The sequence below is a fragment of the Lutzomyia longipalpis genome, chromosome 1, assembly GCF_024334085.1.
Source record: "Lutzomyia longipalpis isolate SR_M1_2022 chromosome 1, ASM2433408v1".
Lineage (NCBI taxonomy): Eukaryota > Metazoa > Arthropoda > Insecta > Diptera > Psychodidae > Lutzomyia > Lutzomyia longipalpis.
This window is the reverse complement of record NC_074707.1, coordinates 37,587,525-37,864,422: the sequence shown is the minus strand read 5'-3', so window position 1 is coordinate 37,864,422 and position 276,898 is coordinate 37,587,525. Positions and strand designations below refer to the sequence as shown.

At 37.4% G+C, this 276,898-nt stretch overlaps 2 protein-coding genes and 1 long non-coding RNA gene across 5 annotated transcripts; all 3 read left to right on the top strand.

The window, feature by feature from the left end:
- Positions 1-30,051: 30,051 nt before the first annotated feature.
- Positions 30,052-110,744, top strand: LOC129787177 (homeobox protein homothorax). Of its 3 annotated transcripts, none has more exons than XM_055822537.1 (7): positions 30,052-32,140; positions 41,507-41,769; positions 47,911-48,052; positions 63,108-63,158; positions 65,339-65,389; positions 77,205-77,393; positions 108,703-110,744. In XM_055822537.1, the coding sequence occupies exons 1-7, from the start codon at positions 32,126-32,128 to the stop codon at positions 108,880-108,882; spliced, it is 891 nt and encodes a 296-aa protein (XP_055678512.1). In that variant the 5' UTR covers positions 30,052-32,125; the 3' UTR covers positions 108,883-110,744. The 3 variants fall into 3 exon arrangements, with proteins under 3 accessions (XP_055678512.1, XP_055678514.1, XP_055678513.1); XM_055822539.1 differs by lacking the exon at positions 108,703-110,744 and adding an exon at positions 80,680-80,958; XM_055822538.1 differs by lacking the exon at positions 108,703-110,744 and having other exon boundaries at positions 77,205-80,958.
- Positions 87,383-92,591, top strand: LOC129787180 (uncharacterized). Its single transcript, XR_008750195.1, has 2 exons — positions 87,383-88,653; positions 88,891-92,591. It is a non-coding gene; the product is annotated as an uncharacterized LOC129787180 (long non-coding RNA).
- Positions 110,745-135,837: 25,093 nt separating the features above from the next.
- LOC129790677 (homeobox protein homothorax-like) lies at positions 135,838-270,913 on the top strand. The gene is made up of 8 exons (XM_055828377.1): positions 135,838-135,871; positions 137,751-137,807; positions 164,231-164,335; positions 169,879-169,914; positions 190,212-190,360; positions 216,786-216,862; positions 258,208-258,266; positions 266,776-270,913. The coding sequence occupies exons 1-8, from the start codon at positions 135,838-135,840 to the stop codon at positions 266,934-266,936; spliced, it is 678 nt and encodes a 225-aa protein (XP_055684352.1). The 3' UTR covers positions 266,937-270,913.
- Positions 270,914-276,898: the final 5,985 nt, after the last annotated feature.

The following is a 276,898-nucleotide window of genomic DNA, read 5'->3' as shown; positions in this document are numbered from 1 at the left end:
TTTTTAACCCTTTTCAACCTAAAAATTGTCTAGAAAAGTCTTGTCAATCAAAATTATTGAGATTTTGCATATAAAAGAAAATTTTTAAACTAAATCTATTCAATTATTTTTGAAAATGAATTTATGTATTTTTTTATACACCTTAAAGCTCAAATAAGAAATTTTTTCGAATGCATTAAATTAAAAAAAAGCAAAAGTTTTTTTTTCCAAACGTCTTTACGCAGAAAGTGATTTTTCTTCTTAAAAAATTGAATTTCAAGAAAATAAATCACAAATTGCAACAATAATTGTCTTTTGTAACTATAGTTTACAAAATCCAATGATAAAAAAATTAAATCAATTTTTTATCCTTAATATCCCTAATTAATAATTTATTTGTAGCATCAATTTTTCATGACAAATAGACTAAGAAAACTACAAAATTCGACCTTGATGGGATCGTGGTTGTTAGTTGAAATATTTTAATATTAGATCATCGAAAATTTATAACCAAAGAATGCAGAAAAAATAGAGGAATTAAATGGTTTGGTGAAGTTTTGTTGCAAAAGTGGTTGAATTTTATTACAACTTTCCATGCGATTTTATGCAAATCTGTTCAACGAGACGATTCTCCGGCGTACCGGCCTAGCCGTTCATTATGTAAAATTTTATTGAAGGGAAAAAAGTTTTTCCTCCGGATTCGGCATTAGAGGTTGCATTCCGCGTCCCATGGTAATAAATTTGTGGTGCAGACACGCCGCGCTGTTCCATTTACTCAGGACAAGTCCCATTCGCTATATAGTGTGTGTTTGTATGAATATAAATTACCGGAAATCTGCAAGTATTTTTTCATCCATCTCGCCCATCAGATTCCACGAGTTGAGGTTTTCTGCATAGATTGCAAATAGACATTTTAGGTAACATTACAATGCAATCTTGCATCACAATGGAGGTATTTTCGCAAAATGCTCCGTGTCTGTTTTTTCTTCTTCTTCTTCCTCCCTCCTCGTTTCTTCATGTGCAATTTTTGTGGGGTCTCCAAAAGAGCCCCGCTGGGGCATCACGTTTTTCTCTGCCAACCTCTCCCATTGACTGACATGACGAACACGTGACGGCTTTTCTTCTCTCATGGCAACTCCGCCCCCTTTCGCGGAGCTGTGCGGCCGCCACCAGACGTGGCAATTTCACATGCAATTTCAGCCGCACAATCAAAAGGCAAAAAGACTTTTTATTCCCTTTCCCTGTGCCGCCATTGGTCCTCAATGTTCTTTTCCCACGAGGGTCCACCTAAACCCTTCACTCTTTACCTACATATAGCTACAAGGTGGATGCATTTTCGCAATGGAAGGACAAGCCTCCCCCATTCGGGTGCTCTCACCTGCAAAATTACCTGCACAAGTCGTCGCTCAGGTGGAAATTATCGCCATCGATGGTTGTTTTCGCCTCTACCAGCCCTCCAGCAAGTAAACAGCAATGCTCGAGTTCTCAGCGAGCTGCACCCTCGAGGGGCTACTAATTTATACTCAAGAAGTATTAAAATGTAATAAGAAAATGAAAGAGCAAATATTCCAATAAGTTTTAATTTGAAATTGAAAGAAAAATCTTTTTGTTTTGGTTTATTTTCAATTTTTTTATTGCTTAATTATTTTACAAATATAATTGGCAATCAAAATTAAAAAAAAAATTATTTTGAAAATAAATAAAAAAACGGTCTCTAAAGAACAAAAATTAAAAAAAAATACATGTTGAAGGATCTTATTCCTGTTTCTTATGTTTTACGGAACTTTTCAAGGATTTTTCCTATTTTATCGAATATTTATAAATTTTTTAAAAATATTTTTGAGTGTTCTGTTGTCCTATGATTTTTTTTACGTTTTAAGTTCTTCAGAAATTTTTCTTGTTTCTCGTGGTATAAAGAATTTATTTTTTATCTTCTTTGTTTATGATTTCTGTGATTTCTCTTGTTCCGTTGAACAAGTTCTGGATTTTAGGGCTTAAAGAATTTTTTTCCCAATTTTTCGTGTTTTGTAGAAGTACATGTACTTAATTCAAATTAACCTTGCATCGATGATTCACCTGTAAACTTGTGGAGTAACCAATGAAGACGTTTCGTTCAAAGTAGCCAATCAGAAGCTTTCTTTTAAATAGAGATTCTTCTTCTTTTCACTTTCAAATTAATTTCTAGATTTGAAGTAAATTTTATACAAGGGTCCGGCTTCAGTGCAAGGTATATTTGAATAGAGAGTTTGATTTTTCAATTTCTTCCGATACTTTTTCATTTGACCGTTAAATTGATTTTAAATTCTAACTTTTATACTCGATAGTGTTTGAAATTAAGAACAAATCCCTTTAAAATTATTAAACATTTTCTTTCGACCTGAAGTATTCCCTTCACCCTATTGAGCCACCTCTGGGATCGCCACCAAAACGTTGCATGAGCTTGGTCGTGTTTGTTTTCGCGAATGCCCGGCCAACACCACGATGCGGGAAACAAGTGAATTGCATGTCTCTGCTTTATGTGCGCGCACTCTGGGCCGGGTGCAGTTAACATGCAAAATTACATCGAGGTGTATTGCTAAAGTCGCCGGGGTTGAGGTGGGCAGGGCGGGTGCAATTATGGTAAAATATGCAAAATTCACACAAGGAACCCGCGGTTCGTGTCGTCGATCGCGGGGCTGTCGTCGTATTGGGATTTTCTCTCTTTCTCACAGGTTCGGATAGGCTCCTATATGTACATATGTACAAACCTACATAAACTTATCAGCATGCGTTTTCGCTAATTGCCCGTTGCACACTCACACACATACTCCATCACGGTGCAATTTGCGCCGCGAAGGTGCAAAATTTGTGTCTTTACCTCCACGTGGTGACACGTGGTTTTGCAATTTGCAATAATTGGCGGGAAAGCGTGTGCATGCGTACTGCTCAATTTTCATCACATGCGTCCTTCGGGACATCATCGCGGAGCGCACCCACGCACGAAGTTGATGAGTCAGGATAATTTTCCTTTGCAGGTTTCAAGGAGTTGCATTAAGGGCGATGCATTCGGGGAAGAAAGTAAATATTTTTTGCATGAAATGACGGTGATGTAGGAAAAGAAACGTGAAAATTTTCCGACCACGCCTATGTCAAGGTATGACAGCCAATCAAACATCACGCCATGTTGGTAAAAAGGCGGTTCCAGACAATCCATCACATGCGAGATGCCGTGCTTCAGCTAGTTGCCGGCAAAGGCGCTTTGATCGTTTTGGAGGGAGCGATGCCCAACGGTTGGCGCGTTCTCAATCTCATGCACCACGCTGCGAGGGCCTCAAAGAGAGCTGAAATAATCAGCATGCTAATCAGTGTCCATTGTCCCCCATGCGCTTCTTGTGAGACATTCCTTTTTGCCGGTTCGGTACCATTTATGGTGTACACAAGATGCGGGAAAAGTACAATGATGAGATATCTCTGTGCAATTTGCTCTCTTTTTTCCCGAAACCCTCCTCCTCTATTTTTGCCTTTATGCTGCCCATCACTGGCCCTATTCACCCATCAATCCAAATTGCACGAGAGTCAAGTGTGTGTCACTAATCTCTCTTCAAACGCTCTAAACGTGTTTCCTTTTTTTTTTCTAACGACAATTGGCTGAAAATTAATTTCTAACTATTGTTGTATTTCCGGATTTTTTTTTTTGGAAAAACATCTTTCCCATCTTTTTTTGTATTTTCGGATATCCGAATAATTTAGTAAAGAGTGCTTTGAAATTGATTAAGAAGTTTAGAAGTATTTAGTACACTATATTTCCTAAATATTGTTGTACTAAAAATGAGGGATCTTTGAATACATGGACGGTTTTAATATGAACTAATTTTCTAAGAAATAGACTCAAAACTAATTATGCCATTGATCGTAATCTTTATTGCAAGTTGAATGGTATTTTTTTAACAAATAATAACTATTTGTTCTAAAATAATATAAAGTTTAGTACTAAATATTTCGTACCTACCAAATCAGCAATGTTTAATTAATTCATTAAAATTGTATAGGTTACATAATAATAATTTCTATTTATTTAGAAAACAGTTAACAGTCATAAATTTTATCTTGTACTAAAAAGTAAGTATTTCATAAATTGAATTTAAAGAAACTTTTGCGGTTTTGTTAAGGTCAACAATAAATAACTCCTTATTTATTTTATTTTTCAACTTTTTTTCTTCAATTATTTATAACTTTTTTATTGAGTACTAAAATTTAACCTTTTCACTTTGCAATCTTCCAGAAATAATTAAGTAAAAACTACTTAAAAAACTATTTCCTAATGAAATTAAGTGCCTAAAGAAATAAACTCCGAACTTTTTAAAAGATAATTTAGTACAAAATTGCGTTCTAAAATTAAATTAGTAGTTTAAAAATTTATTATTTCTTCTAAGGGATGGTATCAAGTTAATCTTTAAGAAAAAAATGAACCATATCGATCATTATAAAAACAGATCTTTGACTAAAAAAACAAATGTTACTGTACTAAAATTTTCTGACCAAATAAAAAGAAATCATTCAAACAGAATCTGTCGTTCTTGTTAAATTTTATCTTTTTGCGACAAAGTTATGATTAAAAAAAAAGTTAAAGCAAAATATTTACATTTTAAACCGATAAACTGATCTCATTTTATTCGCAAAACTCTTCAATAATCCTTTTCAACCATTAAAAAATAAACAAATAACTCTCTTGAAAATATCCTCAATTTGTGCCCCACTTTTTGGAGTGATGACGATGGGAGAAAAACCCCAAAGGTTGATCCCCTCGACCAAAGAAAAACAATATACCTATATTAAAGAAAATACCTGGGATGAGATTTTTCACCTGAGAAACAGTAGCTAAAGTGTTGTAAATTAAAACATCACGGTGTATTTCTTTGTTAAATATGTTTACATGTGGTGCCGAGAAAGAACAAAAATTCACTTTGCTCTTTGATAACATGACAGGGAAATACGATGTTGAGTATATAATACTGGAGAATTGAAATATGGGACATGAGAGAAAATTGCCCTCTCATCGTGCCCACCGTGGAATTTTATTTTTTTCTCTTCACCAAAAGCTACATATATGCGGTTGAGGATCACGGCGTTAGAAAAAAAAATCCCCCGAGAGGATGGCTCTTGTATTGAGTATCTATGGTACACATAAAATGCACCTCAAGTGCGTCATATATAATTTCTCCTTCACATAGCCTAGACGAAAATAAACAAAGGCTAGAGGTGAGGTAAGAAATAAAAATTTGTCTCTGGCACACACCGTGCTAAGTGATCATTTGCATACAATGCGTCAAAATGGGCCATAAAGTGATCACATAATTTAATTTTTATTGTCACATTGCACGCCAATTTGGGTGATCTTGCGAGCATGACTATTGGGAGCGCGCGATCAGATCAAGCAATTCGATTCACATCGCACGCCATTATGTTGATCAAATGGAATGTCTTTGAGTGGTTGATGCGAGCGCGAGAAAAAAGCCAACAACCGTGATTGGCGATCGGATGGTTCATCAAAATTCACTTGACGGGAGTAAAGTGCAATAAATTCCGCAGCTTTATTGGATGCTCCATGTGGTGTTTATCACTCTGCCTGATGGACCCTATGAGCTGTGAAAGAAAATCAATTTTTCGACGACTCCGCGGGTGGAAGTGGTGAACGGGCTTGATCACCGCGATTTGGAATATAAATTGGTGACTATTTGTGCCACCATTAATGACTTGTCAGGTGAATATCGCCAAGAGTATTCAATATTATTGAATTTATAATGAGTTCAGAGTGCTGGCTGGGCGATCTTTTGTTTCCTCCTAGGCCATCCTCCCGTTACCTGCACTATGGTGGCACATGGAGAGGGAATGATCGCACCTTGATTGCTTTGCTCATTTGCCGCACAATGTGAGATCATCTCCTCAAAGTGAATTGATTTTCATACCATCATGTTGTGCTATATGTATGCATTTTCAAGTGATTAGGAGGATGGTTGTTTCTCAGAAAATTCTACGTGGAAGGAGATCGCCCAAAGTGATCTTCACCAACCACACTATATATGTAGGTAGCTACGTACGCTATGTAGGTAATATAGGAGATCATCAACTCAGGGTGAGTCATGAATCCTTGCCCTTTGAGAGTGGATTTGCGCACGATTGCAGTCGTTGATCCCCATGTTGAAGATCACTCGATCGCACGGCCATTGCGGCTGATCTATTGTGGCATGTCTCGGGTGTCATCGAAGGACACAAGGGGATGACATGCAAGATTTCTTTTGTCAATACCAAAAGAATCTCTCACAGAGCACAATAGATCTGACTTGTCTTTCACGCCGCTTGCATCCAAATCAGATCATAGATCTTCATCGGTTTGCATCCCTCGGCCAAAGGGAAATGCCGAGGGAAAGCGCGAACTAAAAATTATATGTACATATAAAAATGCAAAGATAAATATTAAATATAGCATGGATGGAACAGTATAAAGCGAAAGAACGGTAAGTAAAACTTACGGGCTGTGATTCTTTCTTTGTCAGTGAAATGTGAAGATGGCTGAAAATTGAAGATGGGCAAATTTTGAGGAGAGACTTACTCGCGAGCCGAATCACAGCCAACGCGCAGAAATTTGAAGAAAGCCTTAATCGTGGCGGGCGTTGGCTGTGATTCGGCTCACGAGTAAGTCTCTCCTCAAAATTTGCCCATCTTCAATTTTCAGCCATCTTCACATTTCACTGACAAAGAAAGAATCACAGCCCGTAAGTTTTACTTACCGTTCTTTCGCTTTATACTGTTCCATCCATGCTATATTTAATATTTATCTTTGCATTTTTATATGTACATATAATGTATATATCTATGCATTTATATATATTTTACTTTACTTTTATATATGTATATAAACGCCCCGCTTCGCGGGGCGTTGGTCTTATGCAACTCAAGATATGACATGTTAACTTTAAAACGCGATATCTCCGGAACGGCTACATAGATTTTCTTCATTTTTGGCATGATGAAAGATATTATAGCCAGCAATAACATATCAAAATTTGAAGCAATTCTATAAAGCGGTGCTCGAGATATTCATCGAAAACTCATCGAAAATTTTGTTTTCGATTTTAGCGCCACTTGCGGTCATTTTTTGAACTTGCAATGTTCCGAGCAGTTATAGGGCTCATTAATATCTTTCATTTGAGCCCGAGTTGATCAAAATCGGTCAAGCCGTTCTCGAGTTATGGCCGATTTTCGATGATAATTTGTGACGGCCATATTGGCTAAACGGTTTGGCCGATTTTCGAAAATGAGGTATCGTTGGAAAGGTCTTGATGGCCCCTACAACATATCAAAATTTCAGATTTTTACCTATTACAGGGGCTGAGATATAACGAAAACAAAATTTGGTGGTTATTCAAAATGGCGGACGGGGGGGTGGGGGGTGGGATTTGACTTCATAATCGGATGTCTTCCAGTCGATATATGAACTTTGCCGTTGACCGCAAGTCTCTATCTATCACCGTTCTCTTGTAATTTAGCAAAAGGTTCCGGCCGGACGGCCGGACGGACGGACGGACGGACGGACGGACGGACGGACACATTTTTGGCGCATACGTTTTTTGGAATGTGGGGACCCTAATTCGTGCTCATCCCAAGTTTGAGCCCGATCTGACGACTTTGCATTTTAGAGTGTACACAGAAGCTGTGCTTCTTTTAAGAAAGAATCACAGCTAAAAAACGGAATATATGGTGGTGCGAGGGAGGTTGAGTGCAGCATAAAATATATGTTATGTATATTCCAATAAGCCAACTTACTTTGGGGCCACTCTGTGAGCCTGTCACTCACTTGACTGACAGCCCGACTCTAGATCTGCCTGGCAGATAGTCGGCATTTTTGTTAAACATAATCCTTACACGACTTCCATGCCTTTTGTACAAGAAAACTAGGTGTATGGCTTTTTATTTATTCACCTTTTTTTCGGCCCAAGCTCTCTTATAATGTTTCAATATACAACCTCTCTGGGAATCACCATACCTGGGATATTCAAATGGACGTATTGGAAACACTTAAGTCACCTCCGCAGAGATTTTCAACTTGGCGCTTTTTGCAAAATGTTTTTGCCAGCATATTTCACATCAATTAATTCTCTCTAATAGATTCCACTTCAATCACGAGCCATCAAATGCAGCCGACAAGATATTTACTACATATGTACAACATGGGATTATGTAATCCGGAAATGAAATCCAATAACTAATCTTCCAAAGCTAGTTGTGGGAATACCTATATATCTAGATAACTAAATTTTTTAGATTCAGATGGAGAAAAAACGTTTAAAGTTGGTCGTTTAGAATTAACGGGGTGAATAGAACTATCTCTGAAGCACGGGGTTTGATTTAATAAAATTATTCTAGTTGTTGTAATTTTAAAATTATATTTTTTTTTATAAAAATCGACCTTGCCAAAAATTCAATCAATGATTCTAACCCTTTCAGCACTTTAACATTTTTTTTCTAATTTTTTTTAAATTACCAAAGTTCTTAATGAAAGGAGTTTATTCATTTTTACGTCTTCATATCTTTGAAACATCAAAAAAGAAACAATTTAAACAAACAAAAAAACGATTAATCAATCAAAGATTCTAAAAAAAACATAAAAAACACAGAGTAATGAATTAAATAAAATCGTGCAGGATTTACTAAATATCAGAAAATCTTTCAGAAATGAAAAATCATAGTTTTGTTCGAGAATTTTCATTTTAATTAATTTTTTTCAATACATATTGGAAGCAGAGGCTCACTCCTCTTTGATTTAATTCTTAAAATCTTTTAATTTTGTATTAATTTAAATCTTTTTATTTTTATGAAAACTATAAAATACCGAAAATGTATCTCTTTTTTGTTTTAAACTTATTTTCTCACTGTAAAAAGATTTTTAGATGGGCTATACCATGGGAGTGTACTACAGCAAAATTAACAATAATTTTTAATTAATTTTCAAAATCATTTCTAAAATAAGAGATTTTTTTTATTTTGCAAAAGAAAACAAATTTTAAGATATGTCAAGAATTCTTTTTAAAAAAATAAGAACATGCTGATCTCTCTGAGTATTGCTCTTTTGGCATGACTTTGTGGCAGAAGAAGAATCCCGAGGTATGGGAAACGCGTGACGGAATGTCCTCGTCGGGGTGCAAAAGCCGATTAACTCCTTTTTGCCTCCTTTCGGCGTACACACAGTGGGATTAAGTTGCGCACATGTGAGCCCGCTTAGCGCTAAATCCAATTACACACAGTTGAGGGTTTTATGTTGCGGATTTGGGTGTACTGTACATAGGTGGTGTGGGCTCAACTTTGGTGACTTCATCGCAGGAGCTGAAAAAAATTTCCGCGGTGCTTCGGGCGGGGTAGGGAGGGCCCCATGTTGCGGCCCTCGACGGTTGGCCGGTGCAGCGATGCGATCATTGTTCTGTGTCCAATCTCCAGGCCGCTGTGTAAATGTGTTGCTGTGGCACGAAGATGAGGTGTACGGAGCGCGGAATTATGAGATGGATGGCCGCGACCGGCGTGACGACTTGACTTTATCTGGCATGGATCGCATCACGGGGGTTCGACTTATGCATCGCTGATCGCTTGGCATCGGCAGGGGTCCATGTATCCCGCAACGTCTACGCACCGGCGAGAGACCCTGACGAGGATTAAAACACCAAAACACCGGAGGAAAAAAACAACCAAACCCAAGGTATGGATGGATGGGAGAATCCAAGAAAACGAAAATGAGATGAAATTAACAAAATGAAGGAACTCCAGTGCAGACACACAGTTTTCATGTGTATATATATGGAGATTACACCGACGAGATGGAAGAACCAAAAGAGACTGATGCACCCCCCTTTGCCTCCTCCTCCCCCATTGTGCCTTGTGGAATTGATATACAAAAGAGAGGCCAAGAGAGCGAAGCTTGAAAAAAAAATATAAATAATTCTTTTTTTCACCATCAACTCAATATTGAATCTTTATGGCGGTTTGATGTTCATCAAGTGGCTTTTTTGTGTTTTATTGCATGGTTGATATTCAAATTATGATTATTTTCTCCGGGGCTCCTCACAGACCACGCACTCCCCCCCGCGTCTTGTTGTGGATCATGGAGGGAATGCGACGAAGTGGTGTGTACGCTCGAATGGTCCGAAGGTGTGAGGGAACGGGTTATATCGGTCGTAATTTGATTTATGTGGGAGTATGAGGCGAGTAATGGCTTCGAATTTGTTAGAGATTTTGTAAAAAGAAACCTTCCTTTTTGCTCTTACATCGCGCCCTCACACACAGCCAGATCTCATACTCTCCCTTGGATACATAAGAAGGTTCCTATACCTTCGATTTTGAGGCTTCTTTCTTGGTCATACTCTCAGTAATTGGTGAGTATCGCATATCTTGTAATTTTTGTTTTCAACTGCACGCATTTGCTGGTGCTGCAGTGACCATCCATGGGAGCAATTATGCAGATTTGACTGCGTGTGATTATCTTATCTCTTCGTGATCGTGTTTGTCCAGAAGACTCATCCTCATAATCAACGTTTCTAATAGTTTCCCATTCATACGTTGTCAGGTAACTTCCTGTCTCGTCCCAACCAAAAAAGCCTCCATGTTTCCCCTTAAAGCTTGCGGATGCATTGGATGGAATCATCACGCAAAAATGCAATTAGATTATTCAATTGTTTGATATTTTAATTCAATTAACATCGTATCCCATGCACAAAACTCAAAGTCTGCGGTTATGGGGGCCCGATTCCGCACCCGATCTCTGCAGGCATGAGGGGCATCATCACCTGCCGGCATGTCTTGAGGTTTAGTCGAGCAATTTTCACCATTTGTTATCTTGTTCCTTTCGATTTGTCGGATAATTATTGGCCGTTTGGTGGTTTCCCTTTTGCCCATTTTGCTGTCTGCTTCTCTTGCAATGCAAATGGTTTGTTTTGTCGTATTCTCCAATCTTTGATATAAAATACAAAATTGTGGTATTCAGACAAAAAAAAAATACAACGTTTTATTAAAAAAAAAAAAAGTTTTTTGAATTCTTTGTTTTTTAATTAGCTTCTTAAGTTTTTTTTCAGGGTTCGAGGTGAATTTTAAATGTTGCCTAAATTATTTGATTTCCATTTTGAGTGAATTAAAATTGGATAGAAATTATAGTCTAGGCTCTTTTTTGAAAAGTTTACTTAAAATAGTCTTCATTATGATCATTTGCACAAAGGAGTCTATTCATTGCTATATGGAAAAACTGCTCATTCAAAGAAATAATCAGGACATGCAGATTCTTAAATCGGTCAAAAAAGAATAAAAAATCACTAAAAAGATGTTCAATTTACCACTAGGATCGACTGGAAAGACCATCGCAAAGATTTTCCCAAAAATGTAAATAATGACGTCAGCATTGCGTTTTTTAACTCTTTCATTACATGAAGCATTTGTGCACATATTTCCTGATAATTTTTGAAAAAGTATATGTATAAGCTTCATGCATTGAAAGAATGAAAAAAACACACTTATGACGTCATTTATTATATTTTTCGACAACTTTTTATCGGGTTTTAGCAGTAAATTCAAGTAGAAATTGAGAAATCTTTTTGGGAATTTTTTATTCCATTTTGATCCTCCTTATTGCGTTCTGATTGTTTCCTTAAATTAGTGTTTTCTTATACTGTAACGAATAAACTCCTTTATCAAGCCTTGAATTTAAAAAGAAAAACAATAATTTGCAGTAATAAAATAATAAAGAATCTTGGTAACATGAAGATCATCCTGGAAAATTGTGAAGGATTCTTTTATGACCTCAATAGGTACAGAATTTTTCTTTAAAATAAATCCCCCAAAACTCTCCGCATTTCCCAAAACATCTCACCGATCTACTGAAGAAAATAAAAGAATTGTTTGTTTAGAATTCGTCTCACGCGTGCTTTTTGTCTCAGTTAGAGATTTAGATCTCAATTTTGTACTGCGCAAACATATCAGAGAGATCGGAGCTGCGTAAAATTGCGTCTATCCTGAGAAATTGGTCACTGATGATCACATTGAGGTTCTCTCTCTTGTTTGCCCTGGAAATTCCATATCATTCGCATGGAGTTGAAGAAAAAACAAAGTGCACGAGATAGGGATCACCGTCAGGGAGAAATGGGTTTGGTTTTTGTGGTGTGCTCTTCACACGGCAATCGGAAAAGGCACATCAAGAGTCAAAATTAGCCTCTCTTGACTATATTGTTTCCAAATGAATTCGGGAAGATGGGTGGGAAAAAAACCTACATACAGCGAGAGGGTGAACCTTCAATGATGGCCATTGTTGCTTGGGTGTCGCCACATCAAAGATTTCATGGTGCAGATGTGAGACCCCGGCAAAATCCCATTCGAGGCATTTTTAATCGAATTCATGCCTCCGAGGAATCCCTTTTCCCAAAAACCCTCTGTGTGTGATAGGGCAAAAAAAGCCCCAGCGCGTATTCCCAAAAATTCATTCATTGACTTGATTGACAAGAGTCACACTTTAACAATTTCTTCTTCTCCTCTCCTGCATTGCATCCCTCGTGTTTGTGTGTGTCTTTTGGGATTTATCCCCGGAGCAAAAAGTCCCTTTGGGTGGAAAAAGAAAGAAAGAATCGCTGCAGATGGGAGAATTTTTGTGCTATTTCTTCTGCACATTTTGGAAAGGAAAGGAGAAAAAAAAAACGTTGAATCCCAAAAAATGGTTTCATCGCAATCCATCACACGATTTGTCTGGGGAATGATGATCACTTCGTGCGATCCCTGGGCATTATAAATGAACACATCACGAGCCACCTGATCGTGTGTCCAAACAAATTCACACATCTTTTTGTCTAGGCTTGCCCTCCGTGTGAAAAATTCATTTTCCCGTTTGGTAATTTTTCAAATCTCACGCCAAATTGCCATCATGCTGAGCAGCACCAGTTCATTTTTCATGTGGACGCGATATGCGTACACATAAGATCATCAAGGGAAGGTGGATCTTTGAGCATTAAGGAGAAAAAATCGTGTCAATTTCAGCAGTTTTTTCTCAACTGCCCCCAAACATTGCACCTCAGGTGGATCAACGTGCACGTTGTTCAGATGATCGATCAGACTAATGATCCCGCGTGCAGGAGGATCACGCTTGGAAACACTTTCCCTGCGTTCCTCATACGATCACCGCGCATATTATTACAAAACAATGATCACCGTGTGATCCTGATGAGGTGAAACCCGAGCCCACCAAGTACATATTATGTGGTGGATGAAAAATGGATGGCCCCTCGGTGTCACCTGGGATGTGCAAGTCATTGGACCATCCGGGGCGCTAACTCGGAATTTGACAGGCAAAAAGTGATCACTGCCCGTGGCAGCACGTGGTGCGATCACCTATAATTGTGAAGTGTCATTTTTCATGGGCCAATTATCGGGCAAAGGAGGTGAGGTGAATTGATGAATCACCGCGGAAGATCACTGGGCTTCGCCTGAGAAATGCACATGACAAGAACAATTTGGGTAATAGCCCCTCTTTAGAGCCTCTTCCAAATCACTCATCCACACCGTGTTTGGGATGTTCAACACGAAAATTTCCTATCTAATATGACAGATTAATATGCGCACTATGCTTATATACAAAATGTGAAATATGTCATTTCCTGCCCCACACGCTAAGCATACGGGGGATGGGGGGGGGGGGCAAAAGTAACCATCGATCGTAATCCGATCTGTCGTCATTGGAGCCCTCAGCAGACGGAGTGCAATTAATTTAATTGGATGTTCTCTTGCAAGCGCTTAATGAAAATCCATCTTCCAGCACACAGATAAAAATCGAAATTAGCAATTTAATTACTCTCTCAGCTTGCAATCCTCCAGGCGTCTCGGGGGCACCTGAGGGATTTTTCTTTCTCCGCGCGCACAAACAAAATGAAGAAGCAGAATGCACTCCATCTGATTGGGGAGCCCAAGGGGGCGGTCATGTTAGCAATTACTCAAATGCTGTGAGCCCGCGTTCATCAGATCCGCGCATCTTCTTCTTTTGCAGCTCAACTTCCAAGATGGGGAGGGAGCCACGAAAAATCAACGACAGTCTCGTCAAGAGTTCTTTTGGGCAGCGCAGAAAGATTCTTATATTGCGTACTTGGTGAAGAATTATGGGATACGATGTGACCTGAAGATTTTAAATGGAGACCCCACTTATATCTCCACTATCTCATTCAGAGGGGAACTTCTTTAATGTTTTAATGAATGTTGTAGAAGAAATTTGACAAAAAGTTTTCTTTTATTTCTTGCTTAGTTGAACTTTTGTGTCTAAAAGTTCAAACATTTGTGTGAACTTTTAGGTTTCTTTTTCTTGTTATAAATTCTTGAAGACCTGCAAGCACCTACAATTGAAGAAAATGATTATGATCATCAGTTACGGTTTTGAAGAATTTAGAATTATTTTTTTTTAGAATTAGAATTAGTTTATTCATCTCATAATGGTTCCCCACCCCCCGTACAACAAAAATACAATGTGTAGCGAGAAATAGGTTGCCAGTAAGAGAGAGGAAAGGATACCCAAGCCCTAAATGGCTGTACGGGTCCTTGGATGCTCAAAATTAATTAACAAAGATTTTTTCAACAGCATGCTCAAATTTTCTAAACAAAAACAATCTTGTCTCTCAAGCGTTTCAGCTCTCTTTGAAAATTTTTAAAAGATTTAAAAGAAAGTGAAAGAATTTTTTATAGAAATAAAGAAAAATAATTTTTATAATTCTTTATTTTATTTAAATTTCTTTGTTTATTTTTTTGCAAAATTATATTAAATGAAAACAGATTAAGTTGAAAGAAATTTGTAATAATTTAGAGACTCAATTGTGGTCGATTCTTTTAAAAATCTTTCTTATTTCTTCTTACAATTCGTCAGTTATAAATTTTTTGGTATTTTGTGAAAAATGTCTTGAGATTTTGGCAATTTGTTTCTTTCTTAAAGAAAAGATTTTTTTAAAAAGAAAATTACTTTTCCAGGGCTCTTTTAAAATCTTTCTGACTTATGGAACAAAAAATCCATTTGAAAAACTTCAGGATTGTAAGGAAAGAAAAGATTTTTAAACAGAATCGACCCCAATATTGAGTTTTTCTTAAAAAATATAAATTGTGCAGTATAAATAAATTATTAAATTATTGCTGTATTTAATAGAACTGTGCACTGACCTTTAACCTTGTTTTTAAAAAAATCTGGATAGAGTTTTGTTCGTTATTCAATTAAATTGCAGGTAATATTAGTTTTTTAATAAAAATAAATAAGAAGAATTAAGAATTATTTCTAAATGATTAAACCCTAATAAAGTTTTTATTTCTTTAATTTTTGTTTATTATTTTTGCAAAGTCTTATGTTCCAATTTGAGAGATTTTCTTCATAATAATTTTGTATAAAGTCCTTTCTCTTTAAATAGAGCAAAATAAGGTGATTGAAACCTAATTAAAAATTAAAAATTAAACAAACTTTCTTTTTATTTATTTCAGAGCATCTTCAAGGGTCACCCTAAACCACCTGCCGTACATTGGACCTTCCGGACTTTCTGGGAAAAAGTATTACACGTGGTTCACGCTGATAATGCATTAGCGGTACAAAGGGAATTTTTCGATAAAGTAACGTCGCTCAGGTGAGTTAATTAAAACCAATCACACCTTTTTAACCCATCCCCACGTAATCAATTGACGCCGTCGAAAGTGGTGCTCGTGAATTAACAATCCATTAGTGGGACAATTTCGGCGATAATCGCACGACATAGTGCTGTGACATGACCCTTTTGAAGCGTGAGACCGATCCGTAATTGATTGCGAGCAAATATTTGAACAGATGGTGGATCTTTTAGCCACTGAGTGGTCACAAATTTAAGGTCCTACTTGGAAGAGGAGAAAGAGCGAAGGGATTTATCGGGAATTCTGGCTTCAGGTGTGTGTATATTACTTCAAGGGAGGAGGAGGAGGACTGTGTGGGTACCATAATCCTCCTGTGAGGATCTCCCTCGTTGGGATTGTCAATTGTGCATTTGGAGATTCTCTTCCAGTGAAAAAAAAATCTTTTAAATGAGCTATTGAGAGATTTGAATGCTCAACTGGTGGACCTTTGACTAATCTCCCCGGACAGGTAATATTTTGGATAGATTGCTGAATATTATTTATAATTCCATTATGAGGAGATATGTTGGTTCGAAAAGGTATTTCTTTTTTTTTTGAACTGGTCTGTGCGAGGAGCGAAGGTGGGCAGCTGAGGTAGAAGAAAAAAAAAGATTTGAAGAGAAAAATCTCAAAAGAAGAGATGCGTTACTCAATTCGAGGGAAATGAGGTAGAAGAATGAAATTTCAAGTCTTGAATGAGGAAGAAAAAAAAAGAAGAAGAATTAAGATACGGTGATTCTTACCTGCAGTATAGTGAATTAAAATAAAGTATTTAATAGTGAAGGTGACAAAAGTAGTGAAGCATGTTCTCCACTTATTAAGAAGTGAATTTATGTGCAAGGAGATTCCTCCCGCTTGATTCTTGAATCTCCTTGCATGCCCCGGAGTACACCACACCGCCAGCAAGCAAATGCTATATGGACTCGAATCTCCAACTCTATATATACAAAACATTTATGGAAGCATGTTGGAAAGTTATCGCACATTCTTGAGTGACATCCAACACCATTAGCCGTGGAGTTAGCCAGCAGCCAGCCGGGATGTCTTGAGAAAATTGTTTAATAGAAGATGGTCATCAATCAAGCCGTGTGCGGTTGAGGGAACCATCGTCTGTCCATCCTCCACCCAGAGAGCATTGTTTTTCTCATAATACGGGGAGAGAGATAAGCAAAAAAGGCCAAAATAAGAGAAGAAGAAATCTTCAAACAAGAAATGCTCAGTGTAAATTTCTTAGTTTCTTTTTTTTACACTACATCCAATGGGGGAAAAAAACAACCATCTCTATCCACATCTCTTGATCTTCGACTCAATTCTTGCATATTTGATGAAAATTCCATGAACAATCTCTATTCAATTTATATGGTGAAAAATGATATCTGGGTTGGATATTATAATTTATTTGAAGCTTTTTTTGTTGTTTCGTTTTTACAGCAAAACGCTTGGGAAAAATATTTTTTGAAATATTTGGTTTAGTTTTTCATTAAATGAATAATTCATTTTTTAATTGATTCATTTTATGAAATTGAAATGTTTATGAAAATATAAATAAAACATTAATTTAATTTTACAACATTAAAAATAAATTTTATAGAAAGAGTCAAAGAACTAGCACGAATATCAGTTGAAGCAATAAAAGGATTTTTCGTACAAAATATAGAACAAGGCTCTAAAATTGACGAATATATATTTTTTTTTTAATTATAGAATTCTCAAGAGCCAATTGGAGATTTAGGAAAGTTTTGGGATTCATAAAAAATTCCGAGAAAATTGAAAACATACTTAAATAAGAATAAAAAGTGAGGAAAAACAGATATTTTCATTTCTTCCTGGAAATTTTTTTTCCAAAATTTTAATGAAAAAGTTTTTTTTTAAATGCCAGATAACAAAAACTATAATTTTCATGAATTTTCTATTATACATCTATTGTTCAAAATTGTCAAATTTCCAAAAAAAATTGATAAATTTTTACGAAAAAAAATTGTCATTTTTAAATTGAAATTCAGCTAGGAAACGTTAAGGAAAGAAAGGAGAATATTCATTTTGAGCCTTTCCGTAATGTTTTATATTTATTCATTCTTTTTAATCAAACCATTTTTAATTAAAAAGAAAAATACATTCTTGTCCATCAAATTTATTTCAAGGCGACATTCAACATGACCTTTATTCCTTTGGCCACATATACATACATACATTAATTTGCAAAATGAGAATGACTTCTTAAAAAAAAATTTTCGTCCTTTTTTCTCTCATTTCCATATGCGAAAGGCATTTTCCGTGTAGGTCAAAGGGGCATAGACGCTAAAACCCTCATTTGAATGACTCTCCTGAAAATTCAACAGCTTAAGTCGCGAAGATATTTGAGGTGAATTTTTTGGCACAAAAGCCACCACGAAAGTTCCTCAAAATGAAAGCTCTTTAATCCACCTCATTATCCGGATATCCGTCCTATGGTCTGGATGGATGGCGGGCGGTGCAAGGGGTAGTAGCGAGGGGCTGTGCGCGAGGGTGCGAGGACGGTAGGACGTGGAAGTGGGAAGTCAGAAAGAAAGGAATTAAAAGCATTTGATTAGTGTTACCCCGAAAAATGCCGGGAGGAAAAGTCTGGCTTCCAAATTCACGCGCGTCTCTCAGATTGATTAATGCCGCCGTGTCACTGATATGTCACACGCATGTCAACCCATGACAGAGTGACATGCAACTCTGGCGCGGAGGAGAGCCAAGTACGAGCCATGTAGTACACGGATGGTGGAACAAACTGGATCGCATTGTATTCCGCAATGGGTTTTGGTGCGCGTTTTGGGTTTTTGGCGGGCGCACTTTGCCACTTACCATTATTATGAATTACATTATACCACCCCCTCCCCATCCTCCTCATGTACACCATCCACTTCTTAATCAGCATAAAAGTTTCCTGGGGAGGTTGCACGAGAACCCCGCGCGTCAGTAAATTATTTCATATTATGGCTTTATATTCTTCTTTTTTTTACATTTTAAAATTAATAAAATCATTGAAATTATTAATCATGCTACAACTTCATTTGCGGGACCTCTCATTGCCTCTTTCCCGCGCCCCAGAAGACGTAGCAGCAAAAAAAAACGAACTTGAGAGAATATATATTTAATCTATTGTTGAGTTTCCATCGCAGTGTATCTTCATTTTGTAACAATTTTTCAGAAATTCACTCATCTGTTTTGAATTCACATGTGATTTTTTGTTGGAGGCCCTCCTTTGGGGCAGTTGATTCAACTCGTTAATGTGTTTTATCGAGAGTAAATCTTTCTTTCACGATGCCCCTTCCACAAAAAAAGAGAACATTCAACAAAACATCATCAAGAAGTAGGTACATCTAATGGTTTCTGCACAGAGTTGCAAAGAGAGAATTTTTAGAATTAAAATTAATTAACTAACTATGTTTAATTTACCTGATGAATAGGAAATAAAATACACGAAACGTCTTATGAAAGAGAAGCCCTTTTTCTTAATTTTAAAAGAATAAAAAAATACTTTTATTTATATTTAAAATTTTTAATAACTTTAATAGAAAATTATTGAAAATATTTATTTTAGTTTGATTAAAAATTATATGCATTAGGGGCGTGACTTACGCATTTTTAGGAATTTCTTCTTTTTTAATTTTATTTTTGGAAAATTAAATTTTTTTGAAGCTCCTTTTGAAAGTATTTTTCATTGAAATATTCTATTGTCTTTGAATAATATCATAACACGAATAAAAATGAATAAACTCCTTTAAGTTTTTAATGAAAGAGGGTTAGTCATTCTAGTATGAATCAGTCCCCAAAGAGGTAACCAAATTTAATTTTTTAATTATCATAGGGCATTGTCAAAGACTCAAGAAAAGCGTGGTCATTTCCCGGAAAAGCGCTGGGAAATATACGAATTTTCACATTTTATGTCAAATCGGGTACAAACTTCTTTGATTTTTTTCTTAATTTCTAGTTATTCTAGAAAATTCTTTTCTGTGTCATATGAAAGCTATTTAAAGGCCTAACAATATATATTTAAACCATTTTCCTACGGTGGAAAACTCGCGAGATTTTCCGGCATTGAACTTTTCTTTCGCTTCCCATTTCACCAATATTGAACGTGACCAATTTTAAAATATCTCATTTTGTAGCATTTTTAATTATCTTTCATTTGGTATAGCACTTGCAGGGAAAATCCGCTGGGAAAACTCGTTACAGAATGATTTTCCAAAGTTAAGCACGTTTTCGCGTTGGAGAAAAAGAGATAGGCAATTTTTTCTCTTTGATGTTTCCAGAATGTTCTAAGAATTCCCCTAGAAAAAAATTGGCCATCTCTTTTCCTCCAACGCGAAAACATGCTTAATTTTGGAAAATCATTCTGTAGCGAGTTTTCCCAGCGGATTTTCCCTGCAAGTGCTATACCAAATGAAAGATAATTAAAAATGCTACAAAATGAGATATTTTAAAATTGGTCACGTTCAATATTGGAGAAATGGGAAGCGAAAGAAAAGTTCAATGCCGGAAAATCTCGCGAGTTTTCCACCGTAGGAAAATGGTTTAAATATATATTGTTAGGCCTTTAAATAGCTTTCATATGGCACAGAAAAGAATTTTCTAGAATAACTAGAAATTAAGAAAAAAATCAAAGAAGTTTGTACCCGATTTGACATAAAATGTGAAAATTCGTATATTTCCCAGCGCTTTTCCGGGAAATGACCACGCTTTTCTTGAGTCTTTAGTAATGCCCTACGATAATTTAAAAACAAAATTTGGTTACCTCTTTGGGGACTGATTCATACTAGAATGACTAACCCTCTTTCAGAATAATTTCTTCAAAAATAAAAGAAAAATTTTATTTTTAAAGTAAAATTCTAACTATTTGTAAGATTTTAAGAGATGGGTATTTTTAATCGTTCTATTGTCGTTCTGGAAAAGAAAAACAAAGAATTGGTTGTTCAAGAAAATAGTCAGAAAGATCTCTGAAGAAGCCTTGCATTAAAGATAAAAATAAAATGTCAAAAACCTATAAAATTTTTCCCAGAATAACAAAAATCTTATAATTGACGAATTGACATAAAAGAAAAGAAAAGATTAATATCAGAATCAACTCCCATGTTTTAATCTAATTTGAAACACCTTTCTTCTTTAATCTACATGCCCAACAACTCTGTTGCCGAATGCATGAATTTTTCCGTGGAAACTCTCACTGAATTTAGTTGTAAGAAGGCATGTAAAGGTAAATTGTAATAAGTTGGAAGGTAATTTTGCCTCCATCCACATTTTGTTGGCTCTTTTCGCCGCGAGATGATTTAGTTTGGTGGGTAATGAATGTTCCGTCGTGGCAAAGGGAGAAGCTGGGGCACACACACGGGAGAGAAAGAAAGAATTCCGTGTGGCACCCAGCGCCCGGGGAATTGTAATAATTACACATAAAATAATCTTCTTCATCCAGCTTGGGTGCACAGAGGTCCTGGACCACGGTGTGTGTACAATTTAAATTTTAATTGCTTCAGTGCGAGAATTTTCAAATGGCCTTTGATTCTGAGAAGTCTCTTGTGTGCGGCTTCATTCCATCATTATCTCCCATGTTGTCCATATTTGTACCGCGCGCATCAGTCTCGTGGTGCGGGATGAGATTCTGCGGGATGGATCTCGGTGAGATCTCCTCCTCCATTGGTTTGGAGAGATTGCTTTTTAGGACTTGCTGGAATTTCTTTTGGGGTTTTCATGTTTTTTTTTCTCTTCTTCTTGGGATGAAATTCGACGCCTCGTGACAACATTCGCTCGATGGGCTTTAGACGGTTTTTTTTTCTTCCTCCGGCAGGCTCTTTTTTTTGTCCCTCACCGTGACTTCAATCGCGCTCCTCGCGATGCTGTTATTATTACTATTATGATTTCTCATCTCATCTATGCGGACGAGATGGGAGATGGAATCTCGGGAATGCCGGAGGAACATCTTGGAGGTATGCGCGAGTTCACCGCCATTCGATTAGGTGGACGCCTCGTCTTTGCTGCTGCGCCTCCCCAAGGGGCCCAGCAAATTAGAGAGAGGTGAACCCAGGTGAGTGAGGGAGAGAAGAAGCAAAAAGGCCCAACTGCGCGAGATCCCAGGGGAGAAAAAAGCCTGATGGAGGTATACACAAAAAAAAACGAGCCAAGAAAACAAGAACTTAGCAGCAATATAAAAGAAGTATCCGCGTGTGTGCGCCTTCTAAATGAAGCCTATAATTTCATCTTTTTTCCCCTCATCCTCAAATATCGCCTCGTTTTTTTTTCTTCTTCTTCCCATTGTTCCATTGCCACGCAATGTATCCCGTGCAAGACAAACTATACGCTGACCGAGTCGAATTGTAAATGTTTGACCATTTATAGATATTATTAAAAATTAAAAACGATGAGAGATGGATTCAGGAGGGCAACAATATGGTGTATGTGTGTATGGCTTTACATAGGCCGAGTCGAGTCTACGATGATGGCTCAGAGACAGCCACGGCGATGGTTTAATTATGGTGTAGTTAATATTTTTGACCATAGAAGCCGTCTAATGGCTCACATACAGCATATGGGATCGATTGTAACATCATAATCGACGGTTTCAGCGTAACTATAAATTCAAACCACTAAACACTCCGCACACGGCGAGTATATGCCCATTTGCGCGCACTCTTCGCTTATCCAAGGGAGCAGCCCGATAAGCAATCCATCTGTGATGAGGATTTTCGAGTGAGAGTGATTTGACGGTGATTATCTCGAAAAATTATATACGATGGGTGTGAAGTGCTCAAGATTTATGATAAGACTTAAACGCTCTCTCTCTCCTCCAAACTGATGAGCTCCACATATGTAGAAGGAGAAGGTTAAGCCACTCCGCTAAAATGTAGACTGAGCGGGGTTCTCTCTTTGGAAATGGCAAATCGAAGGATGATTAACAATTAAGCTCATTGCGCCAATTATGGCCATTTTACAACATTTACTACAAAGTATGTCTAACGAGATGTTCTCACGCCCATCGACAAATCAAGTTTCCAATCACCGAGATCAATGCAATTAGCATGATTTTAGCAAACTCAGAGAGATATTTATTGGGAGGTGGAGGATTTTGTAGGCGCGGAAAAAAGATGTTATGCACAATATATTGAGATTAATCTATTTAAGAAGTTGATTAAGAAATCGAGAAAAATGTATAAGAAAACTTTTGAAAGGGAAAATTAAATATTTTAATTTAAAAAAAGCTTGAGACATTTTTTTAAAATTTTTTTGTGAAAATGAAAAGTTTTTAGTTCTAAAATTATCCAGATATTTACCTTCGGGTTAAAGGAAAATTTTAAATCATAATACAATTTATTAAAATAGCATGCAGACTTTTAATAAACCAGTAAAGAAAAAGCAAAAAAGGGCCAAAATATTTACCTTTCGCCGATTTATGATGGTTTATGCTTTTCAAACACCCATCGACCCAACTATTGAAAGACCTCCAATTGCCCCCATTTGAGCACCAAACCGCAAATATGCGATTTATCTTCTAAATTTTCCCAGCAATAACAAATAGGAGGAGGTGCTGCAGGGACCCCCCCCTCCTCCCACGGCACAGGTGAATTTTTCACAAGTCGATGTGAAAGCGTCACTTGGGCATAAACACAAATCAATATTGGGCACACATATTGTAAAACATTATTAATATTTTACCACACACGGAATAGATAAATTGCCCGCCATAAAAAACAAACACTTCATTATTCTTCGGGATATATACTTTTTTTTCCTCCACACTCTGCGCTGTATATATATTTTATTGGGTGTCACAAGGTGTTGCTTAACGCCTGAAAAACCGCATCATGTCAATTTTCCCATCAAATTCGTCATCACACCACACCATTGTGCAAAGTGTTTGATTGCTCCCAACAAACCCATGCAAGGGGGAAGTGGGTGCTTGCGCCACTGGGCAGTTTTACAGGGTTGTGCCGAACATTGGGGTGCAGTAAAAATGCCGTATTGAAAATTATTATTTTAGTCTGGAAAATTATGGATATTTTTCTTGAATTTTATAAGAATTGCTTTTTTTAAAGCTTTATTTTTTTCATAACATTTTTTTTACAATATTTGAATTAAATTATTACGGATTGGCCTTAACCCAAATATGTAAAAAGGATTAGAGCAGGTCTAGAAAGGTCAAATGTCAATAAAAGTTTTTGAAATTTTGCGAAAGAAATTCTAAAAATCTTCATTTAATTGAATTTATTTTATTTATATCAGAATAATGATTTTTTATTTATTTTTTATGCACTCAAAGTCAACATAGAACCTCTAGCGAGGTACTAAACAGTGGACAATTCTGGGTTAAAAAGTAATCAAATAAATTGTTAAATGAATATAAGAGCACCTGAAGTTTATAAATTTTTAAAATTAATAAACTTTCCCCATGAAAAGCTAAAATAATTTTCTAGAGAAAGTCTGAAAATTTCATTCAGCCAAACATTTAAATTCAAGTAATTTTTATTGTTTTACATTTATTTTAAATAATGCATAAAATTCTTTAAAAATCCATCCTTTAAAATTATTAATTTTTTTTTATTCTTCCAAAAATATAATATTAGTTGCAACATTTTTGTCATATTCCTGTTAAATTATATAGAATAATGTGTTACTTTAGTCACCACATATAACCTGTATTAAATATTACCCTGAGAGGGTTTTCCTGCGACAATTACAGGGTGACGAATGATGAGAAAATTGCAAGGTTTGCCCACAAGGATTTTGCTCCACATTCCTGGCGCCAATGCATTCTCCGGATCAATGGCATTCGAGGAAGCACCTTACCGCTCCAGGAAGGACAGGCAGTGCGTTTTTTATCTATGTACAATATCCCTTATACTATAGTAGAGAGTTGGAGGACCATTAAGCAGCAGTGAATGGGGGTGATTTATGGTCATGTTGTGTCCATTTAATTACTTACAAGGTGTAGATGGTTTATGACTTATAGAGATATTTCGGGCTAAACTGCATTAAATGTTAAAATATCCAGCTGTTTGTGCTTTGACACGTTCTCTCCTTGCGAAGGATATCAAACGGAGTGTGAGGTCGGGAATTTTTACGTGTTTACATTGTTGCTCGTTGTCTATTTTACACATCCTTATTTTTTCACTACACATTTAATATTTTCAAACGTAAAACACTTTATGACCAACCATTTATTATCACTCTCACCCGAGATATATTACTGGGTGACTCTCATTAGGATAAGTGCACTCATTTTTTTTTCTCTTCACCCAAAAACGTTCCCAAAGTCTGGGTGTTTTTCTTTGAGGAGCTGTACGACCCCTTGGGCACTCTGTGTTGAAGAAAAGGAATCGACCATGAGTGGACTTTGGTGTTTTACGATCATGACTTTGGATGTTTTGGGGAGATAAAGTGTAGGATAGGGATGTTTTTCTTTCCACACTCGAGATTAGCATTTTTATCGTTTTTTTTTGGGAAATTCCAAGGTGACTTTAAGAGAGAAAAAAGTGTTAATGATTGTCTAGGGATGGGGTGGCTATTACCTGGGTAAATGAGAAATGTGTTGGGAGATGGAATTTCCAGAAGTTTTCACCTCATCGCCGACAAAAGGAAAACCCTTTGTCCCATGACTAAAACTTGCTAAATCCTTCTACTATCAACCCCAACACGAAGAGGAGGCAAGAGGGGTGTTTTCGGTTGTGTTTTGAAGACCCAATAAAAGACATCTTCAGTGTCTCGATAGAAGCCATCAGAGAGTCTCGCCCTGTATACTCGTCTTCTTTCTCTCCCTGCCTCCGTTGGTAATCTCTGATCAGGCCATACCATAAATTTGTGGAAAGGTTGCGGGGATGGGCAATAAAATTAAGGCGACAACAAACACTTGTTGGAGTTCCGATGAAAGTCCAAACTTGGGTGTATTTTACATTTAACACCAATATGGCCCATGCGCCCGGAGAAATGCGCTTCACAGATCCCCCCTTCGCCCCTCATTCCACCTTCTGAATTATAGCCCAAATTAGGCAGCATCGTGTATCAGTTCCGAAAGAAAGAAATTGTTAGGGATAGAGAAAATCCCCAAAAGGTCCAACGATTAAAATCTTCTCACAAAAGACGATGCTCACAGAACAACGTCCTCATTCGAGAAATGGTCGCATAGCTTTTCCCTCTGTCAATTCTGTGAGTTGTTCTTCTCCGTGGATTGTTGTTTATAGGTTCGGGAAATTGATTTATGTCATGTAAAGTAGAAGAAATTTCACCTAAATAAATAAGTTGAGGAAACTCCCATTTGGGCTGAAGTTACATTTTGAGGGATGAAGAAGAAGAGAAAAAAAAGTAAGATATAAATTATAAATCTCCCGGCCCCTTCTTTCTCTGACTTTCTCCGTTTTTGTGGCTCCCTTGTATTTAGGTGGAGGGATATAAGAGAAAGATCTCGAGGACAATGGGAGAAGATGAAAAAAGTCAAAATACCTCGATTAATAGCTAAAGGAACGATTTGTTGTACCTGAGACTATCTTTGCCCTTATTTCTGCAAGGGGCTTCTAATTACTCAAAATTTTACATTAAAAATAAAAGAGCAATAAAACTGCCAAAACGTCGTATTTAAATAATTGTTGAAAAAACATTTTAAATATTTTCTTGATTTTATTGAAGTTTAAATTGTTAAATATTTTATTAAAAACGTTAAGAACCAAAATTTTACACGAAAACTAATTTTTACGCAAGGTGTAAAATAATCAATGTGGTGGAAAAAATTCACCCGGCTGGTTCATGATCGTTTTTTACGGTTAAAAATCCCAAAATATGAAAAAAAAAAACATTTTTTACTTGTTTTCTTGTTAATTAATAAAATTGAAGACATAAGTTCCTGTATAAATGTTTTTTAATCAAATTTCATCGCGTATAAAAAGACAATCAAAAGTAAATAAATTAAAAGGATTTAAATTATGTGGATTGTTTATTAAAATACTTTTGGGCGTCCAATAAAATGGTTGATTATTAATTAATTGAATCAAATAACCTCCATTAGCATTAATTATATGCCAAAGAGTTTAATTTAGAACAAAAAGGAAAACTATTCTAAATAAATTGTAAAAAAAATAACAAGATAAAGTAATTTATTCACCGATATATGAAAAATTTCTTCATTCGTTCAAATGCTTTTTTTGTGGATAAATGAAGAAGTTTTCTTTTCCCAATGAATAAACATCTTTAACATATTCTCAAGAGATTTAATTTTATTGCATTTAAAACCCCTTAAAAATAGTTGAAAATATGCTTAAATTTTTTTAGACTAAAATTTTCAGTTTAAAAATTTACAAGTCCACCAAAAAAGCACAAGTTGTTAGCCCCTTGGTTTTTTTGCTCTCTCTCAATCTATCAATATGATACCTCTTATCTCCCCGACAATTCTATCTGCAAGTTCATCGATATATTGGCCATTTCCTTGTTGGGTATATAATTACAAAAACATATACTCATCGATTGCAGATGCGTGTGATTTACAACGCAACGAGGCAAATTTAAATATCAACGTAAATCAGAATGATTCCCATGGTGAATTGGGAGCATCTCAATATATGGGAAAAAGATACTCATTGGTTTGTTCAACATGAAAGTGAAACCGTCGCTGAATTCGCACCATTTTATGGGCTTATTTTTTGTGTGTATGTCTATGGGATATAAATCATGTCCTTTCGAGGGTTATACAATTTAGAAATTTTTCCTGGTTCTCAATTTCGATTGCATGATGAGAAAGGAGAGCTTGTGTTGTTTGAGAAAAAGGATGGTCTGCGGGGACTGAAAGTCAAAATGCTTCGGAACAATGCGTTGCATGGAAAGGATACCTGTGTACGGTCACACCCCTCGAGGTTGCCCGGCAGGGGAGAGAGCGAATATACTCGGGGAATTGTGTATAGAATTTCATTTTGACGACAGAGCCAAGGATATCTTTTTTTTGCTGGTAGACTATGTATCTATGTAGCGATGAGGCCTTTGTGGAATTTTCACGGATATTTTAAACGCTGCCCTGATTTCACTGACATTTTTTTCCTGGAATTTCGTCTCAAGGATCCATTTCACCTTTGCATGCTTGAAAGGTTTTGCAAAAGCGACGTGTTTATTGGGAAAGGACCAAAAGGATCATGCAAAAGTTTCCCTTTTGCGAAGTTTCCAATAAAACAATTCGCACAACTCTCAAAAAAAAAAACATCAAAATATTTTGAAAGGAAACTATTGTATGGTGGCAAAATTAAGTGACTTGTAAATCGTGACTAATATCCTTTCCGTCCTGAATCTATTAAAATAAATTGTGAGAATAAGGCGATAATCGTCGAACGAAATCCATACCTATGCATCATTTTGATTTATTATCCCAGACGACTATCGTATCGCTATTATTTAACCATAATTCCATCCCTTTCGGCACGTAAGTAAAACATACATACATATCTTGATGCCTGCTAAATCATTCAAAAATCATCGAGAATATCCTTTTTCTCCACCCCATTGCCGTCTCTTTTCCTCTACTGCTAACTATCGGGGAAATCTTTGCAATATCCCCGTCTCTTTTGCACCATTCAAAGTTGGGAATCGTTGATTTTTCCCAGCAGACCTCGGGGTAGGCATCCTATCAGGAGGGGAAGGAAGGTTGCACAGTGTAACACGGAAAATCTCTTATGTAACTGCCAGAGGGTATAAGGCGATGGAAAAAGAGGAAGCTCTATGAACATCTTGATTCCAGACAATCGGGTCTGGTTTCTCAGCCATTTATCACGTAAGAAAAAAAAATAAAGAAAAACGAAGAAAGGAATAAGAGAAGCATGCAAGGATATTAAAACCCTGCTGAGGTATCCCCCCTCTTCATATTCACCACACCAACCCCCAATTCCCGCATCCATCTCTTTCTAATTCGTCTCAGGAGTGACAACGACATCCCTTTTTATTTCCTTCGCACATACTCCTTCAATGCTGCAAAAGTGGGACGTGTCACGGCATAGGGGGGTGGGGGGCTCTGAATGGTGTATTTGTGACACAAATTAAAAAACAATAAAATATTCGAGCACATACCACCCCATATTGTAGATGCTATCCCGGCCGCACCAATGAGGGGATGCTGTCCCGAAAGAATTTACTGCTGACATTAATAGCATTTTAATTTCCAAAGTCGGCGCGTCCTCTGGTATTTTTATTGCACAATTCAAACTCAATCCATCCTTGTCGCACCGCCAAAGGGCCGGCCATGATTCTTACTTTTTGCTCACCTTTTTTGCCCCCTAAACACCATATACCCGTCTCCCTTGCACATCGATGCACTTTCAACCACACTGACATTATGCTGCCTTTTTTATGCTATATGCGCAGAGAACATAATTTATAACCCAACTCTTGACGAGTTACTGTCTCACTCACACCTTTCGATAGCTGCATCTTGTGGTTGTGAATGCTGCGCGGCATCTTCGGCTGTGGATTATCTCTTAGTGAGAAATTTCATGGTATGATATTTCAGCGTTACAAATTTGTCGAAATTACTTAAAATTTATGCATTAATTATTCATGTAAATGTCTATGAATAAATAATTATGCCGACTTTCCGGACCATACGAGGCTATAAAAGCTCTTTCTCGATGGAGGCAGTTGGAGAAGTCGGGTGAGGAGTTTTTACGATTCTCGAAAACTAATTTTATTTATTCTACACGCTTTTGTCTTGTTATTTTATAACCCGAAAGGAAATGGCATTAATGTGTCTCCTAAGTAGAACCACGTAAAATAAGATTAAAAAGTTTAGAATGAGTATCCGGTCGTACTTTTATCAGTTTTCTGGTTTTTATTTCAACTCTTTTTTTTCTTGGCGTTTCTGGAAGCGACTTTGTTGTCTAAATTCACTGCCAAATGGCTCAAATGCTATTATAAGATTCTCTTCGTTTTTTCTTATTGTTTTTTTTTTACAATTCAAAAGGTGCGCCAATTCTGACCCCGGCCCCACCTGATCGGGACAGGGTAGAAGAAATTGGATATAAGAGATGCGATGTTGATAAAAACGGTGAGTGAAGAAGATATTTTAATTAATGATTTTATTTGTGAGACAATTGAATTTTGGAAGGGGAGTAATACCGTCGGGGGTTGTGTTGAAAGAAATAAAGGACGAATGATGGGGGTAAAGCTGAGATCCTAGGGGTGGGATTTCCATTGACTTAGGGGTAGTAGCATGTCCAAATTGGCCACCCATCCTCCGTATCCACTTGAAATATTACCCCAACATCTGAAGTTGTTATTAATACCATAAATGTAATCAGGCGAACGTGTTTATATCCTTCTAATTGAACAGAGTGGCACGTCGGGAAGTGCTACATTCGGCATCTAGTTATGTATACGTCTGAGGCTCACGGTCCTTGCTGGAGATCCTGGTGTAGTAGCACCTCCAGACGGATATAGTGTCGACCTTGTCTCCATCACTGCCAACTCTTGTCAAACCGTCTAGCCCATTTTCGAGAGCAGTTTTACCCATAATGCAGCATCTGTCCTGTTCGCACCCATTGACATGGTCGATCCTTGCTGTTCAACATGATTTTGATGGTGTTTTGATAGTGTTTGTTATTCGTTTTTGATGCCCAGTATATTTCATTGGTATTGATGTATTAACACATCCGCGAGATCTTGTATTTCATTCGTCGATGGGCACCGGTATGGGCCTCTCCTGTTCTCGCACACAACACTCAACCACTTATGCTGCACATGCTTCAGCAGCAATGTATGTGTTGACGAATTTCTTCGCCTGCGTACCAAAAGTTGAGCTTTTTTCAACATCAGCACACACACATATAGGTGCCACAGAGTGTGTACCCCTACCCAACACACACCGCTACGACCGGAGATGCAACAAGAGTTGAGCTTCTGCGCAACAGCACGACGACTGTGTTCTTTCCCCTAACGAGTTTCCATACGAGTCAGTGGTAGCAGTGTAGCAGCGAGTTGGAGCACAATACAGTCACACCACATACAGCCGGGTAGTGCTATTGCACTCCCACCTATAACCAACTGTATGCAGCCGTCGCATGTGTGAGGCGTAAACTTGCGCGCGCTGATGAGTCGTTGTCGCAACCTTCAAGGCGGGAATGGAATCAGTCATTCCTATTTCTTTCCCCCGCCAGTCAGTTGAAACTGATTGACAAGCCAGTGTGTATTTGTCTTCGAAACGCGTTCGACGTGTTACGGACGTCGCTCCGTGATCTATATTAAAACTCGCCGCTGCATTTTTTTCGGGGTAAACAACATCCATTGAAATTTATATATTTATTACCGACATAAAGATAGAGAGAACCCGAGAGTTTAAGTGTGACCATCAGTCAATTTGTCTTGCAAAAAACAAATTATTAAAAAATACAAAACTACAATAGAGAGACGAATTACGCTAAATTAAACAAAAAAAAGCGAAAACTGTTAATCAACGTATACGAGTGTGGAGCAAAAATTTTACATCCCTTCCCGTTTTCGGAGAGGAACATTCGTTTTTTTTCATCTTCATATCAGTTCTCTATTATTCTGCTTCTTGCAAATTGTGGGCCAAGAAAAAAATATTTGGACTTGAAGGACAGTGAAGATCATGGAACATGCATCCATGTGGACCACGTAGCATTTTGGCCACACATTGGGTCCTCGCGGCTGAGGTCCTTTTGTGACACTGTGGCTATGTTTGGTGGTGGTACCTTTCTGCTGTTTATGTGCAAGTGAATGTGCTAGTGCTCGGACAAGGCGCTAGCCGACAATACCCTAATTAGAAAATTAAAAAAAAAATCTTGGTTCTTAACGTGTCTAAAATAAAATTTAAAAAAAAAATAAAGAAAAAAATAAATCTCCGGTTTGCGTCGCGCGGTCTAATGCTAAATCATCATCTCGAACGTCATCGGTCAAATAGAACAGTTGACGGTGTGGGCTCCATTCTGTAAGAGCTGCATAGTGATAGGAACCACCGAGACTCACGGGGTACTCCCTGCTAACGCGAAAAAAAAGCTACAAAGTACCCCAAGCTATATACAAAAAAGAAAAAAAATTCTTCGAACTGTACGCAAGTTTAATGTGATGTTGCGCCAGGATCTCTCATTGATGTGAATTTCGGTTTTATTGAGAAAAAGAAGAAAAGCATAAAAATTGTTTATTTGTGATTTTTCTTTGTTGGCTGCTTACCGTACTAAGCTAAGGAAGCCATTTAACTGGATAACCACTTTAGATTGTATTTAGTGCTATATAAATGAGATTTTGATATTTGAGAGGGTGGTGTCAGAAAAAAAGTGTAATCAGTGGTGTTAGGCAAAAATTATATACATAGCACACCTACCCCCAAATATATATATATGAAGTGCTTAGGTGACATAAACCAATAGATAGCGAGAGAGAGTGAAATTTGCTTGAGAAAAGTGACTTTTCGTGCTTTTAATACGCAGGGTGTAAAGTGTTATAAAGTAAAGTGGCCCAAGTAGAGTTTGCAGCCGCTCCCAGAGCATTGATGGCTCAGCCGAGGGTAGGTCCTCTTCCTAAATAATGTATCTTCTCCCACACATCTCTACCCAGTTAATTAATCATATTTCACTTTCTTGCCTAATGAACGATTAACCCCCATGTGTGTGCGTGTGGTAGCAGCCCCCGGAACTTGAGGAGCACATTTATATGAAAATCTCCTAAAACACGTCACTATAATTTAATTAATTAGTATTTCGAGGGTTATTTGTTCCACCCATAATCGGACAAATACTTTTGCTCCTTTTTTTGCTTTTTTTTCGGGCCTGATCATCAATTCATACAGTAGCGACGGTGTTAGGAGTGTTGTGTGCCAGCTGGGTTTTGAACTTGTGATTCTTTTTATGAATAATTTTTCGCGCCAATAGTGCGATCGAGAAAATCCCAAAAATTCCCATTGACCCAATCGATGTGATCCAAGTTAATCGGGCTGATATTGAAGCCCAGATCAACATTTCAAACTCCATAATCCAAAATAAAGCCTCCCGAGTGACAGCAAATCTGATTAATGAGACACTTGTTTGGATCACCACTTCTGTTTATTTGCACTATCTTCCATTTATTTTTTTGGTAGTGGTGTTGTCGCGTATTCTGGTCCAGCCGGGTTAAAGCGGAAGGTCCTTTTTAGGCGCGCGGATTTTTGTGGTAAAAATTCCAAAAGACATCCGATGAAATGGTGCGTGATGAAATAAAAAAAAAATTGTAGTAATATTGCTGGAAAATTCAAAATGCAAGCGCATGCGTATGTTTTGAGACTGTCAAAAAAGTCATCAATCAATTCCAGCCATTTTGGATTTGAACCCGTCGTTAGTGCCATACATAAACCATTCGATATTTCGGCTCAATGCTACAGCACTCTATGTACACACACAGGGGGTACATAGAGAGAGATAGCCCAAATATGAGGCTCAATAGAGACGGATGGCATTGCTACCGGGGGATATATAGGGCCATTGCAAAGTACTAGCTTTGCTATTGAATCATCTGCTGAAGCATCTCAAAGTATGCAGAATATGTTGGATATATGCTTCATATACCCCCATCTAAAAGGCATTCTAATGGCTATGTTAGATAACTTTTCGTTTTACTATAAAAGGGGGTTGGTATAGTACAACCCCGTCGCTATATCGTCATACACAATATTCTCTCTTCCATATAGAAGACTTTGATGCGATAGACTCCTATCAACTCATGCGCTGAAGTATTCTTAAGGGGGTTAGATGTACTCAAGAGGAGTTTTTGAAATAAGAAAAAATAACCAAAGAGAGAGAGAAAAAGGCCATCATATATCTTCCACGGACTAGTGAATATTCCAATGAACATTTTCTTCAAAACATTTCTCAAAATATTTTTCAACACACAGTCTGTTGCTCTCACAAGGCTCTTGTCGGGGGTTTCTTCTTTTTTTTTGGCAAAAAGGGACACCACATTGAAAAAATTTTCCCGCACAATGGGCCCTTCGAGTGTATCGACAGAATTGAATGTTGTGCGCGGAGAGAGAGACAAAGGACGATCGAGGACGCTGGAGAAAAAGTAGTTTTGTGGATGGAAATAATAGAAGAAAAAAAAAAAGAGCTGGGGGATGAAAGGTGTTCTCTCCTCTCACCCTCCTTGTACAATGCTGGGGGTTGGGTTTGTGAGAAATCGGAGACGACGCAGGAAGAGAGATCCTTTTTATGCCTTTTTAATGCATCCAATTCAATTTTTGCGCCATTGTTCACTTTTAGCTCTCTACACAACCAATGTACCTATATATAAAGCTTTTCTTTGTGCAAAGAATCTACCTCCATGCGCTGGGTCATGGAGGTGCAATGGAAAAAGAACATCGCAGCCAAATAGTTCAGAGGAGGAAACTCCTTCGTGCAATGGGGACATGGTGTCCAAAGATGATTTTTCGGGTGTATAGAGTCTGGGTCGTAAAGCAAGTTCTAAATTGCAATTTAATTACGCCGATTGTTTTGAGGCGTTGAAAGCATTTGTCAGACAAATCGACATATTATTAGAGCCATTAAAGTCATCATCAGTTGGGACGATTTTGTGGCTTTTTACCTTCACAGAAATCCACTCATTGACTTCTCTTGCTCTCGCCAGGTTGTTTGTATGCCCCCCTAAATGACACAGGGATGGCAATTTGTTTGTTGGATGACACAGAAAAAGTTAAAAACCCCAAATAACCATTATAAATCCTTAAATACCTGTACGTGCATACCATTATGTTGTATACCTCTTATTTTTATGACCACAAAAGATTTTCACCTAAAACTAAAGTCTTCACTTGAAAATTTTCTTGCTCATATTCCTCAAAAATAAGTCAGCAGGTAATTTTGCAAAATCCATGAATGGGTTAAGTTTTTAAGGGAAAAACCAAACGTTCATTGATAAATTTTTGCAAAAATGAAGCATAACTTTTGAAAGAAAAAAACTTCACTGCGTCGACAATCACATAGTTTGCATGTAAATGTCCCTTCTTCTATATAATTCGTCTCAATTACATACTGAAAACAACATAAATCTCATCGCAATGCAATAATTCATTCAACACACAAAACACAGTGCCTTGTCTATCTGATGGAAAAATCTCTTATATGGAGTCACCAGACATTGGTGTGTATTTATTTAAATACAAAATAGTTGAGAAAAAAAATGTTTCGATGAAAAAACCGGGGATTTACATAAACATCAAATTTTTTTTTCGAGAAATTTATCTGATCTCTTTGGGCTGTACTGCGGGGGATTGCAGATCGTTCCCGCGGGATTTTGTGAGATTTATTCACCGGCATTTTCGTGTCACTACCACGAGGAATCTTGGCAGTCACAACCTACCGACGGGAAGTGATGCGATTGGGTTCAAGGATGGATGTTGATATTTTACTATGTACAAACATATTTATCCTGTTTACGAGACTTTCAAATAGATTTTTCTGCAAAACAATGATGATTATGCTTTCAAAAAAAATTTTTCAAAATAATATTTATTTTTGCAAATTTGGGATTTAAAATTAAAACGAAAAATAATCCTTTGATTGAATTATTAGGATTTAATTTCATCTTCTCACATAAACTTCTTTAATGTTACCTTAAGTAGTTATAAAAATATATATTCTATTTTTTCGGTTCATTTTATGAAATGTAAAAAAGGCCATTAGGGGATGATACAGCATTTTATGCATGATTACTTTTACAGCCTGATTTTATTACTCTGCTCTGGATTTGCTTTACGACTCCTCCGTAATCCAAAGGATACACAAAAATATGAGAAACTGTAACAAAAAATTTTTTTAAAAATTATTTTTAGACATTTTTAGAATTTTTTTAAAGTTAATTCTTGATTGAAAAATTTAAATTAAATATGAGACGTTTGTTTAAAATTATTAATAGACATGTGCTGAAAAGAAAATTAATTTTTCATTAATTTACGTTCAAGCTTGATCTACTTTTTATGAAAATGAATTCTACATAATTTTAATTTCTTTCTATTTGAATGGTTTTTAAATTCATACATGCTCCTTGGTAAGAAAATTGAGCGATATTTAATGAAACGAACCTGAGTAAGAATATCGTTTTTCTTCAATGAAAATTCTAATTTACATTTATTTCTAATTTGTGTTTTTCCTATTTTTCAATTTATTTTGAATGAAATAAATCTAATTGAATAAAATCGATTTATAAAATCAAATAAAAATATTGTAGCAAATAGTTCTGTGAAAGATTTAAATTTATATTCTTGATTTGAATTATGGGTTTTTTATTTAAATGGTTTAGTTTGAAATCATGTAAAATTTTACATGAACTTTGTAGTAAAAAAAAGGAAAGATCTCTTGATATTAAAATTTTTACTTTCTAACTAGATTCTAACAGACTTTTAATAGGTTTAAAAAAAAATAATTTTAAATAAAAAATCACTCTTCTTTGAGATTAAAACTTCTTCATATATAATATTCCTTATTTCTCTAACAAAACCTTCTCTGTCGGGAGGCGCACCCAACAGGGGTTATCCTGTGCGCAAAAAAAATCCAAGGAAAAGTCGTCGACTCAGCGAGAAAAATCCATATAAAAGTGAGTGAAGACGAAAGGAAAAAAATCCATTTCCTTTTTAAATTTATCCATTATGTGGTACTCTCGGCGGGTCCCCCAATGGCCAAAAAAAAAAGAATGAGAAAAAAAGGAAAACATTACGTGTTAGTTTTTCCACCATTTTTCCTCCTACAAACTGTCGCCTTGGTGTAATTTTTTTTTCGGTGTGTTTCTCGCTCCCGCTATTTTCCTCCGCCATCATCATCTTGTATTTGGGAAGTGATGGTGGATGGAAAGAAAATATCCATTTTCCCGAAATAGCAAAAATAGTTTCGAGTCTCTAATGCACTATTTCTGTTTCCGCATCATCGAATTTCCAAAAGGAGAGACGCGCGTCTCCTTTTCCGAGACCTTCCAGCAGTGCGGCAGAAGCTCTCTTCCACTGTACATAAAACCCCCTTCAGGAAGGCATCATTAAGTGATTTATTTCTGGCACTTTTTTTCCCGGCCACCCCCGCCAACTCTTTCCACCAATCCCATGAAAATCGATGGGTGAAGGCATAGGGAAGAGGCAAAAAAAAAATTCCATTTATTTCTTTTTCTTTCCTTAATTCACCTCTTAAGTCCCTCCGCGCGATCTTGGCGCGTCTTACCCATCTCGCGGAGTTTTTCGTAACGAAATTAAACGGCGGTGTGACGTCAAACGAGAGACATTCTGTTGCGTCGCCATTTTAAAAGACGTAAATATCACTGAAAAAAGAACTTTTATAATATTTCTCGGACTTTATTTTTTTTTGCCTTCTTACTTTGCCATCAACTCCCTCGGACGGGCAAAAATAGATGGAGACAAACTAATTGGGTTTATTAGAAAAAATTTTCCGTGTATATCGTGCATTAATTTTAAAATTAACTGTCATCTCCTTCGCCCAGGTTTATTGTGCACCAGAGAATAGTTATGTTGATATTGTGAAATTTCAGTAATTATCTTGTCACCGCCATTTTGATAATTTCCACACACTCTCCGTTGGTTTTTCAGGAAAATTCATGCTTCAGAGCACTCTCACATAGATTTGACAAGATAGTACGAGATTATCTTGGCCTCTCCTATTTCAACTTCTCTCTGCGTTTTTTTTTTTCACTTCATGCTGCCCCCTCTGCCTCTTTTAGCCCCCTTTTTATTTAAAGGTAGTTGCGGAGTACGTTGCTGGAGTCATTTGAATAATTTAGAGAACATTATACTTCTCTCGCAGTTCCTTCTTTTAATTATTTCGATGGGTTTTGACTCTTCTCTGATAAGTCTTACTCCTGAACTTTTAGTTTGTTCAGTGAGAAGTGTTTAACAGGGGGCTTGCAAGTTCCAAAAGCAAGAGGAGCTTTTTCTTATTTGAATAATTTTAATATCTATTTCTAAATAATATTATTGAGCCAATTTTTTTTAAAAATAAATATTCAAAATTTTAATGAATAAAACCTGTTAAAAAATATCAAATTTTGATTAAAAAAAATGAATTTAGACTTTTGCATCATGATCATAAAAAATGTTTTTAAAAAAAATCCTAATTTTCTTAGCTACTGATTAAGGTAGTCGAAAGCCTTGGAAATTCTATGTGTTTTAAAAGTAAACTGCCTATAAAAATTCAGCTAAAAGTTACTTCCAGGCTAATTCAATTCCTTGCAGTATTTTTTTTCTTGAAAATTGAATATCCTAAAAGAATTCTTGCACGCACCTTAAGTTTACCCACTTGTCCACCCTCTGATTATTATTATTTTTTTTGTAATTTTCTTTGCCATTTGGCTGGTTTTTCAGGGGAATTCTTATGTTGTTGTTCCACCTCTTGGAACTGGACTATTGGGTGAACTGGAAACGCACATCCCAAGCTCGATCACCACTAAATCACCCATATTTATCCCCTGCGGTGAGGTACAAGACCTCAAAATGACCGTCTGTCCCGATCGAGGGCCACAGTGGTAATGGGTGCCCTGACCATCATCCACATTTTGATTCCAGAACACTGTGCCCCACCGTCCGGGCTTTTGTGTATACATAGATATATAATGTAGGATATATAGTGTTTCCAAGACAAGCTCGTTGGTTGGGCGAGAGAGATAAATGAAGTCAAAACAATTCATAGCGCAAATTAAGATATTGCATTGCATTGCAGTCATGTTAATGCAAATGACCTCTGGTTATTTTGCAATTCAAAACGAGAATGCATGAGACTTTTCCTTTTCGGTGTGTCTGTGTTCAAGTTTTAATTCGTTCTTTTTGCCTATATGGCTCTTTGCTCCCTCGCACTGCATCAATTGCTTCGGATGTCGCTCCTCACTTTGGCCAAACTCCCCTGGCCTTCGTCTCCTCGAAAACTATGTAATGCCTTGCCATGGTCAACTGGAGAGTCAATTGGAGCTTGTTTGTTTGCCATGATACTTTTGGGATTTTCTTGACACATACATAGCACACATTATATATATTAGCCGGTTGGTAGATGAAAAATCATCCCGCAAGTAATTGATTGGGGGGAAGGCAAAAAGAAGAGGCTCACACCATCAGCAAATTCCACTTGAACACCTCACTTTTGATTCTACCCAGGAGTGCCACAAAACCTGTGATGTTCGATCCAAAATTTACGCGCTGCATTCAACACGTTTGGTCACCATGCTGAATGCCAAATAAAATGTATGCAATTTATGTAGCAATGGGTACAATGTTGGCATCAAGAAGGTGGCTTAATTATTCCTCCGGTGGGGGCACGGGTGTGATGGTGATATTGGGACTCAGGCGCAGAGGAGGAATTCCATCGAATTCCGCACCATTGACGCCACTTTTTCCCGCAAAACCCATCGCGAAGGCCACAAAATATGGTAATTTGTCGCCTTTTATGCAGTCAATAGGATGTCTCTTAATTGATTCTCATTTCGTCGATCTGCGAATCCCTCTGCGCGCACCAAGTTCCCAAACAAGATTAACTCGCACTATGCACCTGCATCCCATACTACTTATTTCCTCTTCATCTCGCAACTGAAAAGGTATGGGGGGTGCATTCGGAAAAGCTCAATTTGAGACCCGGCCAAAGGAGAGATTTATATTCTGTCTAATGCTATTTAATTGATATAATTACAAAGGAGCAACAACAACCAATATGATTCCAATTCAATCCCCACATATTTCATCCGCAACCGGTGATTGTTGCATTTTCTCCTCACAGCATCCCATGCCGCACACGGGATCATCACTCGGGATCTCTCTGGATGTTCTCTGTGGAACATTATAATACCTATGTTTAATTTTAAGGCTTTGAAAATTACGCGAATGCTGAGAAATATTGAAGGAAAATTTATTTATTGAATGAAATTTTAAAAGAGTTTTTATTTGATTTTTTTTTGTTAAAGTTTACTAATAGATAGGTAGGTACCTATTGATTATTTGATCTTGAGCTTAGAATAATTCTAAATTTTCAATATATTTGTTAAAAGTTTGTCGATTGATCATAAGAAAACAGAAAATTCGCAAAAAAATAAAAATAAAAGCGAAATAATAAAAAAAATATTTTTTTTTTAATGTGAGGATCAAAAATTTCCAAAGCTTTGTTGATTAATACCTACATATATACATGTAATTTTTTTATATCTTTTTTCACATTTTTTATATTTTGTTTTTTTTTAATGCTATGATTTAAATTTTCATTATAAAAATAACTTAAAAAAAATAGAATTCATTGCATTCAAAAGATCAATTCATTAGAAAAATCTTTTGCAATTCATAAAATCTTAATTTAGTAAATAATTTAGAGTATTTAGTACCTACCTACCTATCTATATTTCTTTAATGAAAGCATAAACTCTTTTCTAATTAAGTTTGACAAAAATTCGCGTTGTTCATCCAATTAAAATTGCAGTCTTTAGGAAATCTTTAGGACGACTGCTCCAGTTGATCGGCAACTTCCCATGTTTTCCATCGCAAATCAATCAATTAATGGTGCGCAGATCGCTTTCAATGGGCAATATTTCAATTGCCTTCGTAAGCCGCGCGGAGAGTTTCTTTTCGGCTACCCATTGCGTGGTTGGTTATATAGGAAACGAGTTTCCAATGGTGGGTTCCGCGATCGCCAGCAATGTTCAAAATCATCGCCGCCGATCACGTTGATCGACATTTTGCCGCACGATCGTTATTAATACAGACATCTTCTATTTGCGGAATGTCCCAACGAGATCACATTTTCCCATTCGAGTTTCGCACGAGCACATGGTTGTATTATGTGGATCAGAATCGTGCCGTGATCATATGGGGGTGATTTTCATCATTTGCCAAGACATATGGACGCATATTGGGCAACTCACGGAGTGATCGCGCTATATGCGGTGTTGCACTCTTTTTTTTACCTTTGGGGCATTAATATGTGGCCAAGGGGGAGCTGTGAGGGGGTGGGGAGGTGCAACATGGAATAGTTATTGCATTTCATGTCAAATTGTGCAATTGTAATGCCATGTGAGCAATCTTTATACACCACAAGCCGACCAATTGAGGATCGCGCACAGTGCATTTGGGGCGTCTGTGTTAAATTTATTCAGAGAGACTCAACCAAAATCGAGACTTCCAATCAATACACCGTCTTGTGTGTTTATTCTTACCTTGACTCCAAGGTCTCTCGAGCCTGTAGTGTCTCTATTTGTATGCTTCGTCAGCTGGTGGCTATGGGACGGGAATTCTCAGAGAACCATTATAACACACAACATTTCTTTCTCTCCATATAGCTTTACTTACTTTAGTCTCCATCTTCTTATGCTTCTCTCCTACACAGCACACACTGCACATGCAATAGTAATATCCTTTTTAGTACGAACCCCCTACAAGGTTCTAAGAGAGACCACTCTCTATTTAGGATGATCCTACCCCCTGGTTCTCTGGGTCTCTGGGCCTGTATTTTTGCAAAAGAAAAATAAAAAAAAAATTAAGAAAAGAAAAAATCGCAATGTCCACCAGCCCGTGACGCGGGTAGAATCCCATGTTCTCATGCAAAGCATTAAAAATTTAACACAGAACGATATTAATGAAGGTACACAAATAGTGTGTGTAAAGAGAAAATTTATGGTGATTGTGGAAGAGAGTTGAATGGTCGACGCCCACACTTCTTTGTTGTGTCTCCTCTTCTTTGGGGTCTTCTTTGGCGTTCCTTTTATAATATGAAGTGCGAAACAAGTGTCTCATGCGAGTAGTAACAAATCACAATTTAGCATTAGATTGCCCTCATACAAATAATTCACTTTCCCCCCGCAAAACTCCCCGGGATGCTGGAAAATCTTGAGCTTTGTGGAAGGAGAATGTCCCCTAAATGCAAAATCTCTTCTTATCTTGCAGTATGATGAAAGCCTGCATGGCTACATGGATTCAGGCGCCGCTGCTGCGATGTACGACCCTCATGCTGGGCACAGGCCACCCGGACTTCAAGGGTTGCCGCCCCATCACTCCCCCCACATGAGTCATGCCGCAGCTGCCGCCTCTGTCGGCATGCACGGATACCACTCTGGCCATGGGACTCCTAGTCATGTCTCCCCAGTCGCCAACCATGTGATGGGATCCATGCCCGAGGTGCACAAACGTGATAAGGATGCTATTTATGGGTGAGTACGCTAAATTCAATTTTCCTACACATGGGTGACTCTTAAATCAAGGGATGTACATTTCGGTGGCATCCTGTACACTGCACTATGTTTATATATTCAATGATTTTAGAAAATAAGGGAAATTATTTTGGGAAACTTGGGATTTTAGGAATAAAATAAATATTAAGTCTAACTTGGAATGAATAAGAAAATCACATATGTATATATTCGAAATATTTGAAGAATATTTGAAATATTTATAACATTTTGAGAAACTTTTTTGCATTTTAACCGATAAATACTAATAGTTTAGATTAAAATAAGCTGTAAAATACGAATAAAAAGATCGATATAAAATCACAAAAACGAGACCTAAAACCGATATAAAAACTGCCTTGTTTAAGACGTTTAAGACATATAATTTTCTTGTCCAATAGCTACAATATTAATTTGGCTTTTTACGGCTCATTATCGATTTTATGGAGCTGTTATTGATAGTATATAACATAGTATTTATTTGTTGAATATTTTAGTCAAAAATAAAAGATTTTTTCTCCTAATAGTTCATTTTGTTTACAAATCCTTTTGCAATTTAAATTCATGACTTACATATAGTTAGCGCTAATAGACAAAGTCAATTACATTGATTTCTTAAGTGATTAAAAAGTCCATGAATTGAGTATAGGTTTCACTGCTAATCTGCAATTCATATCAAATTAGACTTTTGCTTTTTGCGCGTGCCCCGGATTTACATTTTTGGATTCGCAATGCAATCAGTTTCCGTTGCATGTACACCGCATAGCCCTAAAAACTCTCCCTTGGGTGGCCAATTAGGCCATCGCGACACTTCCCGCGTGTGTATATAGCATTTTCTACTGCACAAAGTCGCCAAATAGCAACATTCCTGGGTGAAAAATCTCAATAGACGATAAATGTTGGACTTGTACACATACCTATATACATATATTTTTTCCATCTTCAACAATATGTTCGAAAACTATTACAATTACAAATGACACGAAAAGCAAAGGCAATATATAGCGAGCGCAGAGCATCTGTATTGAGCTGGAAAACATTGCTTGCAAACAATACAAAATGGCAAAAAGGAGGCAATCGTCTCGCGCGCGCATTATCATAAAGAAAACAAACAAACGGATTAAATTAAATGTCAAATTTGTATTTTTTATGGAGTGAGACACGTTATTTGAAATAAATTTTTTCTTAACCTACCATCTTGCTGTATATATATATTTTTAAACTTGGCAAAAAGGAATTTGTAATTCAAATATTGTGTATGGGTTACAACTGATACACTCTGTTGATTCGATGTGCGTCTCCATGCGAAAATCGTATGCAGTGACCATCGTCTTAAGTGGGTGTTGTTGGGGTCTTTTAGATTGTGAATATAGACTCACGCGGGAATCTCATTGCGAAAATTGAGAGAGGAAGCCACAGGGGGGTAAAAGCCACCCATTCAGGTTGTTCAAGGTGATTGATAGGGAAAGCAAGAAACATTCTAAACTGTTAAACTGACAGAGCAAATATTCAAAGACTTTAAAAAAAATAGAATTTATTTTCAAAAAAAAAATTAAATCTAAATCTTAGATTCTTTTAAATAATTTAAAAATAATAAAAAAAAAACGTAATAAATTTTCTTAATTTTGGTTTAAGAAAAGGTAAAAGGTATTGGTTTAAGGTATAGATCATTTATAAAATTAATTGAATATTAATAAAGAAAAGAATTAAAATTTAAAATTAAAAAAATAACGATCTTTTTAAAGATTTCCTTTATTTGAGTTAATTTTAATCACAGCCTTCAGCACTTTCGGTAAACTGGCCATATGTTTTAACGGCTTTAAGTAAAAGATCACTCAAATACGAATCCAATTGAAATCCTTTTCTTTCGCCCAATTAGGCCTTTCTTCGCAAAGAATATAAAACATTAAGTTAAACAGAGAGTGTATGAATACAACAAAGATGCTATTTTCTTCAGGCCGAGCTCTCTTTTTTTTTCTTTATTATTAACTTTTATAAATACCTTGAGCGACAGATGTTGCCACTCTCACTGTGTTCTCTCCGAAAGGCATCATCAGGAGCAAAGACCCTTTGCGTTGTGTGGAAAAGACAAAAGTAAGCTCAATTCCGTCCAAAGACGTTTCCATTGCGCATCTGCTGGCCAAATGATAGTTGGGGATCTTTCTTTAAATCCCGAAGGCCAAGGTCCAAAAACTACCCTCTCTCTGCCATGGGATTTTATATATATTTTAATACAAAGGGTAGTTCCTATAAATGTTGAGCAAAAAAAAGATGAACGTCCCTCCTAAACGCTCAATTCAAACACCATCTTTGCGATCTTCCGTTTTTGGGACAGAGAGAAGCAATAAATGGCGGTGTTTAGTCGGGGTGTGTTTTTGTCGGCAGTTCCTTCCTCCGCATTTTAATTCATGTAATCAACTAATAGGTCCCAAGCTTCGATGTATATTATTATAAATTTGAAAAACAATTTACTACTTTTCGCCCGGGACTTTTTTGCTTGAAACTCTCTCCGCGTTGCACTTTGGCTGCTCATTTTTTTCCTACCACACATTTTGTTTGAGGGAAGGCCCACACGTTTGCCGAAAAAGTCGGACAAGGCATCAATTTGTGTGGAGAGCCCCCGAAATGAGGGAAAAAAGGTAGCAATTTTGAAATTTTCACTCAATTTGGTCTCTCTGGGGGCGCGATTTAATTATGTTAATGACGATACTATCACACTATTATTTTGCTAAATAATACATTGGGCTAGGGTGCTGCGTTCTGTTGCTGGCTCTATGTGGTTTCCTGTGCCTATATATGGGCCATTTGATGATGGCTTTAGTGGGCGAACTGCGGGTATTTTCCCGGTCTTTTTTCGCACAAATTTTTTGATTTATTGCCCTCTGCCAATGTTTTGTGGTCGATGGCGCAACATATGGCCCATACGTACTATTTACTAAAAAAAAGAATTCCTCTATTTCATCCCTCCGCCACTAACGAGAGTGTCACCGCAGTTTAGAATTAAGTATACCTATACGTTTTTTTCCCTTCAATCACGCACAATGTAAAATTCTTCGGATGATCACACTCAATCCACGCGAGATGATCCAAAATGGGCCTTTGCCAGTGAAACGATATAAAAAAGATCCGTGAAAGAATTGTTCCCGAGAATGATTTTCTTCTGACTAAATTTTCACATATATATGTAGATAATTCAGAATAAAAACCCGAACTAAGCATGCAAAGCCCACCACGAGAGGGAAAAAATGCGTATTTGAGGAGATCGCGCGATGTTAGGAAAAAAGTGATCTTCAAGTATGTAATTTACAAGATCGTGGAGGTAAAAAGCCGTGGCGGAGAAAATAAAACGATCGCGGTGCGATGGATGAAAAAAAAAACACAACATTAAAATTGAATCGACAAAAGAGAAATATGTGCCAGTCATTACCGAAAAGTAGATTTTCTTGTACAATCCAAGGAGGAGACTCTCTGGGTGCACTGACGATGCAGTCAACCATATCTCTGGTATTTGGCTTGTTTTTTTTTGGTTGTTACTTTCAACCTTCTTCGTGCCATCCACTTCTTGCGCGATGGTGACGTCAATCGAATCTGACAGTGATCACCCACAAATCAAAAATCTGCGCAACTTAATCCGCAGCATCGTGAGGCTTTTTTTTCGCGTCTTCTTCTTATTTTCAAACAGCAGCATAATACCGCAGCGTAGCACTAAATGGGGAGACCCCCTAGCCTGGTTTGTTGCAAATTGCAAACACAAAACACTTGTCGAACATTTTATTATGTTTGGTGCTTATTTATGCCACACTGCCCGTATATATTTATGATATTCCAAACAATTTTTCGTCTTTTCTCGCACTTTTTCACTGCCACGCGAGAAATCACCGCGCGCAACCCATCCAGGTTGTTGTATACGTTCACGCCAAGACATTCCACAAGAGAACATCACTTTATTTGACTATATCGATAGGATTATTTGCATAAAATGCTAAACAGTTATATGTCATTTTCATTATTCAGCCGATTATATTGAGAGAAAAAAAAACATACACAACAACATATTTGCATTTGCATGCGGGGATTTATGCAACGGTTTAGATTCTTGAGGGAAAGCTCAGGCATTTTTCCATCAACGGTCCATCATGGCTGTCGACAGGGGTTTTCAATGCTAAATGACGAGAAATTAAGCATTATGCCAATCCACCTGGTCAACGCCTGGGAATCCGCGCGCCTGTTTTACAGCCCACCTTATCGGAAATAGCTATTCACACACCGCTGTAGGAAATATGAATACGATAGGTGGGAGACTTTATTGCCATTAGTTTTTTTTGAAACATGGAATTGCGATAGAAAAAAATGTCACCTAATTGTTTCGGGGGAGGTGTGTACATAAAGTTCTTTTTTGCTGAGTGAGCTTAGAAGCGTGAAGATTAGGAGATTTCTTTTTATGGAAAAACCGGAAATACATATTTCCTCCGAAAGTTGATTTTTTCAAAAAAAAAGTTGTCAAGAAAAAAAAATTTTGAGGGACAAATTAGACTAGATTAGATTTATTTAATTTTAAAAGAAAACTCCTTTTTTTTAAATTATTTTATCAACAGGATTAACACAAAGTATACAAACTATACGAAGCTGTACGTAAAAACAACTTTTTTTAAAATAAATTTTTATTATTTTTTTGTTAGGAGTACATTTAAAATTCTTTCTTTTTTTAATCTTAATTAAATTAAGAAATTAAACCAAAAACATATTTTATTTAACTTATGAAAATAATTCTAAAAATAGTTTCTAGCTTCATTCTTAAATCCTGGTTTAATTTTTTTAAAAGGGGTTCGCAGAGATATTTAATATTGGTTAAAAACTATTCTTAAAGATTTATCAAATAAATTAGACGTGATTGTTAAAGAGTTAACCCATATTTGAAGTTATAAAATAAATTATTAGAAATATGCTTCAGTTTTAAATTTATTCTGCTTAAAATTTTGAGAAATTCCGTTCAAGACGTGAAGATTTAAATATTAATTCAAGTAGATTATACAGAGATCAAGTCAATTGTATACTATGAAGCAATAAATTCTCCCTTCTGTTAATCTTAAGAACCTCTTTTCGAGTGCGCACACAGCGCTCCCCCCACAAATAAAAGAGAAAGAAAAGCTCAAATACAGCCCATGGCGGGAAGTGCGTTTTCTCTGGGGCAACTTTACCGTCGGTAGCTGCGAAGGTGCGTCTGGGTGTTTTATAGCCCAAATAAACTCTGGCGGCTGTTGGGAAGTTGTTGTCTCAGTTTGAGGGCCTCTTCACGCGCCGAAATGACATATTTTTCCCACTTCCAGAAGCCCCCACATCAATGCAGGAAGATTTCCCTGTGCCCGGTGGATGGGTCGCTCTCTGTAAATAAATTGTACGTGTGCGTTGTCCAAATAGGTTCTTCGTGTAAACATCCCTCTCCAAGCCCATTGCTGGTGACAAGTTTTTGGGGCTATATACAAAAATTCCGTGCTCACAAAGTGAGAAACAATAAACTCGGGCTGTGTGTGTGTGCAAAGGAAAATGACGTGGCGCATTTTATTCCTTATCATGGGGGTTGGAAAAATCAACCCCTAGGGCAATGTACACACACACATTTTCGGGGGGTTCTTTTTTCTGTATAGGTGGGGCATTTAATTTCCCATTAATTGTGAATGAAAATTTTTTGACAAAGAACCTAAAGCAAATTGTTAATCGATTTTTTTTTCAAGAGAGTATAAAATAATATTTTACACAGTGAGGTGCAAAAATGAACAATTTGAGCATGTTGGAAATTTATGTATAAGATGGGAGGGAGAGAATTGTACATAAAAAGGAATTGGGGAGAATTTTGGAGAGCCGTCGGTGAGTTGGGTCATGGGCACAATGTGTGGAAGGTACACTGTGAGAAATGGTACGCTGAGAGTGGGTTGAATGAGTCGTGCGGTGCTCCACTTTTGCAGTACTGCGCTCGCGCCAGAGCAAAATATTTTAATTGTAACAAAGTGCTCTTTAATTGCCACCCAATTTAAATTAGTTGCTATATACTTAATAGATACTACATGATGTGTGTGGTATGGTATTGCAAAGCACTAAATGATCATGTTCGATCTATCGTTGCAGACACCCCCTGTTCCCGCTGCTGGCACTTATATTTGAAAAGTGTGAATTAGCAACATGTACACCTCGAGATCCCGGCGTCCAAAGTGGTGATGTCTGCTCGTCAGAATCATTCAATGAGGATATCACAATTTTCAGTAAACAGGTAAGATCAATATTGGCTTATGATTGACATGGGGCACACAGGAGGGGGGCAACTCCTTCAGGAAATGTCAGACACCCCCTCAAAAAAAAAAAAAAAATCTGAGAGCAAGAGAGAAAAATTTTCAGATAAATTGTTTTCCATTCGTGCTCCTGCCCGGTGCAATGCACGATGTTTGCATATTGTTGTAATTCCAAAATTTCTATCAACATTTTTGCCGTGACCCCGTGTATAGTAGGGGAGAAGCCCAGAAGTTTGTACGTTGACATGCCATGGCATTCCCCCCATCAAAAATAAACTAAAAAAGAGAAAAGACCCACAAAAAATGACACGAACTAGTTGAGGAGTTTGTTATCAGACGGCTATAAATGTACATAAAAAGATAAATATACAAAAAAAAATTTCAAGAAGCCATATTCAACTATATTTGGGTCTGATAAGATTTGAGGAAGGTACACATATAAAGTAGCTCCATCCCGTGTGTAATTTAGACGCACTCAGTAAATATAGGGCCCTTAATCATAAATGACTCTGTGTGAAGAATATGACAGATGAACCCTTCGTTGTTTTTCTTTTTTTTTCGCCTCCTCGCTTTTTTATTCTCTCTCCTAGAGCTCTGGAATGCCAAAGACATTTCTAGAGGAGAAACAAGAGGAGCGAGAGAAAAAAAAAACCTCACATAATTCACTTGGGGAGAGAGAAAAAAATCCATTCTCGAGAACATGACTTTTATTTCAATTTAATTAACAATCCCTTTCGTCTCGTGATTATTTATAACTTCTCAACCCGTTGAAATTTGAAATCAATTCTCGGAGACGCATACACACAGCTGGGACAAACCCTCCCTCTAACGCAATACAATTTTTCACCCTCATCTGCACCCTCTCACAGGGAGTGAATAAAACACGATCAGTGCGCTATTGTGTGGCTGTGATTGATGCTCTGTTATTATCACACTTTCAATTGACAAATGCCATTTTTTGGGTGCTATGTAAGCAAAAGTCTGGAGTCTGGAATAAAATTAGCTGTATTTTATTTAAAAATAAAAATCAAAAGTGGTCTTGAATGACAAATGTCACATTTGACATTGACATTGACAGGATAGTTAGTCTTCTGTCACATTACTTCAGCCATTGCAAATAAAAGAATTCTTGTGCAAGGCTTCAAAGAATAACATGTAGAATGGTTTGCAAGTGAGAATTTAGTTAGTTTGTAATTATTTCTGACAGTGTTCTGTATACATTTTACGCAAACTGTCATTTGATCTGTCAAACTGACAGTTATAATTAACTTTTCAAATTAAATTTAAACAGATTTTCATTATTTAAATAATTCTTAACTTTTTTGTTTAACAAAACAGAGTAGTCTTTTACAATGTTGTTTTAATTGACAGATAGTTTTTGACATTAGTTAAACGTCAGTGTCACAATTCTAAATTTAAAGCTGAATTTGGATAAGATGTTGGCCCCTCAAATTAAATTTTTTAAACTGATTTTTTGATGACTGTATCCACAAATTTAGGTTCAAAGGCATTCGATGAGTGTTTCAATGGAATTTTTCACAATTTTCTTGTTCACTAACACTCGAAAGAATTTAATTTTCGCCACCTTATCGCGTCATCTTATCACTCAAGAAAAAAAGTTGTTACCGTGTATTAAAGTCTATTACAACGACTCACTGTTTTTTCGACTGAATGAGCCACCTTCTTTTTTGTACCTACTCTGAATTTCTTTGTACAGAGAAGTAAAGAAGATCTTTTGGGGCCTATGAAGGAACTATGGTTGTAGCCTGGAAGCAACATAAATACATATATTCAGTGTGGATGCAAGAAGATGGTGCGAGGAAACATGAAAAAGAGTATGTTGGGAGAAAAACCAAAAATTGGTCCCATATGACGAACACATTCTCCGTTGGCGTGGAGATGAAAATTTTCATTTTATAAATTTAATATTATATTTTTAGCCGTGGTGCCTACCAAAATAAACCCAAATGAAGTGGCATTCTCGGGATATACACATCCACTGACAACGAGAGCAACAACACAAAACATGACAAATATAAATGCGTTTTTGTACCACACTTCGGAATAATTTGAGTGGATTTCTCAGTCCCAAAAGTGTTGATGACATTTTTGGCTGTGTTTCTCGTCTTTTTGAGTATCCCTCCCCGTGGTCTCTCTCCTTTTAGTGCATCCACCACACAACAACATATATGTAGTGAGATCTTCCACAGTGCTTCTCGTGGAAATGTCTCTCACAGAAATACTCGCATCCACACATTCCAACATCTATGAACATTTTTCTCCACTCCAAAAGATCTTGTTTCTCAGATTTCGTTGATGAGGCTGGACCAAAAAGACATTTTCCTGGCGCATTGCTCTTCTTATTAGAGTCTGGATATACATGTATTTTTTGGAGGGAAGTTGTTAATTTATTACGTGTACTTAAATTGTAATTAAAATATTTTACACGGTTCAATGAACTTTCTTTGTAAACAAAAATAGTTATGAATGAATAAATCCGTTTGTTTTTAGAATTTTCAGTTGTGGATTATAATTTGCAAATTATGAATTGACAGCTCATATTTGACACAAGTTCTATATTGACAGATGTCAAAAAATTAAATGTCAAGAATGATATTAGGTTTACCTTTGTATCATTTTATTTCCTTAATAATAATTTTATTTTTTTTTTCAAAAGAAAATAAAATAATAAAAGTAAAAAATTGACAGAAAAATGACAGATATTAGATGTTTTTTTACACGTCTCATGGATGTAAAATGAAATGAAATGAAATGAAATGTAAAATATTTAGCTTAAAACTACAATAAAGAAAATTCTTCCAAAGCCCATGCCTTAAGTGCGCCTAATGCTAACGAAATTCGATAAATTGGAGAAGATGGTGATGTTTGTGAGGTAAATAAGTGTGATGGTGGCGGTCTCAATTTGCATTTTGGCGGGATTAGGTATGAGGAACATTTTAGAGATGCCAATGGTGCATCTTGTTACTTCTCAGATGGAGCGCGGGACAAAAACCATGGGATAAGATTAAATGTCGAATTGATGATGATTGCACTTCCACTTCGCCTCTTGGCAAATTCTCACAGTTGCACACCACCAGTGCAAATGATCGAGTAATGACAATAATTCCACTTTCGTGAAAATAATTACCCGCTGACAGCCCACTCGCGCGATTTCCATCAGATTAAATCACTCGCACATACCAACAATTTTCAATTTCATTCGGCTTTATGACGCTGATTATTATTATTCGTCTTGGCTAATATGACAACCGGAGCCCTCCCACTTTGGCTAATGCGTGGACACGCGGGAATTGCTTGTCACTCTCTGCGGCGCTTTTGGACAACCCGGGTCGGCTATGCATAATTACAACTGACCACAGCATCTCTTCGGGGCGCGCAGCTTTGCCGCCATTTAGCGCACCTAATCGGTGTCACATAGAGATTTCTATGCACGTTCCCCAAGAACATTGTCAAAAATTCCTCACCTCAGAGCAAGAAGATGATCCCAGCCATGACGACTCTGAGTGGTTCAGGCAGGAATTAAATTTAGAAAAAATCCTAATTATTCCCACATATTTTATTTGTTTCGCCATGATTCCTCTCCTGCGGATCCAGCGAAAAAATTCTTTCTATAACCCCAACATCACTTCAACTTATTTTTCTTTTCACGGTTCTTCCTCTTCTCCTTCGAAACCACTCTTCCCCGGGGAGTGTGAGAAAAGAACATAAAATTCGAGGTGAGCACATAAAGTCTTATCTCAAATAACTCAAATTTCATTGAGTTCTCGCACTGGAGTCCATTTGTTGGTGAGAGCGAGATGAAAAATCCACCGTGTCAGATAGGTTTTTTTTCTTCTTCTCCGTATACCTCAGTTTATTCTTTACATTTTGGGGAAAGCAATAGAACTCGCACGAAGAGAAAGAATTGACTATATAGTGAGAAATATTTACGATTTCCCAAATGTCTTGTATCTCCCAATTTTTATTTCCATATGATTGAAAACATTCAATTTTTCGGTGATTTCCTCCAATTTCTCCCACCCTGCCGTGCCTAAATGGGTGCCATGAGCTACCTCCTTAGACATTTTATGGTCGAATTTTATCAATGTTATCAATATGTGAGTTTGTTTATTTGTTGATTTCCACCTTTTACGCTTTTACAACCTTTTTATACGCCTATTTGCTTTTATTACGGGATTTTCTACGTCAAGGGGATTCAACGTAAGATTTGACACAGATAATTTGACAATGATGTTGGTAATGTTATGGAAATTTAAATTAATAATTGCCGTTGAGCGTTTTATTTTGATGTAATTTTGTAGGTAATTTTAATTTGCTAAATGAAATATTTATGTTATAACGTCTATTGTGACAAGAAGTAAAATTAACTGTCAAACTTAACATTATAAACTGTCAATTTTATAAAAGTCAATTTTGTCATGTAATTTTATGTCAAATTTTATTTTGAATTCTTTATTCTCTTCCTCAAAAAAAAAAGTATTGGAGTATTATTATGGTAATTAATATCTGTCAAAATCGTAATAACTGTCAAACTGTTGATCTGTCATTTCTTATACGTCATTTATATGAGTCGTTATGGGTCCTTAGACTTCATATCCATATTTTTTCTAAGATTTTAATAATTTTCTTTGAATTAAGTAAGAGAATTTGAATTTTAGCTTAAATCCATCTCGCGAGATTTTTTTTCTGTAAACAAGAAATTTTCTTTCCGGTAAATGGAGTACCGTGACACTTCCCCATGTGGCGTATAGTGAGACTTAATGAAGAATTGTAGGATGTGTGTTGGCAATATTGGGGCCTCTCGGAGAATCATGGGTGCTGACAGAAATACGAACAAGTCTCGATGACAGACACTTTCCGTGTGTGTTTCACATTCACAACACCCAACATCAACACAATTGTCCCAAAAGAACAACACACCGGAATCGTTTGCCACCCTCGAAATTTTTGCGCCTCACCATCCCACTTACACTACCCGTCAAAAGTTTCCGGGCAAGCAAAAATGGGGTATTTTTGAAGGCAAATTTTAAGTGGCTATATCTTCGGCTGTGATTAACCGATTTTCAAAAATTTACCAGTTTTGGAAAGGTACATTTCTCACCTTTCCAAACCTGGTAAATTTTTGAAAATCGGTCAACCTGTTATTTCTTGGCAGCCATTTTGGTAAACCTAGGCAAAAGTATTTTTCTCACAATTTTACAAATTTTCACTTTGACCTTTTGCATCTCGGCCGCTAGTGCACCGATTTTAATAAATAGATAGTCGTTGGAAAGGTAATTTAATTCCCTTTCCAAATCTGGTAAATTTTTGAAAATCGGTCAAGCGGTACGGTCGTGGCAGCCATTTTAGTGAACCATAGTGAAAAAATACACTTTTGTCTATATCTCAGCTTGTGGTTGACCGATTTGAACAAACTCGGATTCAAATGGTAGCTAATCATGTCCCCTAACTTTTAAAAAAAAATTCATCTCGATCCGTCACGTGGTTCTTTTTTAATGTTTTTTTTATGTGATACCCTTATGTTACAAATAGGGTACCATAACTTCATTCGTTGACCATTTAATTTTTATAAGTTACACTTGGCCCAAATTTCATCAAAATTAAAAGTAGACATTATTATCTAACTTTTAAAAAAAATTTCACTCAAATCCATCAAGGGGTTCTCCTGTAATGTCATTTTTTGTGAAGCTATGCGCGATTTTTGGGTTAAAATTTGGCAATTCGGCTCAACCAATCTATGGGCCCTGGAGTGTAATTTGACTCAAACCCTTGTTAAATCGGTTTAAAAATGTTAGTAATGATGTTCTGGACCTTGTTTTGACTCATTTTTTTCTATTTAATTAAAAAAAAATTGATGATTTTTCACCCAAAATCTTCATTTTGACCACCTCAAGAGCCACAATATGAGTATTAGCAGATTTCAAGTTATAAATTTAATAATTTTATTTAATTTCAAATCCCAATGGCATAACAATATAAAATAAGGTCAAGGATGTTTGTACAAAGATTTTGATTACAATTTGGGTCATCATTTGGTGGGGGGAGGGGGGGCAGAATAGTAGAAAGTCAAAAATCGCGCATAGCTTCACAAAAAATGATATTACAGGAGAACCCCTTGATGGATTTGAGTGAAATTTTTTTTAAAAGTTAGATAATAATGTCTACTTTTAATTTTGATGAAATTTGGGCTAAGTGTAACTTATAAAAATTAAATGGTCAACGAATGAAGTTATGGTACCTTATTTGAAACATAAGGGTATCACATAAAAAAACATTAAAAAAGAACCACGTGACGGATCGAGATGAATTTTTTTTAAAAGTTAGGGGACATGATTAGCTACCATTTGAATCCGAGTTTGTTCAAATCGGTCAACCACAAGCTGAGATATAGACAAAAGTGTATTTTTTCACTATGGTTCACTAAAATGGCTGCCACGACCGTACCGCTTGACCGATTTTCAAAAATTTACCAGATTTGGAAAGGGAATTAAATTACCTTTCCAACGACTATCTATTTATTAAAATCGGTGCACTAGCGGCCGAGATGCAAAAGGTCAAAGTGAAAATTTGTAAAATTGTGAGAAAAATACTTTTGCCTAGGTTTACCAAAATGGCTGCCAAGAAATAACGGGTTGACCGATTTTCAAAAATTTACCAGGTTTGGAAAGGTGAGAAATGTACCTTTCCAAAACTGGTAAATTTTTGAAAATCGGTTAATCACAGCCGAAGATATAGCCACTTAAAATTTGCCTTAAAAAATACCCCATTTTTGCTTGCCCGGAAACTTTTGACGGGTAGTGTATATGTATGGCACTTTTGATTCATGACCATGTGAACTTCTTTTTTTCCTCCCGCGGTCGCATTCGACCACATCGTGCCCAAGATCAACAAATCATCTTTAGGAATTTCCAAACATGCTCTCAAAATGGTTTTCTTATGCGCAACACACGATATAGGGTCCATTGCAAGCAAGGAAGTCGCGTGGGTTTAGAGAGAATCCTTTTTGTTTGCCATATTTAGTTTTGTTTATAGACTTCTGGGCTTCTCCCCCCAACTCCTTGTGGAAATGGAGGTAAATAATCAAATTTCTTCATTTTTTTCTACCATAAAAAAGATTTTCAATCGGAAGCGTCACCACGTGGCCATAATCGAATATGGTAATACCACGCAATGTTAGGCCGGCTCTCCCCCCATCTCCAACTATCCAACTATACACAGGAACCCCATCTATTTTGGCAATCAAATATCTCCTCTTCCTCGTGGGCGCCACACCGAAAATAGAAACATTTTTGTATGCCTTCATTAATTAAAAAGCATTATGGTTGAGCGGATTGGGTAAACAAATGGAGATTTTGTAGACGAAATCAATTAGACGCATTGAATTACTATATTTATTTTTATAGGAAATTTATTGGGTGTGTTACACACTCAAGCCCGTCCGATCTTCCCGAGAAATGCGCGCCTTAGTGGCCAATTCGATTGGGGTTCTAAGCAATTGCCACAATTTTCTAAATAATAAATATATAGGACAAGCCATGTTCGGGTTAGATAAACACTCATTTGTCTTACCCTAAACCAATAAATGTTTGGAAAGCACTGAGAAGTCAATTTGGAGGCTTTTTTTTCATTCTGCCTCCTTTCCTAAACATGGCTCAGGAAACAGATGCAAAATGAGACAGAAATATCTGATGATGATCTTGTTGGGAATGTCTATGGGTTTGAATATGTTTTAAAAATTTAAAATTTAAAAATCTTTCACCCCAATATGGGTATGTCTGTGTTATTTTATACTCAAGAGGGTTGTCAGTCCAACAAACAATTGACTTGTTTTATTATTTAAAAGTAGGAAGTCTTTATTATTTTAAAAATCGCGATCCCTTGAATTCAGCGATGTTTTGCTTTATAAAAAAGTTAAAAAAAATCTTTTGAAATAATTTATATTCTTGGACATAAAAAAAGAATTTAAAAAAGTAGACTTAGAATCTTATCTAGGTCAATCAAGAATACTCTCTTGAGAATCCTTTATAAAGAATTTTTAAGGAAAAAATTGTGTGATCTTTAATTTCTTTAAATACGTTACCCCTTTTTGGAATATTGTGGACCTAAATGATCCTTCTCGTATTGGATTCATATAGCAACCCAGCAGGCAAACTCTAAATGCATATATAAAATCATATGCATTGAATTTGGTAAAAGGGGAGGAAATTCACGGGGAAGAAACAACAAAATGCCAATATAGGATTAAGTATCAGACAGTTTATGGGTGAAGCTTGGAATTCTCTCTTTTCCCATTTTTGAGGAGCAGGTAGTCACTCCAGGGGTTCCTTCCAAAGGCACAAAAAAAATGTTTAGGACTCTTCCATGGAATTTTTTTTCACTTCATCCGAGTGAAATGCATTTTAGGAGCTCTTTTCCTGCTACAATTTCTACATCGGCACCCAAATGGTTAGCCACTCCTTGTCCTATTGAATTTCTCTTAACATACATGAAGAGAGACGGGGTGCGTGTTTTTGTCCCGGGGTGGGAATACAGGGTCGCGCGTGGTGCAAAAAAATTAAGAGAATTTGCAGCGAAATGCACAACGCACAGCATGGCATCCCCGTAATCGATGGCCTTTTCTTGGGTACCATTTGTGATTTTTGTGATTGAACCCCGCAATGTTTTCATTGCTTTTTGGACAGCAGAGAAGACTTCACAGCAAGACATGCTGATCAATCAGGGACAACAGGCGACAAGTCTCTTTTATGTGTCATATAGGTGTTTGCGAGGTATATAATTTCTGCGAGTCACTAAATAAAATTTCCAGAAGAAATATTTCTCATTCAAAGATCGCATGACGATCCCTTTTGCAATCTCTCATGATCGCCACAGACATATATTTTGGGTATTGGGTTTCGTGATTGTTTCTTTGGCGCATGGAAAATGATCGCGAGATGTGTTGAAATTGAGTGATACTGGTGAGAAAAGTTGTGAAGATAAAAAGAAGTAATTTGTGGTCTCTAAATTTCAATTAAACCAAAATATTCTGACACATTTGTCACATCTGGGACGAATGATGTGTGTAATTTGATCAGTTTCATCTTGCTCTGGAGTGGAGATGAAGAAAAAAAATCCTCTCAAACATGTCTGACATCCAGAGATGCATTCACATTTGAAAAATTCCAGGGTTTAAATCGGCATGAGAGGGAGAAGGTCCCTCCAATTTCTCTTTCGTCAATTTTAAGACCTAAGGGGTTTATTTTTAGACAATATGGTTCCTCCACTGAAGCAAAAAAGGAAGCCAAGAGATGATTTACATCCATCCCGGCGAGTTGTCTCAGGGTGATCACGAGAATTATTGTTGAGAATTTAGCAAAGGAAAATATGTCCGTTTCTGCATATTTCACGCCTCGTTTTTTACGCACAAAACACTCACTGCGTTTCCCCTTTTGCACGCTAAAATTCCCAAGGTTAGTGCAATGCATGCATTTCGTACACACTGCAAAATGAAATTTCACAAAAAAGATCTTTTCGTTTTGTTTTTCAAAAATATTTTACTACATTTTCTATACCATCGCTCAAGAAGTTTTCTTAAGGGTTTTCCATTAAATAAAGAACATTGTCTTTGGAATTTTCTCTCTGATTCTTCTATTTTCGTAAATTTGACAAAATTTTTGAGGACAGTGTATGCATCCTCCTTTTTAATTGCACCCAAAAAGATGCACAAAAAGTTCTGCTAAATGTCTCTTGGTGGATTTTTTTCTCGAGTCATTCCTTGAGTGAGATGAAACTCCCTCCCTGGTGCTCAACTCCGAAAAAGACTTCTTGATTTATGAACTTGACTGTATGCATTCATCTCTCTGGGTTAACGATATGAATCTCCTTCTGTGTGAATGATATTGCAGGCATATATTGAAATGTGTGAAACAGAATTTCTATCATTCTTTCAGATGAAAAGAATATTGTAAAGAGATGTTTTTTTGTATAACTCTTTAGAAGAATGATTCATCTTTGGGATTTTCCTCATTTTTCCACAGTTTTTCCGATATGCATGAGAAAATATATGGGTAGAGAGGGAGAGGTTCAAAGGCTATGTGAATGATCAATGTCCGGAAAGGTCGGAAAGTTCTAAAGATTTTAAGATTAGAGAATTCTGTTAGAAACAATAGTTATTTTTTTTATTAAAATCTCAATAAAGTATGATCTAATCCTTTAAGATTTTTAGACAAAATTAAACAGATCAATTAAATTTAAACAGATAATTTCAAGGCATTTTACAAAAAAAAATAGAATTTTCCTAATAGACGGCAGCATGATCTCTCAATAAAACTCAGTAGATGACTCTACCTTAGATATTAAATTTAATTATTACAAAACTACAAGATTTTCTAGTCACAGCTGTTGAGAGAAAAATAGCAATCGTTGACCCAACCAAAATATAATTTTCTTGCGCGTGATGCAAGGTAAAGAGAGTCAATTTAGTCCTCAATTGCATACCAATTGGTGGCTGATGACATGAGACTTTTGCTTAACCACCCCACCTGGATGTCCATAAGATATTGGTGCGACCCATTGGGACTTTTATGGCATCAATTTGCATATTTGGAAGAGATGTGCGCGCACGAGGACGCGATATTTGTGCGCCTGGCGCGGTGGCACCAATAAAAAGCACTCGCCAGCGACCGGAGATTGTTTTCAAGGAGAGAAGACGCCATACTATCTAAGGGATGGTCACGTTATTTTGGAAACTCGGGGACTTTCAAGAGCAATTTTCAGGCCAATTTTGAAACCAAAAATTCGAAATTTGCTTGCACTCTTGTTAAATGGCCAAATACTGATAAGAATTAAGTACTTTCGATTTAGAAAAGAAATTTTTGTGCTCAAAAAAATTATTTGAAATTCTCACATTTTGGCCATTTTGTTCCTGTAGAGTTTCCAAAATAACGTGACCATCCCTTAGTAATTCAAAATTTATTATGGATTCCTATCGAATTGTTTTATACACACAAACATTATTGTTTGCAAAGTGTGCCGGCATCGTGTTCCGGCATAAATATCGCGCTGTTGGTATGGCGTAGCTCTTAAGTGAGGTCCTCATGGTGATTATTTTATAAAAGTATCCAACTATAATTGAATGTAAATGCGCACACCGTTGCATCGCGGTACATTTGGCACGGGGGCATTCCGATTGGATGGCAGATACTATGTTACATAGAGGAGAGGAATAATTAAATTCATCGGTGGATCGTATAGCTTCTTGGGTGCCTGATGATCTCGTCACATTCTCTTGGCGACAGCCAGGAGCGAGATCATCTTGCACTCAACACCCGATGGGGAGGGTTGATGAGTGAAGCTGTGACAGAGAAGCCACTTCGGCTCATCAGTTTGTCATTTAGCGCAATTGATGCTGCACGTCGAATTCACCCTGATCTTGCCGATCGTACCAAGTGGGCAATAAATTCATACGATGTGCCATGGAAGGCGGGTGTTGTGTCATAAAAAATAATTTTCACTTCAATAAATTACATGCGTAATTTGGGTTCCGTACAAATCGATCTACATTATAGCAGATCATCCATGCATATGTATGTATATATCCATCGTAACGCACTGAAGAATGCTTTTATCACTGTGATCGCACCCAATAAATATTTACACAGTATGATCATCGGGGCGCACGATCAATATTGGGTTATACTATATTTTTTCCATCTTATTTTTAAAACGCCACCAAAAATCCTTTCTGGAATGAAATACAAGAAAAAGCAGAGAAAAGGGGCGCGCACGATCGTATACTCGATCATCAAACACACTATTCCATACGGACAATTGTATAAACATTCACAGACAAATATTGATTGACATGATTGGTGCGAGGATTCTTCTTCATAATATTACATAGAATGCTCTGTGGAGATGTAGATCTGTGAGTGATGGCAGAGTGATCTCGAGTGATCTTTGACCATGCAGCTGATCGATGCGGTGTTAATGAGTTTGTCCAATGTGAACGATTGTTGCGAAGTGAAATTGCAATCTGGAGACAATTTCACAAAGTGATTGACTCTCGAGCAAGTCCAATTTATTGATCAGCAGTTGATATGGTTGCGGTGATCTGGCTGTTGCCAATGATCGTACGGAGGCGCTGGTGATCGCACTAATTGCACCGTGTGCTGAGTAATTAAAATACTTTGGCGGGAAGCACGAAGGCGCACAGGGTTGCCATTCATCATTTTTACACCATCCGCAAGTAGAGAAAAGAGGGACACTTTTTGCTGCAATTTCTTCGTTTTTTTCTCTCTCTCCCATTTTCTTTTTATTAAAAACTTCTTCACGATCTTGTGCATACCACAATCCGAGAGAGGAAAGGAAGTTGATCGAGTCTCCGAAAAGCTGTGTTGACTTTTGCTTTCATTAATTGTGCTGTCGAGTGACTAATTAATGAATTTTTTGAGTGTTTTGGCGTATGGACACTCTTATGTTGCCTTTAATTTATTGAGATGCGATAGCGTGTGAGTTCTGGGTATCTCGCATAGCACCCCGCTTGGCCCCACTTGAATGGATTTTTGTGTTTGTGATGCTCTCGCGAGCCCCATAAATGGGCTTCATTCATGATTTTTTTCTTGTTGTGCTGAAGGGGAAACTTTTCTCTCTTTGTTTATTCCTCCTAGTTTTTTGAGAGCGAATTCTTGTACACACATATAGCCCGGATTTGACTGTCCTTGGAGCTAAGAAAAATCAAGTTCTTCTGACCTTAAAATGAGCTACTTCTCCGTTTGTAATCTTAATGACTTTTTGGAAGTTGGCTAATTGACGAAATATCAAGCAGTATTGAAGAATTTTTTTTCTTTCAGAAACTTGTGGGAAATTTTTGCAGAGGAATTTTAGTTGATTTGATAAGCCACGAGTTTAGGAAAATGTTGTTTATTTTTTTTAAAATTAGCTCTTAAAATTCTATGAGCTACTATGTAGGAATTTAACAAACGCACCCCTTGATCTTGAAAATTGATTTTATATCGACAGTTTAAATTTAAAATCCCTCCAGTAGTTGAATTCCAATTGGATTTCTTTGCAATATAATTTCTCAAAATTTATTGAACCAGTTTCTAGCACACTTCCTTTTCTCCTTTAGAGCAGTATTTTAATGGTTGATTCTCTGAAAAGTTAACTTCCGAGGGACTATTTTGTAAAAGTTAAGTGACTTTTGGGTTTCGAAGAAAAGGATTTCCACTATGTGGATATTTATGATTTTATTGAGTGCCATATATCAGCGGGTGTGCTCGGGTGCTCCATACCCTCGAGGGATGTGTAAGATTGGTATAAACTTCAGCCTTGGGCATATTTCTCGAGGGTGGTGGATGAAAAACATTATCATCATCGTAAAAGTGAACTGTTTTATTGCCAAAAACAACTGGAATTGGTGCTAGGGCGAAGGAATTTAATCGTCCGGGAGACTCCTTTTTCCACCCTCCTTCGCCTCACAGCTCCGCATACCTGTGCCCTTCCTCAGGAAGCAAAATGTTTTGGCCTCCAGCACCGGTGTGTATGGCGACAATTTGTACCATAGGGCTGTAAAGTTGATGTCTTTTACGATTTTCGTGTGACTTTTTGGTTTATCTGCCATAAACAACACTCAATTGTCCACCCCTTCTTTCCGTTCTATGGCAATTTGTACGAAAAACTTTCAATCCTTCGGACTCTTTCCCAGAGACACCCCCCATGGTCCCAGAGAAGGAGATATAAAAAAAATTCGGGTATATTTAAATAACATTAACTTTCCACAGAGAATCATTCGGTGGCTCCCCACGATTCACATTTAATTTTTTACCCCATTTACATTTTATATGTACACCAATGGATTGGGGGTGGTTGATGGTAAAGGACGGGGTGACAAATGTCAAATGCAGAAGTTTGAGAATTTTTTTTTCTGCACTGAACAATCTCTGGTTATTGATTCATCCTGAGGGCAATAATGTCAAAAAATCACGTAAAATTGTCACTTGATTTTATACAAGAGACTTTTTATTTTACACAAAAAAATTCTTTGATGAAAATGTTGAGAGATTTTTAGATAAAAAATTAAATAGTTCTATTGATAGCTTTAGTATTTCATTTTTAATATGATGCCTTGACAGTTATTGCAAATTTAATATTTCATAATTTGACGTTAATAATGACATAAAAATTACTGTCAAAGCCATTTAAGGAAATTATGTCTTTTTGCTTTTTTAATGTGAATTTGAATTAATTTTTTTTCATAATTATTCAATCTTTCAATTCTGACTGTTTTACAACGTTTTTATTTATTGGGCGTTAATGTTGTTAGCTATTATGTCAAATATGACAGGTGTCAAAAGAAAAAACGTTAAGAAATCGGAATTTTTGCAAAATTAAATATTTATGAATTTAATAGAGAAATATGTCATGTTTTTAAAAGTATTTCTTAAATTTTTGTTATAATTTAGGCATTACTGTCAAAATTTAGGCATTGATGTCTAAATTTAGGTGTTAATGTCAAATTTTAGGTGGAAATGTCAAAATTTAGGTATTAATATCTAAATTCAACTGTTTTACTTAAAAAAAAATACGAGAAATAACTAAACAGGCATAACTCACTTAAATTAAATGGTTAATGTAGACTCCGTAATGAATCATCAATATTCTTCTCTCGTCTTTTTTCGAACCTTCTTTTTTTCTGCAATGTAAGAGATTATAATAACCACCTCCATTTAATCACGAATCTCATTGAATACATCTAATTGGTCGGGTAATTTCAATGGAAAGTTCAATTGATCATTTCCACCTCGAAAATTGTCGTCATGTGTAATTGTCTCGCGTGAACTAAAATGGGTATTAATAGTGATTCTTGGAAAAATTCCAAGATGAATTGCTCTATTATTTTGAGGTGTGCCAAGTCTTTTACCTTGATTTTTTTCCCTCATTCTCCCATGCTCCCCTCTTATTTCCCAATGCTTATGGTGATTGCGAGATTCTAATGCTATTTCTCTCATGTTTTTTTCTTTCTTTATCTCTTTGCAGATACGATCAGAAAAGCCCTACTACATAGCAGATCCCGAAGTAGACTCACTTGTAAGTATTATGTATTTGCTCAGTTTTTTTTAGTTTGTTTTTATTTTAATGGGTTGTGTGACGGAATTTCCCGGATCAGAGGAAGAACTCGAGAGGTGTTCCTTTTCTAATTTCAATAAATCACGCTAAATCATGCAAAGAAAAAAATTCACAGAGAGAAAGAGATGTAAATTAACAATATAAAACAATAAACATTTTAAGGAGGGAGAATTTTTTTTGTGTATGATGTTGTATGGCACACCGAGGAAAAAAAATCCGTGACTTTATGATGTAGAAAAGCATAGTATTGGAAACATTTTAAGAGACTCTGTGGCTGTATAAACACATTTGGAGGGTGCAATAAAAAATTCATTGACTGGCCATAACATGTATAAAAGTCGAGTAATTTGAGATTTGATACTCTGTCTCAGCGATCTTCCATAAATCAAAATTATTGTGCGAATTTACAAGACACTTTTATTGTAATAGCGTGGTATGGTGCGCCTTTTTTTGCTGCCTCTACGAGAGACTTCATTTTCAAAAAAAAAAAAAAAAGTTTACTTTTATCTGCTATAAATTAACGCGGACGTTTTTATTTGTGCATTAAAAAGGGTTAACTCCCAGCACATACAGTGAAGAAAATGCCATTCGGTTTAAATTTCAATGCTCAATTGTGCACTTTTCCTATCGAGACAAAATACAACCACGAGGAGATGCGAGCAAGTTGCCAATCAAATTCGCTTTGGTTGTCATTCATTTTTTTTTAATACGAATTAATCCTTTCTTTTTTTGCTATTTATAAACTTTTAAATTTATTCACGTGTCGTTGGTGTTTTTAATTGAAGCATCGCAACGCAGAGATGATCTTTGCGAGAGGATGGAAAGAAAAATTCCATCCGATTTGCATACTAACTGATCTCTATTTCCAAAGACATGATCGCGATCGTGTCGCTTAATTACACAAAAGAGTTTTTTTTTTACTCTGAGCTAAGAGAAGCTTTTTCTGTCACTCCCAGATTGAGCAAAAATTTCGAGACCACGATTTGATGAAGTCTGCCGTACATATGAGTGAAGAAAAAAAAAACCGAAGATGAATTCCAAGAAGTGAGATCATTAATAAAAGTTGAAGATCACTCTGTGGCGATCGTCTAACCGATTGAGTGTTTATCCCCTATTTTCCGCATAAACTTTCGGAATTTTAAATTTATTTTTTTACCCAAAAAAAAATTATGTTGCTGCAAAAAAAAAAGCTGACAAATTGCAGATGAATACGGATTTTTCAATGCAAATTCACTCACGATCGCACTCTATCGCGCATTGGATTGGCGTTGAAATAAAATAGCCATTTCGAGAATTTAAATTAACTCTTTCTGTGAGAGAGAGATGTTTTCTGCAGGTACATTTTGAGCCATTGTGTGATTCTTGAAATTCGCTGGAAGACATAAATAAATACAAAAAAGAAAAGATTTAAAAGAAATTGATCGACGATCATCTTCTGACTTCTCCAGCACTATGGATTTTTCACCTGGCTGAAGAATGGTGGATGAGAGATCACTTTTTCACTGTCAAAAATTAATATTTTTATTTGGGTTTTTTTCCCACTCTCTGACTCCAAAAGCTATCGCAGGTGATCGCTATATGGGATCGTTGCGGGATCGCGATGGCAAATAGAAATAACAACAACACAAAAAACTCTTCTGCCTTTCATTTAAACAATTTTTCAAATTTTCTCTCGCATAGCTCTTTTTTTTAATGGAAAATTATTAAGCAATGTGCTCCCAAACACTTCCCAATGGCTCTCTTTTGGGTTCTCGTTGGGTTATGAGGAAAGAGCCTCGCTTTAATTCACCTTGTGTGATTTGTATAAACAAAATTTGCGTGAGGCCACGGTGTGGGCGGTGGGAGAGGAGCCAGCATTAAGATGATAAATAGTCAAAAATAAATCTCGCGCAGCTTTTGTACATTTTGCACTCATCCAGTGGGTTTTAGCTGTATGGCCACGGGAAGGTGAAGATCGCACGGTCCGTTTAATTAAATGACACAAGGTAGTTGCGGTATAATTTCTATATACAACGCCGTACCACTGAAAATCACAAAATTTACCTCTTTTCCTGATTGTGCGAGCAAATTGCCCGGAAAGTTTGCTCTCTCGTCAAAATGAAAAGCTCCTCATTTTAATTGTGTATACCTTCTCTTTTCAGATGGTGCAAGCAATTCAAGTACTTCGGTTTCACCTCCTAGAGTTAGAAAAGGTGAGTCTTTTTCCCGCCAATTTGCCGTATATATTCTTGTGTGTGAGAAAAAAAAATAAAGTGTGCGTGCTCACGAGAATTAATTATGAGAGATTTTCTAAATGCAATTTTCGCAGTATGTTTTTGGTGTGTGCCTGATGAGCGAAAGAACCTCCATGTGGGTGCGCTGAGACAAAAGCCCACCTCTCAGTGATTAATTTCCATGAATCGCGGGCCAAAAAAAATTTTTCACCAAACATAGAGGAATTTTAGCGGGCGGATAGATGAGTGAAATTTTTTTTTACCTCAGCAAGACATACAATGTGTGATCACGACAAAAATTGCCCTCATCGTATTTGCATAATTATAACAAATTGGTGTATTTAATATCACAGCCGGTGTGTCTCTCACGAGCACCTCTCATTGCTACACTCAGAGAAATTTGTGATCTATACCTGGCGAAATGCGGCAGAGGTGGAATTGCTTGAGAATGTTTGTTATTTTTTTTTTTTTTAATTCAGAAAGAAACTGTATTTTATCATTTTATTTAGTTAAGAAAAAAGAATTTCTAAAAATATACAAAAATATTTTTGCTATAGTGGTTACAAATCTCGAGATATTAATTGTTTGGAAAACTCAAGGATATTTTGGAATTTTGTGTTAAAAATTTTATTCTAAAATATGTAGTTCTATACTTTCAAGAGTTTATAGAATTGAATGATTTCTGTTTAGAATTCATATAAAATATAAAAATTACGTACAAAACGTGTAAAAATTAAAAATCACTTTAACATTGATTTTTTTACACGACGTATAAAAATATTTACCCATGTTGATTACCCGGCCGGTTTATTTATGTCCTGATTTAAAGAAAAACTTTTTTTTATTTTAAAAAGCTATTTTTAACGAATATATTTTAAGCAATTTTTCTTGGAATTGCTTGAAAATAAAAATTTCAAAAATATATATTTTTTAGCTTTATCAAAATACTTTTAATAATTTCCTACACCTTCTTATTGGAATTTAATTTGCAATTTAAAAATACATAATTTATAAAATTAAATTTTCACATCAATTTCACATTTATCACGTAAAAATATAAATTCCAAAAACTTGTTGTAAATCTCCCACATGATAAATCAGCAGGTGATTTTTTTCTCATGCAAATTTCATGTTTTCAAAGAAATTCCTCTGAGTGTAAAAGTCGACCAACCAGACACATTAATATAGAAAAAAAAACTTTAGTCATTCCTCAAGAAAAATGATTCGTAAATTGCGAATATTAATTACTTATGTTGGGGGGGCACTACACGAAAAAAAAATGGGAACTCTCGAAAGTCACTCGAAGACTCTCTGGGCTTTTGGGTGAGTCTCATTAATTTTATTTCACTTCCCGCAACTATCGCACCATGTTAACCAATTTGCCCATTGCGCGATCATTGTGCTCTTGACGAAGCGTCTGCATTGCTTATTAACATTGTGTAATTGTTTTCTATTTTCTCGGATAAAGTGTTTTTGCCCTCCAATGGGAAAATTGCGGGCGAAGGTGGTATGTGAGATTCGAAACAATTCGGTTATCTCGTCTCATATGTTCTTTTATTTTTGGTTGTACTTCTCGGTGCCCAAAAGTCATTTGTATGTGAAAGATTGGTGGATGCGATAAGCTAGCTTGGCCATCCACCGCGACAGACGAAAAGTCTTATGAGCCAATTAACATACAAACTCCCATTGTTGCGCGCCATGGCAAATGCGCCATCGAATGCGCGGAATGATCAGTCGGATCGCCTAGTGGTTGGCTATGATCGAGTCTACGGATCGTCTTATTCCTTTATTTCGTTTTTTTTTCTTTACCTTGTTGTTTGGTTCTTTTGGGAGGGAAACATAATCCGTATATTATGGAAGAAGAGGTCAGAAAAATTTGAATATAACTCGGTGATCTTACCCGCGATCGTTTCTCAAAAAAACATTTCGGCTGCGTTCTCCGCGCGAGGCCTAGAGAACTTGCTGTGCCTGAATTAACATAAGTGCGGCCATTTTAATTTATTTTTTCTCTTCATTCCGTCTCTCCCTCATAGAAGAATTTTTTTTATGTAAATTGGAATTACTTGGATTGCCTGTTCCACCGCATATGAATAACATTTCTCCTTAGCGACAGCGATCACACAGATGATCCTCTACCATAATCCATGAGATATTAAATTACATCTCGAACCTCATTTTCAATGTGGGGATATCTCATAGAAAATATCAATTTGTAAAATCGATCTTTTTCTCTCTATCCAGATGAATTTAGTGTGTGTGTATGCCTCCCAAAAGAGCTCTTCTGATTTAAAACTATGTGATCACTCTGATCGGGTTCAGACATTCTCCACTACCACTGAAAGAAAAAATATCTATTCAACCTCTTGAGGCATTTTATTCTCACATATGCTCTGGTGGATATGCCCAAAAAAAAAGTCAGAAAAGGAGGATAAAAAAAACATGCCCGCTTAACGAAAAACAGATTATCCTTTAGGCCCTGGGATGGTTTTTCAATCGTCGGCGATCGAGAAAAAGGGTGATCCTCGCATGATCCTCTGTCCCGCCGTTAGTACGATCACTGTGGCAGAAAATTCAAAACACATGTCGACCGGATTTCAAGCCATAGAAGTCAGCATGGCTGAACTTTTGAGGTTGATCAATATGGTGGGGCGAAAGGCATGCAGATGAGATCCATGCGCAACTATGTAGGGCTCATAGCTATTGGTGAATAAAGGGCAAATTATGCAAATTGTGCTTCGCAAAAATTATGCAGCCCCCTCCTGCCTTGATATTTGTGTCTCGATCGCGCACAAAAGATCGCATTTTGTGGTGTATGGAAGAATCATTCGACAGACTAAAACGCATCATCTTTGTGTTCTTTATTTTGTCGTGTTTTTTTTGTTAATTCTTTTGCACCATATAGCCCTCTTCATAATCATTCTCATGTGGCTGAATGGGATGTGTGTGTCTTAGAATGGCGGTGCGGGTAAAAAGCGGGAGGTGCGATGGGTAAAAAATGTCGGTTTCGATCATGTTTTGAAAAGGAGGGCTTTTTGGTTGCTCTGCATTTTCGATGAAGAATGATCGCGCATTGCAGCGTGTCTTATAAATAAAACATGATGATCACTGGAACTTGTACAATACACCCAACATTTATTGTTTAACTTGTTCCATTGCCTTTTCCACAATGAATTTGTTGCAAAAATTATACAATTTCGCGTGTAAATTATTGATGTGTGGTTATTTAGCTGATCATCCCCTGACTTGATCGTGTTCTCGCAATCACTCATGATCTTCTTTTTCTTAATCGTCTTTTTTGACCGCACACTCAGTGTCTTTTGTTTGGCCATTGTTGCACAAAGCGGAAACTCCTTGTGCAAGTTTGTTTGAAATTTTTGTACAAAGTCACTGTAAGATTGCAATTTGCGATCCCTCTGTCGAATAGTGTGGATCTTCTTCAGGGGTTCTCCCATGTTAAACACCCTTCTCTGTCTATATAGCGAAAACTCTACACGGATGGGGGATAGAATGTGCTTGTTTATTTTGTGTGAGAGACGATGAATGAGAAAAGGAATTTACCTGTGAACTGGGGAGACCTGACAATAAAATATCTCCATGGGCTCTTTTGTATGCAGAAATATTCAAAATACTTCTTGACGCGAACGCGACCATATGAAAATGGGACTGAATTTTAAAATCGACCACACCAAAAGATCCAAACATAGGCAGTGGGATTGCATTATGCGACGCACAAGAAGGCTTTTGGTTTAGATCCCAAAAACAAGATCACTTTGTATTTTGTTAGATATGAGATCTACTATAGAGCATTCTGTGTGGTTTCATGAATATTGCAAAAAGGAAAATTTCTTACAAGATTTTAAAATTGAAATTCTATTAAAATTATAAAATAAAACATTTTATGGTGCGATTTTTATGCGATCTTTATGTGATCTTTAGGCGATCTCTATGAATTTTTATTAATAATTTGATTTTGTTTAAATTCATGGATTTTCCTGTTCTTGTTAACATAAAATACATGCTACAAAATCAACTTTAGAACGCGATCGGTGATCTGTAGCATAGGAAAAGAAAATAAATTCACATCGATCTTTTTGTTTGGGACATTTATTGTAAAGTGATCGCTGACACACGAGACAATCTTTCTAATGTTTTATTGAAATTTCAAAAGAAACCACCAAACAAGCCCCATTTCACTCCACACGAGTCTCGAATTTTTATGTGAATTATATTGGATTCAACATTGGCCCAATAAAAATTATATGACACATAAAATTCACACGATTTCAATTTTGTTTATCCTCACCTGAATCACTTTCCATGGAGTTCAGCGGCATAAAATGTTATCTCATTTTGATAATTTAACATTATAATGATCGTTTGGGGGTTTTTGATGATCATCCATCCACATGGGTGATGTTGCGGGAAACACAAATGAAATTCATTGTTGCTCACCATCTCACACACCAACAACAGGAATAAAAGATTTTTACACAAGAGTCCCACATAAGGAGGAGAAGACGAAAAAAAAGCATCATCTTTTCGTATAAAACGATCTTTCCATTCTTGGGACTTTTTTCCCCCAATCCGTGTGTGTTTTTTCTTATTCTTTGTGCCTTTTTGGTGTGCACTGTTGTGTGCGGGAAAAAGAGTGATCTTTTCTATAAAGGCGATTTGGTAAAAGGAATAAAAATAAATACTTTGTGAAGATACTGTGAGTACGATGAGGGAGAGTGAGAAAGGTTTTGAGAGGGAGAAGAGGAAAAAAGGGAAGTTTTTCAGTGTCTCAAATAGTATATAAATACTTTGGGGCGAAATAATACACAACAATACGGCAATGTGGAGACTTTTTCCCGCGATCGCGAACCGGTTTGTCACGATCACGGGCACGGAGGATGAAAGGAGTCCAAGACAAAAATAATGCTGATGACGATCACCATCAAAAAGTTGATGCTTGATGGCTATATATATTTCGTGCTATATATAATGTAGGTGCACAATATATATTGGGAAAATGATGATGACAACGGGTGTTGCGGATGCATAAAATTCTCAGCTGCAGTGATCACCACGATCTCCACGATCCGTGATCACCATTCGAAGATCATGTGCAGCGTGATGAGGCTGCAAAAATATCTATATATTGCAAATGGACAGTCACACAAATATATCCCTGCACAAAATCATTCGTTTTTCTTCTTTTCTACAAATCATGATCTGAGTGATCGCATGACACGAGGTTTTTGTACCCTGAGAGATCACCTACACGATCGAGGGAATTAAAGAAATGTCTTTTTTTATTCGTTGGTGTTTGCTTCTAAAGTAAAATTGAAATAAAAAAAAAAAACATGCGCAATGCGACAAGCCTAAAAAGTCCACTGACCAAATTGAACGAGACAAGAGGAAAGAATATAGTGTTGATCCCACACATTTCCCCAACAGAGTTGACAAAGAGGTAGATGGAAGTTTCGATAGTAAGGATTAAAGATCTATTTTATGCATTTTGCGAGATTCTATCGATCTAGGAGAAATCTAAAATTTTATGGAACATTTTAATGAAAAAAAAGGATTAAAAAAAGTTCTAGATAGTAAATTAAAAATTAATCATGAAAATGTCCAAAGAAATTCTTTCCAGGATAAATTAAGAATTTTTTTAAGCACAAATAAATTCTTTTTTATCGAAATAATTTGTATTTTCTCAAAATAAAAGACAGTCTTTAAGCATTTTTTTTAAAAGTTTTTAATTTATAAAGATTTCGATTGAAATAAAAATAGATTATTTAGTGCTTAATTTTTAATTTTTACAACTCCATTAAAAAAAATCCTTTGAAACTACAAATCTCCCAACTCTGCTTATGGTCGATCTGTCTGACAGATTGAAGTTGGGGAATGGACCACATGAACACCTCCAGAGGCAGGGCACATCCTTAACGGGATGTGCACCTAATGAGCGATAATGAATGCGTTCGCACTCACCAAATGAATTATGGCAGTCAACATGTGGATGGTACTAATTTAAATCAACTTAGATTCGTCATCAGAACTGTGGCTTTGCTCTTGTTTCTTCCGACGCCCATAAATTTTATCCCAGTCAGTCGGTGAGCCAGCCAGTGTATATGCTGGGGCTACCGCAAGAAGTCTTGAAATGCAAAAGGGGGAAGAAACTCTCGCGGGGAGCACACAGATGGCACAGAAGGTTTACAGTTGGGGAGTTTACACAAAAATCTGTCCCTGGGATATTGATCCTTGGCAAGAGGGCAGCAGCTCGTGATGCTGGGATGAAGACGCGCGGGGACTTCTGGGTGTGTGTTTTAATGAAATAATTGCGGAGTGGTTTCCACTAATGAAATAATTGACGGGCACGGAATTTCGTACCATCAGCTGCATGTCCACACTCACATATGGGTTGCATAGAGAGCACGATCCCAGTGTACAGATACGCGATTCTGATTGTTCTGTTCTCTGGGCGTTCGTCATTCGTCATTCGCCCATCTCGTGTGCCCATTTTCGCGCCCAAGCGATTGATTGTGCAGCAGGGATCGATGTTTTCATTAAAAGCGATTAGGAAATCACATCAAGTGGGGGTGTCCCCCCATACCCACACCACGAGTGGCCCATCAAAAGCATTTCTGCTCAACATTTCGGCATGCTCTCTGTCACTCATAATCTTCCCTTCAACCGCTGCTGCTGCTGTTGCAAATTAATTAAATTATCGAAGGAATTTCTCTATGCAGGGCCCTCCCCAGAAAGAGGTGGAGTTGTTTCGGATAAGCACACCGCATATATATTGCTATGTATAATGTTGCGAAAAAGCGCCACAATACAAAATTGCCGATGGAGCAATTATCGTGAATTGCCAAGTGCCTCCATCTCTTTTGGCGAATCATTTTTTCTTCATTATCATCAAAATTGCACCCATTCGTCCAAGAGCAATTTGCATATCAAATGCGATATTGTATGGCGTCCCGCACCAAGAATATTCTCTCTATCTCTCTCTCACTCTGGCCACATTGTAGACTCCGTATGCAAATTACTATTTTTGCCAAAGCGGCTTTTGCGGAGAAATTCCTGCCCAGGAGTCATGCCGTGTGTGTCATTAAATTCACTCACAGAAAACTTTTCCCGCCGAAAGAGGAATAAATATGCAAAAGAAAAAAATATAGGTATATAACATTGCGTCCACTGAAAAGGGGAGTGAGCGACAAAGTGCTGAGTGCAATTGATGAATTCGCGCATTGGTTGTGACAGTGGCACAATTTATTGAGGAATAGCATGAGATGGTCTCATTTTGATCGTTGTCAATTAATCAAAATTAAAGATGAAAATTAATTTAAAATAAATCAAATACAGAGGTCGGGTTTAAACCATCTTGTTAACCGTTTAACGGATTTGGATTATCTGTTTAAAAAAAATGAAATTTTTAAATCTATGGAGTTATTTCATTAAATTATCTAGAATCTTAAGAAAGAATTCTAGAATCTATAAAGTTATGGGACGAAAACATCAAGAATATTTTACGATTTATATTAATTTAAATCAGGTTTCGTCAACAGAACTGTTTAACGAAACATTCAAATAAATTCAAAAATCTAAGACAACCTAGAAATTCTTTCTAGAATCTAGACTAAAAATGTTAAGCAATATTTCTTATTATTTAGTTTCCTAAAAGGCTTGAATTAAGTAACTGTTATGCGAATTACAAAAGGTTCTCGAATCCTTTAAATGAAATAAATAAAAATAAATAGAATAAAAAATCCTGTAAAATATTTCACAAATCATTAAAATCTCAGATTGATTCCAGAATCAAGAATTTTTCATGTTTCGTTATGTTTCTGTTAATTTTTATTTATCCAAAATTTTCTAAAAATTTAAAGGAAGTAATATAAAATAAATATATATCTCGTACACAGCTCATGAGCGCAGTTCGTTCAAGGCAGTTTCTGCCACGAATTGTCCATTGCGAAACAGTTGTCATCGAAGGGTAGATTCTTAGGCAACACATAGCTCCACTCCACATTGTCCCCCTGTCCGTCCATGGGGCGCATTTATATTGCAAATTGACATGACATGACAATTGTTACGTACAAATGCACCACCCGGCCCAACCCATTCTGGGCAATTTTCTCTGCATTTGCTCCGGCTGAATTTTCCTCGTTTCCCCGGATTATTAATTATTGACAGATTTTGTGCCTCCCAAAAGAACATTGTGTCGCGCGGAAAGAGTCCGAAATTGATGTTTCAATTACAGCTCTGTGTTATGTTCGAGAAATATTCCTGCGCCCCGACTTTTGTCACCGAAGCGATAATTGATTGCAATTTATAGAGACAATTTATTTTAATTACACCTTGCATTTCATAATGCGGCGGTGCAGTTTGCAAGTGAAGTGAAGAATTCTGTTTCTTGCACCATTTGAAAAATCTAAAGTATCCGTCTCCTCAATCGTGTCTCTCATGCGCTCTCCCGCAGCATTTACGGCAATAATCGTGTTTTATTGCTTGGGTTATTAATGTAAACATTTCAGGTATTTTACGACACTCATATATCATTATCATCGAAAAATTTACATTGTTTGATCGAGATCGTGCCATGCTGATTATTTTATTAATAGAGACGTGATTTTATTATTTTTTTTGTGTGTGCATCCTTTTCTCCTTCGCTGCCCCATCTTCACCGGAGAGGAGGATGATGTACTCTGACTGAACTCAATATGTGAAGAGGAACCACAAATAATTATAAACATTTTCAAATTACTTTGTGATCGTTAAAGAACCATTTAAATGTCTATAAAACGGACGCTCGCTTGTGCACGAGGATGGTTTTTTGGGAATGTTTTGTTAAGGTCTCTTATTTTTTTGCCAGGAATATTATGGAATTGGAGATAGAAGCACGTGATCAGGGAAAAAATCTGCATTCTATTGGGCGTTAAAAATTATACATTTGATGGTTTGTTTTAGCTCTGCAAACCTTTAATTTGCACTAAATCTTTGCATGAAAAACACTGGAACAAAATAACGAGAGATATATTATTTTTTATTTTTAAGATACTGCAAATTGCAACCAAATAAGCATTTCTTGATATCTTTATACGAAAGATGATCATTGAGATTTTTTTTTAATTTAGAGAACAAGCAAATTAAATATTTTTTTGGAGCTTCATCAGGTGCTAATAAATTGAAATAAATCTCTTTTTGTCACAAAAGTGTTACCTTTTAGATAATTTGAATATTTGAGAGCTACAAATTATTTATTCCATTTGCAACAAACAATTTAAACCAAACCGTCAAATTAATTCATTTCTTGACATTTTATATGCATAAGAAAAGCTCCCAAAAATAAATGAATAATCCCACTAAATCCAATCAGACTCCATAAACCATCTAAAAATCTCAATTTTAAACAATAGAAATTCATAGGCAAATTTTCTTTTTCACCTCTTTTCAGTTCAAAAGTAAGAATTTATATATTTTTTCTTTGAAAGGAATTTTGAGTGGCACACAAGATCAAGTTAATCCCTTAATTTATTATCTCTTCTCTCTTTGCTTTTTGGGGAGAAGCAACTTGTCTTCGTTGTGCTTTTCATATTTATCCGCGAAAAAAGCAAAAGACCGGGTGAAAGAGAGGGCCGAAAAAAATAACAAAAAGAGAAAAAAGTGATGAAGAAGAAAAAAAGAGTGAAGAGAGACTCTTTAATACTCCCCAAGTCAAATGGCCTCATAAAATTTAATATTTTTTCTCCTGTATGTCATTTACATATTTTTAGCATATTGTCAATGTATATGCTATGTATTTTGAGCGACAATAAAACAAGAATATGATACGATGCAGGGAATTAAAATAAATAAAATGAGCGAATAAAAATAACAATTTTCGGTGACTTGATGTCGCGCGTTGCGTGTTCAAATTGAATATTTTTGCTGGTAGTGTTTACCATCAGCACCCAACTTGGGGATTCTTTTTTTCTGTGCCTTTTCCCTTCTTTTTCTTATTTTATAAAGTGTGTGTGGAAGGTGCACAAGAGCCTGGAGGTTCATGTCACTCCATGGGCATTGCATTCTATTAAAATGGCACCTAATTACCATTCCGGACGCATGACGATTCTACCTCACTGAGAGTTTCTCTCTGCTGCAACAAGCAAAGGTACATAACTCCGCAAGGATAATGTATGATGCGAATGAAAAAAGAAGCTTCATGCCAGTGTGCAAATAAGCCACACACAAACTATCCTGGTTGGAATATGAAATTCAAAAGAGCGCGCGCGATATGTACCATTTGTGCCAAAGATACAGCTATTAGTGCACCTACCCCCGGCCACTTTACCACAATCTCAAAGAGTGAGAGTCAAGTTGAGATATCAAGTTGCTTTGTGGCCATGTCACAGACTCTGTCTCCTTCCTTTTACATTTTGCACAAACAAAACACCCACAAGGCGGGATTCTTGCTGTTCCGCCGCGCCTCATACTTGCCACCGAGATTGTCTAGGAGACGCAGAACAAGCACTATTTGTGTGACGCAGTCTTATCGTCGTTACCCAAACCTCCCCATTGTGCAGTCACACAAATTCCAATATTGTTCCACCTATATGTATATGCCCCGTGTACACAGAAAGCCCCCAGACACAAGGAGGCAGGTTCGTTGTGCAAAGAGTTGAGAAAGTGAGGCGCGATGGAGCAAAGATTGGAGATCAGATGGAGTCTCCACAAAAGAAGAACAAAGAATGCTGCTGAGAATCTGAAATGGGCTGAAAAGTTAATAGAGATTGCATACATTTTGTTGGGAACAGAAGGCGAATAATTGTGGAAAATTCAGAAGGCGATATATGTATGTACTTAGACCGCTTACAGGGAACAGTTTTTTGCTTATAAAGGGTAAAATTCGGAAGTCCTGCTTAAGTTTTTTTTTCAAGTCAAGCTTAAACTTTTAAGCTAAATTTAATATTCTTGAACTCGGCTTAAGTTTTACAAGATGGCTTAAGTTTCTAAGCTTAGGCCTTAGATTTTTAGGTCAGGATTAAGTTTTTTAGAGTCAGTCTTTAAAGGTTTATAAGATTAGGTCAGTCTGAATTAGGACTGAATGCATTTTTGAATGATTCCTTAAATCTGACCCCAAAAAACTGAGAACTAAGTTAGAAAACTTGGGCCCTACCTAAAAACTTAAGCTAGATCTCAGAACTAAATTCGGGTTTAAGAAAAACTTAAGCCTGTCTAAGATACCGGACATAGCCTAAGAAACAGACTAAACCGGACTTAATAGTTGAATTTTATAAAATATAACGTTAAGACTTTTATAAGTTTAAGATGCTTTCAGCTTATTTTTCGATTTCTTATGAATTTTTCTTAAATAGACTAAAATATATGTACCTATGTATATAAAGCCTAAAACTTTTGTTTAAAAATAAAAATCTAAGCCTTAAAATAAAATCTCAAAGAAGTCATCTTCATACGAAAAACTTCTAATCTCTGATTCGTTAGCTATACTTAACTCTGCTTACCCATGGAGGTTCCTCGGAGTTGTTTGGTGGAGAAGAACAAATTGTTGAGACAATGAGTGAACATAGCTTTGTGTTTAATTCCCATGTTTTGTGTGGCTGAGAGATGAAAAAGTACAAAAAAAAGAGAAGAATTAAAAAGAACATGAAAGCATGTGGGTGGATTTTGGGTGGATTTTACCTAAACCTGCCCATCCTGAATGTATGAGAATTATATATAATTGCTGGTGTGTCTGTACTGGGTCTATGTGCGTGCGTGGTTATATTGGTAGAGATTGTGTGGTAATGTGAGAATTCTTTCTCTATTGCAGGTTCACGAATTATGCGATAATTTCTGTCACCGATACATCTCTTGTCTAAAGGGTAAAATGCCAATAGATTTAGTGATTGACGAACGGGACACCACCAAACCACCAGAATTGAGTGGTTCTGCGAATGGGGAGGGTCGCAGCAATGCCGATTCGACATCGCACACCGATGGAGCAAGTACACCAGACGTTGTGAGTACCCCCTTCGCGGGAGCACATGGTCCTTTGCTGGCGAGCTACAATGCGGTGGTGCACCCATGTTCGTAGTACGATCACGACCTTCTTGCAAAAACGAAGCGGGTGCTCACAATGCCCTGGGATAGTCGTCAAAACTTCGCTTAAGCAAAATAAAAGAAAAAAAACTAATATTCATGAAAAAATGCTCGAAAATATCTAGCAAAGAACTAAGCAAATGAAAAAATTTTTGCCAGATGCACTGAAGAGACAATGTATCTGTACAACGGCAAGATGGCATAATGCAATGAACTGAGCATAATAATAATATATAGGAAAAAAAATGAAGCAAAGTCCAATTTGCCGAGATGAGAAAGCTTAGAAGAAAAGAAAAAAAGCGCGAAGTGTAAATAAGCAATTTTCCAATGAAATGCAATTGATGAGAAAAGTAATCTAGTTTAGAAATGGCATTAATGCAAGTATCGGATTAAACTAAAGAACTCTTGTCGCACGTAGCACGAGGCTCCAAAATCTTTACACTGCTGGATCACGACGCTCTTTCGGTAAGTCACACATCGCGACCCAGCAACGCCCAGCTCCACTAGGCCTTATGTGGGGGTTTCTACCTCCATTTGGGTCTCAGGCGGGGTGGACGATGCAGAGAGAGAGACGGAGAGGGTAAAAAGAAAAACCAAACAACAACCTTTCATACACCTTTCAGTGTATGATGGGTAAGACCTAATGTTGTAGGTTTCCCACACAGCAACGACCCTAAAAGTGAAACCGGAAAGAAAATGAAGAAAATTCCGCTCTGGATGTGCCCGAAAGAGTCGTGATTGAGATTTTGGAGTCCTCGACGGAAACGTGTGACAACTGTTTGCAGACCCGATACGAGAGAAAAGTAACTATTAGTTGTATAACGTAACACACAAAAAAATGTATACAAGAAATCAACATAAAAAGCGCAACATGAGAGATCACAGCAAATTATATCTTAATTTAAAATCTCTAATTGCGAAAGAAAGCTGAAAAATTAATTTCAAAAAATGAGAGAGAGAAAAAAAGGAAATGAGTGAAAACTTCGTTTTTGCAAGACGCCCATATAGCTCGCCAACAAATAAAACCCCCCAACAAAATGAATTTGGTAACAGTGCACAAACCAATTTTGATCCTATATAGTTCTCCCACCCACCCCCTCGTAACACGAGTCATATTGTTTTCCAAACACTGAATATCCCGTACTTGATTTTTCATTGTGTTCTTTTGTAAACTTTTTTCTTTTTTTTTTTTTCAAAAAATATGATTATTTTTTTCTTAATTAATATTCCATTCATAAGCATAAATTTAATTAACGATATCGATGATTTATCATATCTCGTATAAGTTTCATTGTTATGCTGAAATTTATGAGACATCGCAGCTCAACAATTTTTTTTTCAACTCCGGCAACTTCCACTGCTTTTTCCACTGTACTTGCGTAGTGCCTCCCCGCACCCGTCTAGGCCCCCGTAGGCCTCGCACCTCACTTGTTTTTCACTGTACAACAGACAAAAAGTTAATTAAATTAAAAGAGTCAGAATCAGCATCTGCAGAAACCGTGAATCGTTTATTTTGTATATTTTATTTGGTATACGTTTTTCCTCCGCCTAATATTTTTCATTAATTACGTTTCAATTGCCGTGACGCCTAATTAATTTAAGCCTGGTTGTGTGTTCTTTTCATCACATTTGTGAAAAATTAACTCTGCGTAGCATAATTTTATTTTTTTTTTTGCAAAAAATCACCTAAGTGGGGAGATGCTATATATTTTAACACTGAAAGAAAATAAATCTCAACTTGAATACACTGTTACCAAATTCTTTTGTTTATTTTGTTGCATGTTTTGTAATTGAAAAAATATAAATGTAGAATATTTCGTAATTCCCAATTGCAAAGAGAAAGAAACTACCCCTAAATCTTTCTCCAAAAAAATGCCCCTGGAATATGAAAAGTCGTGAAGAATCCCACATTCAGTGACATTTTTGCGACATATAACCCCACTTTTTTGACAGTTTGGAATTCTAACGATTCAAAAATACCAAACTTTGAAGTTTATCTCAACTTTCCAGCATTAGTGAATATTTGTATAAAGAATAGTTACTCATTAAAAAAAGAAACTAATACGTAAATGATTAAATTACTCCTTTAGGGCTTTTAGGGTTTTACTAACAGTGTAAGGATAATGTGAATCCAAAAAACGATATACGTAAAAAAAATGACTGATGCATTTTCCCAGTGGAAGATGCCACACATTCTATTTTAGAAATCAATGTATACGACTATTTATAGTAAATTCTGCATGAGTTGACAGAAGAGTGACGTTCTGTGACGTTTTGTGACGTTTCAATGACATTTCTATGTGAATTATTTTTGGGTTTTTAATTTTTAATATTAATATGGGATTGGGTTGTGTTTAGGAAAAAAACGGCCAGTGTTTAGGATCTGTGGTGAGAAGATTGAAGAATTGAAAAATTTTTATCGGTTTATTTACATACGTTATACGGTTATGTCCAGTTTAATCAGTTTAGATTAACGTGAGATTTCAAAAATTCATAGTTCTCTTTTGTAGATGGAATTTATTTAACTATTTCTTGCGAATAAAATAAGCACAGAATTATTTTTGACATTTCTCTGACAGCACTGAAATTTGACACTTAATGACATCTGTCAAAATTTTAAATGTCAAATAAGAATTTCAAAATAATTCGTTTTATTTTCTCAAAACCATTTCTTTGAAGATAATTTTAAGAAATAATTTAAGATTTTCTTCTATTAAAAGCAGTTTAAACTACTCATGAAAAAACAAACAATTTGAACCCCCTTTGTAGGACATTCAAAGTGGTAGTTAACCACCCCTGTCTGAGACTTTCATTTTCTTCGTGGCTTTTATTGAAACAAATCTCTCTCAATGTGCACAAAAAAAAATCCTAGATATTAGAGCCTTGCAAAATGTTGGCAGAAATAAATGAATTTTTCAGCATTCAAGCACAAAATTATCTAAAAGAAGAAAAACTAAGCATTAACCAAAAACATATTCATGTATAAATTTGCAATTACTGTCTCATTTGTGTCTTTTGTGTTGAACATTTTGACTTCTTCGTTGGTATACGTCTGAGGAGAATGAGAATTATTAAAAGAGAATAACGAATAGAAGATTATATTTTTCTATATTTAAATCTTATAGACATTTTTGCAAAGAAAAAGAGCATAATGGCATTTAGATGGTGAATGAATTTTTTTCTCTCTTTTTCCTTGATTTATATAGAAAATAGAATAAGAAGAAAACTTGACAGAGAGTGGAAAATTGGATGAAGAAAATTAATGTGAGGAACACACTGTGGAAAACATAGTTCAAAATGCAAGTATACGAAAGGAATGAGCCGTAATGTAAAATGTAAATGTTAATTGCAATCAACCTAAAGTATTTAATATTTAAGAAAAAAAAAAGAGAAGAAGGTACTTGTACCAGATGAAAAGATAATTTACCGACAGAGATCGCTTGACTGTAAAGGAAAAAAAAATAATAATACCTACATCGCAGCTATATGGGCTTCTATTGTGTTTACTCGTTTTTCTTTTCCATTTAAGAAATTATTACTTTTTATACTTATATATATTTTCCCCTCGAGAGTTTTTTTTTTTTGCAATCCCCAAAGTGTTTATTGAGAGGAGATCCACACTTGATGGAAAACCACTCATCACTAATGTGTTAGGAAGAATATATTATTGAAAAAAAGAAGGTATAAAGAAAAAAAGAGAACAATGATGGTATACAATAATTAAAAGTCAATTTTTCTTACACTCTCTGAAGATGAAGACGCAAAAGGCATAGGAGAAAAGATTGACTTTTCAAATATTTTAATTAGAAACTCTTTAAAGAAAAGAATTAAATAATAAAGAATGCAAAAAAACATACAATTTGTGATTAAATGAAACTGATAAAAAATGATTGAAAAAAAACCAAGATACGTAAATGTTGCTTCAACGTGTAAATAGATTATTTTTCTTTCTCCTATTTAGTTTTCTTTTCAAAAAATTCTCTTCAATTTTTTTTACAATGAAAAAAAAAATAAAAAATCTTAAAACATTTTTTCAGCTTTATTGCTAATCTATTGATGACGTGTTGTTCACTGTACAGTATTATAATTAAAAAAAAAAGAAGAAAAAAATTAAGAGAAAAAAAACAACTATTGAGGAAAGAAAAATTACAATAAATTAATTAATAATGGATGATGATGATGATGGAAAAAACTTAACAATACATTTACAAGTAATGAAATAATTGCAACAAATATACGTAAACATGCAGTATACTTATTTATATATTATTATTCTTATTATTAAAGAAAAAAATATGATAGTGACATAATTATTCTAAATAAAAAAAAGATCATGAGGATGTGGAGACAATTAAAGAAAAAATATATTAAAAAAAAACTAAGAATAATTTTTGTATAAAAAAAAACTGAATGAAACTTGTGAATAAAATTAACTGGTAATGAGAAAAAATATGAAAAATTTATTATGTATTTAAATTGTAGAAATAACACAACACATCATCAAACACTTTGCATTCATAAGAAAATGAAAATGAAAAAAAATCTAAAAGAGAAGATAAGAGAATGAAGAAAAAAAATACTAAGATTCTAATCTTGCCGACACTCAATCTACTTATTAATATTTAATTTAATTCAGCGATTGATAAAAATCCCTTTTGTTCTCATAATTGTTTTTCTTTCGCTCTTTTTTCCACACATTTTCCCTCCGTGGATATATTTTTTATATTATATAATTAGCCTACAATTTATTAATATTTCAATTGGTAGAGTTTTTTTTTAATTATTTGAATATTATATTCGTCTCATGATGTGAAAGAAGAGAAGTCTTTAAACTGGAGATTTATTAATATAATTTTTTTGCGCCTATGATGATTAACTTATATGGAAGATCATTTTGTGATCAAGATTTCTTTTTAACCATGATGAACGAAAAAAAAAGAATAAATGTTTTGTTGTTATAAAATGAAAAAAAAGTTCGATTTGTGAATTTGCCCAAAAACATGATCACGGAAGGATTTCTACCTCGCGATCGTTCGTGGATGATCGAATGGAGTGGCTTGTTTTTTTTCCACGTACCTATTCTTCGTCAACAATTGGATCCAGAACTCAATTCATTGCGGCGAGAACTTCATTATGTTGGAGGTCTACGCGGGATCTAGGCATGGGAATTTTTCGGCAAAGTCACACGAGATGATGGAGCTTGATTTGCATATTTTTGAGAGAGAAAGAAGAAACCCTCTGAGCTTATGATCAATTACGGGCTCACCTCAATGTGCCCCTGCTTGCGCTTCAAAACCCATCATGGGGCTGAATTTCCGTTTTATGGAAATGAGCCCTTTTTGCATCCCAAAACTCTACTTTATATGAGCCCGTTTGTGTCTCAGAAGAACTCCTTTTGCGATCTAACGCGCGATCGCGCACACACACATGATGGCATTTTCAAAAGGGGGATAATAAGCAAAAAATTTTTAATTCATTTCTAAAATATTTTGTACATTGCCTCAGGCATATTTTGGCTGTGTTCGCCATCTAGATCCCCCTTGCACCCCCTTCCCCCAGGGGGCCGTGAAAATCTCCCAAAAAGGAGAATATTACCTTTTCTCTGCGTTGAGTGAAAAATCCATACCGAGAGAGCATATCGACACGCCTTCGATGGTCACGCAAGCCTAACTTTTTTCTTCCATACTCACTGTGCATCTTCTAGGCGTCCGATTGACTTTTTCATTCAACCTTTTTTGATTGTTCAATTAACGTGGTAATTTTGTGTGCTGTATTAGGCCCCAGCATAGAAGTTCTTTGCGCACTATTAGTACGCCCCAGCACCTCAGCCATCTCAAGAACTTCACCACACTGCAAAATAAAAAAGATCCCTCGCGCTTAGAGACAACTTCTCTGTGGATGAAAATGTAATTTTCTCTCAGTTTCATTGTGCATTTGATGGGGGAGGATCGAATTTCCTTGAGTCACTTAATCTCATCATTACTCACAGAGAGTATTTTTCAAGTCACGTGTTTTGTGGATACTGCGCCGATCATGAAATTCGACACTAATGCGTCGCCTGTGCGTATAAATTGCATTCAAGTGCCAACCATTTGGTCTCCATCCTCAACGACGCACTCCCAACATTCTGACTGAAGGAGATACCAACGGGGGATTCAGCTGCAAGAGAAGAGGCTCAGCAGAATGCAGTTCATCGAGCAGAAATTGTGGATAGATTGATGTTGATCTTTAGTTTTGATGAGTAAAGAAAAATAATAAGGCAAGTAGAAAGCTCTAAAGCTTAAAGGAAAAAAAAATAATGATATAGGATTTGATTTCACGGCGTAAGGATCTATGAAATCTTATGTAAGTAGTTCTAAGACAGGGTAGGTACAAAATGGGGTTAAAATCATGTAGAACTTTTCAAAGAATGTTGAAGAATTTTAAATAATTTCATAATTTAATTTAAGATATTAATTACGAATAAAGAAAATTCGGAAAACTTCCTTAAACTTTTTTTGTAGACGTTTTAACATTTTTTGATCTTTCTGAAGATTAAAAAAAAATTAAAAAAAAAAAAAGATATCTTGAAACAATTTTATTAAACCTCTACTAATAAAGACATAGGTATAAACTCTTTTTAAAATAATAATGTAGTTTTCAGTTAATTTATCATTTAATTGACCCAGAAGTACCTGATATTAAAGAACTTCATTCAATTAAACATAGAAGATATTTTTTAAGTTTTAATTTTTAAAATTATTATTTACTATTTTTAATCTAACTAAAAGGCGTTTCTAAAATTTTACATGTGGTTAAAATTAAACAAAATTACCTACCTATTTAAAAAAAAATTAGAGAATATTTGTTTGGAAATTGACTAAAAACTTGGTCAATAATTTTCAATAACACAAAATTAAAACATAAATTTTGATTTTTTATTTACTTAACTAATTATGGAAACTTTACTCCTCTAACGATTAATCATGTAAAAATTTCTTTATTATTACATGTAGGGGAGACCGGGGTAAAAATAGTCATTTTGGAATTTTCAAATGCCAATTTCTCCCAAAATATAAATCGGAAAAATCGGAAAAAATTAGGGTGCAAAGCCCTACCAACCTATAATTTTTGACAGTAATTTGGAGGTTATCCGATCAGTACTTTAGGAGTTAAAAATAAAAATAGATTTCTGGCCCATTTCCCAAACTTTTGCGTATTGAGAAAAACGCGTTTTCCGAAGTTTTCCTTCAGCAATTTTCCAATCTGATAATTTTTCTCACTAGCTGGGTTACTTCAGAAAACGTTGCCAAGGTATATTTTTCATTAACTTTTAATGATTTTTCTCTACAATTTTTTGAATCAAAACATACCCCTTGGGGTAGATCTAGTCATCCCATGTAAATCATATGGGAGATCGAAATTTTTGGCATATTTTCTATTCATTTGTTGCAAAATGTCGTGTTTGAGAAAATCGCAAAATTCTCTGTTTTAGTGCGTATAAAAGTGAAATTCCTTGTCGTGAATCAAAAGGTGAGAAGTTTAGCTATCAACTACTATCAATCTCTCAGGTGGAAAATCATTGGAAATGTTGGAAAATTCGACTGACTTTATTTAGCCTACTGGTGACTATATTTACCCGCCGCGTCCAAAAAAAGTCAGAAGAGGAAGGGTTTAGGAAAAGCTCGAAAACTCATATTTCCCGTGGAGATAGAGAAAAGTGGTCTGAGACAAAGTTGTAGGCCAGGAAATTTCCTATAAGAATGACCTATCGAGGAAATTTTCTTGCCCTTGGGGAATCCTGCAGATAAGGATTTATGCAAATTGACTATTTTTACCCCGGTCTCCCCTAAACACGATGAATATTCGTAGGTATAAGGATATAAAAATTCTTATTCATGACGTATCCTGTGACGTACCTTTTTTTCAAATTTTATCAGAAGAATATTAGATAACAAAGTATTAATTTCCAAATAAAAATTTTAAAAGAATAGTAGCTTAGAATTTCTATCAAATGTTTTTTGCAAGGATTCTTTAAAGGATTTAAAAAAAAATATTTTCCTTCAATAATTTTCCAAAAGATAACCCCTAAACTAAATTAACACAGAATTTCCTATAGGCCTTAGTGTTGGGATCATCATTAGTCAACCCCTTGGGTTCTTCCTTAAATTTGAGCATTACAACCATTGGCTCATTTTCCCACAGGGATGTCATAGAATCCTCGAGAAAGGAAAAAAAATTGTCAATGCACATGATGAGTGAGAATTAATAATTTTCCGACAAGATGGTTTCCTCATTTTTTACATTTGATGGATTCCTGGAACAAATACCCCGGAAAAAAGGGGCTCGGTGAAAGTGAAAGTCTCCTTTTACGCATGGGAGGGGTGTGCAGCAGCACATGATGATTGGCAAGTGAGACAAAATTGCCCTGCTTCTCCGGGGTTTTTTTTTCTTCTTGGAATAAAGGAAGCAGCAAGCGCATCATGTGAGAAGCACAAACAAATCTCCATTCATATGAATTCTCTGCGAGTAACCCCTCAGAAATCCCTGGGATTCTGGCACCCCCTGACACTAAGGGTATTCCACAAGGGGGTGGTGTGTAGGGTTTTTCTTCCTACATAAGTATTATGGGGTGTGCGAATTGAAAATGTACATGCGATGAAATACGATGCCACATTCCTCACAAAGCCCACCCCACACAGGAGAGAGAGAGCGTTATTATTATTTTTTCGTTTGGCGCGAAGACTAAATTGACGCCAATTACCAGTCAGCCACCCTCTAAGCCTCAATCTCCAGGGGAATGAATAGAAATGTGTCGGCTGGGGTGGCTTTCCGCTGAGTGTGCGAAAGGTACGGCAAAACCATATTATATATACCAAGTTTTTCTTGAAGGGTGCGCCACACATTTTTGTCCTCTCGTACTAGAAAAAAAAATCCTCATAGGCTCTTAGGTGGCATAATAACCCCTACACAGGGAAAAAAATGTATTGCCAATCATCTGAGTATTGGCCCGATTGGAACTGCAAAGTGCACAAAAGTGGGCTGTGAGGGGCACACGCATGGTTTGGACTGCCATCAATGGGGCCCCATCAATCTTGGTGTGTGCACGGGGTGAAATTGAAATATCTGTGATTTATTTCCCTACGTCCTGATCCACATGGGGCCACCCCAGTGTACCTCATGTTCGCTTCTCAATTTCCCCAGCAATTGCAAAAGATTGCGCTTAGGTCCGTACGCGCATTCCATCTGTAAATTTCAGTGATTGTCTCAATTTCTCTCACCACACAGGCATCTAAATACTGAGAAATGATCCTCCAGAGTTGTTGGGAATTTAGGGGGATAGATTAAGGATTTTTTAATGTTAATCTTGAGAAGAAAAGATTATGATCTGTTGCATAAATTTTCATTTGAAAGATATTTCCAATGAAAAGATTCATATTTTATTAATTTATCTTTATCCTGATATTTGTTTAAAATGTAATTTTGCAGAAAAAATAACTGAAAAGGAGTTTATTCGTTTTGTATAGAAAAAACTGCGTAATCTTGTAATGAATCAAAAGCTTATAAATATCATCGAAAAATATAAATTTTCAACTGGGATCAACTTGCAAAATCCAATAAATATTTACCCAAAAATGTTAAAAATGACGTCACGATCGTATTTTTAGCTGTGATTCTTTCTTAAAAGAAGCACAGCTTCTGTGTACACTCAAAAATGCAAAGTCGTCAGATCGGGCTCAAACTTGGGATGAGCACGAATTAGGGTCCCTACATTCCAAAAAACGTTGGCGCCAAAAATCTTTCCGTCCGTCCGTCCGGCCGGCCGTCCGGCCGGAACCTTTTGCTAAATTACAAGAGAACGGTAATTTTTTCTCTAGATCGGAGATATTTTTTTATACTCTTGTGAATTATTCCAATAAAATTATTCTTTATCTGTACCTTTTTCTTCAATTTGATCAAATCAAAATTAATCTGTGTGTCTATACCAACTCTGACACCTCAAGCCATACACAACAAAGATCAAGAACTCTTTCATATCTCCTCAAACTATGCAAGGCCAGTGAGATGAAAAGCACTCCATGAATAATTCCCAATAAATATCGAGTCAATTGGATTGTAAGAGAAAAATATATATATTCACATTATTGTGAGATGAGAAATGCCCAGAACACCCACAGAGAGCTGGTGTGTCTCCGTTTAGGTGCCTTGATTTGTCTATCGGGCGAAAAAATCAAGAGTTTCTGACCTATTGTTCGACCCAGAGTGACATTCTTCATTGTGAAATGATGACTCGTAAATGCCAGCGAGGTGTCGGCAGGGGGGATGGAGGTTAAATTGCAGGTGATTGCCTTTGCTCGTCATCTCTCTCTGGGGCTCTTTTCCTCAGGCATGTCCTCCCCGTATCAATTGATCTGGCTGAGCGTCTTCCAAGCTCTTCTCTTTTTTTTGTCGCGGTACAATACCTCCAAATCTACGATCAAGGCACTCACCATGGCTCTCGGGTTTATTTTTTCTGTGTTCCTCAACAATGTTGGGTATCAGTGGAAAACATATGGGAGAATCTCGGGGAAAAAACTGCATCATGAGTGCCAAAAATTGTCATCATCTCTTTTGGGGGTTTTATGCATTTTTTTCTTACATCCAAGAGCGAAGGGCTTCACCCATGGGTTGGAACGAAAAAAAAATAAACTGATGCATCACTGAGAGACTCCTGAAGATCTCAGCGGGTGATTGGATTGTCTGTCTTTTGGCATTTCAGACACAATCAAATCCATTCTCGTGAAATTTATCGATTCCCTAGAGGTGTTTCATTTCAGCACGAGAGTTTGAGGGGATATGGGGACGCACACTATCGCGGGTTGAAATGCGATCGAAATTCTCTCGTCGATACATAAGATCTCAATTTTAGGGGGGACAATTTCGCACGTCTGATCGTGGAGAGTGTGATTCCCATACGCAAGTTTGTGCGGTTTTCTGAAAACAATCCGCATAACATGACAGGGTGTGAGCCTCCAAAAGGAGGGGCATTTCAGTACTTCCTTAAATTGTTTTAACATTATAATTCTTTTTGGGGGATTTTGAGAAAAATTGTTTAACAATTAATTAGATTTTCTTTTGCACAACATTTTCCTTACCCTTTGGAAAAGTAACGAAAAATCTTTGAATTTTTATAAAAATAATTTTAGCTTGAACTTTTAATTGTTTAACCCTTTAAGGTTTTTTGGGTCATACGCTGACCCAAACGTGAAACATTTTATTTTTTCTATTATTTATGAATGTAATTGTTTTTCCATGTTAGAAATGCATCAAATTCACGCATAAGGGGTCAAAGAAGACGTTCTGAGTGAGAAAAGTCCTCTAAAAAAATTCATAGAATAAAAATCGCGATAAAAGATCGCATGTTTCAATGTTTTTATGTTTCACGTTGGACGTTAAAGGGTTAAAAGTTCAATTGTGGCTTTAAAAACTTTTAAGAAATATTTCTATTAAGGCACAAAAGTAATTTACAAAAATTCGCAACATTTCCCTCACCGTTTAAAAAAATACGAATTTTTTTAAAAATAATTTTTACTGATTTTATTGTGAAATTTTTAATAGTTTTAATTTTACTTAAGTTATGATTATGTCTTTAAAAGCTTTTTGTAGATTTTAATAAAAGCCTAATTTAAAATTCAAAAAAAGAACATAACATTACCCTAACCCTTAAAAAATATTTAAAAATGATTTTTTTTTATTTTATAATTTTAACTATAATTCAAATTTTGAGGATTTTAGTATTTATTAATATTCATTTGAGAATATTTTAAATTCTGTAAATTTAAAAAGAAAATAATAAGGAATCTAATTTCTTTAATTTTAAATAATTTTAATAAATATTTAATTATGATTAAATTCTCAAAATTAGTGTTTGCTGATAATATTACAAAATTTCCTTCTAAACTTTATAAAAATGCAAAATATTCCAAAAAGAAACTCCCTTCAATTCCATTAGTTAGCCACCCCTTTTGGATGTTACAGTGCAAAGGACGAGGAGTACCCCAAAAACAGATAAAACCACACAGCGAAAAAATAATAAAAAAAACCTTGCAAAAATGAATACAAAAAGAAGCACTTTGGACACACATTCGTCCACACAGCACCTAAAAAGAGCTCTTGCAAAAAAAAAAGAGAACCGTGGAGACATGGAAGCATTGTGAATAATAAATTGGAATTCCTTTTACACGGGGGACAAACACTGTCCGTGTGATTTTGTTTCACTTTTTCGATGGAATGTTCATCTTCTTCTCGTGGGCAAAGGCAACATTTATAAGAAATGGTGTGAGAGAAGAAATCCCACAAGACCACTTTTCTGGCTAAGCAGCTTAAAAAGTTTTAGAAAACGATTTGGTGTCCAAAAGACACATTTTGCCGGTTTTTTGTTGTTGTTGTTGTATTTAAGAAATGCTTTGCTCTTCCCTCGCTCTTGGGAGCATCGCATTTCTAAGAAAAATCTCTGGTATTTTTCGGTCAAGGCACACACACAGAATGCTCAAAATGGAATCTCTCTCTCTTCCTAACCCAAAAGATATAGAAGATGAAAGACACAGGCTGTGAGGAAAGATGAGTAAAAGGAAAAAAAAAAGCATCTCAAGAGATGGAAGAATCATTTTCGAAAATGCTAATACAGCGTTGCACACAGTAGGGGGCTAAATCTTTATTCCATTTTGGGAGAAATTTTCATTTCTTTCCTCCTTTTTTTACGGGGGATTTTGTTGAGAGGAAAAGTCATTTAGATGGTAATTAGAGACAAAATTAAAAGGAAGAAAAAAACAAGAGAAGAACGTACGATCGGTACGATCAATAAGATTTGGGGAAGATTTGCATTGATGGGGAACACTCCATGTGCTTTTGTGTGCCAAAGCATTAATTAATTAATGCATTTGGGATGGGTTTTTGTGATGGTGCCACAATAATGGGGATCGTTGAAACCCTAGAAATAGCCGGGGAATGTCAACGCGCGATCGCAAGTGAGAGAGAATTGGCGAAAAATCGCAGTTTTACGCGCGCGTGAAATGCGCTCACACTGGCAATTATCCTGAATAATTTAGTTGCAATTAGCAATTTGACGTCGTTAAGGCGGGCATTGGTGTGCAGTTTGCAATTTAACCCCATGACACGGTGGACATGTTTATTGGTGATATTTATCGTCACCTCATGAGCCCTTCACGTCACTTTGCAACTGCCATCGTCCATCTTTCACGTTTTGCCTAAAGTGATCTTCATACATCGAATGTGCATGATCATAGGAAAATTTCTGCAGCATAAGATCACGAAGGATCGCATAGATTTCACTCCAAGGAGGACCTACATATACATATATATATTTGAAATTGAATCAATTTGTGACCATTTTTGTTGGTGATCGCATCACGTGCGATCGCGCAGTGCAAGATCGATGATCGGTGTCCCGCATTGGCATCCAAATTTGTCACAGGAACGCTGTCAAATGTCAGGAAAGTTCGACCCTGTCGAATTCCTTGGATGCAAAAATAGACAAGAAGTATCGAGAGATGGAGAGCGACGTGTGATCCGCTCGACAAACAGATCGACGTGCTAGAATATAAAATGATGGCACATCACGCGCGTTTGCCTATTGCCGCATGAGAATTATAAGAATAGTATTGGGATGCTCTCACTATAGGCAAATAGGATATAACACAGCATATGAGTGTGAAAGAACCCCAATCTTATGCATTGCAATCTGCACGTCTCTCTTGCACCTCTATGCACGATGATCGCGAAAATGACTCTGCCGATGCCATTTTAGTCATCGCACCACAGAGAAGAATTCCCTTCATTCATTCACATTTGCTCACTTTTCGTGAATTGCACCATGAATTTTCCCTTTTAATTGGTAACTTATATCAACACGCACACACACACCGCGTGCGATCACGGTCAAACCATCAATGGTGATCATTATGCGGCAAAATATTTTGAAGTTGCACTGAGGAAAAAAAAAGTGCGAGATTGTATTTTTTTGATGTTAAGAAGATGTGTTATAAAATCCCATTTAATGCCTTCTCTCCATGATGGGGCAAAAAGAATCATCTCACAAGCGACCGATGATTCACAACAGAGGCTGTCTTTGTGATCGCGCGATCGCTGTGTGAAACGTTTAATTAACCTTTTTATTTATAGACATCCCAATGCGCGCGCAATTTTTCGAAATAAATGACTTATGACAGAAATAGATTCTTGCAGCAAATGGACCTACAAATAAAGACATTCATCCCAAGGGGGAGAGAGGTGGGAGGGGGGGGGCGATTTCAATACCTGCCAAGGTCTCTCTGATGGGCGGACGTCCTCTGTGACCAAATCGAATGATCTTGTGTGGTTGAAGCGCGATCTTCCCATTGCCAATCTCTCCTCTTTTCACCTTAATGATTGCAAGAGCGGAAAGATTGATATACGAGGTGTTTTCCCGCGCACATTTCAATTTGAATATTCATATTGGTTCAAACTGTATATTGGTGGTAGCCTCGTTGTCTGCAATGGACATCAATTAGATATCCACGTTACACCGCAATGTCTATTTTGCAGTGGGGCACACATGAAGAAAAGATTTTCATATATGTGGACGCATCGTGGCGGCCCAAAAGGAGCTGCCAGAGACAACCAGGCGCGTTGAAGCATGCAGCAATAACAATAAAATTGCACTTTACGACGCTCCTCAAATGGTGGCGTTTTTGCCATCATCAGTCCACCAGTGTGTGGACCCCGAAGTCTCCCCATTTGCATTTGCAAATATGGTAGGCGTTACTAATTTGCTAATTCGCGACGGCTGAACTTTTATGATTTCAGGATCGAAAATTTTAATTTTATCTCTCTGTTGAGAAGAACTCAACTTCTGTATCCCACCTTTAATCACTTTCTGCTGGGGCCCCACATTCCGTGTACCAGGCAGCTAAAGGAATTTATCAATTAATGAACGATGGGAATGCATATTCGTCCTTAGGTCATTCACAAAACTTCTTTCTCGCTGCAGATCTTTCAGCTAATGGGAATTTTGACTTAAAAACAATTAATTTCTTTTTTGGACTTTTAATTTTCTTTGGTTTTCCATATTAAATTCAATTAAATAATTAAAAAAAATAAATTTTGAGGAAAGAAAATTTTGGAAAATTTCTATATACAATGTCCAGGTAATAGGAACTTATGTATAGAAGCGCCACCACCCCCACAACACACAAACACACCTCTTGCCGTGAACGAAAACTTTCTAGCAGATTGTTTATCCGTGGGACAGGATAATTAACTATGAAAGAGAGTATTAAATATTTATTGCTAATGGAAGGCCACTTGAAAAGTCGGTTCGTCCCAGCATCACGGCGTTGTAATGCCATTAAGCCAGAAACTTGGAATTTAATTTCGTTTTAATATAAATTATTTATTTTATCTCATGAAGCATAGAATTTTAATCATTTCAAACAGTCATCCCCACACCTTCGTGTCTCACCCTCTTTTCTCTCGTTCTCTATGCCATACACCCTTAAATTTCCATGCCTCGTGACCCACCCCTGGGTTTTGCACAACCCCCACCCCACGGGGCTACTGCCATTTTCGCGCATCCACCGTGCAAGGGAAAAGCTCCGGCGGAGCCAACAGGAACGACAGAAAGTTATCCTGATGACGGTGTTGACGCGCGAGGGTTGGCTATAATGGAAATTCCACTCTGTTCTGTGTGGAAAATTTTTCCTCGCACCCACCCACTCACAGCATCCCTGCTAGGCGGGCGCACACAGCCACCCTCCGCCCCATCCGAAAACTCACATTTTCTGCCATAAATCACGAGGACAAATTTAATTACCAGGACGTCGCGCGATAAGACGCGGGGGAGTGTGAATTTGAAAATCCTGAATCCTTACTGATCCATATCGTGTCGCTGTTCGTCGCACACACAACCCATAGCGACCGAACCCTTGTCGCGTGGAACAGGGGTATGGGGATTGCGCATTAAAATTGCGAAGATCAGTTCTCTCATGCTGTGCACGGAGGTTCCCCCCACATTCGTACGAAATAGGACCCCTCCGCGAAGCCTTGGAAAATGGCATCACAGGGCTTTTTCGCTTTGTAAAAAAAAATGGGGATAAAGTTGAAGTTCTCATCGACCCCTGAAGGCATGTGTAGAGCAGCATCACCAGCATATATATAGGAGGGTGGGTCCTCTGCAATTTCAATTTTCTCCATTTCCTCAAGGAGAAAATTTGCAAAAGGGGCTGAATGTTTTTTTTGCAACTTTTGAAGAATATTGATTTAAAATGCACCGGAAGTTTGTAAGTAGCTTAAATGTATGTTTTTAATAAGGGAAGAAATTGAGTGAAAATGGGGTTGATTTTGTTAGGGGCTGACTAAGGGATCTTTGAGGATATGATTGATTTTTTTCAATACCATAAATCAAAGAAATAAATTTAGTATGAAAGAAAGAGATTAAACTGGATTTTCTTTTTAAAAATATTTCCAGGAAAAGATTATTTTCCAAGAAGGTTTAAACTCTTAAAGAAAAATTTAAAAACAAATGGAAAAATTCCATTTTATTTATAAAATTGCAAAACTTTTAAATTTCAAACACAAAAATGAATGAAAATTCAGCAAAACCTATAATATCCAAAGCCTTCCTCATACTCTCTACAACTCTGCAAACCCAAAAGAATTATTGAAGAGTCCTCCACCCAAAAAGCCGACCTCTGTGAACCGCAAGAGTTGCGCTAGGGCCAGAAAACTCAAAGCACATCCCCCTTGTATGCCACATTCTGGGGTGGCCGAAACACTCCTCAAAATGGTTTCACATACAAATTCAGGATAATATTGCATTACCGCCCTGAATATTTTATATCCCTTAAATGCTGGATGGGCGCATTGGTTATTTGCTCTCTGCAAATATCATGAAACGTGCGCAGGAATGATTTCCGAACCCTTTTTTTTCCTTCTTCAGAGTAAAGAAAAAAACCACCCTCTCTCCCCCTGGGGATATTGAAAAAAGGATATCTCCCCACAAAAGCTTATTCGAAAAGGGATACTGTTGATGGTGCACTTGGTGGGGAAGTCTTCGCGTTTTTTTGGGTTTTGTGCGATATAAATATTTAAAGAGTCGAAATTGCTTCTTTGCCAAAAAGTCACGGGGGTTTGGTTTTCACGCGCACCCAGGGAAAAATCCCCCCCTTAAACCTGACCATAGAGTGTGTCGGGGGATGATTTAGTGTTCTGCTGGGCAGTGAGAGGGATGAGGTTTTTGAGTTAATTAAAAAGTCATTTTTGATGCAAAACATACGCAAAGTGGATGATTGTTTACGATGAGGGTGAAGCGAAAGGGTTAATTTAACACTCTCATTGCTGAATCCTTGTGCCACATATTTGAATTATTAACCAGTGCAATATTTATAATTCTAGCGCCCTCCCAATCTTGCTAATTGAGCTTTAAACAATTAAAATCTCTTTAGGGAAATTCAATGCTCAAATTTCTCTCTCTCCCGAAGAATCAATTTGCAGACGATCAGGGTGATCAACATTATTAACTTAATTGCACATACTCAGACATTCATATCTCAGCAGAATTGCGGTGACACCTCCCTCACACCCTCTCGAGAGCATCCAGCTTCCTTGCTCTCAGACGCGACAGAGAAAATCTCTTAATGAGACATCAACATGTACATTGTACCTGCTTAAGTTCAATTTGTTGTTTCATATTTAATATATAATTTCAATGCCGATTTGAGGGTATGAAGGAATATTGCAGAATCCCATGATGGAAGGTTCTTCGTCACAATTATTCAGTCGATCAATATATACGGCAATATCGATGATTTTGGTCGAGGGAAGCTACGCAGCGGGGGTGGTGGCAATTAACTTGTTTACAGTGCCAGAGGGTGCGGCTTTTGGTCTCTCTGCAAATAACTTTAAGACGTCACTCGCTAAGAACAACATTTTCCTATTAAATCGATTTTTCCATCCTCTTTAAAATTTTCTTTATGGCTTTATTAGTAAATTTGTGCTTTGATGGCATTTATAGGCTTAGGGAAAATTTGAATACTTTTAGGGGGAAATTAGCTCTGTAAACCTTCTTGTTCAATATTTTGGGTTAAGGGTTTTTGAATTTTTTAATAAAGTGTAATTTGAATCCAAAAAGAATTTATTTACTTTGTCCATGAGCTTCTCGAACAACCCCAAAAACCCAACTGAGAGAGTTTATTGAAGGTACCAGAAAGATGAGAAGAAATTTTCCGTGTGAATTGATGAATTTCTCTGAGGGGGTTTTCCTATATTTGCTGTTGAACCACATACACACAACATACATTTGGGAAAGCCTTAAGATGGGGGAGGATTTTGCAGAGATATTTCACCCATACTGCATTAAGCCCTCTTGCTGGAAATTTCCAACCTTAAGAAAATGATAGACATCTCACCGTGAGCCATTCACAGAAGCGGAAACGATGATTCCCTCCCGCAACTTACACGTGTTCCATCTTCTCTGCCCGACTCCACCCCGGAAAAGCCCTGGCGTATGGCAAGACAATGGAGTCAATACTGTGGAAAATTGCCTGGAACATCAACCCAAAAAGTCGGCGTCTGTACCGCACTTCGCTCTCTCGCTCCGTAACTTCCTGAAACATTTCCCACACCACACGGTGAAATTTTCACCCCGCAAAATCCCATTCTTTTCCTTTTCTCCCAGAGCAAACACGGGGAAACGTATGTTTCATTGTGAATTAATCCGCCAATTGTTTGGGCTCCTTTTCATCTTTCACAGGCATATATACAATCCAACAAGCATTTTGGGTTTGTGCGTGAGCAACAAGCAAACAAATTAATCCTCCTTTTTAACTTCAGGCGCGCACATATATAGGAAGTTTTCCCTGTGCAATTTCCAGCACGCCTCTAGTACATGCTGCTGAGGTCCTATTTAGACAGCCACCCCTTTGCATTATTGCCCAAAATCTGCAAATATTGCCCCTCGGTGGTGTTTGAAGATGCATCTCCTCAATTTAGCCACAAAAGACGCCGTGAAAAAAACCCACAGATTGTTTGTTGTACTCACATTCAATGCTATTTAATTGATTCAACAAATGCAATGTGTTGAAGAGAATTAAAAAAAAAAGTTTTAAATCCACCCCTTTGACAAATAAATAGCCCAAAGGTACAGCATTGATTGGGAATTAAGGGTTGGGCAAGCTGTGTAGTTAAAGGCGAATTAAAAACCGGATGATTAGGTTGAGGAGGTTGAGTTTTAAAGGGTTGGTTTGATGGTTTTAAGGATTTCGTTGTTTTACTGATTTATTTAAAAAATCAAACATGTTTTTAAGTAAATTAGTAAAACTGTCTATAGATTGAAGGTTTAGCTATTTTAGCTTTGAGTTTTTTTTTCCTTTTATAAAAGATTTTTAAAAGAAATTTCTAACTTTTTAATAAAATAAATAAAATACTCAAAAAATAATTTAAGGAACTTAATAAATTTAAAATATTAGTTTTTAATAAAAATTTCCCACAAGGTTAGTTTAATCTCCCTCTAAATAGGTAGGTATACTTAACTACGTTAACAAAAACAAACATCATTGAAAATTTGATTAACGACTTTAGCAAAAGTCTTAAGATTTTGTTTACAATTCCCTCACGTTTTGGGATCCGTTTCTGTGTGCGCGCGATATTTCGTCACGGAATTCCAATCGGACCGTACCTTTGTGCCACATTGGTCCACAGCAGTTTGTCCCCCTCGTGACACATAAATTAATCCCCAGCACCCGCCCGATGTACTCCAGTGAGCGAAAATTGATTAACATGCGAAGAGGACTACTTTTAGAATTAACTGTCCAGACACTTTTTACGACGCGTTCCGCCTGATTCAGTCAAGGGGAAATGAGATCTCTCTTCAAAAAGGGGGGCCAACGTATGTTGGGGAGACTCACAGGCGAGGAGACCCATGCCACAGTTGCAGCATGGATTCGTTTCAATTTTTATTTCTTTGCTTAAAACCTCGCTGCTCTCCGTTTGGATGCTCACTTTTTGCTGCTGCTTGGCTTTGCCGCAACAGTGGAACCTTCAATCTCATCGCGGAGCTTCTTCCCCAGATGTGTGGCATCCGTCACTCATGCCACATATTCTTTGTCGGCAGCCTCCATTCTCCAAAGATTCACTCTCGTGAGATGCAAGTTTATCGGCACTTTTAAGGAAAGTCCATAAAAGGCAACCTAACGCTTCCATATTCATAAGGTCATCCTCGCATCGGAGCTCTGGGTTGTGTGCCGTTTGTGCTCCACACTAACAGGCCAGCGAGTCATCGAAATTCATTTACACCTCGTGGCATGGCAAGATTGCCACAAACATCGTCAGATTTTCATTGTAAGACACATAGAGGGTTTATGCGGAGTAAGAAACATTATGAGTGCATCAAGAGGTGTACGTACAACACCTTTTCGGGGGTGAAATGCCGCTCTTCTTTTTTCGGGATGGATTTTCACACCCTCACCGCGATCGATTGCATCTCCAGGAAGCCATCACGCGGGACACACTGTGCGCACAGACAATACGAGAAAAAGGCAAGACAATCCGTGCGGTAGCAGAGATGCTGTCAAGGCAGAGTTGTAAAAACGTCGTCGCTAATTTATGTATCGTTCCATCGGTACAGTGAGACGCGGCGCAATATGGGTAAATTGTGAGGGAAGCACAATGCATCGCGTCTTCATCGCTCCTCGTGGTGCCCTGGTAAACTCAACGAGACTGCACATCTCTCGTGCAGAATCTCCCCACCACCAGCCTCATTTCCATACAATTTTCCCATTGAGACAAATTAAATTTCTCACCTTGCACGTCACGCCACCAAGATCAATCAATCTTTGGAGGAGCTTCTTTTATTTTTCTTCGCCCCTTTCTTTGTGGGGCTTTGTCGTCTCTCTTGCACCTCCCACCACTCTATCGTGGATCCAAATCGCACCTTATCAGTTGGCCACGGTAGTCGATGGGGCAAAAACACACAGAGAGAGATCATAAATTTGATATTAGGCTATTAGCAACATTCACCTGAAACTGGCTATAAAACAATTGAGATTGATATCATGTTGTGGGCAAATATAGCCACCAAAACAGCGCAAATAACTCGCGGACATTGCTGCTCACGAGACCCTGCGATAGCTGATTGACCATCTTGATGAGCTCTAAGAAATTAATCTAGGACAAAGGTATTTTGGAGGTACTTCAGGTGGGGAAGCCCACTTGACTAATGCAATCTACGACAATCTTAAAAAAATTGAAAATAAGTTTTTTTTTCGTCAACACATCTCTTCGTCCCACCTTCTCAAGAGAAAATTAATCAAAATTTCCCAAAATGTAATTCGACTGTTTAGCTCTGATAGAAAAACTCCAGCATCATTGTTCCAGCAGCATCCCCCTCGCAGCATTCCTTTCCACCCCCTGGGGGATTACTGTAATCCCAAAGAAATGGATTTAGTTGTCGAATGCGTGTGAATCAAGCTATTATATCTCGATAAGCGACATAGAATCTCATGTGTATCCTGGTGGATGGGCAAACATCACGCGTGGAAGAGAAAAAAAAAGTTGTTTGACCATTTGTGGGAGAAAGCTCAAGGGAAGGAAAGCTCATTAAGTTCCCCCAAACCGGAGAGTCCCTTTTCGAATGAGAGAGTGGTGGACCGAAATTGAAATTGAATATGGTCAAGGAGTTTCGAGAAGAGGGTCTTTGAGGCATCATTATGGGTAGATTGAAGTGCATTTTGGGAATTTTCCTCATCTAACCCACAGCAACAGCCATGGGAAAAAAATGAACGAGACGTGACTCAAATAAAATTTTTCTCCATCCCACAGAGAGTACAAAATTTTTCGACATGAGTCAATTTATTTGAATTGTATACTAAATAGGATGTTTTTAATATTTAATGCGTGTTCAGTTGCAGAAATGTATTAAATTGAACAGTGGTGGTTGTATATATAGGTGTGAGGGGGTGGGTGTGAGGGAGTTTGCCGCAAACGAAGTGAATACCTGAAGAGAGATATCATGGCAAAGACATTGCTGGATTAAAAGTGAATAAAAATTTGCGTCTTGTTTCGGGAAGGGGAGACACAAAAACGTACAATTTGTATGGATGGACGGACGCCTATTTTGAATATCGGGTCATGAGATCGCATCCGCATCCCTCGGGGCAGTAGACGTACAAAAAAACTAACTAAGCGTCACCCACTGAGAGAAAATCAAATCTCAATCCAGAGGCCTCCGAATGCAGATTGGGTGTCGTAAACAATTTCAAATTCCAACCACATGGAAGGAATTTAAATTGAACGAAGAAAATCTGATTTTGGCCTTGCCCCGATGATGACGCCAGGCTCACACAGGAGCGTAGCACCCTCCTTTTATTGACTTGTTTCAGGGCTCACATCTTCCGCCAATTGACAGGGCATTTGCACACAAAACCTCTGCAGTCCGCGCCATTGAAGTCTTCTACACAACGCTGACCCTCCGCAGAGTCATCAAATGAAAAAAAAAAATCAATTACTCACTCGTGAAGCATAATCAAACTCACGTGCTTCTGTGGTTCACTATCGCAGAAAATTAAAGACTCTTCGTCATGACAAAAAAAAAACACCCAATAAATATCTGCACACCAACATTCATTGAAGCATAGGCAAAGAAAAGTTGAAGGCGGAAGGAAAAGTCAATTTCACACTTCACCAGAACTCAATTTTGATCTTCTCTCCCCGACAAGAAGTATCTCTCTGTATACTCTGAGAAGTTTTCTCAGCGCGAGATGGAGGAAAAGTCGCGCGCCTGGAGGAAATTTTCGCAAGTTTTTGGGTGGCCAACTCACAATTTCCAATACCAACGGAAAATTGTCCCCACATTGACTTCTTATCGGGGCAATAATAAAAATTTCCAAACTGATATTGACGCAACAACATTTTTTTGTCGTTGTGTGGTACAATTGGTAGACAAGTGGGACTTCCGAAAATAAACATCGCGAAGAAAAACCACGAAAATTGCGATAAGAGGTGAATATTTGGGTGCTTGTAGTACATGGGCTTGATGCAAACATATACATATTGGATTTGTGATGTGAGCACCACAAGGTTGTTTGGAAGGTTAGTGGCTTCTTTCAAAATCAAATTATTGTGAAAGAAATAGTTTGAAAATTAGAAATTTTTTTGGGGGAAATTCATTGAAAAGAATTGTGTTGCTTTAGAGCTTTAACAGATTTATTTTCAAATGCAAATTTTCATAGAAATCTTTTGAAAGGATTTTCCAGACGATTGGTAAAATCGTCGTATCTTTAAAAATTCCTTCAAAAGATAATTAAATTAAAACATGTGGTTAACCCCTTGGTCGTGGGAAGTTTCAAAGAAGGCTCCAAAAATGCCTCAAAGGCACACACACAGTGCACGTGCAGAGTCTCTCTCACAGTAAAATTTAGGCAGTCACAGAAACCTTAACAAATTGGATTTGGTGCCTTTACTTTCTTGTCCTTCGCCCATAAGACTGCAAATGAGATTTTTCTCTTCCTCATGTGCAAGGAGAGGCCAATGAGGACGGAAAAGATTTCCCAGCAAGCGGCCAGATCCCGCAGAGACATTTTGCAGAGTCAATCGTCAATTTGGTTGTCCCCAAGAAAAAGAGATTTCGGGATTTTTGGCTTCTTCCTTTGTGTCACAGGAGGGATTTCACTTACATCCATTTTTTTCTCTCATTCCTCGTAGATTTTGCAGAGTTGAAGATTTTTTTCTTTTGTTGTATTTTTGCCCGCATTTGAGAACTTCATAATACAACATAGTAGAGCGAAAACATTAAAATCCACTGACGCTCAACATTTTGTGATGTTCGCGGTGTAAATTGTGTGGATGGCCGAATTATTAATGCACGTTTCTGTGCTTCTCGAGCATGAAATTTATGAATGTTCTATCAGACAAGTTTTAAAAAAATGTATGTGTGTGGTATAAATAAATAAATAATCCACTTTTGATGTAATTGAAGCATTATTTGTTTCAATTTGACCAACTCAGCCAGAGATTATTTTTCACTCTCCTTCTCCATTCATTCCAAATATCTCTCTCGCTACTATGTACCTATATACATTTTTTCACTCTCTGTTTAATTCTACAAATGCTCCTCATTATAATTTTTATTCCATTTATAATAGAATTTATGTTTTGCAAAGCAAAAAATTATTCCTCAGTGAGAGTGAGATATCTGTGCAGAATAATTTTATTCTTTTCATTCGATTCGTTCTTTGAAGAATTTATTACTTTATTGAATTAGAAATAAATGAAATATAATTTATATGCAACATTTTGCAGGTATTTTAAATAAGGTAATAAAAATATGCAAATAATTTTAAGAGCTTCCCTTAAATAGAGATCCATAAATAGATAATCTTTGCAACGTCAAAATACAGACCCCAAAAATTCATTCAAATCCCATTGAATGTATAATTAAATCTAAATTCTATTCTATTTGCATTTCCATCATAACATTTGAGTGTGTTGACTTTGGTGGAAAAAGGAGGGAACCCCTTTTTCCGTGGCATTGAAAGCCAAATAGCTAAATGTCACCCTTTAAACACATTATATGAATTTTAATGTGTAAACCACATTATGCAAAATTTGATAAAAGCCACCAGCAGAATCATCCCCAAAAAGTGATTCTACGCAGAAATACACTCACCCATACCCCTTTGATAACCCCCTTCATGCCAAACTCTTTGATAATACCAAAATGTTCTTCACTGAGAAACCAACCCCCGAAATTCTCGCAGAATCTCTCCAGCAAACGAGGCCACACACCAACGAAAACTGCAACCGCACAAACTCATCTGATATTCAGATCTAATTTCGAAATAATCAAATAAATGGTCTGAGAGCTGAAAATGGCTCTCACAGGAGGGGTGGCGACCACCAGACGAGGGCATGTGCGTTCGGTGTGGGTGGATAATTGATAATTTAATATTGAAGCACTTTTGCATGAAGCGCGCGAAGGGGGAATCATCGCTCAAGAGATTCTTTGCTCAATGAATCACTTTAGTTCTTCACGTCAATTCGATTAGGTGCTCGGCGAACACCACCATCCCCCGCTCGAGGGTGTGAAGATATTTTCACCAGGCCGTGAAGGGGTGTCGTACGTACACAGAGGCTTCTGATGCACTCTCTGTGATGAATTTCCAAGGAAGTTGGGAACAAGGAAATCTCTAAATTGAAAATTTAATGAAAATATATGAGAAATCGAGACAATTACTATTTAATTTATTAATTATCTGCTGGGATTATTTTTCCAGGAATTTTAACAATTATTTTATGATTTTTTTTTCTATTGAAGGGTAAAGAAATGTGCTTAAAAAAGTTTTTTAATGAATATTTTAGAGAATTTTTTTTTGATGAAAAATTAAATTCTTAAAGATTTTCCCTCAAATTTTCTCATTTCCTTTGAAAAAAAAAAATACTTCATTGTATATCATTTTCACCAGTATAATGCATAGGTAGTGCAGAAATGAACTCTCCCCCTTCAGATATTAAGGATGTATCATCTCCATTTGGCGTGATTGGGCACGGAAAAAGGATTCATTTGGTGGATTATGCGAAAACCTGGTGGAGATTGGAATTTTCGGGTGGGTTTTGTGCTCCCAAATCGTTGTGTACAATCTCAGGTGGTATTGTGTGAGCACCAAAAAGCATGAGTTTACCTTTCGGTGTTGTTGCGAGTAATTAGAGGTGAAACGCGTTTCGTGCTGCATGTGAACGAAAGATGGGATGAGGAGATTCAGCTTATGTGGATGTGCAGCATAAATTAGTGCATCAGTAGCGGCGATTTTGAATCTCCTCGGCTGCTGCACAATCTCTGCGTTTTGCCCCCTTTGGAACGAAAATACCATCCGGTGCTATCTTTTGCCTGTCTCGCCGTGCATGGGACGCTCTTGCGCGATTGCAAATTACCGGGCATTTTATCCATATTCTGGATTTCAGGCTAATTTCTTGTCACACAGCCATAAGGGGGATAACCCCGTGGCATCTCACTATACTATATACAACGTATGGGGTTCAAAGTGGGGTCAGAAACATCATCCATTTGATATCTTGCAAAAGACATTCCGTGGGAGTTTGGGATCTTTTTTCTAGAAGTCACTTCACGATGATTAAAACATCTGGGCTGCATCTTTGTGGCACCCAGAGACACCCTCATCGATACAGTGACAAATGCATCTCATGTTCTTCCCTTTGGTACTCCCGCGGGATTTCCTGCTTAGAATCCCAGAATTTCCAACACAACATGGCTTTCTACTCTCGCCCAACCATTTTTTCTCTCTATCTCTAAACATGTATCCTCCATGGAAATCTCTCTGTAAGATTATAAAAATCATTTTTTACCCACCACTTCGGGGGTTTTTAATGAATTTCAATGTGTGTCTGCCAACATGGAAAAGTTGCGAGGGGTTGGTAAAAAAATAAAACCGAGGGAGATCCGGGAAAAAAAATCTAATCCATCACAATCATTTGAACGATGAAAATTCTCCAGTGTGAAGAGAAATGTTCGAAAACATTCTCCAGTGCGACAACGCATATGTTTGGAACAAGGGGCTAACCAGCTGTTGTCGCCCTCCGGAGAAGAAACTAAATCCCGCAAGAAGAAATGCAAGCGGGATTGAAAAGATCTTAAGTGATGATCGGAAAGTGGCACCTTTTGGAATTCTTACAATTTACTAACAATTGTGAATTTCACAAGCAACAATGTTTCGGGTTTATTGCTGTGAAATGATCGTTCCTAGAGGAAATTTAATAATCTTTTAAATAAAAAAATTAACCTTTTATGCAGAATTTGCAAGGAAAATTATGACTTAAGGCCTAATTTTGCTAGAGAAATAAATTAAAAAATTAACAAATTAATTAAACCTTTGGTGCAAAAAGGCCTCATTTCATACTTTTCAACTCTATGCTCTTGCGGCTGCTGCAGTCACAGCAATTTCCGCTCAAAAAAAAATCTCATACACAATACACGTGCATGAATGGTGCATAATTTACACCATTTTTGCTGCTCATCTTCTTTGTACGGTCCTTCGTGAACGCTAAAGTTGTTTTCTTCACGCAAAACTCACCACATTGTCCAGGAAGTTGTTACCATTTTTGCAGCTGATGATCCACAGATTAATAGGGCAACTTCTTTATTTCCTCCATTGATAAAGTAAAAGAAAGGACCTGTGGCAACACTTATTGTTCCCACAAAGTTATTTTCTTTCAAATAATTTCTTCTTTTTTTTCACAAAGAAAATATAAAAACGATCTTGAGGCGTTAAGCAATTTTTATTTGAATTTTAAAACGATTTTGGGCAATTTTCAAATTTCCTCTTGTGGCTTTTCTTTTGAAAATTCTCCTCTATACAGTATTGTACCACTTTGTTGCGCACCACAAAAGGATTCCAAAATTGTATCTAAATGTTATACCCCGAAAGTGCGTTTGGTACTTGAGGTACAGCACAAGAGACGCAATACCCTCTTGAGAAGCTTGAGAGACATTTTATCGATTTTGTGGTTCTCCTGAAAGAACTGAAGAGCACTTTGAATGAGAAATACGATGGGAAAAATCATCCCCTGCATCAATAAAATTTGATTCGATAATCCGTGACGAATTGCACAGAGGCGCATTAAGGAAATGGGAATGGATTCATGAATTTTATCCTCGAATGGATTTGTGGGGTTTTCCAAGAACTCGGGGTTAAGGGAAAATTCATGAGTCATTTTTGTAAAATTTTGAAGAGCATTTCAATAAGAATAAATTATTCGAAACGTCGCTGGATTGCTTAATAATTTGTTTTTAAAGTATATCAGAGAATTTTCTTCAAAATGCATTTTTTTGTCATTGAATTTCAAAAAAGATAAAGGATTGAAATGTAGAAATATTGTCATTTTGATAATTTCAATTTTCTTTTCAATTAATGAAATGTCAAATACTACAAACGTCAAAACGATCAAGCTGTCAATTTAATGACTGAATGAATAAATCCTTTTTTCACAAAATAATCAAATCCAATGAATTATTTGTGAAGGATTGTTAATGATTTTCTTTGCTCAGACATAAACCTTCCTCTGAAAAGACTTTTCTTTAATTATCTCATGTGATTTCCAAGAAATCATCATGTGAACTTGCTATATGTACACGTACATTTGTTCCAATTGGGTGACAATTCACATCACTCTCTGTGTGCCTATATAGAGAAAGTGATCAAAGAATAGAAGTTTAATTGCTAAAGCATGAATGTGATATTGTCTCAAATGATCCACAGAGTGAATGACTTGCGTCGTAGAACGTCATTTTGTGTCACTCCGTCATTCATTGCAGGGCTGTATTTGGGCGTGAGCCAGAAGAAAAAGAAAATTGTGAATTGCCATTTAATCTTGTGTATGGGCAACCAGCATGATTTATTCTGATTGAAATAATAAAAACCTATATGGCGGAATGATAGCTAAAGTGGCATTGGAGTTGTAATTCATTTTTATATCATTCACCATGTTGGTGGATGAGATACAAATGATGTGTCTGACCACCAACACTGTGCTGTGAGATGCTCTCGAAAGCATCATTTTGCCTGCTTCCAAAGCCAGATGAATGTGATTCTTTATGGTGTGCAGTTAACACAGCATTTCATTAAATAATATTCACCCAAAACACACTCCGCATTGGGAGAGCGGGCAAACCAACGACAATCATCCAATAAAACTTACCGAAGATGAGGAAGTTTTATGATCTGGGCAGATGGTGATTGAGGGAATCAGGAAAGGAGGGTACAACTTCTTTGGAGGTGATTTTGGGGGGCATTTCCCGGCAAGTCAAGAAAAATATACCTTTATATGTATGCGGGGATTGACCAGGAAATTGGCGGGAAAAATTAACTTTAGAAAAAACGGTAGCAATGGCCAAATGAACGCATCAGCCCTACGGCCAAGTTTTTCCCCGCGTGTTTTGGCACGTATAGAGCGAAAATAAGACAAGTAGTTAGTACGTGCTATATCTAATTTCTGACATTTTATAGACTCTCATTACGCTATGAATATACAACGCACTTGTGGGGCTTTTTTATGGTTGGGGAAACGCAACATTCAACTTTACCATGTAATCTAAATTTAATGATGGGCCACATGTATGCACACAGGAGGGTATATATTGGGATTTGAGAGGAGATGCGATCCCAGAGAAACATTTTAGTGATACATAAACACACTCTTGTGACTCCAAAAGTGCTCCAAACACCAAAAAAATCCTCAACGTATGTATATGCACAAAACCCAAAAAGAAAAAAACGTTCTCCTATGGAAAGATCATCTTATAATCCGTCAAGTGCCCATAAATACTTTTGACTTTTTCCCTCAAACTCCACTTTCTTCTTTCTTTCATTTTTTCTTTCTCTACTCTCATATACCGCTCTGCTTTTCCATCGTAACTATCCTTTCTATTTTTACAAGCAAAACATTTTCATGCGCACAGCAGTTGAGGGATGATGCCACACGATATTCCACGCCAAGAAACTTTCGCGCATTTATAGTGTGAGCGTTTATTTGAATCAATTTGCATGATGTGTGTAAAAAATCAGACAGCGACAATTAAATTTACGATTTAACTCCTTGGCAGATGATTTATAAGCGAATAATTACCAACACATTTAATGCATCCAACTTCAAACTTAAGTATATCTACATTTAGTTTCTAATGGGAAGTTTATTCTCGATAGTGCGCAGTGCGTGCTCACGCTTTTTGTCCAACTTCTTTTTCGTCTGTTATCTTCTCTTCATAATACTATAAAATTATGAATTCCAACGATGACTCGAACTTGTGTGTGGCTATAAATAGCACTCCCGCCTGGATCTCATTTCCACCTTCGGAAATGCGTTTCTCGTACCAAGCAAATCTTTTGGCTTCTCTATCAAGAATTTATTGTTAGGCTTTATTGTTTTCTTTTTGGGGAGGGAGCTATGTATTTTTTTAAATGAAAAATAACTGCTTTGAAGACTTGACGAAAATTTAACGAAGACGTAAGAAGGAGTTATTAGTTAGAACTGAAGATTAACTGTCAGTTGAAAAAATTTTTAGAGGCTTGTCGAACTCATTAAAATTGAACGAAGAAAATTAACGAAGATTCTCTGACAAAAGAAGCTAGAACTGGAAGCTAGATTTATTTTATAGCAATTTTAAAATTTTATAATTATTTTCCTCATTTTTTCTTTATGTACCTACTTATTAAAAAAATGTTGAAAATTCAAATAAACTGAGCATTTTCGTTAAGCACTCACAATAAAGATTTTAGTTAGGTATTTGTTATTGAAGAATAAACCTAATTTTTAGGCAGATAAATATTTTCAATTTTCGTCCTGTCCGCAATTTTTTTAACGAAGAAACTTAACGAATGATTGTTCGGTCAAAAATCTATTTTTTTTGAAAACGTTTTAAAGAATATCCAATTTGAAATTTTTTTTTAAAAATTTGATTTCAAATAAATTTTAAACTTAACGAAATATATTTTAACAGTTTTTTTTTATAATTCTTCAAATTATTCATAATTTTTTTTAAAAATTATTAATTTTTTTCGTTCAATCTTTTCAATTTAAAGATCAATTCCCAATATGTACATACAATAAATGGTTATTTGACAAAAAAATACCCAAATCACGATGATTGAGCATCCAAGTGATACTTGAGTGTCTCGACGTAAAAAAACGTCTCTCTGTGAGAAGGAGAAAGGCGATAAAAAGCAATACACAACTAGAGACAATAAATAATTAAATTAACTTGGAAGTGGTCATTTAGTGATACTTACAGACCCATTTAAATTCATGATCATGCTGACTGTCAATAAATTGTTGGTTATTATGAATTCAGTCGATCAAATCAAAAATTCTAGACACAGAACCCGTGTGTCTGAAGCGCATACTTTTTTTGCTCACATACTTTTCCGTGTCCGTTTGGTTGGAAGTGTCATCGTCTAGCGTTTACCTCGCGGAACCAGTCAACCGTCCATCCGATCGGTCATCCGTCTTATTTTAATTGATCACTTCTTCATTTTTATTGGTTAGTCTCAGTGCTTAATTGGTGTTTGAAGCCTCTACCATCTCTTTTTGCACCACGATGGGGAGTTTCAATCTCTTTGCACGTTGCATCGCCTTTACAATATGGGAAGTTGCATCCCTTTGAAATGCATATTGATGCTAATTGTGGATGGTTTTTTCTTTGCACATTGCAGCGACCACCTAGTTCGTCCCTGTCGTATAGTGGACCAGTCAATGATGATGTGAGATCACCGGGATCAGGAGGTACTCCTGGTCCACTCTCAGCCCAACAGCAACCCAATTTGGATTCTTCAGATCCTGGTAAGTCCAATCACATAATTTTCAAGATTTTATTAAAATTAAGAGCTGATTAAATCCATACAACAAGCTCCTATACGAGGGCGTGGAAAACAAGAGAAATGCAATAATATTTATTGGTGGAATTGATAGCGCATCATTTTCACAAATCTCCAATCATCCTCAATAAGACCGCATCAACACTAAACGTTACATATATTTTTTTGAAATTTTATTGTGACTTTCTGCCCGAGATTGTTTATACATAATTTATAAAATATGGTAATCAAATTACTCTGGGTGCAAATTTATGGCCAATGACAATTAAATTAACGACAAATAATGACTCTAATTAATGACATTTTATTAATCTCACATCCACAACACCCATTTCTTATCAAAGGAACTCAAACGCGAGAAAAAAAGTGAAGACGGCTGTATGATGAACGATGTAAACAAGTGTCAGAGGTTCTAACATTGGTGCTCTCATTAAATTGATAATGCAATGCGAGACAAGCAATTCATATGGCGAATTGGGTGCCGCAAAGGCCAACATTTGCGGATGTTGATTGGAAATAGATCGCCTTTTTTCACTTTGCACATACTTATGTACATATGTAGCTCCCTTACAATCTGCTCCGATGTCGCGCCCTATCAACACATTTTACAGAGACAGAGAGACTTTTAGTACGAGTTTTCCTGCAGAGAGTTGCTCTTTAATTGCTCTAAAGCTGGTGTGTACCCATATCGCGCGCACTAAGCACTATTGGTTGGCTTTTAGTGCCATGCTGGGTGTTGCTAAATTGCCAGTGATATTTCATTAAGTTGCAATTCTTTGTAGGAAAACACGAGTTTAATGCCTGCAACATGAGGTGCAATTATGGCATGAGATTACAAGAATATTGCTTTCAGATCGAGGAATTTACAAATTTGCACCCAAGCAGGGGGGAGGCTAATATTCCAATGCAATCAGTTTGCGGTAGAAGTTGATTTTCATTTTAATTAAATACATAAATACTCATGCTAGAAATGTACGAAGCTCTCTCACTTTTTTCCTATTTTTCCTAGGATGATTTACAATGAGAGAGACGTCCACTGAAGATAAAAGAAAACTTAAAGAAATTATTGAATTTTTTGCCTCAATTTCGCTACAGAACCTTCCCCGAAACTTCCAGCTGAAGAAAATTTTAACGTGGAGAAAGAGAGCATTATCATTTCACAATTGGGCGAGCACTAACACTGAATTTGATGAACCGTATCTCAATGCGACCGACATCCCCCTTTTTCTCGGGGGCCTTTCGAATCAAATTTCCCCATGAAGAAAATTTTCTGACGACACATTTGTCTTCCAGAGGGATTTTCCGGGGGGTTTTTCCCGCGTATTTTTTTCTCTCACTCGTACCCAACGTGGACTTTTCATTGAATTTTTGCCACAAGAAACAATGTGAGCAGTGTATTGGAAGAACTGGCACAAAGAAGTTCATAGGTACCTTTTTTCGGGGTATATTGTGAGTGTTTCTCGATCTGGAAGGAGAGATTACACACAGGGTACCCTACCCACCTCCCTCCCCCAAAAGACAGGGGGTGAGACAAAGAACTTCCTAAAATGTAACTGATTAATCATGGTGCGGTGGGAAGAAAAAAACGCGCGCAAATGAGAGTTAATAATTGATTTCTTAGAAAGTTCTTCACCATTCGGGAGATTTCAACAGGCCCTGGTGGAAGACTCTCGAGACAATAGAAGACGATGCTATTGGCGAGGAGAAATCCTCAAGATTCCAAAGAGAGAGACTTTTGTCAGCATACAAATGTGGATACTTTACAAATAGCATACCTCCATCATCTCCCCATACCTTCGACACCTTTCACATGAGACGGTTCAGCGTGTCGGAGGTCGAACGTCTCTCTTTCTATGAAAATTTTACCATATCACCCAAAATAATTGTTCGGAAATTACAGCGTCAACTCATGCCCGTTCATATCTATCGCCCTTGTCGAAAAACACACCGTCAATGGCAACAATGAGTGAAATACTCCACCCGCCAGGCAAAATTGTGCAACATCACCATTAATACAACACCCCAACAACAGTCATCAAACTCCCCGACGTGGAATATCAAAAAATTACTGCCTTAATGCAGTGTGGACTTTTTGTGTGTTGTGCCACCTTTAAATTCTAATGCACTGTGCCCGCGCTCTTTTTTTCCTCTTCGTCTGTTGCCCTTTTGAATTTTTCTGCCACGTCACAAATTCAATAAAATACTGCTAAAATTGCTTGCATCCTCCATGGGTATTTGCACAACTTTCCAGGAACCATTGTGTACCCCAAAAGGAAATTGAGAATTCATGTTGTATACACATAATTCTGTCTGATGCTCTCTTTTCATTACATAAATTCCTTTTTGACTAGACTAAATAAATATGCTAATGTGAGATAACGAAGAAAGAAATTTTAAAGATTTTTTTTTAAAGTTTATGGATTAGATGAAAATTCAAAGAAGCTTGAGAAAAGCATATATGATTAAAATTGGTACAGTGGTTAGGAGCATGATTCTTCATAACTAAAACCTTAGGTTCGAATCTTGAGTTGGAAGTATTTTCTCATGTCAGTTGCCTCTTGAAATGTTTTAAAATATCTCTCATATTCAATTTAATTTAAATTTTATTATAAAAGCAGTTAAATGAATGCAAAAATTGTTATAAAATATTTAATATTTTAATACAAAAATCAAACGTAATGAAAATTATTTAAATGAAAATAAATCTAAAGGAATTCCGTGCGAAATAAAGGATTAACTTGTGGTGCTACCGATGAAAAAAAATTGTTGACAATAATTGTTACAGATCGAAATGACATATTGGCATTAAATTTAATTATTGATTTATTCATGAATTAAAAAATTGAGCAAACTTTCGAATAGTCGACCAATGTCGGATTTTCTCACTCCTCTTACATGATTTACATTCAGACGAATTGATTTTTATTATTATTCATTGGTTATGATTTATTTTTGATAAACATTTTTTTCCTATATGATTTTTGTCCAGAGTGTTTATTCTTCATAATATGGAGTGTTTAGCTATGTGATGACTCCTTGGCCGCGGGGTTGTTTATTTAAATGGCAGTGTTGAGCACCCATCCCCGGGATTTTTCCCATGCCATGGGAGATTTCTCTTCGCATAATGTGTTTACGTACATGACAATTTTGGCGTTGAAATAACAATGGGAGGGCAGCGTATATATAGAAGAAAATCCCATAATGTATTTAGTTTTGACATACGCTACCAAATATTGCACAGACACAAAGGATAGTTACATCGGGGGGTTGGAAGTGTAATGCATTCAACGGTGAATTGATGACACAGAAGATGGGAAAAAATAATCGATGTTTTCAATTCAATTAGTTCTACATACATTTCTTCAGCATTATTGCCCTTGAGTAGGATAATATATATTTTTACTGCAAGAAAATAACTTTAATGAAAATTTTTAAAGTAAAAAAATTATACAGAAAATTATTTTGAAGCATTTGAAGCTCAAAAATGTTCTTAAAAGATTCCAGCGACGTTCTGATTTTTTTTCGTTAAAAGAAAAAGCTTCTTCAGCAGCAATTTTATCACCCTTTGCTGCAGAATTTTCAACCCTACTCGTTTCCTGGTGAAAACTGCTCCCATTTTTCGCTCCCAGATGAATTTCCTCATACGACGTCCCACTCCCCCGTATTGCGTGCCCTGCCTATGCGTCATGTGATGGCAAATGTGAATGCCATCATCTTCATTTAATCACATTTTTCCGGGCTTTCCACTTTCATGCATTCCACTGTTAGGAGGGTTGTGTGATGTGCTTCAAGGGTTGCGATGTGTCGTGTCTGCGAAATTACGCAGATTACACCTCTGGGCTGAAAAATTGGATGCCGTTTGGTGGATGATGCCTCTCGAGGCAAAGACACCCCCCTACGCCGTATATGTGCTCGGGATGGGTGGCACCTGAATCAACCCTCAATGTGTGTAGCACGCATCGAAGGGTGGAGTGATGATTCTACCACGAGACTTGGCGTTTAATGGGGCGACATCAGTAGAGTGTGCCATAATGGGCGCCCCCATTATACCCATTTCGCATTTATTTGATATTTTTGTCACGGCACAAAATGCACGATAATACCGGAAGAGGTGATAAGAATTTGACAAATTTACTTGAATTAAAATGTTCTCTCTCGCGCAAAATTATTCCGAGAGAGTGAAGTTGATTATGTGTGATGGGAAAAATGATACCGCGCATCACACAAAAAAATATATAGCCATCTGGCTGGAATGTCATCCCCCTTTGCTTTTTTTTGGCTGGCTGGAAGTGCGCAGAGGGTGAATGCATTGTCAAAACAATAAAATCAATTATGAGTTTTTTTTTGTTAAAAAAATACCCCGTAAATGATGGCGTACGCTGTAGATAAATTGGATGGAAGTACTCCTGGGGATTTAGCAGTGACTTCTTCATTTTTGGTGTCTCTCTCTCAAGTTAAACTATCCGCACGAGGGAACGCACTATCCATTCTGATGGCTCTTTCATGTCGTCACCCTCCCGGTGAGACGATTTTTCCACTGAGTGCGTCTCATTTTCATCGAATTTACACACAAAATATTTACTTAAGAAGTAATTACGAGGTTTTAGTGTTAGACACGTCAAGTAAGTCAGCCTAAAAAAATAGGGGTAGTTTGTATAGGCTCTCGTACTATATACAAAATGAAATTCTAAGTTTTTGTACAATTGCTTATACAAATTTTTAATTTTTTTTAATAAGAGGAAAAAATTGAGAACAATTTTTATGATTTATAAAGCTTTTCAATTTTTCTCTTTTTAATTAATTAATGAACATAATTTCTGTTTTCCCATATTTAATTTTCTCTCGGTGCAGCCATGCTGTGGATCATGGAGGATGTATTATTTTTTCTATATATTCCACATAAAATGCATGTTAAATTGGCTTCCTGATGCTTTAGACACGCGATTTTCCGGATTGAATTTCCACAGTTTAAAAAGAAATCATGAAACTTTCAGCGTCCACAATGAATTTTCAAGACAAGTCCAATGTGATTTATTGGTTGTAAAAAGCGTGTAATCTTTAATTTAATTTCTGTATCAAGCAATATCTTCAAGAATAAATTCAATTCATACATCTAAATTAGCTTTAATTGAGAATTAAGAAAAATTTACGATCTTGTTAAATTTCCGTGAGAGTTATTTTATTTTAACTCTGCAGTGATCTAACCAATTTATTCACCCCACGCTGGCTAAAATTCCTAGAAATCAAACTCTATATGCGAGTGAGATTCGAGATGGATTGGTGGCTGGATGTGTTGTCAGGAACCCGAGGGCAGAATGCTGATGAAGCCCCCTGTGCGAGTGGTGTTGAGATGCGAAAGAGCGGGCTGTGGCAGTGTGAAATGTGGTTGGTTTTTGAAAAACATCATCGCTTCAATCTCATCCCTGCATTGTGTGGTGCATTGTGTGAACCCCTCGGAAAATTCAATCGAATTCATACGACCAGCCACCCCTTCGGGATTCCCCGGCTCTTATGGCCATGTAAACAATGGAACACGTTTGCGTGTAATTTTAAAGTTTTTCCCTTCCACGCAAACGAAATAGGGGTTGTAACGCTGAATTTCTCCCATTCTTCCCCGTACCTAACTTTTGTTCTGCCTGAGATACTGTTGAGATGGCCTCATTGTCAATTGCGAAAAATCAGGATGAGTTTTGGTGATAGATCGCACCAGCACATCAAAACAACCCCTTCAGCCATGCCCTCTTTGTACATCAAATGGGGTTGGTTGCATACAGTTGCGGTTCTGCTTTAGGACGTCGCGTAGCCATTACAGCTGAATGCTTAAAAAATGGGATTTTTCAATGAGACTGTAAAATTGTTAGTTTAGTGGATCTCTTGATGGCATCTTCTGGGAAATTTTTCTACGGTTTTATTTTTAAAGTCAGGAGGTCAGAAATTTTTTTTTAAATTAAAGTTTGAATGAATTTGAAATTAACCGAAGATCTTTCAGTTCTTCAATTAGATTGGAAGACTTAGAAGAGAACTAGATGAATTTTTCTAGAATTTTTAAATCTCTGAAATTGTTTGAGCAATGATCATTAAAACGACATAAACAAAGAATTTTAATATTATGATCTTAAGGCTTTCAATTCATTCAAAAAATTCTGTTTCAAACAACTATTCTAGAACCTAAATTCTAGATCCCTAATTAGACTACTAGCGCCATCTTTTGAAAAAAAATCCCCTCAAATGAGAATTTGAGAATTTAAACACAAAACTTTTGCATTTCCTCATCCAGCCTCGTTTGACTTCAAAATAAATCCCATTTGAGATGCATGGAAATTTTCCAATAACCCCCCTTCAATGTGTCGTCCATCGTGCATCGTCCACGCGGGCATGTCTGAATGATCAAAAGCGCGCGTTGATTTGGGTTGGTGTGAAGAAAATCAAAGAAAATCAATTTCGCGCTCATGGGTGGGAATTTGTTTTGAAACATGGCTCAGTGGCGAACGCAAATGGTCCAGAGAAAATAAACAGCGACCGATAAATAATTCATATGCACCCGCACAAGACTTTTGGGGGCTTTGAGTGAGCACTTCTTTCACTATCGAATTGAAACAATTTGTAAACATTTTATCCAAAATGCAAAATGATAAACGAGATTCAGTCAGTACACGGAGCTTACTATGTATACCATGTTAGCGAGCTAAAGAGAAGTAAAAAAAAATTAAAAGAGTTGGGTGAGAGTGTTTTCCATTTTGGGTTTTTTTTCCTTGGAGAAGAAGAATGTGCGGTTTGGTTGTAACTTCTTGATTGATGAGGTGCACTTTAGTCAAACACTAAAATCTCTCATTTTTTCCCTTCGCGCAACAAACTCTCTTCACCACCGCGCGGAGTCATTTCAATTAGCTTAGAAAACTCACGAGTGTGCGAGATAAGACGCATTGAACCACTATGAGGTGAAGAAATTGGTTTAGAGAGTGGGCGGCGGGGAGAAAATATTAAATTTCTTGTAATTTAGCAACTAAACACTTTTCCCTCCCAAACAATGTGGCAGCATGGTGTGAGCAAAAGAGCCATCATTCCACGTACGAGAGTCACAGTTGTGCGCCTAAATGACCGTTTCACGTGACCGAGTGGTCTTTTGCGAGAAAAATGGCTGTATTGAGAAAAAGTGGCACATTTTATTTTTATACTCACTGACTTTGGATGAAGAAAAAAAATAAATAGCTAAATATAATAATTTTGCCACATGTGCCTTTTGGATACGTGTGGATGGGAAAACGCACCATGCTTGAAGGAAAAAGGTGAAAGGTTTTGCGCATTTTCACTTTCAAACTAAAGGTCTTTTTACCAATAATCATTTGTTGCACTAAATGATCATTCTACTATTGTTTTGGAGAAATTATTAATTTTGGAAATGTTAAGTAGTAATTACAAGAAATAGGTCTATTAGTTAGTCTTTTTGTTTGTCAGTCTATCTTACTGTCTGCACGTTTTTTTTCTAGTTTTATTTCAGTTTCGTGTAGAAAGCGCTTTAATCTTTAGAAATAAAAGGAAAACAACCAAAGAACATTACCAAAATTTCCCTCAAAAATTCAACATAAGCCACGGAATTCCTTTAACAATCAAAAACATAATCTCCCCGATGGAAGGTGTCGATGTGATGTTTTTATTACGGCGACTCGCTTAGTTTTCTAGTTTGTGCTAAAGGCTCTCTGAGGGGTGAGTTTGATGATGATGACGAGGGGGTGGAATTATAATACAATTTCTCCATGAATATTTAATTTCTTCTTCATACACACGATTCTCTTGTCCAAGAACCACACGCTGGGTCTTTTTTTTCTGGGGATTTTTTCGTTCATTTTTTTTCGGGAAGGGCGTGTGGAACAAAGTCCACGTTAGGGGGTGGTGTGGCGTTGGAAATGGTGTTTTGTTGGTTTACGGGACGGTCATTATGTTGGAAATCACAAAAACACGAAAATTATTTTGATTTAATGATTTTGTGAATGTAAATGAATTTGTTGATTCATTATTTAGCCATACTGGGCCGTGTTCTTCTGCGTTTGGGATTAATATTGATTCCAGTATGTTGTTTCAATGGGATTTTATCGCGTTCAATGGGTGATTTTTGGGATATAAAAAAAATTCCAAAGCCCCACAACACCCCCGCGTATGTCTCGTTCAATTCTATTATCAAGCGTGCTTTTTTGCACGAACACCCCCTACATTCCCTTTTGACCCCAAAGTCAACCCCAGTTGGAGGTCAAACACGGCGAATTTTGAAATTAATATTTTAATAGAAAAATGTTCATTGTCATGGGACAAAGGAGACTTCTATACAAAATTTTTTATTTAAAAAAAAAATCCAGCAGACGAAAATTTCGTCTGACCACAGTGGTGGGCAAAAAAACAGCACGATTAAGAGGTTTTCTTCGCCACATCAACTAATGTCTCAACGTGAACTTTGGGGCACTATTTGACGCTCAGACGCAAAATTAGTCATTTTTCAGCCAAAACCGCAGACCAATGAGAAATAGCAAAAAGAGCTTTAAAATCATATATAATACCAGGAAGTGTGTGCGATGTGCAAAAGAAGTCTCAGAGTAGTGGGAAAAAAATGTCGAATAAATATACAAAAATTCAATCGCGCTCGTCTTGCACTTTGAAAAGGCACTCTTCATTGATTTTGACCGCAAAACCCCGAGATATTTGACGATGTTGGGAAGCATCAAAAGGATGGGAGAGGCATCCAAAAAGCCAAATGAAAAACCAAACAAACACCGAATGAATTACCCTCAGTCGTATTGTGAGGCTTTTGGCTCTATTTTACTCCCCACACTTCCCACCAATAATTTTCTCCTAGCACATATTATTCTTCTTGTGAATCCCATCGTCTATACATCACAATTTTATTTTATTCTTCTCGCGAAGAATAATACAAATTACTCTTTTTTAGAAGAAGGCCACGGTGAAAAGCAGTGGCTTTCTCGGGAATTTTAGAGTAGGAATGCGATGGGATTTTTTTTTCAGAGAAAATTCAGTGGGGCAAGAGGTTGCCCATTTCACTGGAAAATACCTAATGAAAGTAAAATTTTTAACTAATTTAATTTAATTTATTTTGACTAAATATTTATTAATTTTCTTTTGAATTAAAGAAAAATGTAAAATTAATTTAATAAAATGTCTTTAATGATGTGTGTTTTGTAAGTACAAAAATGTTTACAATTTTATTCAATGAAGTTGAATTTCCATGTGCATGAATTTTCCGGAAAGTAATTTCTTTCTCAATGAAGAAATTAAAAAATATTATTCTAAACAAATAAATAAATTTTAATATAACTTAAACTAAAAATCAATTAATCTTTAAACACTGTCAATTTTCAAAAATAGTTGTGTTTAAAAATAGAATGGAATTTGTGAATTCATGTGTTCTAAAAGTAATTCCTTTATGCATTTTTGGCTACATTTACTCATCATTGCCTTAAAATGTTTCTTATTTTTCTCAGAAATAACTTACTCACATATTTCCCATTGCAACCACAAAGCGTTTCCTTCCACAGAATCTTTTTGGAGCGAGATTGTTTCTCTTTTTAAATCCTCCAAAACACACCCAGAATTCTTCCAGAAAAAAAAAGAAATAATACCTCAAAGTCGTAGGAGTTTAATTGTCGTTTTCGCAGAATCAGCAAAGTATCAAAAAAAGAGAGAAGAAATACAATTTCGTGGGGAGAATCTTCCCAAAAGTAACTAAAAATCATTTAAGAAAAGGAAAGAAAAATTGAAAAGCATCCATGACGACATATGTTCTCGTATATGAAATAAATCGTTTGATGGTTCACGGCAAGATGGATATCGATATTGGATGCGGAAGACGCTAATATTTACACAATGATGACTCGGTGTGTTTAGAGACAATCCGTGTTCTCAGTGCGCTTGTTGTTGGAAAAGATCTTTCAGATCTTTTATAGATCAACGGAGATGAAGGCAAAAAAAAATTGATTATTTCAGACACATTTGTACACATAACCATTTGGGATAACACAAATAGCACTCTTCTTCCTCCGCGGATTTCTATCATCCTCGCTTGTGCCTCTGTGGCCAAACCCATAACATTTACTTAATTACTCGAAATAATTGTCTCGAAGATCAAACAGCACAAAAAATGTTTTATTGGCAATCGTACGGATGCTGTGGCTATACACGGAGCTAGATCCCATCAAGTGTGATCGGAGTGGAACACTATAGAGCCTCTTTTTACGACAATTTAATGTGTTTACAATTTTTCGGTTGTTTCGGCCGTTGCGGCTGCCTCGCGGTGGGGTTTTTTTTTGGGTACTCAAACACACATCATCCAACGCGTCAATTTGATGGGATTCCTTTGGTTGATTTCATTAGAATTTTTCATATAGTGACACCAATTCTCAGTGTATCAAATTACACGTATATGGTGTGATCCCCGCAACAAGAGGAGCCTTCAATGGGTTTTCTTTTTTATTCGGCTCTTTATGCCTCTGGGGAGTGAATGAGGCGAATGAGAGGAGAAAAAAAAAACACGAAGAGTCATCATTTTATTTGAGCCGAAAGCATTTTTCTGTGGCAAAAGATGATGACGACTTATGACCCTTTTTTTCCTCCTGCCTCCTCCTCATTCTGACTTCACCCACAAAACACCATGGAGGAAGAAGAAATATTCCAAAAATAGCTCATTTAATGAGGTACAATATTCCTCACTTTAACCCGCCCTCCGCACAGAAAAGATACTCCACACCGTATATAAGGCAAGTTGAAGGAATTCCCTTCGAAACTCTCCTTTCGCCCGCCAAAGTAATTTTTCTCACTCACTCTCCCGGGGACTCTTAAGCTAATATATTAATATAGGGAAAATACCCCCAGAGTCATCCACCCTTCATATAATAAGCTCGTGAAATCTTGACTTGTTATATGGAAGTTTGAAAACTAATTTGAAATTACTCATTGTAACGTAAAACTCGCAGTCACTCTATAAAATATCTCACACCCCTCCCACCCACACACAGCATCTTCACCATGAGCGCAAATTATTCTTCACGGAACACTCATCCTCCCCCGCTCCTTCCCATCTTTGCTGTGGAAATCACTGGGGCACATATTTTCTGTATTCACACACACAAAATTTTAACCCCCGACCCCGCGGGATTTTAATGTTTAAGAAGATTTCTGGTGCGTCTCGTAAGCATGAAAAGTTGTGTATGAACTTTAATTACACCGATTTGACGGGATGGGGGTGCAGATTGGTTCAGGGGGTTGGTAAATTCTCTTAAAGGGATACTTTGGGAAGAAACATTTATTTTATTTTTTTCTAGTTTTTTGAATCCCTTTATTGTGGTTTAATTTATAATGTCTTTTCTAGTCCAAAGGATTAAGATTTTTGAATTATTTAATATCTTAATTAATTAACTTAATTTTTATCTTTAAATGACCTAAATGTTTTTTTGTCATAATTCTTTTGATTTTGATGTTGAAAAATTAATTTATTACGAGATGTAATTTAAGCCAATAATTAAACTAAATAATAACAAAGAAATTAAATTACAGGAATTTCTAAGTTTAAACTCAAACGCTCTATATTAAATCCAGCTTTCCAATAAACTTCCTCATCAATCTCAAAAGGTTAGTGCCTGGCCTCAATAAAGGGGGAGGTACAACCCCGTAAATATTGGTCTCTCCACTGCCATCATATAAATTCATCAGCGACAAATCATTAGTGGGTAAAGTCGCTTCCCATGGGGGTAAGGTGGGGGGTGAATTAAATTTCACCATAAATCCACCGAGAAGAAATTCTTCAGGCCATTTCCTCCATTGAGATGGCACAACCCCAATTTCCATGTCGACCTCCTGTGTGTATTTGTATGTACTTCTGGGTATTTGATTCGGTTCAACACGCTGCCGGTTGAAGGGAAAGGGTTGAAGTCTTATTAAAAGACACAATCGTGCGGTGCCACCCCTTTGAGTCGTATTTTGCAAGAAAAGGGCATGTCAGAGTGGAGATAATAAGTTTTTAAGACATTCATGGGTACTACACATCTCACAGGGATGGGGTTGAGCGATATCTTTCCGATGCCTTCACGGTGGTATCGCTCCCTGTGTGTAGGAGGGGGTATAACAGTTGAGATATTTATTGCACAGAGGGTTTGATTGACGTGCTTCGGTCGCGATGGTAGATAAGAATTTAAGACTTTTCGTCTATGGGGGTGGTGGAGAAGGTACAAAGTTATGAGTTTGGCCTCCCATGTTGGGTTCACCTTCCCCTGTTTGAGACTTTTGCCAGAGGTGGCAAGAACTTCAAGATGATGCTTCAAGATTGTGTGCCTTCACAGCCTCCTCAACACCGCTGAACAATGCCGAAATAACTTTGAGGTGTTACCCCATCCGAGGGTTAAGTCTTCCGAAGATTTTCCAACCAATTTTAGCACGCTTGTCACCCACAATACGATGTGACAGAGGAATTTCCAGAAAGATACCCCGCAGAATTTATTGGGTCACCCCCATCTGTGGGACAAATTATCCCTCTTCGGACCTGCTGAAAGGATGGCCGCGTGGTTCGATAGTAACCTACCTCCGTCTGATTGTATCGCTGAAGGATTTAATTTATTTAATGTAACAAATAATTTCACCTCTCACCAGTTGCACGCACAGAAGGAAAAAAACTATATACATACACCCACCCCTTCTCTAGAATATTTCCTCCTGCATACCCCTACCCACCCACATTGACCGCTGAGGACATTTTCCACACAATTTCCATCATACTCGCGTAATGCGCATTTAATTATTTCGTGCAGGGCACATTTTCGACACTGCCGCGGGGGAAATTCGATACAGCCGACCCCAAATGACTTGGTGGGGTGTGGGTGGTTGGGTCTAATTTTCGAATAAGTTATATGCTAACAGCGCGACCTCTTATCTCCTATCTCCACGACACTAATGCGTACAAATTGCGCTCTGTGTCATTACAACTGGGTGCCTTGGTGAACTTTCAACGTGAAGCATCTGCTGGCGGACCTGTCGCGATGAATTAAGTTCGACAGCCATCGATGGAAAAGGTCTTTAGCATGACGAAGGCGCTTTTGTGGTGATGTCGTACAAGTTGGATGGAGTTGAATTCATATTATTTAGAGTATTATTTTCGTATCGCTGACAAATCTAAACATTACTCTGCTATGGAAATTTGTTTGTACAAACGGAGAATTTCTCCCAGCAGGGGAACAATGATGAAGGGGGGCGGGTGGAAATACTTACAATATTGTTGGCACGCTGTGGAATATATTTTGATAAGGGAATATTTTTTGTGATATTTCTAAAAATATCCATTTCAATCAAACTGCGTCAATTTTATTCTAAAAAGATTTTTTACAAAGATTTTTAAACGAAAAAGCAATATTCTAGTTCAAAAGAATTTTTTCAAATAATTTTTGGTGAACCTTACTCTTTTATTAAATCAATTTTAAACATTAAAATAAAAGGGCTAATTAAAAGGAAATTTTATACAAAAACTGTTTGCGTTTTCGTTTTAATTTTCATTCCATAGCACGTAATACTGCATTACAAAATGCAGCGAAAAGCATTGTATAAATATTTAATAGATTGGCGTTTGTGCCCTATTTTGCACCCTAAACTGGAGACATGGTGGACATGTTATGTATTTTTTTACCACTGTCAATACTAATTAGTCCATTTATTTGCTTCACGAGCTATTTGTACCACCAAAATTTGGTTCAATTTGAGGAGAGACCGTCATATGGGAGAGTACGTGTAAATTAATACTAAAATATTCAGTATTTTTTACTGTCCCTCCCGCTATTCCTAGTGTTTTCGGGGATTTTCAATTAATTTCCGTCCATTAAGTAATTTTGTGTTAGTGTATTTGTATAGGACCCACCACACGGGTGAGGATGAGGGTGCGGAAAAAAATGCAAGAGAATTCCCATAAGAGGGAAATTTATTTAATGAAACCGAAGAAAGACGCCAGAGTTTGAGGGTATATGGTATACGGAGAAAATGGGGCGCTGGTTGGGAAGAGAAAAGTCATAAAATAAATAAATCTCAATTATGACAGATTATATTTGAGATTGGATTCCTCCTGGTTCTCGGGCATTATATTGCCAACCACAATAGAAAGTAATAAGGAAGAAAGCGGAAAAATCTCGAGGAGAATCCGAGCACAACTTTTTCCATCCTTAGAACTCCGTATGGACCTCCTGCATATAGAGAGAGAAAACTATAAATCAGCATTAGACTGCCACGGGGGTGAAAAGACATTTTCGGGTGGGGCGAGGACCAAACCCCCCCGCAATCCCCGCACCTCACCACGAATAAAGGGAGAGAGCTCCCGAAAAACTGGTGTAACGAAGTAAATGAAATGAACGTCTCAAGAACAAGGAAAACACTTGGGCTACATACAATTTTTTCACCTATTTCACCATTAGGTTGCATTATTTAGGCCCAGAGGGGTGGCACACGGTACCTATATATATATAAATATTAACACCCCCCGAAAAAAAAGAAAGTTGCGGGCGCACACGAGCTGAGCAAACATAAATAAATTAATAAATATCTGTCACTGTTAATTTGATACATTTCCAGAACTTGAGGGTTGCATTTATTGGTGTTTGGAGACAGAGAATATGGCTTTTTTAAATTTACCCACCATCGATGGATAAGGGTGGTGAAATACGTGGAACAATCGGGGTATGTTCTTTTGCTCTTTTTGCAGAGCTCTTGAAGCAGAGTTGATCACTTTGGATGAGATTTAAAGATTTTCTCTCAAGATAAAAAAAATGTTTAGAATTTTTTAAAAGAATATTTAATTTCTTAAAAACAAAAACTGATCAAAAAAATTTTTCTTTTTTAATTAGATATTTAATTTGACAAATTTTCTTTCAATTTCGCATTAAAGTTGCTTAAGAATTCATTCAGATTATTTTCTTCATTTTTTCCCACAAAAATCTTCCATCAACGTCTTCCAAAGTTTCTTTCAACTCTGCGGTTGGAAAGACAATTTTCCACCATATTTTTCTTCAATTTCCTCCCTCTATTTCTCCGTGATTCCCCCACCCTTCCACCTCAGGATGTGAGAGAAAAAGTGGAAAACAATGTTTATTTCTCCTGAAAGTATTGTGTCTGATTCTTGTGACTTCTTCAGTATCTTCCGGATTGAATTGTGGTGGAAAATTGGTGGAAAAATTCTTCGTAGCATCCTCGAGGGTGTACTCATGGGCGCCCAACTCTTCTACTCCCCATTTCCACCCACTTTAGTGCGTCGCACCCTCCATCAATGGCCCCATTTCGCGCCAACAAAAAAAAGAAGCGGAAGAAACAAGACCTGCAAACGGCGGTGTCTTGGTTCCTTAATGGCCTCGACACTGTTGAGGGTTGTTGAATGGATATTGTTATTGTTGATTACGGAATTGTATGTATAAAATATCACATCACATGGAAAGGGGGGTTGAAAGCGCAGTTTTGTTGTGAAAGTTGTCTGGAAAAAGTTCTTCCGTTTGAGGTATTTTGTAGACTTTTTTTTTCTTATATAAAAATATCTTTTGATTATCGTCTGATCATCTCATATATTCAATGTAAATTATTAAAAATTCAATATGAAAGAATATTTCTTAAAGCTTAAGAGATTCTTTTGATTTTTCTCTGAACACACTGCTTCTAATTTTTTTCATAGATAAAAAATTGCAAGAAAATCTCCATCATGCCAATTAGTTATTAATCCAAATGCCATAAATCTTGGTAATTAGACATATTCTCCTGCACCAAAGAGTCATTCTTTTTTTTTCTGCGGGAGAACCATAAAAAATTCTCAATTGCATTCAAAATACCATTGAAATAGAAATACATTTTAATGCACTCCAACTTAATTAGTACCGACAGCCTCTACCGGGGGGCATTATGCAGAAATTTGAATATTTTTCCACATCAAGAGACGCCTTGTGGTGAACACAAAGCTTTAATACTAAATTAATTACCCCCCACTCTTGTGTGAGGGTACATATCGCAGGCCTGGAGGTATGTGTGGCAAACAAATTCAGTGCGAAAATTAATGTTGATATGAAAAAATTCCACTTGCCCATTGTTCTAGGTGAAAATGGAGGTGAGAGCAGGTAAAGAACGATTGCGCGATGATGAAACGCAAGATTAAAGAGTACTTAGCAACAATTCTTTCTCCCCATACCCTCGGTTTTGTCTCAATTGGAGGGAAAAATCATTTTAGCGGAAAGAGTTGCTTTTGGGAAAGGTGAAGACGCCATGCGCGCTATGTTGGCGTCAAACCACTGACGCCTGTTTATATTGTCTTAATCCTAAGATCATATTTGTTCTTAAACGGCACTGAATCACTTTTACTTCCAACCCAAAAAACTTCATTCTTCTGGCCCAGACTTGATATTCTCTTATTACTCCCTGTGAGTCACACTGTGCCTTCCATATAACCCTTTATTTGCATTCTGATTCTATGGCGCCTCATTGAAAAAAGCAGCTTTCTGATACCGACTTGAGTATACATCTCGCGTATCACAAGAGTCTTTCATTGCACTTGCAGTGATAACCAATAAATTTATGCGATAACTCTATTGACTCACCGCGATTTGCAACAAACCAACCAAATGGTTGCACAATCTATACCTTTCCGCGAAATACTAACAAGAAAAAATAAAAACCTCTCATTCAGCCACTAAATCACCTTCCAGAGCGAGATTGTACTTTGGTGGAAGAAATTCCTCGTGAGCTCGTGCCACGATTTGGGGCTTAATTGTTGCTCTTCCTCGCCCCAAATTACATAATTACATGTGCCTGGTCAAATGTAAATAGTTGAAATGATTTATTTCTCTGCGCTGTTGCGCACATTGGGTGTTCACCACAAAAGGCATCCCGTAGCCACATCTCTCTGCCCGACATTGGCAATTTGCTAGGCGAGCATTTGGCCTAGCATTGTGCAAACGTCTTAAAGTGATATTCTTTGCTCACAAAATGCCTCAAAATTCCAGCATGATTGAATGGAAACAATAATGGTGGGTGCAGTTAAACCCATAAGTGTTTAAGTTTTTGAAGGATTTTTTTAATGTTTCTTTGTGCCCATATTGCTCTAAATAAGCAATCTCTCAAAAGAACGCGATATGGATTTTTGAGTTTTGACAGGCTTGTGATTTTTCAAAATTTCGTATAACGGTGAAGAGGTCTTTCTTAAAGAAAAGAAATAAAATAAAAGTATATAAAATTCTGGGGAGAAGATTCTTAAATTGGTTGATAAATATTCTAGGTTTTACCAGGCGCCTCCATTTCGTTGTAGGAAAGATGACAGTGGAGGCGCCTGGTCGTTCTAGAAGTCAGAGATTAAGAAAACTAATCATCGTACGAAATATCTGTTCATTTTCTCGAATTTTTAATCAGGTTTAGATAATCTGAAATCGGTAATAAAAGTCCCTGTTGTCTACCAGGCGTCTCCATTTAATCGTAATATTGATAAGTTTAGGGCATTTGCTAGAATTCCGATAAATGAAATCGTAAAAATAAGTAAAGAAACTTATTATTTAATTTAAAACAATAAAGAGGAATAATCCTTGTTATTTAGTTGTTAAATGTGCATCTTCCTAGCACTCCTGGCATAATCTATTTGCATCCCAAAACCACAACTAGCAATTTTGGGGAAAGTAAGTGCGTCATTTCATGCCTCATCGCAGGGAATGTCTCATGATTTTAGCAATAAATAGCCTCCCGATGCGTGCTCTTTTGGATACTTCGTAGTACCAACAACCGAGAGAGAGAGAAAGAGTCATAAACAGCAAACTAAAATTCTACACATATATGAGGCGGGTATATAAAAAAGGAGACGATAATGTTGGTTGGGAGTCATAAATGTTTCGGTTGCGTTAACACTCTCAAACTATTAATAAGAATGTGTTTATTAATAAGGTCGTAAAAAACGTGTATAATTATTATTCCAATTCCCGGACTTACAACAAAACGGATCAACATCGTAAAATTTCACGTGAGTGTGCTCCTTTTTTTTTCGTTGGATTCCAACCCCCTTTTCCGAACCACCTCATTCCATTTCCACGACAAAGCCTATCATTTGGTGGTCTTTGACGCATTTTGGGTAACACTTTGACTTTTGTGGTAGGTGTGGGAGTACACCTCACCCTCGTCTAGAATGGAAATTATATTTTAGAGATGATGTGAAACTTGAATTTGCCATTTTGAAATTTGAATAATTAATAGATGCAAATTACCCCTAAGTTGTCCACCATTGAGCCATCTACGAGAGTGCTCTCGCTTTGCGGATGCTTCCTGGAGACACAAGTCGATGGGTGATATAAATATTAAGGGGTACTCTCGGGTCTGTTCATCTATTTTGCAAGAAGCTGTCTCACCCAACTCACTTAGGAGAGAACCATTCTCTCTCTACATCTTGGTCAGACCATCTCGTGTGGTGGACCGAAATTCAATTCCGCATAAAGTTGACATTACGTTGGAAGTCTCTTTGTGGTCCACCCAAACTTTCCCGAATGATCAAGGATTCGGGGTATTCCTGAGATGGAGTTAAATTCTATTAAATCTGCATCGCTGGTCAATGCCATCTCAAATGCTGCCTAATGCTTTTCCTTTGGTTGCACGGCAAGCTTAATGATTAAAAACAAAATGACCATTCCATAATACAGACGAGTGTGTTTGAGAAGGTGGTGATAAAAAATGCACCATGAGGAAAATACGAAGGGAAATTTAACGAGAATTCAATGACAGTTGCCAAATGGGTTTGACTTAATGGTATATTGGCTTGGGAGACCCTACACCAAGGTACACCGTATAAGACCCACCTTTAGAGCCCTGCAGGTCCCATACCGTGTCCTTCTCCAAACGAGAAAACAATAAAATAAATGTATTAATCGGCAAAAATTTTTACAACTTTCGCGCCAACTTGTGCTATATATTTTGCACGCATGCAACAAAATTGACGAGACTCATAAACAATTGTACAGTATATATATTTTTAAAAGAATGACATCATATTTCTCTTGGGTTGAAAGGAGAAAAAAACATCTGTCAAATTTTAATTGCTCCAACATTATTTCATACAGTTAAAAGGAAATTATGCTCACCATAGGGTTTCTCCGTGAACGGCTGGAACCAATGTTTTGAGCGGGAGCCCAAGAGAAGGCATCATTAAGTGCTTTTCTTGGAGTTAATCTTCTGCAAAGGGGCCATATTCCGGGGCTTGAAAGACTACAAAAAAAAAAGAACAAATGAAAGAGAAAAATCTATAATTGCTAATGATAGAGATGAAGGGGCCTCAAATCCACTCTCTTAATACTCAAATCACAAATTCTTATAATATTGACGCGCTAAAGAGCACAATAATCTGGAAAAAGAAGGGCTGATCAGTGCTTGTTTTTTTGTGCTGTTAGCAAGAAGGGATGGCGTGATTTACAAAAAAAAACATTAAAGACCCTAAGAAGTTTTATTTAACTTGAAGATCTAAAAACTTAAAACATTAATTGAAATTACAAAAGTATTGCAAATTAAAGAATTAAAAAATATCTTGGACTGATGATGCAAAAAAACTTAATTTTAATGATTTTTGCTGTGAAAGTCTTTCCAAACTTTCCATTTAAACAATTTAAACGTTAAAAAAACATAGAAAATTAGAGACCCTACTCAAAATTTGAACGTTCACCAGCCTCTTGATATTTTTGGCGCCTTTCTTCTCACACACAGATCATTGTCTGAGATTTTCAAATTTAGATAAATTTATCAGAAAACGACCCCTCCTTTTGTGTCTTGTTTTTCCATTCTCCTTGATTTCGGAAAGAGGCCAATTTCTCCTCTGTGTCGGCAATTAAATGGCTATGTGAGATGGGATTTCTTATTGGGTGTGTGAGGGCCCATATAGAGGGAATGAGATTGGTAATTGGGATATTTAGGAAACCCCACAATTACTTGGGAATTATTTTCACGGTTTTGGACACTTTATCGAATTTTGATTGATGTGCGAACTAGCAGATGGCACACACAGAATTCCTTCTCACGAAACTTCGAGGGCGTTCACTAAGCAACACCTTTTCTTAATTATAACAAATTACACATAGAACATTCCCCGCTATATATGGTGGACTTGCGATGCCCTCTTGGAAACCACAAAATGGGGTTTAATTTAAAGCTTAGAAAAATTACCACAAAACACTCAAAAGAGCTCTGTGAGGCATTTCTGACGGCATCGATTTATATTAATTTCTTGACCTGAAATCAAGGAGAAAAGGGGCAAGATGTTTGTGATGAGGAGGGGTTGGTATAAACAGAATTTTTCAACCCCTCTCATTGAGGGTAATTACATGTTTTCACGTATTTAGAGAGGTGCGCGGATTTGTGGTTACCAAGTTGTAATTTACTCTATTTTCATTCATTATTTACAAATAAATCACCACCATGTATGCGATGAGGTTTATTTTCGAAGAAGCAGTAATTGTAATTAAACTTACCCCCAAAGTGAATCGACCTATTATTTAGAAGGGGTGGGGTAGGAGAATGTGGGGAAAAGTGATGAGAGATCAAAGGGAAAAATCAATTTGATGCATTTTGCAAATATTTACCAAAACTAGCTATGAATTTGTCTCTCAAAGCCTTCAATTAAAATCAATTTTCCGGACATTTAATTGAAGATAATATGGGTACACTAAAACCCTCCAACCACAATGTCTGTGTACGTATGTTATTATGCAAAATTATGCAAATTAAACGTATGACATTCCTTAGAGCAAATTTTCCTCCCAATTTCCCCGCACAAAACCCCCATTATTTGGTGCAAATTGGAAGCCTCTCCTTAGAGGTTCTTATTTGAAAAGAAGCACTCTGCTATGTTGGTTTGATGGCAAACCCCCGAGATTTCCGTATGTGCTCATCCTACCCTCTCATATCAACGAGAGCACCATACTGCAAATGTTTAGTTTTGTGTGAATTTTTCTTTTATATCTCTGTGGGTGATGGAAATAAAAGACTCTTCTTCAGCTTTATTTTTATGATTATTCACGTCTCTATCTGTAGAATTACGCACATTTCCCTGGAAATTTGCAGCACAAACATATACACCCTCCTTCACAGAGAGGGGATGATGCTCAAATGGAGTGAGTTGATGGTTATGACGTCGTAACTATTTGTTGCATTCCTTATTTTATTTTAAATACAAACCACAAACACTTTTACCAAGCTTCTATGGCGTACGGGGGATGGGGGAGCATTTCTTGGAGTGGAAATTTAATCAAATTTCCGGAAGGTCAGTGCTCAACTGCCCAGAAAGCAATGGAATCGAACATTTTCATCTTTTTACTCACCATCGCTGTCTTATGGGCTGTTTTGGGTGATTTTACGGGTCTTTTTACTACCTATCTTGATGGAGTTCTTGTTTAGAAGGAAACACTGAGAGAAAAATTTCTGCTTTACACAGCGAAACTTTGTAAATAAAATTTTGCATTCTTCAACTGTTTGGTGAAAGTTTCAAGAATATTTACTTATCAAAAAAAGAATTTTTCTTCGAATTATGTAGGGACCTCAGTCATTATGCTCCCAGTGACTAACTTTACAAAAAATAATAATAATTATATTGTCCAGCCACGGTTACAGTCAACACCTATGGTTTTAATTTATGGCTTTCTCTAAAATAAGAAACAAAAAAAAACATTCCCAAAGGCATTTGCGGCCCTGAAGCAGTGCCTTTAGCGTGAACTGGAATTTCTGTGCACCTCCTGAGAGCTGGGTTAACTCGTTCTTGCATTTTATTGAGGTAAATTGTTTTTTCCTCCATCGCGCTGATACAAATGGAAAGATAGCGCTAAAATATGCAACACTTATTGCTCTCTCTCCGCGTGTCTTTTCGGGGGGAGACTTGTCAAAGACATCATCGCACAGATCAATTGTTGCATGGACTGTGAGAAAATTGCACTCACGTGGGTGAATGTTTTCATGGGATTGTTTTTTTTTCTTTTAATTTTTTTTATTTTTGGAAGCACACACCTCCCTCCCACCAGAAATGGCGACTGTGGCCCCAAATTGCGGCTTCACTATCGCGGAAAAGGGAGTGTGAGGCTCTCCCAAGGAGGGGGATTATCTTGGCAAACATGTGAAACTACTTTGCCGAGACGGACTGTGATCGTTTTCTTCACTCTCTGCATATCGCTCAGAATGCCAAAAGCATTAACGGCAATCAATTTGTGGGGACTCTCTGGGTGACCATCAAGCATCGTCTCGCGGCGTCACACAATCTTCTCTTACTCAATGCACCTCCATGGACCAAAGATGTAAAATGAGGAGAAAAGAAAACAGACAAAAATGCTCCATGCACGTTCAAGACAAATTAATACAATTTACACCGACAGGGCTTTCCAACCATCCCGAAATCCGCGAGGGGACAAGAAGGAGAGGCGCGCACCATAATCAAAATGTAAAGTTTTGCGGATAAAGTTTAAATACTTTCTGTGTTGAAATACGCGTCTTATCTTAATTAACTTGGAATTTCCTCCAGACACTTTTGTTTCGACTTTATTCAAAAGTTTCTGCAGCTCCTTTTGAAGGCTTCATTTTAGAAATTTCTGAAAGAATAGAACGTCCCAAGCATAGATAAAGTGCCCCAAATGTCTTCTATGGCGGACAAAGGAAAGATACTGCGGAGAAAACTAATTTTTAGTAACGGAATAAATTTGAATTTAAATTCAACGACGTTTTCTGTCACCTGTAATAAGTTGAATGTAGATTTTCCTTCATTTTTGGGTTTTTGAATTAAGTAGAACGTTCAAAAAGGTAGGAAAAGTACCCAAAGTGTCATTAAAGTTTTCCTTGGCAAATTATAAGAAAATATGGAAAGAAAAATTATCTTTTCAATAACAGAATTTGAATTAACGACATTTTCTGTCAACTGGGAATGAGTGTAAAGACAGATTTTTTTTAAGAATTTAATTTTTTTATTTTGGGAACAAGTAACAAAATTTCCGTTAAATGTTGCCAAGAAAAACGAGACAGACTTAACCTCTCCCTTTATATGGAAACCCCTCTACTAATCCCATTTTCAGCACAACTCTTGCTGAAAAAAAAGGCAAAAGAGAAGAAAATGTGTGCGGTTGGTTAGTTTCCTCCGAAATATATGAGTGGAAAACTTTTCTTGCGGATTTATTCAAGCGTAAAAGGCACTTTGGGAGTTCCTCGTTTGCTGGAGAAGAGCCCTCTTGTATGCACAAAACCCAGATACGCCACCGAGACTTTATTGCACTCTCGCGAGGCATTTTGTATAAAAGTTGCATTAAAGTTTCAAAGACCCCCCAAACCTGGAAAGTTTCGGTTCAGATGGGGGGTGCATTTTGATGGGATAATTTCCCATGAAAATTACACCATATCAATTTACAATGGGTGGGACCATCTACACACCCCATTCCCGTGCCCTAAACCCCCGGATTGGTCGTAAAATTGCCAAGATCTGCGCGATGTACCCATAAAAATCATAATCATCCATTTGATGGCTTTCGAGACAGACGGTGTTGCCATCAAATTCTTGTTCACTACCCCATCGTCGCCTGGGTTAGACTTTTTGGGTAGCGAACTCCTGATTTTTTGATTATCACCCTCAATAGAGGAGCTACATTGGAGAAGGGATGTTTGGTTTTCATGATGTTGACTTTTTATATTCACTTCCAAATGGATTGCTTTTACAACTTCAACGGGGGGTTTTGTTGTTCAAACAATCATAAAAATCGGTTTTCACTTTTTAGAGCTCTTCAAATTGTTGCTCATGGAATTCGGAAGATGTTCTACTTTTGAGATTTTGTCAAGAAAATTAAAGAAAAGTCTTTGATTTTCTTCTTCTTTTAAAGCCTTTTTTAAGAATAAAAATTTATACGTTAGAAAATTAAATTCTTCCCAAAATCAATATCCGAAAAAAAATCTCTAATGATGGTTACCAAACTTCTGAGCGATGGGAGATCACATTAAGACGCCATATAGTAATGAATATTGAGATTTCTTAAAAGTTTTCCATATTTGATTGGATTTGTTTCATTTGCTCAACTCAGCAGGATCACGATATCTCAATCAGAGCCAAAAGAGAGCCCAGAAAAAAATAGCCGAAGACTAATTTCGACTTTTGTAAATGCAAATCAGGTTAATGAGAATGGTTTGGCTTGATTGGACGCAAATTGGGAAGCAATCAACGATGGATGTGATTTTGCTGTTCCCACATCCCTCCTGAGACAACATAGTTGCAAGAGAGATTTGCCAATATTATGGTCAGCATGCCAGAGAAGGGCAAGGAGTTTTATAAATTTATTGCTAAAAAGTATTAAACCTGATTAATGCACTCTGGGAGATTAAAGAATTGGAAAATTACCATACTATTAACACTTCTTCAAGTGTGCCTCTCGCTTCTTTTTATCTCAATGGGACAATTTAGAGGAGTCATTTCCAATATTTTTGGTCTTTCCAATCTCTGGACACCACGCTATGGTGACCTGTCCCGCATTTTAGTCGTGCTTTTCCCGCCCAAAATATGCAATCGTGCGGTTCTTTTTTTTTCTCTCCCCACATCCATGCATCGCGTCGCGAGAGATTACATGGCGTCAAATAAAAGTATTAATAAATTTAAATTTATTTATTTAATCACCCCCAAAGTATGCATTTAAACGTGACGGTGATGGAATAAATTGCTGCGGAACTGTCCAATAATTAATAAAGCGCGACATTGCTTCGATATATGTATAAAAATTCTTATGTGCAAGAGATGAAGGAGTGCGATGGCTTCGCATCTTTTTGCACGTGCTCACATGTCGAAAATTATTAATTGTGAATTTTAAAATTGCATTCCGACCAAATTCGGATTGTGGACATGCCAGTGTTTTGGGATGCTTGTTGCAAACAAAGAAAATGGAACATGCTCCGTAAGCAAGCAGCTTAATTAGAAATTAAGAAACTCCCTGCTTCGCATTTGGATCCACCAAGACGGGAGTTTTGCCTCGTTTTTTTTTCTTCCCCCCATTCTTCCCTGTGCAGATCTTTGGCAATTCCTTTCTCTCGCAGCGGATTTACAAAAGGCCCGGAGAACGAGAAATTTTTGAATTTATAATTTCAAAATCGCGCGTCTCGAAAATGTTAATTTCGATTAAGGTTGATCATTTCATAAATATGCATTCAATTATGTTGGGCTTTCGATGTATTCGCCGGAGAGCTCACTCAGCACAAAAAAGTCGATGTTTTTAAATGCAAATTCAATGTCGCGAATATTTGTCCCACAGATAAATAATTCCGTGAATATTTTCATTTTTGGATTTTATTTCTCTCTCATTTTTTTCGTCTTCATTGTCGCACCGCCAGGTGAAAAATCATTGCTGTGCGTCAAACATTTTACCGTTCCTTTCGTCTAATTAGCCATTATAGAAAATCCGAAAGGTGATATTCCCGCGCCAGATACCAATCCAGCACGATGGTGTTCAATTCACGTCATCAACTCCAAATGGAATCATGTTTCATATATTGCGAGACTCTTAAGGAAAAAAAAAGAGACTTTTATACGAGCTTCGTAGGCAAAATGTTATTTATAAAATGGAGAAATGAAAAATTAGACCTCATCGCACACATTCTTCAGAGGTTTTGTTGATTTCTTACGCCATGACCCCGATCTCGTACCCAATCGCGAGGTCAGCACTAAATCCACATTGCGATTCATTAGCCAGAAGATTGTGCGCATCAACAATTGATTCCATTCACACTGTAAAGGAAATCGCTTCTCTCACTGCTCCATTAGAACAGACACCACCAAAGAGAGCATGAGTGGCGGAATTTTGCATCTTTTTCCGCATAGAATTTTATGGTCTCGTGCAGAGAAGAAGTGGATCATTTTCCTTCACATTTCGTGCCTTCAATCCAAAAGGGTTTTTGATTGCTTTCTTGAAATTTATTTAAGAAGTTCATTCAGTGGAAAATGCTTTATATGTTAGAATTAATTTTTATTTTGTGTTTTATGCTTTGAATTTTCCGCCTTTTGGAATTTTCTGATAATTTTTAATATAATTTTTGTTTTAAATATTTTTAATTTTGTTTAAAAATTGCAAGATTTTATAATTTAATTTTTACTTAATTTGTAAATTAATTCTGAAAGAAATTCTAAATAATTATTCGAGAAAAGCAAGATCGCAGGATCGTCTCTTTCTTAATTTTTTAATTTAATTTTATTACGGGTTCCATCCGTTTAGATGATTTCCCCGGTGATAAATTTTGTTTTACAGAGTATGGTGTATACATAATTTTAACTTTAAATTTGACTTAACAATTCAGTGTCTTTAACGTCTCTTTCTTGCCTTGATAAAAGAATCTTTTGAATTACCTAATTTACAGCAACAAAACTTCATCTCAAAACTTTTGAAAATTCCAACGAATGTTTAAAAACTTCTCCACTCTGCATGTTTAACATTTAAAGTCAAAGAGAAGGTTCATAAGACAAATCCAACTCAACACTCTTAGAGAACCCTCTTAGAGAGCTGCTTCTCTTTTTCATAGATAAGAAATCAATGTTTGCTTCGCGACAACTGAGCAATGAATGGCATGAAACACGAAGGAATTCCATCGCCCAACTGGGGAGTCAAGTGCAATGAGCTGTGGAAGTAATCTCGTCACAGACTCTTGATCTTGAGCTAGTATGTATATACAAAAATTCTTCCTCTCACTGGAGACATCGTCGTCATGTAAAGCGCGATGACTTCTCGGGAAATGCCTCTGCAATCCCAAGAAATGAAGCCGCAATTCCACTGAAGGGCAATTGAAGATCTCGTGCGCGATAAATTTGCTCTGTGGATCTCTCTTTTGCAGGTCCATTCGCGCGGGAAAGTTGCGTGACGTGACTTGGGGGATTGGGGAGGTGGTTGCCATTGGGTCGGGCGGAGAGATGAGACATGTGGACCACAGCATCAATTAATCCAAAGTGCAAATATGACGAAGGACGATTCATGCGGGATGCAAAATGGTTTGCAAAGTGACATGAATTACTTTCACCGCAGATGCACTTTGTGGTCAAGTCTGGGACTTTCGCTGCACCCAAAGAGTCCATCTGCCAAGATGCGGAAGGATTGAACACCCCGGAAAGGCAATACCAGATGAGACGCATCGAAACAATGATTCACTTGTTCTCCTCCCAAATGCATCTTTCACTTATAAATACCACAAATCCCAATGGGAAGGAGTGTTGAGGCAAACAGCGTCGCGTCAACATCAAAGATTTGTTTTGTTGTGCTAATAATGGTGAAATTGTTGTGTCTGCGTCTGTTTTGTGGTATCATCAAGGGGGAACATTTACACTCATGATTCAACCTAATGAATGGGGAATGATCACCCAAAGAGGGAGGCGAGAATGGGAGCATTGTTGATTTTGGTGGACCATGAAAGACACGCACGTCTTTTTCTTCTCACTTCACAAAATGAGATTCAATTGACGATGAGAACATGTTTAATGGAGAGGAACAACTTCATGATCATCAGTTGGGGATTATTTTATGCCCATTACATGCGCTTTTAATTAAAATTTGACACATCTCCCGCCGCAAGGGGGATTCTTCTGTGTGGTGAGGTTGCTTCTTTAGATTGTGGTTACCGATCTATAACCACGGAGTGACCCATTTATGACCATATGGTTTGCAAGACATTTGAGATGTTTATTTTGTAAATTATTTTTTACAAAGTTTAGGGAATAAATGTCATTGGAATTTACATTTTTTGGGCTTAATTGACCTAATTAAAGTTTAATAGTTTTTGTAATAATTTTAACATTAAAAATTCCTTCAATTATTTAGTCAACTTTTGCTACTTGGGTAAGATTGTGAATTTTATCAATTTGCACATCGATCTAACCCATTTTCTGCCAAAAAAGAAATTTCCCCAATTTCCCACAATTATTCTTAATTCTAATAAACATTTCGTCTTATACATCCACCGCTGTAGAATAGAGAAAAATATCTTCATTGAAAAATCACGTGTAATTATTCAAAAAGCCCCTTGTTTTTCGTGAAACGTGCCAACATGAGCATCTCTCACAAAAGTCAGCAAAACGCATTTTTCTTTAGCACTGCAATGCAAATGATTCGCTGATAAATTGATAATGCTGCAAATGAATCAAGTGACACACTCGCGGTGAGAACAGTGGGTAAATTAATGAAGAAAACCCTATAAATAGAGTTTACCGAAACGAATGTCGTGCAGAAGAGTCGGAAAGCGCGAGGGAATCTCAAGAGATAGAGGCATTATAAATTGTAATTTTTCCCTTAATAGCGTCGGCACGAATTAAATTAACAATTCATAATATACCTTGCAGTTTGTGCGTACAATGGACAATTTGATGGTTTTAATATTGTTGCTATATATGTATGTTTAGGGGGGAAAATTATGTGTTTACCTTTTGCACTGTGACGAAAAGGCGACGACCATGACTTTGGGGAGACAGGAGGCAAAAAGTGATGACATTTTCGAGTCAAAATTGCAAATTTTGAGACACTCGCAATGGGGCCGCCCATTGATGCATGCGACAGATGAAATGAGAATCATTTGATCAATCACATCAAATTGAATAATCACGCGCCCGGGATATTGAGGCGAAAATGAGTGGATCTTGTATTTATTATGTTAGTAAAGTGGCCACAGGTTGTGGCAAAAGATGCGCAACTTTATTAATGGAATTTTAATTATGCCGCCAATTTAATTGCATTTAAACAGCACTGTGTGTTTCTCTTGTTTCCACTCTTTAGTTTTTATTGCCTCCTTATTCTTCCATTTTAACCCTTTTAGCCGGGAAAATTGGAATTTTTTTCACGTATTTATTTTAACTCATTTCTCTCTCTCTTTCAGATGGTGAGTCTCTTTTGATGTATATTTTGGCGCGAAATGGTACATCGGGTCCAAAAGCACACGAGGTCAGAGTAAATAAACAATTATTACACCTTGAATTCCATACAGAGGTCTCTTTTTGCTTGTTAAGTGGGAAATTAGAGAAAAATTTGTCTGAATTAAGAGGAAAAAGACCAAATATTTATTTAAAAAAAACATGATTGCTTCAAAAACGTGAGTGACTTTTGATAAAAATGTTCTCGAATATTTTAACAGGTGACATTCTACATAACGAATGTTCTAATTTTATTCATTAATACATAAAATACAACAGATTTTAAAAATTCATTCACAATTTTTCATTGAACAATAATTTCTTAGATCAATATTTTATTAATTACCTACATACATAATACGAATTTTTGTTCGTTTTATAAAGCATTGTCTCAAGAATTCCCCACAGATACTTCTAACGTATCACAATCTTTTTGTATATCATATTAAAATCATATTAAGATCATGCAATTATTTATAATAATTTTATTAAACGAAATAAGCATATAAAGAAGATCATAAAAAAATTAAATTTCAATACAATAGACATTTTTCTTGCAACGTTTTAGCTGAATAATTAATTAGCATATAAGGCTTAGTTTTCAATGTAAACAAACAAATTCGCTTCTTGCTCCAATTAATTCTCACCTGATTATCGTCCGATTGAGGTGTGAAAGCAGCCTTGAGGGGCTCTTCATAAAAGAGCCACCCGAAAAAAAAAGAGCCATCTCCTTGACCCTAAAGGTGTTTCGCCGAGGGTTTTTAATGTCTTTTCAGCGTGAAAGACTTCGTGGAATGCGGGGCTTTTTGTACCTCTGACGCCGCATAAATACGGCAAATTTCTCACTTTGCATCAAAACTCATACACACATTACGTGATGCATCTCGTGAAGAACAATTTTTTTTTCGCTTCACAAAAGTTTCACGAAGACTCACGGCGGTAAATATGATATGGTTGCATATAAGGTATAAAATATAAATACAATTTAATTAAATTCCTTTGTCATGTTAATTAGAATCGTGTATGTGGTGTTATATGTGTTAAATCCACTTAATGGCCATATTAATCAGCACAAGCGGTTCTTTTTTTTCATGTACAATCGCTTCAGAAAAATCATTTGAATAACTAAATGTTTAATGCATTGAATATTTTTCCGCATAATAAAATGAATATTTATGTGGGTTGCTGTATCATAAATACAAACCAAGCATTGCTCGGTGAGTGTGTAAGAAAACGAAGGCATTTGAATTGGTTGGGCGCAATGGGGTGTTTGTTAAAGAGTGCGGCTAAAATGTATGTTACGAGGCTTTTTTTTCGCAATGAGAGGAGCATATTTTATGTACAGCGAAGATCAATACCCCTTCGTCTGCAAAAAAAAATCTTCTTTTGCAAATTGATTGAACTCCACAAAGCATGTGTTTGGGTATGATGTCTTGCTCTTGGTGGAAGATTGATTAAAAATTTACCTTTTTCGTCGATCAATTTGGGTGAATCGAACGGAATGGGGCAGCAGAGCAACCCATTAAGTCTCGCGATCGCGAGAGATTGATGTTAGCGCACACGGAGGGGGACAAAAAGGGCGGTCAAGAAATGAAGAAGCAACTTTTTCGCACTGATTGAAGGTGCACAAAGTGAAATCGAATGGGGGGATAGATATTAAAAATTCAGGTGAAGACAACACGTCTACCTCCCTGAATATTTTGTTATTCCCCAGCGGAGGGAGAGCAACATGCGCTGGCTGGCCCTGTGTGCTTCGTCAGCACAAAACCTTCCTAATGAAGAAGCCGCAATTAATACAGCCCATAATTACTCGGCATTCCAAAAAGGCCAAACACGGTGGTGAAAAGCACCCGATCCATTCGACATTTCATCAATTCTGTCCCATGATTGCTAATCGGTAATATAGGGGATCCGCAGAAGCATCTCTCCGCCAAGTCCACAGCTACCGACAACTACGTGACCGGATCCGCCCTCGATCGCGTCTGGAAACTATATACACAGTTGTGTGCCCCTCACCCATGTGGGATCGATACCATCTCGCGCTCCCATTCATTACCATACACCAGCGTCCGCGCGATCGCCGCATGAAAGGCCAGCAATCCGAGGGCTAGGCGTGCTATGCAATCACATCCCGCTGGTGATCGCAAAATGTCAGCAGATCATCATCACGTGAGGATGGCAAATAGAGCTGTGGCGCACCTCCCTATATGTTCTAACCCCAGCCCGCTTTCCAACCGGCTAATTGTTCCGCAATAAATTGACATCACCACGGGATTTCTGACCGGCTGCAATTTATTGCACCATCGAACGCATTATGGGATGAGATTGGCGGTGATCATTTGTGGTTGGGTTACGGAAATCACCTTGGTGATTCCATGGCAATTACATCCATATACATACATATATACAAATTCCTTCCAGGAATATCTTTCAATAAAGCCACACATTCCATCGTTCTCTTGTGGCGTTAATTGAGGAATGCGCAGCTTTTTATGCGATCCGGGAAGTGGTATAAAAATTAATCCTAAGGGCTTCATTGGTTATTACTTTTCTTTTTGCTTTGTTTTTCATTTCTTATTTTAACGTTTTATCCATTTTATATGTGATCACAACATGTGATATGAACTTACGATGATTTTACACGGAGCAATGAAAACTTGTATGCTTCAAGTGCATATGTTTTATGGTCGTTTTTTTCTATTAAATTATTTTTCTGAATCTTTTATTTTCAATCTTATAAATTGTTTGAAAAGTTTTTCTTAAGTAAACGGTTTATGACTTATGCTGCGTAATATTTAATATCTACAATTAATGCTTCATGTACTTATGCTCGATAGCAAACATATTTTGATTTCTTCTCAAAAATTTCTGTGATTTCAATAACAAATAATTCAATTTATTAAGACTATGAGAACATAAGTTAGCTTAAGCTCCCTGGAGAAAATCTGTAGGTAATTGTGTGGCAAAAAAAAACAATGGACAAGTCATCAAGTTCCTGGAGATGTCGAGTCATGCTCATTTGAGGACATTGCCTGTTTGCCTTTCCCACAGCCCCATGAGCAAGTGTAATCGTTTGTATGGCCCACCACAGAATGTCATCTCGTGGTTCCCATCAAAATCGCAGATTGGCTTTCTGATCACGCTCCAGTGGCCGCGAGAGCGAATTGGGGTGGTGAAATCCTCCAGGGATGGGATTAGGGCTTGCGGTCGAATGCATTCCCTAAGGGATGTATGTATGTTGTACAGAACACACAGCTCTTGCCAATTAGGGCAATTGTGGTGGAGAGATTTGCGCCCATTTGCGAGAGAAGAAATGTTGCATGTGACACAATTAGCGACATCTGTTGGGGGCCCATGGGAGACGCGTCTGTGCGTGGCCAAAGTGGCATCCAAAGGCAAAAGAAGGTGTATGGAGGAAGTGAGGAGAGTTGGGGGGCAACTTACATGGTATAAAAACAGTCTATAACATCGAAATCGTTCATCTCGAAAATAATTTCGCCTGCTGCTGGTACATTTCAGCACACACGCTGCATTACATGCAGTTTAGGTATAAATTGTATAAGAATATTATTGCACATAGTCTCTCAACTCCGACGCAATTAGCATTTAGATTGTTTCACTTTATGCATGTTATAGTTTTCCTCTGTGCCGCGCACTCCACAGTCTCACCCATCCTCGGGCCATATGGGTGAAGAGGAATCGGTGAAACCCCCACGTTTTTACATGAAAGACGCGCAGAAGAGGATGCATTGCACCTCCAGAGAACGCCCTTGCTTGCATATGGACACACCATGCACTTCCCCCCTTCATACAGAGACCAACTTCTCCGCAACACCAAAACCCATTGCCATTTCCGACAGCCATGCTTTTCGCGTTTTTCCAACTACCCTATACCTATGCTACGTCTATATAGCATAGCTCTTGAGAATCTTTTTTTTTCGCAACATAACATACTTTCTCATTAGTGATACCTACAAGTGCCTAAAGTAATGTTCTTTGGTAATTTGTTCTTTGAGATTTTAGAATCTCACCTGTGGTTACCAATTTAATTCGTCTTTCAATTTAAAATTTAACGATATTTTTTTTATAGAACTAAAAAACTCAAATAAAACTTTAAAAAATTCAAATAAAACTTCTTTTGCACTCTTTGTTAAAATGGCTAAAAGAATTTAAACCTGGATTTGTCAAATAGTTCTTTGGAGTTTAATCTTTAAATTTTTAACAACCACAGAGCTTAAAATTTAATTTCCCTTCCAAAGAATTTGAAAAAAAAACTAAAAAAACGAATTCTCATTTTGAAGCTGTCTAAAAAAACACTCAAGGGTTGTACTTTTGCTTCTCCTAATGCCCCCCTCTGTCCTCCCATTTCCATCCAATTTCCGCTAGGTGGGTACCATCGCAGGAACACCGGTAATGCAGAAATAATTTAAAAATTCGTTTTAGCACCGAAAAGTCGTTAAATGGTGTTGCTGTAATTAGAAAAATGACTACTGGTGTTTCATCCTGAGCAATCATTGTGTGCAGAATTATTTTTCTTCATTTCATCTCCCATCATCGTGGATGGAATTCCATTTTGCGCGAAGTGCAAGAGAAAATCAATTGAGTTGTCGAACATGGAAACCACTCTCGCCCACAACATTTACGTGGGGGACTTGGTAACATGGAAAAAGTCTATTCCTACATGGAATGTGGAGTCGCATGGGGGATTATCCCAAAAAATAATCTCGCGACGAAAAACACGATTGTGGCGATGGTTGAACAGCGCGAGGAGTACCACAAGTGAACAAATTATTGCTCAAGTCGATTAAATGGATATCGAAAATCTGCACGTGATTGCAATGCTAATTTATTATTATTGGGCATCACTGTGTGGGGTGATGGAAGCATCAAGTGCTCTCGAAAAATTGTCATCTTGGCCCTCTCCCCACTGTAACTCCGTAAAAAGCCACTGACTCTTAGGCTATATGGGAGAGAGCTTCTGTATACGGGGGAATTTCCCATCATTTCCCCTGGAAAGCTAAAATGCATTCAAATCACACGCGGGAGCCCCTCGCAGCAAATAGATTACGTGGAAAATGTGCCAGGCTCATGGAGAATTCGGGATGCAAGACACCGTGCTCGGTGGTTATTTATACGGAGTAGAACGTCCCAGAGGCTCCTCCTGGTACTGGAGCTACATTATACACATAGCAGAATTCAAATCACGTCCCACGAAGGTCGCATCGAATTGCTAAACATTTTCTCTTTTCGAGTGTTGCTCGCACGAAATTCCACCAGAGGCCCATATTTTGCCATTTTCCTCCCGTTTCACACAATTTTTGCACCGAAACCTCTTTTACCCATGGCCCTCCGCAATCCTGCCTTGCATCCCAAAGCAATGGAATTACCCAGAGAGGCGGAAGAAGGGGCCATTTTTTTTTCTCGTGTACTCATAGGAAAGCCAGCAAATTGGGTTTAAGACCAAAAGACGCGGGCGGGATGCTATTGGGGGGGCTTTATGGGGTTGTTTATTGGTGAAGATAACATAATTTCTAAATTTTCTTGACCACTTTATTTAAAAGAAAATTCTTCGAGGTTTCTTGGGTGGAAAATTTGGGGATTGTTGGATGTTTTTTTGAAGCAAAAAAAAAGAGAAAGAATTTTCTTTTATTGGAATTTTATCTGTAGGGAAATCAAGGAAATTCTTATTAAAAGAAAATCATTTACTTCTTCTAATTTTCTTAGTGATTTTAGTTAATTTTCAGAACTTTATTTAAGTCAAAAGAGATTTTCTTTAAATATAATTTTTCCATAACTTCCCTAAGAACATAAAAGAATTTGATAGAATATAAAATCCCGTGAGACGTTTTGAATGCAATTTATTCATTGCTGCATCTGTATTGTTGAAAAATTTCTCTGGTGGACTTTTTCACACTCAATTTTTGAAGAGTGGCTCCCCGAAAAATTCGCAATGGGACCCAATATTGGCTCCTGAGGACCATCCCAATTGATATTCCGCGTGCAATTTTGAGTAACAGTGCAACGATAAAAGTCAACTTTTTCTGCTGTCTACGTACGTGGAGTTTTTGCCAATTGGCACGAGAATATGCATCGATTTTTTGGGCAATTTGGAAGTAAAACTTTTAATTCTTTTTTTTCATATTCGAATTTTATTTGCAGCATTGTGGAGTTTTTCACATTTCTATATGTATGTATTTCCACCCTCGCGGGCAGTTGCAAATGTTTCACAATGGGGGTTGCGATTGTTGCAGTCTATTGGGTAGCTATGTAGGAAGTTAGGCGGAGGCTGGGTGAGAAAATGGCCAAAACACACACTTGTCGCGTCTTCGCGCCATTTATTGAATGCAATAAATCAAGCCACAATATCGTTTACAGATTGAATTGTCGTCGTCTCTGCGTCTGCCTTTTGGTCTACTGTTGGAGGTGCCACGGAGTTCCTCTCCTGAAGTGAAATTGGAGTTAGTTGTGTGTGGTCACAGAGTCAGAGATTTATGTATTTATGGTTAGGATAAATAAACATTTATATGATTGATAATTAAGCCATAAATTTTCCTCTGCAAACGATTAAAATGTACATGTATAACTTTAACACTTCACAACCAGACACTCAAACTTGGGTGTAAATTATATGGTCAAGAGGCGGCAAAATGTGTCAAAACAGTGGGAAAATTGCCTTCGATTTCCGATTGATATATCACAACCTAAAGCCAATTTATTAATGAGCCGAGGTGGATGGGCATACATAATATAAGATATTACAAATTTCCCACAAATGCCTCTCTTGTTGCGTTTAGCATTTTCGTTTTTTTTTCTTCTTTGCTTCAAAACACTCTCACAGGTGATTAATGTCTATTTGCAACACTTGAGTTCTTCTACATGTGTGTGGTGTTGTGTGGATTAATTAAGCCTCTCTTTGTCAGGCAACTTTGAAAAACCTTTAAAATCTTATAAATTTTATAATACGCGAAAGATTTATTTGACGATTTTTCGCTCATTTTATTCAAACATCTTCATATCTTTTTATTACCAGATGAGCCTATTGTTAAGTTGAGCCCCGTGCCAATGTTAGCAAGTTTCTTTGTGGTTGAATTTAGTTTTAGTTGGAAAAGCCGTTTATTTAAAAAATATTTTTTTTTCTAAAAAGACATTTTTATTAGATGCTTAAAATATTTTTTTTTATTTTTAACCCATCACTTTTTAATAATTTATTTCCTTTTTCTCATCCATAAATTTCATTTCAAGTCTATTATTAATACAGAAGAGGTAAAAAGTGTCAATCAATCCTTCTAAAATCTAAATAATTTCTAAGAAATAATATTTTATTTATATAGTTTTTCGTGGAATTTCCGTAAATAAAATAAATTGAAAAACCTGTGAAAATGTCACAAAATCTGTCTCAATGCGTCAATTTTAATCAATTTTTAATTTCAAAGTCCGCACACTTTTGAGGTTGAATGAAAATTTTAAAGGAAAACCCTCTCATTCTGGGATTTTCCAAGAAATTCACCCCACATGGCGTGAATTTGCAATTAAGCTGGAAGCGTAACTTTGTGATGTAAATGACGAAATGCCAACGCACGAACCATCGCATGACTAATTTAATTAGTGTATGACGCCCATGCCCACCCCTTACGTGGCTTTTCATTCGTCCATCATCAATTAATGGGACCCACAGGGTGGGTTAGCTTCACCTCCACACAATTCGCTCTCTTGAAGAATTGATGAGAGACCCATAAAATATTCACACTTGACTCTCCGATTCTAAATTCAAAAATCATCCCTGAAGTAGAATCCTTCGAGGTAAAAAAAAGGTCAAAAAGTGTCCTTGAAGGCTTCCAGAAAATTCTTCAACCAATTGTTCAAATGGAAAGAAATCCAGAAAAAAATTCTCTTGTGCTGCGAGCAAAATTAGTAAAGAAAGACTCGCTTGTGTGTGATCCCGAGTTATAGTGAATCCTTCAGTAAGGCTAGGGGGGATTGAATGTGAAATACAAACGCCGAAGAGGGAATGTAACTCGATAATCGAAGCAAATTGAATCAGGCAACTCGCATACGATATTCCACCTCCGTCTTTTTTCCAGCTTGGGTGCGTTACTTATGTACATGAATTACTCATGGATTTATTATATTAATGGATTGTAACTCTGAGTTTATCCCACCCCAGAGGCAAAGGGATGGAAATTGCAGATTAAATAATCTATGAAGTGTTTTCCGAGGTAAAAACCCAACCACCTCCAGGGTGAGGGATGAATTAACTCGAGGACGCAATCGAGTCCGAATGCTCTATATTGGTTTGAATTTCTTTTCTGTTATTTGATTAAGAATTCTATTCCTAGAACCCGTAGGGCTAATTTGAATTTAGAACGGATGTTTGGAAGCTCAAATAGAATATGAAATTTTAAGGGTTTTTTAGGGGTAAATTGCACGTAAAATTTTCCTTTTTAATACCTAAAAAAATGACCTAAAAGACAGATAAATCTTCTCCAAGAAATCCAAATGTTTCTCTTGAAATCTAGAGCCAATTGATTTATGCATTAAATACCCAAAATAATTCAGGATTGATGAGCTTAAATTCATAACGGGGGAGCTTTAAGCTCGCATATATATTTCCTCTTTAGTCTGCGTGGCTTTTTGCCACCCATCTCCCGCATGACAGTTGATGAGGGAAGGGTGTGACGTCATGGGCGGGTATTATGTTACCCATCGGCAGGGGCAAAAACACATCCGCGAGTTCAGCGACATTGCCGAAGAAAGGCGAGCACCAAAACACAACATTCCGCGGTGTAATACGGAACTGTTGTGATTCTTCGGTGGAAACATGGCGTTTTATAAATAAAATTGATGTAGTTATCGGTTTATATGTAGTCAGGGCGCCATGGCGGAGTATACATGCCGAGAGAGTGACTGTCAACTCTAATATTATTGATGGCTTGTGTCATGAATCCGCTGTCAAACTGTATGTGTTGTACCATGACCTACATTTTATATAAAATATGACTGATGTCAGTTCAATAAACAGCCAACATGCCACTACACCGTTGCTCTCCGGGCTATATACTTCGGCACACAGCAGTATATTGCAAATTTCTGTGCGACGGTACATAGGGAGGAAAAACATCAATGCGTGACAACGACAGAGAACCTCTCTCTCTCTCTCTGACGCTTTTTTTGGGGACCTGTGAGAGCTTTTTTTTCACCAGTCAAGTGTATGTATGGTGTTTTTTTTTAAATGGCTCTTCACCTCTATCTGTCACAAATATTTCACCTGGATCGTTGATTGTTCGCATCATCGACCTTGATTTTCCAACCCTGAACTTTCGGTGGAATCGCCAACGTTGGCAAAAATTCTTCCTTATACAAGAAACTTCGTTCGCATGTAAGATCTCAATCGTTTTGCTCAACATCCACCCCCATGCAACGTGATGGGAATGTCATGTCATTCACCCCTCCACTTGGGGAGCCTCTTCCCGGAGACACATTGTATATATGGTTGTGAAATCTCTCAATCATCTCTGGGAGATTTGTCTGGAAATCACTTTTGTCGGCAGAAAATTTGTTAGCTCGTGGGTGGTGGACTTCCACAAGGGGTGCACGTGAAACATTTATATATTTCCACAGCACAAAAACATCCCTCAATGGTTTATTTTATTCTGAGCATGACCAACGGGGTGCATTATAGATATTGTCGATTTACTGGTTCTATATATTTTCCCAAAGAATTCCTATTCGCCTGATTGATGGATGCGAATTTATTGGATTTCATTAACCTACGCAGTTTTGGCAATATTCTCATCCTTCATCCCTAATCATATTTTCACCCTCGACCTCCACTAAAACCTGCTAATTGAAATTATGTTCAGTATTTGGGGTAGGAAAATTGTTTTTTATTGATTTGGAAAAGTCTAGATTTTTTTTTAAAATTTTGTTCAGGACAAAAATAATTTTTTTTTCAACGTAGACTTGTCTTAAAAAATTGTATGATAGCTTTTAAAGTTGAAGCATTACAAAAGCTTGCAAAAAACTAGAACGTTTTCAAGATTTTTAAATTCCTTCCAAGAAACCAAAAATTTTTCTCGAAATTCCAACTAATTTATTCTTTTAAATAAAATCATTCAAAATAACTTTTGCGACTCCCAAAAAAAACTTCCCAAGTCTGGAGAAAGAAAAACTCACCTTTTGAATGACTTCCGAATTGATGCTCTCCATGCAAAAGCAATCAACATCTTACTTCATTACGCTCTTAAGCCAATTTCTCGGTACTTCTTGCATTTCTTAATGGAAATTTCATGACCACTCACTGTCGGCCCGAAATATTCATGGCTCGCCGCGGTCAAGGCCACAGTAGCACCTTCGCGTAGTGCTTTCTTGCGCTTCACGTGCGCTTTATGGCGAAGAAGCGTGTCGAAATTGAGAGCATTATGACCAATCTTTTCGTTCGCAATTCAATTGTGTTCGCGTATTGTAGTTAAGAAAAATTTCAATTTCATCAGGCCGGTGTGCCGACTGTCAAATAAATTCCCGTGAATTAAAAAAAAGACTCTCACTTTCGTAGTTGGTGTTACGAATAAATTAGAGTCACGGTCACTGTGTGGTGGCTTTTTCGGCTATATACATACATAATACAAATGATGAAGAGTAAGTTGATGACAGCATTTGACTAATTGCACTTGTTTCTCCAACGAAAATTTCCGGGGAGTGAGTTCTTTTGCCTGTACTTTGGAGTTCCTTCGTGCAGAGATAAACTAATTTTTTTTTGTACAAAGTACTGAATAAAATTGTCGTAAAAGTGGGAGATAAACCTATATACAGAAATGTCAAAAGAACTCACCGAACTTTATCTACACTTTATTAATTAGTCCGGTGAGGAGATTATTTTAATGGCCTCTAAACTGAGGGGCAACATTAAAACAATACAAAAGCAAATAGAAGTGTGGAATATATAATTTTCTAATACAAAATACTCCCCACCCTGTGTCTTTAATACCCATTTTTTCGGGGCAGAGCGATGATTTCCCAGTACACCCCCGCAACGCACTCACTTTTACAGCCTCATTTTCCACCACGATGGACTGCAAAGTCATAAATTTTATATGATGTGGCAGAATATAAAACAATTCACATGGTAATTTCGGTGACTTCCGAAAAAAGCCACCACTTTCCCATCAACCCTCGTGCCCAAAATTGACACCCCCTGAATTTTCTATTCAATAAAATTTCGCGGTGGCGCCATTTCAAATCGATCCACTTCCTGTCCGCATTTTGATGCACTCTCTCGGGTATTTTGCCGCCTATATAATATACATAGCCCACCCCCGAACGCAACGCCCGCGTGTGCGTAGAGCTTTTATGATTTGGTGGGCCATTATGTGCGACGGCGCATCAAAAAAAACACACAGACAGGAAATTTATGGTGGAAACATTTTCAATAAATAGAATTTAAAAGCTGAAAATATGTTTTCAAATCCAGAAATATTTGTAATTTGTCAAGAAATATTTATTTTCATCCCTTAAGAGCTTAATCTTTGAGAATGCAAAACATCTTTTCTATAAAAAAATATAAAATTTCCTCTAAAGTTCAACAATCACATTAAGGATCGTTTCGTGCATTTAAACGAATTCATTCATTGACAAAAAGAAAATCATTATCATAATTTTCTGCGAAATTCTCAAGCCCTATTCACCCCCTCTTATTATGCTCACAATAAAGAAAAGAAAAAAAAAGAGAAGACACCAAGAGTGGCAGGTAGGAAAGCAAGTGCGAGTTCTAAAGTCGATTCGGAGATTGATGTTGTGTGTCAGTGCCATGAAAGCGAGAGCATAAAAAATTTGTCACGTCCTCGATGGAACATAAAATGACAGTTTATTTAACAATTTCAGCCGCAACGGCATTTGAATACAAATTAACCCCTCTTAAAGACTGAGTATGACGGAGCAAGTGCCCAGCCTATCCACCCAAACATATTTTTAATTATTTTAATCACTTGTACTGGGCAATCAAAAGTGTGGCCATTGTTCACCTTCCGCGGAATAAATGTGTTTTTCACACCATTTGTCTTTTCCTAATTAATTTTCAGACATCGTCAATTCCTGAAAACTCAATTTGGACACCAATTGTGCGGTGTGGCTGAGAATTAATGCGCTAGAGGGGCTCTTCTCTCATTTTTTATTGTATTTATATACGCCATAGTGTTTGGCCTTAGACTTGCGTTAGACATCCTTTCTGCCACGCGGTGTACGTGATGGTGGAATTTATTGTGCTTGGGAGAGGAACAGAGATTCCATCATTTAAGGTTAAATGTTCCGGTATTCACTTAACCCTCAATAATGCCTCGTTTTATTGTCACTCTCCATGTCGTTGTCCTCTCATCGTCGTCTGTTTATATTCCCTGGGATTCCGGGTGTGGGGAACAAGGGTAGTGTGGGGAGTCGTGGCATATCATCAGAGCACTTGTATGAATTACCCGACAGGCATTAACTAGCCATAAAACTATCCTTCCATTTAATTTCCATCGCCAATGCCAAACTCTGTGTGCGAGGGGTGTCCCCACAGGAAGGCTGGGCACACACAATTAGTCCTTTTATACTCCTCACTCATCTCAGACCGTGAATGGGTCGTAAAATGGGTGCACAGAATCTCGTGATTAGAGGGAGTCTCTCCTGGGGTGGAGGGACCTGCAAAGGGAGGAGATCCACTCGTGTGCCAAAGACACGACACAGGGGTACTCTTGTGCGAGAAAGATATTTCGATGGCACAATGAACAAAAGTATCTCTTATGAGATTCCTCAAGTATACCCCAACACCTTTGGTGGCCGCAAGCTTTTAGGTATTGTGAGTTTGAGTACCCACACCCACCCCCTTTCACGCTTCCCTCAGGGGATGCGGAGACGAAATTCTGTCGTTATCATCAACCAACGTCATGGCGACACAATACAGCCGACAAATTTTCTCGTTAAACTTTCAAGATATGAAAATGTTTTCAATTACCCAACCATTTTGGCTGACTCAAAGTCGACATATAAACGTCCTAAGTACACATATACAATGTTATCAACGGCATTTAGTATAATTTTACGATGTACCCACCCCCCGCTGTAGCTTCACCCTCGCAGACGACCAGCCCCCATATTGTCGACAGAAGTATACTTTTGGTGTCTTTCTGGTCTCTTTAACATCTCTTATTGTGGACCTGTGTGATTGCGTACTAAACAATGGGCTGATGTGGGTGTGTTAGGGGTTGGAAGCAAAGGAAAATTCACGAAAATCACGAGTTAGAATCCACAAATATCAAAAATTGTAATTTTTATTAAAATAAAATTAATTAATTTGCAAGGAAGAATTTTTCAATCAAACAATAATAAATCATTAGAAATTAATAGGAGTCATTTAAAAGAAGGAATGAGTCTTTAGATTAAACCTGAAACCTACCTCAATCCTTGGCTATATTTGCCTTAACATATAGCTTTAAATATGACTTAAATTTGGCTATTAAAATAAGAATTTTGCTCAAAATATTTCATTAAAAAAAATCTTAATTCAACCAAAATTCCTTTCTCCAATTCTGAATCTTCCGTTTTGTGCACAAAACCCCGTTTGATTTGTCTGCACAAGCCTTTTAGCACTGCTAACAAGCCGAGTGGGGGGCTGCAATAAAAGTCTGGGCGATGAAAGAAGATTTGACATGAGATATTCGTTTGATGTGTGTTCGCGCAACCCCCATTTGCGACTACCACAGCCGCGTAGAACGGATGCCGCCCACCTGGAAGGAGCCTCTGTCCGTGAGATATGACGTCATAAAGAAGAGGAGTCCCATTATTAATATCTCGTACATGGAAGGTGAAACAAGAGCTGTGGTAGAGACAATGACTGCGGGACAAAACGGGGGCTGGGTGAGGGCATACAAATTGTAAAGCGAGTCACCCCAGCCATTGTATATCCTCCCGCTTTTGCTTTTTGCACACACTGTTTTACTACATCAGGGGGGAAGCTTTTTGGGCACGGAGATAGAAGGCTTCAATTGTGTGACTATGTGTGTGGAAAAGAGCTGCGAGACTGTGGCGAAGTGAATCGTTTCATGGCACTGATAAGGGATCTGGATTGCCAATAAAAATTGTCAAAGTACTCCCTCATTCTCACCCGGGCCATGAGGGGTGAAAAAAAAGTGAGCAGTAAAGCGCGTAAAAATTATATTTATACTTATTTCGGATGTTATGCCATGGGAAAAAAAGTTGAGAGATGAATGGGCGGATGCGGGGATTTTTATGCTTCCACGGGTTGGGGGGTGATTGGCAACAATACGCACACGATGGGAAGCTCTAACAGGTGAGCTATTTTATTTTATGGATTTATTTTGAGCATTCACCCCCTTTTACGGGAATGGGCAACCACCCCCGAATTGGCACATTCTCCATAATCTCAGTGGGATCAAGGATGGTCTTGAGAGGCAGGGGTTGTGTACACCTAAGCCACCCCCTCCTATTGCCGCGCGGCTCTGAGCTTTTCCGGGACTCTGGTGTTCCTTTTTTTGATTTATGGAACGTATTTTCCAGCTCTCTGGAGCAAATTGAAAGTACCAAATGTGTTTTTAATGCCCTCAATGCGTTTTTTTTCTCCTCTACCTCCCCCGCATACACCATACCCGAGGAGTGAGGGTGGTTTCGCTATATATGATACTTTTTGGGATTCTCCATTGAGGGATTCTTTTTTGCTATATATAGATTTTGAAATTCTTCTATTACACGTTTATATATTTCTCCAATGTTTTTCAAGGAGGAAAAAAAAGAAAAAGGAAAAACCTCCCATCCAATAATCCCACCCAATTTAGAATTTCCACAAGATTTAATATCAAAAGTTCTTCGTTTGCCATTTACCCGTTTGAAGAATTGTTTAAACTTTTCCAATGAAATACTCCGGGAGAGTGTAATTGCCGGGGATAAGCCCGGGTAAGTATCGATCAGTGGTCATCTTGTTTATCTCCCCATTTAATTGCTAACACTAAAGTGCTTTACTGCCCCCCCAATACACCCCCCACCAACTCACCACTATCCTAGCCCAACTGATCAAAGTGTCGTGAAACAATTTTTATGTACAACACCAAATGTCAGGCAATTTTGCCTGTGCGGAAGAAAAAGTTCCATGCGGGGGTTGGAACATGAGCCACCCCCTATGGAGGTGTCTATTTGAGTAAGGAAATGGTTTATTGCACCACATAAGGATTCATTTAACGAGCCATTTAACCCCACAACTATTCATACAAAATCGCTACCATTGATAGCCTACGAGGCGCAATTCATGCTCACCCAGGGTTTTTTGTTTGTGTGTGGGTGTTTAATGGGGGCTTCAACTACCCCCAAAGTACCCTTAAACTCACCTAATCCCCAATTTTCATTTCCAAGCACTTCCAATACTTTGTTCATTGACAATCCATCAGTTAGGGGTGGGTGGCAATTTTGAGAGAGTCTCAAATGGAATTTATATTTTGAGGAATTTATAGAGCTTCAAAGAAATATAAAAATTAAAAAGGAAAAATTCTATTTTTCGGGTATTCAAATATTTTCTTATTTTATTTGATATTTAATTAATTTTCAACAAACAAAGAAAAGAAGAAGAAGCTGTTACAAAAATAGTAAAAAGTCGTTATAATTCCTGCATAATATTTATTGCAAATTCCTCTCTGAAAATCATCTTTAATTTCCCAAAATATTTCACTGCATCCATCCCCCACATTCTCTCCCATACAGATCCCCTCTGGGTCAATAATTTGCCATTCACAAACCGACAATTCATCGGAAGTTTCAGGGGGATAAAATTGGACATTATATTTTGGTGTGTGTGGGGGGATGTACATCAGTGTGTTTGTTTGCGGATATGATTTTGCACAAAATGGCGCTTCAGTGTCTGGCAGGGCATCACAGGCAATCTTCCGCGTCATCAGAACGATTCTTGGAATTCTCATTATAGAAATTCTATTGTTACTTCGCGTTTTCGCGTCGTCTCTATGGCTCAACCCAAACCACCCTCGCGCGGCAGAAGGGATGTAGCCCACACCCCATGGCGCAAACCCTCTGTCTTTTTCCCACTCACTGCAAAGGGAGATATTCTCATCCGTGGAAAAGTATTTACCTCGCACATTTCCACCCTCAAACCCCCGAAGCTCACCACTCGAATTCATTTCTGTTCACCCCACACCACGGCTCTCGTGTGTATGCGAAGCGAATGAATGAAGTACATAATGTATTAGAGTTTTATTGAAGAAAATTCCGTATTCTGGATATGTATCAGTTCGTATACATCATGGAGTTCTTTATTTTGGCGAAATACAGAGAGTACAAGGGCCAGGCTGTGGGAAATACACAAGCAAAGAGAGAAAAAAGGAACCAGAAAAAACAACCCTTAAAATGAAAAGAATTCTCCATCTCCCATCGCACGAGGACTGTGGTGCTGCTTCCTCTTTTCCTCCCAAGGGGTGGGTGGGTGGATGTAGAGGAAACATGGGAAGGAGTTCTGGGTGTGTGAGTGCACACAAGGATTGACCCAGGAGGATGGAAAAACCTTATATTCCGGCACAAAGCGGGGGGATTTCTGTACGAGGAGGATGAGCACAGAGACGCCTCATCCTGTGTGTATTTTTCCGAGTTTCGAGGGAAATGAATAAAATGACGGAGAGGAAGCTCAAGTGGTTGTGGAAAAAAGCGGCACCACAGCTCAAAGATGTGGAAGAATGGGCAAAATTCTGCTGAGAATCATCTTAGTCTGGGATTCGTGATGCTGAGAGTCTGCGCTCTGTAGACACCAATGGCAGTAAGGCCACCCTATGAGTCCCCTCGAACCATCTCATTCACTCCCATTCTCTGATCCCATCGTTCAAACACTGCCTTCATCTCGTCAAACAGTTGCAGAGGATTTTCGCTTGCGGAATATACACACTTTTCTTTTTGCCTTCCACTATATGGTGAAAAACCCCCCCATAACACAGAGTATTTGAGAAAACACTCACACACAGACTGATTTTCATTCTCATACATGTCTCTCATACCCATTTTGGGAGCTTAAAAGCTCCCACTTGCCGTGGAGTTTTCATTGCGCATCCCTGTCTCAGTTGCACTCGCACCCGGGATAATTTTGCCATCTCATTCGGGAAAACATTTGTACACAGGGTGATCCGCACCATCTTGATGCAATGTGTAGCTCATGGGAGAAAGCTCAAGAATTGGGGCAATAATGTGACTCACCCCCATCCACAAAATGCTATTCCAGCAATTACTGGCAAAATTATATTCATCCGCAATATTCCCACAAGTCTCTCGGGGGCATCATCCCTCACCGCACTTGCAGATATTGGCACAAAGCTCTGGGGAATTTCTCATTTCCTTCATTCTAGTGAGCTTTTTCCACCCATACTCCCTGAGAAAATTGCATTTCTTTTTTTTTCTTTCTCTCTGTTTCTTACAGAAATCCCTCAAAGATGCTCTTTTTTTCTTATTTCCACCAACAATATCTTAGCTTTTTTGTGCTTTCATGAACTTTCAATTAAGGCTAGAGAAAAAAGGCAAGATTTAGATTTCTATTGTGCTGATTCAGGACTTGAAAGTTGCATTAAAAGCATAAAATCTTTATGTATTGATTTTGGGGGAACAATAAAGTATCCCAAAAGCTCCATGAAAGCTCAACAATCAATAATTGAATTCGGTGTGCGAAGTTTAAAGTCGCACAGGAGGGGTGCGAGAGAGAGAGACAGACACCAAATAGTGCGGTGTACGTAACCAACATCCGACGGCCTATTTAGGCATCATTTTGCCTCTCGCACGGAGCGCAACAGGCGCAATTTGTGAGGGGGGTGAGAGGGGGTGGTCTCGACGGCAAAGTGTGGGGAAGTTATTGTTTTTACGACTGTTTAAAATGGCCGATTGTCAAGGTTAATGGCCTGAACCTCTCAATGAATATTCCACACTAAATTCCTCACCAGAAAGCACCCGTATATACCTACTCTTGTGAGGGCATCAAACTCCAAATTGATTGATCTTCAAGATCTCTTTCTTAGGGCCTGAAGAAAGAATTATTTTTAAGGGAAAATATTAGATTTTTCCTTTCCTCCCAATAATGTGAAAGATTGTTTAAAGCTCTATGGAGGAAGAATCTTATGGTGTGGAAGTAAAAGGAAAAAACCCCGTCTAAAAGTTTTCTTTGTGGTGCTAAGGAACGTCTGGGAAAGTGCAAGGTGCTGGGTTGCTTCGTGCATGATGTAACTCCCTAGCAGGTGTTCTAAATAACAAGACGGGTTCTCTCGAAGAAACATTGAAATCTTAATTTTAAATTTAATATGCGCACATGCGCTACTGCAAGGTTCCACCCGATTCCCATATCGCCCTGGCAACTATCCAAACACCCGCTTATATGCCGGTGCTATGTATCGTCTGATGGAGAATTGCTCGCATGTAGAGCTTTTGGGATTGTATCCTTTCGGGGAAACTTTTCTCTCCCATTGAGGATCCATTTCAATTTTTGCACCCTCCCCCTCCCCATGCTTTTCCTTCCGGTAGAACGTCTTTAGCCTTCGACTGAAACTATCATAATCCCCTCCTGAACACACGAATCCGTCGGAGGGCTGTGTTGGAGTAATTGGGCCAGGTGTTGAGTCGATAAATGCAATGGTTGGCAACAGTGACCCTTGTTCGAGAATAATTTAGTACCATATAAGCTCATGTCGAAGGAGCAGGTGGGAGTTCACTGGACGATAAAGTTCATTCCAGCAGGTCGATCGATTTTCAACCCCTTTCGCGCGATGTTCAAACAGCAAAATATCCCCCATGGAAGAGCAAGTCCTGACATTCATCATTTTGTCACTCTATTTGCACCGACAGGTTTCATTTCAAAAGCTCTTCCGCAATTTTTGAGAATTATTCCTACAGGATTTTGTACTTTTACAGGTGATGAACACTTAAGTTTGCACACAAGGGTTGGATTAGAGAGTTGAAGTTGTTCAAATTATCTAATGTTTTTGAGATTTTTATATGAAATATTTGTTTAAAAGCTTTGAAATCAGATTTTAGCAAAAAATTTACGAGGCTTTTAATTATTTTGGTAATTAAATATTATTCTTAAGATTAGACCTGAAGAAAGAGACCTTCAACTCCGAAACATTCCGTTTTAATTTCATATTTTCTCTTAACTCTAATACAATGTTACTTAACTCAAGAAATTCTTTAAGTTTTAACCGAAAATTCATCAACAGTGGTACCTCCCTCGCATAGAGGTATATTCCTCCTAAAATTATGTATCGCATTTTGGCATGTGAGTGAGAAAAGAATGAGAAAAAGCTGCGCTAAATGAAAAATATCGTATAATATCCAAATAATGTTTTGTCTCACATGGTATATGTCAGCATTGGGATTTTCATATCTCCTCGACACGCCATTTCAATTTGAACGAACACAATTCTGCTGTATCAATTTATATTTTGTGCCGGAGACTTGCTTTTTTTTCGTTACCAGTGGCGGTCCCCAAGGTGAGGTATGTGTGGGGGCGACAAGGGCGCTCAGACAAGGAGAATATCCCAAAGTGTATTGGATTCTCTGCGGCACACAGAGATTTCCAGAGGGTGGATGAAAAGTGGAAAAATTCCTGCAGGAAGATTTCCACGAGGGATAAATCGTGCGATAGACATGAGATTATTTTTTTGTGCTATCTTCCTCTTTTAAAAAAAAAAAGCTAAACTGGGAGGCGAATGAGCAGGGATTTTCCATATCACTCCTCTGTGTCTGCTATACCCTTTTTCCGACCCCCTCCCACTCTGTTTGTAAATGTAGTAGAGGCTCTTTGTGGGGGCTGAAAAAAAATCAAGCACCACAGAGGGTGAAGTGAACCACCTTGTGTTTTCCTCCGCATCGTATATGTGGAAAATGGGAACAGGGTAAATCCATTGCGAGGTGTGAGGATTGAAACCAATATTCCCATTCGGGTGCACGAGCACACGAAACTGAGATTGAGCATATAGGACGTGTATAGCGATATGGATGATTTATGAATATTCAAAAATATAAGAGGAAAATTCTATTCGTGGCTTCCTCTCTCTAGGTCCCATCTTCCCTCAATCTCATCGCCCTCCCTCAGCCCAAAAAGGTCCCATTCCAATTTCATGATGCGACACCTCCAGCACGGTAGATAGAGCCTCCGAATCACAGAAGAGAGAGAAATGTGGGGAGGGCTTGGATGGAAAATGAAGAAAAGCTTTGCGTGTTCCATTTTCAATATAAAAGCTCTCTCACACATATGGTGTTCTCGGGGCGGTGTGGGAAAAAGCACGATGAGATTTCAGCATATCTGACAGCTGAAACATTGCATAAATTTTATCATCGGCCCCAGACACGAAGAATTTCACTCCCCTGCGGTTGCCTTTGGTGTGCGAAGATTCCCAATAACGAATCGCACATGATCTCAAATTGACGCCATGGAATTTCAAATTAACTCCCATATATTGGCTTTTCTCTTCTATTGAAATCTACATACATATACGAGGGATTTTGTGGTAGAATTTCGAGAATTTTCAATTTACAAAAAGGGTTGATTAGGAGATTTTCTAGTAATATTTCTGAAGTGTTCCAATTTTCTGTTTCTGCATTTTTTTAAATTAGAAAATATTCTTCTAAAAATTAGAAAAAAATCTTTTTCTGGAACTTCTTTTTATACAAAATATATCAATTTATTTTATTTCATTTCTTTTCTTCTTATTCACACAAATATAAAGCAAAGTTACAGGAAATAGAAATAAATATAGCAATTAATTGCTTTCCCATACATAATAATTCTAGCTTGCTAAGCCTATGATTAGAATTGACTTTTACAAATCAAAAACAACCGCACACAATTCCCCCATTGATTTTAATATTAATTCAGTGGGACTTCCTCAATGATATCATCTAGTTTTGATGAACAATAAAATTGTCTACAAGTCTTCGGGAAAGAAATCAATGAAATTATCTTTAATTTCCCTCGAAAATTATCGGTTGTCGACATTTTAACGTTCTTTTTGGGTGATGTTTGATGGTTACATTTAATTTGTCCGCCATAAATAATGCAAAATGGCATTAGGTCGCGTCTCCCGGCATCGAGTACACGGTATCGTGTGGTCCCAAAAGGCGCGCGATCGTTTTGAATAAATGAAGTGGATAATGAAGTCGATGGTGAGCTCCAAGAAATGCCGAAAAAAAAACATCCAAGACAAAGAACGCGATTTGCCCATGATCTAACCATCATCCACTGAGGCGGCACAGAGTATATACATTTTTACCTACATCGATATATGGGGGATATATAGGATGATGAATAATAAATGAGTGACCGCTAATTTTTGATTAACTAAATGGAAATTGCTCTTCTCTCCCGCTTACTCGCTCGGCACGCATACGACTCCCAAGAAAAATCATTAATAATAATCTGTTTCTGAGCTTAACCCGTAAACGATTTTTTGTGTTTTCCTCCTGAGAGAGCACACACACGAGATTATCTCTGGGTAGAGAGCCATCCTATGTTTTTTTTTTTTTCAAGAAAAAAAAAGAAATGCCAATTCACACATTATAGAAGCAAATCTTGGCTATATATTTGACATTGGAGCATGGGATTATGATGGAAATTCATTCAATGACATTATGAATTCTCATAGGCTTGCTTCAATGGCTTCAATGTCAACTTAGAGAAGAATTTGTAATGATTTATTGTTCAGTTTAATTTTGTTGGTTTTACGTTACATTTGAATTTTAAATGACAGTTGTTGCACTTCTGTCGAGTTCATTTGACAGTTGTCAAATGAAGAACTGTCAAATTGACTTATGTTCCTATTTGACATTGTACGTTTGAATTAATTCTTTCTGTATGATTAGTTAATCGTTCTTCTGGAAAAATTACAATTGTCAAAGAATAGAATAGAATAGATTGTCAAAGTGACAGCGTTAAAAAATTAAAACTAAAAATATACTTATATAAAACAAAAATAAATAAATAATATTGTTAGGAAAATACAGAAAAAGAAAATAAGTTTTAACAAAATATTGTGAATTTGACACATCTTCTATTTGACAGATAAAGATAACTGTCACTTTGACAAGCACTTCTGTCAAACATTGCTGCAATAAAATTCCAAACGTCTCCTCTGTGGACAACATTTATTTGATATTATTGGGCAAAGAAGTCGATGAACCTTTTAGCGGAAATTCAGGGGATAATGTGACACACACACTGACCTCATGTGCGTTCACAAATCTCCGTCATAAATTCAATGTGGAACACTTTTCTTCTTTCCCGCTCTTTTTTTTTTCCTCCTTTCATCTCTCAGAACTGATCTCCCCTTGTCCCACTAACAATACATTTCTGCAGCATCTTCATTGCTTCATCCTTCCCCCATGGTCGCGCAATTTTTTTTCCCTTCCTTTGGCGAATGGTGTGCGATGATGCGGTCACGTGACACATAAATCACGAATTTAATGTGTTGTGAAATGATTTCACAAATTCCGCGTCGTCAACGCATCATTCGTTCACATCTCTGGTGTGCCCTCACAGTGTGTTGCTAAATATTCCATTTTCTTTTGTGAATTAAATCGCTTACAAGACAGCTTTAATTCACATCTCACTTGGGAGTCACACCAACAAGACGGATGACGCCGAGGATCGCGCCAAGTGAATTGATAGCTAAAACCACGAGCCAATGCGGGGTTAAAGGAATCATACACTACACATACTTTAATTATTAACTGCCAGAGATTTAAAAGGAATTATTTCCCCGCATATGAAAAAAAATTCCCAAATATTCAATGGAATTTCCTTTTCGAACCTATTGAAAAAAAAACGTTGCAAAACAATTTAAAACTGAATACAGATGATTTATTAACACTTTAACTGCATTAATAGACAATGAAAAGATCAAGATTAAATCCACATCACTCGTCGACGGGATAAATTAATTTAAATCGCTGAATTTCATTAAATCTTCACTGCATAATAATCACATTAATTTTACTTTCTTTCATTTTTTATTAAAACCTCGACGACGCCATGATTGAAAGCACACGAGAATTATCGTTTATTGGCTCAAGTGGTGCGAATTTGCCTCTGAAATTGCTTTGTTTTTGGAATTCACGCTGGCAAATTGATGCAAAATCAACCAAAAAACCGTTTTTTCAGTAAATTATTTTTTGAATTTCACCCGATTTTATCGATTGTTGCATAATTTGACAGTTTGGCAAATTAAATTAATTTCTGTACATGTGCATAAATGAATAAATTAATCACTAGATTAAATCTATCGGGTTTTCAATTTTGTTGATTAGAAAGATGATAAAATAAAATGTTTTAAATACTGAGCGTTGATGACATATGGAAAAGTTGTGTTAAAATTTTGACAGCTGTTGCCGCTGTTGCTAACATTCGTTGATTTTTCGTTAAGTTTATTTTTTTCTGTCAAATTTTTTATGACTTTTTATTGTCAACAATCTTTATTAATCTAATCTAGTTATTTTTTCTAATGTCAATTCTGTTTACTTAACGAAAGTTATTTGTCAATTAGTAGCAGCTAAAAATATTTCCTAGTCTAGACATTCTATTGATTCAAGGCTGTACACGCTTCGCACTCTGTAATGAGATAGTCTCTCCGTAACTTTAAAAAATATCGACCGGAAAAACAAAGAAAATTTAAAAAATATTTCCTAAAAAACTGAACGAAACTTTGACATATCAAAAATTTTAACGAAAATTTAAATTTTCAAATTAAAAATACGAATTTGGGTATTTCATAACGGTTTTATTGACCTTAGAAAGTAAAATCTGTTTATGTAAAGAGAATTTTCATGAAGACGCCAGACACTTTGATAAATCCTTTCACTTCATTGTATTGCTTGTAAAAGAAGTTGACGAAATATCATTTTTTATCGATTTCGACAAAAAAAAAAAGCTTCTCGTCTGAGGTTTATTCCTTCTTTCTTTTTCACTTTTTTTTTCATGGAGATTCCCCAAAAAAGTAGCGAGAGATACTTCTCCTCCATGTCTGTGAGATCTCACTGCGATGTGTTGCGCGGTGTGCGAATGTATTTTCTTTGCGCGGAAAGATGTGTGTGTCACAATACTGCCGGTTGTATTTCGTATTTTATTATTGGACATGGCAGGTCGGTCTTAAATCAATCCCTCCCATTTTGCGTGTGAATGCGCCACACTCGCAGCCCGCCGTCTTTCATGGAATAGCCGTTTTCTTGATTTGTGGCAGCACCGATGATAGAGAAGAAATTTATGGCGAATTAATATGACACCCGTTGCACTTCGATATCAAAACGTCATTCAGCGCCTCACTTTATAGATATTGCGATGACGTGCGGGGGGCTGCTTCTTACCCTTCAATGATGGCTGGTCTTCAAATATATATGTATGTACTTATATGCTCTGGAGCAACAATTACGTCATATAGACATCATGAATAGGCCTCGGTGATGTATTACGAGTCATAAACCATACAAATGAGCACGGATCACATGGCTCCGGGGAGATTGGACTGGGTGTGGGTGCGACGGTTAAAATATCGGTTAGTTGAGCACTGAAATGATAAATTAATACAACAAAACTGGTCAACAGCCCCTTTTTGAAATTATTAAATCGATTTTCCTCACGTGAAAAAAAATCTACCTATGTACATAACACTCGTCTATTTCTCAAGAAATATTTTTAAAATAATTCTAAACCATTCTTAAGGGAAAAATTTAATAAAAATTAGTACACCAACAAAGACCAAATGCAATTAATTAAAATAATGATGATGGAAGATTGAGAGAGACCACTTTTCCACCCGCAAAAAGCCAGGAAGAATGCCAAAATTCGCATTCAGGTCTTGATAGCTCATTGTTGCGCCCCATATTAGCACCAAAAGCAATATGCCGGAGCCCCAAAATGAGCAATAACAGTGAGTGGCGAAGGTAAAAAACAATAAATTCTGATATCTCGCATTTCTCCATTGTCTACATCACACCGTACACAAGCTATATGCCTCCGAAAAAAAAATTACTATCTTCCTTTATCCCATAGAGCGCGTCCGCCCCCGGAAAAGTGCTTCGTTGTATTTCGGGGTCTGTGTGTATGAGCAAAAGCGGCAACAAGGGGTGCGATAGGCTGAAATGGGGGATGATGCCGCAATGTAGCAATAGAACACAATATAATTGAGAATATTGCCTTTTTTATGAATTTTTATGGCAAATGGCATATTTAATATGGATATGACAATTTTGCCGGCGAAATTAGTTTTTCCACCATTATTGTACCCTTGGCAGACAATTGCAGAGGAATGCCGAGGGGTGGCAATCTTGAGGAAAGGAATGAAAAAAAAAGAAACAGGGAATCATTGAAATTAGTTTCTTAATGGAATGTTTTTTTCCTCACAGTTAGAATGTTGGATGAAGGAATTTTTTTTAGAAAGATTATAATGGAATTTTTAGGGCCTGTTAGGGTAATAAATCTTAACATATTTTGTTTTTAGATTTGAGACGATTGGAGGCAAAAATTAGAACCAATATTCAAAAGGTTTATTAACTGTTTAATTATTTTATATTTTATAGAAACTATTTTGAAAATTAATAATTTTAAGAGTAATTTTTTAGAAACTATCGTTAAATTTAAAAAAATTGTTAGTCTTAAAATCTACTAGATTTTTAAAATTTTTAAAAATTTTCTCTCTTAATTAGTTCATTCTCAGCCGTTTTATTCATTTTAGACCTGTTTGGGAAAACAGAAGAAAATCCCTTTAATTTTAATTAAATAATATTTAATTCCTTTTATATTTGCATTATTTTGAAAATGTAAATGCAGCCAAAATTTTCCTACAATTAAAAAAAATGGTATGCGATAAAGTTCTAGGAAAAAAAAAGAAAATTAAGTTAAATATCTCTTATCTGACCAAAAACACAATTGAACGAGAGTGGGCCCCGAAAGCAATATCGGCACATTGAGTTGGTGTTCCATTGAAAATTTTGACAAATTTAATCTGATTCGATTAGGTTTCCCCGATCAGCGCCTAATTCTAAATGACCGATCGGTGTCTAAATTCAATTAACTCGATACTGATAGATATCTGTTTGCACACCATTTATTTATGTCACTCCTCACACTTCACTTGCACACCCCGAAAACATACATACATATGCGATACATATTTTTATTGCTATGGGTATCGAAACATTGCGGCTTCTGTCGCTCTGTATGGATTTGATTTAATCACACTTTTGTCACATCTGACAGATACTCTCTGACCTCTGACAAAGTGCCCGAAATGGCGAGGAAATTCGCTTTATATGTTTGCCAAACAATTAAGGCCCTTGGGCTCATGTACACACACATATGTTGTGCTATATATATAACTTTGAATCAACTTTAAGTTCATTCTGAGAAAGCTTTAAAGCTCTAACGATTTTTTCTTCTTTTTGCTTTTACAGGTCGATGGTGTAGAAGAGAATGGACCTCACCTGCCGACGCCCGAAGTACGGACGCATCGCGGGGGAGAGGAATTCTCTACCAGTCAGTCTTCCTAGGTAGTCCTGGTAAGTGTCATCCCCGCAATCTGTTTTAATATACCCCAAGTAAGACATGCACTCTGTTTTTCCTTTTTCTTTGGCAATCAATCACCCGAAATGTACTATCAGCTGACACGGTTTCGCCGGGTTCGTGAAAAAGTATCGATAAAATTAATTTCTTCGTGTTCAATAAAGCCGCCAATATTTATTACCCGCCCCCTTCTAAATTTATTACACTTCTCCTATTGATTGAATACAAATAGACAGTATAAGGCGTTACTAATTATCATTGGAGCGATGGATATAAATTTCTTCAAATTGGGGAAATACGCAAAACTTCCACCAATACACACACCGCAAGTTTACCTTTTTTGGTTTTTCGGGAGCGCCCTAATGGCCTAGAGAGAATGGAATAATTTCCTAAAATTAATGGGGATTGAGGATTTCAAAATTTGAATAATGGGAAATATTTTCGTTTTGCTTGAAAAGTTCTTTTATTGCTTTCAAATAAGAGGGATTTATTTTAGGCATATTGCTATGTACAGTACACTCTCATTTGAGCTTTAAGCTTGTTGAGCTTTCACTGAAATTCCGTAATAATATATTTTTTAATTAAAAATATTAATTTAATTAAACACCCCGCGGTATATGCGAAAAATGCGCAGATATATAAAATATTATATATAGCAAAGTAAAGCTTTAAGCTCAATTGCAACCCCTGAAGTGTATCAATGTCCGAAACTTTTTCACCGCACATTTCCAAAAATAAATCCCAATTACCCTCCTGGGTATTAAAGGCCAAGCTCGTGTCCGAGAAATTAAAGTTCCCCAACCGAGACAATTAGCGAAAGTTTCCCTGCTGTAAGCTCGCTCATGGGTAAGATGGTGATTCGCTGGACACTTTTTTTCCCATCTCTGTCTCCCTCTCTGTGTAATTCTCTATACGCCAAAAGCTCAGGGTGCAGCACGAAAGAGCTTTTTCATCCCCTCAGAAGAGCATGCGGTAAAAGTCCACGTGGGAAAGTGAGACAGTGAGTCTGTGAGCTTTTCATCACAAAGTGCTCCACATTCAGACCCTCACAGAGAGTGACGGCGCCTTTCTGGGGGTGGTGTGGATGGGGTTCCAGCTGGTTTCACCATAAAAGCGGTGAAATAACGACGAAAACAAACCATAAGCTCTCGAGTGAGACGGCTCTATGTGCGCAGGAATTGTTTGTTGTGTCGGCGGGTAAGGGTAGTACACTGGGCTACCACGCGCACCCCATCGGGGTTTGGGGGATGTGTGGAGTCTCTATGGCAACACTGTGAATTCACAACCACCGCTGTGCCCCATCGCATACATACAAGCACCCCTAAAACACGGTGTACATGCAAACTGTGAGTGTGGTTGCGCCTTGGGGCAAACTCGGTGTACGTCGTTATGGCAACCCAGTACCACCTTCCCAGTCCCGCGGATCCACCAAACTCGTTCCACATCATCATCTTCCACCATTCGCGCAGCATCACAGTGCTGGGGCATCTGTGTGTGCGAATGCCCAGACTTTCTCGCAAAATATAACCAATGAATATCTCCTCGTCACCGTCATCTTCTCGTCTTCCCAGGCATTCTCATTTTGCCCCAAACACCCATCGCCACCCAGCACTTCTTTTTCCATTCCAGTCGCCATGGCTTTGGCAGAATTCTCTCCTCTCTCGGGTGCATTGTGCAGCACACACCATGTTCTCATATATATAATACTTTTCTCATCTCACCAAATTATCCGCACACCATTCTTTTGAGAATTATGATGGAGGACCAAAGAATATGGCTTTTGTAGCTCTTGTATAGTTTCTTTTTAAAGTATAAAAAAAAATTGCATAAAGAGCAAATTGAGATTCTATAGCGATTACGCAAAAGTATTTTTATTAAAAACTTCATTTTCAAAGAATCGTTCAAAGTATGATCCAATCTTTGAGAATCTTGACCTTCATGCAACCAATAAAGCTATAATCAATAAATTGTGAAGAGAAATGCAAAAAGTCTGAGATGGAGCAGTTGCATTCAACGCATGCAACTGACCTCGGATTTTCGGAATTTAATTGATTTTCTGTGACGCAACAGCGAATGAAAACTCAATGTATTGAGCTACCTGTATAGAAAAACCGGCGGATTTAATTTTTAAAAAATCAATCCCAAATTAAAAAGAATCAGAAAAGACTGATTTTTTCGATTTCTTAAATTTTGTTTAATCAAGAAAATTTTTAGAAACATTTTCTTGACAAGAAATAATCATTTAATGAGTAAAGTGGAAATTTGACAAAATTGCAAAAAAAGTAAACAAATTCCAAATACGTAAAAATTTAATAAATTGTGATACAAATATTGAGAAACTAATGAAGTATTTTTTATTGGCAATGTTTTACAGCAATTTAAATAAATAATTAAAAAAAAATCTTTTAAATTAAATAATTTTTCTTTATTTCTTCAATTTTTTATCTTTTTCGGTAGATATTTTTCACTATCTTTATATCATTTTTGCAATAATTTTGTCTATTCATACTGCAATCGTCTTGCTACTTATAAAGTTTATGCACACCACCCTTAAAAAATCCAGCAGCTAAAATTTATTCATTTTACATGTTTTATTTAAAATAAAATAGCTTTAAGGCTTTTCAATTTTCCATAAAGTCCTCCATTTAATGCCCAACTCCCGCATTGAAGTGCTTTCCCATCATTTTTCGGGGTAAAATCGATGAAATTGAGCCCAATGGTTGAAAATTTTCTCTCTGTTGGTGTTTTTGGGATATGCTGAAGGGACCGATGTGCATGGAGTATTCATTTCGCACATGTCAAAGCCAGAAGTGACTGAAACTGACATCTCGCATTGTAGGGTGGCTCCGGAGGGGGTGTGATGCCTAGGCCGTCGTTCAACAGTGTGTCCCTCTCACATTAATTTCGCCAGATAGAGGAGAGTCTGTGCCTCACAAGACTTTGGGTAAAAAAAGACGCACCACGACATATAAACCCACTTTTAGTATATGAGAACGACGAATAAACTCCCGCATGTTTGATTTATTGCACGGGGGGATGAAGCGCGGGGGTTGCGTTCCTTCGGGGTAAGATAGATAAAATAATTTTAAGCGTGCTAAACACCCCCGGATGTGGTTTTGGATTTTGGGTTGTAGGAATGATTGAGTTCCTCACCATCCGAGGAAATGTAGGAAGGGAGAATGGTGGAGAAGTGCGGGATAAAATGGCAATTTGGGCGATATGCGAAAGACAACACCAGCATATACACGTAGGTTTGGGTGGAATGGATGCAGATTGGCAATATACACTCCATAAGTCACGATCGGAATGTTTTGGCAGTCAGGAACACATGTAAAAAGCGCCCGAAGCTCGATTCTCCTACTCTCTTCTGCTCACCATGCTTCTTCCAATGATTTTGAGCGCTATATAGCAACACGTAATTGCGACCGAGAGATTGGTAATTTATTCCATGGAGAATTGTTAGTTCGCAATGGAAGTGCAATTGAAAATTAACAATGTTGTAAGACATATTCATTTATGATGCTGATGGACACGAAAAAAATTATAAGAGTTTGTGTAGAGCTCATGAGATAGACGAAAAATTCATAAATATACATATGACGCCACGAACCCGGAATATTGCGGACATTTTGGACCATATAGGTACCTATACCTATGTACATATACCTTGAGGAGCGATGAGCGCGAATGGAGAGTGTTCATTTGAACTAAATTTGGACTTGAAGAAATTCAATTTAATTATAGGCTGTCAGCAGTGTTGAATTCCGAAAGGGGTACAAAATGTTAATTGCATAGAAGTGAATCGAGATCATCATCATATCGGTATAGCATAATAATTTATGATTAAAGGTTACCCACTCAACGGTATGATGATGATTGCTGTGGAATTCAGACAACACTCTCATAATCCAACAATACTTTCAGAATTCTTCTGACTCTGCAAAGCTCTCACTCATCCACTGAAAAATCAGATTGTAATTCACAGTTTGTGAAAGAAGGATGGGTCGTTGGATGGTGAAGAGAAAAAAAAGTAACATTATGAACCTCATGCCCATGTTGGACGTCAATACATATTTTTATTATATAGACAGAGCATAAATGGGTGTTAGTGTTAATTTAATCAAAATCACATTGAAATAATTTAAAGCAAAGAGAGGGCAATTCCGTGTGGTTCGTATGAATTATAAATTGGATAAAAATTAAACTCATTTACGTTGAATTATTAGACACACTGAAGCTGCGCCTAATGATGAAATATTTATTCGATGAGAACAAATTACGATTCCAAATGGACTTGTGATCTAGAACAAATGGCCAATAATTTCTCCATTGGGCTCCGTTGTATATTAGGTTTGTTTTTTTTTGCTACATGTTCTTTTTGTTGTTCTCGCACCGCGCACCGAAGCGAGCAGTCTGCCAATAAAATGCTAAAAATCTCCACAGAGAACAAACCCCAAAAAGAATAAGATAGAGAGAGAGGGAAAAAATGAATCTTCGCGATGCACCCCAAGGAGAGACCTCGTTTGCGAAATCGTCGATGTAGAAAATGCAGAATAATTGACAGGAAAATTGCCTTAGTAAAGTGGATCAAGCCAAGCATCTGATGCTGCCTCATTTGCATGTCTCGATCGTTCTTGATCTCAATTGAGAGACCATATCGGAGTCCTTGATCGCTGCAAATAGCACAAGAGAATGAACACCACTCCAGAGGCGACCGTTGCACATAAGAACGCAAATCATATGTCCCGATATCCGTGAGATCTTCCACTTCTTTTTCTGCACCATCATCCCGCGCACATTGATCGACGCACGGATCGTACAGCGGCAGGGCGCGCAGGGGGTATGCTATGCGGTTCATCGTTTAGCCATTTTTGCAATGAACGCGGGGGATTTAATTATTTTTGTTTGTCACACCGTGATTAAGCGGATTTCATGAGATTATGATGAAGAAAGGTCAAGTTTTTGCGATCGTTTGCATTTTATATCTCGAGTATGGATTAGGCCTTAATTTTCTTCTAGATCTACCTTGAGAAGAGGCTTATATTACGTTGTCAACATTGTCAGGCTGTTTAATGTTTCGTTCATTGACCCGAAGATGAATGAAAAATTCATCGAAACGTCTCTAGACATTGAAGAATAAAACGATTTTCAATAATTTCTTTCTCATTTTTCTTTATTTTTTTTTGTTGATAATTTTCTCTCATTTTCTTGTCAACAATTCCACTTACATTCAATTAGTAAAAGAGAATATTATATTTGTGGCATTCTACACACGTCAAAAAACATTCCTAATCATTAATTTTCCCACTAATTACCCCACAAGGACCGTTAATTGATTTTCAATGAACTTGATCACCAATTTACCTGGTGCCCACCTTTCTTTTTCCCAAACCACGGGCGCGCGCGCGAGAGTGGATAAATGACCATTTTGCCAAAATATCTAATTTGTTTTTAATCGTTGAGAAACAATTTATTGCTGAAAAATTGCTCGTGAACCTTTCAAGTGGCATGATTTAACAAAGTCGTCAATTTTTTGCAGACAACTCACGACGAGATAACTTGGCCTTTACATATGGTAAGAACTCTTTTGCAAATGCCACTTTTTCGTGAGTTCTCTTTAAGTTTTTTTTGTCATCTGAAATCTCTATTTAATCTCAAATTAATTTGTTATTTTGTCATGAGTGTCTTCTATGAGTTGTGGTTGTTTTTCTTTTATTTATTTATTTGTAATGATCTTGTGCAGATACTCTTATTTGTTTTTTTTTTTTTTTTTTTGAATGAGCAATTCGTTACTCGCAAGATCGCGGTTTAAAATCTTTCGCTGGAGCAGCAAGAGAGTCAAATTTATCCACTTTCTTGACAAGTTCATTGATTTTAACCCGTTTTGAGCGCATCTACTCAAAATGCATCAGACGTCCGTATCGCTTCGATAATAGTTTTCTGCAATGTGTATTTTATTTAATATCTTTACCTCGTTTTATTTTTCTTACTTTTATTCGTGTGTGTAGTGTATGTGTGTGCATTTTGCCTCATTGGTGATTCTCTTTTATATTACATTATATGATACCTCCGGTTGTAGTTCGCTGTTGATCGTGTGATTTATGTAGATTTTTGCTCCCATAATCACAAAACTTCTTGTAACATTGCGCGGTTCTGTTGATATGGGGCAGACTTTCTTTGCGCTCGACAAGCTCGCTCTTGATATCTTGATTCCATTGCAAATGTTCCTGCCTATTGGCGATGGACTGATACACACACTCTTACAATCTCCGGGTATATCAATCACAGATCAACTAAAAGCAATGTCCTACTTTTCTTGAGCATCTCACAGCACATACGCTCCTTCATAGTGAGTAGAGGCGCTCATTTGTAAAGGGGAGAGTATAAGAAGAAAAAAAAAGAAGATGCGAGAGAAGAAAAGAAGAGCTTTGTGGAGCGATGGCGGAGGAAAAGGAAAATGTGAGGAATTCCATGAGATTTATACATGAGAGAATGAGCTATAAATACAAAATGATTAATCCAAAAGATTTTTTCCCCGTCAACGGCGTCTCACACCCCCCGTTTTCACCATCCAACATAATCATTTTGTATGTATAAATTAACGCTGAAATTCTTATAAGCCGCTTATCTGCCTTGTTCGATCACGACACCGAGAATATTTGATATTTTCTCTCGATTACTGAGAATTGACGCGCGAGGGAATCGTATGTAACGACAAAAATGATCACAGAATCGCTGTCACAACAATTTTTCTGTCGCAACACAGAAACTGAGTTTCACATGAAACTCTCTGGGACGTTGGATTTTGCTTTTATCTGGCTTATGGGATGCGAGAAGTTGAAGAAAAAAAAACGAAACTTATAATGTCACTCTTATCCCACAATCGATCACATTTTTTTACAATGGCTGGGAATTTTCTTATTTTAAATATCTAACTTATATGCTGTGGTTGGGATTGATTTTGAATGAGAAATTGTAGTTGTAGAGTATCGAGCTTTTCTTTGGGGTGGGTCAGTTGAATTTTTTATCATTCTTACCGGGACAACTAGCGCCATGTCATTGTTTGTAGATTTATTTTAATGGCTTTATTGCAAAACTGCTTGATCGATTTTATATTATTAAATCAAATATTAACTTTATAGATTTTTTCACTCATTAAACAAACTGGAGCTTTCACCAAAATTTCGATCCACGAAATGAAATTTTCTTCTTTCATAAATTTCTCAACTTTCAAATTTATTTCAAAAGAATTTTCTGCTAAAGAAACCCACGAGTTTCGCAGTGAATTCCACATTATCTAAAAGGGGCATAAATCAGGGTGTACCAAAAGTGGGATGGCGAAGTATACTGGAAATTGTTTGTTTATCCATCCCTTCAATTGCACACGGCGGCCCAGACGAGGAGAGAGGTTGTTAATTGCCAATGAAGATATTGGAAAAGTGCTCTAACAGCGTGTTTCCAATGGCCCTCGAGACCACATCCAAAATGATCTTGGAGCATCTCTGTGTGAGCCATATGGGGCGCGTCTGAGACTTTGGTTGCTGCGCATCTCCCCTCCTGCATAAAACCGCACACAAGAATACCCACTTGAGAGCTGAAGTGGTCTTGTCGATAAGATGAGGGTTCTCTGGGAGGGCCCCATAAGAGGCTCTCATGCCGGGAACACACACATAACCAACACCAAAAGCCTCAAATGACGATGCACCATTGCTTTTTCCGCTCCAGGGGCCACTCGATGGGTGACAATGAGAGGGATGTTGCAATTAAATTGATTGATTTCCAGCCACTCGGAATTAATATTCCATCTAGGGGCTACAAGAGGTTTTTCCGAGGGAACAATTTGGGGTGCAATGCTACATAGGAAACACTCAGAGTTTGATATTTGATGCAATTTATACTTGATTTTCTTGCCGAAGATTAAATCGAATTCATTTGAATTTTCCCACCAGAGGGCTGAGCTTTTTTATGAGTGACACCTAGCGTTAAATTCAAATTAATCAAAAATGCCTAAAAACCTGCTATTTATTGCATTAACATACCCTTTTTGCATATTCTTCCAAAACTCCTGAATTTTACAGCAGAAGCAATTTAATTTCCACAACAATCACTAAATTAGATTTCTTCTTCGAAACTTTCCTTCAACTTCCTCCACGTCATGATGCCAAAGAAAAAAACTGCTCGAGTTTTTGTGTTCCACATCTCTTACTACCAGGAATGCGTGGGAAAATATTTTCCATACAACTGCAATGGTTAAATTAGTAGCAATATAAAATAGAGAAAGAATCGTAAAGTGTCTCGCGATGGATTTTTATGAAAATCATAAATTATGCTGGTAGAGACGGCGGTCGAGTCTTATTTTTGCATAAAATTCCATTTAAATTGACATTTTTGCCGGGTAAATTGTATCACGGCGGAGAGGATGCCGAAGGGGTAACAATGTGTTGTAAAAATGAATGAAAATATACACTGTTAAATTAAATTTCACTAAAAGATACAATAAATGTTGCTAAATTCTTATTTATTAAATTTTTCAATACAGAATCTCAGAACATTTTTTCCAATATGAAAAATTTAGATAAAATATAATTCAGTTTAGAACTTTTCAAGAAATTTCTCTTTACACTGTAGTACATGTAAGAAAAGTGCGGGAGAAGTCAATCGGAAGGCAGTTGGGAGTCATGGAGTTGTCCAACTTGTTGCTATATAGCCGCTGTAGATTTTACCAATTGAAATGGTGCGATTTCTTGCAGAATTCGTCCCCCACATCCTCCCCATAATGGATGCTCTCTTATTGCGATGATGCGCGTCGTGGCATTTGCAATACACTTTGCGCACCGAGATATGGTAAATGGCAGTAATACCTGTCCATGGGGCCCACGCAGAACATAAAGTACCTTACACATTACCCGAGGAGAGGGCTCTTCTTGCCACTATCTCACCGTGGAGTGCAAATTTTTCAAGCCTGGTGCAAAATTCAATTTGATTCTCCTTCATTTTGTGTGATCTTCTTCATCTTCGCCATTGTTGTGTGCACTTCTCTTGCTCCTTCTTTTTTTTTCACCAGTCCACGCAGCACAAGATGTGTGGAATCCCAGGGAGCGTCTCTAATGAGCCTTCTGCCAGAAAATGTATAATAGTGACAATTTGCAGAGCAGACACCCACTTGTGACGATCTGGAATGCACATTTTGATGTCCCAAAGAAGATAGAGTGACGTGAAATTTGTTATTCTGTCCCCTTCAGAGACATCTCCTGCAATCATCTCGCGCGAATGTACTCTTCCCGCCCAAAAGTTGACTCCTTTTTAAGCTTTTTACTCATATTTTTTGCTTCACTGTAACACAGAATTGAAGGGTACACTCAGAACAAAATGCCCGTGAAAGAGTTAGTTTATTTGGTTACAATGGAGACGCCTGGTTGTTGTATTTTCCTTTTAATTTTCTTACAAAATTGAGTATTATTGAAGATGGAGGCGCCTGGTAGCCACCAAACATTTCTATTAGACCGTAAAAAGCAGTGGAGACGCCTGGTTGGGGATCTTCTTCAATATAGAGGCATTAGGAAATCAAACAGGAGTATTAGCAGTGGAGACGCCTGGTTTTACCAGGCACCCGAAACTTTAATAAGAAAAAATCGTCTTCCTTTGCGAACTTAATAAAGAAAATCTCCTCTCGCAATCTCTTCATCCCGCTGTGATTTTATCAATAAATTTCAAGAAGAAATTCCCCATTTCTCCGAGTGTACGGAGTAATTCCACATGGTTGGATTATTTTCACATGAGACCGGACAATATTTGTTGTCACATTTTCTCTGCTCAACTTCTTTCTCCCCCTCGGTGTGTGTGCGGAGATTCCAAGGCTGAGATATTGTTTGAACAAGCCAAAGTAACCATCGAGGAGGAAGTGAGATGGAAGGGAAGAACCAAGAAAAGACAAGAAGTGCCTGATAAAGCTGACATTAAATAAATCACGCGCCAGAGAAAAGCTGATGTCTGTATTACATCTGTGAGTCTTGAGAAATTTGTTTTATTGAGTGGGAACACTCGCCATGTAAAGTCAATCATAACGCGTCCAGTTATAAGAGTTGGTGTCCCACAACGTGTAGAAGTTTGTTTATGCGTTGTAATGCGATTAGTGGGCAGAATTAGTAGGCAAAGTTGATTTTTTTGTGAAATTCAGTAAATTGGTGCATAAAAATGGTCATATCTCAGGTTCTATAACACCTACAGAAATTTCTTGACTAGTTATGGAAAGGTCTTAAAATAAGCTAGAATATGGGATAAATTTTGATACTTTTCAAGGTCACCTCTAGAACACAAAATGGCGGCTTTTTGTTTTACTAAAACAGTTTTTCGCATTTTTTATCCTGAAGGAATAGTTCTAGAGGTTTCTGATGTTCTAGAAAGTTGTAGAGAATTGCAAAACCTTTAATTTGATACCAAGATGAGCAAAATCGGACAAGCAGTTCAGGAGATATGACTCTTAGAACTTTTCAAATTCAAGAATTTTTCAAACTGCGATATCTTCTAAACGGCGACATAGATTTTCTTCATTTTCGGACTGGTGAAAGATTATTAGTTCTGCTACAACATATCTAAATTTAAAAGATTTGCCTAATGGGGATTCGGAGATATTGCCCCTTAAAGTTAGGCAATTTTTGTTTTTGACTTTAGCGCCTCTTGCGGCCATTTTAGGAACTCGGAATGTTCTAGACAGTTGTAGGGCTTCTTGAAACCTTTCATTTGATACCAAGATGGTCAAAATCGGTTACGCCGTTCTCAAGTTATATCGAAAAAACACTTTTTGCTTTAGGCCGCCATATTTGCTAAACCGCTTGACCGATTTTCAAGTATGAATTATCGATGAAAACATCTCACTGAGCCCTACAACATACTAAAATTTCAGACCTCTAGCTGTAAGGGAAGTGGTTGACAGTATTTCAAAATGGCGGACGGCGGCCATCTTGGATTTTGAAAATGCGAAAAAATGAAATTTTACACCCACATTTCTATATAAAACTTCAAACCGGAAGTCTCTATCTGTTACCGTTCTCGAGTTATAAGGCAAAATGACGACCACCGGCAGGATAACCGGCAGGATAACCGGCAGGCCGGCCGGATCAAAAATTTTCCACCACCATTTTCGTAATGTGGGATGTCTAAAACGTGCTCATACCAAGTTTGAGCCCGATCTGAGGTGGTCGGTTTTTCCGACGATTACAATACTTGGTGTTGGCCACGAAGTGGAACACCAACTAATAGTCAGACATCAAGTGTTATACAGTTGCAATCACTCGACTCTGAGATTGTGGAAAATGCCACCAAAGAGGAAAAACATACACTTTGTTGCACCATCGCGAGGGAAACGAATATCAAGCAAAAAACAGAGGGCTTTCCAAACGCATTGGGAGCTTTCCAGATGTGGGAAAATCCATGCGGAAAATCTAGTGGGATATGTCACAATGCAAGAGATGTCAAAAGGATGGCAGGAGAAAAAATGACAAAGCACTTTTCCGGCTGATCTAGAGAATTTTTGAGGAAAACAAGAAAATTCGGGCAAAAGGGCGCAGTCAAAACATATAATAATTACAGCCAATAAATCCCCATTTTTGGCCAATTGAAATTTTCTTTAATTACAAATGGGCCATCTCGTAAATTTCCACGAGCACTTGAGCTGCTGAAAAGTGAAACGGCCATTCAAATCATTCTCTCTCCATTCAAATATAAATAATCTAAAACTGCTAATAAATTTTACAGCGCCACTTGAGGAATCTCTCTCCTCCAGTATTCAAAACATTATTTAAACTCTCCTCCAAATGGGTTTGGGGGCGAGATTTTCATTTGAATTTATGTACACACCATTCGGGAAAATTAATCCACTTCAAATTGTTTAAATTTAGAACATATTTTATAATATGGTTTTGTGCTTAATTGCCCTGCCTAAGCCACGCACGCACATATTCAATGAAGTTGTAAAGAGCATTTTATTTGCCTATATTACCCCCTTCATTTCACTTGTTGTGCCTTTTTTTCCTCACCATTTACAACATCGTATCAATTATGTTTGGTACTCAAACACTTTTGCTATGTATGTGCTCCATGCCACCACACAAATATTGGGCAATACACAACATTCCGCCAGCACAGCAAGAAAAACAACAATTAACAAATGTTCTTTATCAAAACGCATGTGGTTTCCACCGATAAAGTCCACCCAGTGGGTTTCCACGAAAAAAAAAAACAAGGGAGGAGAGTGAGCAAGAGTGCTCACAACTCGCGTGTTTGTCTTCCTAAATCATGCTCCAAATTGGATTAATGTCGAGGACTTTTGTTCTGGAGAACATTCTCATTTGTTTTTCTTCATTTTCTCTCCTCTCGCTCTTGCTCACTCTTGTGGGCACCCAAGTGCTCCCCAAACCCATTGAATTCCATTAAAGAACGTCACGCAGATTGGAGAAGAAGTACAAAAAAATATATAAAACTAAACACTGAGCATTTTGATTTCAGATGAATTTCGTATAATTTGAATGATTAAAAAAGATTCAAGAAAAAAATTAAGGCCAGTGATCTTATTCATGAGAGGAGATGGAATTAGAAGAAATAGCAGAACGCAGCTCTTCTGAAGATTCCGCTTGATTTGTGATAACACATTTCTCCATAGCAGAGTGGGAATGTCTCAATTATGAACAGGAAAAGAAGTTAATTTTTTGGATGGGTTTTGCTGTGTGAAAAATGCAAATTCCTGATAAGCATTTTGTCAGCCAATAAATCTATCAGTCGTATGAAGGAATTAAGAGATATAGAAATGGGTAGATTAGAAAGTAACTAAAACATTTGCATATTTGGAGAGTCAATTCCCGTATTTTCATATCATTATGATTAGATGTAATAAATAACTCCGGATGTGTGTAGAATATTTCTTTCGAAATAATTATTTCTATGATTGTAACAAAGCTGCATTTTAGCCAGTTTGTCAGTAAACATTATTTTGAAAACATGAAATTGTGAATTATTTATTTATTTTCACAACAAATTGTTGGTTATTCTGGCAGTCAAAATAGTGTCAGTGAGACGTGAGAAAAATTTAATAAAGTACTCAATAAGCCCACACGGTAATTTTGCATAATAAATTATGTCACATTAAATTGATATTTTAATAAAAATGTTTATTTAAATGAAAATTATCGTGAAATTGAGACAGTAAGATACGTTAATTGACTATTTGGACAAGAAATTGCTGCTGAGGCTGATAATTTTTAATTTAATTGTAAAAATGACAAATATGTTGTGAATTTTTTATTTTTAAATTTTATGGGAAAGGCAATGAATTTACGTTGAATATTTTACTTGAATTTAGAGGTCTTTTTAATGATTGTCGTTAAAACAATTTTCTCTTACAATGCAAACAAAAGACTCTACATTTTATTATTGAAAAATTTAATTAATTTCCTTCCGGAAGTTTTTAACGGAAAATTCTTATCAAGAGTTTTTTTTTTAAATTATTTTCTTTTGAAAGAAAAAAGAAATTTAAATTCATTATAATAAATTGAGCAGAAAATTTTAAATAACCGTGCAAAAGAGCAGAGAAATATTTATCATTTCCTCACCTTCATGGTCATTTAAGTGCTCTGTCAATTCATCTTTCTGCCACTGACCTCTGGTTGTCTTCCTGTATGTGAAAAATTCAGAGAATTTTCACTTTTAGCACAAATCCGCCGTGGTCCAAAATTCTGGCTAATAAATTTGAGATTAAGTTCCCATTTCTCTACTTTAAATCAATAAATTGTCGTCTAAAAATATATATAATCTTTTAATTCATCCCGAATGTGAGACATTCACGCGATGATGAGATTTATGCTCCCCACAGAGAGACACATCTTAAGACACTTTCAGCTGAATTTACACCATCTTATACATACTTTCGGCAGACACTAAGGTGACAATGTGGACAATGGGCCACCCCATGTGAAAGCACATTGCTATCAATATGATTTATCGGGTCTACCCACCTTAAATTTATCCCACCCACGTGAGGTGGTGCATATCGACACGTGGATGGGGATTGACGTGTGCTTTTTACAGCACTGTCTCAGGTGATTTTCACGTGTTCCCCCGGCGCAATGCAAAATGCACAATGTCACTGAACTTGTGTCACAAGTCGTTGTTGGGTATTGCAAAATTCCAACGGAATAGGGAACGTATGTCTCTTTGAATTTTTCACGTACTTCATCCATCACAGAGGTGATTATCTTGTCCTGTTGCTTCTTACTAGATTAGAGATCTTAAGATTGTTTGTTTTTCAATATTTAACTTACTTTAACCCAGATATATACACAATCTTGCACTAAAATTCTTGAAATTTTGCGAAAAAAGAATATAAAAATCTTCCTTTAACAGAATCCTTTTAATTTTTGAGTAAAAAATGACCTTTTCCCGCCTTTATGAACTTAAAATCAATAAAGAAAATTTGCCGAACATAATGGTTAGATCTGGGTTAATTCTTTATTTTTTACAAGAATTTTTTTTAATCTTTTGCAGTTCTGAAGAAGAAGAAATTCTTCTGGAAAACGTCTTGATAAAGAAAGTCATCTTTCTTTTTATATTTTACAAAACAATTTAAAAAGAAATCTAAATCATTTCAAAAGATTTTCTTCTGAAAAAAAAAATGAAAACTGTTCTAAAATCTTTTGTCTACCTTCTTGGCAACTCTACCCATGCGGGTATTGTTTCCATCCACCATGTAAATATCAATTGAAATTCTAATTTGATTTAGAACCCTAATTGGATACGACGTCTCGTATAATTCCCGCAAGACTCGGAAATTAAATACATATTCTAAAATGGCTAGAAATAAATTTCACTCCGGTGGATTTGCAAATCTCTCTCTGTGCATCAGATCCTCGCAGATTTCTCGTATCCATCTCGAGTTACAATTTGCTGGAGTGCATGAATGCAAAAGAGCAGAGAGAAGAGCAAAAAAAAAATACGATGATCCCTTGCTCGTTGGGAGGTGAATCGCTTTCTGTGTAGTTTTGCTGAAAATTAATTGGAATTAAGCGGGGAAAAATAAATTTTGCAGAAATTTCACGAAGAGTGACTATCGGATGATCGTAAATATCATTAAATTGAAATTATTCTCTCATTTTAAACCATCGTGTGGCAATTGCTTGTCGCGCCTTTTGGGGTTTGCAATATTGGGAATATCTTTTTGAGGATGTCGCCTCATCGCCAAATTTATATTCCACGAACAAATGGCCCCGGGGACCGGGGACGGCAAAGGGGGCAACTTCATTCAGAAGTTATGGTGGTATTAACGGTGGGAATTTATGTGGCCAGAATGTCTCGGAGTCAATTGGCAATCTTCCTTTTGGGTTGCATTGGAAACTTTTATAAGCGAATTTATGCGAGGTGCCTCATATTTCATATTTCACGCGCACGCGGGAAAAAAAATTGGCGGATGCACTGTCAATTCTTACCAACCTCGATCTTCCTTACCACGGCCAGGGTGCGACAATGAAGAAATTTCTTTTCTTCACGCGGGTATAACTTACGAGATTACCGCGCAAAATTCCACGCGCGCAAGACTTTTCTGTTTATCTGCAGAGTGCAGAATAAATTCTACATTTTATGGCATGACACCACGCCAAAATGTCATGTGGACCATGAGGCTTAGGTCTTCTCCGGGTTCATCCTCCATGCGTGCCCGTCACCCCTGAATCACTCGCGCGAGCTCAATGTCATTTTTGTGAATTTATTCGCGAACATCGCATCATCTTGCAATCATTATTGCACCCGGACAGGCTAGAAATGGGGGAGTGTGGCATGTGGCAACGCTGAAGATTCTCTGCAAAATGTATTAGATTGTAATCTCTGTCAAGATGAATTTAAGTACAAGTATTCTTGGAAGGAAAGGCTTGATTTGCAAGCGAATAATTAGGAGGTCTATCATTAGATATTTTTTGGCCTTGTTCTCTTTGGAAGCTCTTGTTACAAAGATTGTTGAGAATTTGTGAATTTTGAATTAGAAATATAGTCATTTTTGAATAATTCTTGAAGATTTAAGTTAAAAGAAGTAATTGAATAAAAAAAACAATTTTATCAATTTAATAAATTCCCTGCAAAATGTACCTTATTTTACTAAGTAACAAACCCCCCTATCTTTGAAAATTCTCCATGAGGTTATCTCTTCCGCTAAAAGTGCATCCCAATTAAAATAGCAGTGCTTTGGAGAAAAAAGAAAGAAATGGAGTCTATTAATTTGCTGACAAATTTATGGGGTATTCCACGGTGCTGTGACGAACCCCCGTCATTGTGGCTAAATGGCTCATCTTTCATGGCGGGCGCGAGAATTTCTCCTAATGTCTGGTGACAGTCTCCGCGCGCGGCATTTACCCACCCAGCTGATACGGTGGTCTATAAATTTTAATTAGCAAACTCAGCAAATCTCAAATATAACCATTTATATCCCACTCCTTGGCGTATTTTTGCATTTTTCTTGTCATCTCGAGATTTCCACGCGATCTGCGCGAGAAAGAAGACTTAAGATGGAGACAATGGAGATTTTATCGTGAAAGATGACGAGAAGAGAGTTAGGGAGGGAAGGAGGGAGTTAAGAGAACCAGAAGGAGATAAGAGGTCGCCAATTTTGGGCCTCTGCCAGCTGGGGAACACGAAGCACACTAATGGGAAAATCCTTTAATAGCAAATCAATACCCGTTGAGAGGCAATTAATTGCAAAATTTATATATTGAAATTTTAATCACAGATCAATGAATTTCTCTCATCTTATGAAACTTCCTCCTCTCTCTGGGAGCGCCTTTATCTCTCTCAGGTGAATATATAATTTAGTACATGAAGCGAAGAAGACTCGTGGAGCATGAGAAATGTCCACCGTTTGCACATTTAATATAAATTAATTTGTGCAAAAATGAGCGGGAAAAGAAATCCGTTCATTAGGTTCATTAACAGAGAAAACGTCGTGGAAAACTTTCGTGAGCTCTTTAAGCGTACCGTGATATATGACTTTTGTTCACTGCTCCACTGAGTGGTCTGAGAGAGGAAAAATAAACGAGACAGATGAGGAAAATTGCGATTTTTCCTCTGAGGATTTTGCACACAATCCATTGCGAGAATAGAGGTGCGGATAAACCCGAGAAATCTCTTCGTATCGCTGATTCTTCTTTACTTTGCCGTTGTGTTTGTATTAAATTAGTTAATCTGAATTAATAGTTAAATACTCACTATCTAGAGGTCGCCCTTGTTGTTAGTTTGTTTTTTTTTAATTATTAATTCTTTTAGTAAAATATTATTAGGAAAATTCCAATTAAAGGATTTTTAGCTCAGTTTAGATCTACCTACCTACCTATAAATGCCGTCAATAATTAAAATAATTTTCACAAAACGTAAAAAAACGACCACTTTTCCGTTCATAAACTGTCAGAAGCAGCATCATCACCCCTATTCAATTACAATAACAGCGAATAACTTTCTTCAACCCTCTGCTGTTGAAAAAAAAAGACTGCGACTGTCAGCAATTTTCTCAGCGACTCATCAAAATAGAGATAGAAAAATTCCACAATTTTCCCCTGCACTGCTCATCACTCCTCGCAAACATCCAAGAATTATCGCTTCTTAATGGTTTTGGCAAAAGAGATGTCTTCGCGCGGGGATATTTTTGTTTTGGGATTTAAACTGAGAAAAAAAGAAACTCCCCACGTTGTTTTTTTCCGCCATATTGCAAAATCCCACGAAGGCGTTGGGACGCCAAAAAGTGCGTCTTCAGCGTGGCAATGTTTAATTTTCTAGTGGGTTGATTGCCGTCATGATTGACGTGGACAGGTGATTATTGTGTACCCCATCTAATGTGAGGAATGTGTGCGGCAAAGGGGGCACCATCAGCGGCATTTGAGTGTGTGGAGAGACAATTTAAAAATAAATTAAATCGACAGGGGAAGAATGCATGCGAGGTTGGGAATTTAGAATATTTCGCGCATCGCGTACAAAGGCACGAAAAGAGAAATATGATGAGACATTTGATTTATGCACCCAAATTGTAAAATTCAATTGAGAGTGAGAAAGAGGATATCTCGGCTGAGGGGCGGGCGGATCACGCGCGCAGCTTCTTGTGCGGACTCCTCAAATGCCCACCCACGTGGAAGACAAATCACCATTTTACCTTTTGGTGCGTCTTTTCCGCGAATTCAACGCAATTACACGCATGTCCTTCGCGCCCAGCTTGCGCCCAAGAAGTCCACCATGTGGACTCTGCTGAAACCAAGAGGGTGGTCAACATACCCCGCACTGTGTGTGATTAATTGTCCCTGCCATGGAATCAGCACACCAAACCCGACCGACAAAAAGCAGGACGACGAGCAGAGCTGCTTAGCAAAACAACCTGCAGTGCTGTGCCTCAGAATTAATGGACTTTGGAAAGTAGAGTTAATTAAATAAATATTTGTGTAAGTAAGTTAGACCAAATGACCGTTGAATTTCAAAATTGACAAACAAAACTCCAAATGTGGTCAATGTCCGGCTGTCGGTCGTTTTCGTCTCACATTCGCCTTTATTCGTGCATCTACAGCTGACGTTTAATTGAAAAAATTTTTAACGGCTTTCATTTCGCTAATTAGATCGCTCCCGGCAGATTTATGTGATCCATTAAATATTTTGTGGTTATTTTATTGCCTCAAAATCTAGATCAGTCACTTTATCGGGGGAATTGCCTAAAAGGTGTCGATGAAATAATAAAAATTTTTTTGACACAAAATACTGTCCTATATATAATAATGCTATTCATACATCAACACTCTAACTTAATTGGGAGTGACGCGAAGATAAAAGTCGGTGGAAAGTGCTAACTCTATAAATTAATTCGACTTATTTTTTCTTAGAAGTCTCTTTTTACGGACTGTCTAAATTTAGTCCTGATTGCAGTTCTATTTAGGTCGTAGTCTCAGATTAACTTTAAGCTTAGAGTTAGTAGTTTATGTGAATTTAATTAATTCGAATCCTTAAATTTTCTTTAAAAATTGGAAGTTAAAGAATGAATTATAAATCTATATTAGTCCTTAATAATTGTTCCTTAATCAGAAAAAAAATTAAATTGATTTTATTCAAAATATCAAATCAATTCTTTTAGAGAATAAAGTATTAAAGAAGATTATAAGAAACTAAATCAAATAAAACTAATTTAACTTAATAAAATAAATTTTCCTTTAACATAGGGTTGCATTACACTTATCCTTAGCACGTTAAACGCCTTAAACCATAATATAGATCAACTCTTGATACAAACAAACCCGTAACCACAATTTTTGAACTTTTTAAGTGTCTGAAAACTTCCCCCCATTTGTGGGGTATGGAATGCATGGCAAACAAATTTCCTCAAAGTGATACGACGGGGGGTAGACTTAAGGTGGAAAATTTCGTGAAATCGATCCAAACACGAATATATTCCCCATGTTTTATACATTGTTTAATTCCTGTTTTCCGCTGCCAAAAACACGATTGCCGAGGAAATCAACACACAACACACCGGGTGAGCCAGTCAATTCCCGTGACTTGGAGCCCTCCCCCCGTAGACTTGGAATGAGAAAAAAAAGAAGAATGGAGGGAGCGATGTATTCCTCCGAAAAACCCCGCACTTTTCATCCTTCAATTTCCTATCAAGCAAACAGAAGCGCCATTGTGAGTTGTCTGGCATGCGATGTGTCTCCCCCCTTTTCATATCAAAATCATCCCCGTCACATGGAAAATGGCATGGTTCTTCGCGCAACACTGGAAAATTTATTCATGTTCATGTGTGGCGTTTCGGGTACATTTTGTTTTTCCCAACATTCACCCACCCCCTGCTCCCTCCACCCACCCCACCCTCCACACAGCGTTCAATGGTATTTGGGAGCTTTGCTTAAAATGTGGAGGGCGGCGTAGTGAAAGGGCGGGAAAAAACGTGGTGGGTTGGTGGTGGCGCGTGTTTTCCACGGATCGAACACAATTTTTCTGCAATTTTCGATTGATTTATTGAAATTTCCACCAAGTGTTTCCCTTTTGGTGTTATAACTTGTCTTTCTGCCACGAAGAAGACACCCCGTGAGTGCTTTTTCAAGCCAATTTTTGAGCACGCTGTATTTGGTGGTAGGGTATTTAAAGATTTGAAGCTCCAATTGATTGAATGGAAAATGAAAATATTATTTTAACCTTTAAAGATTTTTTTTAAAGGAAAATTTAAGCTAATTAGGGAGTGTTTTTAAGGGCACTTTTTCTCATTAAGAACTTGAATAATTTTCTTTTCTATTATGAGGAGAATTTTCAATTTCTCTGCAAATATTTCGAAAAAAGAAAAATCGAGCAGTTATGTACATTTTTTTTGCATTTAATTCAACAAGAAATTCCTCTGGACGTTCCTGTAGTGTTTGTCTATTTAAATTCTTACTCTTCAGCAATGTTTTTCAACTTCACCATCTCTTTTGCATTGCTGAGGACTATTTGTCCAGAGCCTCAAGCTAATTTCTTCATTCTCACTGGGTGAACGAACAATATTGCAAGAGAAATTGACTAACTCGAAGCCTCTTTGAGCTGCTTCTTGCCACACTCTGAGAATTAGCATAAAATATTGGCTCTGACCATGAATGAACATTGTACTCAACTACACTCCATATTGCTAATTGTAATAACAAGAAATTAAAGCAAATAAGACCAGAGAATACAAAATGCCACACTAAAAAAAATATAGAATTTTCTCTTTAATTTGTTTTCCACTCTGTTTTTGTCTCCGAAGGAATTTTGAATTTCGTCTCCCGGATTTCGTCTTTCTTTAAAGACGTAACACAAACAAAAAATATCCCATAAAATTTTTATCAAAACACACAATAAATTTCCACGCGGTGTATTTAGAGCGAATTCCAATGATAAAAATAGGTCATTGAGGTTCATTTAGTTTTCTCGGCTCCCCTGTGTGTATTTAAAATAATCAGGAGGAAGCATTTTTAGCATTTTGCCGTGACCAAAATATACTTTTTGCGAGAATTTCCCGCCTACAAGTTGGTGTCTTTCTGTGCCAAAATTTTCACGCACTCAGACATCTGTCATATCCGTCAATCAATCAATTTTCCACCAAAGTATCTTCTCTCGTGCAAAATTGCAAAAGGAAGTTTTCCGACATGAACGCACAGGAAGATCGATAAAGAGAACTTTATTGAATGCACAAAGATTGAAGAGCTTTTTTTGGGGAAGCTTTAAAAGTGTATGTCTGGAAGCTCGAATGAACTTTGAATATATATTTTTTTAAAGAATTGTTTAAAAAGATTTTTTAGCATCTGCTACGTACGCAAAAAAAATCGGAAATAGATAAATTAATTTCTCAAAATGATAACTAAATAATTTTAAACTTTTGGAGTTATTTTAAATAGTGCTGCTATCTATGACGCAGCAATTTAGCAGCGGAAAATGTAGCAATGCGAAATTTTGAGGAAAATCCTCAATTTTTACTTCTCCAATTATTCCGTGACTTCCATTTTCATTCTCTCAATGGCAAATAGCTTTTCAGGACGAGGGATTAGGTTGTTTGTGCGGGCCAAACTGCAGACTTTTTCGGGTAGCAAAGGTGCTCCAAGGGGTGCTTGAATAATAAAAAAAAACAGCCCCCGAAGGGCTGTCAGGCAGGGGGCGAAAGTCGACGGGTGAATTGTGTATGTGGACGAAGTTAATCCTCGTGATTTATTGCCATGTGTCACGCGAAATCGACGCGATCGTAACATCTCAGTCAAATCGAGCGTCTCTTGCTGGCCCTCCCTCGAAAAAAGCCCCTCGCTAGGTGGGGGATATTTTGTACAATACCCCACCCGCAAGCGAGTATGGAATATTTTTATTGCCACCCCCATGGGCATCCCATCTAACCCCCACACATACATACGGAAAAGCACATAGCAGGGGTGAGAGGAGCGCACTTGAAATGCAAATTCCCGTATACACGTTCAACCAATTTTATCTGGTTTCGCATTTCGCAGTGAGCTTAAAACCGTTTTCAGCGAAAAAGAATAATGTCCAGCAATTAAGCGTTACCCATTAAAGCAATATATCACAGGAGCACCCGCGTTGAAAGTCCCATAAGCGCAACCTTTCTGCATACGAGCCACAGTGCTTTTGGTGGAGAGTTGAAAGCTCCACTCATGGGGTTGAAATGCATTTGGACGTTGGGGCTGCTGCTTTTTGTAGATCATGCAGGGAGTTCAAGGAAGTGCTAAAAATTCTCAATTGGCGGATATAAAAGGTTTCTCTTTTTTTGTAGATGTATAAATTCGTTAATTCGCTGTGGAAAGTGTGGGAGGTCAAGGGGAGGAAAATTGCTTTATGGTGGTGTACGTGTACAATTTATGTTGGAAGATAATATGAATTTAAGAACTTCTGCATTAAATTATTTATTTTATTTATTTTTTTAATTAAAAAATTACTGCGTCTAGTGCAGACTTCATCGCCAATCTCAATGGAAAAACGGCAGAAAAAATCAAAAATTAAATCTCTTCCTTTTCTGAACTAAAGTATTTTAAGGTGTACATTTTACCTGAACGAATCAAACCTTGAAAGCAATATCGATCCCAAGACAACACTCAATAAAATTCTTATCGTCACGTTTGGTGTATTTAGCGTGAAAGTTGAGTATCCCATTGTGGATTTTTATGTCTCTTTAGCAGAGTTGTGATATTTACCGAAAATTATTGGCAGATGTGATTTATTGGTTGTTCATGAGGTTACCCATCGTGTTTTTGTGTCATCAGCTGCTTCTGCCTTCTTTCACGCCATACACACACACTTCTTAGAACTTTAGCCCATCATCCTGTGGTTTTTCTTGTCATCTCTTTGCGAGTTCCAAGGAAAATAAAAAAGCACCATAAAATTGTACATCAAAAGAATATTATTAAGAAATTGCTTTTTTTCGGTATGTGATATTATTGAGTTTAGCACACCAAAAATAGATTTAGAACTGAGAAACCCTTTATGATGCAGAACACCATGTGCTTTTGGGAGGTATTTTTTGCGCCCTGGAGACTCTCTTTAATTTCATTAGGAATCCAAAGAATTTTCGGGATGGAAGACACCCAGAAAACACAGAAAGAGGGGCCACACTGCCAAAGAGGGTCATTAATCATTTGGCAGCTCCGGGATTTTTGTTATCCTGTATCTACAATTGCCATCAGCTGAAATATTTACAGATACGATTACGAGGATTATGTACCAACATTCGCCTCGAATTTGCTGTACCATGAGGAACCTCATCCTCGTCATTTGACATCATCATTGGCACCCCCTCTCATATTGAAGCTCCTCCTGACATTGGGGACGTGGGTGTGGGTAACATCGTTCGGTAGCAGCCGAATATTTCGCATAGAGCGCAATTTGATTGCAAAATGATAGGAAAAGGTATTTATTTTGTAGCTCAATCCTATGTTCTGGGCCATTTGAGCATACATAGCACATATACATTTATTTCCTCTCCTGCGGCAAAATCTTCTAGTCAGTGCGAAAACTCAAATGCAATTTTCCAAGGGGACCCTTCACCGCAAAATCGATCCCACACCGTCACCCAAAAAAGCACCCTCACCGGAGTAGCAGCAAAAGCAAACAAATCAAACTGCTAAATATTTATTATTAATGAAATTTGGTAAACACCCAGCGCGGGGGCGTTAAATATGTAATTTTTCAAATTGAAAAGAAATTCCCATTGAAACGTGATCGAAATTTTTAGGTACACACAGTTCAATACAGTCAACAACCAGGCGTCTCCACTGTAGATGTATCAATAAAACTTTTATTCCTTCTATAAAAATTATTTATTTATTAATTGAGAAATTATTTATAATTTTTTTAAACAATTTTTATCAGTTTTATAGCAGATAAGGGATAGTCTAATAATTTTAGGAACTCTACAGGAATAAAGTTGCTAGAATATGAAAAAAATCAATAATTTTAAGGACAATTTTTTGGCTTCAAAATCGACCTCTAAAAATTCCTACAAAATTATTAAACCATCCCTTGTCTTTTAATTTTCAAAATTTTTCAAAATATTTTCAAATTTTATTGTCAATATATAGAATTCTCTCACCCTTTTTTGGCAGAATATAACAGAGAGTTATTAAAATCCATTTCAAATTGCACAGAAATACTAAACCTATACATAGCATGAAAACCCTGCAGGAGTGCATTCACCCCATCCCCCCCGTGGAAACATCCCCGAAAAATTCCTCAGCTTGGTAAACACCACACAAAAGCCGGGGGTTGTGCGATTTGAGATTAAAATTAAAATTTAAATTAAACGCAATGCCTGCGTAATCGCTTAACTGTATTATTTCGACACCCTCAGCCATTGTTAATGGATCTTAATGCCGGGGATGGGTGCGAATGTTTGCCGAGTGTGAGATGGGTGAAATTTTTGGTGGAAATCGCCCGAGAATCGCCATTCAGGGGGTGTACACAAATTTCGGCATTTTAAGGGGGGTGTGCTGCTGCCTTTTTGCGCTGTGTGTATGGGAAATGGATAGGGCAGCACACTCTCTCTGGCCAGGGGGTTTGAGACAGACATTGAGCTTCATTTATAAATATACGAGGTAAATTGTCGCTTCGCTCCAATTTTCCTCGCCCCGCTTCGCGGGGGGTTTTGCGCTTCGCGCAAATTTTAGAGAAAAAAAATTGTGATGATTTATACGTTGATTGGAGCCACTCATCAACCCAAAAAAATTGTGATGATTTATACGTTGATTGGAGCCACTCATCAACCCAAAAAAATTGCAAAGAGAAGAAATCATTTTCATACAACATTTCCGGCGCCAAATTCAAAAATTCGCAAAAAAAGCATGAGAGTTATATGGGGGCTACCTGAAGGGGGGCTTCGGGGGGAAAATGGATACGGCCACTCGAAACCGCCTGATATAAGGAGCCTCTGTACCAAATTTCATCGCGATCGGTCAAACGGTGTAGATTTGTATAGCCGAACACGACGGAAGATTACCAACAAACAGACCTTTCTTTATTATATAGATGGGGTGGTTAATGACTCACAAACATTTACACAGACTCACTTCCCATTGCATCGAGGGTTGAATTGCTGATGCTTTACATTAAATCTACACTGATAGCATCAGCTGGTGTGCTCCTCTGGTGGAAAAGGAAAATAAGGGATGCTGGGTTCGTGCTGCAGAATTTTTCAAACCTCAAGAAAATTCTCAGTTTGTGCTTTGCAGTGTCTTTCGTATTTACAGCACCCACCAGAGGGGGGTATTAGATGGTGAATATATGTGTAATAAATAAAGCAAAGTAGTAATCCATCAAGCCAGAGGCACCAAACAGCATTTTACTTAATAAAACTGTAAACAGTTTTGAGATTCAGGATCGAGTCTCTCGGAGCCCAGTGCAAACAAGGACACTACTGGCAGGGAGGCGTATGAATAAATAATCCTACAGCAAAAGGAATACCAAATGAGGACTTGCAAATGGGCGATAGAGGAATGCTGTTGAACCGAGAAAAGGGGTTTTCGGAAAGTCAATGTGAATATATTCAAATGGTTGGGATTTGAATTTTAGCAAGGTTTACATTTTGCCATTTTCAAGCCAAAGAAAATGTGTGTGGGTACAATATATTAATTGAATTGAATTTAGTTGAAGAGAACATGTTGAATGGTGGGAAATAATTTTCCAAAATGGTGTTCATTCGTTTTTTAGCACACCTAGTACATTTTGAGCGGTTTTTGTATGCCATATTTTATTAGAATTAGAGGATAATCCATATAATTAGAAAAACAATTTTTTTTCTTAATTTACAAAATAGATTTTTAAAAAATTAAAATATAACTAAACTAAATTGTCTTCCCCTCTCTTTCTTTCTAGGTGACGCAAGCAATGCTAGTATAGGTAGTGGTGAAGGTACAGGAGAAGAAGATGATGATGCCAATGGCAAAAAGAACCAAAAGAAACGGGGGATTTTCCCCAAAGTAGCGACAAATATCCTCCGAGCGTGGCTGTTTCAACATTTAACGGTGAGTCCCATACAAATAGAAAAATCCTTTTCGCATTCACAACTCCATCATCCCTCGCTATCCGGGGGTGCTGTGCAATCCATGTGACAGAGGGTGGTATCTTCCCCGAGAACATTATCGTAATGCCATATCCATTAAATTCACAGCATCGAGAGAGTTGGTCAAAATGTAATTGAGGTAATAAATCTAAATTTTCCTCAATGTACAACCACAGCACTGTCTCTCTTTTCCCAAGGACTACACACAGTGTGTGTCTCGGGTGTTTTTGGGATGGTTCTTGATGAAGAGGATCCCTATACCACTGGTGGAGGGATAAGCCTTTAATAACGCGAATGGGGAGCTTCAAACGTAAATCACATGTCGAACGCAAAATTTATCTTTCATGTGGATTTTTTATTTTGGGGCTATATTGTATAAGATCCAAAAATCCAGCTGATTTGGCACAAAAATGCGGCACATTTGGGAAAATTCTGGGGCATATAGGTTTTTTTTCCTAAAGAAGTGAATGTCAAGAGATTTCTCAAGAGACCATCTCAATTTAGTGGGTGGGCGGTAAACGAGTTTAACCTCATCGCCATTTAGCTGTCTCGTCCGCTAATATCGTCGTTCCGCAGAAACCGCAGAGCCATTATTTCAAATAAACCATCATCTTACTTGATGAATTACTCACGATTGACGTTTTAAACTCTCTTTTCTCGGGCATCCTCCATGGGGTCGGGATGACTAAAGCAAAACTTGCACATACACAGCACTTTTGGCCAAATTGCCAAAGCACGATGGGCACATACCCACAGCCCAGCAAGCAATCCCGCAATGTACAAGAAAGAAGAAAATTCCAAAGAGGATATCCCCTTTTGTTGCTGGAAGTCATCCAAAAAAAAATAAAGAACCTCCTTCAGGGATGCAAAACTCACTCACAGAGACACTTCTTAAGGAGTTCATGAGGGCCTGTGGGAAATGGTCTTGGAGGAGGGTGGGTGTGTGTGCAGGGGGAGGGATTTTATAGTTCACTGAATGGTATTCGTTGCTCTCAAACCGCAATCCATCAATGTCTTGGCGAAACAATGAAAAGATTTCAGCCCGATTGCGATGCACTTGAGAGAGCCGGCAGAACGCACAGACTCAGCTCGTGGTGTTCATCAACTTACCAACAAATCGATTGTTGCTATTTCCTCGTCCTCCCCACACCACCCCCGGGGACCCCAAAGTATTCAATGCATTTGAGGATTTTCTTCAAACTCCTCGCACGCCAACGAAATGACTTTTACCCTCGACGAGTTGCAGTCTCATCATTAACATTCTTCATTCTCCGGGGGCCCCCTCTTCCACACGAGGGGGCTTTCAGGAAAGGATCTGATGGGAAGATTATATTGAACTTGCTGAAATTGCTTCCAAAGGCAAGAATGGTTTTGTGGACGCGGGGAGGGAGAGAAAAGGGTTGGGGAATCCATTTTGAAATTACATACAATGTAGATTTTCAACGCAAGTTTTGGTTCATTTGGGTCAAAGAACTTTGTAACGAATTTCCGAGAAAACTTTCATATAAAAATTTGGGAGTTTTATTTCATTAAATATTCGTTATATTATTCAAATTAAAAGCTCTCAAAGCTTTCTTTTTATAAAGAAAATCAAGGAAAAAGTCATCTCAAGATCCTTTCGGAGTTGTGAGAAAAAAATTTCAACAGTAAAGAGTTTGGAAGAGGCGGAGAGGGAAAGTTGTGGATACTGGGATAAGCAAAATGCAAACACACAAATATTGCGACAGCTTTTGCGCTGGCTCTAAAGCCCTCTTCTCATTAAGTTTAACCCCTCGGTGTGTGTGGCTTCACTCGGCTGGGAGCCCTGATGCGAAAACACACCATCATTGGATCTGTATGCTGCGGAGTGGGATGTTTTGCTGGATCTCTGGACGTGTGTGTTTGAGCACATAATCCTTAACTCTTAAGCCGCCTCTATCCCCAGCATGATATCCCATGGAGTTTTGTCGGTCGTCGCCCGCCACACCCCAATTTGATGAGGGACAGATGACCCCATGGGCCCTGTATATTACACAATTCCCACCCCCCACTGGTCTGGCACACAAGGGTTAAATTTCGGAAATTTCTGAGGTACCACACTTCTGCAATTAAATTCCAACAGTCCCGGAAAAGCTTTTCAGCTTCAAGAAAAGGGCACCGTGGACAGGGGGAGGAAAGGAGCGAGAGAGAGAGAGAGAGTGGAAAAAAAGGCAGCAAAGGACAGCAGGGGATAATACGAAAAAGCACCCATATAGCCCAAACCACATTGCTGAGGCAAAACAGAGCCAAAGACACAGAGCTAGAAACTTCGTGGTGGGTTGATGGGGTGGCAGGAGGATGGGGTGAAGGGGGGGGAAAAGCTCTCGAATAATTCCACATTTGTGTTGGAAGCGTCTAAGTTTCTCACAATAATTTCTACGTCGCGACGCCCCACGGGTAAGCACTTTAGTTGATTGAACTGTCTAGTCTCGTCTTATCTTGTGGGGCTGCCTTCGCTAAAATGTTGCTAGAAATAGTTCTGCGAAAGCGAACAGAGGGATGGGGGCGCGCTCACAAAGTTCTTCTGCAAACTCTACAAACTCCCTTGACCGAGTCTCGGGCAGAGCTTTAAGAGTTATTGGTGAAAAAGTAGCTATTTCAGAGATAAAATTCAACAATATGATGGGAGAATTTTGGGGGAAAGTCTCACGATATAGGAGGGGTGAGGTGTGGAAGAATTGAGAAAAAATTTCATCAAATATTTGAAAAAAAAATTCTTTTAGAATATCAAGAAAAAAAAGCTCAAAAAAAGCTTCGCTTTCAAATTCAACATTAGCACCAATTAATCATTGGAGCGACACAAAGGAAAACAACTAAACATGCATTAGACTATGCGCTTTTTATCAAGTTTGCCGCCTCAAAAGAATTTCCGCGAATACATAAAAAACCATCGGGAGAGAATATATTCTCTCTTCCAGTTTAAAAAGCCAAACAATTGAATCAATTGAGGATTGCAAAGAAGGAAGTATGAGGGAGATTGTAGAACATCTCGGTAACAGTGATAAAAGATCACCGGAGAAAGACGCGATGTAAATGGTGTGTTCCACAGCGGGATGTTTGAGAGGATTGCGCCATTAAAGACACACCATCCAAGAATCTTTTCCATCTCTCTTTTATCTCAATTGCACCATTGAATCTTGCGCACACACAGAACTTTTTTTCTCTTCAAACCACGAGCCTTATTTCTTTTATTTCTTGCACGACATTGCATGAGAATTGAATTTGTATGCCATGACAAAGAACACATTAACACTTTAATGATTAATTAAATTTTATTTAGACGTGTTTCTGAGGTCTGGTACGAGTTGAAAGATTTCATGGAAATTGCCTTTAAGCTGGGAATATTGCCACGACGGTGGTTTTCCTTTAGCCACACAGAGGTGAAAAATCTCTCAATGTTGTTCCTCGTAAGGGGTTGGGGGGTAGAACACATAAAGTTTAAGTAGTGCGTTTCCTGTCACATCAGAAGCAGCCAATCTGCATATTAACACCAAAACGATGACTATAAAATTCCAAAAGGCCCTTCATGGAAAAAGGGTTTGTGAACTAAATCCCTCCATCCACTGGCACAACCCCTCAAAAATCCCCCAAAGTTCTCTTCTATGCGACTATTTGCAGTTGAACGACCATTAAGATGACCATTCGAGAGCTGTTAAGAAAATGTAAATTTCCGGGATTGCTCTAAATGACCACAGTGGAGCGATATCCTCGCAATGAGTTGACGGAGGAAGATGTGAGAGTCAAAATATCGCCATCAAACGGCACTCTTCCACATTCCTCCGACAATCTCCAATGGTGCAATATTGGTGGTGAGATAACTTGAAGAGTAATCGTGTTTAGAATGTTTAGATGAAATGAAAATGATCCCATTTACGAATCCCATAATCGTGCTACAAGCAAATTCGACGACATATTTAGGAGAAGGTCATTCACAGTCCAATTTATTTAGTACTTCACCGCAAGATTACCATCGAGACTTAAGGATATGCAACTGAGAATTTTTCTCTATTAGACTCTTCATTTTGGAAAATTTCTCTTGTTCAAATAGCGATCTTTATCTTATGATTTGCAATGATTTTGATTTTTAATCTTCCTTCTAATTTGTTACTTAAAGTCATTCAAAATCCTTTAGGTCAATTTTCTTTTAAATTCCCAGAAAAAATTTTTCAGTGTATAATTTTCCCATTTCTTCACATCCATTCATCCCTATATATCCTGCTTCATAACCGGAAATATGATTTTCTGGCGACACACGATTTGGGGGAGAGAAAAAAAGAGAAAACTGCAAATCCCTCCCCAATCGCATTTAGTCCATTTGTATGCGGATTTCCTCCCCAGCAGTGTGTCCAAAATCAGTGTGTCTCAATTTTTTCGGATATGTGGGCTTCCTAAAACCAAAAAAAAATCCATTGCATAACCCCTACCCCCTATGTCCCTGAGGGCTGCAAAGACATGAGAAATGTAGAATGAAGGATTTTTCAGGATTTCACTCTTCATCTCTGGCAGTGGGTGGGAAGAAATCGCTTAAACTGCAATATTTGTATGGACATTGATGTGTGGGATAATATGGAAAACCATTAATGGGTAGAGATAGCAATGGGGCGTCTCGCTGCAAATGGACGTGGTGGTTGCTTCTTTTTTTGATAAATCTCCATCCCTCTGAACGGAAATTGTGTGTGGATCACAAATGAGAGAAGTTTGAATTGAAAGCTCATCCCTCCTTCCGCCACGGAGATTGAGGAATTATCTGTATGAGGGGTACCCAGGGGTTGTTTGTTTCATGCCATATATAGCAACAAAAGGCTGAAGGGATATGAATTTTCCCCCATTGCAAAGACATCCATTTGCGGGGGCTCCTTTTGAACCATCCACCTCTTTGTCACATTCACCTACCGGTAATTACTGTCACGTGACAAGAGCCCATGACGAGGGGTGGGTTTTCCGGGGGGTGGTCGTGGTTGGGTTTGTAAGCAAAAGATTGGTAGAAAGCCACTCTATATGTATACAAACATCACAACGTGCGGAATATCCATACACTTTCTCGCACTGCAATTTCATTAGGGGGCCCAAAACAACCCCCGTCATACTAATAAATCACCCCGGAGACTCAATTCATCCCCCAGCTTGTCGAGGGAAAACACAGAGAGAGTATAGGTCCATTGCCGACACTGTAAATTGGTTCGCAAATCTTCCATCCAGAAAACATCCATTGGTTGACCTTAAAGCTACCCTTCCATGAGCTGTGAGTGAGTACCAAATGTGATGGCGTCTTAAAGTGTGCTGACTCTGGGAGAGATTGGTGAAAAAAAAAGCCACGGCTGGCCAACAAAGGCACTCCATCCACAAGGGCCAAAAAGAACGAAAAGTATCCATGGGAGAAACCTCGCGATGCGAGATGGAAATCACGTGGAAATAAAAATGATTTCTGATAGGAATATATCTGTTATTGCGCGATGTGAGATGGAATTCATACACTTCTCCCCGGCATATATAATCGAATGTATATATAATTTTTGCCCCAAGATCGTGGGATCGAAATGCGGGCGACCTCCTGCAGTTCGCGACACGAAACACGAACATCTAATGTTGCCCAAGAAGATGGAGCTGAAGAAAAAATACCCAACCGATATAATATCCACTTTGATCAAAGCGCGGTCTCGCTGTTTATATGTAGATTGGACAATTTACCTGTGCGCCTTCCCTCGGCATGCACACACAATTTTCTTGGCCATCCCGAGAGACCCACTGTGGGTGAATAATGTCATTAAGGCTTGTGGTATTTGGCATTCATAGATTCTTCCTCCTATATATGTATGTAGTAGACTATATGAGGAATGTCATCAATTACATGCCCCAAGTTGTGCCGCATTCGCTCTCTATGGCACACAAAATGTCCTCCATTCGGTGGTATTCTTCTTAATACACAAACGTTCGAGTATAGAGCATTCTTTGATCAATCTGTCACGATGCCCTGAAGAATTAGGTGATACTGAACTAATTCATTGCTCTTTTTTTTTCTTCCTCTCTTTCTCTCTCCGCTCAAACACTGAAAGCTTTTTCTCATACATAGAAAAGTTCTGAAAGTTTCATGCTGCTTTGAGAATTTTTTGATCGTTTTTTATGCAGAAGGAATTCATTTCTTAGATGCCTATTAAATTATTTCTTACATCTATCGACGGTTCAATTAATATTTATTTTTTTAGTAAACAAGAGAGTGTAAAAAAAGCTTTACGTTTATAAAGGAATCTATTTATTTTTATTCGTGCTTTGATTTCATTTAAAGATTAATAGTAAAGAAAATCTTGTTGGTAAAGCATAAAGAAAACATTCATGGAAAGCCAGAAATATTTTCTATTTTATTATGGAAATGAGCTGTAAAAATCAGTAAAGCTTTCCTTGAAAGCTCAAAAGATATGCCCTCTGGAAAAATTTCTTATTTCTTTAAAAAATCTATAAAATCTAAGCGTTTTCCCAGCTGATACCTATTCAAAATGATTAATCTTATTGATCTATTATTTAATTTTTTTAAATAAGAATATGATACAAACAAAAATGAATAGACTTCTTCCATAAAATGGGTTGTCCTTTAATTCTATTAAAAATCCCAGCCAAAATAGAACAATTCAAAATATATCACAAAATAACATTAATATAAAATTCCAAATCAATAAATATTTTCGTGAATTTTCTCATAAAAAACATTGTCGTGTCACTATAAATCACTCTGAATAATTCAGAATGTTTCACGTATAGATTTCGGTGAAATGTTCAATCGGAATTGCCGTGTGTTGTCTCATGCTTATTTTCGGGACAAATGGTTAGTCATCCGGGGGCGGCCTTATCGATAAGGGACACACACGCAAGGAGACGAAATGCCCCTTGAACTCGTACATCGAGTTCAAGAAGCAATATTTCAGTTTATCCCCGGTGCAAAAGCCCCTGTCCATCCCCGTTCTTGTGTGCTATATATGTGGGGGTGGAGAAAATTTTTGGAGATGGGTGGTGGATTGAGAAAAATCGCCTCCATATCGAAAATGAAGAAATTCCCAAGATTTATTTATGTGTGTATCTTCGGATGTTCCTTTTTGCTTTCTCGGAGATCTTCCAAACCTACCCAGAGCTCTACTTGCCACCCCAATGGGCTGACCGAATAGAGTGTAGGATATTTCATATATATAGAGGTTGTGTGGGGAAATCTTCCAAGTCGTGGCAGATACAAGAGAACTCACCACCTTACCGGGGAAGAGAGCATTAGCAAATGTATTTCTAGGGGAATCAACCACACTCAGCAATAAATATAGAGCCCCAGTGGTGACCTTATCCCCTGGCTCAAGCACTCTCTGTGTGGAGAATGGAGAGGTATCTCCGCTCTGCCATGTTTTACCGCCATCAAAACGACAAACTTGGCATCGAATGTCACTTAGGGATTCCCAATACGATGCTGCCGGGGCGTTAATATTTAAGACGACCATCAGGAGGAAAGCTCCTTCTCTGATGGTTCGGGGGGGAAGGATGCTAGAGATGATCAAAATCCACCCCTTTTTCTTCCTTACCTCCATTCCACACCCATCTCCCACATGTCGCAACATATAGCAAATGTGCATCCCAAAGTCGCCAAGGAATTCACTTCCCATTCCGCATTGTAGCCTACATCCGAGAGAATCCACACCACCCCCATGGGAAAGTCACACACATATGGAATTCAAAAGGGGTGGTGGGACAAAAGATGGGGGGAAAAATGTACCTCCTGGTACGTTTCACGTCACTTTAGGGAGTCAATCAAGTGCAGCAAAATACTACACGAAAGCTCAGTGAATATTTTATTGAATTTTATTGCCACTCACTCTGACACTTATGTTGACAATTATCGATGGATGAAATCTTTATGTTGTCTGCCAATTCTTTTCTACCCTCTTCGCATCCATGCGCCCAACAAACGATTAAACACTGCGAGCTTTTGTCGCACAAAATACGTGGGACTTTTTGTACGATACAAAGTTATTCTTTTGGGAGCTATAAAACATTTTAGAGGGGTTCGTTTTATTTGCTGAAAATTGTCTTAAAATTATTTTATGTTGTTCTCATGCAAAAACCTCCGTTTAATTGTTTTATTTTTAAATATAGGTTTTTTTAAGAGATTTCTTGTTATTTATGATTGTTTAAACTTTTATTTAATCTTTCGAAAATGGATTAAAAAAATCTTATGGTCTTATTATCTGAATTTAAAGTGGTTAAAAGAATTTTTTTTAATAAATTGAGCATAAACTCTTAAACAAATATAAATTCGTGGGATCTAACAACTACAAAGCCCCCAAAGTATGTCAATCCTTTCTCATATCCCTCACCAGGCAAAAAAAAAAGATTCCCAAAAGGGGCCAAAAAATGGCACGACAAGAAACGGAAGTGGGACCTTCGTGTACAAAATATTCATAATCAGAATCCAATTACAAAAGTGTCACAATGTAGATGACTTGCATGGGTTTTATTTATAGCTATGGAAAAATCCCATGAAAGTTGCAGGAATGTGAGATTTATGTGTATCCCTTTTTTTTGCAACATTTCGCGCCTCTTTTTTTATCACCTTCTACCGCGCGGCGTCTTCGGCAGGGGATGGGGAGGTAAGAATATTGCGAAAGAGTCATAATTTAACTTCACTTTTCAACAAGATAATTCGAAAATGGTGCGACATTTCTCATTTCATCGTAGAGTCACGTGTTTTCCCCGCATTTTGATTTATAATATCCCCAACAAATCTGGTGAGAGTTTATTTTTCGGTTCTATGAGTTAGCTGTGTTTCTTTCAGACACAGCTTTTGTGTACCGAGCAAAATCGAAAGTCGTCAGATCGGCCTCAAACTTGGGATGAGCACGAATTAGGGTCCCCACATTCCAAAAAACGTATGCGCCAAAATTTTTTTTTTCCGGCCGGCCGGCCGGCCGGCCGGCCGTAGTATAACGCTAAATTGCGAGAGAACGGTAATAGATAGAGACTTGCGGTAAACGGCAAAGTTTAAAAGTCGACTGGAAGACGTCCGATTATGACGTCAAATTTTACCCCCCACCCCCCCGTCCGCCATTTTGAATAACCTCAAAATTTTGTTTTCGCTATATCTCAGCCGCTATTATAGGTAGAGGTCTGAAATTTTGATATGTTGTAGGGGCCATCAAGAGCTTTCCAACGATGCCTCATTTTCGAAAATCGGTTAAGCCGTTTAGTCAATATGGCCGCCACAATTTTTCATCGAAAATCGACCATAACTCGAAAACGGCTCGACCGATTTTGATCAACCCGGGCTCAAATGAAAGCTCTCAACAAACCCTACAACTCTCTAGAACATCCGAAGTTTCAAAAGTGACCGCTAGGGGGCCAAAAATCAAAAACAAAATTTTCGATTAGTTTTCGATGAATATCTCGAAAACGGCGACATAAATTTTTTTCATTTTTTGATATGTTGTAGCTGACTATATTATCTAGCTCCATGCCAAAAATGAAGAAAATCTATGGATCCGTTCTCGAGATATAGCCTTCCAAAGTTGGCATGTCATATCTCGGGTTCTACAAGTCCGATCTTGATCAACTCAAGCGCAAATGAAAGGTTTCGAGAAACCCTACAAATGTCTAGAACATTGCAACTTCGAGAAATGACCGTAAGAGGCGCTAAAATCAAAAACAAAGTTTTCGAAAATTTCGAACTCGAATTTTTCGAAAATGGCGACATAAATTTTTTTCATTTTTCGATATGTTATAGCTGAGTTCAAGATCTTTCAAACAAAAAAAAATTTATGAAAATCTATGGATCCGTTCTCGAGATATAGCCTTCTAAAGATTTCTTGGGGTATGACTTTTCAACTTTTCCCGACTTTGCGCGTATTTAAATTAATTCGCAATCCAGTTTGCTCTCACAAAATTGGTACACTGAAAGAAACACAGCTCTCGTAAGCTTGGTCAGCTTACCAGTACATTTTTCTTCTTTATTTGTGGAATTGCTTTTGGCACGGATCCGGCAAATGTCTGCATTAGAATGGAGAGAGAATACCTGCGGGATGTCTTTTGCAGAAGAATTTTCCTCACCAGGGTTGCATTTTATTGGTTCACATTTTTTTTCTTGTTGAATTGCGGGTGAACCAATTAATTGGATGCATATTGAGTGCCATCCTCAAGTTTCGCATCGAGTTGCTGGGAGTTCAAATTTGCAATTGAGAATGAGGGGTTGGGAGTTGAGGTGGGATTTCCACCCACTCAACACCCGCACCATACTGGCTGACAGGGTCACAGGTGCTCTTCTGGCTTATGTAAGATAAAACCGTCGACTTGCCTCTGTTTTGTCGCGATGCAGAAATATTTGAATGCGAAGCAACATTTAGAAGAGAGGGTGAGGTTTTGTTGGCTTTCCTCCTTGCTAAATGGCACACACACAAACCCCTATTTGTTGCCACATAAAACCCCTTTCTCCATACTAGAGTTCTCTGTTTCCACAACCCTCTCCCCCTCCCACGCTCTCTGCATGCATCCGGGGATGATGAGAAGAAATAATTTCTCTATTTTACCAGAAGCCATGGCATCTGGGAGAAAGAACAGAAGCATATAGAGGCTCATATGGCAGTTATGGTTTTAAATTGAAATCACCAGCATTTTCCAAAAGTACTGTAATTAGACAAAATATTTGTCTGCAATTTATCAAAGTAGATTTATAAATTCATCCTTCGTTCTACCAAAGGGGAAGGTTAACGTGCGTGTGTTTAAAATTTATGACAATTTAATATTTTTTCCCGCCATCTTTTACCACCCCCCGACCACCTCACCGGCATTGTCGATGTTTATTCATATTCGCGCAAAACCAGCGCACATCTGATGCATTAGCCGCGATGAACCCAGAAAGTTCCATCCCACACCTCAACTTCTTGCACCCTGCACGTCTGCGGTTCACCCTCCGCAATTGTGCTTCTGCTTCTTGCCTCACCAATGGCCTCGATCTTCCACTCGTTTGCCCCCAAGATATATGTATGCGGTGACGGAGAGACCCTTTCAACCAGAACCAGGATTTATGACTTTCCACCAAGTTTGCACACTGGACGCAATTACTCAAGCAACTCACTATTTGTGCTCCACAAAACACACCAGCTATATAATAAAGTACACACACACTGTGTTAGGAATGACCCTTAAAGACCATCCCCCATTTGGCAAGTAAGGGATTTTCCACACTAATCCTCAATGATTGTTTTGCTCATTTCGGTTACGCGATTTTATTGACTTTTCCCCGGGGAATTGATGTAAACTCTTTAATGGGACGCTTTCAATTAAGTTTTATGGAAGCTGCCATCATGGGATCTAGAAAAACATTAAAGAAATTATGCTGAGCTAGCTTAAAAACATTTCGAGGCTAGAGATAGTGAATTAAACACTAAAAAGAATTTTTCTTATGGGAAATTAAATTTTCTAGCTTTTGTAAACCGTCAATTCTATCTCTTATATAGAAAATCATTTTCTATACCTACCTATATTTTTTTAGGGTTTTTTTCAATAATTTTCTTCTAAAAGTTTATAATTTAAATTAAAGTCTTTAAACTATTTTTATAAATTGAGTTCATTTACCGACTATTCTGCCTCTGGGAATCCACCCTTCGTTCCGGGGATGTAATCTCGTCGGAGACGAAGAACAACGGGTGGTCGCATGCTGGTCCCGATAAGACTACACTCCGTCACGGGGGTGACACTATCTGGTACTCAGCTTGGGGTAGAAAAATGGCATGTGGGCCCCTTTGCTGTAAACACGCGCACACTGACCGAAATGTTCTTGCCCCGGTGCTTTTTTTTTGTTTTTGCAAAAATTGCTCCTTAATTGCATTTTACCACCCTCTCTGCGCCATTTTTCCCGATGACTTTTGGGGAGGTAAAAGCTCTTTGCGATTTTTTTTCACATGCAGACGCCACATTCAAGGCTGTTTTCATTGCCAATTTTCGCGCGAGAGAGAGGGTTGGTTGGTAAAATGGCGAAATGGGGGGTAATTGGCTCATAGCAAAGACTTAATGAAGTGGCATATAATTGGGCTTACAGCACAACTGAATGGGTGGTGACTGTTCATCAGCCATGTGTGGAATTTTCTTCCTGGGCGCTGTACAATCGTGTACACACGGGGGAGAAAATTCAATGGAAAGTCTCGCACATGCTATATAGAAAAGGCATGTATATAGCAAATAGGGAAAATTATAAAAGGGGTAGCAGGTGCATGGAATTGGATTGGTGGACCCCCACGCGAAACAATCCCTTATGTCGCTTCCCATCATCCCCCATTGTAGCGAAGGCCGCATCATGTGCGAGGTCTTTTTGCAGACGATCACAGAGAGAGGATGTTTTGTTTGCTGTGCAAGCTATTCCATCAACTTCCACATACCCCGGCATCGTCAAAAATGCGCCGAGGGTGACTGTGGGAGCCACATGGAGGACGACATTGAGGAGACTTCCGGAGTGGGTGGGCACATGCGGCAAGGGACAATTGCCTCAGGGGTTTGGGGTGGTTTGAATGAGGGTGCGCTGGACCATCGTCAGTCACTCGGTCTCTTCAAATGCGCAAGATTTTCGCAGCATGATGACGAATGGGCGGAAATCACTCATTCTCGATTTGCTGGAATCTTTCATTTTACGTGGGGATGTTTTAGGGTTTGAAATTACAAAGGAAATTTATGAAATATTCTTAGTTCTTTTATCTATTTATTTTTATATGAAAAATTCTGAAATCAATGAGAACAAATTACTAAAGGAGGATAATTGCATTAATTTCCTTTAACCAAAGATTATGTAAGAATGCATTCATCGCGCTTCCTTGACCATGTCCCTGTGGGCAGGATATTAAATCTCCGGCTGTGAAGTGAATTTCCCACCCATCTCTGTGCTGCTAAACATCCACATTTTTCCCATAAAAACAGGCTAGGCAAAAAAATGTGCAGGGGAAGGAAAAATCCCAACGCCATAAATTTCATTTGATGGCGGAAGCTGAAAAATGTCACAGACGTTTTTGAGAGTAATTGCGCATTGTTTGACCGCACTGTATTGTTATTTATGCAATTATCGATAATTTATTTTATTTATAGAATTGCACATGAGGGTTGGGCGGGGAGCTACATGGTGAAATTGAACTTTTTAAAGTAATTAACGTAATTAAATTATGATGCCATTAAAATTGCTTTATTATTGATTTGTTTGCTAAATTAGAGCTTCCATTCGGGGGGAGTGGAGGGAGGGATGTCACACATTTTTTTCCACGTGAAAATTCGTGAAAAATCATACAGGCGGGCGCAGAGAGAAGGGAGGAAATGCGTGTGTGGTTTCCGTACAATTTTAATTACTCTGTCACACCTTTCTCGCCACGTTGCTCACTTTATCAACAGCACATGTACCACATTGTTGGTCAGAGAAGTTACGGGCTGAGAGAACGAGAGAGAGAGAGAGAGAGGAGTCACAAATATGGAGGAAGGTGGGCGAATACCTGTGTTTAATTACACTCTATATAGCCACCATAATCGTGATTCCCTCAGCAGAATTTGCGCCCACCCCACCTTTTGGCGGAGAAATTCTTTTGTGAATTTGTAATTGCCGTGTGCGTTCTTCTGTAGAACACCTTTTAATTCGCCATTATTTTTGAGCTCGCAGCATGTTTTTTTTCGGCCACAATGGCCCCTACGGACCAATATACTGCAGAATCTTCTTTGCTTCGTCATTGGAGCATTTCACACACCCACCGCATTGTTTGTTTTTCCGCGATGAAGCCAAAAAATGTAAGAGTACCCGCGGGTAGGGCTGATTGTCTTGCAATTATTGTGATTTTTCCCTATTCTTTCTAAATAAACATGCATTCTAAAATAACTTTTCCATAAAATATTAAGATAAAGTTTTACAAAGAAATTTTAAATATTTTGAATGAAGATTCAAGAATATTTTTAATGAATTTCATTGTTAAATAAAAAAATAATTTGTGAAAAGTTTGTAAAATTTTGCAATTGATAAATATTGGAAAATTAAATAAAATCAAATTATTAAAGAATTTTTATGAGATTTTATAAAACACAAATTAAATCTCTGCATCAATGGCAATATAAGTTAAACTTTTAGCCAGATAAAAGCGAGCCGAGGGCTTTTTTCATCTCACGCCCGCCGCAATGGCGAAAAGTGTAAGAGACTGAAAAAGTAAATTAACACATCGCGAGTACTCGAATGAAAAAAAAATGTTAATCATAATTTCATGTGTTTATGCATGCATGAAATGGAAATTACGGTGAGAAATGTGGCCTCGACGATGTTGCCATTAGAGCCTCTCGCGGATTAAATGTTTCTTGTGTGTGTGTGGGTGATTAAAATGGGTGAGTTAATTTATTAAATTTCATGGCGATTTGGGTGAAAAAAAAATCCTCATTTCCGCCAAAGCAGTGGGAAATGTCTTAAACACTAATCCAAAGGAATGCACACGCGGAAAATCTCCTGGAAATTCCAAAGGCGTGTAGGGAAATTTTTCAGGACGCAATTTTCCATTCATATTTCCGTTTCTGCGGGAATTTTATGAGGGTGGGGATAAGCTCGTGATTTTCCACGGAAAATATTGTCGATTGAAATGGGAAATTTCCGTGTGCTTTTGATCCACAAAATGATAAAAATCTTTCAACTCTTCCCCGCACACAGTGAGGGATGTATCCAGTTGAATTTTCTTTACCATTCCATCGTGAAAATTGTCATCATCATAGGAAATCCATTCTTGAATATGTTTTACATTTTCCGCACACAATTTTCGGCATAGTACCACCCGCTGCGACAGACTTCTTGAGCGGATTCTGTTCACAATGTCATTAACTTCCTACACAACCTCCCGGATGAAATTCTCGAAACGCACAGAAAGGGGTTTTCCTCGTTTTCCATCCCCCCGCAGGAAAATTGTACAATTTTCCTCATTCCACCCTCCCCCACACCAAACATTGCTTCCGAATCCCCTCCAGTAAAAGGAAGTTTGGGAAATTTAATTTGAATTTTTGGGGTAATACACAATTCAAAGGAGATCGCACCCGAAGAAAAGCATCCCTTTGCGATAAATTAGTCAATGGGAAAAGTTGAGCTACACCAGAAAAGCGATTTCCACACTATAAAGTCATAAACATTGGTGCCTCATAAAGTACACCACCAATGGAAGGCAAGAGATCGAAACACTAACGAGAATGTCGTCTACGCTGAGAGTTATAGGCCATTTGCGGAAGAACTAGTTCGTTCACTCTCGGTGGAAGACAGGTATATTATTCCTCAGGATATTGGATGAGAATGTTTTATGAAAAGAAAATTTAAATTTAAAAAAATCATTGAAAAACTTTAAATTCTAATTTTTTATATATTTTTTATGCTATTTAGGAAAAAAATTAGAAATGAATAGCCCTTTTAAGCTGTTTCTGAAGTTTCTGAACTCCTTAAGCAATTTTTAAAGTTTCTTTTTTTTTAAGAATATAGTTGCTCAGAAAAGATTCTAGCAATGTGATTAAAGTTCTAAAATATTTTTTTTTTTTACAGAAAAAGTTCGTGTTCAAAAAATCTTTTTTTCCATACATTTCATTGCAAATCTTTTGTCCAAAATCGAAAAAGCATGAGCTCAATGGCCTGAATAGACCTTATCGTTTCTGTTTGCATAACATTGGAGTTTACCCCATGGGAAAGCCGATAAAATTTATTGAAGTCACCTCCAATTCAGCAAGAAATTGAACTCTTGGATGTTCTTTTAAATATCTTACGCCTTGTCTCACCCACCGAGAGGGATTATCAGGATTTCCGGAATTGAAGAAAGAAACTCGGTGTCTTCTTTTGTCCACCAATCGACACTTTTGGTGGAATTGACAAAGATTCATGGAGGGTTTTTTTTCTGTCCTTTTCGGCAACCCCCTCTCGAGCATAAGAAATGTGCAAAAAGGATGGGTTTCTCCTTCTGATCACGGGGAGAAAATGGAAAATTGTGGCAAGATTCAAATTTTTCACCCACACACACACTTTGAGAATTCCGGGAGAGAGAAATCACAGCAAATGGCTCATAAATTTTCAGTTTCACCACAGAAACGTGAAAAGCAAAATCGATTGAATATCAAACACATAAAAATACAATATTCCCATTGTTGTTAAGGTTGTGAAAAGGAGATGAAAGTGCCATTGAGGGTGAGGAATAGATGGTATATCTGTTTACCGGGTTGTAAAACAATGAAAGGGCTGTTATTCAAATAAACCAATTCCTTTTTTCGCTCCACTCGGTAAGCGCGGGGGTGCTCATTCCACCTCTGGGGCACATCTCATTGCAATTTACCGTCGGTTTTTTTTGCCATCTCTCAGGGGTGTATGTAAAGTGTAATGCATTGAGAAGTTGGTGAAAGTACACGCAAGAACGATAGAAGGGTGATGGCCTCGGGATTTCCAATGGCACTCCCATTCCCAACCTCCTGCAAAAAGGGATTTTCCATTCAGTGAAAAAGGGGGCGAAGAAAATGCGTGTAGTGCTGGGAAAATTTCACCTTTGGGTGTAGTTTAGCCCATAAGACGATGGCTTTTCTTCATCACACAAGAGGATCTTCTCAAATAACATGCGAATATTATGGCGATTTTGCTTACAGCTATTCCCTCACAACCACCGGCCATATACCCACTATACTGGGGGTTGTGAGATGTGACAAATCCATGGATATAAATCAAAATAAGAGCAATTCCAACCCCTAATTTTGTTTTAAATAAATTCCCTATAAATTCACTCACATGGACCACTTTCTCCACCATGTGCGGGGTTTTTGCACGCTCGTGCTTTTCTTTCTTTCTTGCCATTGGGGGTTTGGGTAGATGTGAAAATATTCAAAAGACAGATATTGCAGGAGGAATTTTTCCTATTACAATTTCCCATCCACATTCCCATTACACTCACATCCAATTCGCGAATGTGATTTTTACGACACCTCCGAGTGATGCTTTTTATTTGCAAATTCCTTTCCCCCGGAAGGAATCTCTGATAAATATTTCAAGAAATATCTTGCGCAGATACAATCTCAAGGGGATTCGCACGCGTAAAGAGAAAAATTGCATCAAATGTTGGCTTTTTTGAGTATTAAGTTTTTCCTTAGTCTTTAAAATCATGATTTTTGGTGAAAAAATTTTAGGTTTCCAAGGGTTCACAGGACATGTTCCGCAAAATGATTACCCCTTTAACGTTCAAAGTCAAAGATTTCTTAATTTGTGTAAAAAGACAAGTTAGAAAATCAAGAAAACACTAAAAAAAAAAAGGAAAAATAAGTACAGAGATTTTAAATTACGTGGTGGTGAGTTGTCAGAAATTAATCACTGATAGCTAGAGGTGTGTATTTTTGATTAATAGATATAATGATGAGCCGTTTAATGTTCCATCCTTTAGAGCAAATGCGTGAATGTTTCTTTTCAAACAAGTACGATAAGAATTAATTATATTTTTGATGTCGCAACTTTTGAGCTTTTTTTTTCTTTTTGATGAAGTACCTGCTCTATGCGTGGAAAATCCTAAACACGGCGCTTTGATTGCACGATAAAGTCACTGATTTAATTATTTGATTTTTTGACACACTGTCACACATTTCACACTCAATTTCATTCGATGGTGCAACACACCGGAGGGGAAATAAATACATATAGCAAAAATGGTGTGGGTCTTGTAAAAATTAATGATTCCAATGGAAAGTCTGCAAGTGAAATTGATGACAATGATAAATATCTCGCGTGGTTTATTTCATTTTTTTCAACCCAATATTTGTCACAGAGCCAAAGAGTTGGGATTCACGTGCGGTGGTGGAATGATTTTTTTTCCCGAGGTACGAATCGAAACTGCAAGTTATAGTCTTTTATGGTGTTGTTTGATTAGCTACCGAAAAAAATCATGTTGATAGTGCTACACACCACATATTTTCATTTGACAAACAGTGGCAATGTTTAATTTGGGTGGAATGGTGCGATAACCTCATATCAGATTTGAATCAGGCGCTTATGTGTGCCTCCATGACTTGTCGTCATCTACAAAATATTTCTTGTTATTTTTTCGTTGCTTCTTATGGTGCAAGAAAAGTAAGATATGGGGCCACTTTGAAAAGCCAACAATCTAAATGAGAGGAAGTGTGTGTTAGTCGAAAGCTAAATAGACAAAGAAGAGCCAATAAAAAGTGTTAGTAGACACTTTTTTGGGGTTTTTCCATCAAGTACTCGATTTTATCTTTCTTTTTTTTTAATTTTTATTGCTTAGATTTCCTTAGATTAAGAGATTAAAAGAAAATGTTTGGCGTTTTTGTAATTTTTTATATTATAATTCTTTAATTCTGCAAAAGCTTATTCTTCTGAATGTAACGAATATTTCACTTTCTGCGAAACAATTTTCTGGTTTCTCGTGTTCCGCATAACTGTTTTTAAAATTTTCCAGAATCTTTGAAGTTTTTTCTTTTGATTTAATGATTTTCTTATATTCCGGGAATATATTTTCAGATTCTTAATGTTCTGCGGATTATTTTTTTTGTGGTTTCTCGTGTTCATACGGAACAAATTTTGCAGAAACTTCATCCTCATCCTGAAAATCTTTACAAAAAAAAATCTACTCAACTCCTAAACTGCCTTCATTCACAAAAATAAATCCCTTATTGACTTGAAATGTAATGAGAAAACCACGAATTTCATTTTCCCGGGGAAAGCAATGGGAAAAGGGGAAAAGCCACATGAAATGAACATCAACCACCTAGCGGGGATCTGTTTTAATTTATGCTGATTCCATCCCCACAGACGTTGAAATAATCTGATGTGAAATACCTTGGGTGTGTAAGAGGGGGCACACAGAAAAAAATTGAAATGGTTTAAATTGCCCAAAATGGGCTATATCCTCATAACCATTACAAGCAGTTACTGGTTTTATGATCTGCCCGTGGAGATTGCGAGCGAGTAGTGTGATTTTGCATGGGGAGGTCTTGTCAAAATTATGCAAATCTGTCTGCTGATGTGATTTGGGGTGGATGCGGAATGGTTCTTGTTTTTTTCTCTGGCTCCGGCCACCTCCTCTACTCCCTATAGGGGCCATCCCGATGGGTCTTTTGCTCTGTTTTATGTGAGATTAAGTGTCGTAAAAGTTTTCAAGGTATTTTATTAGGCAAGAAAAATTTTATTCCTCATTCACACCCTCACAATAGGGGTGGATGGTTGTTTTTCTCTGCGTTCTTCTTCTTTAAACCAGAAAAAAGCTTGGGTGCTGTGAGTAAAAACAATACACACACTCCTCAATATCAGATTCACCATAAAAAGGCAATAGGAGAATGTTTTCCATCGAAATGACTTTTTCATGGAAATTCACATGAAAATCCTCTCATAGTTTCTTTTGGGGATGGCATAGCTGAGGGTATTTTGCTGCATGAAGAAACCTAGAGCGGGTATAGTGGGAGGAGAGCCTATATAGGGAAAAAAGGGCAATGAGCCGCAAGCACTTTGTAGGTCATTTCGAAGGCGTTGATCACCCAATTTGGCTCCACTGAAATGGCTCATCTTGAGGACAGACAACAGATTTAAATGGCATTGAATCCTGATTGTTGTCAGGATGAATTTCACAGTGTGTATAGAGGGCCCTACTACGAGGGTTGCCGACAGAGTCTCCCCATAAAGAGGACTTACTTTTGTATTTATATGCAGTATACTTTTATTTTTATAGTTCATGGATTTGCCTCTTCTACCCCAATGAGTTATTTGATTTTGACAAGAAAATTGCGAATTTTTGCATTGAAGTTTTAATAAATTTTCTCAATCAATTTGCAATTTTTTTATTGCTCAAATTGAAAATTGAATAATCAACAAAATTTATTTCATTTAAATTTGGATTTCATTTCGAAAAAAAAACATTTTTCTACATTTTAAACTATTCAAAGAGTTATTTTAATTTAAATCAAAGTATAAAAAAAATTTGAATTTTAATACAAAAAAATTAGAGAGAAAATTCAAAACTCTGTCGGGTTTTCCCTTGTTTTCCCAACAATAACCGTCAATTGTTCCCCATATATAACATCCCATACGCAATCACCAGATGAGAGAACACAAACTCCAAATTAATTACATTAAATATTAACTTTGGAAGACACAGGGGGATTTCGGGTTTGCCATGGGGACGGGGGGTGGGAAATGTTAATTAGTTGTCAGAAACGAAATTTCTGTATAGTTTTAACCACTGAAAATTCGCAGCCCTTAAACTGCGGCAGCATACCCGCAATTCATCGCTGCAGATATGCTAAAAGCTCTCGATTGATGGGTGGCTCATGAACAGGGGGAGGAGGGCAGCAAAACTTTGCAGATAAATCAACCAAGAGTGTAGGGGGTGGGTCACTCTATATGTGTTTGGATTTCAAATCGACGGGTAAACAAGAAAGTTCATCCAAAGTTCTCTGCAAGGACAATTGGGAAAGTTCATGTTTCCCCTATAAGAGTGGGGGTAAATGGTTTCAATACTACCTGTCGTAATGCTACCTATATATATATTTTTTTTTTGTTTTTCAAGAGAATCCCCATTAAATTCAATTATCACCAAAGCCCCATGTTTGACCATCATCAATTTGACAGTGAGAGCGATTTTAATTTCAACCACAATTTCAATTATGTGGCATCCATTGAATTTTTCGCGGGGCAAAAAAGGAGCTTATTGTTTTGTGTGTTTTTGTATTTGGTTATGCAAATATGCTTGCTCATTAATGCCAAACGGATAATGCTCAGCAAATGCGCTGAAAATTGATTGGTGATATCGATATGCCATTGAGTGTCATCTTCATTGATAAATTGCTGCAAACACAGCCCTGGATAAGTGTGGAAAAATATCCCAAAACTGCCAGTTTATTTTATGCGAATACAGCTGAATTATTATGTGCAAACACGTTCATGTGGCGGCACATGAGGTAAACAAATTAAAAATTAATTTAACACTGCGATAGCATTTTGGGTTTTGTTAAATGAAATTTTCGGGATTGGCAATCTGTTGGATCAAATAAAACTACACAGTGTTAGTTTTTCCAAGTTCCTAATGAAAATTTTGCTACATTGAAGGGTTGCTTGTTAGGGGTGGTTCTATCTTCCCACTCTGCCTCTCTCCCTCTTAAATCAAAATACATAAAAAGCATTAATTTTAATTGTTGAAAAACAGGTAGAAAAATCCATGAAAAGCTTTACAAGGTAATTTTCCCATAAAAGAGGGTATGAGGTGTTCAAAAAAAAAACTCCGCATGAAGCTAAACCACCAGAGCGATATTAATAATTTATTAACATAATGCCATTTTGTAATTAAATTGAAATTATGTACAAACAAAATCAACTCTGCGGTGGTTCTTTTGGCCAATTTTAATGCGTTTAATAAATGGTCGCATCGTACATCACGAATATGTTAATACATCACATCGTTATCAGCCGTAAAACAGACGAATTGTGTGAGCATCGAGTCGTGTGAACGCATAGATATTAGGTGATAACGTGCCCGAGTTGTTGTATGTATCAACAGCACCAAATATTTGATATTTCTTCCCCCTTTTGCCCCTCAAACATTGAGCCCAGGCTACACAGAGTAGCGCGTGTAGGTGGGGGGTCGAACCCGAAATAAATATGCATGCACAGAAAGCTCCCAACAAAAAGCTCCACACTACGGCCTCATAGCAGAAAGCCTCCCAAAATGAGAATATCCCCCGCATATAGAAAAATTATCCAATGTAAGCTACAAAATAGCTGAGGCATGGTACTCACATGGGCATCATATGTATATATATATACTACATACATACATATGTAGGTATATCAGAAAATGACCAAACGAAGCAATAAAAGCCTTTTATCAAAATCAGCAAAAATAATACGAGAGCCCCTCTAAATCTTCAGAAAGCTGAGCCGCTTAATTTGTCACTATTAAACTGTCGAGAAATGTTTGATTGTGTGTCTGACCTATTGGTGAGGGATTTCTTCAGCGTATACACCTCCTCCCTCATTTTCAGTGGCATAAATCTCCACGGATTTACGGTGTTGAGAGTGCGATTAAAATCGAGAATCAAGTGTTGGGTTATAATAAATATAAGCAGAATTTCTACACTGTGCATGGGCCTCTGGGATACTTTATTGGACACGAATTGTGAGACATTCAATGGCATAGCAGAGGCTTGATTAGAGGTGTGCTGGTGGAGATAAGACGATGACGTAGGAGACATTAATGCGCCTTAATCAATTGGAGATATTAGATAAGCGAGTCAATATCACGGCAATATCACAAGATTGAGACGTACGCACAAGTCTTAATTAACTAGGGCTGCGTATTTGCGACTTAAAGCCTTTAAATTTCATCAAATACCTATACTTCTTTTGTGTTAAAGCACATTTAAAGCCCCTTTAAAGTTTAATAATTTCACGAGTTTCTCAACTATTAATTAGAATCTGAATTTTAGTTTGAATAAAATTTAAATCTCAACCCTAAAAATAAAAAGTTCAACCTCCTCTCGAACCAATTTTTCCCAACACGCTTTTAGCCCGGGTGAGATTATCCAAATTCCATACAATTATCAATCCAGCCGGGCCTTCCGGGCATCAATTTCGCTCGCGCGGGCTTTCGCATCTAAGCACAAAAAATAAAGAATTCACGCGACCCTTGTTTATTTCTGTGCCCAATTGAATCTGCATCACTGCAATTTGCGCAACCAGGGCGGAGTAGCAATTTCCGGAAATACCTCCTTCCCAGCTAAAGGTGCAATTATCCAGGATTTATCGTCTATCACTCAATTTGAGGGGTGATTTTTTTCCTCTGCAAACTTCCCGGCATCCTTAAAAAAATGACTCGCAAGACAATGCGTGAGGCGTTCCTGGCATCGTGTAAGAGCTAAAGTCACCCCGAAGGCCTCTTCCGTTGTCCATCATGTGCTCCTCTCGTGCAACAACCAGTCATGGATGCCTTGCCTAATGATGGGCCACGGTGGTGTATTTTCGGAGATGAGGTGCGTGTTTGGGCGGTGCAATGACTACATACAGGGTGGAACACACGTGTGAGGTCCCTGTGACAAACATATCTTCGAGATTGTGATTAGCATTGGACATGTTTCCGTACCCACCCATCTATCGATTTGACATTCGATCCCTATTATGGTCTACAAGTTGCAGGTATAATTGAGACAACACCATGGGAATCGCCTTTTCGGCCACTATGCAACTTTGTCACGGTAATTGAAATCCTTTTGCATGTCCCCCAAGATTCGAAGGGGGTGATGCGGGGGTGTTGGGGAGGATGATTCGAGAGTGAGGTATGGATAATTTGAGGTCAGTGGTGGTTGTTAATTTCCAGAGAGTGGGTGTCTTGTGTTACGTGGGCTTATTCATGGGATATCTAATGAAGCATAAATTGATTTTCACAGATCTTGTTAGGGCGGGCTATGAGCTCAGAGCTTTGTAGTGAAGCTTTCAGTGAAAATTTCAGGAGTTGCATAAATTTCTTATATAAAATTTATTAATTTTCACTTTAATGAATAAATGGCTATTTTTTCTAAGAAAAAGAATTAATTATTTAAAATTCTTCAAGAATATTTTTTAAATTTCATTGAATTTGGGTAAAAAATTATCTACTTAATATTTTCTAAAGTTTTTTCGAGAGTTTATGAAGAAGAAAATTCATCAAAAATTTTCCAAACTTCAAAACTTTTTACTTAACAATTCAGAAATATTTCAAAGCTTTTCAAGAAACTTTTCATCCCTCATTCCATCAACCCCCCTTATATGTGCACAGTGCATGTCTGAAGATCGTCATGAGACTTCCTCTCTAGACATGTACAGCATAATAAATGCTGAGACAAATGAAATTAAATTGTGAATTTTCATTGAGATTTTCACTGGCAGTGAGGAACTCTTTTGCCTAATCGCAGCTATATATGCAGAATTGCTTCGTTCCTGGCATCCACCCCCATTCAAAGGCACCCCCTTGCGTGTCAATTCTCGCAGTATCTATGTACGTATATATTGGAATAATGAGGGAGTGACTTCGCGTGACACTTTTCGAACGTGTCAGAGTTGGTGGGGCTCAAGTGATGACTTGGCACAATGCACAAAGTCAGCATTTCCCTCAGATCCCTCTGCCAGAGGATATTTTTCAGTGTGTATACGAGAGAAGCTATCAGATGCGATAGACAGTCGGTCTGTGTCCGGCAATCCGGAGTCAGCGGAAAATTTCTGCAAAACAAAAAGCCCTAAATCATTCCCAGGCATCCACGCCAAAATTTTGGTTGACTCGAACCATCCTATGCCGGATGTGGTTCAGCGGTGTCCTCGGTGCGAAGGATGACCACACTGTACCCAAATGGGACGGGGGGTTGGGATGAGGGGTGTTTGTTGAAGTTTGGCAAAGAGCAAAATTGTAAACAATTTGCACTTTGTTGTAATTTTGGCTCGTCACCCCGGAAGATTGGGTCATTTTCCGGAAAACCCCCAGACGGGGGTTGCAAAAAAGTTGTGACTGCGACGCATGTAACTGTCAATTATTTGCCCTATCATCACCAGTTTCCTCTTCCAGTGCAGAAGAAGAAATGTATATGTATGGGAGAAAAAAGTCGTCGGCCAGAGATTGAAGGCACCTCCTTTGGCACGGCGAGGGTTGAAAGCTTCCTTCCGAGTCATTTTTCATCCCCCACCCACCACGTACAGGACCTTTACTTCCACGGAGTTTATTTAGATGTACCATCGATGTTAATAATTTATTCACTCTTCGCAGTTATTGCAATGATTATTGGCTGGGTGAGGGAGTCCGTGTGACCAAGAGATAAATGGCCCTCGTGGGGAATTCATTAAAGTACGATAAAGCGATCGCTGGGTGGGCCCATTTCACTTTTTTCACCACCCGCACTGGAGAACATTTTCGCCTCTCAACTTTTTCCTTATCAGATAATGAGGTTTTCTTTCCCAAACCTCGCGTACACCTCCCGCGCTATGGGTGGAAAAAGCTCGCCCACTGGGTGGGCGGGAGGCGTTTTAATTTAATGGCTTTATAAAGAGGTTGTCTATCATTATCAGTGCAAACCCACACCCATCTAATACCGCACGAGTCTCCGCGTGTAGTTTATTTACTTGCGAGTGTGTATTTTTATCTCGGGTGGAAGATCAAGCGGAAAATAGCGAAACGACAGCGGTGGAGCTTTAATAATCCCCAGGGAGATTGTGGAAAATTCGACGAATGGCGTGCAACCGTCTTTCCCCACATATATGAGCTTAGGATGGGGGTGGCGACGCCAAAGAAAAACCACGAGTGGGTTGCGAATGCCACACAATACAATTACCTAGATTGCTTTTCTTTCCTGTACGCCGCCATCCACCAGAGACTTCTCAAGCCACTCCCGGGGGGCTTCGACCTAACCCAAGGGGCTGAAAATTCCACAAATTTCTCACACAAGCCCAAGAACTTTAAAGAATAAAACTCTTGGGAAAATCTTTTAATCAATTACAATTTAAATAAAAAATTCATTAGAGAAATTAAATATCTTTTAGGAAAAACTTAAAGTATTTAAAAAAAAAAATTAAAGTTTCTCAACCCCTTTAGTTTCATTCATCGTCCTTTCTCAACCAAAAGTCCCAGAATGTTATAAAAATGACAGATATATTAATATCTCGCTGCTCCAAAAATCTCATCTCTGGAGCGCGGTAAACCCATGAAAAGAGGGGAGAACCACTCTAAGAAAAAAAGTACTTCCAGAAATACTTTCACATCGGATCAAATTTCGGGCACATTTGAGAGACAATTGCGCCATTGAGAGTCTGGCTGGTACACATACATAACTTCCGGCAGATGTGGGTGTATGAATTCTCTTTTTTTTTCATCATCACCATCAACCCCTTCCCGCGTGCGTGACACTGGGAAACAAAAAAAAATTAAACCACATGCTAAACATGTCAATCAAAAGTCGTCCCCTGACTCGCGCCCAAGAAAACACTTCATAAAAATACATCATCTCGGAAATGCTGATGATTTCGTTGTTGTGTTTTCGGCGCGGAAGAAAGGGGCACACGCAACCAGATGAGGATTTATTGAAAGTGATTCTAGCGGAAGGGGTTTATGTGGTTCCTTGACGGATTGCAATGTGAAAAAAAATGCGCCAAAGATGCTGGCACGTGGCTGATTGAGCTACGAGAGTGACGGTTGGCATTGTTAACCCTTTCAAGTACACTCGTCCAACACACGCGAGTCCCTCAATTACCATCCCCCTGTCGCTATTGCAATTTACTTCGTCGTGCACACATTTTTTGTATTATTTGCACCACTTGTACATTGTAGAGCAATTATTAGATTTTGTCATGTTGAATTAACGTTCGTTTCTTTTCATTGCAGCATCCGTACCCATCGGAAGACCAGAAAAAACAATTAGCGCAAGATACAGGGCTCACAATACTGCAAGTTAATAATTGGTAAGTGATCATGCTTCACTACTGATGAATATTATTCTCCGCGGTTGCTTTGAAAGTTCCTGGTGTTGTGTAAAAGCACAACTTTAACTATATATTGTTTCACAAAAGCTCAGGATTTGAAGAAATAAAAATCTAAGGGAAATTGGTTCGAAAGATACGCAAAAATTGAAAATTAAACTCGAGAAAATTAATAAAAATCATTAAAAGTGAAAAAAGAAAGTTTAAGTTCATTAAAGCTCTTTGAGGGATCTATAAAAAATCTTTTTAGGAAAAATTGCATACATTAAAAATAATATGTAGCTTGAATTTTTCCCAGTAGGTATTGTTTCACAAAAGCTCAGGATTTTAAATAGCGAAAATCTGAAAGAAAAATGAGAGAACATTAAAGAAAATTATCATAAAGAAATCACTGCTGAAATTAAAAAAAAAAAGTCAAAGTTCATTAAAAACTTTATTAAAGATCGTTAAAAAAAATCTTTTAATGAAAAATAGCATAAATTAAAGCTTTTCAAACTCTCCAACGACCATTTCAATAAATTCTAGAGCATTGTGTAAAAGAAAATGAATAATTCAGAAGAAAAAGAAAAAAAAAACACAAAAACCATCAGACAGCACCAAGAACTTCCCGAGCAACCTTTACCTCATAAAGTGCAAAGACCATCTCCCATGTATGGCAAAGAGTGATAAATGATGAATTTGAGAGTGTTTCCAATATATATGGAAGGCAATTGTCCACTGCCCACCCACATTGTGACCGCGAAATTCACGATCTCCCCTATGAGATTCCCCGGTGCATGTCTCATTCGTTTTATCTCCATGGCACTGTAAAAGAGAGACTTGCATCATTTTTCATCAGTCGAACCATCCATTTGTGCAGCATCCAATAAAATATCTCAGCCATGGTGACAATTTTCCATCGTCCTCCACCTCAGACCGTGTTCTTTGTTAACTCCGTGGGGACTATTTATGGCACAAAGGGGGAAGAGGGAGTCCGGGGGGAGCTCTGTTCTGTATACGGCAAGGGACGAGGAGTTGTTTAGTGTGAATAACAAGAACCAAAGTTGTACACAAAAAAAGAGAGAATCATCGGCCAACGACACCCATATAAACTCGTTTGATTTGTGCATCAAAGAGCAATTTACTCTGTGGCAATTTTGTATGGTGCATAGGAGAGAGTTATTGGCATATTTCGCACATATGATTCTGAGGGTGAATTCCTCGCGATCCACTCACTTGCCAGCCATGAAATACGAACTGTCACCTCTGCCAGCCAATTTAAATATAACCACGTGAAATATGGCATCGTTAAGGCACCGTGGGCAAAGGGAATGGGGGACGCTATGTGTGAGGATACACGAGAGACGGGGGTAGCCCCGAAGAACCATCGACGGATCCCAGTTGGAGATCAACGTGGCGCTAACGAGGCGCACACATATCGATGAGATTCCTCAATTTTCGCGATAACACGCGCTGCGTGTGGGATTTTTTTCCATCTCTTGTCAATATCAGAATGTAGAACTATTTCCAATCTATTGGATTTTATTGATTTTGAGTTAGAAGAATATGATAGGCAGTTAGGTGATTTTATTCTGTTGTGAAAATTTTATTGTTTTTGACCTCAATTTTCATGGGAATGAAAATTCTTATGATGCTGAAAAATAAATTGAAAGTATCTTAATATTAATCTAAGTCTTCATAATCTTAATGGCTTTCATCAGACTTGTAGTTTACTCAAAACTTGGCTTCAAAAATATTTTTATGCTTTGTAAAAATTTAGAAATATTTAAATTAAATTCTTTCCGTAAAATCATAAGAATTAAATTTACAAAAAAAAAAGAAAAATCGCAGAACAAAAAGTCAAAGATTATAAAGAAAATATGTACCTCAAAGAAAATACAAGAGTTAATGCAAGATAATCAAGTGTTGGAGAGTGCATAAATTCATCGGGAAAGGTATTAAGTGCAATGCATTGTTTGCAGTGCATAAATTACCACCCCCAAAATGACTTCACGAATCTTAAATGTCCCCACACAGAGAGCTCTCTTGGTGTTTGTTGCATTTGTAGGAGCGCAGAAGGAAGGCTAAATTGTGGAGTTTCCTTTGCAAATTTGTTGTCCTCTAGCTGTCACGGTGATTTGTTGATTCACACCAAGTGTGGCATCACAAGAGCCTTCGCTCCTCCGGGGCAGCCCTTATTAGGTGACCGTGCAAGTATAAATTTGGCCTTTCGGAGGCGTTGGCAGGTGTCGTGTGACATTTGTTCAACCCAAACGACTCTCAACCATTTTCGAGATTTATGGTAAATTCATAGACTCCATCTCGCAACCACGAGTGGAAACCGCAGCCTCGCAAGCCTTGCAAGAAAATTTATATATCCCCCACATCTGTGGGTGGGGGTGGGAAAGGGAATTTTTGTGCACATGTGATGCAAGCCAAACACGATATTAATGTGCCTTCTCTCGCATATCCTTTCTGCGAAAACAAGCAAATAGTCATTTAATCCTTTTCTCCCACAGGAGAACACGATGTGTTGTGCATGAGCCCTCTTTGATAGCGATGGGGTTGCAACCCTTTCGGTTATTTTTCCCAAAACATCCACATGATATATTACACAGCCGGGGTTATTATGAACAAATCTTCCAATTGCCCAAAGATATCCCCGTATGGCGTCTCTGTGAGTTTTCTCCATCGCCCACAGTCACGCGTGTGATTTCCAAAACTCACAATGAGTATGTAGGGGGGTGGAGGTTGAAATGGATTCTCGAGTGGCAAGATTAAATTACTAATACGATTGGGAATTTGTTTTGTTGTCGAATCACCCTAACATCGCGAATTGGAATTGAATTCATTTCGCTTCCCCTATTGTGTGGGTGTCGGAGGCATTCCATAAGACGACTATTTAGCTAATAGCACGACATTGATGCCTTTTGTCTTGGACCACGCGATGTAATGGAAAAAGTGCATTCAGCACCCCATCTATCAAATTCATCGTCATACAAAACATGGTTTGTGGGAGACTTGGGGGTGGAGGTATAAGGGAGAAAAGAGCTTGCTATATGCTGATATAATTCCCGAAATGGGAGAACTGATTGATTAATCGTGGCAATTACTGATCAACTTCAACTGCCTAATTAGATTTTCATCTCGTAACATTGGTGTTCACTTTGGGAATGGAATCTCCTAGTAAAGGGGCCCTACAAATTAAAGCTTCCCAGACTGGGAAATACAAAAGAAAATTCAGTGGAAGAAAATTAATTTTTATGCTCAATATCATTTAGTTTATGTTTCCTTCTAAATTTATTTCTAAAGCTTAAATTAATCTTACATTTTTATTTTATTTTAAAAATCCATTTAACAGTTTTATAGATTTAAAAAATAATTTAAAAAAGAACTTGTGGAAAATTCCAAAATTTCCTTTGCGTTCTAATTTCAATTCTAGAATAATTTATTCATCCTATAGAAAACAACCCCTATATGGCAACCCCTTCATATAATTACATAATTTCCAAACGTAATTATCCCCGTAAGAGTCTTTTTTGTTAATTTAGCTGCACGACGACTCCATCAATGCATATGTGGAAAAGATGGAAATCCTACCCCAAATTCACACTCCCCCTAAATTGAGAAATAAAAACACATATAGTTGAGATGGAAATTCACTCTGTGTATGTACCCTGAGTTTTCCCATCCAGATGGGAATTTAAATAGTTGATCGTAATTTTTGGCCTCATAATCCGTATGTGTTGCAGACACACCATGCAAAAGGTTAATTGCAGAAGGCATTTAGGGAGATTTTTCGACGGGGTGTGCTACTGAAATTATTTGCAACTTGTGCAAAATTTCCCATGTAAATTGTACGTACAACATGTGCACCAGTACCCAAAAAGATGGTGTGAATGTGGAGGATTTTCTCGGTGAATTTATTTTTTGGGAATAATTTTTCTTAAAGTTAAAGAAGAAAAAAACTCTCTGCATAAAGTCTTTTATGCGAGAGAGGATATTTTTGTATACGTACTTAGCTCCTTAAGAAAGAAAACCATGCCCGGGTGGGGAAGGGAGGAAGAAATTGAGGGAAAACTCGAGACATTTCACACGAAGGGAAAAACGAGGAGTTTGTGAGGAGAACCAGACATTTTCCTAATTAATTAGAAGTTATTTAATGCAATATCCAGAAAATAAATGAGATAAAATCCAACTTTGAGGGAAATCCACCCTCCTCCGAAGAGAAAATTAGAATGTAGTGTACTTGGGGCTTCTTTTTTGCCTTTTTCTCTTTCGAAATTCAGGCCCGCGTGGATTGCATTAAATGGCTCTGTGGCTCTCCAAATAGCAACACAACAATTCCCTTTCCCTCCTCAAGAATAAAGAAATTCTCCTGAGGAGAAAAAAAGTTGTGGAGAAGAAATAAATATTAATTAAAGTGGGATTGAGGGTTGATGGTTTGCTTTTCCACAATCCTCACCCACCCCCCGCACACACACACAGCTTGGGAATGTCTGAAAGCTTTCAGTGAAAATCTTAAGATTGCATTTACGATTATTTGAGCTTTCGTGGCAAAATTGAGAATAACACGTTCCCTTTGAAAAGCCCCTCTCTTACCGAATTTTCATGATATTTTCCGGCTTTTTTCCATCCCCAACTCTCCCTCTCTCTGCTAAACAGACCATTACTCCACACAGGTCTTTCTTCGCACACAAAACTCTCGGAACAGTTTTGTGGAAAATTCTCATCATCTTCATTGCGATTATTGTTGGGAAAAATAAGGGGTATAGCAAAAATTACTTAAAAAAATAAAATTGCCACTGTCTCCCCCATCGCGCTTTCAATTTTTTTTTGCAGCTGGGGATTTTCCGAGGGTGCTGTATAGAGAGGAAAAATTCAATCTTGTATATGATATACAACAAGAATAAGGGGGGAGTTTTTCCCGCAACACTCCGGGGGTTGAAAATAGACCCCGAAAAAAAAGGGAAAAAAGGTACAATTTTCAGTTTTAGCTGATAAGGACTCAATCCCCGAGCCACTTTGTCTCACTCCCTGAGGACTTCACCATTGCGTCCCCAACCCTCGGCACAAACCCAAAGAGCTCCGTCATTTATCATCCCCCTGTACGTGCATTTTTGTCTCTCTCCTCCCATATAATTCAAATGATTTCGATTATGTGCTGGCTCCGGGACACTTTCCTGCTTGGATGGTGCAAAAGGGGACAAAAAAGGTAATTTTTCGCGATGGATTCTTCCATCTTCAATTGGAGTCTGGATATCCCCGCCTCTGGGGTTCCAGGAGAACTCCTATATTGGTTTGAAAAAAAAAAAGGTCTAGCTGGATAAAAAAAGCCTGGGAGGTTGATGATGATTCAAAGAATGGATAAGAGAAAGTAGTTAATTTCCTCTTCTTTCTCGCCATTTTCACGCCACAATTGAGAGAAGTTGCCATGAGGGTGTGAGAGTTTTGTAGATTTTCAATTTAAACCCACACCACCCAAACAATATAGTCAAGATTATTTTATTTGATTGGAAAAACGATTTTAACCTTAAATTCTTTTTAAACATTTTTTTGCAAAGAAATAAATTTAAATAAATAGCCAATGCCAATCAATGTCAAATTCTTTCTCGCAAATAGGATAAATAAATAATTATTTTAGTGAAAATTCACTCCAAATTCGCAATTTTATGGAAAACTTATATGGATTGATAGCAATTGAAAATATATAATTTTCCCACAGAATTTTCTGCCAAATTTCCAAAATAGGAGCACACTCAACAAAATTGCCAAAAAAGATTACACAAAATTCCCAATCAATTGCCCCAAAAGCATCCTCCTCCCCACACAAGCTGACCAAAAAAAAATGGAAAAAAAATCAATGGCAAATTTATTCCCATGTTGATCTCGTTAGGAGATTCTGGTCAGAGGGCAAAGAAATTTCTCTCTTCGTCCATTCGCATGATTATTTTGTCTTTATGATGTGGTTCTGATGGTGACACTGTGAATCAATAAATGGCGTCTCGACGTCGTAAATTTCACCGAAAAACGATAACAAAATTCTCCATTTCTTTTTTGCCACAAAATCGACCTCTTTCGCCCAACGAGAAAAATATTTTGTGTCCTTATTTTGTCCTTTTGATTTGAGATGGGGTGTAGTGTGGGTGGTGTGTGGCATTTGGCGTGTGAAGAGGGTATATGGCACGAGCTTTTTCGGGGAGATATTGCAGATGAAGGATTCGCTGGAAATATCCATAAAATCGAAATAGAATTAATTCAGCGTCTTTTTTTTGCATATTTTCGCCTTTTCTTGCAAAGAAATAATTCTTTGTGTGGGAGTTGTTGGGAATTATTTAGAAGCTTCCAGATAAATATTCATAATTGTCTCAAAAGCTATATAGAGGAGTCGTCTTGCTCGGAATTGGGGACTGTGTGTATCCGGAAAAGCAATTAAGTAAATGGCATCTCAGAGATATTATCCTTAATGGATATGCCAATTTTCCACAATATGACATAATTGTTTTGTCGCCGCCATTTGGAGCATTTCAATTTTGATTTCATTCCGGAGTTTGAGAGGGTGGTTGGCTCTCTTAAATCCACCCCATCCCACGCTTTCTATATACCTCAGGAGACTTGCTCTGTGGAACTGTTTGAAAGATTGATGAAATTGCTCTTTCACCCTTTTCTGCATTTTTCAAACCACACACACACCTTCATTCAATATTAATGATCTCATGGATGTGGGATTTTGTCCTTAATACAACCTCCTGCAAATCATCTAACACTTCCTTTAAAAAAAAATTCATACTTTTGATGCATTCATGAAGAATTCATGGAGATTTTTCCAGATGCTCGTTGACATCCACAAAAGGGAAAACCACGTGCCTCATAGAGAATTCCACCGCGAATATCTTGCATGCAATTCAATCATTCTCTTTCCCAGCAACAACCCTTAAATTCAAAGTACAGAAGCTTTTTATTTATTCAACGAGAATTTTTCTCACTGAAAATTTTCATTGATTTTCAAGGTTTTTGTTTTCAATTTTCTTGCTTTTTTTTTTCCTTTTTGTCGTTGAGCCCCTTCCCTTGAAGAAAAAAAAGAGGCATTATACAGTGAAAGTTGTCAAGGGACCGACGACTAAATTGAAATAAAACATTTCCTCTAACGCCAGCACCATCTGAGACCACTCGGTATGTTTTTCACGCAGAGAATGAGGAATTCATAACACAAAATACAAAGCAATGCTGCACGGCATCATCATCCCTTAAGTATTTCGTCCTAGAGTACTCTAAATGCACAGGGTGCCTTGAAAAGGGTTTGCTTAGCTTTGTATTAGAATTTATTGAAACAAAAAGAATTTTAGAAATTTAGAAAAAATCATTTTTAATGTTCTCCTTCATCAGGTCTTCGAAAAAATTGGAAAAAATAAATTAAATATTTCCAATAAAACTTTGAAAATATTTTTTTCTGACTCTAACAGATTATTTAAAACAAAAAAAAAGAGTTTTTATTAAAGAAAATTGTCAATAAAATTACCAATTCAAGAAAAATTCGCACAACACCCTGTAGGTAGGAAACCATCCCCCGCGTCCACACAAAGCAAATACTACAAATGTCGAGTCCCGAAAGCAGGAAATGGGGAGCTAAATTTGTAAAATGACACAGTTGGTACGGTGTCGAGACATTTCTCTTTTTCTCCCTCGTTTGAGGGTGGAAAACCCCCTCGAGGGAAATATTTGGTATTATATACTAAACTCACCAGTAAGAGAGAGAGAGTCCAAATGAGTCCCAAATAGTTAGCCCCCAAGGTGACTTTCACATTTTGCAAGAGTCCATTTTCTTTGCAATCCTCAAAAAGAGAGAGAAGGGGACTATTGCTGTAATCAGCTGAATTGATATTGAATGATGGTACTCTGGAGTTTCTTGGAATTCCACCACAGCTCATGCTGCTGAAGTGCCCCAAGTCAGACAAATGCAGTGGAATTAAATCTGTGACCCCGTGTCTGTGCGGCAATCGTGGTGAATTATTTACAATGCTGCAGAAAGAGCCCCAATCTACGGAGAGTTATTTAACATAAATAACAATTTATAGAGACTGATTTTAATGACTTTAATTAATATGCCTCGATACACTAATTGCCACTCTCACAGGGCTCCCATTGCCGGCCTTACACGATACTCGTATGCCCAGCCAATTGGCCGTATGCGCGCCCGTTCGTCAATGCGTGTGTCCGGGAGTGTCACCATCAGAGAGTTAGTTGTACGAGAGACCTCCCTGGCGCATCCCACCTGCCGCCGCACCCGTGTACCGACCCCAACTAATGGGAAATTGCAATCAAGAGGCAAAGATGGAGTGACTGAGTACCAATAGAGCCATTAGCGTGCCAGGGCAATGGGGCTGTTGTGCCAAATGTGATACACTAAAAGAGCATAAATGTGAATTATATCGAGATAAATTTTCAACATATGGATATTTATGCCAAATGCTCTCTCCTGGCACTAAACATAAATTCACCAGGCGTCTCCATCATAGAGAGAAAGCTCCAAGGCAACTTACGCGCGGGGCATGGGGAGGGAAAGGCTGCTTTTGAGAGGAGCTTTCATTGCAACATCCCTATTGATCGTAAATAACAGATTATGGGGTTTTCAATCAATGATTCCCCTCTGGGTGGGATTTAAAGGGCCATAAGGATTTTCAGGGACACTCTGTGGGAAAGAATTTTGAGTCATTCGTAAAAAGGATCACGTAGAAAATTTTGCCATGGCTGTAAATTCACTTCAAAAATTAAATCCTGCCTCTGATGCAGGGGAATGTTGTTCATTCGTAAGGATGAAATAGCTACAATGTGCTGTAAATAAATTTTAAAACAGTCTGCAAAATATTGAATCAAGATGAGAAGCGTAACCCAAGTAGAATTTAGAGAAGTTTCGTTAGTTTAGCAAAATATTTTGAATTCTATTCGTAACGTAACAATTTTCCCGCTTTGTGCGGAATTTTCCAAGCAAAGAATACTCAAAAAAAAAAAGAAATATATAACCAAGAGCACAAGGAAGTAAATATCTCAAGTAATCCACACTATCATCAGTTGATATTAATTTACATGGAACCATATGCCGGAGGAGCCCTTTCGTGGTTCTCCCCACAAATGGCATCTAATCCTTCATATCCCTTTGTTGTCCTTTCGTGAGCTTTTCTTGGCAATTGCTCTTCGTGTGCTCGAGAAGTTCACACGTGATGGGATGGAAAAATTATCTCCTCGAATGTTTCAAGCATATATGTGATCCCAAAGGATTCATTTCCCAGCTATATATAGAGAAAAAGAAAATGCTGCAAAAGATCCGGAAAAACACATGGAGGATTCCCATAAAAGGGCTCCTTCCGAGTATTCCATGGTGGATCATGGAAAGAATTATGGCCTTCATCGGAAGAAATCCTCAAATTCCTCATATTATCCACACTTTTAGCCCCCCAAAAACATTTTCCTCCCAATCGCACGAAATGGTAAAATAAAATTCTTTTTCTCTTTCTCTTTTCAGGTAAGTCGCTCTTCTAGCACTATTTTCGCATGACCTCCAAAAAGAGATGATTCTTGAATGAAAAAATTCCTTCCACGGGTGAGTGAAGAATTTCCACACACGAAGATTTCCACATAAGAAATGCAAGTATAGTGAGAAAGAAAACTCCACTTTTTCCGGTGGAACACATGATGTGGATCCGATGGGAAAATTCCAAACTGCTATTGACACCAAATAGCGATGACGTTTCATAAAGTTTTGTTCACACAGCAAAAATGCGAGGAAAAAAGGGGAGAAAAATTGGGTGGGTGAAAAATGCTACGTCATTACACCCATTGATAAATACCACGGGGTGAAAAGAGGGTGAAATGTTTTCCATATTGCGCTGAGAAATGAAAAATTTTCCCCTTTTGCTTTATGGCGCCAAAATATTAAATAACTACTTTTGTCCCATGAATTATCTAAAAGTTAAGCGATTTATACGCTCTGGCAGAGGTTAAAGTGGGTGTTTAAAAAAATCCCAATAGTTTTGCTAGAGAAATATCACTGTAAATGGCACACGCAACCAATTTTTCTAACCGCAAATTGTGATTGTTTTCGAATTAGGGCAATTTTCCTTTTAATACTGGCGCGTATGTATACAGTTGATATAGAAAAATGCTATGAAATTGCGGTGCACTGATAGAAAAAGAAGGATTTTATAATGAAAATATTAAAATATTTTTAATGCCTCAATTAAAATTTATTAAAAAATATTCCATTTTTGTTAAAATGAAACTTTCTTTAAGAAAATGTTTATTTTGTTTGACATTAAAATTGATATAATTAAAAAATTTCATAACTTGATATCACAAAAAAGGAAAGAACTATTTTTTTTTACATTTGCAAAATTTATGACAGTGACAGTAGGTCCTTTTGACATCACTTACATCTGTCAAAGGAAAAAGAAGACCACCAAAGCAAAAACTCATTTTTTATCTCACAAAAGTAATTCTATCGAAAGTATTTTTGCATTAAATGGCTTTCTCTTTTATTTTGCCAAAATACAAATTCGATTCACTCACAGAGTATTATTTTGAGGCCTTTTTGTGCCAGGAAAATCCCACCGCATCCCTTTTGCTAGGAGATTATCATGAAAATTATTTTCCACCAAAATTCAATGATATTCAATTAACTTTAGAGCCCATACACGGTGGTTGTGGTGGTGGTTATAAAATATTTTATTTTCGCATAATTATGTCGAACAGAATTTTCAGCAAATGTTTGATTTATCGCGCTATCTCAACATTATATCGCAACTGCCACAGAAAATTTTGTGTGCATGTAAACAGAAAATTTTGCAAAATTCACACAAGTGTGAATAAACAAAATTCTAATTTATAAATTTTAAACCGCCGCCCCTGCCCCCCTCTATACTGCACATAACAAAATTTGTATTGTAGTTCATGCGAATTAACTTTTGATATAGGGCGATTCATTAGTTCAAATCCCAGAATGAGATTTCACCATAATTCAAATAACTATTGGGCATGATACAATTTTGGGTGTACTGTACGCCCCCGCAAACCCCTAATTCGTTGTGATGTTTATTGCAAAATTGCCGTATTTATATGCAATTATTTGTTCTCAAAACATTTTGAAAACAATATCAACAGCAATTCACTACTCTTCGGGCTTTTATGTACATACTACACTTTATTTCTGCGGGGTATTTTATCGTATTTGAATGTTACAGAATTTACTGGGAGGGGGTTGGTTTGGTTTGATTTTGTTGCACGCGGATAGGGGGACACACACACCCCGCAATATAAATCACGCGATTTTGAAATTGCTTATTAAAATTTTGATGTGCGGTTTTCATATCACAAAACACCACTCAATTGCACTTAATTCAACTCACACAAATTTTATCCTTTTTGCACTCAACAGCAATATCAGTTTGTACGCCTAATTTATTTATTTGTACTGAATTATCTCAAATTTTGCCACTACAAATGCAACCCCGCAACCCCTCGTGGCCAGAACTATTCCAAATGTTTTTTTTTGTGTACTGACTTCACCCACGCAATTCGTGTCTTTGGTGGAGTAAAAGAAAGAAAGGGTTTACTTTACCAAATATGAGAAAACTCACCTGTCTGTGCGTGCAAGGCAACAACTTTTACCGCGTGCAGAAACACCTTGAGGTGAAATTTTGTACCTTTTTTCGTTTTTATTTTTATCAATTCTCAACGAATTCTGTCTTTTCTCTTTCCACAATTTCTTCACCTGAATGTGTATACATAATTCTCAGTGGAGCGAAAATTGATAAATTCAGCTGATATGCTAGCAAGCTTCTGCATCTGGCACTCAAATTGACTCCACTTTTTTGAATTTATTGCATCCTAAATGGTATATTCTTCTCCAAGACATTTATTTCCAATAAAATGGATTAAAAGAAATATCCAGGGATATTTTATGAAATATTTATTGGTGTTTTGTGGATTAAAAAAATTGATCAAAAGTCTGGATAAATTTTAATTCGAATTTACGCAATGAAAACAAATCTAGAATTTATATCCACCTGTTAGTCATTGTTTTATCTGAATTTAATTGATTTTTCTTTATCCTCCTAAAGCCTTTCTAAATCATTAAACATCAACCAAAAAGCTTCAGGAGAAATGTTCAAAAAGCCCCATAGTTCCCATATCCTGAAATATTCCCTAAATTCCATCAGCCAGCAACAATGTCGGGGACTATGGTTCCCCTCCTGAAAATCCCAACAATAATATCTCACGGAAATCCCTACTGGCTAGACGGAGCCTGTTGTGTGTGTGTGAGGAATCGGAAATCCCAGAGCTGGGGAGTTAATAAAAATTACCGAAATTTCCGAGCATAAAACATTCAAATAATATTCAGTGAGACAAATCCCGAAGAATTTGTAAGACGGAAATCCATAGACATCCGACATGGAGAATAGGGAGCAATTCTCGAATTCATTGAATTTTCCACCCCAAGAGGGATATATTCCATTCCAAATACTGTGGAGCAGAGGTGGGGTGGGCAGGGTAGAGAGAGAGAGCTTTCGGGGGTCCTCCGGCCCGGAAATGTCGAATTTCATTAAAACGGAGTGACAAACTGACATGCCTTTTCTCGTTGTTTTCGAGCCCTACCCACTCGAGATTTCTGCAATTCCCATTCTCTCCCCCCCCCCATAGATGTGGGGGCGCACAATTTGCGGGGGAAAAAGGATGGGTAACGACACAATTCCTGGCGTGCCTTCGCAGTACCTACCCCTCCCATGGGAGGAAGTCGATTTTAAATGTAAATTGAAGAGGATTATCAGGAAAATGGCTAAGAATTCAATCGACAACGATATGAATTCCACCATCTCCATCCCCCAATGCGCGCGGAGACACTCCTTTGGGGATGAGCCACCCTCGTGTCATCAATATTGGGTGACTTTCTCAGGGGACCCCGGACGCGCGAGCATTTGAGAGCGCTCAGGGGATAATTAGATGGATTTGAAAGCGCTTACGGGGTGAATTTTTAATCAGGGCCGCACAGTGAACAAACGATAAGTGGGTGTATTATGTGATTTTTTCACTCACCCAAGCTATAATTTCTCGCCCTCCGGGTACTTTTGGGCCATTCTCGTGTGATTTTTTATCTTATTTTTCAATTAAGAACCAATTCTAGGGTGTTATGGGGGAGGAATTCTCAGCATTTTCTTCTACTTCTTGTAGTCGGAAATAGTTGAATTTTTCTAAGGGAAAAGTTCTTTAAAAATATATTTTTTTAATTTGATAAAATAATAATTTTAAAATGCAAGAAAAGTTGGAAAATGGAAAATGTCAGCAGTCGTGTTCTATGAAAAACAAATAATCTTGCTTAGGATATTCTTATAAAACTCCACATTTTTCCTTAACTTCTCGGTTTTTCCGGTTTCTCGTTGTTTTATACAAAGTTCGGTCTTCAACCCTATTAAACAAAGTTATTTATTTTAAATTCAAGGGGAACTTCAAGCTGGCTTCAAGCTATCCTTAAGCTAGCACACAAGCATTAAAAAGAAAGAGAGAGAGGGCAGAAATGGGGTGATAATGCGTTCCAAATGGGAAAAATTAGAGTATATTTTCTTGTTTAGTCACAAAAATATCTCATGCCCCAGCCTTGAGGTCCTCGTGCGCATTTGAGAAAGTCATCCATCATTTCTTCTCCTGTGAGCGATTTTTATTTGATTCCGAGCACAAGTCATGTTCCTCTGGCTCCATCATCTTCACATGAGAGCACGACAATGGTGCGCGGCGGAGAAAAAAAAAGCAGTGACGAGCACACAATGTTATTCATACAAAACACCCCCAAGATGAATTCTTGTCGAAGGTACAATGCGCGGCTTGCAATCTAAAACCACTCCATTGTCTTTAGCCGCAGACAATTACTCTCATTATATTTTGCCATAACAGAGAAAATTCCATGAAAACACACGAGGCTGAAAAGGCTGACTTCTTTTCCACGGGCGGGGGTGTCAGATTTCCGCTTTTTCCATCAATGGACTTTTTTTTTCTCTCCCTAAACCCCCTTCGTCCCATTTTTGTCGGAAAAAGAGCCAGAGGGTGGTTTTGAGATGGTAGAAAAAGGGATTGAAAAGTTGCATTGTGGCTTCTGTGGTGTGGTGCAAATAAACAGCAATTGTGCAAACACCCAAAGCTTCGACAATGAAAATGTTAACCCCTTCAGGTAAAAATTATCCCTCTTTACTTTCACCCTCTACAGACTCTCAACTAATTTTTCTGCGATCCCTTTTACGCCTCACTGAATATCACCTTCGAGAAAATGCCCCAGCTTACAAACCAATGCAGTCTAATGTGGTTCGGCTTTTTGTCTACATTAGAGAAGAATGGTTTTGTGGCGAGGAAAAAAGGAGTTAAATTTGAATTTAGTACAATGGAATTCTCTTTCATTTGTCCATTGATGACAAAGAGAGATTTTAAAACTCAAAAATTATTTCACAATAGCATTTCTTTGTGCCACTCCAAACTATGATATCACCTGCTCGAGATGAAAAGGAGAGGTGCATAAAAGGCATTTACATTGACGTTTTTTGCTCCATTATTCTCGCCATTGAGGAAAAAAAAATGCAGAAACAAGGGCTGCAAGTCATCGAAAAGACTGTTCGATAAAAAAGTACCCAGGAATTATTCAAAGGGATTCCTTAAGTGAGTCATTTATTGAGTTTTTTATTCTCTAAAGGACACATCATTGGAATAATATTAATAAAAGAAAAATGTACATAATTTCTCGACAGGTGGAAATGTCATTTCTAATCAATTTCCATAAATTGTCCAAGAGATTTTATCAAAATCGACTTTCGGGTTTTTATTTAGCACAAAAAAATGATTTCAGATCCATTGGATTAGATCATGGTTTAGAAATATTCTATCTTTCTTTGTGAAATTAAATTCATTTTAAGAATAAATTTTAACAATTCAGCGCAGAACACAAACACAAACTTGTAGGACGATATTCCTACATGGGCTAATAACTACCCTTATTTGAAGAGCTAACGGGTCCCGAACTGAATCGGACGAGCAACAGTGGGCTACTGAACCTATGAGTGCCTGATGAGCGGCATAGAGCTAACGACTCATCTCACTCTTTCACCCAGAGCTGTCCAACCCTAGACACATATAGTGCCATAGCTCAACATTATATACGGTAGAAGGGTTTCTCTACCGGGGCACCTAGCATTGTTCTACATCTCGGCCTTCCTGATATGATCAATGTCCTCATTGATGAAGTGAATGGTCAATCCAGTGTCCTTATTCTTTCGTTATATTTCATCATTGTCATCTTGTGTTCTTTAATCTTTTGCCTTTTTCCATAATCGAGTACACATAGTACTATGAACTCTGTGAAGCAACTAAGCCTGGGGCTCAGCAGGTGAAGACGAAGTCTTCTTGCTTCGGCTCTCGACTTGGCCAGTGATTTTCTTCCTTCTATCCAGTTCTTAATTCCTTTTATACACTTCAGGTTGCTTTTCTTCATTGCATCTACTTGATATTGAATCCTTGGTTTAGCGCACTCAGCTTTCAAGCGGCACACAGCCATTGCTTGACTTTGGCACATAGCCTTCCTTAATATCTATCCAGTCCTCAATTCCTGTCCTACGCTTGAGATTCCCTTCCTTCATTACTTCTAGCTTGTGTCTGAGCGGAGCATATAATATTTGATATTTTTTAAATCCTTCACATTTCTTTGTTGCTTCCTCGTTGTATGGCCATTCTCTAAAATGACAAAGAAATTATTCTCCAATCTATTTAGCAGGCTTACCTTGCGATCTGTATTTCACTTTTTTCCTGTAAACTTAAGGTTATCTTTGAAAAAACATCTAATTAAACCTCGAATAAATAATAATACTTTTCTGTAATTTCTTTTTTATTTGACTTCACACTTGACTACACTCAGTAAGCTTAGCTTCTTTATTTCCTCGAAATTCAATTTAATTATCCCTACATTGGAATTCATCGGAATTATTGTGGGCACTGAGCAATCAAATGTCCGGGCTTCTTGCATCTGTAGCAGAGTTTCTCAGAGCTTCGTCGCTCCTTGGTGGTTTTCTGCTCTTTCTCCTTATTGGCTTCCTTGTGTGCTTCACGCTGAGATTCTCGACTGTCATTCGTCTTGCCATGGCGGTACGGATGGTAGCGCCCTGAATTCTGCCCAGAGTTGCGCTTGGAATAGCGCCTGTCTTGCTTGGAATCGTCTATGTTTCAGTGTTTTGTTCCGCATCAATTAGCACGCGGAGAAGTTGCGTGAGAGATTCAAAGTTTGTGTCAACAATGATGCCCTTAAATCCACAACGGTAGGAAAGAATTGCAACAATTCATCGCGAAATTTTTGCCACGAATCCAGCCTCGCTTTGGCTCAATGAACCATTTTTTTTGCTGGTCTCCTCAATCACATAGATGCATAAAGAATTATCACTCTCTCTTCCCAATGATACATCAACGCGCCTTTTCAACTTCTACAAGCCAATCTTCAGTGTCAATGCAGTCGGTCAATCTGAATCAAATCGCTGTATTATTGCGCTTAGTTCCTTTGGTCCCATGGGCATGGCAACCGTGGAGTTTTGCCTTCTCGACATTGTTTTTTCCTGCAGTTAAAAGAATTGAATTACACATAGCATCTTTAACTTTTTTACCTTTGAAAATCCTCTCTGTCCCTCTTTTATATCATCTTACTTACTCTGCTGCGATTTCTTTGCGCAATTTATTGAAATTTCCCTTGAATTTCCTCGCAACACACCTTTAACACTCAAATGACTTGCATAAAATGACAATAATATGACGCAATACCCGAGCATTCAATCGGCACGACCGAAATGTCACGATATGGTCAAATTCCAGCAAAAACATTTCATGTTTCATCAATCTCGCCGAATCTTGTTTCATGAAACTCGGCTAATTTCACGAACATATGAAACACTTTTAAAACATTTTTCATTTTTTTCTTATGAATTTTCCTATGCAGTTTCACATGAAATATTTTCAAAAATTATCATGAATAACCTGAAAAGGAATTCCTGTTACGACATGTTATTGCAAGACAAGACAAGACAATTATTTTGTGCGGGTGGCCACCATTCACACATAGCATACACAAAAGGGTTAACACATAGAAATTCCTGGAATTGCCAAAAATTTCTCAGAAATTTATCATGACTTTTTTCAATTCAAAGAAACATATTCCCCTTTCAATTTTTCTCTTTTTATTTCCCTTTCCTGGGGCACTCAGGGGTACTTGCGCTACTTCCATCGCCGGGTGCTCCACCACACAGTTGCTGGGGCGCTTCTCGATGGTCTTCGCAGTCCTATCTTGTCGCATTTCGCTGCTTCTACGCCGCATTTTTCTCCACACGGTGGCGGCCATGTTGTCTCGCTGCCTTTTGCGTCGTCGTCTCCGAAATTTTCACTTTTCTTTTCACTCGCGCCGTGATTTTCACGGTTTTCCACACGCAGTGGCACACGCGGACCCTATCCCACTTCTGATATGTAGGACGATATTCCTACATGGGCTAATAACTACCCTTATTTGAAGAGCTAACGGGTCCCGAACTGAATCGGACGAGCAACAGTGGGCTACTGAACCTATGAGTGCCTGATGAGCGGCATAGAGCTAACGACTCATCTCACTCTTTCACCCAGAGCTGTCCAACCCTAGACACACATAGTGCCATAGCTCAACATTATATACGGTAGAAGGGTTTCTCTACCGGGGCACCTAGCATTGTTCTACAAACTTTTACATTTCTTATTAAAACTAATATATTTTTTTTATTAAACTTATCACAATAATAATTAAACTAAATTTTTATTGAACAATTCCATGAAGAATCCCTTTAAAAAATTCTTCAGCACAAAAGGCGAAAAATTACCAAGGGGCATTCAACTGCCAGGAAAATTGTACTCTTGCAATATTCGGAATAATAATACTCGAACTAATTGCTATCCAATTACAAGAAAAGTTCAAACTGCGGCCAGATAATTTACCAAAGATCTCGCTTGTTGCTCCCCAAGAGAATGGGGATTCAGATGGTATATAAAACGACACTCATTGAACACGAAATAACTTTTCTTCTAAATACTTGTTGTGCGTGACGTTGCCAATGCCCTTTGGAGCATTGCAGATCCCAAACAGATAACCCAATGAACATGTAATGGATCAAAAACTCACGATTTTTTTTCAACAACGGCAAAACTTGCAAGATAAATTCCGAGATTGGAGCACAAATTGCGGAATTTTTAGGTTAGGAATTCCTGGAGTTCCGTGATTGATGGTTTTTGGTGCGGAAGTCTGTCAGGTTTGCTGTTTTTTTTTACGATGTGTGCTCCGCCATAGATGACAGGGGGAAGCTGGGCTACACAAAAATACCCATCTTCTACTCCCCATGTTCACCAATGCGTTGTTTCGGTGCTCTTTTTCATCTCATTCATTGCAATTTTGTTGCACATTCGCATCCCGTGCCGTGTGTTAGGCCTTCGCTTGTTTTTTTTTTTGCTGCTCTGCCTCCCTGTATCCATGTTAATTTCGCTCTCCTTGTTTGTATATAGCATTTTGCTTGGCTTCACTGAGCCCCATTGCACTTTTTTTTGTGTGCGCCTTCTTCTTCCATCCGATGTTATTCCACTCATTTATTTTTCTGCATCATACAAACACACACCATTCGGCGTGTAATTTTGTAATTGCATTGCGTTTCCATGGTTACTCGCGCTTAATAGGACTGCAATTTAATGGCGGAATTTTGATGCGATGGGGTCTCAGAGCGTTATTTTTTTATATATATTTTCCACAACACTCCAGAACTCTTCACCGTGAGCCCCATGCTCGGTTTTTAATCTCTCTCCTGCGTTCTTTTTTTTATGCTGCCTCGCGCGTTCTGGGGTGCGAAATAGCCAACGAGGCTGCATGGTCAGTGTTTTAAAACTATATAGAATGACAGGCTGTGTGTCCTCTTCAAACACTTTGTGCATGGTGGCTGTTGAAATATGCAAATTCCTTCTGTATGCAAAATTCCACCTTGTTGTGTGCCACTGACTAATTAAATTAAATTATTTTATAGCATATACTGGAGGAGACAAAACACCAACAATGATTATGCCAATTTTCCCCATCACTGCATCGCCTTTTTCCGCTCTCTCTGCATATTTTCGATATTTTGGCGCGCAGAAATGGCTTCAGTCACACAAGACTCCCACGCAATTGCCCCAAAAAACATGGCGTGATATCGTCATTTCTATCGCAAGATTCTCAAATGCGATGCGCTTTTGTGATAACGATGCCCTCCGATGGCGTGGCGTCATGACATTCTTCTCTGCGAATCTCGTGATCTTTCACGGCATCGTTATTTAGATGAGAGAATTTTCTTCCTCTGAATTAGTAAAATGTGCTAGAAAAGTTTACCTTTGTTGCATTTCAAGGGGCGTCTGAGTACCAAATTCAATGAGGTATCAATTGACAGATGAGTATTGCAACTGTCAAATTAATGCTTTTTATTTATTTTAAAAAAACTTTTAAAATAAATATAGATTGATATATTATTATCAAATCAAGCAAGAAAATCTCATTTTATATATTTTTTGTAACCTTTTAAATATTTATATATTCCGAATAATACAAAGGGATCAGGAATTTGCAAGTAATCAGCCCCTTGCAATACTTTATTATTCATTTTTGAAGAACTTCTAACCACATTTCTTTGCAGAATCATCTTTTTTTCGTGCCAAAACGCAAGCAAGATGAACATACCCGCCACTCATTACCATAAATCGAAATTAAATTGTAAATCATTCATTAGTCGTGTGCTGAATGTTTGGTATGTCAGAGCCTGTGTGCCTCGTTTACATATTAATTTCACGCGTTTTAATCACGAAACGTCCAACTCCCGGTTTGCAAAATGCCAAAGCAAGGTGGCAAAAAGGTGACTCTTGACCCCAAATGTGTGATTTTCTCACTGTCAGCTCATTTTGCGGCCTCTTTTCTGCACCATGATTGCATAGAAAATTGCATTTAAATTGTACCTGGGTATCGAGTTTTTAAGCCCGGTGAGATTTCTTCTAGTCACGCGCTTCTATACGAGACTTTCAGGGGGCTAAGCAACGAGATAAAATTATATTTTGCTAATTTTTGAGGTTCATTATCAAAATATTTTAGTACAAAATTTAAAATAATAATAAATTGAAAAGACCTGTATGAGATTTTTTAAGCTTTTAACTTTGATTTAAAAATATTCTTTAAAAAAACTTTTAATTTCCCTATTAATAGTAAAAGAGTGTTTAATCATAAAAAAGATTATTTAAATAAAATTTAAAGCAAACTCACCGAGCTATTAACCCCCTGAATTTTTTTCACATCTCCGCATGAATTCTCAACTCGACGAAAACTAATTTTCCCATTGTCTTCCCAACTCACATTTCCCTGAGAAATCTTCTTGACAATTTTATCATGAACTGAATTTACGGGGAAAGTCCAACGGTTGCTGTATAGCTCAACCTCTGCCCCCGATGGTATCACACAACGCCATTTTAATGGACCCCACGCGATACGCGGCTATGTCACCTATCTTGTTCCCTTGTTCGGAAAATCCTCTTGAGCTACCAGGGATTGACTCATTCAGGAGAACCCACATCCCGCACCACATTTTCCCCCGCGAAGGGGTCGCAAATGAATAATAAACAAACACAAATGAATGGCGCAAACAAAACACTTGATAGTATCAAAATGTAGAATAGATAGGTTATGGTGCTCTCTCAGTTATTGTTCACCCTGATTTATTGCCTGGGACTTTTCATGATTAGCCTGAATTTAGATGAGAAAATGCTGTCTGGGCCATTCTATTATCTCCCTTCCGGAGTCACATTTTCTCTCACTACACGAGGGTGGATTGCTAACTCCTCAACACAGAATTCCTCGATATCGCCATCGTCTTTTCTAATGGTGGATGAAAGGAATTCTAGGGGGAAGGTATTTGAAAGAGATGCGGCGAGGCATTAAGACGGAAATTTCATCAAAAACTTATTCTTTTTCATACCTACCAAAAAATTATATCAAGGAAATTATTTTTCTGTAGCGGATAAATTCTGATATTTTACAGTGATAAGAGAGAAATTTCTTTTAAAAATAAGATTTAAATGTATAAAATTAAAGAAAAATAATAAAGACTTTTCTCTCATGGCCTGCTCCACATAACGAACAATAATGTTCGTTATACGGGTTATACGTGACCACATACCGCAAAAGTCCTTTTTTTCGCACACACATAACAAATTCATCAAGGAAGAAAATTAATTACAGTGTTAAACTATGCTTTCAACCTATTTTGCATATAATTAAAGTCAAATAAACTCGCAATTTAGACGAACCTGTCAAATAATGCAACTCCCTACTGTCTTCCATACATATATGTTGTGTATGTAGCATTACTCCTAACTTGGTGTGACTGAAGCATTTCACCTGACAATAAATATTCCTCACAAGCTTTGCAGAATGGGAGAAATGCAGCAATTTTCATTTCCAACACCAAATAAATTTTAGACTGCCTTCCAAACCTTCCCACACCAAACCACCCCCCGGAACATCATGCAAATGTCCCATCACACTCCTGCTGGTGACACCAAATTCCATCCCATAAATCTCAAGATTGTGGTCATTAAAGTGTGACGCGCGCGAAAATGGGAACGAATCATGAGAAAATTCACCGAGTGAGTTTTTTTTTATTCGTTTTTATTTTGCCTCGCTTGGAAAATTCAATTTCTTTCCTTGTCGAGCTGCAAAAATTGCGGCAATATTCCAAATGCTGCGGGGAACAATTGCTCTATTGCTATAAATCCAATTAAAGACAAATAAATTTCCTCGAGTGCACGCGGGAAATTGCTCATTGTGTGTATGTGTGGTGGTTTATTTCAATATTTGGTGAACCGGATTCTTCAATTTAGTCAATTTATGTATCGACAACTCCATTTTCACTTAAATGCCCCCGCACACTTCTTCTTTTTTTGGGTTTACCGCTCTCGTTTAAATTCAATTGAATTTGTAAAACCACTCCGGGGCATTGAAATCACATCCAACATGGGGTTCGCACCAGAAAATGCATGACTTTGAGAGAATTGTGTATGGATTCCCTCTTTGCTAAATTGCGGAGTGCGATCACTTGAGGATTTCACCAATTTGATCAATTGCAACCATTTTGCATTATTTAAACATTTTCCCGCACTATTGTCCATGGTGGGCGATTTGCGGGAAGGGATTAGATTATTTTGAAGATTTTTTTTCAAGTTTCATTTCCATAGAATTTATTAAATCGGCGTTTATAAAATTGCATACATTTTCAGAAAATAAAAAGTCGTACAAAAGCTAAAAGCTGAAATATTTTCGTTTTACTAAATAGGCTTAATTTTAATTAAGATTGAAACATAAATAAATATTTGATTATAAATTATCCTATTTATTCTATTTTCAGTATTAATTTAAGTTTACAAAAAGTATTTTGACAATATTGAAACAAAAAAATTCAATATTCAATATTAAAAAATATAATTTTCAAAAAGAAATTCAAGACTTTTCCTAAGCTTTCCTTCTTATTTTAATCTTAATCAGAGACTTTACAAATTATTTATTTTTTATCATTAAGAATTGTTTTTTACATAATTTTACTTAATTAACTTTGTTATTTTGCAACTCACTAACATCCATTGTAAATTAGGCATTAGATTTTAATAAGTTCCTCATTAAAAAGAAACAACTAATTAAAACAAACTAGACAAGCTAACTATTATGGATTTTCCAGATCTATTGAGTTGGTTAACAAACCAAAAATGCAAGAAGTCTTTAACATTTAATTTTCTATTTAAATTAAAAACAAACAATTTGAGTGCAGTCAATCATGCCGCTCAGCGTCGCATGTAAAATATTCAGCTTCCCAATTACGAGTTTAATTCAGCGGAAATGCGTGTTTAATTCTCAAGTAATGCACACTGTGTTGAAGTCATCTCTCTTGCAAGGAACCCTTGACCTTGACCCGTCTTCCTCTGTGTGAGATCTGCGCCGGGATTGGCGGTCAATCGTCTTTAGTTAATACGGAGGTTACTACACATAAAAGCTTCCCGCGGGAGGGAATTTTAATTTACAAAACAATCAACTATTTATTGGCAAGTGGGTAATTGCGATGGGTTGCGGACTTCTTGCATGTTTCCATGCACGCCAAGAGACGTTGGGACGGGGTGATGGGGTGGTCAGAGCATAGAAGTCCCTTGTCCAGAAAGTCAGGAGGTTCTTTTTTATCACAGCCAATATTCTCCCGGCATTCAAGTATACACCAATTTTATTCGGCCACACCTTCGGGTGATTTTTCATCTAACAATGAAAGTAACCTACCTATATGCTATGTATGTAAAGTATCCTCCTTGAAATGGACGATGCGCACTTTCCTCCTGACGAGCCGTAGAAGTGAGTGTTCTATGGTGGAAAATTAAATTGAGATTGAATTTGCATTGCATGTGGTTTCGAGATGCTTCTTTTGTAATGTTTTTCCATGTCTTCCCTCCTCATTTTCACCACAGCGAAGCGAAACGGATATTCTTCATCGGGTAACAATGAGATAATTGGACTATTGTTATTGTTCTCTCTCCGCTATGCTTCTTTTTTTGCCCTTATTCCTCTCCCCGCTCGAGGAACTCCTCTCACCACGACGTCTCATCTTCCTGGCCATAGCTATATGTAGTAGGTTACTACACCTCCCGGCCATTGGGCGCGAAGTGCATTTTATACACTCGTCTTTTGCGCCCCTGGAAGTCGATATAAAAGCCACAGTGAGTGCGAATTAATACAATAATGCCATACAATGAGACACATTTCCCGGGGATCGGAAGAGACAATCGCTTTGGAACCTCTACACCCAACAGAGTTGTTTTTGCCATTCCAGAATGGAATTGGTATATAGGTAGCTTTTTTGCTATTCATTGGTGTGCAAAGAATTTCTAACAATGTCTTAATTAGAAGGCAAAGGGAACATATTCTGCCTGCCAGGAACTTCATAAGTTTCCTATGTAAGATGTAGAATAAATATTTTATAGATAGCAAGAGAAGAATTTGATGAATTTGAGATTATTCATACGGAATAATTGGCTACTGATTTTAAGGTTTCTTTGGGCAATTTTAAGTGTTGAATAAATGGTAAACTAATGAAAATTTATTTAAATTTTCTGTTCAATTTTTTGCAGAAGGGATGGATAAGGTTAAGGGTTTTGAATAAATTCTGGTTCTTATAAGATTCGTAAAATGAGAATTATGTTTTAATTAAAATTGTTTTATGCTCAAGATCTTAAACTTAAAGTTTTTTTAAAGGAACATTTTATATTTTTCTCAAAGAGATTTTTATTCTAAATTAAAGAATATCTCTGACAATTTCAACCTTTAATTGCTTTCTAAATGTTTTAAAAAATTCTTTTCAATCTTCATTGAAACGAAACACAAAGAAGACCCACCTGAAATTCCTTGATGTAGTTTTTTCTTTTATTCATTTTTTGTGCCTTCTCTCGCAGTGTCAAAGAGGCAGAGAAAGAATTTCTTGTCTAATTTTAAGATTGCATTCTTGGCACCTCAAACTAGTTTCTCGCCATTCCTTTTTTTTCGTTTTCTTGCTGTTCTTCCTCCTCAACCAAGAGAACTTCTTGCTGCAACTCCTTATCTCTGCGTCGGTATAACTTTAATATACCACAGCACGATACTCTTGGCAGAGGCGAAAAGAGAAAATAAAGTCTGCACTTTACCATCATCGTCATAATCTTGATATTTGATTCGCTACACTGCTACATGCCATCTTTATGTCCATCCCATTGAACACTCTGAGTAATCAAATATGCAAATGTTTACCTTCCCCGTGTGTACAAAAGCCTCGCATTTCTTCAGTGCGGATAACTCGTTTCTGATTATAACATTTTATTATATGCCTTGGCGTATGTGGCCAAGGATTCGAACACTGTGGTTTCTTTTTTTTTTGCCAACTTCCATGTGCCTTCAAATCATGAGTGAGAAAAAAACCCACGAATATTTTAGTCATTTGGGGTCCCAGAAAAAATTCACGAAAAGGTGCAAAAAGACTTCGATGGGATAAAAAAAAATCATTCATAAACCGCAGAAAAGCGAGGGAAGGGCAAGGAGAAAATTATGCTGAAAGGGGATTCTTTTAATTTCAACATGTTTCTCTTTATCCTTTTGCTGAATATTTTAGCTGTTGATGAAAATCTTCTTTGGTCTGTCTTCACCCAAAATTTACCAGTTCCCCCAACTTGCCTTCTCAACCAAACCCTCCGTTTCAAACCCCCAAAATTTGAGCCTTAGCACAGAGAGAGAGAGTTTATTGTACTCAACAGATAAGAGAATTGCACTGTCAAGTTGGATGATATATTCAACCTCACAGAATTAGTTGGTATACCACAATCGTGGCATACCAAGTATTGTAATCGTCGGAAAAACCGACCACCTCAGATCGCGCTCAAACTTGGTATGAGCACGTTTTAGACATCCCACATTACGAATATGGTGGTGGAAAAAAAATGTTCCGGCCGGCCCGCCGGCCGGCCTGCCGGCCGGCCTGCCGGCCTCTGCGCTAAACTTTGCCTTATAGCTCGAGAACGGTGACAGATAGAGACTTCCGGTTTGAAGTTTTCTATAGAAATGTGGGTGTAAAATTTCATTTTTTCGCATTTTCAAAATTCAAAATGGCCGCCGTCCGCCATTTTGAAATACTGTCAACCACTTCCCTTACAGCTAGAGGTCTGAAACTTTAGTATGTTGTAGAGCTCAGTGAGACGTTTTCATCAACAATTCGTACTTGACAATCGGTCAAGCCGTTTAGCAAATATGGCGGCCTAAAGCAAAAAGTGTTTTTTCGATATATCTCGAGAACGGCTTGACCGATTTTGACCATCTTGGTATCAAATGAAAGGTATTGAGAAGCCCTACAACTGTTTAGAACATTCCAAGTTTCAAAAACATCCGCAAGAGGCGCTAAAAACAAAAACAAAAATTGCCTAACTTTAAGGGGCTATATCTCCGAATCCCCATTAGGCAAATCTTTTAAATTTTGATATGTTGTAGCCTGACTCAATATCTTTCACCAGCCCGAAAATGAAGAGAATCTATGTCGCCGTTTAGAAGATATAGCCATTTGAAAAATTCTTGAATTTGAAAAGTTCTAAGACCTATATCTCCTGAACTGCTTGTCCGATTTTGCTCAACTTGGTATCAAATTAAAGGTTTTACAATTATCTACAACTTTCTAGAACATCAGAAACCTCTAGAACTATTCCTTCAGGATAAAAAATGCCAAAAACTGTTTCGGTGAAACAAAAATCCGCCATTTTGTGTTCTGGAGGTGACCTTGAAAATTATTAAAATTTATGTCAATTTATAGCTTGTTTTAATACCTTTCCAAAACTAGTCAAGAAATTTCTGTAGGTCTTATAGAACCAGAGATATGACCATTTTTATGCATCAAATTACTGATTTTCACAAAAAAAATCAGTTTTGCCTACTAATACAACTCAGAAATTAAATTACAACGCATAGACTGACCCATCCGCGTTGTGGTATACCAACTCTTATAACTGGACGCGTTATGATTGACTTTCCATATAGCATCGTCATCGAGAGGGAAAGAATCCAATGTGAATTTTACAATTTTGCAACTCTCTCCATGAACAAAAGTAATGCACTAAAGTGAGTGTTGAAATTCCTTAAAAAGAACTGTTTAACTGACTGATAATTTAAATTTCAAAATATAATTGTAAATGTCACAAATTGACAATTAATTTTTTAACATGTCAAAAATTGACAGCAAAATTTTAACATATTTCTCAGATTTATATTAAAAGCTTCACTTTTTCGAATTTCCATCAAACTTTTTAACGAAAACTCATTAAAAATTAAATTTTATATTATTCCTTGCTTGTCAAGCTTTTCATAATAGGCCGAGCATCAAGTATTTTTCTTTTACACATCCTACATTAAAAATACATGAATTGGATGCAAATGATTTTCCATCCACAAAAATTCTGGCACAAAAGTGAAAATTGAATGCTGTGCATTTTGGAAGCACTCATTTAATTGGAATTTTGCTGCAGTTTTTGTTGGGATGCTGCAAGAAATGATAGATGGGTTAATTAAGAATATGTTTTGAGAGATAAAGTGCTGAATTATTGTAATTGTCTTGTCCAAAAAATTGTAATATTGACTGATGAATTTGAATTCACTGAAGGAAAAAATATTGAAATTATAAATATTTCTTGTAGTTTTAAAAATCAATATAAAAGATATTATATGTTTGACACAAGTTAACTGTCAAAAATTGACAGCATTTGCTTTGACATTTCTTCGTCATGACACTTTAGTTCAGTTTTAAATTTCAATTTCAATTTTAAATTAATTACATTCTCTCGTAGTACGAGTACTTCAGAAGCTTGTTCAAAACTTCTTGAACGCCAAGAAACTTTAATGTACAAATGACAGCAATTTAGAACTGTCAATTTTAATTGTGTCACTTTGTTTAAAAATGAATCTCTAAATTCAAAAGATATACATTTCTGTTCCATTCCATAAATGGTGAATGTGTTGTGTTGGAACAATTCTGAAGAGCACGCGAGATTAAATCAAAAGTCTTATGATCACCGCCAAGGGTATTGAATTTCCGTGGATATATACCTCCTGGTGACCTCACCGATCTTACCGGAGGATTCTTATTCACCCTAAAAACAGCACCAAGTAGCAGAAATGCCGGTTCAGTGAGACAAAGAATATATCTGTTGGCACGACACGATGGAGAGAACCTGCAAGTTCTCGATGGTTTGGTATCATTAAAAGTTACCCAACTAACGAGACTATTGTCTCTGATCCGACAGAGATTATTGGTCAAGGGACCTCTTCCTTTGGTGACTGCGGACACAAAATTGTCCATGGGTGCAGAATAAATGGTGGTGCTCCACTTGTGTCACCAATTTCGCCTAAACATCCGTCTCTTGGGCCTTTTTCCCGCGCAATGGTACCACCAGCCCTCATCCACTTGGCCATAACTCTTGGAAATTGCACCCATTCGCGCGACATTTTCGCGCGCCACGAAAAGTGGATGGGTTGCATTTTCCACCGCGTTACTGAGGGGGATGGGGGTTTTGTGTCACAACGTCGAGGGGCATTTATACGCGATTTGATTAAAATTCTTCCGACGCCATTTCAACGGTGTGTGAAGCGTTTTAATGGAACCACGTAATTCACATTCCACCACTTTTGGCTGCAGAAGAGATGAAATGCGCGAAAACAAACACATGGTGGAACATTTTTCCGCCGTCACAGCCACATTGCGGGGTCCGAAGCACCTCTAAACCGCCCCCATCCCTTCCTTTTCATCCCCTACAAACCTCTGAAAATCAACCCAGCCCGTGATGGAGAAGGATCACTTTGTTCTGCCTGCTTATTTATTGCGATCCATCGCGGAATATGGAGCACAAGTAGCGACACTGATAAACAAATGCGAATGATGGTCGAGGGTAGCGACAACAGCAAAAAATCACCCTCCAATTTCGGTACCCCCGTGATGAATGTTTCCCCACGAAGACGTGCGTAATCTCACTGGATTCGCGGCAAATGGGCTTTTGTGGAGCTTTTTTTCCACAGAGGTCGGCTTTAGGTCCCAAAGGACACAGCACAGCGTCATCAATGATGCGTCAATATTTGCGTTTTGAATGGGATTTTTTTTCGTGGAAATTTCGCTGTTCATTTGCAGCTTAATGCGTGTTAAGTTTTTTTGCTAAAAAGCAGCTTTATTAACCTTCTATTTGAAAAAAGAAATTAAATTAATTTAGAAGAAATTTTTCTCAGTGTTCTAATTTTTCTTTAGATTGAAACTTACACTGAAAAAAACCTTCCAATACTATGCATTAGTCTATATATTTATTGTACAAGTGATGAATTTATAGCTCCTGCCTCCTATATCTATGTAATATAAAGAACCACCAACGAAAATCAACGATTTATTCCTCTCCTTATTTATTCTACGCAAACGCACTGTGAATCTTCTTGCATTTCCCTTCATTTTCTTTCTCCAACATTTTAATCAGTTGCAAATGGAAATCATTTATGCAATTTAATTTAGGGTATTTTCCTTTCAAAGAATCCCCCAGAGTTTACCTGAATTTTTTTCCACAAAAATAGTTCCAATTTATCACTGGATTCAGCTATATTTTCTATAATCTTTTCCACGAAAAACCCCCGCAAGAGGTTCTCCCGGAAAATCCCCAAAAAAAAAACATTTGGCAGAAATCACTGACGATAAATCATGAAATTGGAGAATAATTTCTCCGTCACACTCTCTCGAGAAAATTAATATGATTTCTATGTGAGGGATATTTCTCAATGCAAAACCAGGTGCTGATTGACCTAGATGACCTGTGAGTGGAAAAAAACGGAGTGAAGGGGGTGAGAAAAGTGAAAAATTGATATTATTAAAAAGCACTCAAGTCAATGAAAAATCCAACTTCATTTTGAAATGCCAAAAAGGAGTCAAAATCAGTCAATTGAAGTGCAATGTTGGTTCCTCTAAGGGGCAGAGAGAGGCTAAGGGGTTGAGGAAAATGGTGCTCAATAAATTTCTTTTATTTACGCTTCATTGACTCCACACAGTGATTTCACATTGAGATGGAAATAAAGCTCACTCTGGCAGGCTTTCGGGGTCGTCTTTTTGTGCTTTTTCACCACCACAAAAGAGCTTTTCCAACTTCAATTTCACGTTAAAGTTATAAAGCATGATATTGCAATAAATTGATATACATTGTAAAAGCTCTGGAAAAGTATATAAAAATTGTTGTTAAATAACAGCGTGTTTTTAAATCTGACGCCACAAGAAAAAGCTTAAAAATGAAATTTCAATGCCATTTGTATTCGAAGAAAGGAAGAAAATTCACGAGAAAACTTGTTAAAAGGCGATAAAGGGAAAAACTTTCAACCCTTTCCACCCCATGTAATGACGGATAAATTCCAATAAAAATATTTATGAGACAAGAAGAACGGATTGCGTCTGCTCCAGTGATTCTATTGTCCCTGTCCAGACAATCATCACTTTGTCACTCACCCGCTTGGTTTGTGTTTTCCTTGTCAGACGGAAAATCTACAACTTCCGGCTCAATTTTCCTCACCCCCAAATGGTGCCAAGAAGGTCGTCGTACAAAGAGAGCATCGCTGATTTGGTGGATAATGTGCAATAAATAGCCCCGATCGAGGGGGATGAAAATTGAAGTATTAGTGGCGTGAAACGTTTGTGAAAGGGGGTGAGAAAAAAGGGTTGCCAAAGCCATTATATAGCAGCAAGTGTGTGTATGTAGTTTTGCTTGACGATTACACTCAAATGAGAATTACCCCTTTTCCATCATCCTCATGGGGATTAAAGTGAACGCGCGCCCATCCCCCAAAAAAGGGGTTAAGGGTTAGGCCACACCAGATTGGTAGTGCTTTCACGCACATGGGAAGACTCACAGTATGGATGGGTTATTGAGGGTTTTCTCTCCCCCGAGCATTGGGGTTGTACTATACTCCACACAGTGTGGTGTCTAAATTTTCAAATTGAGTTTGAGGTGTCTTTTTGTCTCTCTCACCCCCTAGTGGTGTCTCTCTCATCCGCCCCACATGTGAGTGTTAGAAGTCCAATGGAATTTTCATGCTGGAACACCAACAGGGTGATTCAGCAATATTTTCTTGTATCTTAAACTCTATATTATTGAAAAATTCTTAAAGCTGAGAAAACCTTTTACTTTGAGGGAAGCAAAAAGATTTTTTTTTAATTAAATTTAATATTTCTTTTATGCAGAAAACAGCATAAATTTTAAAGTTTTTAGGAGTAAAATTAATTAATTAAAGTTTAAACATAATTTTAAAAAGAGGGTGATAAAGAAATATTCTATTAGATTTAAGAATCTTTTATACACATAAAAAATAATCTAGAATCAGACAGAAATATTTTTTTAGTCTTGGAAAAAAAATTTTACTTTTAAGCAGAATTCTAAACATTTTAAAGATTTTTTAAAGAATATCACAAAAGGGGTATTTTTAAATTTAAATTTGGGACTCACCCTGTTCGAGGGAAACTGGCATATATCGTGCAATGTCGGTCGGGTTGTCTCGGTGGCGATGGTGAAAGAGTCCAGGGGTAGGAGTAGTTGATTAATGTTGCTGGCGTCACCTGAACATGAGCATTCAATGTTGAATGTGTACTTGTTATGTGAATTAGATAGATGTGTAATTGGGAAATGGCTGCCGAGGGCTGTTCCAGCCCACAACCCACAAGTCTCTCACCTCACTTTCTCTATGTGCACATGCTGAGTGCTTTAGAATGGTGAACCCCTCTCGCAAAACCCAGGGTTGTTTGGGCGACGAAGAGGAGAGAGATTGGATCTATTGGGACTACAATTTAATACGTTGAATATGCATTATGGTGACCACCATTCCCCCGTAACCCCTTCTCGGGCATCAGGGTTGAGTATATGTAGGATAGGCGAGTATGCATTCTGGTGATATGGTCTCATATTGGATTTTGATTTGATACCAATACTCAATAATGTTGAATTTGCAATGAATTTCAACTGACTACACATAATTTTCCTCAAGTTTTCCCGCAAGTTTTCCAAGATAATTTTGAAATGAAGTAGATTTATGTACATTTCCTTGATTCCACATTTTACAAAGAAAGAAAATCAATAAAAATTATATTCTCATTAATATCTCATTGATTTTCAATAAAATGTTTATGTGCTTTTTGTTGGAAAGAAAAAACTTTCAAAGCTCATTAATGATGGTGTAATAAAACAACTCCACTTTATAGACCACTCTGTGAGCTGATTCATACTCAAAAGATTCGCATGAATAGACCATTTCGCGGGCGATAATTTATGTCTGAAGCATTCTCACCAGGCGTCTCCATTGCATCTCATAATTCTTCCAAACTAACATATGAGAGGAAATCATTCAGCTGAACGAGACGGCGTATTTTCAGGAATTTTTCTCGCTTCAGTAGCTACATTTTCATCGTTTATTTTTGATGAATTAATTTTTGTTTTAAAAAGAAGAAAAAAAGGTCAACACACGTTTGGGAAGAAAGTGAATATTTTGAGTGAGAAAAAAAATGTCTTATTCTGTACAGAGAGAGATTTGAGAAAGGAAAACTCTCTCCCTTAGAGAAATGTAGATAATTTGGACAAGGTGGAGCCTGTCAAAGCAATATCACATATATTTCAATTATATGGCGTACAATTTTTGTGGGTTTGCTATAAAAGAGCAATTAAGGATATCCGTCATTTTGACAATGTTCTAATTAGAATTCCCATAAATAATCCCTTAAAGCAGCACAATATGTGAAAGTGAGGCAAAATGTTATTTGTCCTCTTCGCACATTTTTTGGTGGAGAGGTATTAATATTTAAGTCACTTTGTAGCACATTTAGTTGGTGAGGAGAGTCATTTATTATAGGCGCATTGCTCCAAGTTATGAATTTCGTCCAATTAAATCTTAAAAGCTGGAAGTCAGAAGCCGTTAATTTTCACAGCTGTTGATTCTTAATTAGCCTTACCATAGTACACCACATACATACACACACTTCACGGCGAGAATAAACAATTTTATTGCCAACGAATGCTCACAGAGACGCACTTGTCACGGAGGGCCCTGCATCACGGCAAAAGGAGTGCGTGAAAGGAGAAACTGCCGCCAAGAATTTATTAGCCATGCAACCTTCTCTCAAGTACATTGATGAAGAATGGCCATACAGACCCTGAGAGACATTAATGTCCTAAACAGCTATATGTGTGCATTGAGAAGTTCCTGCAACTCCCTCATTTTTTCATCATCGCACAAAATTTCCACCCTTGAATCTCAATTGCAGATAAACTTTACGAGAAATGATGGAGTTGAAAGGAAACATCGCAATTTCAAATGATCCAGAACGATTTCAATTTGTGGGATGGCAAAATGAGGGTGACACTCCTTCGATGCCGCAGGAAGACATTTTAGATTCTTTTTTTTTCTGGGGGAGGAATTGTAAATAAGATTTTATAGAAAACACTGAAAAAAAAAGTTTTGAATTTTAAATTTATTCGCAATAAACCACAGTGACAGGTGTTTCAAACAGATGTCAAGTAAATGTACTGTCAGAATCATCTGTCAAGAGTCTTGTCAAAAACTGTTAAATAGAACAGAGAACTCTATTTGCTTGAAATATACCCTACACTTCTTAATTAGAACTTAAGCTTCTAAGACTCCGTAGAATTTATTTATGTCCATTAAAAATCTAAATAACTGTCAAAATTTGACATATGTCAAAAAATTGACGGCAATAAATGTCACACTGTTAATTCTTTTATAAAATCTGTTAACCGTATTAGAGAATTATTAAGTAAAAACAAATTTATACCTTTCAATAATGACATTATATCGTGTCCTTAAAATAAAAAATAATATTTATATGCATAAATAAAAAAAGATTTACAGTGTACAAATCGTGCAGACACAAAAGACCCCGTGAATGACGAAAAGACTTGAGAGTGAATCTTCCAATAAAATCAAATGGCATTGCTTTCAGTGGTCTCTCACCATGGTATTGGATATAAACATCCACCTTAATTCACCTTCTTCCTGCACGAAATTGAGCTAAAATGGTGTGAGAATTAATATAAAAACAAATTCCAAACACAATTCCTTGGAAACAACGCGTGAGGGAGGAAAAGAATGATTACGAGTGGTAAAATAGAGTTAAACACGTACTTTGGATGGTGGATCACGTACAAGCGTAACACCACTCATATCTAGAGCTGTATACAAAAAGGGAAGGATGTCGTTGGCACAAGACCCCCTTGGGGGGTGGTATTGTGATTATAATTAGAGAAAATGGCTAATTTTGTTATGACGCGCCAAGTGCAAATCCCAAATGAAAATAAATTTCAATCTCCGCACCATCCAATTATATTTGATCAATCACCCGTTTATTGCTGGCCAAATGAGGGTTTTTTTCTTCCACCCTGCTTAGGGGCCGTCGAGGGTCCAGGCATGAAAAAGGAAAATCAAGGTCTATTTACCATAATTCGCCCATATCTATTCGGTCCACTGCAAATATTGTAATTACACCCCCACACACACTTTGGGATTTTTGCGGATCTACGTGGGGGTTGGAATAATGTTGGGTATGAGGGGAGGGGTGGAATTGGACATTTTGAGGGTGCGGCGATGTGCCTTACGGGAAGGGGTGGTGTAATTTTCACGGTGCCGCAAATTGAGAAGTTTCGTCGACAAGCTCCTTTCAATGCAGCGAAGAAATTGACCCAAAGGCACCGGACGAAGAATTATTGGGGCAACATCTGTGATTTATCGTTTCAATTAATGATTTTATAGCACAAGAATTTTCCCCTATTAATCCCATCCCGTGGAAGCTCAATTTTCACACCTTATTCAATTAAGTGTGATTAAATACATATTTTAGGGAATTTACATCTTTACAAAATGTAAAATTTTCTTATAGAGATGAGATAATTTTTGATGCATCGTTGAAAGTTTTCAAGGGATGCGTAAACTTTGCTCTAAATCTCGAGAATAAAAGATAAAATTCAAGATTGTTTGGCAAACACACATCCTTTTTCCCTCATCCCCTAGGGTCAGAGAATCGTCCAACTAACAAATCTTTATGCCCAAATGCCAAAAGATGATCATATCTGCGGGTGTGTGAGTACGGGGGGTTGGTTTGTATTATATAGAATATGGAATTGGGATTTTTTCGGATCCATTATTGGCATTAGGAAGGTTTGTCTTATACATTTAAATGATGTATAATATATTTTGAAGGAAAATGGGTATTTATGGATATTGGATATGGAAAGGATCTTTGCCAGGCCAGAAAGGAGATTGTGTTTTTATACACGAGGATGCCCGTATATAACCGCATTATATTTTTCTCATGCTATTTTCCAACAGCACGCACCAAAGAGAATGTTTCGGGGGTGGTGGTGTGGGACGATAACTATTTGGGAGGCCTCATAGGCGAACGAAAGAAAAAACTAAAGAAATTCCAAGGCACGCGAGGATCTTCGTATGGGAAATGTGGGAAAAGTATATTAAGAAAACGTTTTGGGAGTTATCTTTTCTTCTTCTTGTGCAAGCCGCTTTTGGCACCCCTTCTTGGAAAAAAGCACCCCTGTGGTAGTTCATGTGGATGGTGGGTGGGAGATGCTATATACGGGGATGGGAGTGAGACCGGAAATTTAAGTGGATATCCTTTTCAACGCACGACTCCCATTTGGCTGTGTTTGCCATTAGGAGACCCATTACTCAACTGTCACCGTGGACCAACACCTAACAAGTCTATTTACGGGGTCCTCAAACGCACTCACTCGACGCCATCCCCCACACCCCCTTGTAGATGGAAACTGCTGCCAAGCATCTGCCACCCCAATTGAAATCTCAGCACCTTCGCCTTCCATGGTGTGAAATATATCGGGGCTCACAAAACATATTACGGGATGCTTGTTTGCAAAACACAACCCCTTGGGGAGGCAAAAGTGAGAAAAATTTTTGCGTGAAAAAGTCAGAGCCGTTATGGCAAGCTGTCGTCATCAATGGGACATCGAATATCAAATCAAAAGTCTCTGCTGCGTCCCTATTTGTCTCATGGCGTCACTTTTTTTTTAAAGGGATTGTGGGTGGGTGGGTTTTGTGAGAGCGGATTGTATACCAAATGGTACCCCGATTGGCCTGACCTCGGTGTGGCCCCGCATGTGTGTACACCATGTGCTTTTGGGGGCAGGGTGACCAAAAAGGGAAAAAGTGGATTTCGGAGCATTTACACTCTGGATAATGATGACGTTAAATGGGAAAGTGCACCATCTGCTGACGGGTTTATATTGTTATTTATGAGACACAGCAAGTTGGAAAATTGCATGCGAAAATGAGCAAGTTTTCCACATACCTCGGCGTTTGCTGGAAGGGCTACCAAGTTCTAAATACTCTGCAATGCTTTTGGGTTATTTTTCATTGAAAAAATTATCAAGATTAATATAGGAAAATATTTAAGGTAAGGGATGAAATAAACTTATATAATATTGAAGGATTTTCTTTTACCGTAAGAACGGTATTACATCTCTGAAGAATTAAAATTTTAAATCTTTTTTTTTTTTCATAAAACAGTTTTTTTCACTTTGAAATTCATTTAATTTTCAAAGAAAATTCAAGGAAAGAACTCTACAAAAATCTATATCAATTATGTTCTCAAAATGCCATGAACCATCTACAAAATATACAAAACCCTTCACATGCCATGAACCATATAAAGCACAATTAATAAATAACTCTTCCAAAAATATATATTTCCTAGAAAGCCTAAAATAAAGCATGCCTTGAGCTTTCCAATGAAACGCCCCTCATTGCTCTTTACGTGGAAAATGGCTTACCTTGCAAAGCGTACGAGTTTTCCGTTGATTTTCACATTTCTTGCGATCTTTTTCATCTCATTTTCTCTCTCTGGGAAATTGTCACCATGTTACGTCATTAAAATGTATACCTGAGAGCTAGAGGAACGCGAAAGCGTGCTCAGGATTGAGTTTCTTATTTCAACGCGAGGGTGCCGCTCCAGTTTCTCAATTTGCATTCTGAAAATCCAAAATCATTACTTTGATAAATGAGTGTTCGCCTTATCTTGGGCCACACTGTGTGTGAGTTTCTCCGGGAAAACTTCCTTGTCGCCTTTCACCCACCCCCAACTGCTCAAAGCAAGCACAATTCATCTCGCTAGTCAACCCCTCTTGTAAATTATCTCCATGCCAGAGCACTCTTTTTCGGTGACTTCCTTCGGGTGGAGAGATGGGATTTTTCGTTTGTCGGGTGGTGTGTCTGCGTAATTACTCCATGGTTGATGCATCAGATGACAAAAGATGAGATAACACACCCTTCTTTTGCGCGTCCGGGAGGTGGGTGGGAGTGGTTGCCAGAATTCATCAATTTCCAAACAGCACAGCATCCAGAATAAATGCATTCAGTTGTGATTGCGAGAGTTAAAGTATTTCACTTTAATAGACTTTATTGCACAATACAAAGAGCAAAAGGGTCATACAGAACAGGGTTGAATTGGGCAAAAGAAAGATAGTGTATTATGTGTCCCATTCAATTTAGTGCAAAACCAGGTAAATTTCCTTTTTTGTGTGAAGGTTCTTCCGTGCAGGTGATTCATGGCATTTTTCCTGCCAAAAAAAAAAGAAAATATTGTCCCAAGGAAAATCCAGTGATTTCCCATGGGATTGAAGGAAAAGAGAGAGCGAGGAAAAAAAACAGAAAACTCCCAAAATGGAAATGCCGAGTTCGGTGCTGAATTGAGAATTGAACTCTGGTGAATTTTCCACCCTCGACAGTGGCATCGCCAGCAGTCACTCATGCATAAGTTGTCACAATGTGATTAATGGGTGTCGAACAAATTGTCTAGAAAAACAGAAGGGTCACAGACTCACCAGTGCTGCAGCTCACACAGAGAGAGATTCTCTGGTGAAAATTCATACAATTGGATTTAACTCCCATTTCGCTGAACGAAAAGATAGGGTGAAACCATGTGGGTTGAGGAGTCAAAGAGGGATAGACAAACACAACAATGGGAACTAACATGAGATTAGCTGAGAATTAAATACTTTGCATATTGTGCACCAAATGCTTGTGAGGTTGACGCTGCAAACCATTGCTTCTCTTTGCTGCACAACAATCCCCCTTTCTGCAAAGGGGTTGGAATTTTTTCCCATCCCCCTCTCTACCATATCTAAATGAAAAATTCTTCAGCTTTACCCTGGCTATTTCAATTATTCAACTGCAAAATGAACACAATGCGATTTTTTCTTCTATTAATCTAATTTTGCCTGTCGACATCCTTTTTTCTCCTCTATATATGCCTTCTTTTCCTCTCCCGTGTGTACGTCTCTCAACAGAGACATCGGCCATGGTGGAAATTTAATACGAAAATGATATTAAATTCAACCTCCTACGAGACCAACCCCTGGGCTCTCGGATCGATTTTAATCCATTTCGCATTGACGGTGACTTGCAATTTTGTCTCTGCATATAACTTACTCAACTTTATGAATAAAACACCGTCTGGTAATGGTCGTTCAGGGAAATGGCCATAATGTCTTGGCTCACGAACCATCCCTGCCCCCCGCCTGAGCACCATGGGAATCATCCCTTTTTTTTCTCTCTCTCCTTTTCACGCTGCTGTGTGGCCCCCATTTGGCCAAAGGAAGCAGCCATCACACAGTCTCCATGTATGCACTCAGAAAAATCAATAGAGAACCCCCCTGCAAAAAAACCTGATAAGATGCTATTAAAGTTGCCTGTTTTAATTTTGTGCATTTTATATATTTTTCTTTGAATATTTTATGCAGCTAAGGAGAGTCCTTTGGTGGCTTTAGTTGCAAGCCCACACGCAAATGGATTTGTCCTGATTTAAAAATTTTGTTGTTGAAGAAATTTTGAATTAAGGAAAAAAAATAAATTCGAGTAATTTTCCTTTCGTTTACTTTTTTCCATAATTTTTTTTCAGTGTATTTTTTTTATTTTTTAAATTTTTTATTGTTCTGAATTTTAAGAGAACTTTTTCTTGATATTTTTATTCATTCGAATTTGTTCCATTTTAGGCAAATTTGTGCTGTTTTTTTCTAAAAAAAAAAAGAATAAGAAAAGTTTCTAAAGTTTAAAAGCTCTTACTATAAATAATTTATTAAAAAATTGAGTACATTAAGTTTCAACGGTTTCAACATGACTGCAGCTTCTTCTTCAGAAAGAAACTTATAGAAGTTGATCACCCACCCTCACAATGTAGAATAGTTTTCCTTTTCTTGAATGCTCTAAGTGGGCTACAAGTGAAGAAAACAAGGTCACAATAAATAATTTCATAAAGCATTTTCTTTCAATTAAGTCTCATAAAATTAAACGAATCCACATTTAGTTTTTAAATATAGAATATACACCACCCTTTAACATTTTTCTATCCCTCCGTGGGTGCACCCTCTGTCGACAGAGGGATGAACTTTTCAGTGGAAATGGCAGCTTGATATGAAAAAAAATCCCTGGGAAGAAGAGTGAGGAAAAGTGCACTCTTATCGATGCATTTTTTATCACATCCACCCACAATTTTTCCCCGCACGGAGGGAGGCTTTTTTTATCGCTCTCCAGCTCAACCCTTGACATTCCCACAAAGTGAACGACATTCCATGGAATGTATTTCACCAATTGAATAAAAATTGGTGTATGTTATGAATTATTCAATTTTCGCATGTACTACTTTCTCTCCTGGGGGTTGCTTCACTCTCTCTCTGTACTACCTTTTTTCCTGAGTGCACAATTTGCGGATTTTACATAAACCACGTTTTTGTAGACGATAAAAAATTTACAATAAGATTTTTTTTCTGTGCAAAATGTCTACAATTTTCAAACAGAGAGCATTTTTTGTGAATCACGTTTAATGTTTTTTTTTAAGATGGGGGGTAGTTTATGTTTTTTGGGGGGTTTTCGGTGTATGATGTTTAATTTCCCCAAGGGGTGGGAGTTATTAATCCATCCAAGTATGTACTTAAATTCTCCCCACCAAGTCTAAGAAACTATACAAGCATTACACCACGAGAGTGTCAATGGAGCGCCAATAAATAAACCATTGAACTCATTTTCACTGAGAAAATACAAACAACATCGTAAAATGTAACTTTATGTGGATTTTATTGTATTGTGCTTGAGTACAAAATTGCAATTTTGCTCTTTTCATGAAAAGGCACACACAATGAAGTTGAGAATTTTGTATTTGAGGTTCTCCTATGACGATAATTCTGTCACCATTATCCACGGCACTATTCCTCCGTATTTTATTTATTGATCAATAATCTCGTGTTTCCTCTTCCACGTTTTTATTGCGAGAAAATTTCGCTAATTGAGCGAATTCACGGTGGCTGGACTTTCTTGTGGCTTTAGAATCTATCCATAGCCTCGCCAGCAGATCAGTTGAATTTTAAGGCCATGCCGCGATAAGATTTCAGCTGGTTTCTGCGCCCAGTTGGCGTCATCCTCTCGAGAAGTGTTCACAAAATCCATTTTGTTGCTCAAGAGATGCAAAGTGTTTGGAAATCACTCCTCAAAAAATCCCATTTAAATCACTTTTCAGAATAGGAAAAAAAATATTCAAATCATTCCAATTGCTTAATAGAGTTGAACCAACAAAAAGCAGACTCATAAGACACTCCAGCTGATTAATAAAGAAAAAAAACACAAAATGTATGAAGTAGAATGGAAAAAAGCAGCACAAACCATGACCTAACTCACACACAATATTTTGTACTCAATTACAAAAATATTTGTGTCCCCATAAAAATCCCCACACACGGAATAATATTCTCTGGCAATTGTGTCGTCTTTTTGTCGCTTCCACCAAAAACATACTGCAAAAGAAAATGACGTTTTATCATTCCACCGATGAAACCTATAATAATAGTAATAATAATAATCATAATCTGCTAGCATCAAGTTGACTCGTAAAAGAAACGGATTTTTGCATTTTACGACTGAACAAACTTGCAATAAAATTCACATAAAAGCGATATTACACGTCGCACATCACGTCATCTTCATCAGCTTGACTTGTGGCTCACGGAGCTTTTTCCAACCATCAGGCACGAAGCTCTCCGGGTGTGGGATTCCAAAATCTCAGGGTATATACCACACCGAAGACATCCCGCACGCATATAAAAGCCACGGAATCTTTCTCCCTCTCTTCACTTTTTTTTTCAATAGAATCTGCTTTGTGGTGGAAGGAAGAAAAAAAAAGAATATAAAAATTTTATTTACCAGACAAGAAGTTATAAAACGACGGATTGAATGGTTTCAATGGAATCTCGAGTGGTAGTGGGAAAAGAAGTCTTCTTTGGGGTCCCCTCCTTATGCTCATTCAACATCACCCTCATGCAGACAATTTGCCATTTTGTAGTCATTCTTCTTGTTACGATGTTTTGTATGCTGAAATTAGGAGAATTAAATTGAAATCTAATTTTGGATTTTTATTTTTGTATTTTTTTTTAGCTAAATGAGAAATATTGCATTTTAGCAAAATATTTTTAAAAATTTCTTGATAATTTCACGAAATTTCTACACAAAGAAATTATATTCTTGGAATATTGAACCATCAAAACAGAAGGAATTTTTTCACTCAAACTCCATAAATAATTTTGAAGAAAATCATAAATAAATTTTCCCATAAACTAATTTTTCTTTTTTTTTCCAGGTTTATCAATGCGAGGCGTAGGATCGTACAACCAATGATTGACCAATCGAATAGAGCCGGTAAGTAGACTTTCATTAAAAATCTATCTTATTCAAATCCGCCCCCTACCCCTATAAAACTCCCACCCTTAGAGGGCGTTCTGTCGCAGCATCTCGCACATAGAGTAATCCCAAAAGTGTTTAACAGTCAAATGTGAGGCGTGATGATAATAATTTCATTATGAAATTAAATTAAACGACTGAAGAGAGCTTCATCTGTCGCGCATCCCCGCCAATTTGACCTGAAGTGTGTTATGCAGAGTGTTTAGTAAACTTGCTGTAGGTCATGGATCAAATGGTGAGCTTTCTCGGTTCAAACTTGCAGACATCATTGCCATTAAATTTGTTGTGTTGGTGTTTACCCAGAGGGTTGTACGCCACACATTTTGCCCATTTTCTCTCCACCGAATGATCTTTTTACGACCATTTTACGTTCATCTTTTGTGTTCTGTAAATAAGCACACTCATCACCGGGGGTTTGAGCTCACAGAGGGGGATGATGTGACTCCGTCAAGGAAGTAACCTCCTCGCCACACTTCCTAACCGTGTCAGTGACGCGCGTATTCCTTCATCCATTTCATATTTAGCTATCCTCCTCCTGCCTGAGATTTTGGAAAGAACTTTTCGGAGGGAAATTGGGTTCCTTCTTCTCCGAAAAAAAAAATCCTCGCGTGGTCCTCCCACGCATTTCCCAGGTGGATTTTCATGTGGAAAAGTCCCTTTCTGGGGAAAATCCCCCTCTTGGTGTAATAAAGAAAATCCCCAGGATATGATAAAATGGTCCATTGAGAGACAGTGTTGGGGATTCAGGTGAAAAATAAATTAGCAATTTAAATTCTAAGCGCAGGTGCGTTACGCGTTATTAATGAAATTTAATTAGAAATACACCGAGGTGAAAAGAAACTTCCACGCACCATGCGCTAGGGATGACGCTCTTCACCAAAAGAGAGTGAGAGAACCCTTTTTGCGTCCCACAAATATCACTCTTTGAATGAAATTAAATTACATTACAAAAAGAGGTGAAACTTTTTAAGACGTCCCTACAGCTAAAGGCAACATAACTCTTCCAATTTCATGAGACTTTTTTTTCTCCACCCAACCTCCCACGCATCTACACGGAAGACACCTTCAATCTTTTCCGGGGAAGATCATGTGAAAAATTAATAATACAAATGGCCACGGAGGGTACCGTAAGCAGACAATATAAATTCAAGATGCGAAGTCGCAAAACTTTGTAATCTTCCTTTTCAATTTTCCCGTATTCTCACAGGGAGAAAAGAAATACCAGCAGGGTGGAAAATTCACTCAGGATATTGAATTCTATAGAGGCACGGATATCATGGTGAATGGCTGAGAATTCGTGAAAGACTTTTCGTGGGAGATTTGTTGAATTTCTCTGCATTTCTTTTTAATTCGGGGAAATTGTTGAATTTTCTTTTTTTCTACAAAAATTCTATATTTTCTTGAAAATTTGTATCATTTCCTTTTACTTTGAAAAGCAAAAGAATTTTTTTTTTTACAAATCCATAAAATTAATTTAACAAATGAAATAATTTTGATAAATCATTCATTAATTTTTATTGGTGATTGATCATGTTCTAAAATATAAATCATAATTCTGTTTTACATCCCTAAAATAGCATCTAATGCATCGAATCCTTTTCATTTCCCAAAATAATCACTTCATTTAGCATTTCTCTATAACTGCGGTAAATTTGGAAACATTAATGTCCTTTCCCTGTTTTCGGGTCCTCCATTGAATTGAGAGAGAGTGCAAATAAGGCAAATAAACTCTAATATATTGGGGACACATGTCCAATGGGAGTCTGATCATCAGATTGGCAATTTGCTCATTTTGCTATATTGCATTGCAATTAACTCCCCATATATATTTGGGAAAATTACTGCCCTGGAAGCACTGCATCACGTATTCTGTGACCATTTCATTCCATATAGCAGCAAACATCATATAGCAAGGGGGGTTGTCCGAAGGGGGTGGTGCCCAACTGTATGAGGGTGTGAGTGAGATAAAGTGCAAAAGCATGTCTCTTAAAATACATACCAATATACTCTTCCAAACGACAGCATCCCCAAAATGCAATGCTTTTGGGGGTGTTTTTGTGGCTTTTATAGGATATCCGAATCCACATGTGAAAGCCATTCGTCAATATTTCTGGGGAAATTTCCATTTTGAGAGAAAATGATATTGCATTCCCATTTCGTTTTGGGCCAATTTAATTTCTCCACCACCACCTCCCTTCCGTACAATGTGGAAAACCCTTGCAGAACTTTGGGAATAATCCCACCGATGAGAAGTTGGCCCCGCCGTGACAGTCCCCAAGACATAAATCTTTCAACGGGGTTTTATTTTCCTTACACCCGTATGTGCCTTCAATACAACCGGGAAATTTTCCAGCGAGAAAATCCCTCGTTCCTTCCGCTCTTCAACACTTTCCCATCGAGATATCCGAATCCACGGCCGAGGGCGGGGGGTGGGAAGCTCATGTGTATGGATTTCTCAAAGGGGGGCTGCCAAGGGGTGTGCTCCGTTCGTTCCTATCATCAACCCAAAATCTCCCGGTTGTCCTATTTAATACGCTCACCAAGCATACAAACTCCTTTCTCCGCGTCACCCTCTTCTATTGTATCCATTTTCACCCACATCAGGATCTCTTCTGGGGAAAAAGGCATATAACGCCCCCAACCTTTACCAGGGTAGTGGGGGTGCTCTAGTAAAATACTCTTTTTCGCATAGAAGAATTGGTGGCTGCGACAGGTTGAGAAATGGCGGTCCATTGACCCTCAGGGTGCCATCCATCACGCCACCACCGTCAATGGGGAGGCTATGCAGCAAAAGGGTCCATCGGCCTTGAAAACTTTTATAGTTTAGCGCCTCATCGCTATGCATCGATGACTTGCTGATGAAGGCCCCTCGTTGCCACATACAATTCGGCCGAAAAGAACTTTAATTTATGACGGGAAACTCCTTCAAACACCAACCAAACCTAACACGGGGGTGAATACAGAATAGCGACTTTTCTGCCTTTTGTTATTTTCCAGAGTTAAGGGTGCTAAAGGCTTACATTTTCCTCTGCGATTGATACAAGAGTATATTTTAGGAGATTGTAGAGGATAATGGAATAAATTCAACACTTTTCGGTTTTTTTTCTTTTGACAAGAAATTAATTTTGAAAATTCTTGAAGGAACAAATAATAATTTAAAAATTAAAGGGACAATTCAAGGACCAAAAAATCTGCAAAGCTCCAACCCCTTTTTTTGGCCACACATGTAAAAATTCAAAATCCTTGTAAGGAAGTCCCCAATTGAGATTCTCAAGGATAATTTCTCTTCTCTTATTGATGTCTTCCCGATGTGGAGAGAAGCTCATCCTCCCCCCATCCTTTCCTGGACTTGATATATGGCCCACAGAGTAGTGAGATTATGCAAAATGCGTGTATTATTGAAGGGAGGCGCAGCATAAGGGGGTGTTTTATCTCATCCGTAGATGTATGGCGAAATGGGGAAAAAAGGGAGACGAATCTGCGGAAGAAATCCTCGACAATCCTGCAACGTATAAAATTTGGAGATTGATTTAGAGCCCTCAATGTGTATCTATTAAGGATTCCATCTCGATCCCACCCTGAAATTCCGCATCGTGTGTCGCACCAAGTTGGGTTCTTGTTGTCGTCATCAGTGACGATAATCCGGCAGTAAATCAATGTGGTGTCACAAAACATAAACCAAACACTGATGTATTCCACTCATTGCAACAGATATAGCCATGTTGTAGTGAGAGAAAGCTGCGATGGGCTACCCCCATGGATTGCTGAAATGGGGATAAATGTCCCAGGCATTGCTGTATTCTTTTCAACCGCAGCGCACCCCCTTCGCTGGGGGGCGGCGGTGTGTGGGTGCGGAATTTCCCAATGATGAGTTTTGGGGTTTGGCACCCGAGGAATTCCATCTGGGTGGGTGGTTTGGGTGGGCAAATGGAATGGAATTTATATGAGTTTAATGATTCTCAAGCAAACTACATAGAATTTATTTTAATTATAATCTCATTGGGACTTTGTTTTTTCTGGAACTCCCCCTCACATGGATACGAAAAGAATTTATGCCATTTAATTATGCAACAAACGGAGTTGGAATTAAGCGACAACATTTCGAAAAGCAATTTTAGATGCCAGGTAATTTCAACAAATCTCCCGCACAGCATCTTCCAAGCTATGCGGGGAGGGTTTTTGGGATGAATTGTTCAAGGGTATAATACCTGGGTGGGTAGCCTGGTAGATTTTCCGTGTAAAGGAAGGAGCTGTGTGTATGTCGCCACAGTGAAGGAGTGAAGTCGAGGCTGGGAATTAACGATTTGGCATCCGGGAAATGGCAACCCTAACGAGCCCTCTAGGTGCCGTAGAGCAATCAACAACACCAAAGAGGACACCGCACCAGTATACCCAACCCCTTGATAAATGATTTGGGGATTCTTAATTACTCCCCAAACTGTCGTTGCCCACCAAAATAGACGTAAGAGAATAAGAAACTATACCATCTGCGACATGGGAATTGTTTCGCAAAAACGAATTTTCTTTCTTCCAACTACCTTTAGGCTTTCCACGCTACCCACCCCACCCACTAACACGGTTGATTGTGTTCCGAATGAAAAATCGAATCCCCGAGATGAGGACGAGAGATTTTGCTCCTTTTTACGGCCTGAATAATACATAAATCCCATTGATTGGCTCGCACACCGGTGCCGTGGAGAGAGAAGGGCTCAAACAGAAATGGGTGGATATGTGGAAATGATTGCGCTAACGGCCATTAAGAGTTGCCAATAATGGATGCTACGTTGGGGTGGTGAAGAAATTAAAATGGCGACTTGTTTGCACATGGGGATGATCGAGAAATTAGGATTTATGCCCATTTCCTCTCACACAGTACCATTGTCTCAAATTATATATCAACTCACCATGTATAGCTTGGAATATCCCCCAAAATGCACCCGAAGGAACGACTAAAAGGGAGATAAACCGAATTTTGTGTAATGGCATGTATTTAATTGGATTTCTTCCCATTTTTTTTTCTCTCGTTGTTGTTGCCTTCCATGAGCACCTTTGTGCAGAGAGAGAGATTAAGGTACACCGAGTCATTCATGCAAAATACCTTGTTTTCTTTTTACATAAATTCACCAGAGTTCCTGACATATAACACACACGCTAATGCGGCCACATCAAAGGGCATCAACTTACACACACGTCTATTGGGACATAAATCCACATGTGAAAATGTTCCAGAAGAATTCGATACGCCAAATAAAAATTCAATTAGAAAATCACTCCTTAGCTATATATTACGGCGTCGTAAATCACGGGGCATGTCGCAAAAGTCGCTACTGCAGTTTGCAATACAGCACCCAAAGAATATGGGGACAATCAGTTCGCGAGAATGAAGTTAAAAATAACTGAAAACCCACTGAAAATTGACGGTTGATTAATGATTGAGGTGAAATTACGACCTATTGATACACGTGTTGGATCGATACTAAATAGGTTTGGTTTAAGATCAAATTAATTGAGATTTTGTGATTAAAAACTGGTCAAATTGTTAAGAGCAATTTCGTTAATTTAAAATTATATTCTATAAATTCCTGAGCATCAAAACCTCTGAATAAAGAAAGCCTTAAAGATTTATAAAGTTCCTTAATTAAATATCAAATATTTCTTACCAAAAAAATTGATCAAACTGCTTAGGATCTCTTTACTTCAGAACCTCGGCTTTTCTTTTCTTTTCATTCCCTTTGCTTCTCTTACAAAACCTGTCGAAATAATCTCAGATTCTTAACTGTGACGAATTTATTTCCTTCATTTTGAAATCATCAAACCCTTCTTCGTTACAAATCTCACGAGGCAGCTTTTCTTCTACAAGCCCCATCTTTTTCTTTTCTTAAATTTAAGATTTTCAATTGAAATGTCTTTTGTGCAATTGTCGCTCTATATACCCAATATCCTTGAGAGAATCCAACATTGAATATTTTTTCCTCGTTGTATGGTCTCCCCGGGAAACAAATCAAACTGATGGATATTCAAATGGAGGGTGCTTTTCGGAAGCGATTATACCGTACACGAGCGCAATGGAGCTTTCGAGAAATCTCTCTCTCGCACAAACTCCCCGAAGAAGATACATAATTCCATTCATCGGAAATACGGAAATGCGATCCGGAACATCTCATCAGATCCCCGGCACATTGTAGAAATTCATTCCTTGGGAATGCCAGCAGATTCTGGGGCTGTGTTATAAGGGCGGTTTTTGATGTGAGAGAGAGAGAGTGGATGGATGGGGTCGGGGGGTTCTTCCCCAAGACGATGCATATATTTGGAAATTTATATCCATGAGTGAGAAATTTATGTGCCCCATCTCTGCATGTTTCACCATTGTAATGGGAAAACGATAAACTTTTTTTCTCTCCTCCCGACATCCTACCCTTAGGGCCTAACACCCTCAGCCAGCATATATCGCAGAAAAATTGAATATGTTCCGCGGAGTATCCAATGGGGTTTTTTCGGGGAGCGTGGCACACAGAAAAATCTCATTACATATCTCATGGTAAAATAAATATTTGGTGTTGCAAAGTTTTGCAATAATAAATAAATTAGGGTAGGATCTCCATGCTAAATATTGCCTTTTTGCATATCATGTCTTGGGGTTGCGCGTGTGAGGGATTCTCGTCGGAGGGGGTGGAGAGACGCATTTTTCACAATTTTTCATTCATATTGAATTGGGTGGTGTATGCGAATGGGGTTGGTCTCATGGGAATGGGCTGGGGTGTGGGTGAAACATCGCATAATTTGGGATTGGCGTCGAGAAATGGGCAAAATTACATATAGTCGTGTGTGGAGAGAAAAAAACTACCCAAAAAATCCATTCTGCCAAACCTCATATCTACTACACTATGTGAGAGAGAATTCCATTTCCTTCCCAGCACATGTGGAGTTCCTCTGGGTTTGGTCGCTCTCATCCACTCGTCTCCACAAAACCCCCGGAGTTTGGGGCTGTTTTGAGGGGGGAAATGAAAACTCGTCGTTCATATCCCCGGGTTTTCTTTTTCCACCCCCCATCCCCTTCTTCCCTGCCATATCATCTCGCTCTGTTTCTCTGGGAAACACATGCACAGCATACACATATTGCCATTATATCTCCAACCCCGGGGTTTGTATTCGGGGGAAAAGGTGGCGCACATTGAAGCACTCGCAACCCCCCGCAACACACATGCCTAAAAGTATAGTGAGAGAATGAGAGCTTCGGGGACAGGCGAATGTGTGTGGGTTGGGAAAATGGAGAGCTTTTCTCTCCCCGGGTATATACATTTGATATATCGCATGTAATATTGAAACGAAAACGGGTAACTCTCGGGATGAAATGTTTAATTTAAACGGCATACACCGCTTCCATATGTATCGTACCATACACTACACACTCTCATACACCATCCGCCCCAAAGAGCAACAACAGCATACCGAGGGTATATACATGGAGAAAAAAAAATCTCACCCCGTGTTTGCACGCCCCCTCCTCCCCTACCCTGTGCCAAGGGGTAGTTTATGAACGTGAGGAGCGATGGTGTAGCGAACGAATCGTAATATGGCTTTTAATGTGCAAAATGGTTGAGACGACTTGAAATGGTGCGCAAGAGCACCGGAGTGAAGGTATTTGGCTAATTTCTTGATGAACACATTTTCCACTATGGCACTGTTTTAATTATTTCGCGTTTCACCATTTAATATGACTTGCACTCAAATGCTCCGCCATCCCCCAAACTCATACCCAAAAACCACCCTTGCCCCATTGTGCTCTACGATGCGAGAAAATTTGCAGCCAGTGTAGATGAAAACCACAACTTAGAACGCGATGGTATAGAGTTGATCTGCATTGGAAAATTAGAGAAAAGAGTTTTTTTTTAATCTTTGGAATAATGTTGAATTTTAGGTTCTTGGAATTTTGCATTTTTTATCCGAATATTGGTAAATAGAAGAAAGAACATTTAATTTGAAATTTTCATGAATATTTCATGAATAAAACGAATATTTTTCGATAATTCCGAATAATTCTTGTTAAACCTGAATATCAGAATATTCTTTATTCAGAAAACTACCCCCTAAAAATCTCATCCACTAAAATCTCCCTCAATAAAGTTTCTCAACTCTGCTACAAATACACCTTTTGTGCGGGATGTAAGCGACATTTTAGCCCACTAAATCTCCCACCCAGTAAGCCCCATTACCATTAGTTATAATTCCCTAATTGATATTGCGACTCTCTCTCTATGTGCGCCTCCGAATGGTGTCTGGTGAACTGTGGAGACAATGTCTTCGCTTTTAATGGCAAACATTCGCACAGACTCCACGTGCGTTTTTGCATATGGAGTCTGTGAGGGATTCCCCGAAATGCGGAAGAAGAGAGTTTTGTGCTGGTACTGGAGGCTGGCACGGGGAGTCCCTGGGGCGCGAAAGAACATGACATGACCTCCCTAATTAGTTTTCCCGCCACATGCAGGTCCATCAGCGGCGTACGGTCCCGAAGCTATGGGCTGGATGGATGGTCAGGCGCAGATGATGCATCGCCCGCCTGGGGATCCAGCCTTCCACCAAGGCTACGCACACTACCCACCTGCCGAGTACTATGGCCATCATTTGTAATGGGCACCACAGAGAGGATCAGGTAGGAAGACAATTGGATTGTAGTACATCCACCAGAGCAACTTGGCCAGCAGAGTGTGAAGAGCACTGAAGGATGTTTTCGTTGCAGTGTGTCATCTTTTAGTCAACTTCTCAGCAATCCCAGTGAGATGACCCTCGGCTCATGAAAGCCACGTTACCACCAAAATGTCTAAAAAGCCAGGAATTTAGTGCGTGGAAGGATCAAATCGGTGCAATCAACTTTTTTTTTCTCAAATCCTTCACTCGATGCAGATCATCTCTAAATTCATCAATGTCAAAAAAAAAATACGGAGAAAAACTTTCGGAACATCTGTATCGAGGAAAAACCTACAAAAAAAGTTATTAAATATTTAAAAAAAAATCACATAAAAATAGAAAAGAAAACAACGACCTTCACGACTGGAGTGACTGGGAGGTGTGAGAGCATCTCCCAATTAAAATCGATCTTAAACATAAAACTAAGAGAAATAAAATGGGTAAAAATGTGATTTATTTGTACAAAAAAAAATGTAAAGTGTTAAGAGTGTCGTGTACAAAGAGATAGTGAAGAAAGAAAGGGAATGAAGCAGTGATAGGTAAACTGTGTTCCAACCGAAGACACTTGGACGACGCTAGCGAGAGATGAACTCATAAGTTTCTTTGAGAGCAGATGAAAAGTTAAGAAAACAATGGAAAAACTACAGTGATTAATTTTTTAAGTATAGAGAGAGAAAAAAAGAAATGAAATATAAATTATAGTGAAAAAAATCTAGCAAAATTACTATAAATAAAGTAAAAATGAAAAAAAAACGATCACATGCAGCAACTGGAGAGTGTGAATTAAGAGATGATGATGATTTTAGGACATAGACAAGAGCATTAATAGGATATTTAATATAACAAAAAAGTCGTATAAATATCAGTGGAGTGTTTTTCTAAAAAAAAATCAGTAAAGAGAAAACAAATGAAAAATTAGAATTAATATATTTAAAAAAAAATGCAGTAATGTAAAAAGCAAAAAAAAACATTTAAAAAAAATAGTGAATCTTAAATGCTGGTCATTGAACGAGAATAAATGTGGATATTAAACTCTGACGATTTGGAACCGTAGATCAACGCCCAACAATCAGCAGACTTTAGTGAATTTCTCCTACAAAAAATAACCACCAAAAAACGCAAGGATTTCCACTGATATTGGAGCGCTACAGCCGCGGAGGAAACATTAAAGAAAAAAAAATGAGAAGAATAAGAAAACAGTGAAAATCTACGCGCAGGATGATGTTTACTGCACGAGGGTTTGCAGTGGCAATACCGACTGACCGGATATGTCATTACTTATAAATAGGAATTTCAGAATGATGAAAGAATTAATATAAATAAAAAAATGCATAGCTGTAAGTTAAATAGAAATATTTGAGGATGAGAAGTAATAAGAAGAAATTATAAGAAGAATAAAGAAAGGAAAAAAATTGTAATTATAAAAAAATATCTTGCAAATAACGTAAACTATTATTATTGTGTATATTATTATTATTATTAATTATTATTATTACAATTAATTATTAAATAAAAAAAATCAATTCGTTTTTCCGCAGAGCTCGAAATTTCTCAAATAGTTAAAAAAGAAAAGAAAAAAATTCTCACAACTCCATGAAAAGAAAAACAATAGAAAAATATTTTCTTCTGTACAAAAAGATTTTTTATTTTCCACAAAATGAGCCATCAAGTCACTAAAAAGCAGAATTTTTAGAAATATTATAATAAAATACCTGAATGAAATGAAAAGAAAAAAATATATCAAATTTTAAACTGTTGACTAATAAAAAGAAAAAGAAACCTCTAGAAAAATTTGAAGAAAAAACCACAATCATTCAACCAGTAAAGAAAACATTTAAAATTTAAAAAAAAATGAAGAAAATAGAATTTATAGTCTCACCACAATCCTTTGGCTCCGTTTGTGTAATAAAGTGATTGTAATAAGCATTAAAGAGAAGAAGAAAATAACAATTTTTTTAGATAAAGAAAAAGAAATCCAACATGGCATAAAAATTAGCATTAGGACTTGTTGTCTAATATTCCCGGAGGAAAAGAGAAAATCTGCTGCCGAATGCAAAAAGGACAAAAAGGGATCAAGGTTCAAGAGGAAAAATGTCTTCACGGTGCAGAACAAAATCTTCATAGACTTCATAGTGACTCCAACACAGGTTAAAAAATTTTATTTATTTTTTTTCATATTTTTTCAAAAATTTTTAATTTCTCTTCATTTGCAAAATTTTAAATTCTCTCATTTATTTTTGAATATTTATTTCTCATTTATTTTTCAAGTACAAAATGCTTTTAAAAATTTTATCTTGCTTTTTGTTTAATAAATTTTTTAGTCAAAAAAAAAAGTAGGAGAAGAAGAAGTAAAAAAAATTATATTCAACTCGATATACGTAATTTTGAAGGACGATTAAACATTTTTAAAAGTGAAAATGAAAAATTAGAGCTTTTTGCTACATTAATTACATAAAGAAAAAAAACTACATTAAAAATAAATTACAATGGATTTCTATTTAAAAAAAAAAGAGAATGGAAGAATAAAAATATATAAATATATTTTTGCTTTATACATATTGAATTTTTTATTGAAAAAAAAAAGAAGAAAAATGAAACATTTTGAAGCAGCATGGAAGTGGAAGGAAGGGCTAGCAATCGACCAAAAAAGATGTAAAATGAAATTAAACTTCCACACACAGAAGAGTTTTCTTATATAAGTTTTTCTTTTTCATATAAAAAGAAAGAAAAGAAAGATAAAATCCCGCGACAGATCAAGTTCTACAGGGTGTTTGTAGTACGAAAAAAATGTAACAAAAAAAAGAAGAAAGAATTATTTAAAAGAGAATATAAAAGAAGAGAATGGCATGCGAAAAAGCATTGCAGAAGGGACGCATAATTATTGGGAAGAAGAACAATGTAAGAATCTCAAGAAAATGATAATAAACAGCCTCTTATCGACACGCCTAAATCATCCAACTCAGTATACGATAAAAGATATACTCACTTTTGCACCTGAAAGTGAAACCAAAATAATTGTGAAAACTTTTTGGATAATTTTTATTTTTTCTATTCTATTTGCGCGGATTTAATCACAATAAAATTAAAACTAAATCTCGTATGGAATAACAGGCTGGCTGCAGCTTAAGAGAAAAAAAGAAATTGTTAATAAATATTGCTTACAAAAAAATTCAAAAATATATATGCTCGTCCTTAAATTTATTTTAATTTTTCAAAATTATTCATTTTCTTTTTCTAGATAAAATCATGGGATTATCCTTGAGTTCCACTTCCGCATAAAAGTAAATTTTAGTGAGAAAAGAAAAAAACACGGAAACAAGAAATATCCTTAAATTCGATAACGTTTTGGCTGTCGTCAAAATGGTTTATCCATTATTCGCCTTAACCATGTATACGAAAGAAGAAACTTGAGGAAGAATAATTGAGTAAATTAAGACAGGACCTTATTTAAAAATAATAAAGTAAATATTTTAATGAGAAATAAATATACAAAAAAATAAATATTTAAAAGAAAAGAAAAAGAAAAATATCGTTGAGTGAAGAAATCTTTTCATCCTGTTTTTGTCTTTTTTCTGTTATGTGAATTAAAGTAAAGAAAAAAAAAACTCAAATATGCTCAATTTAATAAACCCATTTTGCAAAAAAAACATATAGAACATCATGGGATTTCTTACAAAAAACAAGCAAATAAAATATCTAAAGAAAAAATACCTGTAAAAATGGGGAAAAAGCAAAACTATTTTGAAGCATACTGTGTAGGAGGATAAAAAACAACATACATAATTATTGTATAATAAATACCTCTCTGTACATTTGCATTATTACACTTACACAACATAATTTCTGTATAGTCTTTTTCTTTTTATTTGGAAAAACCAGAAGCATTAAATGCGCATCTTGTGTAAAAAAAATTAAAATAACCCAATGTGTTTTATTTGGACGGGGCTGATTTTAATCGAAGAAAGATTTTGGAGCAAGGGAGAAGGTTTTTTTTGTTTTTTTAAATCGCAATTTTGTTGGTGCTGTGGATTGAATTTCTTTGGCTTGAAATTTTCCTTTGTTTTTCATCTACTGAAAATTCTACAAAACTTGCGGGACGTTTGAAGAAGAATCATATGGACTAAAAATTATTTTTTTTATATTTTTATTTTTTTTTACAGTTGTGCGATATTCAAAAAAAGTGAAGTTTAAATGAAAAGTTTAAGTGAAATTATGCAAGTGGAAGAATAAAAGAAAATCTAGGGTAAGTAATAAATTTCCTTAACATTTTTCATGAGAATATTCAGACATAGAAAGAACCAAAAGATTTAATATTAAGGTGATAATGCTTATAATCCTAATTTGAAAAAAAAAGAAAGTTTAGCCAAGAACAAAAAATATATAAAATCTTGCTTGTTTAAGAAAAACCCCAAGAAAAATAAAAATATTTAATTTCACCAGCTCTCCCAAGAGACCCCCCTTAATTCACAGAAAATTCTAAAAATATATTTTTTCTCGCAACTTTCGTTGTTTATTCACATTCTATTATTCATTCTAAAATAAATTGAAAAAGAAAAGATACAGGAATTGTGCATTCCCACATCTACTCTTCCTTAGTTGTCCAATTAAAGTGACAATTTCACAAACAGAGGTATTTCTTTCATTTTGTCCTCAGTTTTTCCATCCACTCCGAAATAAAAAAAAGTAAATAAAACTCCAGCAAACGCCTCAAGATAGATTGATGAAGCAATTTTTGGAATGTTATTAAAAATTTAGCGAATTACCATGGAGGAGAGCCTCCAACTGGGGGATGTTGTTTCCATTTTCCACCCCCCAAACCCCATTGGGAGACACAGTATATGCGGCATCCCCGGAGCATCCCACGAATGGGGATATTTTGATTAAATTAAGTGGATCCCATAGCATTGATGGTACGGGGAGACGAAGCGCGTGGAAAATTAATCATTCCGGTGTTTTGGATGCTACCCACCAAAGAAGAAAACTTCCTCGGTTGGAGTTTTTGATGGAAATTGCTGTTCCTGATAATTAAATACTATAACCAATTTTTCTGCGAGATGAGAATTTCTTGGCTTGTGGAATTTGCTTGCGCAATTAAGAAAATTCTCTCGTGTTAAATGGAATGGAGGAGGCAAAAACTCTTCCCGATCAACAATGGCTGCCCTGGGGAAGTTGGAGAAAAATTCGGGGGGTGGAGGGATGACAAATGATTGTCTCTCTGCATATGTAAGTTCGAATGGTTTGTTGAGGGGGTTTGAAGCGGGGGAATGTCGTACGAACCCCTTTTATCATACGATGCGTGAAATCCATCGAGGATTCTTTTCCATCATCACAATGGCTCCATTGGCACGACATTTGGTGCGAAAGTGCACAAAGTGCTTTAACCCACAACCCCCTTTCTATGGCGCGTAAGGAGCTGAAAACTAACGATAAGGCGGATCCTAACATGTTAGAGAAATTTTGCTCCAGAAAAAAAGTTCATTTATGCAAAAGAGATGACGACTCCGAAAGAGTTTCCAAAACTGAATAGAAAAAATGTTTTAATCTTCTAACAGATAAAACACTAAAACTAAAAAAAAAAGTTTTAAAAATATTTTATGGTGAATATTTGTTTTTTAATCACTCTAAAAATTCAATTAATTTTATAAATATTTTCTATTGTTTTGGAACTTCATCCAGACATACATATGTTGCAGCAACATACGTAATTTTGTAAACGACTTCACAATTGCACCCTATTCTATTATTTAGCGCAGCAATTCACATTGCACCAAAAAAGCTGATGAATTTTAATTTATCCCAAAAATGTATATTACTGCTGAATTATTAATTTCTCAATTCGCATTTCTGCGGACACAATTTTAAATTAAACTCTCGCTCCATGTGTTCGTATGTGTGTATAGAGAAAAATTGTCCACACTTTCTCCCCTGAGTGGGTGGTTGTCACCCACCCACACTCCCTCCGCTAAAGCACACCACCCCCTGGCGTCTCACTCTCTCCATTTTTTTTGGATTATTATGAGGAACGTGTTCCACCCAAGCGTGTCGTATCTCATTCCGAACGACATTTTCATTTTTGCAAAGGAAGCATAAGCATAAGCACACAAGACAAAAATCTGCAAGGAGATTTTTGAGAGAGAAAAAAATTATCAGAATCAAGGGGATGCCAAGGAGTGGTTAAAGAGTAGAAGAATTTAACGCATTAAAGACCGATACAATGCTTAAAAATTGTGCTATAATTGACGTGTAATAAATAAATTATTACAGCCGAAAAAGTTTACCCGGCTGGCCATAATTTGTTGAATTTTTTCTTTCAAAAAATCTACATAATATCCAAAATTTACAAACATTGGGCCTTCAGCGACCAAGAAACTCTTGAAATTCGCTTAAAATCTTGAAATTTCAGTACGAAATTCAAATAGGTATTTCAAGAGTTTCTTGGGCGCTGAATAAGTCCCATTACCTACCTAAATTAAAAACTTTGATTGATAAATTCGCAGAGAGAGAGAGAGAATTTAGTTAGAATTTAGAAACCTAATTTCGTAATCTTCACATTTTTCAAAATTGAAAAAATAGCAAAATGTAAACCAGCCGGGTAAGTTTTTTCTACCGTATTAAACACACTCGTTTCACGTCGCGTAAAAAATCATTTCCTAAGTTTAAAACTATTTTTTTTACATTTTTAAGCTTAAATTAAACTCATCTATTAAAGTTTTACGTAAAAAAATAAAAATTTGAGACATAAACTTGCCAAAAAATCAGAAATAAAAGAAAATAAGAGAAATACTGCAAACTAGTGATAAGAAATGCATTTAAAAATTTACAGAGCACTACACCCCTGGGTGGGCGTATAGTTTTTTCCCATGGAGCATCGAGACATGGCGTCGAGACATGCGGGGGTGGGATGAACATGAAAAAAATTGGTATGTGGCAGCTCAAATAAAACATTCACCAGCCACACATATTCATGCATATCTGGGGAAATATGGGGATGTTTATGGTGTGGTGAAATGAGAATAAATAAAAATGACTCCGCCGACGCGAAGCTCTCTCGCACACACAGTTCAAAAATTGAAGCTTTATCTTCCAAACTTAATCAGGATAAAGATTATTTAGTTGGGTGATAAAGTAGGGAGACGATCATCATTTATGGTCTTAAAATTAAAATGAATTTCGTCCCAAAAAAAAATCATTGATAAAAAATCGTTTTTCTTTCTCACTCCTCGTGAAAGGAAGGTGCTGAAATTTAAATTTAGCAACAACATGTCTCAGGATCATATTTTCCCCTACAAAGAAAACAAATCTGCAAGTTTTAGACCACCAATAAATTCTTCTTTTTTTTTCAACTGAAGAAAACTGAAGAGAAAATAAATGTCAGTCATTTTGCAACACTTCCACGGCATTTCGCGATATGCGGCGTGTGGATTTCTTTTTTTTTTTTTTTGCAAAAAGGCACGTTTTCTTTTCGCCAGGATATCTCAGGACATGTGGCTCAGGAATAAATAATAAAAATTCCACTTTATGCATACAAAAGCGACACATTCATATGCATTACGTGCGATCGCGAACGGTGACAGATAGATTTTTTTCTGTGCTAGCTGACTCCCCCAAGGGGTGGTGGTGCTAAGCGGACGGGGTATGTGTGGGGATTGATAGGAAGTACTGCAAGAGGTCGATGCTATGGGAAGTTCTTCAGCGGTACGGTAATTGGGACGCGTTGACGAGAATAATTGGAGAAGAAGCATCTCATGAATATGTGATGGGTCCGTGTGTTATCTCCGTATTTTCTATGTCCCTCTTGCGGTTGGCCCAAATCATCCACCACCCCTACGTACCCCCCAAGAGGGATGAGAATTCTCACACGAGAAAATCCCCAGGAAATGGGTGCGAAAAGCGACAAAAATAAGCCACAATTTGATTCTCTGGGGCATTAAATGGCAAGATAATGGGGAGATCTTGTGAAAAGGACCATGAGAAAAGAAAATTTATTGAGGACGCCAAGTTGGTGAAAAATTTTTAATGGATAAATCATTGGTGATATTTTTCTCTTCAATTCCCCAAGTTGGTGTCTCTCTTTTTTTTCGGGTTGCATTTGCACACCCAATGGCTTTCGCAGAGAAAATGCCCCCCACCCGCTTCAGCAGCTGATTACAATTCATGAGGGAACTTTTATATGCAAATGGACTTTCAATTGATGGTGATGACTTCGAAGAAGTCGGTGTACGCGAATGCCACTTAATGGGCAATTTATGCATTTGGCACGTCATCAAGGAGGACTAGTGGGGTGCGCATATTATCTATTTCCAAGAGTATCCAATATTTTATCAAATTGCACCATAAAGTCAATTAAAGTGCATAATAGAGAATAGTGCAATTTTCAAGAAAGAATAATGGTTATTTGAATTATTTGCTGTCAATAAATTTTTAAAGAAATTTCAAAGCATCTTAAGAAAATCTTTGAGATAGATTATAAAGATTTTTTTCATTAAAATTTTATTTCTGATAAAATTTGAATTAACTGACAATTTATATTTTTTTCTATTAACATTTCGTTAATTTTATTGCTTTCATCAGGCTCTAGTTTTTCAAATTATATACCAAAAATAAAACCAATCTATTGTCTTCAATGGAAAATTCTAAAAAAAAATTGAATGAAATAGAAACTATTGAAAAAAAGGAAAAAAAATCACTTTGAATATTCAATAAACCATTGAAAAAAAAAACAATTTTAAAAACACTTGATTTTTCACAATAAATGCAATAGATCCACGATCCATGCCAACCTCAAACGTTTATTCAATGAAAATCGACGTTTTTGGTACTGTTTCCGTTTCATTTTTGTTTGAATATTAAAGTGGAGAACAATGCGAAAAAAAATCACAAAATTTGGGAAAGTGCACACAAGAGGGAAAATTCAAATAAAACAAATTCACAATATTCTGCTGAAAAAAAATTCGAGAGAGGAAAATATTCTATGTTTTGATGCCACGCTATCCACCCCACCACGAAAAACGAAGAGCACAGCCAAAAAAAAAAACGTATAAAATAATTGAGTGCGAGTATAGAAAAATATTCAAATATTGCACAAAAACTTGTCTGTTTTGGCTGATTTTTTTTGCATTGCCACTTTCTGCACAAAAATAAAAACAATTTCGTCGTGCATGGAGGTTTTTTTTGCGTGTGTGTACAAGAGCAGCCTTTATTGTTGCAATTTCGTTAATTTTATGTGACTCTCCTCGCGGGAACCGTGGTGCGATTTAAAATTCATTGAACATCATTCTGGGGCACTTTTATGTTTTGGCATTTAATGGTGAATGATGAGAGGCATCGTGAATCTGCTCCCTCTTCGCCCCTCCTGGCCCAAAATCTATTTGATCAAACATTGCATTTTCATGCAGAAAGTCACACACACACACACCACTTTGCTCTCAAATGTGAACATTTTTATTTGCAGGTGCAAAAAGTGAAATGTTCGTTGCTGGAATTTGAGATGAAGATGTTAACCAGGGTGGCTCATATGAATTTTGGATGAATTGTGGATCGGTACTGCAGAATGCACAACTATCATGGCTACATTGCGCAGCATGTAGCAAGAAATTGAGTCATTTTTATCTGTTTTCATAAAATAATCTTCATACAGAATGTCTAAAATAGCGTAATTTGTTTCAAAAATATTCTTAAAGTTGAATTGAAAATTATCAATTTTAAAAACTTTAAAAAAGACAAACATTCTCATGTTACTAATCATCCCACTAATAGCTATTATTATAAATTGTCCTTAACTGCGAGCGACAAAAATATCCAATTTTTCATTAAACTTCAGTGGCATTGTGGTGAAATTTATGAACCCTAACCTCTAGCCACCAACCCCATCGTCGTGGCAATCGATCCACCTTTTAATTGCGCTC

Excerpts from the sequence above, each read along its gene's own strand:
- LOC129787177 (XM_055822537.1), top strand. Across the intron at positions 41,770-47,910 it reads GATAAGGATGCTATTTATGG|ACACCCCCTGTTCCCGCTGC; the intron begins GTGAGTACGCTA and ends CTATCGTTGCAG. Across the intron at positions 48,053-63,107 it reads TCACAATTTTCAGTAAACAG|ATACGATCAGAAAAGCCCTA; the intron begins GTAAGATCAATA and ends ATCTCTTTGCAG.
- LOC129790677 (XM_055828377.1), top strand. The coding sequence starts at position 135,838 with ATGACGAAGGACGATTCATGCGGGATGCAAAATG. Across the intron at positions 135,872-137,750 it reads TTCATGCGGGATGCAAAATG|TCTCTTTTGATGTATATTTT; the intron begins GTTTGCAAAGTG and ends TCAGATGGTGAG. Across the intron at positions 190,361-216,785 it reads GGCTGTTTCAACATTTAACG|CATCCGTACCCATCGGAAGA; the intron begins GTGAGTCCCATA and ends TTTTCATTGCAG.